Source organism: Diplotaxodon limnothrissa, linkage group LG2 (assembly GCF_057381915.1).
Source record: "Diplotaxodon limnothrissa isolate DT_005_m linkage group LG2, D_limnothrissa_male_GT1.1, whole genome shotgun sequence".
NCBI classification, from domain to species: Eukaryota; Metazoa; Chordata; class Actinopteri; order Cichliformes; family Cichlidae; genus Diplotaxodon; species Diplotaxodon limnothrissa.
Genome location: NC_140597.1, coordinates 6,738,621 through 7,026,978, shown reverse-complemented (window position 1 = coordinate 7,026,978; position 288,358 = coordinate 6,738,621). Strand labels below are relative to the sequence as shown.

General features: G+C 39.3%; 2 protein-coding genes across 2 annotated transcripts; one reads left to right on the top strand and one right to left on the bottom strand.

Moving 5' to 3' along the window:
* Nucleotides 1-10,471: 10,471 nt before the first annotated feature.
* qdpra (quinoid dihydropteridine reductase a) lies at nt 10,472-21,587 on the bottom strand. Its single transcript, XM_085360263.1, has 7 exons — nt 21,417-21,587; nt 21,240-21,332; nt 20,329-20,425; nt 19,420-19,560; nt 15,628-15,736; nt 13,532-13,615; nt 10,472-11,637 (listed from the first exon to the last, which is right to left on the bottom strand). The coding sequence occupies exons 1-7, from the start codon at nt 21,498-21,500 to the stop codon at nt 11,535-11,537; spliced, it is 711 nt and encodes a 236-aa protein (XP_085216389.1). The 5' UTR covers nt 21,501-21,587; the 3' UTR covers nt 10,472-11,534.
* Nucleotides 21,588-82,093: 60,506 nt separating this feature from the next.
* fstl5 (follistatin-like 5) lies at nt 82,094-265,348 on the top strand. Its single transcript, XM_085360253.1, has 17 exons — nt 82,094-82,114; nt 91,741-91,884; nt 98,884-98,914; nt 130,007-130,255; nt 167,157-167,353; nt 173,159-173,279; nt 193,834-194,000; nt 198,425-198,436; nt 201,887-202,007; nt 225,809-225,970; nt 226,621-226,755; nt 245,510-245,536; nt 245,757-245,875; nt 251,654-251,803; nt 256,198-256,305; nt 257,994-258,118; nt 264,646-265,348. The coding sequence occupies exons 1-17, from the start codon at nt 82,094-82,096 to the stop codon at nt 265,346-265,348; spliced, it is 2,592 nt and encodes an 863-aa protein (XP_085216379.1).
* The last annotated feature ends 23,010 nt before the right edge of the window (nt 265,349-288,358 follow it).

Here is a 288,358-nt window from a genome sequence, read left to right as displayed (position 1 = left end):
GGCAGCAGAAACCCAAGAAAGAAGAGGGAGACGAGGAACCATCATGGAAGGACAGGCCCCTGCACGGTATGATAGAGGAGGTGGCTAATATCCAGAAATCCTACCAGTGGCTGGACAAAGCTGGACTGAAAGACAGCACAGAGGCACTAATCATGGCAGTACAGTACAAGATCCATTGAGGCTGGGGTCTATCACACCAGGCAAGACCCCAGGTGCAGGCTGTGTAAAGATGCCCCTGAGACAATCCAGCACATAACAGCAGGGTGCAAGATGCTAGCAGGCAGGGCATACATGGAACGCCATAACCAAGTGGCCGGCATAGTGTACAGAAACATCTGTGCTGAATATTGCCTGGAAGTTCCAAGGTCAAAATGGGAGACGCCCACAAGGGTGGTGGAGAATGACCGAGCTAAGATCCTGCGGGACTTCCAGATACAGACGGACAAAATGGTGGTGGCTAACCAACCGGACATAGTGGTGGTAGACAAACAGAAGAAGACGGCCGTAGTGATCGACGCAGCGGTTCCGAATGACAGCAACATCAGGAAGAAGGAACACGAGAAGCTGGAGAAATACCAAGGGCTCAGAGAAGAGCTCGAGAGGATGTGGAGGGTGAAGGTAACGGTGGTCCCCGTGGTAATCGGAGCACTAGGTGCGGTGACTCCCAAGCTAGGCGAGTGGCTCCAGCAGATCCCGGGAATAACATCGGAGATCTCTGTCCAGAAGAGCGCAGTCCTGGGAAGATAATGCGCAGGACCCTCAAGTTCCCAGGCCTCTGGTAGAGGACCCGAGCTTGAAGGATAAACCACCTGCAGGGGCAAGCTGGGTGTTTTTTATATATAGGAAATAGTCCACACTTTATTAGGTACACCTGCTTACAACCACATGTAAGCAACTCAGTGCATTTAGACACATAGGCTACGTTCACACTGCAGGTCTTAATGCTCAATTCCGATTTTTTGATCAAATCCGATTTTTTTTGTCTGCGTGTTCACACTACAAATAAAATGCGACAGCAAAGGCGCTCTAGTGTGAACGCTCAAAGCGGCCTGCATGCGCAAAAGAAGACTTCACACACAACGCGCTCTGTTTAGACCCAGAGCAAACAGTATTGTTTGACAGATGGCCCTTAATATAAAGACTTCGGACTTCACGTTTCCCAATTTTTGCTTTGAGTTATTTTGTTATTTACATAATAATGTAGATAACCTAATAATGATCCTTATTGCTGTTTTAGAGAGGAGCGGTGCTTCAAAGGATAGTTGCAGATTTCTGTCAGAATCTGCAGATTATACAGTACAAATAAAATGTTCACGTTTCTCCAACGTTGTCTTCCCAACAGTTTCACTGACATCTACACGGGATGGCCAGGAAGCGTTCGCGATGTCTTATCGGGCGCTGATAATTGGCTTCTGTCTTGTGTTGGTGACGTAAAAGACGGATTTAATGCGACATGACCGTTCAAACAGCAGTCGCTTTCTAAAACATCGGATATGTATCGGATTCAGTACCACATACGAAAGTGACCCAGATCGGATTTGAAAATATCGGATTTGCGCCGTTCACACTGTCATAGCATGATCGGATATGGGTCTCATAGGGTCAGAAAAATCGGATTTGATGCGCTTTCGCCTGCAGTGTGAACGTAGCCATAGACACAGTCATGAGGACCTGCTAAAGTTCAAACTAAGCATCAAAGAAGAAGGGTAATTTTAGTGACAATGAATATGAGGCATGTTCTTGGTCTCAGTATTTCAGATTTTCTGTATTTCTGAATATATATTTAGGATTTATAGAGAATGGACTGAAAAAGAAAGAAAAAAAATCCAGCCAGCAGCTCTCTGGTTGGAAATGCCTTGTTGACACGGGGTATGAGAACAAAGGCTAGACTGCTTTTAGCTGATAGGAAGGCAACAGTAATTTAAATAGCCACTCATTACAACCAAGGTGTGCAGAAGAGCACCTCTGAGTGCACAACTAGCCAAACCTTAAAGTGGATTGGCTACAGCAGTAGAACGCCATATCAGGTACCACTCCTGTCAGCTAGGACAGTAAAAAGTGGTCAGACAGGCTCACCAAAATTGCACAACAGAAGATGGAAAAATGTTGCCAGGTCTGACGAGACTTGATAGCTGCTGTGACATTTGGATCATAAGGTCTGAATTTGCTGTAAATAACATGAAAGCACAGACCAATTCAGCACCAGTGGTGCTGGCTGTTGGGGGAGTTTTTTTTTTTTTTTGGCCCAACTGAGCATTGTTTAGAAGCCACAGACTACCTGAGGGTTGTCGCTGAACATGCCCACCCATTTATGACCAGCAACATAAATATACTGAGCGTCTGATGCCAGTTACCAGCAGGATAACGCATCATGTCACAAAGCCCAAATAATCCCAAAGTGGTTTCTCGAATGTAACAGTGAGTTCGCTGTACTTAAATGATCTCCAGTCCAACCTCCAATCCAACAGAGAACCTTTGGGATGTGGTGGAACGGGAGATTCAGTTCATGGATGTGCAGCCAAAAAAACCTGCAGCAACGTTGTGATGTGATCATATCAGTATGAACCAAAATCCCAAAATAATACTTCTAGTACCTTGTAGAATCTATGACATGAATATTAAAGTTAGTTCTTGAAGAATTAAAGGAGGGTCCACCCTGGTACTACCAAGGTATAGGCTATCTAATAAAATGAGCAGTAAGTATACTTAAGCTGAACACTGCATACTGAATAAATTTTAGCTTAGAAAATAGTTTCAAGATTATATAAAACTTGCTTTGTTAATATGACACCCACGGAGATGAATTGTAAAAAGGAGAAGAAAAGCAGCAGGTTGGTGTGTATGTAGGAGCCAGATAACAGCAACATGTGTGAACAGAAAACCATAAAACACAGCAAAACTAAGACGACAAGTAATGGCGTGTAGCGTATGTACAGATTTAGCAGCAGGTTTTACTTTCCTCGGTCCCATATGTCTCCAAAAATATCGCCTCCAAATCCTGATCATTCTGCTCTTGTAAATACAGATTTCCTAACATACAGTAGCCCTCCGAAAAGAAAGTTGGATACAATTTGTCAAATACTGTCAGGAAATATTCAGAGACAGAAAATAGTAGTATAATACGAAGTAGAGGTTTGACAGAAAGTATGTGCAAAGCAAGCCATCCCTGTCAGCCTGTCATTCCTACGAAAGTGACATCGCTGACAGGCCAGGAAAACATGTTCCCACATAACTTCAGAGTAATCACAAATCAAAGCTTCTGTTGTTCCTGTCTGTGTGCTTGTTTGTGTGCACGTGCGTGTGTGATTACTTCTGCTTTTATGTTGAGTAATTCAGAGATTTCATTATTGTGTGCATTGAAAGAATATCTGGAGCAGGTCTTCATTCAGCCTATCATTTATTCATTGACATGGATTTTTCAAGCAGTGGCTCACCTCTCACTGAGCAGGTGTTGAGTACCATCTCGAGCTGCCTTGATCTTAAAAGACAGAGGACCTGATGTTGAAAAATAAATTCTCTATCCACGTCGACCCTATGTTGTGAGTTACTGGCTTGAGGGGCATTTAATTAAATCAAAAACTTATCACTCACGTTTTAATTATTCTGCCATACATCTCAGGTTCACTTATGACTTAGTGCCATCTAGAGGCTAAGTTGGGTGAAACTATAACACTGATTTTAGAAGAGCGAGCAACATTTGTCTTCAGTACGTACCACACAGCTTTTTCAGACTGAATATATTGGATGATTGTAAATTTATTTATGCAGTAACACAAAAAGACTGACAGCTTAAAAACCAAGTGAAGAGTATTGAGAGAAAACACTGACTCATTCTACTTAAAAAATATGGCCAAGTATGATAAGATGCATTTGTGGGAATATTTATTGGGGTAATTAAATGTTGGAGTGGGAAAGCCATGCCAGAAACATACCATTATATCACTGCATTTAAGTTTTCTGCCATTTTTTTTTCCTTATTCTGTACTCATTTTATTAACCTTAGTGCAGTTTCATCTTACTCTTATTTTTAAAGACTGGTCTTTGCATATGCAGTATGCACAGTGTCCTGAACTGCCACAACATCAAAACCAGGTGAAGCGAAAACTGCTGCAAATCCCAGTTCTCCTGGGAATCACTGTGTCTTGGCATTCATGTGGATGCTCCTTTAACGCTCACCCTAACTGCAGACCAAGCAGATCCCCGATCTCCCAGCCAGTAGCCCCACCCCCCCACGAATAGGACAATATGGCCATCTACACTGCAAAAACTGCCCTGGAATAGCTTAAGGACCAGACCTAGGCTTTGACCTGGCCTCCAGACTCCCAAGATCCCAATCCAATCAAGGATCCATGGGATGTGGAAGAACAAGCCCGATGTATGGATGCCTCGACCCCATAAACCCAAAGGACTCAATGTGAGCCAATGACACCACTAGGACATCACCAGAGATTCTGTGTCCCACTGTGGTGGCTCGGATCTGTGCACGAGAGAGGCCTACTCAGCAGTGGGCATGTGGTTGTAATAATGTGGCTGATCGGTATATGAATACCTTTGTTGAAAATGTGGGGGAAAAAACAAACAAATAAATAAATAAGAAATAACAACATAAAAACAAGCATACAAAAAACTCATATAAATGTATTGTGACATATATGTGAATATATCATATATGTCTATATGATATATTATTATGCTAGTCATTATTAATACTGCATTGTCAGTGAAATGTAGCAGTAGTAGCACAAATACATCTAAACGATACTTCTTTCCAGAACCTGCGAGACAGACATTTTGGTGTGGTTCTACTTTGTAGTGTTCTCTTTACAATTGCATGTATTTTGTTAAAGATGACTCTCATATAATGGGTTAATGCAGGTATACTGTATACAGGATAAAAACATGAATCAGACTCTTAATAACATTGCCATCAGACCTCTAGATCCTCCCTGATCCTGTCTCTGAACTGTTTCTGTCTGATCCCATTTCTAGTTTGTTGTTTTAGATCCTCAGTTAAAGAAAACATCCCCGGACTGCTGAGAACAGGCAGTCAGGAAGCTGCGAGGCGGTTTCCTGGTTTTTGGGTGACTTATTCTCACGCAACACATGTGGCGGCTGGTCCTCGTGAGGCAGAGGGGTCCTCCCCTGCAGGTCAGGTTACCCAGAGCAGCCAAGGACTAACCACTACCATCTGGCCTTACCTTCCATGTTCACTGCCGCTCCAGCTCTCAATGGCTTCCACATGGCGCCCCGTCATCTCAGACATAACCTCTACAACAAGCAAACACACAGAAATACACATTTATATAACCAGTGCACATAAAAACACACAAACCCAGGCACATATGGTACAGCGACATGTAAACACACAAACACATAAAAAAGCCCTAGTGCCTTACAGAAAGTAGAAGCAACACTTTTTATGTAAAAATACACTAATAAGTTGACAATAAAGACAAATATGCATGAATTTAGCCTTATAAATCCATGCATACACTATGCAAACACGCATGTGCACACACTACACCGTGTGCAATTCTTTGGCATGTATCCAAAAACTGCGTACGCAGACATGTTATGTCACATGCACTACCCACAGACACACGCAGACATGTGCATATAACCCACATACAGCACATGTAGGTGTGCACGCTTGCACAGGCACAAAAACGTTCAGATAGGCTCACACGACTGCAGGGGTTTGGGGGAGGGGGATGGGTAGTGAGGGGCTTTAATCAGGAAATTCACCTCGAGGGGTTTCATCTAAGCAGGACTGGACGCTGCTCTTCTCCCTGCTTCAACACAATGAATTGAATCACCGAGACAGCCAGTGCTTGAAAGCCTCAATCCGCTGTCAATAACGCTAATGCTATCACAGGTTTTCTGTGAGCACTGTAATCTATTATATGGTTTCATATGCAGCATGTGGACCTGAATTCAGCCGCATATGAGACAGACACAACCATTATTCCCTGTTTGAATGAATCAAAGCATGCAGTCATTTAGACTTTTTAGAGGCATTTTGTTGGAATTAAAAGATTCTACATTAGATTTAATGAGACGCAAGTTTTAATTCACACACAGAAAATATAAACACTCAAAAATTCGGCCTACTATTGACAATTATGTGTTTTAACTGGTAATAAATTGTGTGCCTGTTTGGATCACATAATAGAACAAAGTAATAAACTTTACAAATGAAACCAGTAAGTATTTAATTCTTGTAGTACTAATAAATCCACAATGCTATGTTTATGTTTATTATTAGTGCTTATTTATTTCTTTATTTTGAGACACAGACATAACATTATGTTAAAATTATCTAATCCAAATGAACTGAATATTTCTCTTTGTAATTAAAATACATAACCATAACCAAAAATACATATTAGAGCAGAAGATGTCACTTCAGTCACTAATTTCACTCGCTGATTTGACAAATTGTGCCCACTTTCCTTTCATTTCACGCCAAACTTCCTGATATCAAAGCTTGCTTCACACGTTCTGCTTACGTAGCATGATTTTTGTTTGTGATCATTAAAACGTCAGTGTTTTTGTAATACACTTTAGGAAACTCTTCAGCCGACACATTTCTTTTTGACCATTTAGTTGGTAGTTTGGTTTCTGGATTTTTTTCTTCATCCGTTCAAATACGCAGGTTGTCTCTGCTCGTGTTACAAATACCGGTTCTATATTAGTCATGGCGATTAAAGCTTTTCAGTGTTCAGTTTCCATACTACACACTACAGCCATTGTGGTCTCAAGAAACTGCACCTGGTTTCCTCCCGGTGAACAGAAACTCTCCCTCTTTTAATATCACATAAGTATAGCATTAAGCACGGTGGACAGTGAGTGGTAATAGAGACATTCATAATTAAGGAGGAAAAATACTTCCTTTGAGTACTTTGGCGGATGATTTTATGGCTGTCTGTGGACTTCATTTGTCAGTGAATTATTTTCACAATAATGCATATGCCGTCACAAAACTTAGCAGGTGTAAAGTTGAGGTCAAAATGAAGGTTGGGTTCAAAGATGGACGTTTGAGGCTGGTGTGATCCTATTGCCAGATGATATCTACAGTTATATTAACCCAGAATAACTGCCATTGATGTTTAAAAACTTGATTTGCGACAGAAGGATACGGGCAAGAGTGAAAAGGAAGGCTTATAAGATGGTAGCGAGACCAGCTTTGATGTATGATTTCGAAACTGTGGCACTGACAGGAGAGAAAAGACAGGAGGCTGAACTGAAGATGTTAAGATTTTAATTGGCAGTGATTGGGAGGGACAGGATTAGAAATTAGTGTATTAGAGAACAGCTGAGGTTTAGAGTTTTGGAGAGAAAGCTAGAGAGGTGAAGCTGGGATGGTTTGGATGGGTGCAGAGGGATAGTGGTTATGTTGGGACAAAGGCTGATGAATGTTGAGCTGCCAGGCGGCAAGAAAAGAAGACCACAAAGAAGATTCATAGATGTAGTGAAGAATGATACGAAGAGGGTTGGCTTGACAGATAAGGTCGCGAGGGACAGGGTAACATGGAGGCAGATGATCTGCCGTGGCAACCCCTAAAGCAGAAGCAACAGAAGAAGATGATGATATAGTGCATTCTTCTACAACATCGAAACCATCTTCCTAATGTCATGTAGGTCCCTCGCGTGCTGCAGATTAGGGGTGTTCAGGGACGCTCAGTCTGACTGGGCTCTGAGGAGTTTGGAAACTGGATCAATGCCTTGGGCTCTCTGTTTTCTTGAGCAGCTTTTAGCCTGCTGGGAGAGGTTGCTGCTGTTGGAGAGCGTTGTTGCCATGAAGGGGTGTGCTGGGTTCCCAACAATAGTTCAAAGTATCACCCACATGAATGTGAGGATCAAAGATTTGCCAGCGCAACACTGGATTGTAATGGCACATTATTTACTTCACCTGTCAGTTGAATTGTTGTATACTGATAGTAAAAAGTGATGGAAGATGAATATTTCCATTTCACTACGTTGCTTTGCCCCATTCCACTGTATGGTCGTGCTGACCTTATTAGAATTTGTTTGCTGTTTATGTGAACAAGACCTTTCTTAAATCACATTGGTCAACCTACATTTACACGCGCTATCAGATGGGATGTGAAAAGCGTGCCGCCGCAGCTTAGAGGAAGAGCACCGCGGATAAATTCGCTTTAGAGCACCGCGGCACCTGTGACATACAAATAATTTGCTTCTCAGAGGTTTACACTGCGCAAAACAATAGCACCTGTAGCGCTGGGTGACAACTTATCTGCCCCAGCTGAAACAGGAACAACATGCTCTGTCTCAGCGGTAATCTTTGATCAGCTGAAACGCTTTCTGTGATAAACATTGACTCGATCCCCATGGGCAATCACTCTATAGTACTGGCATCATGGGAGGTAATGTATGCATAGACGTGTTGAATTCGCCTTGGGCCCCTCGCACAAACACTCACACACACGCACGGACACACACCGTGCACAGTGAGATGAATTGCTACGCCACCTAGAATAAATACATATCAGCTACAGTGAGCTGGGGTGCTTTGCTCTTTCCTATTAATCCTCAGCATGGTGATTTATTGCAGCGTGCTTGTCAACAGCCATATAGTCCCCTGGAACTGTGGCCATCCGGGAGAAATAGTAGAGTTTAAGACTAAGGCCCAGCAGCTGCCCCATAGTCTATTTATGTGCATTCTGGTCTGGTCCACGCTGAGGGTGAATATATGGGTTGGTTGAACAACAACATTTTGCGCTAAGAGGAATGGGGCTGTAAAATAATCTATTTGCCATAATCCAAGTTTTAAATTGATGCCTTCCCAGATGTCACTGTTGTAGAGATTTGCATTTGCCAAGGTGAAAGGCCTGGATGCTCAGAAATCAGTTGTGCGCAGGAGAGTGAATGCTAAAGGGTCCTTCTGTAAGTTATTTTTATACTGTGTATGCATGGCACTGCATATTCAGCTCTGGGTGTTAACTCATCCGTTTGATTAATATGACTTCCACTGAAAAACACAAGAGTGGCAGTAAAGCAGTGGGACTCTTTATTTAACAGCACCATCTAGTGGGCATCTCTGTGGCAAATAATTCATAATTCAAATGACAAATGAGAAATCTAAAACTGCGAATTGATCCTGACACTAAAGACTTGATCAGACTTTATACATTGATCAATTTTATGTTCACTTATTTATTTGAAGACAAGAGTCCTGCATGTAAAAGGAGAGCAAGAATTGTCCTCATATAACCATGAGATTTGATTTCTGCCTTAGAATTTTAGTGAACAGGGTAGTGAAGGACTTATAATCCTGCTTTTAATATGTATATGAATAATAATAAGAAGGAATCCACCTTGGAAGTTGGTACAGTGCAAATTTATTAGACCACATGTCCCAGTGTAATGTTTATGACACAGTTGCTCTAACTTAAAAGCACTGGCAATAAAGTCAGTTTTTCTGCTTCTGTAATTGTTACTCCACCAATACGCAACAGCTCTTTAATGGAAATCACACTTTTTCATGCTAAAATATAATTGGTGTTATCAATCATTATCACAAGCGCCTTGAGGCGACTGTTGTTGTGATTTGGCACCGTATAAATAAAATTGAATTGAATCAATGAATTTACTTTTCTAAAAAAGGCAAAAATTGCAGTTATTTTCTTACTTCCTGAAAAGAAAAATAAATTTTAGTGGTTGAATGTTAACCTTGATTAATTTTTGACTTCTCAGAGAAGTTCAGTATGCTGGCTCAAATTTGAAATGAATAAAGTTTGTGGTTTATGACATAATACATATTAATATAACTGTTAGTTTTAAACAAGTTTTTGGCAGATTTCTACAATATTTGTGTTTTGTTTTTGTTACATTTCAATACGTTTGTTCACCACTGTGTTTGCACACTTCTAAGAAGGCCCGATACATGCTCACTCGCTAAAATAAAGGCTTTTTGGTACTTTTCTAAACCTACCACGAAAGCCTTGCATAGATTCATTTAGTGGAAGGTTTTTGGGCATTGTTTTTAATTTTCTTTGCTACAATTATTCCCCATACATGAGTGCCACTGGTTTGAGGGACACCAATAACTCTATTATCTTCTTTTCTTCTTCTTTTTTTTTTTAAGAAGTTCCCCACTAATTAAAAGCCAAACAATTTATTTTAGACTTTTATCACTGAGTTTCCCCAGATCTGTGAAGAGTGGTGTATAGCTTACCTTATCTTACCAAATGTCACTTAAAAAATAATCCACAGCTACTTGAAGGAAAGAAATCAAGTAAATTAATTTTTTACTCTAACTTGTCTCTTTTCTGCCAAACACGTTACACTCACATATGACTTTAGGGCAGGATGCGAAAGTCTATATATCTGTAACTGATAAGACAAAGAACCAGAGAAACTACTGTGAAACTACTCGAGTGGGCCTCACATCTGAAAATACAGTATCAACTGTAATTATTGCAACATGAGCTTTATTATTTGTGTCTCACTAGATTTAAAAAAAAAAAAACAAATATAATTTTACAAACACCAAAGCATCTTAAACTTCAACTGCTGTTTTCAAACAGGATGACAATTTTTTTTGGATTGATTTAATGTGAATATTGACAGTTACAACACATGACTCAGAAAACCCACAACAGGAACAGAGCACCTTTTTCATACTGCAGACGGCAAGGACACTTTGACTTGATAGCTACATACAAAAAACAAATAAGGCCACTCCACTTTAAAGCGTTATTGTCCGTTTGAGAGAAGACAGCGGCTTTCTTTGACTGAGTTTCCGCAGTGGTAGAGGACCTAAACAGTGGAAACTAAAAAGGTCTACGGAGCTCAAACATTTCACTGGTCACTGTCACATGTTACATTTTAGAGGGAACTGCTATGGCTAATGTAGGTGATTATGAAGTTTCCAATGTGCTTTTCAGAAGAATGAACTTTAAAATGTGGTAAAAAACAAAAAACCACAGGGTAGATAAGCCACTGCTCATTAATTTTCAGCAATTACCCGTATTAAAAATGTTATGACAATGAAATGGAAGGACATCACTTTAGTTTGAGTTTAAAGCTACATTAGTATATTTTATTACCTCTTGTTTGCATCCGATGAAATAAGCCTAAAATATTTATAACACTGTTTACTCTGAATGTTCAGTTACCACAATTTCACATCACTGTTCAGTGAGATTAAATCAAATATGCTAGGTAAGCCTTGATGGTCCATCCGTGAAGAATATTTCAGTTACTAGAGATTGAACAAAGTTGGATTGGCTGTTACAGTCAGATAGTTACAATGATTGACAGCTAGATGGCGCTGTGAGGCTGTATTTGCAAAGAAAGCCCCCCTCCTCCAAAACAAACCCATCTGGTCATCTCTGCTCCACCTACCCATTTTATTTAGCTCCTCTGTCTCCAGCTCTGTTCTTCACCTCTACACCTCATCACTCCTTCCATCTATCTCTCACCCTTCTCTCCTCAAGCCTCTGTATCCGTTTCCATCCATCTTTATCGCTTCCTCCCTACTAACCCCCACCCCCCACCTGCTCTGTCCTCTACTGAGCAGCAACAGCCTGGGTTTCGCCTCCGGAGGTCACCAGCTCCATGAGGCTTCCTGAAGATGGTCGGTTCACCCCGGTGGCCCAGCTGAAGAACATTCTGAGGAGGGAAAAAAAAAGAAAGGAGGAAGAACTTTTTGAGTAGTTGAATAAAACCTTCAATACCTTTTCATGTTCATTCTTATATATATTATATATGTACAATGTGCTGAACCTTTTGGTTCTTAGTAAGTGTGTTTGCTTTTTCCAGTTTATTTGTTGGAGTCAAGGAGGCACAGATGTGTCTGGAAGATGAGCCACACCTCAATCATATTCCCCTGATTGTTTTATAAGATGCTGGCAGCGTCAGTTCTCTTTTGCTTTCCCTCTGGTGGGCTGGTTTTATTCCCTGGGCGACATCCTGCTCTATGACTGCAAATTCACAGCCTAAAATGATACTGTTAACTAGGGCTGCCACAAACGATTATTTTGATAGTCGACGTAATCGTGACTAGTCGACTAATCGTGGCAGCCCTACTGTTAACTGCAGTTAAATACAACGCAATGGTCACAGAGTTAGTTTCTCACTCAGATCTGCCACTCGCTCAATACATGTGCATCTTATGTTGAAAACAGTCAGCTTAGAGCTTCATTACAGGATATCGCTGATCAGTGGTCGATGTCAAAGCTATATTTTTCTTTAATATACTGTCTGTAGTTGTAACCTTATTCTTTGCATACATTTACAACTCTTTCCGTTTATCCCCCGTTACACGCCAAATAACTGATCAGCATACCTAAATTTGTGGGTTTTTTTTTTAGTTAAATAAACCGATAACTCAACACCAAAGATGCCTTCAAATACCACGTGAGCTAGTCTGTTAACTTAAAACAGTAACATAAAATCTAAGTAAAAATAGCTTATACTGGAAGTCAGTTTGGTTTAATAGATGAACAGTGGCCAGAAAGGTAAGCACAGAATAACAATAGGTGCTAAAACAAACTAACCGCTACCTTCATTAATTTCGGGTCACATAGACTGTTTCTATTTCTGTCTCCAGACCCTCATCTGTTTCCTACGGGATTATCAAAGTGGATCAAATCCCATCTAATCTTCACTGGCCGACACAGACATAAACGCAGCCAAAGCCAAAGCCAAAGCATTCATTCAGTTGTACACCAAGGATTAAAAGAAATTAACAAATTTATCAAAGCTTTAAGTAAAGGCAGAGTGGCTCATGTAGCTCAAAGTTCTATTTGTTAATAGAAGTTTAATTGTCTCATTGCTGTTTAAAACCCCCCAGAAGAAGTCTATTTTGCCATCTTGTGGTGCAATTCTATATTTTAAATTTTATTTCTTTTTGGGTTAATGATATTCATATGCAGCCAAACCTTCAGATCCTCAAAAGAAACCAATTCCAGTTCATGAAGATGTCAGAATACATAATATACATATAAACAAAACAAATCTGTCCTAACAGATTTTTTAAGCAGCTACTTGCAAAACACTTTGTATTCTGTGTTCATGCCTCCTCATTCTTGTGCATAATTAGACATCCTCAGGTATTTCCAGTCACTTTAATGTAACGTAGTTTGATAGCTGGAAGTGTTTCTGTGATCCCAAGCATCAAAGGTAAATGTGACGATTACGGTGTCAGTCCCTGAGAATCAAAGAGCTTCTTAGTCCAATGCTGAACAATCAGAAAGAAATTCTGTTTCTTTGCCCACACCATCTTAATAACAGTGTGAACAATTGAGAGTCAGCAGGGGGGCCGTTGTGAACAGAAACACGCAGAGGAGCTGTACAGCAGTTGAACGATATCAAAGCATTTAAGAAGTATATTAATTTAAAATGTGAATGCCCTAATAGAGTGCAGTTGGAATTTTGCATAATAGGGCTCCTATAAAACTGAACATCTTGAACATTTCACCATTTGAAAATTGATAAAAACATATACACACACCCCCAATCTAAATAAAAACAAAGAAGAGAAAAAGACTGCTTTGGCACTCACTCTGCAATATACTCCAGCGGTGTCCAGGTACTGAAATCTGCTTTAGGCATGAACTTCCTGTTCATCGGCGTATCCAAGGTAACGCTGCCAAATGAAGCCAGATGACAATCAGGGTGAGTAGCTGCGTCTGAGCAGCACAGAGGAAGCAGAGTGTGCAGACTGCAGCATCTCCACACATACTATATATCACATGCAGTTTCTGAGGGGTTGAAGTCATTTTATAAGCATACTAAAACTGCATTTTACAGGAAAATCGATTATTCCGTATAAGTTAGACATCAACATTCAGCTTAAAGAAAAAAAATGTTTAGGAATTATGGCAAAAGGCACAGGAGGCTTATTTTAAACTTGAAACAGCCATCGCTCAGACAATAAGGCTTGCAGTTTATGTGCTTGAGTGAGGACATTTGCATTGGGCGTGTTATCATCTGCCAGGGCAATCCTGTATTGTCAGACTGTGTATTCCTGCAAAAGCCATACAATGGGTAAACAACATTTTTATTCTATACTGTGCTTTGCAGAAATGTTCGGGTTACTATATGGTGGTGCCACAGCATCAGAGACCTGCATGCAGCAGAAATGCAAGTCATGGGGCTAATGTTAAACAGATGTGACAGAATGCTGGAGAGGCAGCCTGGCCCCATACTGGAGAAAAATGCAGCCAAACAGAGCGCGAGGGGTGGATACACCCCCTAACAAGACATTTCTTTCTTCTCATGATGACAGTGCAAAAGCTGCTTTTATATCCAATAACTAAAGAGAGAGCGCAATGATGCAAATACAGCTGTGTGTCATTCATCTAAAGCATTCATGTGCAGATCCACCGCGTGGAACGGGCACCCTTATTCATCTTTTATTCCTGCATCTTATCCTCACCTCGTACTTATCTATCCAACATAACAAAGAATACGTGGCACAGCTAATTTTATAGCTTTCATCTTCAGTCCTTTCACCGACTGCTTGCCATGCTGGTGTATTTAAAGCAGCTCTATACATGACTTTTATGTTATGGTGAATACAGAACACATTTTTAAACCTGCGTCTGTAGCACAAAAAAATGACTTGAATTCATCCTACCGGTTTGTCAGTCCTGTTTTATTAATAAAAGTCTGCTGCTGGATATGGATTAGAGACAAATCTGTTCCCTAAAAATATTAAAAACACACTAGAAGAAGCAATATACAGTATTACCCTGCAAGCGGAACACCAGCACACTATCCAAGGAAAAAAAAAATCTTTTTTGTCATAACATACAGTACATGCTTTTGCTAATACAGGAAATCTAGGGGTTTCTGTGTTACCATAAAATCAACTATTTTTACCCCATAAAAACAATTCAGGTGGGATCTGAAAGGTTAGTCCATGTCAGCAGGACGAACAGGAGTGCAGAGGCACCTGCAGACAATTCCTTGGTAAAACCCAGTGTGGAAAAAGAAGACATGTAAGACATGCAAGTGTAAGATTTATTTCTGAGTAAAACCCAGGGAGCCACGTTTCCCTTTTCATTTCCATTTAAATTCTAATTACAAACTCACTACACACAGTAATGAACAGTAACTGTATAATATAATTAAAGCCACTTGTTTTCTCATAATAAAAAGAGCAACTTGTGTTTTGAGGAAAACACATTTGTGTGAATTGTACAGTCAAAAAAGCTTAAAAATATATTAAAAACTATTGTAGCTTCTTATTTTAAAAGGTTAATAAAATCATGCTAGGCCATATAAAGCTATTAAATTCTATTAGCTTCAGTTTGTTGCTTTTTGCTAGCAGGGATAAACCAGAGATTTTACACATAAAGTGTGCTCAGGATCATCTCGACTAAGTTTTAAAATCTTTGAAAAACAGACTGGGGATGAAAGTTGGTAAGGACTGCTTTTAATTATTCAATACTGATAACTTTGTTTCCTGTAAGTCTGGCTTTCCAGTTGTATCTGCTGTAAATACAACTAATCTAATCTGAGGGTGAGAAGAGAGCAATAGACTTTTCTAGTTTTAATCTAGCAGAGAAGACTTTTTGTTGATTGTTCCTTTAAGGACAGCACATGCTAGAGCTGCTTTTGTACACCTTGATTGTGTTTTATTTCAGTACTCACGGTAGTATAGCGACAGCAGCAGTGTCGGCAGGCATCCCACTGTTTTTTGCTGCGAGACTCTGACACAGCTGGTGGACGGCTGCTTTGGCCATGCCATATCCTATCATGCCTGGGGGTTGCAGTGGAAACATTATTATTTTAGTATCCTGGAGAAAATTCAGCTTGCAAAAGGCAACGCACAACACAATATAATCGTTACACAGAAAGTGGACGGTACTGATTTGTTGAGAGGGGTCAAGTGGACAGACCAGACGTCTGTGAATCTATGTGAGGAACATCTTGAGACTTTCAAATGCTTCCCTGTCTTTTACATGGTTTGTAAATGTTAATATCGACTTAAGGCTTGACAGTCTGCTTACTTGCATACTGAATCTGTACATGAGCCCAGCCTGGGAGAACGAATTTTCTGACTCTTCAGCATCTGGAAACAGTAAGCGTCTCTTCCCCCTAAATGATCTTATGAGAGGCTTATAAATCCCCAACCAATAGAAACGAGGGGTGGTGGCATGACTTTGCTCTCAAGCTTTTGTTTTTCCTGCAAGAGCAAACACTAGTAAGGAATACCAGTCTTGCAAATGCATCCACTCACTGTATACTGACCAGATTAGAATGCGAATTTAGACAACCAGACATGTTCAGCCCATCATTAAAAAACAAAAATCTGATTTCTGGCTCTGTTGCATGAATACATATACATTCACCTGAAAACATTTTGGAAAGAAGGGAAAAAATAGAATTTACACTATGCAGACTCACATTATTATCTGCAATATAATAGTTCCAAAACATGTTGCGAATTTGCAATTTTGAGTTGTTATAGTTTGCATTAGACGTTTGATAACCGCTGCGCCATCATGCTGATCACCTCTCTCATCTGCTTTATTCTTCAATAACTAAGCTTAATTATTTAGTCTTGTAACAGACACACTCAATAGTTACCAAATGATTAAACTCCAAATCTCATGCTGATAATTTAGTGATTCTATCTAACAGCAGCTGCAACTGGTTGCAGAAAAACAAATGCAATAGGTGCCAACTAAGGTTTTTCCAGTTATATACTGACTCTAGGATTACCACTGCATCCACTGGAAGTCTCTTCATAGTGTCTTCATCTCTGTTCTGTATGAGAGACTGGTTTGACTACTGACTTATCATCTAGTGACTGTTAAATGAGGCCAGAATGGAGTTCTCCAAGGAATTTAAAAGGCTACAAGTTGCATATCTGGGAGGATAATCACAAACCATGAAAATTTCACGAGGCCAAGCAAAGAGCTCTGCATTCCTTTTGAACTGTCTGGGGTTCAAACTCTGCTCTTAAGCTTAACTGTGGGGTCAAATTCTCAAAAAGGGCAGTCATAAAATTTCCAACCTTTTCTTCACCTGCTGGCTTTTTGTTTTTTCTTTCAGATTTCTAGTAAATTGGGTTTGCTCCTCAGAGAAAGAAGCTAAGAAACAAGATTGATGTGCTACTGGGGTATGTTGAGCCTAAACCCAACTTTGGTAACTTACGCTGAACACAGAACCAAGTCGTGAGCAGGTTTTTTTTTTTTTAACCAAGTTTTGGGTTGAAATTGGCCGAAAGTGCCACATTTTTAGTTTCTTTTCACAACTTGCCCCAAATGCAGTATATATTCTTTACTGAAGGAAAACACTTTACACATGTTGGACCTTACTAACACCACCAAAATGAAGCTCTAAAGTAAAGTTACAGAATGCATTTCTGTAACTACACAAACTGGAAATGTACAAAAAGGGAATTTTCATGTAGATGATGCAGAAAATGCATATTTTTTTGTGGTCCCTGTTATGAGGGTCATGCCCGTTATCTCTGACTGGGTTTTAGGTTTTGTCAAGACAGCAAACACAAAGAAAGCCTGGGTTTGTAAAATCTGCTGCATCGTAAATCCCTCTGAAAGACAACGAGTATGACAAAAACTTTTAACTACTTTAAACATTTGGCCAACCCAAAATCAACGTACATTTTCAGTGTATTAAACGATTCCCTTCATTTGGTCTGTTAGCTCACACACCTGCAGCATTTAACAGCCTTTTCATCCATTAAACTTTGATGAACAACAACAAAGTCAAAGTCAGTACAATTACTCATCCTAATATCCTTTCCTGTTTCCTCTTCATAGATGATCTGGATTTGGCTTATTAACACTCCACTCATCTTGTTTGATCAAAGCACTCAAAAAAAAAAAAAAAAAAAAAAAAAGGATGAGTGTAGGTGCCTCTTAAACCAGTTTGTTACATTTCTTAACATTTGGTACTTGTTATTGCCTTGTGTTTATTTAGAATTTGAAGATTTTTTTCCCCACATGTTTACTATGCAGAGCTCTACCTAAGTGCTTGCACTACAGAGAACAACTAAAATGCTTTAGTCTGATAAGTTAGAACACTGCATGGGGACATTGTGTGAGGACCAACAACTGCTGAGTCACTGTCTTCCTAAGCCGGCAGCCAATGAGCTCTTCGGCTCTGTGTGGGCTGCTGAGCCAGGGCTTTGTGTAGCTGTAGAATTGGATCATAGCCCATCACATGGCCAGCTTGGTCACAGGAGGGGTTTTTACAAATCACATGGCCCTGGATTTAAGCCTTTATGGACACTACATGAGCTGAAGAGCTGGACCAGTATCACATGGTAACAAGGCTGCAACTAACAAAGTATTTGACTATACCAATTAATCATAGATGTAGACTTTAATTAATTAAGTTGAATAAAGTGATTTCTTTGGACTCTGTCTTAATTGGTTGTTTAAGTGGCTGAGTATTAAACAACCCCATGGACGGCCTGTTCTAGTATGTAAATAAACACTTAGGCATAAAATCGTTAATTTTAGATACTTTGTTCCTAGCACCCTGTCGCAAAAAACAAACTTAATTTGTTCTAATTTCATTAATTTAATATACAAAAACAAAGCCAAAGATATCACAGTTTCACAGATATAAAATGTGATTTTGCACCAACAAGATGAATGCTGAAGAACTATTAACCAAAACACAGGAGTGGTACATCTTAAATACTACCTACAGCATCTGAACAGGGTCTGACAGTCATATCGTTAAGAAGCAGGAAAAAAAAAATCCCTGAAAAACCTGACACAGGAACTGAAGAATGCATCTAGCCCTTCAATGAATCCATCTACTCCTCACTGAAGCCTCATGAGAAATTGTTTCAGTAGAAGGCTGGATGTCAAGAAGATATTATTCGTGAAGGAAGGCAAATGGCGAGAACCAGCCAAGGTTTGCCAGATTACAAAAAGAACTGCAGTGAAAACATGTTGTATGGAGCGATTAATCCAAATTTGCACATTTCAATAAATCGCTACACCCATTTCCCATTTTTTTGGAAAAAATTAAATTTAAATTTACTTTTGGTCTAATTTATCTACTTTCATTAACCTTATTTTTTATTTATTCACTCTTGCCCCAGATATCTTAAAACGATTAAGCAGGTCACGGTTGAGTCGATTGCTCAACAATACAGGGGAAGGTTTATAGTAGACAAACATGCTGTTTTGGCAATCAAACCAATTACTTTTTGTTTGTGAAACAGACTCACTAACCAGTGAGCACCACTGCTGCCGCAGAGCTCATCAGCGATTCTGTCTTGCTTCTTGGATCAATGTTATCGACACATTTCGCCCCCAATCGCACACACTGCTGTGAGCAGGTGCGCCTCTGATCAGTGTGTCAATTACCCTGGTCAAAGTCTGTAACCCTGAGGAGCGGGCCATCAGTTCGCTATGATGAGAACAGTAAACACGCAACAAAAACTGTGTGCCTCACCTCCAGTGCCTGACTGGGCTGCTTTAGCTCCAGCCAGAGTCAGCAGTCCACCTGTTTTTAGGTGCAAGGCAGCAAGGTGGCTGGAGATGGTTGAGGTCCACACGCTCTGTTTCCACATCAAATCACTATTTTTGTACAAGTCTGTAGGAGAATACAGAGAACAACATCTTAGACTGGCTCTTCAAAGCAGTGCCGAAAGCTACGAGTACCTGGAAAAGGTTTGTTTGATCTGTACAAAAACTTGATTAAAAAAGATCAAATTACCATTTTTACAGGATTACTGTGTCAGATTATTTCTTGACTTGGACCAGAAACGTCCTGAAGTCTTACCAGACTGCCTGATAACCCTTCATTGCCAAAAATCATTGCTGGCACGTAACTCATCTATTAAATGGCGAATTGCTGTTTATAAACACTGGTATTTGTAAAGATTTAATACACTAAGTTGTTAATCTGAGCCGGGTAGACCAGCTGTTTTGAGTAGCTTCAATAATGCCAGCCTTTTCATCTTTGCCAGAAAGCGAGTGCCTTATCCTCCAAATGTTTGAAATGGCTGAATTTGCGGCAACCACAAAATTCTTATTAGCTGCACAGTGCACATCAATTCTGGCACTTCAAGAGAACTGCTGCTTTCCCTTTGCTGCCAGGTACAGCTATGGAATAAATACCAAAAAGCTAACTGGCAGAACAAAAATCTGGCAAGCTTTTGGCCCCGCAGAACAAGATTTAAACACTTCTAAGTAAATGAGATTCAAGAAAAAGTCTAATCACAAATATCCCTTAGACTTTATTTAATTACAAAGCAAATTGTTTTCAAGTTCACAATTATGCATGGGAGACTGCAGGAAAGCTGGCTGATTATTAACACCAAAACAAATAATAATAAAAAAAAAAAGGTTGAACTCTGACCTTTGGAACTACAGTTTCCTCCCGCCCATCCTCCCGCCACGCACAAGATGGCATCCACTTTCTGTTCCCCTAGCAACTGGGCCACATCTGCCGTCACCTGCACAAAATGAGAGCTAACTGCTAACACAATGACATAAAGCCACTGGGCAGACGCACGAGCTGAATGGCATTTAAATGTCAACTAAGCATCAGCTGGAGAGTGTTTGTTCTGGTAAACAAACAAAGGAGGATAGCTGTAGAAATTATCCTCACTCAGTCAGTGTACTGTTAGATTTCTAAAAACACACTTTTCATTTTATAAAGTGCAAAAAATATCTTACCAAAAGCAATTATACAGAGAGAAAGGATGCTACCGATTTTTATCAAGGTCACATAAAATGGGCAAAAAGAGATGCATCAAATGATAAATATATTTCTGTGTGTCAAATAAGACCGCTCAGATCAGCTTTAATAGTTTTACCTACCTTGGGTTTTTATACCTCTCTACCCTTAGACGCTCTCAATGAACAGATTTGAACTATAAAAGCTACTAAGGGGTTCAACAAAAAGAAGTACAGTTTAGATAACCATTAATGCTGCCTAAACAAATAAGAAAAAAAAAATCATCACAGTAATCTGACTCTATCATAACCTCTCTACTACAAAAACCGAAATCCCCACTTTCTCAGTTGACCTGAACGCAGCATTAGCTTACACACATTTTAGCAACTCTACTATTACTGAACAATGCAAATAGTTGTAATAATAATAAAAATAACAATAATAAATTTAAAAAACAACAAACAAATGTCATTAGAGTTATACCAAAGTCTTATGAAAAGTCTGACTTTAGCTGTCGCAGTAACAGCCCTACTCCTGTCTGTTAACGCTTCAGTTTTTGCACTGATGAGTCAGAAAGATCTGCAGAGCACCTGTCCTGCTTGCTCGGTGAAAGACTCCGTCATCTTCACGATCACGTTTTCATTAGCCTCTTCATTTGCAACCATGTCGATGCTGGCGACCCACTATTTAGTGCACAGAGAAAGAGAAATATAGTTAGCTCACCGTTTATCAGTGCTAGCATGCTAGCGTTAGCTGTCACCACTCACCCATCCTTTAGATTTGAAATACTCGACACACTTTGAGCCCAGAGCGCCTCTCCCACCGTAAATGATCACCCGGTTAGCAGCCATGTTCACGCTCCAGTTACCCGTCAGGAGTGAGAGCGAGAGAGCTGCAGGGATTGAGCTTAGAAGAGCAGAAGGAGGAGGAATAGGAGGCGTTTCTCTGAATGAGCAACAAGTTGGTTGAACTAATGCTGCGTTCAACGACTGTAGGAAATCACCCACTCCAAAGTGAATCCTGAAGCGAAACAAGCTGAGAGCTGAAACCAAAAATTGCAGTTCTTGAAATAGGCACTGGAGAGCGAGTCAATTCCCACAGCCAAACTTTACAGCAATAAAAAGCACGTGGTCAATGCCAATACACTGAAAAGGAGTATAGAAAACTTAATAATAATAATGACTTTAAAAAATAACATGCTTATGTTACAGGTAAAAGTTTGTCCTCCAAGGATAGGAAGCTGTACCTGGTAACTCTCTGCTAATTTGAGTTACTGAACAGAACCTGACCATCTGCTGTTGGTGCATTTTTGTGAGCAAAAGTCTTTTAAAAATATTATTATTATGAACGATGGATTTAGATTTAGGTTTTAAAATTGAATTCAAGGCAGAAGTGCCTTAAACCTGAGCTGTTTTAACGGCCGACGGCAGGTGAAAGGCTGCTAAAAGGATTCTGTTTGAACTCTATGAAAAAATGGCCTTGTTGTTGTCTGACTTGTTGTTCTTTTACCTAATCAAACACTTTACAAAACACTTTTTAGGCTTACTCGCTGGAAAAACGTTAGTGAATGAACATGTGGCTTCATATCAGGGACTTGAAAACTCGATGGGTCACACCACAGCGGGTACATGCATCATCATATGACTTTGTCATTTGGCAATAATTAGCAAGTGTGTGTCTTACCATTGAACCCAGTGACTCTGGATGAAAACATACAGTTTCTGGATGCACCTTGCTAAATCTCCCTGTCTTCAAATGTGGTTCCTTTTTATGGACAAAAAGCTAACACTGAGAGTTCAAAATGTTAGTCCAGAACCCAGCAGGTGACGTTCTAGAGGACAAGTGTCAAACACAAGGCCCGGGGGACATAAATGGCCTATTAAAGACTCTAATCTGGCCCACTAAGTGTGTAGATTTTGATCTTTTAACTATATTTTCACAAGATTTATAGCTTTTCCAGTTGAGACAGACTTCTTTCCCCAACCCTGTTACCATATATACGACACCAAAGTAATTAACTATCACTTAAACAATTAAGTGAAAGAAAAGTGGCTGTTTTTCCGCTATCTACTATAGCTATAGACATTGGGTTTTTTCTGTTTTGTTTTTTTGTTCTTTGTTTATTTTACAGTGAGTCTACAATCAAATACTGTGTTTGGGAGGTTTGTTTTGTTTTTGGGAAATTAACAAATGCTACATGTTTTATAATTACAGAAGAGTGTGGCTGAATTTTTAAAAGCTCGCTTATTTAAATGCTAAAAGGTTAACTGTATAGCTGCACCAAATGAAGCAGTTGCTTGTAAAAAGACTACATTCACATTCACATGGGAGTTTTAAATGGAGATTTTCTCTTTAGAATTTGAAAAATCTCTGTCTCAATGAAGATGCAAAAAAGAAAAGAAAAGGAAAGAAAAAGAAGGAAAAAGGTGGTGATATAACCTTAACTGTAAAGAAATGTTAGCCAATCAGCAGCCAGTAACAACAGAGTGCATGCAACAGCAGAGATTCTGGTGTCAAAAAAGAGAAAAAGATGATTTTCAAAAGCTCTGTTCTTAGTAACCAATAAAACTATTTACATGTACATGGCAAGCCATAAAAGGTAGAACAGAATAGCTGTTGTCCTTGACATTGTGTGTAAATAAAACATGTTTTTGTTCAGAAAAGGGTAAAAACATAAAGACTTTGTTTTTTTACTATACAGGCACACATAGCATTATTTCAAAATTTCATAGCTCATAGTGAGTCTACGCTAGATAGTCGCAACATTGGTGCCCTTAACCAAAATCCCTATGGAGAATATGAATGGGATTTTACTTTCAAGTCTCATTGTTTGAGTTTTATTGTAGAAAAATGTTCACGTCTAGTTTGAAAAAAGTAGATGGCCAAAATACCAAACCCAAGGCTTCAAAAACCACTTTTAAATGTCTTTTCTACAGTTTGTCTATCACACAAGGTTAAAAGTGAAAATGTTGTTAGATGGTTTGGATTATTTGTAAAAAAAAAGAAAAGAAAAAAAATACACATCTTAATCTTTATCTTCATAGCAAAATCTTAGTTGGACAGAGTGATTCATCTTGTCTGAAGCTTGAAAATGTCAGTGCCCAAAAGCTATAATGGACACAAAGATGTTTTTAAATGACAAGTGCTTAAGTAATCTAATAGCCCAGGCTGCTCTGAGAATAGGTTTTCATTAAGGAAAAGTAAATGTCTACTGAGTTTTATCATACATGAATATATTACAGGCAAGCCTAGTGTGCAGTAATGCAGTTCTGCGTGAATTCACCTATAATGCTAAAATTTTGGTAATTTCCATTTTCTGTATAAAATTAATGCAGTAATTTCAGATACGTTACAAGGGGGAGAAACAATTAAAGGCTGATGTTTTTATATTTTGCATTTGAAAAAAAAAATAGCATCATTTTCACTAAATTGTATAATAGAAAAAAACTTGCAAATGTTGCAGATCTCTTAAACCATTTAATTTTATATAGTGAGCACTAGGTGCTGCTATAAGGCTACAAGGTTTACAACATAGGACTGAGCTCTGTCTTTCCATTAGTTGCTGCTGTGCTGCCTGTGCTGAGCCAAAGCAGCATGCCAACGAGACATCCCTGCCTCTCATGAATTATACAAACAAGATGGCCCTAGTGAAGCCCCGATCTGTCACTTCACACACCTCTGCTACTGGGAATAAGTGCTTGGTTTGTCTAGTCTGACACACACACACACACACACACACACACACACACACACACACACACACACACACACACACACACACACACACACACACACACAGGAAAAAGAGGGTTAGAGAAGCAAATACACACCTTTCCAGTGTTGCAAACAAACGAATTACACCTTCCTTTCCTGCCTGTCTTCCTCTCTCCAGAGAAAATATATTAAAACAAACATGCACACCCACACATCTCCTCCAATGTGAGATGAGGAGAAACTGTGTGGGTGAAGGGAGTCAGTGAGGCTGACCAAGTTCAATAGCTGGCTGATACAAAAGAACACATGATAATTATGACCCAGTATCTGGTTAGTTCAGACCTGAAAAAGAAATCCTGCAGCTTCCCAACATTCGACAAACAAACAGAATTAGAGCTGCATCAAAGGAACCTGTGCCAGGTTGAGTATTTGTCAGCAGCTTGGTATCTCATGGCATGAAGTGGACACAGTAATGACAACAGCAGCAACTGCTGTTGCAGAATGGGGTTTATTGGGGCAGTGGTGGTGCTTGTCCAGAGAGGAGAGATGATAACTGATAGGCTGCTAGTTTCAGAGCAAGGACAGGAGTTGGGGAAAAACTACGGCACTGGGAAGACAAATAAGACCAGAACTCTTGTGCCTTGAGGCGACTGGTGTTGTGATTGGGCGCTGTATAAATAAAACTGAATAAGAATTGAACTCCAAAATGAATGAAATGGCAACTTTTTCTTTTAAACTTTAATGATGTCTGTCCTTGGGCCTGAACTACTAAGCAAGTTTAATATACCCACAGTGTCTTTTATGTTATCTGCCTTAACTTAATGACTACCAGGCAATTACAACACAGTAGGTGTTGTAATTGCCTTAACACAGTGGTGTTAAAGTCCTGCGTTAGCAACATATGGTAATTGGCCAAAGCTGGCAACAATGTGTAAGTAACATAATCTTTAATGTTTACCTTTTGATTCTTTTCCAGTGCCTGTTATATTACTTAGATGCTCTGTTATGGTGTATACGTTCATTTTAGCACCATTCAGTCAGCCACAATCCTGTTGGTTTTAAGAACAGAACAAATATATCATCAGAAATAACTCAAAAAAAAATAAACAAGCTTTCTTGCAAATCTAACATAGGGTCAGCAAGTTGCATACCAGGCTTTATGCCCCCATTTTTAGATTTATGTCATAGAGCGTTAGAGAGCAAAGAAATAGCTCTGACATAGCTTGGAGTCAGCAGGAAAAAAATAAGTAAGGAATAAGGTTCCCCCTGCTTAGAATCTGCATCCCCCATTGATGTTGGCTAGAGAAATTCTAAATGTTTAGGCAGTGTGCTAAAATTATAAAGCACTTTAATGTCTGTATAGCACTTTCTACTCCTCAGGAGACACTTCATTTATACTCTTTGATCCACCATCTTGGATGTAAACTGTTCTGGAGCAGGCTGTACATAACAGATAGACTTAACATCCAGGTCTCAGGAGTGACATCACCGCTGCCTTAAACCTGGATGAGACCTCTATGTTTTAAAAAGAAGTCTGATTGTGTAGAAGTCTATAGAAAAAAACAGCACTCAGCTCATTTTCCTGAGATTTTTTAAATACAGCATGATGTTAATTATGTGCATTATGGTCTCCATTAGAATCCAGAATGACAATAAAGGAGATCATGCTTCAGGGTGGGCCTACCTTGTGATTGATAAGTAACTGCCAGATGGGCGTGAATTGTCTCTACGTTCTCAGTGAGCTCCACTCTTCCCTCTTCACATCTGTTTCACAGCAGGATTTCAGTAAGCAATATGTGACATCATAGTAGCTACTTTTATTTTTATCATCTATGCCAAATATGCAGCAAAATACCTTTTTGATGGGAAAAACCTGGAATTAAACTAATTCTAAGCCTCATTGTACAAGCCTCTAATGTTTGTATTATACAGTACCATTGTTTTAGGGGGAAAATAACGTTAGCGGCAGTAGAAGATTTTAATCATGCTGCTTCATTCTCGTGTTTTCAGCTCTGCCCAGTACTGCTTAATATTTCATTTGATCTATTCTGTATAGATAACTTAATCAACTTGTAGTGCTCTGAAAAGTCCGCAGTGGAAATAAAACAATCCCCACTGTGCGTGACAATGTGCATTACTTTCTGCAACAATCCACAGCTCTGTTCCTAAAGATTTCCTCACATCTAAACTGTGGATTGAAGCAGCAGGTGAGGTTGTTTTTTCTATGACCATAAAAAGAAAAATAATTTCCACAGACATATACTGGTCCTAACGTAGCGGGATATATGAAATGTGTCCTTACGGTCTCTGATGTAGCGATTCTTCTCACTACATGAATCTTCCATTAAGTTAACCCGGTACAAAACAGCCTAAAGGGGATGCAATTCACAGTTCAACCAACAGAAAAACAGTGTGAAAAAAAGCTCAGGGTCTTTACCTTTTTTTTTTTTTTTTTTTTTTTAAATTTTTTTTATTCATTTTCAGGCACAACAAATACCTATATTGAACATAAAATACACAAAACAAAAAACAAAACTTGCCTGAAAAAGGAGTGGGACGAAGAAAACTTATTAAATCCCACCCCTATACTCACTCATCAACAAAAAAAAACAATAAACTTCCCGCAGCTACGCCCATCATTGCATACAGACCCATCAACAGCCCCGGGCAGATACAAGCATCTAAGCGGCAGCTCGCAACCAACAATTAGAGCCTTCATAACTGAATACAGAATATATAAATGATAAATTGCATTACCACAGGTAACAGGCAGTAATAACTACAAGTAACAGACACACATACATATACATACATATATATCTACACACACAAGTACATATATGTACATACATACGCACACTTTATTTTTTATTTTGGAATCCATACCAGCAATGGTAAGAGGACAGACATTACAGAGCACACTAAAACCCATCATTGAGTATACTGTGACCAGACCAACTGTTTGTAGAGAAATTTAAATCTATGAATATTTTTGCATTGTTTCAATTGTAAACTCAGACTGTTCCAGATTTTCACACCACATACAGACACACAAAAGCCTTTACGGGTTGTTCGAGTTCTGGGTAATTTGAATTCTCCAAAGCCTCTCACATTATAAACCTTTTCTCGAATTTCAAATCTAGTTTGTAAATTTGCCGGTAAAAGTTTAGTAAAAGCTTTATACAAAATTATGGATGTATTGTAATTAACCAGATCCTGGAATTTAAGTAACTTTGCCTGAAGAAAGAATTTGTGAGTATGATCTAGATAACCAGCCTTGTGAATAATACGCAGTGCTCGTTTCTGTACTGTGACTAATGGATTAGTTGTATTTTTATATGTATTTCCCCACACTTCCACACAATATGTAAGATATGGAAGAACCAGGGTACAGTACAGAGTACGAAGTGCATCTTTATCAAGGAATTGTTTCACTTTGTTCAAAACTGCGAGGCTTCTGGAAATTTTGGTTTTTATGTGTCTGACGTGGGGTTTCCATGAAATTTTGTTATCAATTATAACTCCCAAAAATTTGTTTTCACTCACATTATCAATTGGTTTTAACTTCGTTTTACTCAATTTACATGTTTGCTTTAGAGAAGTGATTTTATTTTCATTTCCAATATTGCTCAGCTCTGCTGGCCTCTTTTAACCTTCCTAACCTCACACATTAAGCTCAGACTTTGTGATGTCTTTTGTCATCCCCGTGCCATGTTTTGTCGAGTAATGTTGATTGCGTGCGTTTGTCGTTGTAGTGCAGCACTTTGTGAAATTTGCTTTTGAAGCTACCTGTAAAAATACAGGATCACATTCATAAGTGGCTGTGCTCTGTTACCTTCTGGAATGTATTCTGTGCGTGTTTGAACACACCGATGCCTTCAGAAGAGGATTAATACTGTATATAAATTCTGTGGTTATGCATAAAGCCATTACTCATGCATTTTAATGCATACATTTCTTGCTGAACTATTTTATACTTTGACTTGACACCCTACGTGTTCTGCCGTGTTAAAAAACAGAGCTTAAAGGAAAGGTTAGATTGTCTGAGTGAAACATTGGTCTAATGCAGGCTAAATTTGTACAAATATGAGTATTTATACATGCAGCAAAATCAGTTATAGAAAATATATTCTTGTACCTTCTATTTGGGAAGGTTAGTTTGTTAAAGAAGAAAAATGTTGTTTGATGTATGTTCAGTACAGAGCGATATAATGTTTGAATGCCTTTGCTATTCTTCAGCATGTGATAGTAATTCTGAATAAGTTAAACACACACATGAAATACTTGTGAAGACACGTGAAGATAAAACAAGTGTAGGTGCAGACAATAAAGCTACTGGTGTTTTGGCTTATTGTTACACTGTCACATCGTACTGAGATACTTGAATAGAGCAGGGCTCTATCGACTGTTATAACAGAACACCTGTGCTTTTCTTGCAGTGACAAGTTGAATTGCCCACCTCAATCTATTGATTTAACAACAGGTGTGTTAAAGGGCTGCTTATAGCAAGACTGGTGTTCTTAATCTGACACCCGTTTTCCATGTTAGAGAGTCGTACGTTCAGTCGTCAGAACAATTGAGCATTTTACACTAAAATATGGTTTCTACAGCATTTGGATGCAATTTTTAAATTGCTGCAGCATTTGTTTAACTTTTTTGTTAAATTTTTGTGTTTTTAAAACTGTGTTGAAGTGCTGTAATCTCTGTGGGTCTGGACACTGATGTTATACACTGTACATTCCTTGCATAACAGAGTAATTTAAAAGGTGACATTGTCTCAAATCAAATGCCAAAATTTGCAGTGTGCTTTTCCAGCATTACCCAGCACTCAAAGTGCTTTAGACTACAAGCCACATTTTGGTCATACAGCACTTAAATACAGTTATAGCACTTCATCTACCTCAGTAACCACAACATTTTATGCACAGTAGTAATGCTCAGCTCTCCTTAGTGAAAACAGGATACCACAAATAAAATAGAGTGCAGTCTTGACCCACCCCTCATTATTTTGCTAATGGGGGTGGTTGCTTATTGAAACATGCAAACGTACAAAGAAATATATTATGTAAGTTAAAAACTAAATCTATACAGTTCTAACAAGCTTGAAAGTCAATTCTTGGTATCACCACCTTTATTCTTCAGCACACTTCACTTATTCAAGCTTGCCTTTAACCTCTTCAAGTAGTCTTCAGGAGTAGTTGAAAGTCCAAGGGCATTCAAAGCTGCTCTTTGGATGTCGGCTGTCTTTTGTTCCATTCTCTGTCAAGATGATCCCACACTGCTTCCATAGTTTTGAGGTCAGGGCTCTGATTTTCATACATATATGACAATTTGAATCAAAAGTTTCACATTTGGATTCAGTCCATATAATTCGTTACCAGTGATTTTCTGTCAATTTCTTGTATAACTTTGAATGCTTCTGCCTTTTCTCCCAGTTTCCATTCCTTCAAAAGTTTGACAGCTACTTTTCCACTGAGACCATTCCTGCTGAGGCTTCTGCAAACAGGCTTTTTTCATGGTGTTTGAGGCCAAGACTTAAGATACTGCTCAGGTGTAGATATTTTTTGGGGATCTGCCACTTCTTTTGTTAGCACCTTATCCAATTTCCTCAAGAGTTTCAACCTCCTAAGACCTGAACTCTTCCACGGCATGCATTTTAAATTTCTCTTTGATATTTGGGCATATTGGGACCCGATGAATGTAAAAACAAAGAATTACCAGATTTTATTTTATTTTTTTACCTTATTTTTGTTTTTAGGAAAACTAAGAGCCACATATGAGGATATTCATTTAAAATTTTGATAGAACAGTAGCAGCATAATGTCCTTGTAAGTGGATATCAGGCCCTTGTAGAGGAAAATTGAGTACTTTTTTTTTTTTTTTAGCAGCATAGTGCTTTTTTCCAATTATTTTTTTAAAAGTCAGGTCAAGGCTCAAAAAGCCCAAAGGCGCTATAAGGGTGGCAGCTCACAACAGTTTTTGTTTGTTACATGTTACAACAGAACATAGCTGTCAAACAAAACCCAAACAGTCCTGACCCGCGACAATATGAAACAGGGAAATACCACCGTGTAATCCATTTATTTAAACAATGTAACTGTATTCTAAATACCACCTTTTTAAACGGTAACTGTAACAGAATACAGTTACTGATATTTTGTATTTTAAATACGTAACGGCGGTACATGTATTCCGTTACTCCCCAACACTGGATAGGAGTGACAGAACCTTCTTACTATTTTTTTTTTTTTTTTTTTTTTTTTTTGCCTGTCCCGTTTGGTTCTTTTGCCCTCAGAATTGTTGTCTAAAGGCAAAGAAAGATGCCCAACGGATTTACTTTACCAAACTGACCATCCCAGCCTTGCCGTAATGGTCCATTTGATTCACCTTTTATTGTTTATTTTATTTTCACTTACTGAATACGGGACAGACTTGACTGGGGGAAAGAAGGGGAGAAAGAAAGAGGGAAAGAGAAACAGCTGAGAAGAGGGACGGGGGAGAAGGGCAAAAGACAAAAACCAACAGAACGGGCAGAGAAAAAAAAATGCATATATCAATCACCTGGATCACCCGCTGAGAAAGAAAAAAGAAAGCAAGCAGAAGAGAACAAGAGTAATAGAATAAACAACATCACAATGATATATGGGAATATGACAGTAAATACTAAATGTTAAACATTATTGTGCAGCACATAAGATCAACAGAACACAGTGTGCTTTGAGGTAGGAGCCAAAAAGGGTGTAGTTTGTGGGTGTGATCACCCGTGTGTACACCTGTGAGCATGGACGCGCTTGTTTTTTGTTTTTTTAAAAGGTTCCTTCATGTAATAATCTGCTAGAGGGTGTGGGGGGGCCACAGCCCCGTCCTCCAGGGCTTGAAGCAGGTGTGGAGGAGATCAAAACTCCAGACATCCAGAGGCCCCCAGAACACAAGAGACCAAGGAAGACCAACAGAGGGGCAGCTGCGCCACTGTCCCGGAAAGAGCTGAGGAGAGTCCCAGATGAGGGCTCACTCAGCAGCCGCGGAGCAGAAGTCAGGGGGAGTTGCAGTGACGCGCCCGTGAGCTCCGCCGGCAGCCAGCTGCGCCTGAGTGACCGAGCCCCAGGCCGAGAGGCCGGGGGCACCCCACCTCCGAAGTGGCCCGAGCGAGCCCCAGGCTCCAGGCCCCGATAAGCGGCCACCAAGGAGTGAGCCGGTGTGTACCTGGACGCCCATCCCCGGACACAAAGAACCACCAACGCACCGATGTCTGAGGGGGTCCGCCACTGGCAGGGGAAGTGGTGGTAGGGGGAGATAGGCCTCCAAACCTTGGAGGGCCTGAGATGTCCCCAGAGAGGTGGCGCCTGACACCCAACCTGACATATAGACACAGACATACAGGCACACACAGATACAAACATCCATTCCCACCCTCATGCTCTCATATGCACTTACTCCACACTCAACCAACGTGGAGACAGACATAAAGAGACGTTGTACACACGATCACACTCCCCAAGCGTACTCTACAAACCGGGTCTAGGTGCCCCCGCCCCTGGAGGGGGGAACTGCACCCAGACCCAGGTGGTGTTTCCCTTTTCCCTGCGGTGGGGGGAGGCAGACCGCCCCGACTCCGCAGCAGCAGGAAGGCTCCACACTCCAGACCGCAGTCGGACGGCCAACTCCTCCTCCTAGCCCCCCTGCTCCAGCAGGTCGCAGAGAACGGGGGTGAGAGAAGACTCCAAACCTCCCTCCACCCGCTCATTGTAATGTTGATGCATGTGTGTTCTAAGGTGCATTTAAAACCCAGGAGGGCATGGAGCTACCTGCCAGAGAGCAGCAGGTAAGCGCATGGTCCCTCCTGCTAGCCCTCAATGTCTACGTGTATTTAAAATTGAGAGGTGGGCAACGATGCCAGGGGTGGGGTGTACACCCTGATGGTACTTTGGACTCCGTGTATCGTGCCCACCCCCAAGATCCTATATGTATGTGTAATGAGAGTGTGAGTAATGTGAATGTCTAAGTTGTGGGATAAAATTGAGGCAGAGGCAGCCAGAAGGGGACAGAGGGGGGGGGGTAGCCTCCTCTGCACCCTGGTGACATACCCCTACTCCAAGGCCCTGCATGTGTGGGTGGTTGTGGTGGAGCGGGAAGAGGGAGGCAGCTGGAGATGGGGAGGGAAGGAAGGGAGGGGCAAGTGACCCCTCCCTGGGGCCAGCTCCCCCGCTGACCCCAGTAGGCACCCCCATACTCCGCGACCCGCCAGGGAAAGGGGGCCCAGGCCCATCCAGACCGGGCCCAGTGCAGCAGCGCCGCCCGGCCCCACAGAGCCCGGGACAGTCCACCCAACCCCACCACAGAGAAAACTGCACCCACCCCACCATCCACTCATCTTCCAGACTACATAAGACAATAAACACCCAGGCTGAGATCTTCCTCCACCTCTCCTGTATCTCCCCCTCCTGCAGAGGGAGCTCCTGAGGAGAGGAAAGCTCCTGCAAGATGTGACAATCTCCCCCACCAGTTGAAGAGCCCCCCAGGTGGCTCGACGCACCGGCGGCACCCTGCTCCAGGGCTGGGCCCCCATGCACCCACCCGCCCACAACCCCGGCAACACACCAACCAGGACCCAAGCCCCCGAGGCCCGGTCCGGGTCCCAGCCCAGAGACGGAGCGCCCCCAGAACCTCACGCCCATCCCGGACCCACCCAGGGCCAGCCAGGCTACCAGGTCAGTAACCCACGTCCGTCAGCACAGACCCTCCCCTAGCCCCGCTGCACGCAGCCGCGAGGAAACAGTCACCGGAGAGCCAACAGAGCCCCTAACCGGACATGACCGCTACCCCGGGTTGAGCCCCCCAAGGAAGATGCCTCCGGGGAACCCCCCGACGCCCTAAGCCTGTCCCTACCCCCACACCAATCACAACAGTGAAGGCGGGACCAAACTATGACCCCCCACCCCCACTAGGTGATGGAGCTGATCAAAGGAGCCCAGAGCAATTGATCTGATGTGGTGGCAGAGGCTGTATCAAGACTAATGTAATCTAATAGATAATTTCTATATTGGTTAGAATTAAGATTATTTTTATTTTTCCAGTTCATGAGGACTGTTTTCTTGGCTATGCATAGGGCAGTGAAAACCATATGGGCGATATTCTTTTCTGAAGTGACATTATCTAAGAACCTTCTTACTATTACCACCAACTACGGTGTTGGATCAGACCACAGACGGCAAATAAGGTTTGTTTTAGCAGCTATGACAAAAATGACCGTACATCAGTTGAAATGTGAATGTGCTGACTTATTTGTGTAAATGCACCTACGTCATCAACATAGCAAGCATACTGTGGAAATACAGAATCTGAAACACATTGCCAGTGAAAGCAAATGGTGTTATACGGGATTCACATCATCTTCACGCTTACCAGTCTGTTCAGTGACTCACTGTCATTATGTAAGTAACGTAAAAAAAAAAACAAAATACTGGAATGGTAATGAAATACAAGTATTACATAAAATCCATCCACAAATGTGAAGTGAAGTATAATACTTCCCAAGTTTCTACAAGTTACTGCTTCAAAGTCTTCTTTTGAGCCCGGAGCAAGAAACACCTCAGATACTCTGATCAGAAAATCTTAGAGACTTGCTGGTGACACAGAGCTGCGCTAATTCTCTAATCTAGACAGGTGCCTGGCCTGTCAGAACACAGAAAGTGAGGAAGAATCTCGAAATGCTCGCTAATTGGTACCCAGCCTAAAGCCGAGTGAAAGGGAGTTATAGTAAAGTGATCTACATAAAATAAAAGCACAGTAATTATCTAACTTGTCTGTCTGAGCCGTCAAGAAGTCCCAAATTATAGCAACAAGTGTACTCTCCAATAGCAATGGTGTGGCATTGTTATCTCTATCAATTTATTCATGTAATCCATTTAATTTGATAACCTGTCTGTATCTCTTCCCCTTTTCTTAAAAACACTTCCTTCACAAAGCAATAATACTGCAAGTCCTTGCTTACACAGTGCATTGAAGAGGAGGACTCAAATTGTTTGTTGAAATCAAATTTCAAGTTTCTTCTGTAGCAGATAAAAGGTAAGTGTTTTGTTTTGGGGTTTTTTGTTAAATTGCATCCAATTCTCATAATGTCTTGTAGCTGTGGACAAAACTATGTAAAATCAGTTTTCTGTAGACCTCTTTGCCACTGAAAATTTGACAGCCAGCACCATCTAGCCAAATTGTTGTGATTCTGCCACTCTTGACAGAGAACATAGATACATCCTCTCACCGGGGTGTCTCCCTCATGGACTTTGATTCTTTTGAGACATAAATCCAGCTTTTTCAGTCATCCCCAGGCTGTGTCAAACACCACTTTGTGGCCATTTGAATTCCAAGCTTCACTGTTGGCGGTTTGTAAATAGGTGCTTGGAGAGTTTTGGTCTGCTGTGAGTTTTTTGATTGCAGTGATTCATGACTTGAAAATGTGTTGGGTAGCTGAGCTGCTTGGAGTGGTTTTATTAATGGGATCTAATCAAACAGGGAGAAGCAGGATAGGCAGATGGCTGGCTGGCTGGATGGCTGACATGAGCATATTTGGGATCCTAAGCCAGAATCCTCATTTTACAATGACCACAAAATATCTGCACATTGCCTGCAAAGTACTGCAAACTGATTCAAATGTGATGGGAAATGACCACAAAGAGACATGTAGATAGATTGCCTACAGAGACACACAAAATAACCAATGCCATTCAAAAAGATGAATTAATTTCAACAAGGAAACAGAAATATATGACTGAAGAAAAGATGCAAGAATAGAAGCAAAGAGAACTGACTGCCTTAGATTGAGCCAGTATCCCAAAAAGACAATAGTAACAATCTGTACTGACCTAAACAAATATAAATAGGTTACATGGTGGATAATGCTTCTAACATTGGAAATTAGATCATTATGTTTCTGCAGCCTCACAAGTAAAAATTTAAACCCAAGTATTAAAATTTAAACATCTATGAGCCTGACAAAGCAAAGCTCGATGAATTCTTTGACATCTGGTAATACATTCTGTCTCTGGTTTAACTCATTAAAGATTAATCTGTTATGATGGAATTACTTTTCCACCTTCACATTTCTTAACATGTGTATCTTTTTTAAAACAATTTTAATCTTTTTAAAATGAATTATAAGGTTGTGAGATCTCTTTCTCTTTTATGAGAAATAAAACATTTCAGAAAGACTTCGTTTCCTTTTCTCTGTGAACACTAGATGTCCCCATGAGTCTTTAATAAAAATGAAACTCAGCCCAAGCTCTTGGTGTTTCTCTCGGCCTGTGAAAAAGCACTGTTTGGGGGATCATAAATACATATTTTTTCTATCAAGACCATGTAATATAGATGCAAATTAAGAGATTACACAGAGATTATGCAAAGAAGCAAGTGTACAGACAGTGCTAATGGAGAGTAAAAGACAAAGCAACTTGGCTAAATGCAGGGCAGTCTGTAGCATCACTGCGGCCTGCAGACAAAGCATGAGCTCAGAAAACAAAACCCTGTGCATTGTAGACCAGGTGATCCAAACGGGGAGGATTAGATAGTGAAGCTTGAGGGGTGTAATGGCTCAGATCTCCCAGCAACTCACCCTAAAGTGGATTATGAAGCTGATATTGGTGTCAGAAGCTTACTGGAGGGTGAGAGATGGAAGGAAAAGCAGGTCCAGGGTAATCTGTTGGTAGACAGACAAAGAGACATCTGCTACTGATGCTGGATAAAAGTACAGCTTGCCTCGAGTAAGATCAGCATGGAGAAGCAATAAAGTGATAGTGTGATACTGTTAGCGACTGGTGAGGGGGAGAGCTGGAAGAGAGCTTTCACACCAAGGTGAAGCTGTGATTAGAGAGAGATTGGAGTTAAAATCCCAGGGAATCTCCTGTGTCTGTCCAGGTGCTTATTGAAGTCTTACTTTTATGGGTGTGAGGGAAACAATCAAAATGGAGTTGGGGAGAATCAGGAAGGGGATTGATACATCTGTGCCAGGGACTTTGGGCTTAAAGATGGAGGAAATACGCTTGGAAGGAAAGCGTAGTGTAAAATCACCAGCAGCTGCTTCTTCTTGTCCAAAGTAGTTATGATTTTTTAAATCACAAAAATCCCATCACCATCTATTATTCTGCTTATCTGAATCTTCTGATTAACTTAGAAAGCAGAAAAAAAAGCAGACTTAAACTTTCAAAAGTTTTCCAAGGCAGAAATGCAGATTTTTTTTATCCACTGTCTGCTGGTTGATGAAGCTCATTTAATTTGAAATAATCACGTTAAGAAAAGACTTCTCTAATTGAAGTTTGCACGCTGATAATTTCAAAATGTATTAGCAAAGTGACTGCACACACCAGTAGTCATGGGGGCACTGAGATGTAAACAACAAATAAATGCTTATTTTCTAAATGCTTATAGGAGATAGAATTGAAAAAAAGGAAATATGATGATAAAGGCGACATTTTCAGAGGTATAGTTCAGTCATGCAGAGAAAAGTCTTTTGCGAGAGTAACAAATGTCACCATTTTTCTACATCCTATTTCCATTCATCTCAGATTCATTTTGGAAAGCTAATGTTTGCATGTGTTGTCTTTTCATTTAGCATTTAAAATTTCAGCATGCAAGAAAGGATAGAAATAAAGGTGTCTGTGTTGATGGGGACGCCACACAACGCAACCGGAAAGTAAACACTGATATGGGTTTTATCATACAAAAGATAAAAGACTCATCTCGCAAAGGTTTCCTGGCTGATAAATATAAGTTTTATATTTATTTCTCTTCAGAGTCAGAAACAGTAAAAAGATGAAAACCTAGCTTTTGGTTGATGTTTGACATTTATGGTCAGATATCACAAGAAATCATCTTTGATGACTCAGATGTGCCGTGTGCTGCAGATTCAGACTTCTTTTCAAGATGCAACCTTAATGTTCATTAAAACGTTAAAATCCAGCTATCACTAGTTTAATTGTACAGTTGAGTGTCATGTATGTAAACCAACTGAACAGGAACTGGATTTTAATATAACTCATTCATTTAATTAAAGCTTAAAGTTGGCGTTATTGCCACTTTGACTGAAAGACAGGTTCTAACACTGGTAGCTGTAGCTACTACTTACCTACCTGCTTGGCTTCAACGTAAATTCAAGTTGAACAGGGAACTGCACTCACATTGATTTTGTAGCATTGCTGGCGCCTTTTGGAACACTTAATGCTAAATAGTCTTCATGCGCAGCCAAGTGTGCTAGCAGACCATTTAAGAAGTCTGTCTTGTTGCTATGCTAATTAGCACTAATCAGCGCATTGGTCTATGTGATGCACTCTGCCAATCAAGTATTTTAGCTTGATTTAACAGCTCTGGACAATAACCAAAAAGGTGTGGCATCACTGTAGCTCAGTCCATCTTTCAGATACAGTCTATGCATTTTACTAGCAATGCATAGGATTTGCACTTCACTTTGCCTACAATGAGTGAAGGTTTTTGCAACCACAGCATACCTTGCTTGTAGACATCTAAAACCCACTTTGCATAGGAGGTATGGGTTGAATACTTCTCCCAAATCACAGTTTCACTTTCACGACACTTCACTTTGCTTCACATGACTAGTGTTAAGCTAAATGAGCAACAGAAAAAACAGTCTTGCACACTGCCCCCTGGTGGAAGGGGCAGTGGTTTGCAAGGGTCTGCATAGGACAAGTTCACAACCACAAACTCCCATGCTGGTCCCTGGAGGACAAAAGTCACTAGCTGGATGGATAATTCCCTTAATGCTGGAGACTGTATAATATCTCTGTAATTTGTTTGCTAGATGTATAAATCAAGGGTTTTATCTTCACATACGTAGGCTGATTATATGTCATTATGTGACATATAGAGAGGTTAGTTTGATACAAGAGGATGCTGTGGACAGGGTAAAATGATTTTACTGTGGCAGCCTACAATTGGAGCAGTAGAAAAGAGATGTAGCTGCATACAGCAACATCAAACAGTAATGCTTAAAAAAACTGAATTCCCTCTTATAGGAAACATTAACATTATACATTTAATGTTAAGTTTAAGCCACACAAAGACATTTGTCACTAATATGTTGGTAATATGTCTGCGCTATATGAGAAAAATGTGTGATAACAGTGTTCACTGTGGCAATCACAAAGACTTTATGGACTTTATGACTCGTGATTAATAAGCAAGTAATGACATGTTCATAATAGCTATACAGACCATGTGTCCTTCTGCTTTAATTAGTATTCTGATGACAGGCATTACACATTTAATATGCTGTGCCCAGTGGGAAAAAAGAAAAGAAATCATTCTTTTCAAGGTCAAACATCCGAGTTTGCTAAGTGTGACTGCTTTGTGCATGTAAACAAAATAACTTTCTGTTTTGATTCCACTTCAGGCAGTCATTTGCAATGTGTTTACTGTACATATCACAGTAATGATGACTTACCAGTTAGCACCATTTGTTTAAAAATCAGAGGTTGTCGGGACTAAACTGCTTCTTCTGCTCTTTCTACTTTCTAAACCAATGTGATTTCAAACAAGAGTTCTATATTAATGTTCTTTTTACCTTGTCAAACCCATTGTCTCTGTGGGTACTCACACGCATATATAATGTCATTCCAAGCCACACTAAGCCACACTGCGACTAAATATAACAAACCTGGGTGCAGTCAGTCAGACAGACTTGATTTGCATAGCACCTATAACACAGCTATAATGCAGATTAATAAGCCAATAATAAGACATAAAACAAGGAGTAATAAAATCAAATCAAACTGTAAAGTAAAACTTGAAAATGAAAGCAGGATAAGAGTACACTAAGTACAAATTAAGAAAAAATATAAAATAGATAAAACAGATTTAAACTAAAAATACAGAAAAAATAACAAATAAGGTATGGTAAGATAAGATGCAAAACATACAATAGTAAAGAAAAGAAAAAGCACCATTCAATAAATATAGAATGAATGGTGGTAATATTTAATATCTGAACTTGGTAGTAGTGTTTGTTAAAAATCAGCAAAATCCAAGTAGAGCTGATAACTGACAATAATTTATAGCAAAGTTACAAAGTGCAACTTCTTCTTTTCTGAAAAGGATACTGCAAGTCTCATTAGTGAGGTCAAAACAAAAGCCGTAGTTTCTCTTTAGAAAAAAGTCTTTAATTAACAAGTTGTTGCAGTACTTAACTGCAATGAAACAACAGATGGGCATAAGGACGGTGAGGACGAAATGATTAAAGGTTCAGCATTTGCACTTTACCCCTTCAGTGTAGCGTTCACTTCATTATTTATCTTTTCAGTAATTTTTCACTAGCAGCTGAAACTCAGCCAGAGCCAAATCCCTGAACGTGACAGATGAGGCAATGAACATGTTCAGTCACACGACTCACCAATTAAGAAAAAAAAAACAGTTTCTGGTTGTGTTAATTACAGCATAAGAAGACTTCCCGTACTGTATGTGAACTCAAATTTATTTGTATCGTGTTAATTAAGTTTTTTTTCCTTTACACGTTGCACTATTGCTGTAATCTTAAAAATCAATTTATGCTAAATTATTTTAGTATGAAAATGTTGAAAGCAGCACATGGGATAAGTGGATTTTTTTGAGTGTCTGGATATTGAGCACTAAAGTTAAACGAAAGAAGAAAAAACATAGAGGTACTACTGAGTGAAATATACAGTGGGGCAAGAAAGTATTTAGTCAGCCACCGATTGTGCAAGTTCCCCCACTTAAAATGATGACAGAGGTCAGTAATTTGCACCAGAGGTACACTTCAACTGTGAGAGACAGAATGTGAAAAAAAAATCCATGAATTCACATGGTAGGATTTGTAAAGAATTTATTCGTAAATTAGGGTGGAAAATAAGTATTTGGTCACCTCAAACAAGGAAAATCTCTGGCTCTCACAGACCTGTAACGTCTTCTGTAAGAAGCTTTTCTGTCCCCCACTCGTTACCTGTATGAATGGCACCTGTTTGAACTCATCATCTGTATAAAAGACACCTGTCCACAGCCTCAAACAGTCAGACTCCAAACTCCGCCATGGCCAAGACCAAAGAGCTTTCGAAGGACACCAGGAAAAGTATTGTAGACCTGCACCAGACTGGGAAGAGTGAATCTACAATAGGCAAGCAGCTTGGTGTGAAAAAATCAACTGTGGGAGCAATCATCAGAAAATGGAAGACATACAAGACCACTGATAATCTCCCTCCATCTGGGGCTCCACGCAAGATCTCATCCCGTGGGGTCAAAATGATCATGAGAACGGTGAGCAAAGATCCCAGAACCACACGGGGGGACCTGGTGAATGACCTGCAGAGAGCTGGGACCAAAGTAACAAAGGTCACCATCAGTAACACACTACAACGGCAGGGAATCAAATCCCGCAGTGCCAGACATGTTCCGCTGCTGAAGCCAGTGCATGTCCAGGCCCGTCTGAAGTTTGCCAGAGAGCACATGGATGATACAGCAGAGGATTGGGAGAATGTCATGTGGTCAGATGAAACCAAAGTAGAACTTTTTGGTATAAACTCAACTCGTCGTGTTTGGAGGAAGAAGAATACTGAGTTGCATCCCAAGAACACCATACCTACTGTGAAGCATGGGGGTGGAAACATCATGCTATGGGGCTGTTTTTCTGCCAAGGGGACAGGACGACTGATCCGTGTTAAGGACAGAATGAATGGGGCCATGTATTGTGAGATTTTGAGCCAAAACCTCCTTCCATCAGTGAGAACTTTGAAGATGAAACGAGGCTGGGTCTTCCAACATGACAATGATCCAAAACACACCGCCCGGGCAACAAAGGAGTGGCTCCGTAAGAAGCATTTGAAAGTCCTGGAGTGGCCTAGCCAGTCTCCAGACCTCAACCCCATAGAAAATCTGTGGCGGGAGTTGAAAGTCCGTGTTGCTCGGCGACAGCCCCAAAACATCACTGCTCTCGAGAAGATCTGCATGGAGGAATGGGCCAAAATACCAGCTACTGTGTGTGCAAACCTGGTAAAGACCTATAGTAAACGTTTGACCTCTGTTATTGCCAACAAAGGTTATGTTACAAAGTATTGAGTTGTATTTTTGTTATTGACCAAATACTTATTTTCCACCCTGATTTACGAATAAATTCTTTACAAATCCTACCATGTGGATTCATGGATTTTTTTTTCACATTCTGTCTCTCACAGTTGAAGTGTACCTCTGGTGCAAATTACTGACCTCTGTCATCATTTTAGGTGGGTGAACTTGCACAATCGGTGGCTGACTAAATACTTTTTTGCCCCACTGTAAGGTAAATGTACATATTTGGAGTTCTGAGACATTTTTGATGTTCTTGACTTTGTTGATAGTTTGATTAGATATGTCAGAAAACTGTCAGTGGTCTCAGAGCTGTCAGCCCCTCAAAAACATATATTTATTTAAACAGATTTGTACCTAGCAGCTAATCCACTGTGTGCACTGCCTTTTGCAATATACATATTGCTGTTGATGGGGTAGCATTTCTGTCACTCCCACATGCATCAAAACCAGTTGCCTACCATTTCCAGGTTCATTTAACGGTGGAACCATAGCAAAATTTCTGAATTATAGCATTCCTGGATTACAGCAGAAAAATGGACTTCTGCCACATGAGCCTCCATAGATCCAAATTCAGCACCTGTCCCACATTTTATCCTACTTTACAGTACTAATTTAATATTTTTGGGAATATGTCAGATGAAAGTACATAATATATGTTTAATTTTGCACAATGAAATCTTGGGCCAGATACCAGGAGAGAAAAACTCTACAAACTGGCAAAAGCAACACAATAATGGGCTAAAGAGAAATGTAACACTCACTGAAATCTTGTTGTCACTTACTTCTGGTGTTTTTAACTTCTAAACTTGCCACAAAAATGAAAAATGTATGGTTACTTCAACAAAAGAAACCAGTGTGTCTTTTGTTGGGGTATAAGTGGTATGACATTATTCTTTAAAATGTAATTGTTCAGTCGAGAAACCTCCCATAAGCAGGTAAACCCTTTATCAACACAGTCTTTCCTTTTGCCACTTCTATCTCTTCTTAACAGAAAGCCATTTGCTGTGACAGAGGACCTACCTCTGCAGCAAAAGCAAAATTAAGTCCAAGCTGTAGAGCAAGAGCTGCCATGTTCGCTTGCTTTGCATAATGAGATCTGATCACAATATGGACAGAATGCAGGCGCGCATATAAATCATAGATGTAAGTATAAGGCTGTGATTTGGAGTGTTCATAAGCCACACAGCACATCCAGACATATTGCACGGTAATTCAAGATGAAAATCAGGCCTTCAGGTCACAAAGATAATCTCATGTCAAACACAGCAATATAACCTCATTAATAACAGAAAATCAAACTTTGGAATGAATTTAAGAGCTGTCCTTGAAGCATAAGACTCAAAGTCTTTTTGAATACACTCTAAACCTTGCTCCTATATCAGTTATAAGTTGGCACTAGGCAGAAGTTTCTAACCTTTGCTTTTAAAATATGTGTTCTTTTAAATGTCTTTGTGTTGTTATATGTGTAGGCCCTGACACCTGGGGGTGGAGATCTTGTAATATGCAGCTTAACATCCACGCAGTTATAAAATAACTTTAATCAAGCTATACTTTACATCCACACCATCATGTCTGTTTTTATACAGAGTTTCAGTCCATCTCACTGGTTTTATTTATTTGTGGACTACAGAGAAGAACTTCTACATCTTATATACATGTATAATGCTTAATTCTTTTTCCCCTTCATGCCAGCAATTAGCATTGATACAAATCTCTTTTCTCTAACCTCAGTTTATCTCATTCTCTGGTTCCCAGCTTTGACTTTGATATTCATTCAGTGTCTGGACTGTCAATCACCTTTTGATAGTTGTGGCAATTTAATTAAGAATGACTTTGAGGTCATAAACAGTATAAAAGATTATATGAATGACTGTCAGTCATTTGAAAAAGAACATTATCATAGGACTCAATGCAGTCCTGTGGAAAAACTAAGTCTACCCTTCTACTTCCATGGGAATTAAGAGGGCAAGCAGCAGCCAGGTGCTGCAAATCAAGTGCATTGATTAACTGATCATCGGCAAGTGTGATGAGAAATTTTGGCAGTTGTCTGATCTGGAGCATTCAGTTGTGCCATAATCTTCCCAGGAGTGGATGTTTGGACAAATTCACCATGAGGTCAGACCATGCGGCGTTCACAGAAACTGCAAAAAACCCAAGAACTACATCTCAGGCTCTACAGAACTCATTTAACATGTTTAAGGTTAAAGTAAATGGTAGTAGAATTAGAAAAATCTTCTACTCTCTAAAAAGCTTTTGATTGCATGGCTCTCAAAGCTACATCTAAAGAAGAAATGTTTCAGAAATTATCCCAAGCAAACCCACAAGTCAAGCCTACAACAGAATGGCTGAAAAAGAAAAGAATGTTGTTGGAATGGCTCACTCAACATCCAGACTGCAATCCAGTTCAGATGTTGTGATGCGACCTTGAGAGAGGTGTTCATAAATAGATGCCAACAAACCACAATGAGTGTGAGACTGATACACTCGTACAAAAAACAGTTACTTTGGGTTGTGTTACGATCCAATGTCGTCAGTGTTTTGTGTTAGGCATGACTTTTATGTGTTTCCTGTTTTACTTCGAAGGTCTGTCTTATCTCAGTGTGTTCAGTTTACGCTTCCTTGTCTCGTCAGTTCTGATTTGCCCCAGCTGTGTTTCCCTCCTGTTGTCCATTCCCTGATTGCTCCCTCCATGTATTTAAGCCCTGTGTTTCAGTTTGTCATGGTCGCGATCTCCCCCCTGTGTTGTAAATAGTTGTCGTATATAGATGTAAATAGTTGTCGATACTTTTTCTTACTCGGTAGCTGTAGGGGTGAGAAGTAGTGATGGGCAGATGAAGCTTCATGAAGCACTGAAGCTTTTCATCCAATTGGTTCACCCCAGCGCAAAGCTTCTTGAAGCTTCATTTGCTCTAGTAGGACACCTACTGGACGTAAAAATATTAGTTGGCATGAATTTGAAGAGTGTGGCCTTTTGCACACAGCCTGTAAATGTCAACAACAAAAGGAGTGTGTAAAACATGTATATTGTAGTGATGGCAGTACACTGTGTATATTTATACTGGCAGTATGGAAAATGATTATTTGGAAATGCTTAAAATGGAAATGATCATTTACTGTGAGGTGAGGTGTGGCTGGGGTGTGGACAGTAGTTGTGCTTTTGTAACGTTGAGGTATGGACAGCTACACACTGAGGCTTTGTCCTGCCTGTTCACATTTTATTCTGTAAAAACTAAATTTTCACTGCTTTTATGACCTTTTTAGTGGGGAGAACATAGCTAGGATTTAATGATTTAACAAATCTTTTGAATCCTTTGTCCTATTGCACCATCAGTATTATGAAAATACATCTTCTGTAGAAATTTACATACCTTGTTGGGAGGAATAAGATCAAAATCTTCCCACACAGGGGAGGACATCCTCCTCTTCTTAGCTGGCTCCATTCTCTCCTGACTTTCTCTCCTCACTCTCATAAACCTCCAAACTCTCACTAACCGCAACTCTCCATCAAACACCTACATTTTGAAGGAAGTCTGAGGGGTTTATATCGCTGTCATATCTCGCGGCAAAGTTCGAACCACTTCATGAACCAGTCACGTGGTACAGCCGGGCAGCGAGGCTTCGGACGTCATCATTTTCAGCTCCTCCCATAAATGAAGCAAGCCTCGATACGCGCATCGCGGAAACGCCCCCTCCATTACTCGACACAAGCTTCGAAGCCTCGATACAGAACGTCACATCACTAGTGAGAAGCCATTTTTCTTTGGGAACCTTTTCTCCTGTTTTTGGTTAGCGAGGCAGTTTTCCCTGGGCTGGGGTGTAACATAAATGGGGGCTCGTCCGGGATTACCTGTGTTCTTGGTTGGTTCTTCCGTCTTCGCTGGAGGGTCCGAGGGGCCTGTCCGGCCTTCGTCCGTCTTCGCTGGAGGGTCCGAGGGACCGCTTCAGCCTTCATCTGTCTTCGCTGGAGGGTCCGAGGGTCCGCTTCAGCCTTCCGTCTTCGCTGGAGGGTCCAAGGGGCCTGTCTGGCCTTCGTCTGTCTTCGCTGGAGGGTCCATGGGGCCCATCCGACCTTCGTCTGTATGAATCAAACATTTCACTTGGGGTTAAATGTTTGATTTTTGGGTGGGGGGAAATGTTACGATCCAATGTTAGTGTTTTGTGTTAGGCATGACTGTTATGCGTTTCCTGTTTTACTTCGAAGGTCTGTCTTATCTCAGTGTGTTCAGTTTACGCTTCCTTGTCTCGTCAGTTCTGATTTGCCCCAGCTGTGTTTCCCTCCTGTTGTCCATTCCCTGATTGCTCCCTCCATGTATTTAAGCCCTGTGTTTCAGTTTGTCATGGTCGCGATCTCCCCCCGTGTTGTAAATAGTTGTTGTATATAGATGTAAATAGTTGTCGATACTTTTTCTTACTCGGTAGCTGTAGGGGTAAGAAGCCATTTTTCTTTGGGAACCTTTTCTCCTGTTTTTGGTTAGGGAGGCAGTTTTCCCTGGGCTGGGGTGTAACAGTTGTTGCTTCTAAAGGTGGTTCTTCAAGCTATTTAATCATGGGGTGGTCTTAGTTTTTCACAGGACTGCATGAAAGCTTTTCATGGAAGGGTCTAAAGAACAAGAACAGAAGAACACCGATCAGACTTGACTTTGTTATATTTCACAGACAAATGTTGGACTTTGCACATATACGATATATCTGTATGAAAGTTGCGTGCGCATATGTTTTTAAAATACAATGGTATGTTGAAGATTTAAGAAGTGGATCTTTGCAGTTTGAAGGCAACAGTGTGTGGTTGGATTCCCCTGTCATATTTCAGATTTAAAGCAAAGAGGCACTTCCCCTCTAAATAGATTCAGTGGTGTTATTTAAACAACTGTTTGAAGCACTAATGGATAAAAGTATTTCATAAAAGCAGCAACGATTAGACAAAAGTCTAAATAACAAAACAGATCTGTTGGGCAGAATATTCTTATTCCTGGACTCAGAGTTATCTTGAACCCGTGTGCAGAGCTGTGACCCCCTCAGCTGGGAACTACAAACACTTTAGGCACATACTGTGTCTTTGCTTGGATTATTTTTACATGGATTAAGCAATACTTTATCCCCCCCTCTCTGTGCTTTTTATGATTTGCACCTACTGGAAAAACTTCTGTCTGAATTAAATGCTTACCTGTCTTCATTAAATTTAACAGCTTGCTTTGCTTCACCATCTTCAATCAATCTGACAGCCTGTTACCTGTTCGTTCAATGTAGCTTGCTATCGCCAGTGTGTGAATGTGTGTGTGAATGGGTGGATGACTGAATGTAGTGTAAAGCGCTTTGGGGTCCTTAGGGACTAGAAAAGCGCTATACAAATACAGGCCATTTACCATTTACCATTCTGCATAATTCAGGATGTATATTTATTATTATATTTTCTGCTGCACATGATGAGCTTTCAAGCTTGCTGGATTTACACCTTGATGTTAATGTGGCTTAACTGATAGCATCACGAGGGGTATTTACTTGTGGATTTTATGGGTTTATGCTCTTTATATACAGGCTATGCGTTTGCCAATCACACCCCATCCATTAGCAGATAATTTTGAAAAATGTCAAAGGCAAATTTCATCTTTGCATATGTGTATATCCAGCATTCCTTATCAAGTCTGGCATGTGTTTCTTGCAGGTGTACACATAGTATACACACACACACACACACACACACACACACACACACACACACACACACACACACACACACACACACACACACACACACACACACACACACACACACACACAGTATATTTACTGTCAAGTCAAAATGCAAGTATGAATTTGAGCATGTAATCTCAGTCAAATTTATCTCCCAGAAGATAAACTTGCACTGAAAAATTATAATCAAAGCTTTTTTGAACTCATTCATAGACCTGCTTTAAAAGTGGACCATGTCTCTTTAGGTCAAAAGAAGTGTTTTATGTTTTTCGTCCTGCTGAGATTGATTTCATACCACATCCTTTGGGGAACAATGTTTAGCTAAGAAGCACATCAAAAGGCTACAACACTCGGTTGTAGCATGTGCACAAAATTTTGATTAGCGGTGATCCACTTTTTAGTTCACATCCATTAGGCGGTAGTAGGTACTGAGATATCCAGCAACTACTGTTAAATGTTTCTGCAATCATGAATACGTCCAAAAGTAATAAAATATGCATAAATAATAACCTTAATAACTGAGCAGCATCCAAACTGTCTTTCCCATCAGAGTACAGTCTTTGTAATTCAAATATGTGTTAAGCACAGATTGTTTTACATAAATTCTGGGCTGAATTCTTTGCCAAGATGCAATCATTTGAGTGCTACAAACACTAGTCACAAATTGAAGTTGCAGTGGCCTGAAAGCAGCATGGTGCCGTGTCTTTGTTTGAGGTCTGTTTGGGTTTCTAGTCTCAAATATCAGAGCAATGTTTGGACTCTGACCTCCAGCCAGACACAAAAGCTTTCAGTCAAAGTGCCGTGACTGCTGCATGCATTATGAATGTAGCTGTCGAATGTTCCATTAGGAATGACTTAGCAACAACGTCCACTCATTTTCTAAGAATTACTTTGTGCATAAATGAAAAGAGCAAAACAACTGTGTGAAAAGGCTCTTGAAAGCCTCGAGGAGCGCGGGAAAAAAAGTCTGTAGCCCAAAACACTAAACTAAAAGGCAGATGCATTTTCAGATGATGATCTCAAAGGTGTTTGAACAGTAGGCTAGTATTACTTTGTACATAAAGTCATCACCTTGTGGACAAATGTTTAAAGCATTTGTAAGTGCATTCAGGTAAAAATGCTTATAAAAACAACAGATGTAAATCGATAGATTATTTAATGGACATTCAAATCAAGGAGCTGTGCACATAGTGCAGGAATCAGAGAAAAGAAGAAATATGATTGAGGTCCAGTTGGATTAGATCAAGTCTGAAGGGTTCTTAAAAGACAAAAAAATGTTTATAGTACAATGATTTCTCAGATAATGGAAAGATTTGCGGTAAAAGCACACATTCCACTCCACAAAGCAGCGACTGGCTCTAAAAAGTTGAGCCTTTTTTAGTCATCTTTGTCAGTAATTGCGCTGTACTGAAGCAGAGGTCTCCTTGAAATGAATGCTCGGGCTAAACTTCTTTGATGAAGAGCTATTGTGAATCCAAACATGGCCTCTGAAATATGTTGTAAAATGGTGAAAAGTGTCCATCATACTTTCTCAAGGTAAAAAGTGACACCTTTTTTTGACACACACTTCAGAACTCAGTTCAAAGCAGAGAAAATCAACAAATCCACACAGGTGAGAGGCTGAAGCATGCAAACTGGCTTTCAATTTTTTTTGTGCTTCAGAAGCATTTTCCTTCGAGATCCCCACAGAGAATGATGTCCTTTCCACCACATCGTACAAATCACTCCGTAAAGAAATTTACTTATAAACTGTGGCAACTGCACTCTCTCTTTTCAAGTGTTTGAACTCTCACTTTGACTAAAGCATAGATCTATAAGTATTCTTTGTTTTAGCTTCCAGCACAGCAGCTGCAAATTCACCGAGGTTGAATACAAAGCCTCGGCTCAGAAAGATGGATCCCAGCTAACGTCCCTCGGTTCGAGCAGAGGCCCAGAGAGTGGCGAGTGGGAGCCATATGCTCAGTCCTAATGCAGCGAGCACAGTGAATGTACATCAAGTTGACATCGCAATCTGGAGTCGTGCACGACAGCGCGCAGTTTAACAGATAATGGGATGCGAAACTGGTCACATATCACATCTGTGTGCGCATGCTCTTGCTGACGCTGCCCATACAATGTGTCACAATCTATTACAGTCTCCACCACACGCCTACACACACGCGCGCACACACACTCTCTGATTATTCTCTCGCATCCATTATTTTCAAAAGAAAAGCCTGCTCACATATGAACAGATACAGAAGTGGAGTTTCTAACACTTCAGTGTGTGTGCGTGCGTGTGTGTGTATGTATACAGGCTCTTTCAAAACCAGGCTTACGCACAACATACCCACAACCTCTCAACGCAAAAGCCTGAACACACACAATGAATTTGCAGCTTGAGCACAGCAGCATGCTTTATTGCACCCGTGGAGACAAGTCCTTCCTCGACTTTCTTATTTAACATGCAGGGCATTAATTGTCTGCATGATAAATTACAGCCATCTCAGCTGCGCCCATGTGACATATACACACGGGTAGTTTATAAGCACAGATGTGGCAACATAATCTCTGGATTTGTGTGGAGAATGTCAAGGGAGAGCTCCGTCTTATATGCCTTAATGAATCATGCTGTAACTTCATCTTCAACACTTTTGGCATATGTGCTGAGTGAGCGTCAGCACGTACATCATGTTTGATTATGGTGATGTGACTGTTTACACATGTGATGTGAAGCCTGTGACATGTTTTGGGGATTTACATGAAGGCAAACATTTCAGCGGTTTAATGCTGGCGTGTTTTGGGCATCAGTGGACAAATAAATCCATAATAACCTTTCAGCATGCTTTAATTCAAGTGGTCTGAGAGGGAACTTGACTCCTCCACCTTATGTGGGCTGTTTTATTTTTTCGTGAAGTATAAAGAGCAAAAAAAAAAAAGTGTGCACATGAATTAAGCAGTGGTGGAGCATTGAGTTAGCCTTTTACCTGATGAGTGGGGAATGAATTTGTGCGAGACCAATTATTCTATACCTATGCCTCATCTGAACGCAGGGGCCAAGATGCCAGAGGAGGGCTGGCTATTTTCACATTTTGGCAGTTTTTAATGGGCTTTTTTTAGTCTTTTAGATTTAGACTTTCGGTTTCAGGCAAAGTGTGTCTCTTTCATGTGGAATCTACCAATTAAAACAGCCTCATGACATTACTGCCAGTATAAATGTACCTTAAATTTGCTACCAGTGAGAGTCAGCAGGTGCTGGCTCCATAAAACTCTCTGGCCTGTGTGTGTGTGAAAAATTCCAAGAACTCTTTTCAGACATTGTTATGATGTCGGGCGCTTATTTATTTTTTGTGATGGTAAGTACATAAAGGAAATTCAAAACTGAATAATCACTTTGAATAACCATTTCTCTGTGCTTTAGGAGCGTCCACACAGGAATTGCGCATTATGCATCATTTTGTGATGGTTGGTCATTAGCAGACATTCCAGGCTTCACTTCTTGGTAACCCTCTTTTTACCCATACTGCTGTATTTACCACCCTGTCTTATGTCAATCCCCAATATCCTTCACTGGCAGCCATGTGAATCCCTTGCCCTGAAGCTGAGAAAAGTTTAACCCAGGCCCTGCCAACTTCACATCACTAAAACTTCATCTAAGCAACCTGGTGACCAGAGACCGTAGAAAGTGGATTAAATTCTGTCACTTAAGCAACTACGTGCCACGTGCTGCTGACGTGAAGTGGATACACTTCACAAGTGAAGCTAATGTATGGATAAATTCAAATTGTTAATTTCTGTTAAATTTCACAGTAAAGTCATTATTTTACATATACTTTACTACTTTATCTTTTGTATGTGGGTTTGGGGATTTATTTTATATAGCTATTTTTTTAGTGTTTATCAGTTGTTTGAGACAAACAACTGTGCTAAATCCATCTTTTATATAAGGTCTATGGTTTAACTCAATATTCAGATCACTGCAGTTACAATTTTTCCATCAGTTAATTAGAATAACTCACTTTACATTAACTAGATTTTTTCAAAAAGTGAGCATTTGTTGATTTTTAAAAGGTTTTCATTTTAATACATGTTCTGTGCAGATTTACTGTTTAATATGCTTCAGTTTTTATGTCCATCTTTGTTTCTATCATTTCTGTAGCATGCAGGACAAACAACATGTGATTAAACGATTTAAAGTTTGATAATGAATGCTGAAGATAGATGCACGTGAGGTATTTTGTGTGTGCAGAGGAAGCCATCAGGTTGTTGAACTGAGGAAACAGATACTGTAATCAAGAAGCTAAGAATATTGAGGCTTAGTCTATGTGATAGTCACTCACAAGAACTCTGCCTTCATGACAAAACGTCACCATTGTTTTTGTTCAAATGCTTCAAATGACCTGTGTTTACATTTTCCGAACAAGTGACCTTTTGTGTCTTGAGTGACTCACCTCTGCCACAAGCAACAGTGGAAGGATGGGAGGTTTGATAATGTCACAACACTTAGGAGGGAGGTAGTTCTGAATACAAAGTGGCAGACTTTGACTTGCATTGTTTACTCCAAACAGTCAGCATGCTTTTGTTTTTTTCTTTTGATTCTTGCAAGTTTTTTAGCCAGCAAACATACTCATTCCCTAACATTAACACTATTTAATTCCTATACCTTAAATCAGATGGCAGATCTGAAAACACTCCTATCATGCATACAGTCACAGCTGTTTCTTATTTTATTTTTTTTTATTTTTTAGGTTTCCACAAAATGTGCTCTCTTTGTTCAGATATCATAGAAACATCTCAGTTGTAATCACGGGACGTTTGGAGCTATAGTCAGGTAAAATAAACTCTACAGGTGAACTTCTGGGCAAAAGCTGGTAAGTAAATGTTGATTTTGAATGTTTTTTTGTCAAAGTACTATTTTTAAAGTAAAACTTTTTTTTTCTTTACATATTAGCATGGGTGAGTCCCTGTGCAAAGATGTATAAGACCCTCTTTCTGCAGCAATGCAAGACCTACAGACCAAAAAAGAGACAGACCACAAACTATGCACCTATCATGGTCTGTCTCCAGAATTACACCCCCTGAGCTATTTTGAGTAATATTATGTGTGTTTGTGGGTATTTTATGTCGATTTCGTTTTTTGTAGCTGTTTTGCACCTCTGTCTACAATCCATCTATGCTTTTTCTCCAACTTACAAAATTCTGGGTCACGGGGTGAAAGACGTCTTACACCATGGACAGGACGGCAATTTATCATCTATTTCTTATTACTTTTTTATTACTTTGTTTTACTCTGTAGCCTGTGTTTCTTGTAGTTTTTGCTTCTTCTTGTGGTCCTTCTGCAACTCATTTCACTTCCTTTTTGTGTCTTTGCTATCGTTTTGTTGTCATTTTTCATTTCATTTTGATTGATTTCTGTCTCCTGCTGCTTTGTAATGCAGTACACTTTCTCTGATAAGCCCATTAAACATTTCATTTTAATACATGATAGCTGGTCCTGAGTCACAACCTAATAAATTGCTGCTGATTTTTTGTTTTGTTTTGTAGCACCAGACTTATTCATTGAAATCTATTATTATTCCTTTCCCTCCTCCCAGAAACAGACCATGTGTCACTTATGTGTGAGGATAGTTTACCGGAGAGACACTGGCCATGTATTTTTTTTAGCACCCAAGCAGGAAGTGAGAAAGTTTTTGTGTGCATGCTGGGTGAGCAGATGTCACTAAAATCAATAAACCAGCAAGTGCCGACTTCTTTTCTGTGTTTTACAGTACATCCGTAATTTCAAATCATTCTTCAGTTCAATAAGTAATCACTAGCTTATTATAAGCTTACTTATTCACTGAAGACTGAAGGATTGGTGACTCAAAGGCACGTGCAGTTCTCATAATAGCATGGATACGTCAGAAATATGTGCTTGCCAAACAGAATAAATAAATACAGTAGTCAGGTGGCTAGATGATAAATCAATAGAACTTTAAACCCATGACGTTCACTTTGCAAGTTTACTGACAATTTAATAATGGAAATATTCCAACAAAAAGAACATGCTGGAACAATAATTTGCTTATTAGGTCCAGCTGTCCTTCCCTACTACAAGAAAAGACAAACTCAAGTGAAATAGAAGTGTTGCAATTCCAGGCACTGATGACAGAGAGCCATCATTCCATTTCCTGAGATCATTTTTTCTCCACAGAACTGAACTTTTCTTGCACTGAAACAACCCAGAAAATATCTTATTCCCTGGACAGTTTCTAATGTGCTGAACTGTAGACTGGTCTGAGACACAGCCAAGGTTTCTACTGGTGCTGTTTCTTTCTTTGTCTGTTCAGTCATGAAGACTAATGTTACAGCGCTGCACAGTTCCTTCGCTGACTGTTCCCACTGCTGTATCAAGGAAATGTGCACCAGTCCTTTTGTGTGCGAAGCACCAAACATGCACCAGATGTTTACATTGCCAAATGCGGAAACATTTGTTTATTGTTTGCATTTCTGTTGCGCTTCTCTGATATGTGAGTATGTAGAAGTGGCATAGATTGCTACCTGCAACATTATTTTGCAGAGATGCTGTCCATTGAAAATCTTTCACAATGAGCTACAGTGCATTTTAAAAGTAGCCACTGATGCACAAAAAGGATAAAAAACGGTGGTGTGGTATGCTAGGATCATAATATACCAGCAGCAGCCTGCAGTGTGGCACACACATGAAGTAAGAATGGAATGTCGTCTCACTTTAAGCGTGCATCAAAAAGGGGGAATTTAAAACATCTAGAAAGTAAGCTAAACAATAGACTAAACAGAAAAAATATAAGAATAACAAATCAAGGAAAAGCTCAAATCACTGCATTTGTATATCTACTGATATCCTATAAACATAGCACACATATAGGTATCATAGTTGCAGTACAACATCAAGTTATTTAAAGCCAGAAAGGCTTGGCATAAGACCCCAAAGGCAAACCCTCTTGACATTGTTGTGTCTTCACTTATAAGCTGATGCAGGACATGACACCACAGACTGAATGTGGACAGTTGTGAAGGATGTACACTAGTTCTTTAAGTAGGAGGGCAAGATATAAAATTCAAAAATGTACTAAAATATTATGAACATCACCATTATTAGTAGTAATAATATATGCTTTTCTTTACTGTGCCACCAATTTAAAGCATTGTAGGATAGTTTAGACTTTTACACATATACATACTTGAATGCATGTTCTTTACATTTTCACTTTATGTCTGTGAAGGTTCTCAGTCATCCAGGTCATCGTAGTCAAAGGAGCTTGCAAAGAAAAGCGTCTGGACTTCTTTAAGTTGCTTGAAGATGTTTCACCTCTCATCCGAGAAGCTTCTTCAGTTCTAAGGTCAAATGGTGGAGAGTCCCAGATATAAACCTAGTGGGAGGACCCCCCACAGAGGGACAAAAGGACCCCCTGATGATCCTCTAATCGCCTGAGCCAAGGTGGGAAACTGGGCGTGGGTCCCAATCAGCCAGAGTTTCGGGTGTGTTCATTGTGAAACCTGGCCCCACCTTATCATGCGAATTCCTGAGGTCAGATGGCCCAGGATGTGAGTGGGCGTTAAGGCGTCTGGGAAGGGATCTCAAAACTGGATTATAGATGGCAGAGAGTTGGTGTCGTAAACCCCTTTAGTTTAAAACCACTTTAGTTTAAAACCTAAGTATCTAAAAGAAAAAAATAATAATAATGTTTTTTCTGTTTCCCACTTTACATGGTCTGAAACAAAAAAGGAAATAAAGAACTAAGAAATAACCAAATCTGCTCATTTGCGGTTTGTCACATTTAATTCAGTATAAACAGAATTTTATGGAGCAGCAATAAGGTGATAATGAATGGAGTTTAATTAATGGAATATGTAGCACCGTTAATGCATTACTTTATGGTTGATATATGAGTCTGCGTGTGTATAAATATAAATACACATACGTGTGTGTGTCTCTGTGTGAGTAAGTGAGAGAGTGGGGCAGCCATAAGACCCGTCTCTCTCGCTCTCTTTCTCTCTTTCTCTCTCTGCCCCCCCTCTCTCTCTCTCTCTTTCGCGCGCTTCGCTTTCTCTCCCGTTTTAGTCAAGGACAGTTTCGCTTGGCACGGAGGCACTAAACCGCTCCACATCCACTCTGTCGGTGTGCGCTCGTTCTCTTGCCTATACTGCCTACTACGGGATACTTGTGATTGGTTCACCCCCTCCTCTCCTCCCTCCCTCCCCTGTGATTGTATGTAAATCCGGTCAGGACTGAGCCAGTAGGTGAGGTTGGGGCTGGTGGCTCCTACCTCAGTGGTGCACACGAGACCCGAAAGCGGCCGAGGTGAGATCGCTGCGCCGTCGGAGCTGTCCACCCTGTCGTGGTGCTGAACTCTACACCCTCCTCTCGCCTTCTCCTTCCTCCGTCGGCTCTACTGTACTTGGTGTTATTTTGGGAAAGGATTAACAATCTGCCCTTTGGCTGCTTAGAGGTGCAAACTTCTACGGAGCATAGCTCTCTGCCCACATCGGAAATTACCCCCAGACCGTCCGTGGATTTGACCCGACCTCGAGATTATCATTAATTGGTCCTTACTTTGTTGAGAAGTGTTGCTTAAATCCGTTCACCGCAACTGTTGTTCGGATTACCCTCCTGGATGGTTAACGTCTGGATTCACAGGTAAGAAAATGTGTGTTTGTGTGTTTTATATGCTGTTGTGGACTAATTGTTAAAGCCCATCCGATCTGAGCGCCTTCCCGAGGAAGTCCTCATTCATCTCTGTGTGACTCGCTATCAGACACACAGCTTAACCCCCATCATCGGTGAGGCGCCACAACTCTTTTCTAATAATCCACCGGGTCAGTCTCCCCGACTCAGAAAATATCTCTCAATCTACTGCCTTAAGCTTTTACCATTTTCAATTTACTTTCAGCCAGGTCCCGGAGACTCAAATCAGCTGATATCCGGATATCTGAAGTTGAGATTATAGTTGCTGTTATGCTGTCAGGGTGAGAGCACTGAAGCACAAACATTCCCCATTGTAACACAATCAATGTTTCTGAAACGATTGCAGGCACGCCGCCTTGCCCAGAGCTTTTAATTTATCCGCGTAGTACTTAGCGTGTTATTTTTTTCCCCCTTGGCACGCTAATCCTTGAGTGACACCGTTAGCAGCGAAGGGATTATACTTTTGTTTTTCATCCTCTGCTTTGCGCCTGACTCATTTGGCAGTACTATATTACGGGCTCTGCCGGGGATGGCCGTTAACTGTGTTGTCTGTCGATTTGCGAAAGAAAATATTTGGGGGTCATTGTTTTAATCTCTGCTGCGGTGCATCAGACGGACTTAAAAGTAGCCCAGCAGAAAACCAGATTAAGTTCTTCAATCGATACGACTTAGATTTTACATGTTAAATCCACTACACGAGGTTACTGTTGCAGGACGTGGGAGCGTCATCATTATTTTTTTGTTTTTTGTGTGGAAAAGTAGGACTCGTGCACATTAATATACAACAGAATTTGTCATGTTTCAAATTAATTTAATAATATATTCTGTGGATAAAAGCACATTCTTTTGAAGTTCATGTTTCAGATGACAATATAATTGGAAATCTTACAGGTTTACTTATGTTTTAAACACATTTATGCATCATCATTCGACACTTTAATAAGAGTTTTAGTTTTAGTGTTTTTTTCTTAGTGTTTTCTTGCCTTTAAATGATCCAAATACCTCTATCTGCACAGATCATACAAAAACTAGGCTAACTCTTCAATTTTTACCTTTATTATTCTTTTCTTTTTTGATTTGTGGACAAGACTGAATCCTGATTCACCCAGTGACAACTTTACTTGGTTACAGTAAGTGCAGTATGCACATCAAAGGGACAAGACAGAGGATGTCTTCATAAATACTTTACATTCTTGGTGTTTGGTCCTTCCCACACAATGTTGACATACTTTGTAATTCATAAGGTGCACAGATGATGCCAATCCCAGCACATTCCTTGACTAATTGCACCATCAAGTAAAAATCTTGTGTAGAAAGTACAAATGCTACAGAAGCCATGCAGTTTGAACGTTCAGCCATCTGCAGGCCTCTACGATCAAACTTCAAACACTCCATTCCCGCAATGCATCCACTTTATCTTTCGAAGCTCTTTGAAACCGCAAGATAGAATCTATTTCCAATGGTGCATTAGATGGATCTGTGAATCTGGTTTTCAAGGCTGCACTCACTAATTGATTCTCCACTTGAATACAAGCCAGGAACCAAGTAATGTATCATTTATGTAAGTTATATATTATATATACTGTGCAGAATGAAGTGAGGATATTTGATAAACCAGTCTTAATAAATAAGAGTCAGCTGTAGAGGGAAGCGGATAGTGAGATAAGACAATGCTCATTTTTAGAATGACTCTGTAGACTTTGTGCACTGAATGATGCCAATAATATCAGTGCACAATAATGTTCAAGATGACAAAGCTAAATAGCCGTATAAAACATTCTTTTTCTCCACCACACTAAGACCAGAAAAGTCTTTCTATTTCTTCTTTGGACTCCAATTAAGCCATTTAACAAAAGATATACTGTAGGTGGCAGCTGAGCAGGTATAGTGTTAATGGAGCTGCTCTGCTTTTCATTAAAACGACTTTCTTTTGGGCACAGTAGGGAGGCAAAGGCTTTTGAGTCAATAATGCTTTTGACTAGAAGGAAGAATAAAATGCTAGGAAACTGATCAAGGCATTTCAGCTTTGAGAGGAAAAGCACACAATCTGAAGGTGTGAGCACCCACTGATGGTGGCTAGTTGCAGGGGGCAGATTTGGGGTGATATGACAATAAAGCTGTATGTTGGGAAGGAAAATTGCGCTGCCACTGAAAATGGTACCATTTTAGAGTTTTCACCGTGATCTCAGGTGTCCAGGCGTCGCAGCAGGTTCAAAAATCTTTAGCAATTATCCTCTGAGATGTCTTTATGGGCTATTTTAGAGAGGTAAATGGTCTTTGAAAGCAGATTTTATTCTGAGAGAAGTACTCTTGTGTCTTTCTGTGCACATGTCAGATACAACTGTTCATGCTGCAGCCAGGTCAGTTCGAGTAGGTTTTCCCATTAAACCAATAATGGTCTGCTCTGGCCTCTTTTGAAAACTGTACAAGACCACTGATCAAATGTGGGGGATAAAAACTGTAACACTACCAGTTTCCCGTGTTGAGGTTTCTAACATGTGACCTGAGCATGTGTCACAAGACAACATACTTGCTGTGCCGGTAAAGCTGCTTTAATGGGTTTATACAGTGAACGATGTGTTCGAGTCCCTTGCAGATGGAGGTGTACACACAACCTTTCAACTCTCAGAATTTAACACCATGCTTGATAAACACTTTTTCAAAGCTCCGTTTGATATCTAAAAGGTCTGTTCACCCAAAAGACATCAAAAGAAATGTTCTTGGTATCCAGTCACGCAGATTGTTTTCTTTGCTTTTGAAAAGGTTTAAGAGATAAATGCCTCTTAAACTTCTGCCTCTGCCCAAATATAATGAATATAAATAAATATGAATGTATCTGTGCTAGTTTGAGCCCATTCTATAACTCTTATATGGACTGTTTCTGGTTTTTGGCAGAAACTTTTTCATCTAAAGGGCAGAACATTATTCTTAGAAGTACATGTTTATGTTGATTTAAAGGGGAGCTTTTACGCTTTACCAAGTGAAGCCAAAAGCTGCTCTAAACGCTGCCTCGCAGACAGTTTCTTCTGCTCTTGGTCCTGTATGGTGTCAATTTGAGAGGATATCCCTAAACGGTCAGCTCTTTCTGTAAGCACAGAAGCCCCGCCCACCTGCTGTTCACATCTCATGTTTACGAGGGGCAGCCAATAAAAATAAAAATGAGCTAGTCTGAGATAAAGAGCGAACTGACAGGGATCTTGAACCGTGAATCTAGCAACACTACCTAAACAGAGTTGAAGAATAAAATTAAGGAGCTTAAAATGAGAATAAAAGATCCCCTTTAAACATTTTAGTTCCATAAGCTTTGCAAAATAACTCTAATTCACCTTGGGCAAACAGAAATGAATCAGTGGAGCTAAAGTAAATGAGAAAATATATTTTAGAATTAGCTGAACCAGATAAAGAAAGTTCAGTGCTCAAGATATACTCTCATACTTTTTTGTTTTTACAACCATTTGAAGAAATGTTTTGACTGTGGAACCAAATTTATGGTTGACTAAATTAATTTAGTCAACCATAAAGTCGGGAGGTGAGGGAAAACATGAAGCAGATGTTTTTCAAAGCTTAAAAATGTACCTGCTAACACAAATCAGCAGATTTCTTAGCTAATTTGTTCATCTGATCCTTGGCTTTCCATCTAATATACGAAGCAACATTTTGCCTGTCACTATCAGTGCATCTTCACTCCTGAAATGGCAGCCACATTGTGACAACAAGACTAGGAAGTCACTGCAAACAGCTGTTGATGGCCAAGAAATGTCTCTAGCACATCCTGTGCAACACCAAAAATTCATTTAGTTTTTCAGTATTTGCAGAGTTATTTTAGTATAGCCAGATAGTTAGCGAGGTTTAGCAATACTAGCAGATGCAATTTTGAACTTTGAAAAGAGCTAGCAGCTTCTTCCTGCCTGCCAAGCTCAATGTTTACAGTGCAGACATAATAGTGGCATCAGTCTTCAAATTTCACTCTTGGCAAGAAAATAAGCACAATCCCAAAATATCTCTCTATTCCTTCAGTTTGAATTCTGTTATTTGTTGAAAGATGCCACCTGTACTGACTGAATTTATCAGCAACAGACTGTTCCTAAGTAATGCCTGGTTTCACAGTCATAATGACACTGTGTATATTCTGAATCAGAATCAGAATCAGAATACTTTATTGATCCCTGGGGGAAATTATTTTTTGTTACAGTGCTCCATTTTAAACCAACATTAAGACAAGACAGACAATACACTAACTAAGAATAGTACAATATATACATATATATACATACATACATACATAAGTCACTCATAAATAAATAGTTGGAAAAGAAACATGTGTAGTTGTAGCAGCAAACAGTGTGTTAAGTGGATGCGTTGTACAGGGAGATGGCCACAGGCAGGAATGATTTCCTGTGTCGTTCAGTGGTGCTTTTCGGTAATCTCAGTCTCTCACTGAACGTGCTCCTGTGACTGACCAACATGTCATGGAGTGGGTGGGAGGTGTTATCCAACATTGTCTTTATCTTGGACAGCATCCGCCTCTCCGACACCACCTTGAGGGAGTCCAGCTCCATCCCCACAACATTGCTGGCCTTACGGATTAGTTTATTAAGTCTGTTGGCATCTGCGACCCTCAGCCTGCTCCCCCAGCATGCAACAGCATAGAGGATCGCACTGGCCACAACAGACTCATAGAAAATCCTCAGCATTTTCTGGCAGATGTTGAAGGACCTCAGTCGCCTCAAAAAATAGAGACGACTCTGGCCCTTCCTGTAAAGTGCTGTGGTGTTTTTAGCCCAGTCCAGTTTATTGTCAATGTGTACTCCAAGGTATTTATAGTCCTCCACAATGTCAACACTGACCCCCTGAATTGAAACAGGGGTCAAGTGTTTCCTGGTCTTCCTGAAGTCCACGATCAGTTCCTTGGTCTTTGCCACGTTGAGCTGCAGATGATTCTGCTCACACCACGTGACAAAGGAGTCGACCACAGCCCGGTACTCTGTCTCATCATCCCTGCTGATGCAGCCAACCACCGCAGAGTCATCAGAAAACTTCTGAAGATGGCATGTCTCTGTGCAGTGGCTGAAGTCTGTGGTGTAGAGGGTGAAGAGGAAGGGGGAGAGGACAGTCCCCTGTGGTGCCCCTGTGTTGCTGATCACCTTGTCAGACACACACTGTGGGAGACGTACATATTGTGGTCTTCCTGTCAGGTAATCAACAATCCAGGACACCAGAGAAGCATCCACCTGCATCGCTGCTAACTTATCACCCAGGAGGGTCGGCCTGATGGTGTTGAAAGCACTGGAAAAGTCAAAAAACATGACTCTCACAGTGCTCGCCGGCTGGTCCAGATGGGTGTAGACACGATTGAGCAGGTAGATGATGGCGTCCTCAGTTCCGAGACGAGGCTGATAAGCGAACTGAAGGGGATCCAGGTGTGGTCTTACTATGGGTCGCAGCTGGTCCAGGATGAGCCTTTCCAGGGTCTTCATGATGTGGGAGGTCAATGCCACGGGCCTGTAATCCTGGGGGCCACTGGGACGTGGCGTCTTTGGTACAGGGACGAGGCATGATGTCTTCCACATCACCGGGACCCTCTGCAGACTCAGACTCAGCATAAACAGTTTATGAAAGACTCCACACAGCTGGGGGGCACAGGTCTTGAGGACAAGGGGACTCACTCCGTCTGGTCCAGCAGACTTGCCTGAGTGAAGTCTCCTCATTTGCATCTCAACCTGGTATTGAGTGAAGGTGATGGGTGGGGGAGGGGTGTCAGGAATCTCACAGGAGGCAACAGCGCCATGTGAAGAGAGAGGCTGGCACAGTGGTGTGGCTCTGGATTCCAGGCTGACTACAGGTGAGGTTGTGGGGGTAGGAGCAGACACTGTGGTGTCGAATCTATTGAAAAACAGATTCAACTCGTCGGCTCTATTCTCACCTCCCTCAGTTCCCCTGCTGTTGGTTGGCCTGAATCCAGTGATGGTCTTCATGCCCCTCCACACCTCTCTCATGCTGTTCTGCTGGAGTTTCCACTCCAGCTTCCTCCTGTAATTGTCCTTAGCCTCTCTGATCTTGTCCTTTAGTAACACCTGGATCTTCCTCACCTCCTCTTTGTTGCCCCCTCTGAAAGCCCTCTTCTTGTTGTTGAGGAGGGCTTTGATGTCCTTAGTCACCCACGGCTTGTTATTTGGGTAACAATGAACAGTCTGAGCTGGAACAATGGAGTCGGTGCAGAAAGTTATGTAGTCTGTGATACACTCAGTAAGCCCATTGATGTCCTCGGCGTGAGGCTCACAGAGTGTTTCCCAGTCGGTCACCTCGAAACAGCCCTGTAGTTCTGCTAAGGCCTCCTCTGACCACCTCCTGACAGTCCTGGTGGTCACAGGTTCCCTCCTCACAATTGGCACATAGCGGGGGGTGAGGTGAATCAGGTTATGATCTGACCTACCAAGTGGTGGGAGGGAGGAGGAGCTGTATGCATCCTTGACGTTAGCATACAGTAAGTCTAAAGTTTTCTCTCCCCTGGTGGGACAGTCCACATATTGTTTGAATGTTGGTAGTGTATTGTCCAGTGATACATGGTTGAAGTCACCCGAGATCACAATAAAGGCACTCGGGTGCTGAGTCTGTAGCCGAGCTATGGCAGAGTGGATAGTGTCACATGCAGCTGTGGGGTTAGCAGAGGGGGGTACATAAACAGCCACCAAGATGACGTGAGAGAATTCCCTGGGTAAATAATACGGCCTGAGTCCAACAGCACACAGTTCAGTGTCCGGGCAACAAATCCTTTCTTTGATTGTTATGTTGGCAGGGTTACACCACCGGTTGTTAACTAAAACAGCAAGCCCACCTCCTTTCCGCTTACCGCTAGCGATGCTGTCCCTGTCCGCCCGAACAGTGTGGAAGCCTTCCACGGAAGCATTCTCATCGGGAATGTCCTGGTGCATCCATGATTCGGTGAAACACATCAGGCTACACTCTCGGTATTCCCTCTGACTCCGTACCAGTGCTGAGAGCTCGTCGATTTTAATTGCCAACAATCGCACATTACCCATCACGATAGACGGCAGACACGGTTTAAACCTCCTCCTCGCTTCGAGCCTCCGCTGTCTCACCGTCACCTTTTTTCTTCTCTTCTGTCCTTGACCTCTGCATCCCCGATGTGTTTTCCTCCAAATTTCAGCTGGTACTTCTGCGGGCCTGGCCAGCGAACCGGCCGGCATCAGGGCGATCAGCTGATCTCTGGAGTAAACAGTCCGTGCGTGTAGGAGATGTGCCGCGGTCCCGTTCCTTGATAAAAGTAACAGTTCCACGGCCACCAGAAGAACAAAAACTCTCTCAATCCACATGATTGAGTAAGAGATAGAAAACGGAGGAAAATACAAGTCAGGAAAAAAAAGAATACGTAGAAAAAAAAAAGCTAAACTAAGAGAAAAGCAGGAGCGAATGTAACAGGCTGCACGCTGGTTGGCGCATGCGCACTAAAGATTCTCACCTGAGAGTTACCCTTTACGGGCACGGTGACTCCACTGGAGCAGTTTGGAGAGTAAAAGCACTTTTAAATTGGGTGTTAATAGGGTGTTTATTTCCAGAAATCACCTTTAGTAGTTTTTCCCTTGTTAGTCTGGGTTTGACCAGCAGTATGGGTATTGTCTGCCTACCTGTTTTTAACAATCATAATGTGGGCTATTTTAAATACAAGGGGCGGCAGTTGAGAAAAAACTGACTAAAGATGGTGAAAAAAACTGAGATTAAATCTACATTTCAAGTGTTTTCAGTGTATATTTTCATATAAAAATTGTTTGTTTTTATGTTTCATGACTTAATAGCCCAACCCATCTCAACAATGACACTTGTAACACTGCTCCCCCCCCTTTTCCATCTCTTTTCTTCCCACTCTGAGCTAAGCTTTAACCGCTGCCAACTCCCATCTGTGTCTCTGTGTCTGTCTTTGTTGTTCCCCTCTTTAATACGTGGAATCTTTATTGTGCAGAAGACCCACACAGACTGACGTATGTTATTCTGCTAACATGTTTAGGAGACGCAACCTGCTCCTGACATTCTTTTCTCCTGGCAAGCAGCGGTTTGTTTGATGATGTGAAAAATATTTTTTCCCCCTCCGTTGTGCACGTTGCCTCTCTCTTTTATAGGACTTCACCATTGCATGAAAAGATACAAACAAATAGAAAACCTATTATTATCACATGTAGCTTTTACAGATGAAAACGGCTATAATGTAATTTTGATTACTATTTGCATTTAGCTTGCTGTAATGATGTGAGAGGATCCCTGCTCTGTGTGCAGTGAAATCAAGCTGGCAGCATTTCCACTGGATCATTTTTCTTTTTCCTTGCTTCGAAGATCAATATAAGCTAACAGTATGAGGCCGTGTCTCCTGACTTTTCAAACAGCTCTAGATTTCTGAAGCATGACCTCCTACATTCCATGTCTTGATTGAACTCCAAGTGGATTGTTAAATTGTTATTGTCATAACCTATTTCATGCAGTATGGCAGAACAAGGGTTCCGTGACTACTTTTAAGGCCAAGGCTTGGGGATATATTGAGAAGGCTCTTTGCAGATGGCCAGACCATAACAGAAGTAGAACAAACCTTCAAGGCAAAGGCCAACAGGCTGTAGGTTTCGGCTCTAATCCCGTCGAGCACAGTGATGACAAGTGTGGTTTGAGGCATTGTAAAATACTGTATGTTTCAGTGGGTCTGTTAGGAACCTGGCGGCTTTGGTCAAAGCCAGAGACATAACAGTCTGTCTCTGAAATAATAATGCTGTTGTTTGCTGGTTGTTGGAAGCATCTGATGCTCTGGGAGTAAGGGTGGTCTGGCCATGCGTTGCATTTTAATGATATCACAAGTCACAGTTCGCTGTTCGCTGCTTCTGTGGCCAAGTGTGAGAACATTGTTCAGGGCACAGTACAGTAGATCAGATCGGTCTGATTATGTAATGATTATTAACAATGGGAGAGCCATGTGCCTCTGCCAGGCGGTTTTTCCTGCAGTCTTGTAGTGGCAGCCTGTACTTCCTGACATTTGAAATGGTCTATAAATTAAAGAGCTATAAAAGAAAAGTCAAGGTCTTTGTTGCCTCTGTCTCATATGGAAAGACTCCCAAGACCATAAATGATTGTGATGTCAGCCATATAAGGTTGAAATCTTTGTCAAATCTTTCTCAGGAGTTGCTGCGTTGGGAGTATTTTTGTTGTGCTTCCTGGTGCTCTTGATTGTTAATAACTGTGGTTTTTGGATTAATTGGAAGGTACAACTGAAGCTAATAGTACACACTACACTGTTTATAATTCTCAGATGCTGTGCCAAACTCAACAGAAAGCCTGTGCAAAACATATATTAGAATCCCCTTCATTTTAGCTTTGGGTGGTTTTTTTCAGTGCTGCGATGAATAATGGACACACACTCTGTGGATGAATTAGTTCAAATTTTCATATAGTATAAACTGGCAGTCTGGGACTGGTCACAGTGTGCTATCTGGCATTTCTTAAAGGACTGGCTGTGTGGATCAAAGACACACGATATACTCTGAGAAATTCTCAAGCTTCTTTAGCAGGAACCAAGAATAGAGTCTTTCGATTCCCCTTCAAATGTCACCAAGTCCTGTTTTTTTACATAAAATTATTTTTGTAGGGTTTTATTATCTTTTTTAATTACTATAATTTCTTAATTCATACATCTTGAGAGAGTGAAACTCCAAAAACTTGAAGTGCATTTCTTATCACTTGGAGTTTATGTTTGAGCTTCAGTTTTTTTTTTAAAATTTTATGATAGAAATTGAAATTGTCACGGAAAGAAGGATTATGTGGTGGAAGACACTGGGCTTACTCCACTGCAATCCTTTGCTTTGTTTTTGGGACTTCCACGTTCGGAGCTACACAAACGTCCCGCTTCTTCGTCCCAGCCCGGCCCACCGAAAGACTTTCGGTCCGGTCTGCAGGAGGATTTGCAGTCTGGCTTACCTCCCTCTTCCCAGAGTGAGCGACGCTCACGCAGCCGTCGCTCCGCTTCCTCTGGACAATCAGTGGTGAGCAACAAAGACTGTTTTTCTCATGCTCCCCCTGAACTCATGAATTTAACAAACAATAAATCCACACCTAAGACCCTGAAGGCTACCTGCCATGCAAGTGAATCTAAATCTGCTAACTTAGAGGTAGTTGAGTCTGTGTTTGTTAACCCTGTAAACTCCTTCTCTGAGGATTTAAGAACCAGTTTTCATTCTGCACAATCTGAACCCCGTGTTAAAATGACTAAGACCACTTTACTTGAATCTGGGGGGAGAAATTTTCGGACTGCTGTGAAATTTCCGGAGGCTGCAAGTTCTGTTTTCAAATCAGCTGAAAGGGAGGTGGTTAATGTTTCTAAGCCAGCTTTTCAGCCATGTACTTTTCAGCAAGGGCACAGGCAGTTGGTAGGGACGGAGATTGCAGGCTGTAACTTAGGCTCTCTAAAGGAAGAGGCTGTCTGCTCCCCAAGGACATTTAAGGACTCTAGTTGCCCCTCTCTACAATCTATTGAGACTGTGGCTCCTCCTAGGGACTGTTCTGTATCCCTGTTGGATGTGTGTGAGGTTGCCCACTCTGCAAAGACTATATGCCCAGACCCAGTTGGCAATATTGTGCATTTTGAGGTCGTTCCTGAGCTTCTCTCTCTCCTCCTGTTCCTGCTCCCAGGGTAGCTCGGGCCCAGCGTTCGCCTCCACCCATTTCAGTTCCTCGGGTGGGAGGGGCTGGTGTTCAGCTGGTGCCAGCACCTGTTCCTGTGTCCGCTGGAGGCTCAGGTGAGCCCGTCCAGCAGTTTTTCTCGTGTTCAGAAGGCTCAGGAGGATTAGCTCAGTCACCTTCACAACCACCGTCACTACAACCTCTATTGCAGTCCCTAGCTCAGTCTCCACCTCCACCACATTCAGCCCCGCTACCCATAGCTCAGTCACTACCACAACCAGACTTACTACAAACTTTGTTACAGTCCATAGCCCAGTCAGTAGCTCAGTTGGTAGAACAATCATTAACTTTGTCATCAGTTCAGTCAGCCACACATCTTCACCCTCAGCCAGGGGTCCCAATTGCCTCTGGCCCTGCATCTGCTCTGGCTGGAGGGCCCAAGGAGCCTGTCCAGCTTCAAGTCTCGTCAGCTGGGGGTTCAGGAGAACCCAGCCAGCCTCATGTCTCGTCAGCTGGAGGGCCCAAGGAGCCCGTCCAGCCTCAAGTCACGTCACTTGGGGTTCGGGAGAACCCAGCCAGCACATCCTCATGTCTGCTGACCTTCCGGGGAAGTCTGTTCAGCCGTCGCCTGCAGCATCGTCGCCTGCAGCATCGTCGCCTGCAGCATCACCACATTCAGGTTCCGCAGCCACCTCGCTGCTGTCAGGTTCCGCAGCTGCCTCGCTGCCATCTGGTCCGGCCTCTGGGTCTTCATCCACTGGGTCTTCACCTTCGTCTGGTCCTGCCTCGTCTGGTCCGGCCTCTGGGTCTTCATCCACTGGGTCTTTGCCTTCGTCTGGTCCTGCCTCGTCTGGCCCTGCCTCGCCTTTGCCGGCCACCTTCCAGGCCTTTATTTGAGCATTGAGGGCGGCCTCCTGAGCGAGGCCTTCGGACCTGCTCAGTAGCCGCCGCCACCGGCTGCTCTGTTGCTGCCACTGCTGTCCGCACGGCCGGCCCCCTGAACTGTTTTGGCCCCGTGCGGTCTACCTTCGGGTCGACCCCCTGAACGTTTTTGTGGACTCGTGTTGGGATCCGGTCTAGTTCTGTTTGGATCATTACTGTATTCCTGGACTTCTGATTTCTCGGACTGTTTCTAGGTCTCCAGTGTTTTTGGTTTTTGAACTATTTTCCTGACCTCCCGTGTGTTGAACTGTTTTTCTTGTGTTTATGGACTGTTCTGGACTCTTGCTCCTTGTCTTTTGTTTGGTTTCTGTCCCTCCATCCTGGACCCCCTCCGCCCGTCCTGGCCTGGTGCTCTGGTTTTGTTCTGTTTTTTTTTTCGTTTAGGACTGTCGGGAGCCAGCCCTTAGAGAGGCGCTACTGTCACGGTTCTGGGTCAGTTTGACCCAGTATTTTGAGTTGTTATGTTTGGTTTATTTATGTTTCTCTGGTGCTTTGTTGGTTTTTATGATGAATCAGTTATTCTGGTATGTTTCTGCATTATGATTAAGGTTCGGGTTGTATTTTGTTATTATCGCCGGTTTAGTTCAGTGTCTAGTCTGTCTCACTCCGTCAAGTCAGTGTCCTAGGAAAGTCGTGTTTCCTGTTTTACTTTGAAGGTTCATGTTTCTGTCTGTTGTCAGTGTGTTCAGTTTTACTGCTCCCCTGTCTCGTTAGTCTAATTTCTCCCTCCTGTTTTCCATTCCCTGATTACGTCCCTGTGTATTTTAGCCCTGTGTTTGTCCTTGCTCATTGTTGCGTCGTACCATCAGATTATGCCTGTGTGTTTCTGTTCTCAGTATTCAGTGTTCACTTCATGTTTTGTCTTCATGCCAGCAATAAAGCTGAGGTTTTGAGTTGTATTCAGTGTCCAAGTCTCGCATTTGGATCCTCCTCTCCATCCGCCTGCACACAGAGCCCTGACAGAAATTTAAAAAGTTTTGTTTTTTAGTTTCTTCCCTATAAAGTAGAGGGGGCTTTGATTCTTCTTCATCAACAGATAACGTTTGCCTACTTCAGATGAAGTCATAAACATTAAAATATTTACTATTACAAGAAATATAAATGAGGACTATTTGATATTTAGGGAATTACATTTATTTACTTTTTGCCAAACTCCCAGGTCTGTATCATAAATGCCTCCCTAGTATCTGGTTAGATCAGGTTAGACAGCTATAAACTGCTTGCATAGGCAGACAGCAATGTAAATGCAAATTGCACTGAGGTTGTTCTTCTTGCCTTTAATTCTGTTTGATTAATTTATGATTAATGAAACATATTAAATTAAACTATATATAAATGATGGACGTAGCCTTTGATGTCCACCACCGATTTGTGAAGCTATATATTCAGGTTTTTTTTTTAATGTGTGTGTGTATGTCTGTGTGTGTGTGTGTTCCTGTCTAGCTATCTTTGTGAGGACCGAAATCTGCATTCTACTGTACTTGTGAGAACCAACAGTCACTTGTGAGGACACACAAACCCGGTCCTCACAAATTTGAAGTCATTTTTGAGGCTCAAAATGTGGTTTTAGTATCAGGGTTATGTTTAGGTTTAGGGTTAGGCATTCATTTTTGGTTAGGGTAAGGGGCTAGGGAAAGCATTATGTCAATGAAGGTCCTCACTATGATAGCTGAACGGGGTTGTGTGTGTGTGTAAAGTTTGACATTTTTGAGAGACTGCCTCAAGTGGCCATTAGAAGAAATGCAGTATTTAACTCTTTCTCAATGACTTCACTTTTTATCCCTGAGTGCCTGTTGGCAATATGAACGTGGAGAGAGCAAGGACTCATGGGATTGTTAATATTTAAGTTAAAGAAATTAGACAAGTTACTCTGCAATTACTCAACTACTTTTTATACTGAGGATGTTAGTGGAACTACTTGCACAGTCCCACCAACCTTTCTGATAACACTGTTTTATAATAATACATTTTTCTGAGGAAAATAGTTGCATTTTTTTGTTTGCTTGTTTTTGTTTTTTGTTTTAATGTGAAAACACCCAACAATACATTTTAGAAAATATTGAGTGAGCTTAGTTCATTTGTGTCCAGTGTTTTCTGTTTTTGGAATAAGCGAGAGGAAAATTGAAGTGTTTCCCATACATTTGTACTGTATTTTATATCTATGAAAAATCTTTGTGTCTCTATCTGGACAGCAAAATTGCACACCCTGTTTGAGGAAAGGAAAAAAAACAGTTTGAGTGCCTGCAGGATCACTCAGTCAGTCTCAGCGATCACTGGAAGCCCACAGCCCACACAAAACATTTACAGTCCTGCAGAGAACAAAGCAGGCAGCCAAGTAAGAAGCACATGAGAGGCTCATTAGCGTTCCAGTGATTGACCAGCTGAACTCTACTTACCCTCACAACTTCCTTAATGTTTTAACTGCTGTAAATCTGTTCTCCTATGTACCAATATCACACATTTGGCTTCTCTGTGATTCCAACAGGACTCTTTTCATACGCCTAATGCAAAGTAAGACTCATAAGCAGAGTCAAATGAGATGCCAGTGTTCTCAAGGAGGGAATCTACCTGCTATGTTTCTCTTGAATTTTCTCTTGAAGTACCTACTTTCTGAGTGTGAGGATCATTGAAATTCCACATTTGATTTCAAAAGTTTCTCTGCCCAGATTTGGACTGCCTGCCAGGATTTATAGCAGATTAACTTTGAAAGTGATTTAGCTCTCAGGCTCTGCAGTCACTACCAGGGCAGAAAAATAACTTTTTCTCATCCTCTATCTCCATCCTCTCTGGCTCACATGTTCTCACATTCGCTAAATACTCCAAACATGCAAAATATGAATTGCTTGTATGACAGTGACAGTGAAATGATGAGTATAAGTTTAATATTAATAAGAGATTTGGGCGTGGAAATGCATTCACACGCAGGTCTGCAGAGGAATCAACTCATCTCATCGCTTGCACACAGCTCAATGTAAGCATAGCCCGCAAGCATTTCTGACATTCCTCCATCCGTGGTAAACGTGTGGTGCTTGGAGGATTTAGTGAGAAGACACAATACGCCAGCGTAAGTTCAAAGCACAGTGTTATCACAGTTTATGTGTATGGATAATATCTGAATGAAATGGATAACAGCCTCATAAAATGGATGGTGGGTGATAAATTATGTCATCACAACATGCAGCCAACAAATTTACACAAGGATCCATCTCCGTCTTTATCTGTCATCCGGTGGCACAGGAACACACTCCTGTTATCTGCTTGGCATTTGGAGTCATTGCCCTGTCTAATGAGTCGGGGATATCGGACCAGTGGCTTCCTACGGAGTTGAGAAGGAAGGCTGTAGACGGGAAGTTTCTTCTTTGAAGCCGCTTTGAACTTAGTTTGGCAGCGAACTCAGAGGCTTGTAAATGTAGCGACTGAGATTTGATTGATGGAGGGGTTTTGAATGATGATACAAGTCTCTTTGAAGTCTTTTTGTGCTGCAGTTTAATGCATTTAATCTTGCATTTATTCATTTTTGTTCACCCAAGGGCACTGTAACAAATTGAAATGTTATTATCATATACTTGGGCTGCTATACCTAATGTGTTAGTGAATAATTCATATGTATACAAGAAGCAACAAGGGGTAGCTATTCTCACACATGTGCTTTTCTAAACCTAACAGTCGCACATGTGAAAATGCAAATAGTCAGATTGAAATGACCTTTAACCTGCCGGCTCCCTTGTGCAATTTTTTGATTGCGCGTATGTAAGAACAGAACAAGTGTAAAATAAATTCACAGTTAGTGGGTGGATGTCACGGCCTCCTGCATGCTTCATACAGGCAGAGCCATCACCTAAACCAAAGTATTTTCAGTAGAGAAAACATGTGAAGAGCATTCTCCCCTGCTGCGTGCTACTGTACATGTGAAAAAAGGGCAACTTTTGATGTCATGATCTGATTCACTCGATATTACCGTGTGAAAAGAGAAACCATGTTCACTGCCTAAATTTGTCAGCCTCTTGTTTGGCCCTAAGCAGTGAGTGCAGCTGCTGCTGGAAATTACCAAATCATATAACAGAAAAGTTGTTTTTAGATTAAATTGCTAAAATTCTCTGTAGCAACTAAGAGTAGCATATTTTTTCTGGATTGTTAGTCAGTTAATTTGGGGGGGGACTGCTGATTAGCAAAAGCTACAAGAGCACAGAGCTTTTGATCATGTGACCAAATCTTCATCAGGTGTCATGACTGATGTTATGTTTAATTTTTTTTTTTTTTATTCTGTAGGGAATTCTTTTCCACATTGACTCAAGAGTTTAGATTCAAAATCACTTGTTGACCTTGAAAGCAGCACTTGACAAAACAATCTCAGCTGCACTCAGCTAGCTGTTCGGGAGATTTCAACTGTCAGTTTTAATTGTAGGTTGGGAGTTTAATTTCTATTTGGCACCATCATGACTGCCGTAGTGGTGGCTGAGTGCTTTTTCAACCCCGCGTTCCATTCACAAGTCATGCTATCTGGAATTATTAGCAGTTAAGTGCTCAAAACGTAAACATTGTTTGCCAGTTCGATAATTATTCTATCAAGTATATATAGTCAGAGGCTGGTAGTAGACTTCTTGAAGCTAGGTTGAGCTGAGCATGAAATCAGCAGCATGCTTCATAACACACAGTCACACCTGAGAGCTGCCCTGAGTAAGCACAGTTTTTATCTACTACTCACCATCAGCCCAGCGAGCACAAAATGGGAGTTAAGTTCACCTTAGTGGTAATGAGGTAAGAATATGTCACTCAGTCAGTCATACTCTGTAGTGTTTTTTGCTTTATCTTGTTTTGTCTTTTTCTGTTTTTCTTTCCTTTTTTGTGGTTGAACATATTTAACTGGAAGATTTGTATTAGTAAAAAAATAGACAGCCTTTACAATAACAGAAAAAAAAACGAGGAATGAGAGTGGAATATAAAACAGACTCAACAATATGATACAGAGATGGGCGCGTTACTGTAATCTGATTACTTTTTTCAAGTAACGAGTAAAGTAAGGGATTACTATTGCAAAAACGGTAATTAGATTACCGTTACTTTCCCGTAGGAAAGCTGTGTTACTGCGTTACTAAAACCGTGATTTTTTGCGAGAATGTCTCACGACAGTGACGTAAGCGAGTGCGCCATTAGTGACAACAGCTGTGTGCAGATCAACAATGGATCACATATCGATTGTGGGAGAGAGTATGAGCGTGGAGCGTTTAAAGCGTGGAAGTACTGACCTTACTTTGAGTTTGATTCCATAAAAAGTGACAAAAACATTAGTGTCCATCGTGCGTGGGAAGAAAACTTCTTTTTACAGCGAAAAAACCCCTAAACTTCCAAGCAAGCACCGAGTGCGCAACGACGTAATGAGAAATTCACAGAGAAACTCGTGGATTCTTCAACTGACCGCGGCACACCTGCACCAGGGTAAACCTCCGCCTACCGTAGTCCTGCTTTACAGGTGAAAATAGAGCAACAGGACCGCTGAGTCTTTGACTTTATTTATTTTCTGCTGTGTTTTACTTGCATCTATTTGAAAGAGTGAGTGTAAACACAAAAAATATTTTATTTTATGTGCTGGAATGTGTAGAAAATAGGTTTAAATGTTAAACTAATTTATTCAAGTCAGAGAATGTTGCATATCATTAAATTTTTGCTTGATGCATAAAGTTAAAAGATTAAAACTGATAAAACAAGTTTAAAAAAAGATACTTTTCCATTTGATTACATTTTATATGATGGATTATGTAGAAAAAGTAGAATTGGGCTGAAAGATCTATCGCTTTATCACCTCTTCAGGTTGTAAATCGTGTTTTTAAAAAGTAACTAAGTAACTAAGTAATTAATTACTTTTGAAAATAAATAATCAGTAAAGTAACGGGATTACTTTTTTGGGGAAGTAATCAGTAATTAGTTACTGATTACTTTTTTCAAGTAACTTGACCAACACTGATATGATATCTACAAAACAAACAAAAAAAAAAAACCCCAAACAAGATTTAATAAAGTTCCACGGTCCAATAAACTCTTCCTACTCCTCTTCATCCTGCAGAATTGCAATTGCCTGTTCCTTTGATAACAAGTCCATGAAGTCATTTTGCCAGTTATTCATACTGAAAGAATGTGTTTATGTTATTTGCAGTTCATTAAAATTATCCTTTTAGTTGATAAAAGAAAAATATCAGTGATAAATCCATGTTTGGATCAGTGACATTTTCATATCTACTATATGTCTCTGGTCAAGGTTTGATATCTCTATTGAGAAAACATGACAGTTTTTCAGTAATATCCATTTAAAGGTGCTTAACTCAAGGATAGTACCACAGCAAATACCTAAAGGTGTAATCACCTTTGCAACCACTGCACACAGTGTTGATGATGTATGATCAATTTTCTACAGTGTACAGGTTATGTTGTGGTTCCTATCTATTAAAAACAATAATGCTACACCACATTCAGTGGCTTACATGCTACAACTTGCCTTATATTATTGATTTGTTTTCCCTATTATCCATCCATTTACTTAACAAGTTATCCATGCAGGATACACCCTGGACAGGTTGCCAGTCCTGTGAGGGTGCACAGAAAGATAAGCAGCAATTCACATTTATATTCATGTCAGTTAAGAATCACTAATTAGCCTAATATCCATGTCCTTGGACTGTGGAGGGAAGCCAAAGTAGGCTACCAAAAGAACACCCATGCATGCACTGGAAGACCACTCCACCTCTCTACAGCAACATTCGAACCCAGGACCATCTTGCTGTGAGGTGACAATGCTAACTACATTTAAAGGGCATTCAACATATTGTTTTAAGCACATCTTGTTGGTTGTTAGCACCATGCTGTTTGGTAGTGGTCGTATTAGACCCCTTCCAGGTGGGAGGCTGCGTAACAATGTAGTAGAGGCCACTGGATGTCTTAAGCATGGACAGTCAAAATGGAAGACTTCTTTTACTTTAGTTGTGGGTAAGAGCTGAGTGTTTTGCAAATCAAGAGAGAAGGCTGTGCTAATGATATTCTATCCATGACACTTAACTCCAAAATCAAGAAAAAGATTTGTAGCGTATATTGTATATGGAGATTTAACAAATAAATATCTGTCTTCTGCTTCATATTTAAATGTTACAGTTGTTTGAAATGGGCTTGGATGTCCTTTTATAAAAGATTTTCCTTTCTTGCAAAAAAAGGTTATAACAGGCTGATGCACACAACCGAGCCAAATGTGTGAAGATGAAAGCTTTTTGTAAAGATCCTCTAGGTGATGTTAATTAATTGTTGAGTAAGCTGACCCATCCTCTACTCCATCCTGCATTTCTTCACTGTCAGGGTATTTTGACCTCCTGCCAACACATGGTGCGTAATCATGCACATGGTTTCTGTTTGTCATACCTTATATTCAAACTGCAGATCAGTGAGTGATGTGATTAATTTTTGAGTGCATAACTGCATACATTTGCATATTAATATAGAAAACTGCATTTTTGTCAAATTTGTTCAATTCTTCACTGCCTACAGAGCTGATATTAACACCTACAAATTATAAAATGACAATAACACTAACATGAAATGTACACAAATTAGTGCATTAATTAGCTTAATGAATTAGTCCATTAGCATAACTGGTCATATTTAATATATCATGGTGATTACGGCAGCTAAATTGCCTCCTATTTGGACGTGATCCAGAATATCTGAGGGATGATTATTAAGGCTGTGCCAGGTTTGGGCCTCAGCCTTTTTTAGATTTGGCTCAACTAGTAGGACTCAATTTAAGCTCCACAAAGAAATCCCCCCTTTCTGAAAATTGCTCCTTAGATAAAATGAAAGAAATAAAGCAGAGGCATGCTTTTCTTTTTTTTCTTTTCTTTTTTTTAAAAAGAGCCCTTTTCAACTATTTTCTCACATTGTGGCTAGTATTTCTTCTCATTATCATGCTGTGAATAGCAAAAACCACCATACAGTTAATGAAGTCCAATGGCATTTTACCCGTTTAAACAGTAGGCTGCTGTCAAAGAGGTGGCTTAAAGGTGAGCTTGGGTTAGTTAATCTGTCATAAAATGCTCTTTCTTCCTGAATTTAAACACAAAGAAAGCCCAGAGGACCTTATTACAACTCCTCAGGTGCCACCGACACATATTTTTCACTCTTTAAGTCTCAGTCAGTCAAAAAAGTGTTAGTGACATCAGCATAACGAAAGGTCACGCATGACCGGCTCTGTGTAGAAACATGAGTTAAATATATTGAATACAAAATTATCTTCCAAATATGGAGATCACAGGGAAATTAGAGGCCGCACACAAACCAGAATCCATGTTAGCTGTCAGCAGATACAGCTGCCAGCACAGCTGGGAATCTGCAGAGGAAGTGCTCTCATAGCAAAAAGACGCTGCATATCCTCTCACCAACACATCTGTCACCATGTCATTTGAGATGAATGGCCAGTGATTACACAATGATGGTTTTGTCAGGAGGTGGCATCTAACCACCTAATTCTGGATAAATGACAAGAGGGTTCTTGTTGCCACATCCTTCTGAGACAGCATGGATGGGTTGTCAAATCAATAATATATATATTTAAGGAATCTTTTCCAGATATTATTATTCAGATATTTTATATTATTTTTTTATATATATACACACTTGTAAATAGTCCCCTTAGAGCATGAGACAGCACAATGGAATAATAATTTGCCTCACCTGTGCTCAGTGGTTTTTGAGCACTGAGTATGATACACAGCTTGTAACCCTAGACTTGCATGTGGCCAGTTCTACCTTCTAAGTATTACCTTAGAGGCATCAACATTTCTGCAGGAAGGACCAACTTCAAGAAACTTTCCTTACTCTTGGACAGGATCCTCCTTAACACAGTGCTGCTTATTAATATCACAGAAGGCTGATTCGAAAAGATATTCCATTCATATTCATATTTGATTTTATAAACATCTGTTTGTTTTAGTACTTTTCTTCAAGTATAAAAAATGCTCACAGGAAGTATGCTTTAAGAGGGACTCATCCAGGCTGGAGAAACTGATCAGGAGGGCTAGCTCTGTGGTCGGCATGAAGCTGGACACTCTGGTGACAGTGGCAGAGAAAAGGACATTAAAGAAACTGATGGACATTATGGACAATGCTGGGCATCCTCTGCACACGGCCATAAACAATCAGAAGAGTCTGTTCAGTGACAGGTTGCTTCTCCCCAAGACAAGAACTAACAGACTTAAAAACTCCTTTGTCCCACACGCCATCAAACTGTTTAACTCCTCTCTGGAGGGGAGAGGGAGGGGAAACAGGAGGACAAAGGAGGGGGGAACAACTAAGCTGTAGTGCCTCTGCACCTCACTGTACAATACCTTGTGCAATACTTTTTGTAAATAGTCAACAGTGCAATAGACTCAATACTTGAAATGTGCAATTCACTTGTATTTTTATTTTTTATTCCTATTTATTCTATTTATCCCCTTTGTATATTTTATTTATATTTGTCTCTGTATTTATATATGTGTGTGTGTGTGTGTGTGTGTGTGTGTGTGTGTGTGTGTGTATATATATATATATATATATAAATAACAGTTCTGTAACTGTAACTTCGGTCGTTGCTGTGCTTTTTTTGGAAGTCGAATTTCCCAGAGGAACCCACCCGAGGGATTAATAAAGTTCTATCTTATCTTATCTTATCTCTTATGTTTCCAGGTGCTATAACAGCTTGCAGTAAAAAGAGAAGCAGAGCAGTTATCATGAACAGCAAATCTCACCATGACTTTATAGATAAAAGAGCACAAAAGTACAAAAACTAAAACTTCATCAAGAGAAAGTCAAAGATAAAAAAAAGGCAACAGCATGGGCCAGAAATTTTAAAAGACAAGTGATCTCCGGCATTGCAGTGCCAAATTTCTACAACTGTGATTATGTAGCTCTCCAGGTTCCTGCCAAAAGACTGTGCAAGCAGATCAGCACTGCAGTTATGTTTAACTGCACAGCGATAAAAGACTGTGAGCAACTACAAGGACTAAAGATGTAAAATAACCAAAAAAAGTGGAATTTTAGGTCTTTAATGCTGGAAAAAGTAGTTTGGAAAAACGATTCCAGCTTAATATAGATCCAATAAAGAGCATGGGTTTTCATGCTGCATTATGCTGTGTTCTGGGGGGGGGGTCCTCCCCAAGGACATTTTGACCTTCAGACACATAATTTCCCACACTAGCGGATTTTTTCTACCCTTTCAACCTTAGTTAGTAGTGAAAATGTCTTCAAAGGAAAAAACAACGAAAAGCTTACTAACAATTCAAAATATACCAGAATACGTTACAATAAGGTTCTCTGGCATTCAAATCAAATCAAATCAAATCACTTTTTATTGTCACATCACATGTGCAGGCACACTGGCACAGCACATGCGAGTGAAATTCTTGTGTGCGAGCCCCACAAGCAACAGAGATGTGCAAACACAACAACACAAACAAGCAAAATACAAGAATGGCCAACCTGAAACTAATAAATATATGTACAATATATAATAGTGTATGCATTTCTGGATGTGTATACTAAATATTTTCCTACGTGTGTGTGTGTGTGTGTGTGTGTGTGTGTGTGTGTGTGTGTGTATATACATTTTTACAAATTAAATAGTAAAAAAATAAAATAAAATAATAATAATAATAATAATAATAAAATATATAAAATATACAGAGTTGAATATGTGCAAAACAAGTGGCATTTATATACAGTGTGGAGTGCATAATGTTGAAGTTCCAGTAGTGAAGCTGAGGTGTCTATTCTGTATTGCTCTCAAACAATTATGCTCAATTATGCTTGTTTTTTCTGATATTATTATCCTCTCTATGTCAACACACGTACAGACATAATTTGTTCTTCTGTCCTCCTTTGTGTTTGTCTGATTTCAAACATCAGAGTGTTCTGTTTGATATCAGGCTTCTACTTGCTTTAATGTGCATGTGCCACCTGTAGTCCAGCAACATTTACACTGATGTTCGAAACTCCAATTATGTCACACATGTCTGTGTTTTGGGATGATTATTGAGGAATCACGTACATGTCAGCTATGTTATTAAGGCTGATTTGCAACAACAAGAACAAGCAATTTTGGCAAACTACACTACAAACTCACACAGCGCTCTCAGCTTCCTCCTTTAACTTTTGCCTCACTGATAAATGTCATTATGTTTTTTATTTCCTAATGTTGCTGCTTTTGCCATATTTTTGTTATATGTGCTGTAGCCATTGAGGAAGATATTCCTCCTGTGTACCCAGTGAAATCTACACCTGTAGGCTCAGTTGCCTTCTTTAGTTTTCCATAGCACTTTTCTAAAAACGAATAGTAAATATTAATGATAATAATGAAAATAAAATAATAATAAAAGAAGCTCTGCTTCTAAATCAAAATCCTAAAACTAGCGTTGAGGAAATCTTAACATCTGTTGATGTCAAAATTGAGTGAAAATGAATCAAACTCGATGTGCATGGTGATGTTCACGGTGATGACCATGCATGAATTGGCTTTATTCTGTCAACGTTTAATTAGCAATATTTGACAACAAATGAACAAAACAAACAAACACTAGGCACTGTCTTGCTGTCTTGGTATGCATAATGAAAGCACCCTTGAAGACTGAATCCTGTGCATGAAATGATAATAAATAGAAGTTAGCGCATGACTGTGGACTTCTAATTCATAGGGGGCTGATAACACTTATGTTTTGCAAAGAAAGTGGAAATTTGTCTAGTGTGGACTCGGTGGAAATTTCAGGAAATACACTGAAAAGGTTGGCAACTGTTCTGGAAATTAATTATAAACAATCCCACATTTATCCGCTCCATAAATGAAACTCCAGCGCAAGCCTCTTATCAGTGTGGTAATTAAAGGCTTTGATTTGCACTGGCTGGAAGTGAACAGAGTCCTGGGATCACTGCTGGAAGTGACCTGAGGATTGTTTAAAGCTTTCGGCAATGTTATCATTTTTGAAAGATTCATATAAAATCAAATCCCGACGCTTTGCCATTGACACATATCTTAGTTTTAATTTATGATTTGGAGCCAGTATACTATACATGCTCAGGTTATAGCATGCAAGCCTATGCTGGGAAATATGAGACTTGTGAAATAAAAACCTTAATATGAAGGCACAAATCTCAACCTTTCCCAATAAAATAAAGGTCAAATGTAATATTTTCATCTTTTTACAGAGGGAAATTACTCTCTTGTTGATTCTGCTGACCAGTTTGTAGTTTCACAGTAGATACCTGGCTGGGACTGAGTACATTGCCCGGGGTGGATCTCAACAATATTTTCTGGAGGGGAGATTTTTGTCCTGTTTCTTCAAAATCCCATTTCTTTAAGTTCGTCTCAGGATATAAACTTATATTCACCAGCCAGCTCCTCTAACCTCTAGGCAAGTGCTGCCCCTTTTTATGAACCCACTTTGCCATTTATTAACTGACTCACTGACTGCAAGTCCTGCAGAAGGAAATATAGTCTGTTTGAGTTGTTAGAATTCGTACCCCCGTATAACCATTAGAAAACCTAAGTGAAAAGCTTGTTTTTGCCCTATGCAAAACATTTTCAGCATGTCCCTTTCAAACCCCAACTGTTTCATTTTCATGCACATGATAAATGCATGGACTACAGAGGCGGCTAACATTTTCTTGATGCACCAAAACAATAACAAAGCAGTCAAAAGATGTAAGAAATTTAAAAAAAAAAAGATTCATACAGACACCATGCAGGGGCATAGCATGAATACCATATGAGATACCCATTTAGGCATGTATGACATTCAGAATGAGTCCTCTGTTCCTTTGTTGTAGGAAGTCCTCTATCTGAGAGATTGGCAGAGCATTTTCAGTATTTGTAAGGGAAGAACAAGGAATAAACAGAAGCACTACCCTTGGGCAAAGAGTGTTGCCTGTGGTTTTGGACGTGCTTTGAACTTGAAGGAGTCCTTTATCAGTAGACAGTGGTGTTGGGAATGTATGAGTATGAGCATAGAGTATATGAGAAGTGGCACGATAATTCTGCCACATAAGACATGCTTCGGCAATGTGCTTGGGCAGCAAACACACAACAGATGCTCCAGCGTTCTCCAGATATCTCAGAGACAAACTGTAGTGCTCCACTTAAACTGAACTGTACATAGCAATACTGCTGAGCGTGCTTAAAGAGATCTGCTCACAGGGGTCAAGGATGTGTCAGCTGAAGCATATGGTGGAAGAGGGGAGCTGGTGGTCTAGTAGTGTGGGGGATAGAAAATCCGTTTATCTGCTGACTAAAGTTACACTCCAGTGACCTCACTGACAATCTGAATAATTTCAAACAAGTCTCTGGAGGAAATCCTTGGTTTGCCAAGCAAACTGGGAGCATCCAAGTCCCAGTATACAGTATGCAATCAGCTGCAAGCTGAATCAGGCACAAGTACCTCTGCTGCCATCCAATTTCTCCTCTGTATAGGTGGGTTTTATTTTGACTAGAAATTGCCCTGCTGAAGATAATGATTTTCCTGTGAACATGCACCTCAGGAGCTTAAAATATCAATATGTTTTGGCAAGTCTACTCATCTAGTCTAAAACGTTTTTTGGTGTTTTTGTCTATAATATGCAGCATTTTATATCCTGAAAGCCAAAATATGAAACCCCAATGAGAAAATTCTATTACATCAACAATAATTCTTAGCCAAATTAAAATAAGCCAATATAAGCAGTGGTGATGTATGTGCTTATTCCAATGCAAGCATATTGAGAACATTTGTTTGCATTTGTTTTTCACATTTACAGGATCATTTAGGGAGTGTAATATATGAGCAGGACCCTGCAGACAATACACACATAAAATTTAAAAAAAAGATCTTTGCATTTTTACACAGAGAAAAGTTAAAGATATTGAATAAAATGTACAGTTTGTAATGAAACTCAATGACATGAGACCTTAATTTGACCTGAAATTACTAAATAAGCCAAACTTCTCCTCTTGAGGTGTTTTTACTGTGAATTATTCTTGTTATATAACATGTTATCTGTGTGGAGAAGAAAGGAGACGCTACAAATTAACTATAAAAAAAAGAATGGGGGTTGAGAAATGTCCAGTTTTCCACTCAATATGCTGCCCCAGTTAAAAAGATGTTTGTTGACCTTGGGATATAACTTTGGGCTATCCTGTCAATTTAAAATAACAGAGTTTTAGAAGTCTATAGAAAGGGGATCCGGTAACTGTGCTTTGCTGTGGGGGGCATTTTGCTGCCATTTGGTCAGCTTGTTCACTTAGAGCCAGTCCTCTGAAAGTGTGGCCCGCCAGCCAATGCAGCCTTCACATATAACAAGAAAAGAATCGAGTGCTGTGAATTTCAGTCATCCATATTTCACGTTTCACTACATACTGTAGCACTACTTAACAAGGAAGGAAGCATTTCTCATCAATCTCTTCTTTTTTAGCCAGTACAGCACATTTGAATTCTGTACAATTGAAAACAGCCTCAAAACAAAACAAAAAAAAGACTAAATAAATTAGCATAACATAAACTATAAACCTGTGGACACATTATAAACTCTAAAAGTGTTTGGTGTGACCCCTGATATTCCAAAAGGAAAACCACCTCATTGAAATCAATGAAAGGGAAACATTATTTCAGGAAATCTTTAAGGCAAATGTTTGAGATCTGCTTAAATATGGGGGAAAAAAACTTGTTTCATTATTAACTACAGCATGTTACAGCATTTGGCTGATGGCTAAACATCTGTCCTTTGTTCTGAATATTTTAACATCAGATGACTGAAATCATGCAGAGAGGTGACCGTCTCAGTAGTCATGTATAATGATGGTTTTTACAACTTATTTACAAATACTAAATATTATTTTAATCCTAATCCGTCTCTTAGTCAGTCTTAATTCAGTAAGGCAGGTCTGTACTGCAGTGGTAATAAAATTTCAGATAAATACACAGGTAAAAATAGAACAAAAAATAATTAGAGTTAATCCATATTCATGAATAAGACCATACATTTATTTGTAATTGGTGTCTGTGAATATTTATATTTCCCTAATTTTTCTTCAGGCATATTCTAGTAGTATAGTCTACATATATATGGGGCCACATACAGTACCTGCCTTGTCATTTCTAATTAAAACAGTTTAAATTAATTCAGCTCTATGTGTGTCATATTTGAATATAAATGTGGAATGTTTGCCCCTTCGGCTCAGTCAGTATGGGGCTCTGAGAAGAAGCGATGCCCACCACGCCCGCTGTTAATCTGCTTCCCACTAGCAGAGGCAGCATTGAGCTGTGACAGCACAATAACATTAAAACCACGTCGGTGTAACTGCGCTGCGGTTGTTAGCAAGCGTCAACGTGACGGTGAACTGTCTTCACATGTCCCCAGAAGTTCACCTACTTGTCCTTACTGTCTGTGAGTGCAAGACTAATTCTCTCGGAGTTCTTATCATTGATAAAAACAGCCCGAGGACACTTAAGTTGAACTGAGCTTATATACTTCGCATTACTTGGCAAAGCATTAACTTTAACATTACATTTCCCATGTACAAGGTGTTTGTAGATTTGGCGAGCTTGCCTCTATTGAAATGCTTAATGGTGAGAGCGGTGCAGCAAACACAGCTTGTGGTCTGCCTGTAGAGGTCCACATATGTGGAAATTGTGCAATGCCTTAACACGTAACCAACTCAAACGTATTAAACTTAAATGCATTTGGTGTTTCTTAAAAGATGTTACTGTTGATTGTAATTTAACGAAAAAAATAAATAATTACTTAATGTTTAAGATAGTTCTGTGCGAGCATATAGTACAGTCTTGATTTTTGAACCACACCTCAATTTTGCATATTTTACTTCCAAGGAGCGTGCCTTTCTTGTAATTTCAGAGATATTACCGGTAGCCAAAAAACAGACATATCTTTGCATGATGTGGAGTCTGTGCTTAGAAAATTTGGAATAACTGGAGGATGAAAGTTATTTTAGGCTTTCCAGTCGTTCTGTGTACAGCAGATGAACAGTATCTGAACGTCATGTCCTTAAGAAATAGGAAAACATCAAAGACCTGAAACAGGAGCTGAGAGATGTGTCTGGCACTTAAGTTGATCAATTTACTGTTCACCAAAGCCTCATCAGAAATGGCCTCAATGACCCACTATCCAGTACGTTCTGGAAAGCATCTGATTGGCAGGATTTTAATTTTTCAGCAAGACAATGTTACTAAACACACTGCCATACAGCAAAAGCGTACCTGGATAGAAAAACTCACAGGGGAACACTGTCAGTCAAGTTTGCCTAAGAAAGTTCAGGCTGTGTTGGAGAATAAAGGTAGTCATACCAAATATTGGCTTTCCAGTTAGTTACAAGAAACCATGTTTTTTGCTTTATACTCTATTTGCCTGACTGTTTGCACATGTTTCAATAAATTGCTACACCTGTTTTCCATTTTCCTAGCAAATTATAAAGAAATGAGGGGTGGCTCAAGACTTCTGCTTGCTATTGGATACATGTGGAGCAGGTGCTTTCTTTTTCTAGCATCTTTGAACCTTTAGATATTCAGTACAGGCGATACTCTGGAATTTTCAGAGTTGAAAAATAAATTGATATGAACCTTGAATAGTTCACCCAAAATTCACTTTCTGAAATTTTCTCAAGTGAATGATGAGAAAAGAGATAAAACATCCAGGGTACCCATGTTTTTTCTCTCCTATGGCATTAATGTTGAAGGCAGTTACAGTAAAAGTTATGCTGAACAAAAATGTTGTTTCGGCTTGAAATTATGACACTTGGAGTTTAAAATTCATTTGGTTGCAGTTTTTAACCGATGTGGTTTTCATGTAACTATCCCTGTTTACTTGAAGTTACAAGGCCTCAAAATTACCTGAATTAAAAACTGGCAAATATCAACTCAATGCTTTGTACTTCAAAGGCATGGTAAATATTCATAGTATTAAAGAAATGTTGCATGGCTACATCAAATATACTCATTACTATACAAAAACAAAAAGTTGATTCTGAATTGATTCAGGTGGCAACTGTTTCAGATTAGATTGATTTTATGATGTGGCCCATTAGTGTCTTTCTGTCTGCTGGCACACTCGTAGTCTGTGTTTTAACATATTAGTGTGGATTTTGTGGTGGAGTGTTTTTTCCTGTTTTCAGTGGATGTGACACGTTGCATTCAAGTCATTTAAATAAATCAAAATGTGATCATGAAAATTCAAAAGCCCTTTTGACTTTTTTAAGCATTTGAGCTTTAGCTAGGATTTTATTGAATCCTGTGGTTAAAATTTTCATGATTTAATGACTTTGATATAAAGCAAAAAAAACCAAAAAAACCCCCACGCATGCCCAGCGAAGTAGAAAAATAAGAGTCCAAAAAAGTGTTTTTTTTTCCTTCTTGGATAGAAGAAAAGACATAGCTGTCAAAATGTATCTGCCACAGAAAGAAAGATGAAAAACTTCAATCATAATTTTAAAACTTGGCAGGTTTCAAACACGTTTTGCAAAAAATGGTATTTAAATATTGATATAACAGCAACAGATTTAGATTTTTTTTTTATCTGCCAGGCATGCTCACACCCTTTCCTGTTGTTTCTTCCACTTGTGTCTGTCATCATTTTGTTCTGTGGCAGCAAAATGGTAAAAATAAACCAAGAGTGCGATTTAAGCTGTATTTTGTAAATTGGATATCTAGCACTTCAAAGATGTTGCCGCCATGAAGCTTAACAACTTCTTAAACATTTTCTTTCTTTAACGTCTTCCTGATTGATTAGCGCCCATGAAAAAATGTTGAATTATCAAGTCTCCTTCTGTTAAAAATATCTTTATATTTAGTGTTGAAACGTCAGGAAGAGTTGCCCCCCTGTCTTTATATGCAATGTGAGAAAAGCAGCCATCACATTGACCTTGAAGCAGTCTCATGGAGTGTTTCAGTGGTTGTTTGGCCACGGTCCATTGACTTAGCATGCATGTTTCTTTCAGCATCGCCCTGTTCCTTATTCATAGATGTTTGCTCCACTCACAATTGGGAGCTGTGCAGTGCAACAGGGGGTTACTGTTTCCCACTTGGAGAGCTCACGGGTAACTGAGGGGAGTTGAAAGGTTCAGAACCTTGCATGCTGTAAGTTTCAAATGGCAAAGGAAAACCAATGAATTGAAAATCCACAGCCTTAAAGCATGTCATGTCAAAAATGCTCACAGCATGTGCACATTCTTAACAGAAACCAAAAGTTATTAAACATCCTGGAGTTCAGGTTTGTGTGCTATTCACTGAATCCAGCTGCTGCTTTAAGACTGTGGTTCCCTGTGAATGTCAGGTTTCCAACAAGGAGCGAACAGATAAATCTGAAGGCTTGGAAACTAAGCCGGAGGAGAAGAGAGCAGAATAGGATTTTTCATCAAAACAAATGTGTATTTATTACCGACATTTATGTAATCTTTGTTTTTTTGTTACTTTATTGCTTATTACTTTGAATTGCATCTGTGACTATTATTCAAATAAAATGCAACCCACACCCCGCGATTTCACTTAAACTGTTTATGATGCTATTACCTTGTCACACCCACCCCTAAACAAAGCATTAACCAAAAAAAAAAAAAGAATTATTGTCGGTAGTAAACAGAAGTTATGGGGGAATAATAAACAGCTGTACAATAGTATTTAAAAATTAAAATTGGTGAGTCCTCCTTATCAACCAAGTTCAGTTTGTTTTCTGAACATGGAGGGCTTTCTAGCATCTGGTGAAGTGGCCCTTTGCATTGACTTTATTTGTGGGCGTTAACAGAAAAGGCTTGTGTGCTTTAATGATAAAAACAAGCATTTTTTAAATGTGTATCTCTACATGATATCCTATCTTTCTCTGTGTGCAACAGTCTGTTTTAACTTCTGTCTCCTCTGCCTAGAAAGTTGGCAGTTTGAATACAAAGTTAAAGTTACCATCAGTATGTCTGCTAACAAGGAGCTTTAGTCTGATGTTATTTGCAACTTTCTTTCTGAGTGGTCTTTTTACATGTGAATAAAGGTAACGTCATAGAACAGCCAAGACTTTAAGCAGAGTGAACGGGGTTTTTATCAGAGTTATTTTTTATAAAATCAGGACTTTGGCCTTGAGGAGAATAGGACTGGAAAATGTCTTTAAAGTAAAGGCTGGTTAAAGCCTTGGCTATTCTCTCTGTTGTTGCCCTAGTGAACAGTTGTGTGAACCAAAAGTGACTTCAGAACTGGCACGCACCACACTTCGGTGTAGTTTCAACTTGTCATCCACCTCTTGAATTTTGTAACCAGGCACATGGGGTTAAAGACATATCGGGTCAATCTTTATAGCCACTTCGCTGATATATCAGTACAAGAGCTCAGCAAATCCCAGCTCATACAGAGGGAGATGCTACAACAGCTTGAAAAGATAAAGTGGAGATCTACATTGAGGGATGAAAGATGAAATTGTCCGTGGTTGTTGGTTCAGAGATTTGAGCCTAAAACGTCTCCAAGTGTACAGTATTTCATTATGTTGTTATTCTGGTCCAGACCTTATTTTATGTGGGTTTAGAGAAATCTTAGCAGCTCTGAGAAACATTGAAAAAGAAATTGTAATTAGCAGGGCAAAACAGACGTTAGAAGGAAGCGTTGGCTGTGACTTTTGGTGCAAAAGTATTTTAAACAATCTGCTACAGGGTTTGGTGCCCTTTTGCAAAAGACTGAAAGACTCTTAACTTTTGCATTATGTTGTTCTTTGTGTTCTTTGTTTGTTTTGTAACACGAGCTATACTGCAGCTTATATTTCGCTGTCTGACTAAAAACAGTGAGAGAAGAAAGTTGGGGATGGTAACAGTAGATGTTCAGCTATATTGAGAGTTTTGCATTTCTCAAGGGCTTTCTTTAATTATACTGGAGACAAGCTGACAGTAATTAGAAAGCTGTAAATTGAAGACTTATCAGCAATAAGTCAGAATTGGTCCAAGATTACTCATAATAATGGGGAGAGTTTTTGAGTAAAGGTCTTTTGGGGGAAACCATGCATAATGTCAGGAAAATGTATGGCACGCTTTAATAATATATTCCTATTTTCCAGAGTTATGGGTTACCACACATGCATGACAGTTGACAGTAAATTTCAAAATGTGCATTATTAAAATCTAGCCAGTGCCCAGTGTGGTGCAGTCAGTGTGATGCATACATAGAGCCAAGTATCTGTAAGGTGAGCTGTATGGGCGCTTATGGTAACTTGCCCAGTGCATGAATGGCAGAAATCTACTGAATGAGATGGAAAGTGTCTGTGAGCTTGGCAGGGCATGATTCATTGTGTACATAGTGGGAAATAGGTAGACTTCATTTCAAAGTCAATGCCAAAGCTTAGGTGTGCTCTAGGGGATTTAAAACCACATGCCGAAGTTATGATGGCAGCCTCTCGGGCATCCTGGGAAAAAGAATTGAGACTGTTTTTGTCTCTTGTGCTTTCAAGAGAAATAAATAAGACGTGCAGCATTTACTCAAGATTGCATGTTTTCCCTCACATACTAAGACTTACAGTTGTAGATCAGCCCTGCTGTGCCTGGGATATTTGGGGGATTTTGCTAAATTTTCATTGCCATATTTTGAGATTTGTTTATTTTTTTTATTTTTGAAAATGAGCTAAAATTCTTAATTTATTCTTAATTGGGTTTTTTTTTTTCACATAAAACATATTGGTACATACCAAAGATGTTTTAGCCCTCCATCAAAAAAAAAATTATGCCTGCCATTTAGAAAAATTTAGATTTAATTTACTCCAACTTAAATCAGATTTTTGTTTTGTTTTTAAGAAGAAAATGCAGAAACTGTGAGGTGAGGTGATAAAGATGCTTTACCTCGAGCTACATCCAGACAATCATTTTTATGTGCAGCGTTACACCCAGAGGCCCATTTTGAACCAAGACCAACCCACATTAATGTATTGTTGAGTAAGCTGAAAAATTTAGGCACATATAAATTGCACAGTGAAAATTAATGAAATTCATCAGTTTATTATAAAGAATATAATAGGTTTTTAGTAATTTTATCTTTAAACTGATATTAATGATTTATACTTCAAAATTTCTTTGAACTTTCCTTTCTTCAAGGCTCATTTGTTGAGCAGGGCTTATAGGCATATAGGCAGGGAGTAGCCATTTTCCTGCATTGAGGGCATTGTCTTCATCCATCCATCCATCCATCCATCCATCCATCCATCCATCCATCCATCCATCCATCTTCCGCTTATTAAATTGAGGTTCCAGTCATCCCTCTGCAACCATTATTCAATATCCTTTTTTCATTTCTCTAAGGGGTTAGTTTGTTCAACCTTATGGCTGTTTTGGAAGTTCTGCTTTTTTAATTTTAGCACACTGAACGTCTTTGAGTTATAATATTTTCCTCTCTGGTCCTCCTGTCCATTCGTGGGCAAGATACTGAATACTTAGTTACTCTTTCCCCTCAGGCCAGGTATATTAAAGGCTGCATAATTTATTTTTCATTTTCCCCAAAGAATTACAGAGTCTGCGATCTATTTGTATGTGGACAATCCCCCTTTTCTCTCAAGCTCAAGGTTTTCTTACCACCTGGCTCGTTGGCCAGGTCGGTCAGTATTATTCAGATGCCTCCTTTGAGCAAGCTCCAACTACTGTTTGGAGTGGAACTGATGGTGGTAGTCCTTATTCTGTTCTGGAGAGCTGCTGCAGTTTGAAGGGCCAATCTAAGCAGAACCCACAGCAGGTTGAGAACCCCTTCGTGTGCCACTATGTCGAGCTCACCAAAGCTGAACGGATTAAAAGGACATTGCCAACTGCAGGTTGGATGGATGAATGCATGGATGTGTACCCCATTCGTCTGGTACTCACTGGAGGCTGAACTGAACTGGAAGCTGAATATATTGTTCTTATAATTGCATTATTTTGAAATTAATTTAAAAAAGGACACATGTGCTCCCCCACTTGTTTAATAGCTCAGCTGCTGTTATTGTTTGTGTGTGAATGGTCAAATCAACGCACTCATTGTAGTGATAGCGGCTTTAAAAGAAAATCTGGTTATTTTAATGAATTATAGGACAACACAGTTTTAAAACTGTCTGGAGCTCCAAGAAAGATTACTGATTATTCACTAGAAGGAGGACTGGAAAGGTGCTTGCTTATGCCGCAGTTGTGACTGATCATAATGAGTTTAATGTCTCTGAGGAACTGTGCTGTATGGTGCAGTTAAACTTCTTAAAACTGTGCATATGTTTTTGTCTCTGACACAGCACTGTGCAAAAGCTGGTCCATTAATAACCCATTTAACACTGGGATACCGGAAAGAAGATGATTGATTGTGCTAGCAAATATGGTAATCCACCTAGTGTGGCATAAAGACTGTGTTAGCGGAGAAGTGGAGCAGCAGCTGCTGCAGGCAGGGTTCCTACCTGGATCTGGAGAGTTACGACGCACAGAGAATGAATATGAATATGATCGCATTAAAAAAGTGAGTGCGACTATTAATGCCCTATAGCATAAAAGGACCATAATATGTCCGCAGGGGGTTAGTAAGGCTGTTGATCATTACCAACATTTTAACAATTATTTTTCAGGTTCATAGATCTTTTGAATTTCTAGACTCATTGTTCCGAACAAAACCTCCTACTCGATTATCGAGGCACTTTGAATGTCTGTCCCTCACTACTGCACTGACACACACTGAGGTAGAAGACCTGGCACGACAGTTCATTTACAGAGGCTTAAGCTTTGTTCACAAGGTAGCCACACTAAAGACCAAGGCTTTAACATACAGGATTATACGAATATGTTGTCTAGAAGTTTTTTGTTTGTAGTTAGACAAGTCTCTGTTTGGGGTGGGAGTGGGGTGGGGGGCAGGTGTATATCAAACCTTGAAAAGAACTGGATTGGTTAGTAGGGGCGCTGGCGATGGGTGTAATTTGTGTAGGAGGATTCAAGGCTGTTTCAGAGTTCGATAAAGAACATTGATCTTTTTTTCTTCTAAAGGCCAATGAAACAAAAAGTCTGAAAAATCTGCCAGAGAATTACAGTATACAACACAGCTGTTGAAAATATTTTTAATTAAATGTGTTTTCCACCAAAAGACCAAGTTCTTTATATCTCCTCCACATGACAAAAAAAAAGTAGGTTTGAAATAAAAGGAAGTAATTTCAAAGCAGAAATCCTGCAGGCATCAGGCAACAGAGGAAGGCTTTTGAAGACATGTAAAGTCACAAAAATAAAGTTTCAGTATCTCAGTATCTCAGTATCTCATCACAGTGACACACTGCTCTGCTGGTGCAACCTGCTGACCTCCAGTGAAAAGCGCGTGGACCCACAGAGCTGCCACAGCAGCACCATTGTTGTCTGACTTAGTGTCAGCCCCAAAGAACAAGGAAGCGGGGTCACCATCCTGCTGTCACTCATCTCCCTTCACTGGAGAATGGTTTTGGATGTCTTAGAAAGTGCAGCTCAGTGTTTGACTGTGAAAAAAAACAAGTCAAGTCTTGTCAGATTTATTTATAAAGTGCTTCTGATGGAGGAGATCTTTGCAGTGAGGTGCATAAAAAAACCCGAGGGTGTAAATGCAGATAAAGATGAGGGATAAAAATATGAAGGAACAAATGCACTGCAGGTTTCAACATAACAGTTGTTTAGCGTGTAAGGCGTGTAAGGCGGTATAAGAGGAGTGGTTAACGTATCGTCTTCTCTGGGGATGTCCTGTGCCTTGCTACTTGCTCGAACCTATCCGTTTCACTGACACAGACATTTCCACAGGGCTTGTTTTTTCTTTTCCCCCCCTCCTTTCCTCCACAAGTGTGATTTTGTTTAATTCATGTCATGCAAAGGTCAAACTTGTTTTTACACAGTCCAATGAATAATTGAAAATGCAGTCGAATTGGAGGTGAAAAGTGAATATTCTCACTTTTTAAAAAAAAATATTTCCAGGCTGCATCTGTGCAAAGCTGTGAGGAATCTGTTTTAAGATGTAATCTCTCCACTTCATCACAGTTGCTTGACTTAGACACTCAGCCTAATTAATCCAAAGCCCTCACTTTAATTGCCTTAATATATTGGCTCTTTGTCTTCTTTATCTTGATTTTCTCATGACGTCTATTTCCCCGTAATTGATTTGAAAGGAGATCTAATCTCCCTGCCGAGTGTGGGCCACGTATTGATAGCTTTAGTTTAAATCAGCGACAGTTTTGCGGTTCTCATTGTCTTCACTAATTATTGTGGGCTTGATGTATTGTCTTGGCCAACCATTATTGAACCTGCAGAGTGTTGGAGGAGAGTACGCATTCACCATTCTTGTTTGGTTTTTGACAGGAAAAGACCAATGAAGACGACCAGATGGTGGTCTGCTGCGATTTTGCTGTTGGGGCTCGCTGCGCTTGGCACCAACGGGAGACCCAGCAAGGAGGGATTTGGGTCACCGCCCTATCGACCAGTCGTGAGATTTCGACACAAGGTATTGATTGCCTTTCTGTTTTTTCATGCTGTCCGTAACAGGTCTGTGTGCTTTGGCCAAGTATGAAGCTCATTACACCGGCACCGTCTTCCTACATCATATGACTCTCCTGCGGTTGTTGTTTTTCTGCCCACTTGATGAATCATTATCCCTCCCTCTGAGCCAGAAGACTGTCATTTCAAAAACAACATCAGATTAATGTGAGGAACAGATGAGCAAAGATGAAGACGAGCTTTGAAAGAAGATGCTGGCATGGCATTTTAGCTGAGTGTTTTAAGTAAAAGATGTAATTGAACGCTTATTGACTTAGTAATAGAGGGGAGGCCCCAAAAGCAAATTCCGCCGCTTTTATTAATTTCTTGCTACATCTTAAGGAACAAGATATTTTTTTAAAAAGTTTCTAAAATAAGTAGCATGCTCATTTTTTCTCGTCTGATCCAGTTACAAAACACAGCAGGCATGGATCAATTAGAACCAGACTAGGAAAGAAATTGACTGTTTTGGCAGATGGAGAGTTGAGGAAAACAAATTGTTTTGTCAAGAGGCATTAGTCAGATTGTGGTCCTTCAGTACTCATTTCCCCTAAGCCCCCTTTTTGCAATTATGTTTGCTAGTAAACACTTCTTTCAGTCCAGTCCATGATAAGAATTAGCAGTGACAACAATAGGAGAAAAAAGTTGTTTTCCTTTGTGGGTATTTTTTGTTTTACTTTAAGAAAATCTCTCGTCTCCCGGCTACATTTCATGTTTGTTTATGTCGGTCTGTTACAATCACGTCTGTGTGGAATGAATGGCAAAGACAGTGGTACTAAAGGGCGGGTAGGGTGAGAGGTAGTTAGAAAGAGCGGGAGTCAGAGTGAACAGATGGTAGGAACGTCATTGCGCTGTATCATAGTTGAGTGGGGAGCTGGAAGCGATGCAAAGCTGTTGAATCGACACAATGGTCAAAATCACTTTGACCTTTGAAGAACATTTTTTCACAGCGATGCTTTCTAAACATGTAGACTACACATATCAGCTATTTGGGACTTGTGATTCTTTCTAGCAACATCTAATCTGAAAATTGAGTATTTTAAGAAAGTGAAGCGATTTAAACTTCAATACCCAAACATCTTGTAATATGGTGCCAATAAACTGCAGAGATAGCACTTCTGCCAGACTGCAGTGCTTTATACCAAAGGGAGGCGCAGCAAATGATCCATCATCCACCTCTGCATGGACAGGGATGGATTCCATCTAACACGACCTGGCAACTTTAAAAAAAATCCCCCCAAAAAACGTACCTCTCTAGCGAGTTATATGATTTGTATCTTTCCATATCCTACATATCCGAGGATGAGGCAGAGCAAGAAGAACTAGTTTCCAGGAAAGCAGATGTAATGTCATTTGCTTTAGCTTGTATTTACACTTGGGAAGGAAGGATTTCAGGGATAGCTGGTGATTTTTGAACTGAATTCCCAGACTCATTGTTAAGAACAAAAATATCAACAAGTAGGCAGAGTGGCTTCCAGGCGCCTAAATCTATAAGATTTACTTTTGAGGGCTTGATAAGATGCTTATTTTATGCACTAGTTACATTTGGAATAAAATGAAAAAAATAAAAATATTGTCTAATCCATTCCTCTTTTTGCAGCGAATGTAAAATCCAAAAGTGGAGCTTACTTCTATCCGGGCCTGTGAATAATCCAGAGTTACCTCATCTTACCTTGGGAATGGCTTGATGCTGTTTCATTTTAAAAATATAATTTTTCAGTTTGAGTGGAGGAAACAAAAATACACTCTGTTAAGATGCATTTAATCTGCTGGAGTTCAATCCAACAGTGCTACTGGGCTGTTTTTTTTTTTTTTTTGACAACATTGGATAATAAAGGAGAGAGACAGGAAGGAAAGGGAAGAAGGAATGACGCCAGCAAAGGGCTCATGGTGGAGAGCAACCCAGAGCACTGCAGTAAGAATTAATCTATGTACATAGTGATCTAGCTCTACCTCAGCACTTCCATTAATTCTGATAAAACAATATGCAAACAACAAATTTCTTTGCCTTGTTGGAAATTTGTTTCTTTCCTAGTTTTGGCTAAAAAAAAAGAGTTACACATGTCTTAAGCAGATAATAAATCAGTGGTAAACACTTCCTTTAAATATTAAGAAATGTTAATGTAAGTAATAAAATGCAAGTGTTTCAGTGATATCTAGTTGTAATGAATATGACCCTTTTCACTTGTAGTGTCTCTTTAATCTCTCCACTGCAACACAGTCCAGTATTTCTACTTTCCCATTACTCTCTCTTGTACTGAAGAGAGTGTACTTTCCAATGTTTTGCAGCACCATGTGAATAAGGCAGACATATTTTCTTTAAGTACTTTTAATCTAACCACCAGTACATTTTGAAGCTGCATGGTGCTTTTTTCTTTATTGTATTCAGCAGTACATTATCTCTTATTGAAACTAACTGGTTTAGACTTTGTCTCTTTTCGCTAGTGTGGTTTGGAACTGCAGTGACTTTAATAATTAAGGTAATGTATACCCACATGTAGCGGAAATCTGACGAGAAGCCACAAAAATGATATATGTGCTTTTCCACTCCAGTGAAATTAATGTGCCAGGCGCTGTGATTACATCTCAGAGGAATGTCATTACAGCATCTGCATACCATTACAATTCGTCTTGCGAGAGGACAGAGGTAAACTGCACTCATCTATCTGCCTGTCAAATGAGACTGTGGAAATTTACAGCCCTTTGGTGGAAAAAAAGCCAAAAGTAAGCCCTTTTTCAAATTATGTCATTGGCCTTTTTGTTGCTTAGAGAATTTCTCAGCTCTTGTCTGGACTGCAGAGAGACTCGGGTCATGCTCTTGTCAATAAAGCTGAGCGAGCTGTGTTAACAGTTGTTTCAAAGTGAATTATTGTGGAGAAGTAATATCAAGTTGAAAAACATAGTCGGCTCAAAATAAAAGTACAGTTTAAAAGTAGATGATAAAGTCAATGAGATAAAATAACAATTTCATATTCTCTAATGTGCCTCATTTTTTAAAAAAAACTAAAGCTCTAGCAGTGAAATATAGGGATGGAAAATAGCGAACTGTGCTTTGCTTCAAGCTGGGAAGGTTAATGCGATGTCTTTTCCTGTGCTTCGAAGGACAGCATTTGGCTTGGGTAACGTGATCGGACACAACCTTATAAGCTTTCCTCACAAAGAGTTCAGTCACCACGTGGTCATAAACAGCTGGTCATGTGTTCTACTCCCATGTGTAATTCCCATGGCATTGTTTCAGAAATTCACTGTGAAATCCTTTACATGGGGTCAGGTATAGGACACGGATCCCTGCCTGTAGTTATTATGGGTTTTATTGCATACGCCATTTAAAGTGGTGGTTGTTGCTACTCTTAATCTCCTGATACTTTGAGATCTTTCAGCCAAGGTCTTACATGAAGAGTTTAATTGTAAGAATGATGGAGGGCTCAGTGTGCAATTTGTGAAAATCACGTAGAAGTGCCAGGCTTGCTCAGCATGAGGGACTACAGCAATTTCTGTGAGTTTTTGTCGCTTTGACATCAAGCTGTTATGTCAGGACAAACAAAATGGAAGCAAGGACAACTGTGTGTGCAAAGCCCCATCCATCCTGCACTGGCTTGGCCACATGGCAAATCTAGATTAACAGGGGATAAGCAGAGCGAGAGAGAGAGGGAGAGAGGGAGTGGGGGTGGTGGGCAAATTAGATTGAGATAAAGAGACGGGGAATGGGAGGAACAACAAGATTGAACAGCAAAATTCACAAGAAACAGCTTGTTGTACAGTAGCGTCAGTTAAAGCTGCAACAGGCAACATTTGGCCTAAACGTGACTTCTGTCAGTATTATTTCCCCCTTCGTCTTCCTCCTCCTCCCTCTCCTCCTCAGCTGGTCAGTTTGAGCCCCAACCCTTGTCACTCATCTTGATGAGCTGTCTGCTTTCAAATGGCAGCCAGCCCGAAACTGAGGTAACCAGCTTTTGTATCGTCTCCGCAGGGGCCGAAAAGGCAGAGATGCTGTACGGAGCCAGTCTACTAGAACAATAACAATGTGTTGACCTGTGGTTTTCAAAGTCTTTCTGCTACATGGTTATTTTCCCTGTTCTTTTGGTTTATTTATTAATAGTTGTTACTTGTCAACATGATGAGTCTTAGCAATACAACTACTGGCCTCACCATCCTTTGTCAGAAACAGTTTGAACACAGCTACCCACAGACAATTATAAACGGATAAACCATGAAAAGACAGCAACGGTGTTATGATGCAAAGAGGCAAAATTACACATTTGTTTTCTTGAACTTCTTGACCGTGTGAAGCATTTGTTAGAAATTTAAGTATTTATTTGTCTGGGCATGCTGTTGCAGATACAGATACTGTGCATAATTCTAGCAAGGTACAGGTGCTGGATCTGTGCATTACATTACAGCATATTAAGGAAAAAGAATGACTCTCAATTCATGAAATTTAAAATAATCTACTGGAATATGCACATGTCTGTTTTTGTTCACCTGTGTACATTGTTGTTGGATGACCTTACATCAGCCCTGGCAAAAATTGGATTCAGCTCTGTTGTTTTGTCACTCTTCTCTATTGGTCAAACAAATAAACCAGTCTTGCTCATAAGGAATAGTACTGCGTACCGTATTCTGGTCACTTGTCATACTGGTATGTTGCAATTTGTTGTCATATGTTTCCAGATGGAGTGTATTTGGAAGTTGGTGGTCTGGAGAAGTGAGGTTTGTGAGATCTGAAGCGGGAGAAAGAAAAGACAAGGGGGAGGTGTTGCTGGTGGAGTGAGGATGGTTGAGAGACAGTGAGAAACACAAAAAGGGGAGAAAGAGAGATAGATGTAGGCGGTCAGCCAGCTAGCTGTGACACGAGCAGATGAAGCACGAGTTGTACAGCTGGGTGCTTCACTGTCCCCGGAGTCTCGGGGCAGAAGAGACAGGCCTGCCAGTGGCTCAGGAGAAATCACTCTCTTCAAACGAATGAAGTGTGAACATTGTCTGCTATATGCAAATAAGCCCTATTTGATATCTTCCCTACCTGTAGTGCAATTCTAAATGTCAGCTCCTCTAGTGTGTGTGTATGTGTGTGTCTGTTTGGTGGGAGGGTTATACAAAGAATGTCAGAGAGCCACAGGTGTTTTCTCTGATTTGTATCTGATGGTCAGCAGTGTTTCCTGAAACATCCAGAAAGATGATGAGCAGAGAAAGCTGTTACCACATCACAATGTTTAACTTGAGCTTTAGTGATTGCTGGGTGATGTGCCTGCGCATCGAAGAAACCACGTGATGGATTTTCCATATAATGTCATAGCCACATTGGGGACTGTCAGAGTTATGTATTCATCCTCAACTTTCACAAAGAGAAGGCTGACATTTGTGGTATGTCTTGAAGACCATTGTCATTAGGAATGCATGGATTGCAAATTCTGGAAACATACCAGGGTAAAATCAAACTTGGACCCACTGCTAGTGCTTTGTAATAAACATGGTAAAGAAACTGTGCAGTTAATAGTAACCACTAAACACTAAGTTACTAATTTTTGGTAATTACTGGTACAGTTACATGTGTTATGTGTTCCTATTGATATTTATACATTAATATTTTGTCATTATAATTAAGAACTAAGAAAATGTAATTGTTTTTCACACTTTTTTGTATTATGTGTTTATTATTTTTTAATAAAAATCAGTTAACCTCTTTTAGATATTGTTTACAATAAATCACTATATCAATATTTATTAGATTATCAATCATATGGATGTTCTTTTGTGTGGGGTAGGGATTTCATTAACAGCAGGGCTCAGTATGTACAGACCCAGTATAGTCTAAATAAAAATATGACAATGTCAAATGTATACACATGGTACCCAGGAAGCAAGATAAGCTGTGCTACTCCTTCAGTCAGAATTGATATTTAAAGTCACATCTCTTGGATATGCTTACCCATATATCTTTAAAACACATTAAGTGCATAATATCCTGTTTTTTAATTGACAGGTAATTAATAGCGCATTAGGAAGAAAATGCACAGTAGGTCGATTTCTGTGCAAACTGAGAAAATGGGTAAACTGCTGTTTTCTTCATGCATTCAGGGACCACAGTTCATTATTGACTGTAGACCCGTTGCATAATGCATCTTCCTCATAACGCCACCCAGCTCGAGCTGCTAGAAAGAGAATCTGATTTTTCTGTACAAGAACGAGAAGGATGAGCTATGCAGATTTCACTGTAGAGAAATCAAATATTTATGCCTCTTTCTTTCGCATTCATGGTTTCTGGAGAGCAGTTACTTAGAATAGTAGTCCTGATAGCAGCATTTTCTACAACTATGCTCAATAAGCATGCAAATCTGTTAAAGCGCGGCTACTCAGAAGGTCCTAGTTGTTTGCTCTTTGGTATATTTGTAATATGTTTTTTCTTTTTCTTTTTTTTTACTGCATATTTTTTTCTGTTACACTACATTTATACATTTATTTGTCAATTGAAGAAGCATCTGGACTACTAATTTGGTTAACTTGTTCAAAAAAGAAAGTTAAAACACTTGGATACAATGATCTAAATAGATGTAAATAGATATCAGAAGCTAAAGAAACATATCTAATGACTAAAAGCAAGAAGAAGTCAATAATATGTATTAAATAATATGTAAGTAAATAAAATCTCAGAGCTTAAGGTTTGTCTGTTATCCGTGTAAGTGAGTCAAATTGCCGTGTAAAGGTACACTGTTGTTTGGGTTGTTTATGCAATATTATTTGACATTCAGACATTCAGAGTTCTTGCATTCAGAATGAAGTCCTTAGGCTTTGTGTGATGATTGCATTGAGATGTGAAACACCATTTTTCAGAAGAATGTTAATATACTGAATGGACTGCAGAATGTCATTCATCTAATACAAGGACATGTAACTGCACTCATTTACCTTAATGTTGTAGGTTTTGATCTCATAGATCTTATCTCTGTTTTCTTTTTTGCTTTTCCAACAGGATGGCGTTCCAGAGAACCTGAGAATAAAAGGTGAGTTTCTGCCTTTGATTCCTCCTTCTTCCTCCTTCCTTCCTGTATGTCAACATGTTGTGTACAAGGGGAGGGGTTGTTGAAGCTACAGCCTAAGTGAAGCACTTTTGCTTTTTTGTAGTATAAAATATTTATGTAGCCTTTTTTTTAACTAAAAGACAAAAAAAGAGCACATTTGATCAAAAACACCACAATAAGAAACCTACTGGGAGCATAACACTCTCTCATCTCCTCTTTCTAAAATTTTATCTCCTACACCAAAAAGATTTCATGCAATGGTCACATTCTTGTACAAAGCTTGACTTTTCACTTATCAAGATATATTTAAACCCTAAATGAATATTTTATGTTACTAAACTAAAATATACAGTAGCCAGCAGCCATTAAATAACAAAACTATCATCAGACACCAAACTGATAAAAGTCGTCGTTCTGAACGCAAACAGGAAAGACGAAAATCCAAAGACAACAGCAATAAAAAAGTTCTGTTTGGATTCCTTCAAAAACTGAAGTTATCAGGTCTGTGTGCAAGAAATCTGGTTGGTATTTTTTTGCTTGAAATGCCTGTGTCTAATTGTAATACTATGAATTGTGACTAAGCTTGTACAAATGTTGAAAAAAAAAAGTAGACCTCAACCTAAACTTCGTCAGCTGCATGAAAACATGTTTTCAAGTTTTTGTTTGGAGACATTTTGCAGACCCTCCGCCAACATGTTTTGTATCTGCTCAAAATAGTTTTTTTTCACCAGTATATAGAGGGTTTTTTCACATTATACTATAGACATTTTTCACTCATTTAACCTCCTGCAATGCCAGGAGAATTAGGTCTGAGGGTACCTTTTCACACATGTAGCACATAAAAAGGATAGTCCACAAATGTATATAGTCAGGAAGGGTTTAGGGAAGCGGTGGTGTGGTGAGTAGTAAATACAAGGAAGGGAATGCAGATCAACGGGTAGCTAAGATGACTGTTTGAATCAGACATGTTACATACAGCTCAGCTGAGTAATATCTATAAAAGTTCAGTGCTGCATTGCATGCTTGAAAGCAGATTAAGTGAGCACTAAATGGTTATACCCTTCAGCGTCTATAATGGGAGGTTTTCTCATACTTTACTTTCAGCTGGGTGTTTTTGTGCAATGAGATATGTTACTCTTGATATGCTCAGTCCATGAAAGTGATTGAATTATATTTCCATAACAAGGAGCCGTGTGAACAAGTTAAAAATGCAGCGCAGAGTTTTCAATAAGCCATTTATCTTTAACACCAAATGCAGTCGTTCTCAGCTTTAACAAAAAAATTTGTGCCGTGAAGGTCCAGCAACCTAAAAAAAGTTGGATAACCTTAACTTTAAATGTAATTTTTTTAAAATGTACTCAGGACACACACACAGTATATTAACCAGTTATTGCATCGATAATGTTCATTTGAGTTTAATGTGTGGCTCTGTTCATTTGCAAAACTTTTCTCTTGGTCAGACAAATCGAAATTTGAAATTCTCTTTGGAAAAACATGCATGTTGCATTCTCAAGACCAACGAGGAGAGGAACCATCCAGGTTGTTATCAGTGCTAACTTAAAAAACCTGCATCTCTGATGGGATGGAGGTGCAACCTGTACATATTGCATTCTGTTTTTACGTACATTTTCCACCGTGTCCCAACCTTTTTTGGAACTGGGTTTCTATAAAATGGTAGGAAAAAACTGATAGTTGCAGCAGTACTTGGCACTATTATCTCCAACCAGCTTCAACTACCTCTGTGGATCTGGACAGTGGTGATGCATTAATGCACCATGCTCTTCTTGCTGGTTGACAGATACATCTCATCTGTCAACCCGTCACCTTTCTAATGTCTTCTCTTTCTCCTCTAAACAAGAGTCAATGTCAGGCAAAAGGTGGTCCTGCTGCCCAACATGCCTGCCACTAAGTGTTTGAAAGGGGCGCTAAATGGACATCTCCCCATTTTTCCTTGCCAGGGAAGGTCGAAGCAGTAATTGTAGAGGGTGCATTACCATAAAGGGCGGCCCCAGCTGTCTGCTGTGATTCACTTTAATGCACCATGTTCTGTAAGCCGAGAGGGGAGCTCTCACTTTGGCCAGTTTTCAGCAAACTCATTTCCAGCCGCGATAACGAGAAGGCAAGCAAACTGTAGGGAAAATCATAAATTATTCAAGTATCACCATGTACATTGGAGCCTTCTCGTTATTGTGAAACTGAGGTTGATTTAGCATTAAAAGGCCCAGTTTTAGAAGCTACGTCAAAATTAACGGATTGAATAGACATCTAGCAAGTCAAGATCAGAATAAAAGTCCCCCCCACCAAATTTAGTTTATAAAGCTGTTGTGGTTTCATGTCACCTGGTCAACTTTGAGGTAACCAGCAATCACATACATTTATTAGTTTTAAGATGTAGTTACAGGGCAGACATCTGGAGCAGGGCACTTACCTAATTAATGTTTCCTTCACAAATATAACTTGATATTTCTTACTTTAATTAACAGAAGCCACACCGACTCTTCCTGTATACTAAAACAGATGAAAAAGTGTGTTTATTATTCAGCTTTACCCTCACAGAAAATAAATATGCTAGAGTAGAGTATTTTAAAGATGCCACTGTTTATCTCTGGGTTTTCTACAGATCCACTGAAATACAACAACAAAGTCTAATATTATCCACAAACATGGTTATAACAGGAAAAACCCCATGCTTTTTAATTGTGACTCTTTAATGTGTTGTACTGATTGATGTTGTTCTAATACATAAAGTCATGGTAATGCACAGTAAATCTGACAAATTGTAATGTATAGAAAATATGTTGAATATAATCATAAGAATACAAAAAAATACAGATCCAGAAGTTGAATTTGACTTTTTTTGCAGTTGTAGCTTTTATCTTAAAAACTGAACAGTTTGGTGTAGGTATACCAGTAGAAGCTCTAAATAGTGCAAATAGTTAAAGCACAGATCAAAGTGGTAAAAGTGTCTTCAAAATCCTTGGTTTGTCTGAGCAACAGTCCAAAATACAAGACTTTACTGTCATGTGCGATAAAGAAATTGTCAAATATTGCTGTAGATATTATTGCACTGATGAATAGCTTTTCTCTCATAGTTTATATCAGTAACTACTACGTTACTGATATAAACTGATATTTTATAAAATGTCCAAAATGTATTATACAATCTCATCATTGTTCAATATGAATTCTCATTTTTTGATTTTAAGAAGAATTATAAAGGTGCAAGAATCCTATTTTAAAATGCTTTCCCCCTCAGTTTCACAACTAGTTTTGTTGTGTGGTTTATTGAGAAATTCTCTCTGTCTTTTTCCATGTTCATACATACTTGAATGTGTTCTCTTGTCTGAGACTGTTATATTTTTTTACCCTGTGATATACTGGCGACCTGTCCAGCCCTGAACAAGATGAGCAGTTTGTGAAATGGATGGATGAAAATTACATTCCTGCATTTACTGTGGATGCCAAAGCAAAACAAAAAAATCATAGATGGAATGAATGAAGCGCCTTATAAACTCGAACTGAATGTCAGCAAGGAAGAGACAAATGCCAAACGTATTCCAGGATGCTCGGTAATTGGAGTCCCAGAACGAGCACATACCACACTAAGCGAGCTTGTTATGCATACTACAGGAAGACCTTGGGCTGCTGGTGAAATGCAATTTTACAAAATAAATGGGCTGATTTAGTCATATGAAAAATGTGATTGAGCTTTTTAAGATTGTCTTCCCATTCTCATTACATGTAAGAAATGTCATTGGTAGCAGCACTATTAAGATTAATGACTTTTGCTGGTGTAGTGTATAAACAAGACACAGTAAAATTAACTTGCTGGTGTTCAGAGAACCTTGTTTTATTTAGCCAACAATTGATTTTCTTTCATATTAAGATGTATGATTCCGATATTAAAAAGCTTGGTCAGAGAGAGGGGAATAATGTTTTGCATTGGGGTATTTTTGTTTCTCGAGATTTGCCACCTAACACATCCCAAAGTGTCCTTGGGAAAGTTGCTTAACTCAAGTTGCCCCACATGGTGAACAGAGTGCTCGTCAGAATGGGAATGAGAACCTCTAAGATTAAATTTACAGCATGACTAATAAAGGAGTTTTAAAACTAATACAAATATTTGGTGATATAAAAACCTAATATTCTGTTATGTTAGCCAATTTTTTCCTTCCCTCCCTTCTGGCACAAAAACATAAATGGATTTTCCTGAAATTGGTTATGTGTTGTTATTTATTAATTTACTTGTTTATGCTCTGCCCCGACTGTAATTCTCACTTAGCGTTTCCTAATAAGTTTAGGGTTACAATTTGTAATTTCATGTTTACTGTCGTATAGGCTGGCGAAATGGTCACAACATCAAATATTTATTACATTTTTTAGCCCTGTACAGATTCTCGATCCACATCCTTACCCTTACCTGTGGTCATGAGCTTTGGGTAGTGATTGAAGAAAGATTGTGGATTCAAGCAGGAGAAATGAACTTTCTCTGATTGGAGGCTTGTCACTTCCTTCGATTCAGTCATTCGGGAGAGCGTCAGTGTAGAGTGGAGTTGCTTCTCCATTTTGAAAGGACCCAGCTGAGATGGTTAGGGCAACTGACAAGGATGCCTCCTGGGTACCTCCTGCGGGAGTTCTGGTCATGTCATACAGGGATTAGGCCCTGGGGTAGACACAGGACACATATCACTCGACTGGTTCGGGAACATCTCTGTGTTCCCACAGGTGAGCTCGGGGAGTTGGCTGGGGAGAGGGAGGTCTAGGTTTCTCTGCTTAGGTTATTGCCCATGCAACCTGGCCCACCAGATAAGTAGAAGAAAATGGATAGATGGATGACTGACAGACGGACACAATCAACACCCCTTCAGCTGTGTTGAACACTCCGTTACATGTGCTCAAACACACAAAACAAAATACAGGTCAGTATTGATCTAGTTATAGTGAGCACATCCTAGGTTTAGAACCTGTATTCTCACTTGGCACCATAGCCTTGTTCTGTGAGGAAAGCTTTGGAGTTCAGTTGAATCAAACCCAGGCCCACCGGTTAATTATAAATGCATTTTAAAGCAACTATGAATATCTATGAATGTATATCATGAATATCTCTCCGGTGCTTTTCTGTTATTCATATTAATTTTACACGAGTAGTCACCAGAGTCCAATATAAACAACCACACTTTTGTGCTTTACTTTGTATAGTTATTGCTACTTACTTGATGTATATAAACACAAAAATCAAACAATAAAAAACTAATCATGTAATACCATTGAAGTTTAGCAGATGAGTCAAATCTTATACCTGCAGAAAATGTGTTGATTTATGTATTTTTGTTGAGTGAACAGGTGAAGTGCTGACGTGCGAATTTGGCTGCTGATGAAAGATTTCCTTACAGACGTGGACTATTCCTATTAGTATGTTACAGCCTTTCAGATTTGAACTCTGCACAAGAGCAAACATCTTGTTTTGTTTCCTGGCACAAATGTTTATGTTCTTCTAATCTATGTCGTCTCGCGTAATTTATTCATTTGTATGCACGGCAACTGCCTACTGCTTACTCCTACCAAACCCGAGCCCATAGCAGTACATTTGAATAATTCAAAAGCTGCAAACACCAAGCTCTAAATTGTATATTAATTCTAAAATTACACACCACCCCCTGGGACTGGGTTGCACTTTTAATAACTCGTCACAGCTGTACTGAGGAGAGGTGAATGCTGCGTTCCTCTGCACCTTTCTCAGACAGAATTATTGGAAGACTCCCTGTTGTTCCATCTAGCGTCACTGTTTTGCCACAATTGAATTTGTAATGGCTTTCATACAGTAAGTCTTAATCAAGTTATTGTAGATTCATGAAGTGCTGTCTTTTCCTGGGCAGGGAAGGAAGCAGTTTTAAAGAGATGCTATGGGACTACACTGCACCATCTGCTTATGAGCACCCCAGTCAGTCTTAGATGAGTGGCTGGGTTTAAAAAAACAGAAAAAAGGCCCTATAGGATTTGCCTTTTGAATCCCCGCAGGACCTTGTGGCTAGCTTTACAGGCCACTTATGCTCCTTGACCCACTAAGCCATTAGAGGACACTCGTGTCTGCCCTAAATACTGTATGGTACAACACTTTCACCTTCTCAGGGGAAAAAGCCAGCTGTACCTTGCTTGGTCACGTTGCACTTCAGAAAGCGTTAGACTGTGTTTGCACTGGAGGTCTTCATGCTCTGTTTTAAATTGATGCCCAGATCCTTCAATATAGCTCATAGACTGTCTGATAGCAATATGACCTTAAAGGCACAGGTGAAACACTCATCAAAAAAATGCATGATATTACAAGTGGAGATCTTTTATTCAGTTCTTTTTTTTAGGCTCATCATCCTACTATAAAAAAACAACTTTAAGGGTGTCTGAAATGGGTTTTCCATGTACAATATCCTGTTATAGAACCAGTGACGTAGCTAATGAGCCTGTGTTTATAGTCTTAACAAGCTGAGGCCTGATATCCTGAATAAGGAATCCTTTTTAAAATTTGTATAACACAAAGCCAAACACTGCGGTTCATCTAATGGCCGCCTAAGTCAGTTCCTGTAGAGTCCCAGCTGTTTCTGATTGTTACAACAAATTTTCCCTGTCATGACAACGACTGCATTAAAAACAAATAAAATAATAAATGACTGCCTTCAGTGCCAGGTGGATGCCAACAATTGCACTCCTAGTTGACTGTACGACTTTACCTCTGCCAATTTAAGTCACTAATTTGGACCTCTTGGCCTTTTTGAAGATTTTAATTCAGTTAACTGACAAATATAATGGATTGCTGTTTGGCTAATTGTACTAACAGCCTGGCCCTGAAGTCTGTGCTTAAGATTTGGCGACTGAAACTTTTGTTTTATTAATATAACTTTGTGTCTTTGTGATGCTACCTTACTTAGCTTTCTAGTGTTGTTAGCTGATAATTTTATCCTCACAATGGCTTCAGAATATCGTGACGGAAATGGCAAAAATACTAAAATCAAGGCTTCAAATACAAGTTTCCAAACAATGGGTAATGTCATAATGGGTATGTTGTTCTGTTGTATACAGTCTGTATTAAATACTCTGAGGAATAGTGTTTAGCAGCTGAGTAACAATTATCCCTGTCCTTCTAATCTTTAGTTACACCACCTCTGGCATTACGTGTAATACAAAATAACTGTAATATGGTCATTTGAAGGCTTATCACTGTACAGTTGTTTCTATTAAGCAGGACTTTTTAAAGACTATGTAAAGTTATGGTGGCATTTGACTTGATTATCCTATTATAAACCAGTCAAAGTATTTTGTATGCCGCAGAGTGCTTAACATCAGATGGGGTCATTGTTTTGTTTGATTGGCCAGGGCTGCTGAAGTTATATTGAATGATTTTTCTAGGCATGTCTGGCCTCCTGTGCCTCCTTGGGGTCAGGACTCCTGCTACCCCAGTGTAGACATGTCAGTGAAATTAATGGGGAAGCTGCATTTTTTTGTCACATTAATTTTGCTGTCCTGACCCTTGACAACAAAGATGGCAGAAAAGGCTAAAGAGCATCAAACAAGCTATAGCACAAGCATTTAGAGGGTGGGCTTACCAACACTGTTAAACCAACACACACACAATCCAAGATTAAAAAAAAAAACACACTAAAGCAAATTTAATAATTTAACAATATTGTTTTGTTTCATTTGATAAGTTGTATTTTTGTGGGCAAAAGCAACAACACTAAAACTGACCATTTATTTTAGACCTACATGTAAAAAAACAAAAGACAAAATAAAAAACTAACCAAAAAAAAACCCTCAAACAACAAACTGGTGAAAAAAACAAAGACAAACCACAGCATTCAAAACGTTTCATGATTGTCCATCTTTCAAGAAGTTTAATGTACTCTTAATTTAAAACTGCTTATTTCAAAATAATGTGATGCAATAGGTACAGACATCCACATTAGTAAGAAGTCATAAACTCAGTTTGCTTGCTGGTACTTGTATACTTTTTGTGTTAACGTACTACTATTCTAATATCTTCAGAGAGCAGTCTCACTTTGTTTCCTGCCAGGGACAAATGAGCAAACTAGAAACTACAGTGTGTTTACTCAGCTTACACTACTGCAACCTGTAGACCGTTATACAGTCTTGCCAACAGAGTTCAGATTAGTATCAGTTTTCCCCCTCTTCTTTCAGTCCAGCCCTTTGGTAAATTGCATTTAACTTAAAATTAGTGCTATTTTATGTTGGTATCTTGTTTAATTCAAATGATTTATCTTTAAATGCTGCACACTCAGAATAAACAATCTGGTAAAAGTTGAGGTTTCTTAAAGTTTCTTAATTGTTTTGTGTCGTTTTTTTTCTGTGAAAGCGCATTTGTCTTGTGCTACACATATCAAATTGCTTAGCATACTGGAACATCTTAAATGGAACAAACACATTACTTGTGTGATATGAGAAAGGTCGATTTTGTCATGGGGAGAAAAAACATATCCGAAATTAGCTTGATTTTAAAATGGCTTTCTACAGCACCCTGGTATTTCATCCTACATGCTTGTTAATTGCGCTCACCTGGCGTTCCAGGTGTAAGTTAGTTCCTAATTAGATGACTAAGATGTAAACCAGCAGGACTCAGCATAGTGTGAACCACTCAAATGTTTCCTGCTGAGGTACAGACGTCTAATGAGCTACTACCCATGAAAACACATTGGCTGTTCTAGGCCATAAGAATAGCATTTATGAGCCATATCCTAGTATACTGTTATGGCATGTAATTTATTTTCTGGTCTTTGAATTACTTAATGAACTTTCAAAGAACGTTAAACTGCTTATTTGAAAATAATAACAGACACAGGGTAAAAAAAAAGAGTGATGGGTGTCATGGCGATCATCAGTGCTGCTGCCAAAGGAAGCATAACGTGCTGCACACTTAGCAAGATCAACAATATTACCATCAAAAGTCATCTTGAGTGTATAAATGACTCCCTGGATGTTGATACCCATAATTTTTGGCAAACCATATCCTGAATATGTAGAATTAAATGGAGTGAGACGAATCTAATTGAGATTCATCAATAATTCTTAGTGATCTGCATGAACCCATGCTACTTACAGCGGATAATGATGAAGGCTTGGCAATAGCGGTGCTTCTTTTTCCATCTGAAGGTCAACACAGTAATCATAGGAAGAGATATTATCCTGAAGGTCGGTTCCGGCTTTCAGCCTAGATTAACTTTAATGTTCCTTTTATGTGAATGGCATAACTGCAACAGTGCCCAAACATGTAAAAAAATATATATACTTGACCCATTTAGGTATAACTTTTTTTTTAATTTTTTTTTTTTAAAGTTCTCACCCAGCTTTGTTCCATTGTACTCAACATAATCTCAGAGCAGTGACAGGCAGTCTTTATATGCAACAGTGTGCTTGTGTTAAACAGCTAAGGTCTTCTAACACACTCGGTTCCCAAATTAGCTTTCAGGTGTTATTTTGTCTTTCTCTGCTAATTTCATCACATGCAGATTGAGATAAGAAGTTGATGTGAGTGAGAGTACACTGGACTTGTATGATTTTAGTTCGATTTAGCTGCAGTTTATTTGACAAAAACACCCACATTTGTTTTTCTTCTGATTCTAGAAATTTCACAAACTGACTTGTTGCACCTTATTACAGTGCATGCAAATTCACTCAAATCCAGTGAGTTTTGTTTTTATAGCATACCAGAAGATGGTAAAGATGGTAAATAGGAGAGGTACCTACTAGAAAGCTGTAGCGTTTGTTACAGTGACAAACTGTCTGCTAGAAATGGCCATAATCTTGGGGCTTTTTAAGAGTTGATGTAAAGTCAAAGTCTTTGCTGTTTCTCTACAGCTTATATTACTACTGTGTCATATATGGATTTTAAGATAAGCAGAAGAGAATAGTTAAGAATAGAAGCAAGCAATGAAAGGCCTTCTTTTTCTGTTTCAACTTCTAAGGGAGTTGTCATCAGAGTTTGTGCTGGACAACAACTCATCAGATGGTTGGTAAAAAAGCAGATGAATTTTTAAAAATACATGAAGTCATCAGTCTGTATAGTGATTTGCAGTGAGCATGCCTGCTGCTTCGTTGTATTAAAAACAAACAAACTAAAAAAAACAAGTTTTTGTCTTTATCAGGTGCTCTTTCCATATTTTCCTTACAGTGGTTCCTAGTATTTGTTACTGAAGTGCAATAGTTGGCAATTGGTGTGCTCATGCAGTAATGTTTTAACTCTTGATTTTTTTTGTATGCTTTTATTATTATTTCAGAGTCTGTGAAATTGCATTTTCCTTTCTGTTACGTTCCCCTGCAGGGGTCTAGGCGGTGAGGGGGAAGTAACAAAAGTGACCGGGTCAGAAAAAGGAGTCAGGGAGGCAAAACAGTTAAATAAAACAGTTTTATTGAAGTAATTCAACTAAAAGAGACGGACAAGCCGTTATCACCATAAAAGAAACAAACAAAACTCAGGCGTCGGTCAGTAAGGCAAAAAGTCAAAAGGGAAACGCAGCTCACCAGCTGCAATCACCACAAAACACAGACAGCTCACTAGCTGCAAACACCACAAAACACACACAGCTCACTAGCTGCAAACACCACACAAAATGGCACTCTGGCCCAGAGCTCACCTTTCCCTGGGCTTAAATACTTTTAATTACTGATGTGAGTCAGCTGCGTTACAGGGAAAGGTGGCACCTCAGGCAGAAGAAGTGGTGGGACACGCCCACACAGGCACCTTCAGGAGGAGGCCCTGCTAGGGCCGTAACACCCCCTCCCATAAATACAAACCCGTGGTTTGTCAAACTCCCCGTTTCTGTAATGATTTCCGAAAAGTAAATGCTGTTACGAAACCCGATTCGTTTCCTCTCCCACGTATGGATGATCTGGTCGATCGTGTGGGTTCGGCAAACTTTGTAACCAAACTTGACCTCTTAAAAGGGTACTGGCAGGTCCCCTTAACTCAACGCGCATCAGAAATCAGTGCCTTTGTTACACCCGATCATTTTTTGCAATATACCGTCATGCCGTTCGGGTTGAGAAATGCCCCCGCCACATTTCAACGACTGATGAACACTGTGTTACAGGGAGTCGTAAATTGCGAAGTGTATCTGGATGATATAGTGGCCTATTCCTCCACCTGGACTGAACACCTCAAGATTCTCAGGGAAATATTTGACCGGTTGCATGATGCCTCTCTGACACTGAATCTGGCTAAGTGTGAATTTGGAAAGGCGGTTGTAACTTATCTAGGGAAACAGGTAGGACAAGGTAGAGTCCTCCCTGTTGCTGTGAAAGTGCAGGCGATAGTAGACTTTCCAGTTCCACAGACTCGCCGGGAGCTGCGGCGTTTTTTGGGCATGGCAGGTTATTACCGTGGGTTCTGTAAAAACTTCTCTGAGGTAGTAGCCCCGTTAACCAGTCTTGCTAGTCCAAAATCGCCATTTGTGTGGACAGAGAAATGTCAGTTCGCTTTCGAAGCTGCTAAAGCTCTCCTTTGTAGTGCTCCGGTGTTGGCCGCCCCTGATTTTACACATCCGTTCAAGTGGGGGCTCGTCAGCTCCAGCTCGTCAGCTCCAGCTGATTCAACTGGAACGCCATTTCAGCCTGAAGAAAACCACCCCACACACCTGTGCCAGTTCTCACAGGCTAGCCAACAATAAATGGTAACCGAACAACTTACTCTTCTTGACCAACTTACCTTTTGCTACACACACACATTAACAAATACAACCTACCCAGTTCCTAAGCACAACAAACTTTACCTACCTATCTTCTGGAGCGTGCTGGGCTCGAGGCAACTTGAAAGGCAGAACTTCAGCGACCGGAGCCCTGAATTGCCTACCCCCAACAGGGAACTAATCCCCGCCCAGGATTACTCCGAAAATAAAAAAGGCAAAATAACAAAAGAGTGCCCGAAGGAAGAACTTAAAATGAAGCTCAGCTGGACACTCACCTAACTAAACTGGGAAGTTGAACCTCTAAAGGCGAAAAAAAACCCCAAGATAATCAAAAACCAATTCCAACTCAAAACTCCCTTTTCAACGATCCCGGACGAGCCCCCACTTGTTACGTTCCCCTGCAGGGGTCTAGGCGGTGAGGGGGAAGTAACAAACGTGACCGGGTCAGAAAAAGGAGTCAGGGAGGCAAAACAGTTAAATAAAACAGTTTTATTGAAGTAATTCAACTAAAAGAGACGGACAAGCCGTTATCACCATAAAAGAAACAAACAAAACTCAGGCGTCGGTCAGTAAGGCAAAAAGTCAAAAGGGAAACGCAGCTCACCAGCTGCAATCACCACAAAACACAGACAGCTCACTAGCTGCAAACACCACAAAACACACACAGCTCACTAGCTGCAAACACCACACAAAATGGCACTCTGGCCCAGAGCTCACCTTTCCCTGGGCTTAAATACTTTTAATTACTGATGTGAGTCAGCTGCGTTACAGGGAAAGGTGGCACCTCAGGCAGAAGAAGTGGTGGGACACGCCCACACAGGCACCTTCAGGAGGAGGCCCTGCTAGGGCCGTAACATTTCCTTTGATCGTGAGTTGTTGCCGCAAATCCAAAATAAATTAGCAAGGCAGAGCTAGACAGGGGTAGAAAACAGCCATAGTCATATGCATTAACATTACAAAGCCTGTTTTAGTTTAGACTAGGATTACTTCTGGTTGGTACATCAACTAAATTCTATTCTGAAGACTCAGCTTAACAGTTAGGTCTAATAAATACAACTCAGTCCCCAAAGTTTCTTAATTGTTTTGTGTCGTTTTTTTTCTGTGAAAGCGCATTTGTCTTGTGCTACACATATCAAATTGCTTAGCATACTGGAACATCTTAAATGGAACAAACACATTACTTGTGTGATATGAGAAAGGTCGATTTTGTCATGGGGAGAAAAAACATATCCGAAATTAGCTTGATTTTAAAATGGCTTTCTACAGCACCCTGGTATTTCATCCTACATGCTTGTTAATTGCGCTCACCTGGCGTTCCAGGTGTAAGTTAGTTCCTAATTAGATGACTAAGATGTAAACCAGCAGGACTCAGCATAGTGTGAACCACTCAAATGTTTCCTGCTGAGGTACAGACGTCTAATGAGCTACTACCCATGAAAACACATTGGCTGTTCTAGGCCATAAGAATAGCATTTATGAGCCATATCCTAGTATACTGTTATGGCATGTAATTTATTTTCTGGTCTTTGAATTGCTTAATGAACTTTCAAAGAACGTTAAACTGCTTATTTGAAAATAATAACAGACACAGGGTAAAAAAAAAGAGTGATGGGTGTCATGGCGATCATCAGTGCTGCTGCCAAAGGAAGCATAACGTGCTGCACACTTAGCAAGATCAACAATATTACCATCAAAAGTCATCTTGAGTGTATAAATGACTCCCTGGATGTTGATACCCATAATTTTTGGCAAACCATATCCTGAATATGTAGAATTAAATGGAGTGAGACGAATCTAATTGAGATTCATCAATAATTCTTAGTGATCTGCATGAACCCATGCTACTTACAGCGGATAATGATGAAGGCTTGGCAATAGCGGTGCTTCTTTTTCCATCTGAAGGTCAACACAGTAATCATAGGAAGAGATATTATCCTGAAGGTCGGTTCCGGCTTTCAGCCTAGATTAACTTTAATGTTCCTTTTATGTGAATGGCATAACTGCAACAGTGCCCAAACATGTAAAAAAATATATATACTTGACCCATTTAGGTATAACTTTTTTTTTTTTTAATTGTTTTTTTTTTTAAGTTCTCACCCAGCTTTGTTCCATTGTACTCAACATAATCTCAGAGCAGTGACAGGCAGTCTTTATATGCAACAGTGTGCTTGTGTTAAACAGCTAAGGTCTTCTAACACACTCGGTTCCCAAATTAGCTTTCAGGTGTTATTTTGTCTTTCTCTGCTAATTTCATCACATGCAGATTGAGATAAGAAGTTGATGTGAGTGAGAGTACACTGGACTTGTATGATTTTAGTTCGATTTAGCTGCAGTTTATTTGACAAAAACACCCACATTTGTTTTTCTTCTGATTCTAGAAATTTCACAAACTGACTTGTTGCACCTTATTACAGTGCATGCAAATTCACTCAAATCCAGTGAGTTTTGTTTTTATAGCATACCAGAAGATGGTAAAGATGGTAAATAGGAGAGGTACCTACTAGAAAGCTGTAGCGTTTGTTACAGTGACCAACTGTCTGCTAGAAATGGCCATAATCTTGGGGCTTTTTAAGAGTTGATGTAAAGTCAAAGTCTTTGCTGTTTCTCTACAGCTTATATTACTACTGTGTCATATATGGATTTTAAGATAAGCAGAAGAGAATAGTTAAGAATAGAAGCAAGCAATGAAAGGCCTTTTTCTGTTTCAACTTCTAAGGGAGTTGTCATCAGAGTTTGTGCTGGACAACAACTCATCAGATGGTTGGTAAAAAAGCAGATGAATTTTTAAAAATACATGAAGTCATCAGTCTGTATAGTGATTTGCAGTGAGCATGCCTGCTGCTTCGTTGTATTAAAAACAAACAAACTAAAAAAAACAAGTTTTTGTCTTTATCAGGTGCTCTTTCCATATTTTCCTTACAGTGGTTCCTAGTATTTGTTACTGAAGTGCAATAGTTGGCAATTGGTGTGCTCATGCAGTAATGTTTTAACTCTTGATTTTTTTTGTATGCTTTTATTATTATTTCAGAGTCTGTGAAATTGCATTTTCCTTTCCTTTGATCGTGAGTTGTTGCCGCAAATCCAAAATAAATTAGCAAGGCAGAGCTAGACAGGGGTAGAAAACAGCCATAGTCATATGCATTAACATTACAAAGCCTGTTTTAGTTTAGACTAGGATTACTTCTGGTTGGTACATCAACTAAATTCTATTCTGAAGACTCAGCTTAACAGTTAGGTCTAATAAATACAACTCAGTCCCCCTGGTCGCTGGTCTTCGGTGAATGGTAGTACATACAGTAAGCTGGAAATATCCAGCTTTGGGAAAGAAGAACTCTTACTCCTGTTTTATTGTTCAGCATAGAAAGCTGTTTCTTGATTTTGAAGAGTTCGCCTTTTCGGTTTGATAGTTTCTTCACAAAATATGTCAAAATTATTTGGTGCAAGTAGTAAGAGTCAGGTTTGTATTACAGTCAATATAAACAGAAACATTTCTTTTTGTATCTCTTTTTGTATGAGAGAGACGTGTTAATCTCTCTCCTCTAAAATATTACCTTAAATGTCAGGAGTGCGTGTAATGCTTTGAGCAAGAACATTTTACATTGGACTGAATTTACTTAAACAGTTTTTATCTTTGTATGTCAATATTTCACCCAGAGATATAGTAATGCAGAATCAGCCATACAAAGTTCATGAGAGAGAGAGGAAGAGGGAGAGAGAAATGAGGTCTGAAAAGGAAAGCTGCTTGTCTTTTTGTTTGCCCACCATCCAGCCCACTGTAATGTGAAGTAGTAATGGGAGTAGCGCAGGGTGCTTACAATTAGGCGGCAATCTCTGATAAATGGGGTTGTTGGTGGAAACGCTCTCAGTGCTGCATCCTGATGTGGACAGACTGAGAGAGGAGTCTGGCCCACGTTCAGTCATTAGGCCAGGGAATGAAATGGGACGGAAAGTTGCCAAGTGGTTACCAGGTGCTCTCATCCACTCTTACACGTGCACTCAGCCAGGAACCAGCACACATACAGATACTATAAGTGCCTAAAAGTAACACACTTCTCTTAGTGTTGTCCCTGAAATTGAATGCTTTTTCTTTTGGTCTTTTTCACATTTCACACATTTCACATTCACAGCACAACTTGCATAACATTGATGAAGGTATACATCCTAAAATGAAAATGTAATGAGTATGGTCACTGAATAAAAACAGGTGCACATTAGAGTGATGGCTATCTAGGCTATCTATATTTTCTTTCTTTTTTTTATTCTTTTAAGTGTGCATCATCATCATAAGTGGAACTGGGGTTGCTGCATCAAATCAAATCAAATCACTTTTATTGTCACATCACATGTGCAGGCACACTGGCATAGCACATGCGAGTGAAATTCTTGTGTGCGAGCCCCACAAGCAACAGAGATGTGCAAACACAACAACACAAACGAGCAAAATACAAGAATGGCCAACCTGAAACTAATAAATATATGTACAATATATAATAGTGTATGCATTTCTGGATGTGTATACTAAATATTTTCCTACGTGTGTGTGTGTGTGTGTGTGTGTGTGTGTGTGTGTGTGTGTGTGTATACACATTTTTACAAATTAAATAGTAAAAAAAAAAAATAATAATAATAATAATAAAATATATAAAATATACAGAGTTGAATATGTGCAAAACAAGTGGCATTTATATACAGTGTGGAGTGCATAATGTTGAAGTTCCAGTAGTGAAGCTGAGGTGTCTATGACGTGTTCAGCAGTCTGATGGCCTGATGGAAGAAGCTGTCTCTCAGTCTGCTGGTACGGGACCGGATGCTGCAGAACCTCCTTCCTGATGGAAGCAGTCTGAACAGTTTATGGCTGGGGTGACTGGAGTCCTTGATGATCCTCCCCGCTTTCCTCAGGCACCGCTTCCTGTAGATGTCTTGGAGGGAGGGAAGCTCACCTCCAATTATCCGTTCAGAGCACCGCACTACTCGCTGGAGAGCTTTGCAGTTGTAGGCGGTGCTGTTGCCATACCAGGTGGTGATGCATCCAGTGAGGATGCTCTCAATGGCACAGTGATAGAAGGTCCTGAGGATGCGGGGGCTCATGCCGAATCTTTTCAGTCTCCTGCCAAATGCCGGTTGCATTTGTGTCTCTCTGTGTTTGTGTAGCTATTTGGCTGTAAAGAGTGATTTTGGGTATGCAGCCTATGCAAACGTGCTTGCCTCTGGTCCACCGAAAAGCCAGAAGCACTTACTTCGGTGTTGACAGGAAGGGAGTGAAAACAGAGGTTACCATGAAAAAGGAGAAACATGATAAAATATTCAGTGGTCACATAAGCAGCATTAAAAGCATTGTTTTTCACACCCAGTACATGTCAATCCAAAGATTTCTTTTGTGCGTATAGCGAATTAGGACTTTTCTGCATGCTAAACTAAATAACCAACAACAGCACAAGAACAAGGAATAACAAACAGACCATTTTTTTCCAGATATTTTTGAAATTTCCCGCTGGTAAGAGTACCCACCTATCACAAAGGTCTTGGTTCTCGACAAAGGCTGTGTAATCGCAGCTAGTCAATTAGCATGGAGGTCTGTTGGTTCTCTCTGTTGCTGCATTCAGTAACTATAAAGGTGGATAAAAATTGAGGAAAAAGAGACCAGAGATCCACAAGGAAACCTTGCAAGTCAGTAAAGAGGTTTTGTAGAAGATTTGCTGATCTAAAATATATGATTCTGAAACAGTTAATGCGATAATTTTGCTAAACTGATTGGATTCAAGCTGAAAGTCTACTGCTGTTAGTTTTTTAAAATCCACAGTGGTGGTTTGCAGAGACAGAGTAATTTGTCCAAATACTTGCGGATAATACTGGATATGTTATACACAAAATATGTGCACATCTTGCACAATAGCATAATTTTCATAAAACAATATTTGTCCCTATATTTGAACAACATTTGCAATTATTATAAGTGTTGAATCTCAAAATGAATTGGTGTAATTTCTACATAAACAGTGCAAGTTTTTTTCTGTATTAACTAAAAACCATGCCGGGGGGGAAAAAGGAGATTTGATGTTTTCATTCATAAAGAGTCTGTTTTCCTTTTGATAGTGTGGTTTGATTAATTTACATTCCTTCAAAGCAGTGAAAGTCTTTTTAAAAAATCTATTGTAGGGGTGGGGATTCTTTGATTAGCCTCTGCTGAGCAGCTGTGATGTATACCTTTGTACACTGTTGACAAGCTGGGGAATATTTCATGTGAAGTTTAGTCATATAGTTTTAATTTGTATTTACACTATGTCCTTTGTACTCTGCAAAGTGGTTTGTGATGAATATGTCAGACAGCATTTTATGAATAAGTTGAACGTGAGTTGACTTCGGTGCTCTTTTAGATTTCATAAACACGAAGCACAGTCTATTCATGTGCTGTCAGTTGTGTTTGTAGAGGGCGACAAGATAGATGTTGAGTAGTAAACACCCCCATCTGTATCTCCGTCCTTTTACCTGAACTGAAAATGTCCCTGTCTTGTTTAGATGTAATGCTTTTTCCCCCCTTCAGAATTTCTGTATCTAACAAGTTTTCATAGTATGTGATAATTCAAGGTACACTAGAGCGTATTTTGCAGTTATTCTTGTCAGCACGTAGTGGCTTTGACCCTTGCACTTTCTACTCTGGCTGCTTTTACTGTTAAAGAGGAAATTGGATTCCACTGTTCGGTTGTCTCGTATAAGAGTTAAATGTCGAAAATGTGAATGCAAACGCTTTCTCTTGAACATAACTGTTATATATATATTTTTTATACGACACTTAGAGATGCAGAGGTTGGCAGGGTTTCAGATCAGCAGGTTGCAGAGCTCAGCTTTTATTAAAATGGAATAGGCTTTCCCCTTTATAAATGATTTTAAGGATTTGTCCTCCGTTCCTTGTTGAGTCAGACTAGATTGAATTTATCAAACAGAACATGGGAAATTAAATTTAGGAATATATAGTCCAACCATGTAACAGTATGAAACAGAGTTATATGTTGACCTGCAGTCACACAGTGAGTAAAATGATAAAAAGGGAAACATAAGAAGTGACAATGTTTTTTTTTTTTTCTTTCCCCAAGACTTTGTCTTTGTATTTTAGTGAAAGGGCTGTGGAATGAAGTCATCGAGGTGGAAGGGAAGTCATCAATGTTTTAAACATAGTGTGTTGCTCTGCTTAAAAGGCTTGAAAAAGCTCTTATACCTCAAATAGATACTCATAAATAGTTCAAGAGTTGTTTATGCCACCAGGAGTAAAAGTGTTGTCACAATGTTGCAATTAGCATTTGGTAGGGGAAGAAGTGCATTTCAGCAGGTGATAACACAACACCTTAACGACGCTGATGGATATAGGTCTTTGAGCAGGTCGTTACCTTTGGGGCTGACAGAAACAAGTCTTTGACGTGCCATGTGTAAAGCCGAAGATAACAATGCTGTAACAGCCTGCCTTTTTGACACCTTTTATCACCAGAAAACAATTTGTAAACGAATGGGAAACCATGCCAAATGTACTTCCAGTGTAGTTAATGCATCTGTCTCTATACACCTAGACAAATTTGTAGTTTGTGGAAGAAGGAAGACAAAAAACAAGAGAACAACTTTAAATCTGATTCTGATATTTCAAAACCCAGGAGCTTTCTAAATTGACAGTGTTCTGGTGAAAAATTGATAATTATGCACATTTACATTCATATCAATTTTGAGCTGTATAAGCTGTTCATTATCTGCAAGAGCTGATTTTAAACATATTGATATAGTGTGTATTTTAAGTAAACCCTTAAGTAGCTAAATATAGAAGGGAGAAAATATAATTCAAGCTTTATTTTCTTATGGAGTGCATCTTTTTGCGCTGCATGTGTTTTATAGTACTGGGAATTTTTATTTACCCAGCCTTCCTTAGCTTCCTCACGAAGCTAACTCCTGGCCACTGAGAGCATAGGTGTGTCTATTGCAGGACAGGTCCTCTGACAGTTGGACACTGAGGAAGTTTAAACTGGAGACCCTCTTGATATATAGTGAGTTATGGTCTGTTCTCGTGGACCTTCTGGAGTCCATTGTTCTGGAACAAACTGTTGTCAGAAGCCCAGACTGCCAGTGTAACCAGCCTGTTCTTTTTACCTTTTAAACTGATGTTTGTTCACTTATGAAATGTGGAGATAATCCATCGATCCATTCTCATCTACTCATCCTTGTCAGGGTCACGGGAGCACTGGAGTCTATTCCAGCTACCAAGGGGAAGGTTACACCCTGGACAGGTCACCAATCTGCGGGGCTAACACAGATTGAAAGACTATCATTCACATTTACACCTATGGGCAGTCACCATTTAACCAAATGAGAGATGATGAGAGATGAAATTGCCTTTATTTGTCAGTTACAGGTCTTTTGCCCACAACCGAGATGACAGACCTTGCCGATCGTACATACAATACACAAACATCACATTGGGGAGACAGGTCAGGCTAGGTAGCGAGGAAAAAAAACATTGAAATGTGTAACACAAAAGGATAATGCACAGTTGTCAACACACCATAAACACAGACAAGCAACATGGGAAAGTGTTCCAGTGTGTACATCTGATCTGGGACCGCTGCAATCTTCGACTGCGCCTTCAGCTGACCCGATGTCCACATCAGAGGGGAGGTAAGCGTTGGAGGTGGCGTTGGATCCGGGGTAGGGAGGGTGATGCGTCAGTGAGTGCTTATCAGTATCAGTATATGTGTGCGTGTCCATAGTTCAGCTGAGACAGTGTCCTTCACCCTGCCAGGCTAAGTAAACAGTCTTCCAGCCAACCCAGGTGTCCATGTCACTGGACTGAGAGAGAAGCTGGAGTACCTAGAGAGAGCCCACACAAACACAAGGAGAACATGCAGAATCCTCAGATGACAAAGTCGAACCCAGGACCTTCTTGTTGTGAGGCAACAGTGCTAACCACTGCACCACCATGCTGCTTTAGTAAATCATTTAGCACTGAATGTGAAGGGGGTCGCAGTGACCAGACTTAACACCTTTTCCTGGCAGAAGATTCATTTTTGAATAAAGAGACAAGTTTGCGAGCTTAACAAACACATCGGAAATTGAGCCTGAAATGAATTTATCTGGAGTCAATCCATTATAAGATTCAAAATTCTTTCTATTGGTTAAGGTTCCTGTCTTTAGGTGAAAATTATTCACCAGTTGTTTTAAAATGAAATCTCCAAGACTATGCATGCCTCCGGCTCAGGATGGCTGAAAATAAATCATGCTTAGTGCCATTAAATGTCCTTCTCCATAAATATGTCACAAATAATGCATTGTCAACAAATTGGTGACATTCAGGAAATTGCTGTTCCTGAGACGCTGCTAATGGTCAGACTTACATGCAACCATTGTTTGAGAAAAAACGGCAGGTAATGGCAGACTGGATGATGTCAGATGTTTAACCGTGAATATGTTACACCTTTTCTTTGCATGACAACAGGTTGGCTAAAAATACACTTTGCTGCTGCCGCTGCTAATGTGCACGCTTGTGCCTTCCAGTATTCGCAGCGCTCCACTTAAGAACTTGCTCACCGTCTGAGATTTCAGATAACTTATTTGCACGAAGTGTCAGTTGGTGTGAGGGACTGTGACATTGTTTATGCGCAAGTAAAGTTTTAAGATTGTTGTAGTTGTTGTTTATTCCAATTTGCATCTCCTTTTTCTTATTCATGGGCCTTGTGGGCCAGCTAAACTCTGCACTGTGTGAGCTTAGCGCCTGACTGTTGTTTACCACGCTTCGCTCTCTCCCTCAGGACTCGGAGCTGTTGTAATGGAAAACATCAGATACAGGTACTACAGCAACAGTTTGAGTTTACAAAGAGAATAGAAAGCATTCGCAAAAAAAAAAAAAAAAAAAAAAGAGGTACGGAGATGCCTGTCCAAGGAAAAAATATGCTTCAAAATGATATTGCTTAAATGGATGTCTGTGTGTGTGTTTTTTGTTTGTTTGTTTGAGTCAGCATCAGGACCAGAGTTATCAGAAGCTTGAATGGCTTTACAAAGAGTGCAGGTTGTTACACTTTGGGGAAGACAATTTCCATAACACTATTGGGTTTTTTGTGGTTTTAAAGCTTGTCTTTTGGTGCCATAGCAATGCTTTGATCCATCTGCAAAGACAATCTGATTATGTTGGCCATGTCCAAGTACGTCTGTTATCCCTTTACACAGTGTTCACCTCGTTATGCATGCATGGAGGGATGATGCCCTTCAAATACTGCACACTGGAGTCACATCTGTCAGGACCTTGGTGTTGCTTACACGCTCTGACTAAAGGTTAATGTTTTACCTGCACAGGGCATATTTTCATTTGGTTTTTAATGAGATAATTCTGACTAATTGTCTTTGCATCTTAAGCCATTCGCCACACTGAGATTTCAAAACACAGAACTCTATCAAACAAGGTTAAGAACAAAAGTTTATTTAGCTCCCGGAAAGATTTTAAAGGTAAATGTTGAATCAGGGATTTTTTTATTTCATTTTTCTTTTTTTTACATTTTTGATTACTTCAATATTCAGCTGCAGTTTTGCATAAACAGCTGTTGTCAGTGCCATTCTTTCAGCATATAGCAAGCATACAGCTGGTGAACTGTTAAGTAATTTCCAAGGTGACATTAAAGCTTGTCATTTTAAACAGTCAGACTCCTTTCAGGGTCCTTTCTGTCAGAGTCAGGGTCCTTTCAGTCTGTGATGCAAACAGTAGTTCAGTCAATTACAATGTCCAGCTGTCCACAATAGCACTAACGTAACTTTAACTTAATAACTGTCGCTCATCAAACAATTTCAGACAACTTCTCTGCAGTTTAAAGTTACTGTAATACCTGTCACTAATTGACAATTATGCAGCTGTTATCAGTGCTAAATGCTTCATTTGCATACCATGAATGTATTTGAATGTAACTTAAAAGGCTAAAACATAACATTATCCTAATATTTTAATGAATGAATAAATGACTTGCATAAAATTAACCCAAATTTTTTCTTTAATCTAATGATATCATATTTTTCCTTTTTTCTTTTCTTATGTATGTTTCAATGGTGCATACTACCAATTGTGGTCAGAAGTTGAATGCAATTTTATTAGTTTCTTTATACTGTTCTTTGTCCAGCGTGAAATGATTTTACATTCGAATTTTGAATAAGTGATGTTGAAGGTTCTGTAGTGTCTTTTAACTTGATCATGCCAATGCCTATTAACTTCTTGTTAGGAGTCATGATTTACTGCTACTGGTAGTTTCTCTGTGTCAGCATAAAAACGATTTGTTTGACAGCACTGAATATTCAGAACAATGCTAAAGGAACTCAGTGAAGATCTGAGAATGAGAATTTTAGATTTACATAAGTTATGTAGGAAGGTCTCTTGGAGTCATTTCTAATCAACTGCAGATTTGAAAATCATCAGCACAAACAATTGTACTCAACCTGTTAAGCCCCCAGTAGTTTTCTGATCTCCGCGTCTCCTTCCTTTTGCACCCATCTTTGGGTGCGTGGGTGCTTAAGAGGTTAAATATATGTTATTTGGCTGTGAACGATTAACCACTCTGCCAAGGTCCCAAGGTGTTACTCTGAAATGAGAGGAAATTGGTTTGGATGTTCAGGAATAACCCAAAAACAGACAGATGTTTCGAGGAGGTGAGGCTTTTAAACCACTGTCAGTCATGATGATGTAACATGATCCAGGGCTGTTTTACTCCCAGTGGTCCTGGGAAATTGTCCAAAGTTGATGCAGTGACGAAGGAGGACTATTTCTAAATTCTTCAGCTTCACTCAAATTAATGGCTAGACTGTTGACACTTGAACACAGTTGGGTTCACTAACAAGTCAATGAAGCCAAACTCATCAAAACTGATTTTGAAGTAGATTGGAGAAAATCCAAAATAAAGTAAAATTGTGCACTCAATTCCTGTTTATAAAAGTCATTAAAGATTTTGCTGTTCAGGCAAAAGAACAATTCAAAGAAAAAATTTAAGTGTTTGGAAACTTTTTGTAAACTAATGTAAACTTTTGACCCAATAAATGTTACCAAAGGGTTTTTGTTTGTTTTTTAATAATCGCCAGTTCAGAGTGTGTGTTAGTAACTCTAACCTCTGGCTGTGAACACAGAAGCCCCACCCACATGATTTTCAAACCGTCTGTTGATAATGGGTAACCAATCAGACAAAAGCTAGTTTAAATGGAGTGCAAAAAGAGCTAAATGGTTTGTTTCAAACAGAAGATAAACTTGAGGGCTGCATTAAAGCCTCAATGTAAGATAAATAGGAATTATGTTGAGCTGTGGCTCATGAAAAGCTGCTTAAGTAGAAAGCAACAATGAAAAAGATGGAACTGAAAGTGAGGATAATGGGTCTCCTTTAGTGGAGAACAAAGATGGATTAATTATAAGGCTTAGCTGAGTCAGATGTTTTAGATCAAGAACGTGGGTTGAAAAAAACTTTGGCGATCACAAATTTTGCAAACCCCCCCCCCAGTGTTTTAGTTTTACATTTTTCCTAAAATTCTTTGTACCTTGCTTTCTTTATGATGAAGACAGCTAACAAATATTATAAATCTCACAAAGGCATTGTTTCCCAGCGTGTTTGACCTGATCATCAAAGGAAGCTACTTGATATAGGGCGTCTAAGATCCCTTTGCTTTTTCTTATAAACCTCATGTTGCTGCACTGTTTTGTTGCAGTCTGCATAAATATACTTTCAGTTCTCGAAACTATGCAAAAATGATCTCTGTTGGGGAGTATGTTAATGACAATTTCTGGGTTCTGACCTGCTGACTTTGGCCTTTTTGTTCTACTTTCTGCTAAAGAATTTGTGCTCACTGGTTTTGCTTAGTCAGCCTTGGCTGTGTTGACTTCACAAATATTAATTTCTCTGCTATCCAGCCTCATTCTAACTGCAGTTTAAAAAAAAAAAAGGAAATTCCGGTGAGCCAGCTGACAGGAACGACTCTTTCAAACTCAAAAATTGTTGCTAAAAACTTTTATTAGCATGTGACTTTTATATAATTTACAGTCTGCTATCACCACTCACATATCATGACTATTAAGTCCACCCATATGTCAGTATCCACAGTGTCTCAAAGTGTTATTGAGTCCTTTAACAAAACTTGCATGGTATGGGAGTCTGTTGTCATTAGGTCAGATTTTTTCAGTTTCTCTTGTTTTCTTCTTGTTTTTAGTGTAGTAGATGCATGGAAATAAAAGAATACCACCTAAGCTGAGGTATTGTAGCAGAAGTTGTGGTGTGTTTACAAATGACAGTTCATGTCATAGCACGTTACAATAAAAATATTGTACTACTCCGTGATAAAACAATAAGCAGAGGAGAAACAAATTGACTGGCTGCTCTGAAAAGAAGCATCAGCTGCAATGAAGTTTCACAGAGCGAGACTCATGCATTATATTTCAAGTAAACAGATTGTATTCAGCCACTGGTAGAACATGATCTATAATCTCAGTGGGTGTATACAAGACAAGTTACATTTCTACCCTAAGGGTCCCATTGAAGATTTGGCATCATGGATTTCTGTCCACATTTTGAAAAACAATAGGTCATCAATAAAGGAATTGCTGTGTACGATCCCTCATTTGTCTCTGTTGTCAGCTGATGGCCAGACAGTTGGATGTGCATACTGATAACAGATGACTCTGCCCTTCGCTGACCCTGCTGGTGACGGAGGATGCCTCGCTGTGCGACGCAAATTCACTGAATAATCATTACGCCAGTGCACCGCGGGGAATTAATAAACTAGCAAATTGACTGGCTCCAATCAGGTCACAGTGTACACACTTGTATCCCGTCTAAATCCTCTGTGACGGATAGAGCATAATGCGGGCTATGTGTGGGGGGATTGTTTGGGATATGAATGAGGCGCACCACTTTAAGTCATTTTGTTTACCCTGACGTGTGACTGCTAAAACTGAAGGCAGATATTCATGAAGGCTTCTGATTGAAAGCCTCAAAAGTGAAACTGTAGAAGTCTTTCAGCTGATTCTTCTGATGTTCTAGGAAGTTTTGAAATTATGCAGTATGTTTTTTTTAAACATCTCTAGACTCATTGTCTTTAAATACATATAATTATACAAACTATTATCATAAAAACAAAAGCCTGAAACTATTGTGATTTCCGCTCATATCTATCTCTGTAGAAGGAGACTTTACAAAAGTAAAAGTTGTTTTTAATAAATGGAAGAATAAAGTGATGCTAACGACAAAGAATGTAATGGATCCGGTCTCAGAAGCAAAGCTATTTCTTTAATGCATTTCTATAACCATCTGCTGCAGTTGTCTGTGAATAGATGGTGTTGATCTTGGTTTCTCTGTGAATGAATCGAGCACTATACTGTCCCGCTCAAAGCTAAATATGTCATAGATTGTAATTAATGCAGTGAAGCACCTCTCTGTAGTCAATATTTATTGGTTGGTAGTGAACAGCTTGTGTGCAGCGTGAGTAAAATCTGTGCATGCTGGTCTGCTTACACCTTATTTTGTTATTTTTCTATTTTACATGACAGTTTTCCAGTTAAGTTGGGCATTCTTATGTGGAGGAAATTAAGTGAAACTTTGTGATCTACGAGTTGTGATCGTGTGCAGCTAATTTGCATTGGGTAATATGGTTCTGAGTAAATGAAATGCCTAATGCAGTATGTTCACTGGCAACTTGCCGAAATAGCTATGTAAGAAATAATCTTGCTTTAGGAGTGGATAATGGGAAGGAAAACAAAAATGCATTGACATTATATATTTTTTAGATATTCGGTGCTCTGCAGTGACAGTGGTCGGAGAGGAAATTACATTATGTGAACATTACCAGTAGAAGCCTAGTTGTTACGATAATTCTCAGGCAAAGTAGACAAAATGTAGCTCTTATTTTAATATTTAATCTACTTTTTTAATAATGCTTTGGAAGAGTTGATAGCTAAATATGGGTTAGAAGTCAGTTCGAGTATAGGTATGTACTAAAATCTACTCTTAAACATGAACTGGAACTAAAGTGGTAAAGACTGTAGTATTGCTAAACACCAACATTTTTGTTTTCTTTGCGTTGTTCTTGATAGCTATCATGCATTCTCATTATTCCCAATACAGAAGAGAGTGTATGTAAGGGGGGGTGAGTGTCTTTCTCGGCAGCAAAGAAATGCTTTGGATGCTGTTATTGACTTTTATCTTTTCTGAAACACCAATCTGCTTCACAGCTAAGTCATTTCAGCTGGTTGTAAGCCACTTAAACTTTATCAAATGCTATAGTCACAAAACAGTAACCGGAGACCATTGCATGGCCAATATTATAATGACTCTGTGCAATGAACTTACGATCTTGTCCTTTTAGAAATGGTTGCTATGAAGATGGGCATCAGAGTCTGTGACAACTTGCCATGAGTTGCCATATTAAAAGTTACTTTGATGATAGGTGGTGATATAATGACAATAAGGTGTAATCAGTCATCTGTGTATGATTGGGGTCCTGTTGTACTGTCTGCATCCAGAAATTCTCATTAACTACATAGATTCAGAGTCTAGCCAAAACCTCATAGATCTGAAACAGAAAAAAAATCTCCATAAATAGCAACGTAGTTGTTAGGGAATTTAATAAAAGTATCACATTGATGATCAACAACCTTGCTTTTATACAGCAATTAAACCAGAGTACAACCAGTTGACAACTAGTGAAGTCAGGTTGGACTCATTGGTGCAGAATGACGTAAATCGATTGCAGCATGTTGGCATTCTGCCATCTGTCCGCATTTATCAATTTGATGGAATTGTTTGGAGACTTTCATCAGACTTTAAGTGATCACAATCAGTTTTAGCTCAACTGCAATTTTTAGGTTGCCTCCTGCTTTTGCAGCAGCGACCTGTGCAATCACCTTGCAGTCTCAATATCTGGGGGAAGAGTTGGTCGCTGCAACTACTTGGTCATTGAATGTGAAATTTTTTTTGCATCCGCAAATTCTTTTTGTGGGGTTTCCTATGAGTTGCAGTGAGATTACTGTCTTATTTGTATTTGAGTAGGACTGAGCCAAAAAACAAAATTGTCTCAAATGAAAATTAGATGTAGTTTTAAAAACTATGATTAAAAACCCAGAACAAGAGCAGATTCTCAGAACTGAAAAATGTTTCTATCGATCACATAAAACATTTTTAAAAAATGTCATCTGTTATGAGAATAATTTCCATTTAATTTCATGTTGAATATTTGAGGAATTTCTCCAGCTCTCTGATAAAGCTGGAGAAAATAGAAAATAAATAACTACAAAAAAGGAAGATACAGCTTGTTGTGACACATAGTCTCTTATAGTGTAAGGGCCTCGATAGGGAAGTACATCAATCAAACAACTGTATCGCTATTGGCTCTTCTGTATTGTGTGTGTTTGTGTGTTTTCATAGTCATAAAGCCAGTTCCACCTCTTTAATATGCACAAGGCATGTTGCGATTGTGTTCATTAAAACAGAATTCATGACACTCCTCCATAAGGCTGTTTGCCATGGTGGGCTTTCATTCATTAACACCAGTTGGTGGTCTGTATGAAGGTGTGTGTGTGTGTGTTTAAATATGTATGTGTTCTTTTTATTTATTTTGTTTTTTTTATTTTATATTTTATTACAGCCTTTATGATGTCCCTTTTGTCATGTGAAAGAAAAAGGTTGAACTATATTTGCAGGGTAGTGTTATTACTTTGGTAGTTTTTAAATAAGGGTACACTAAGGCCTATAAATACAGTGACCTTTTCTCTATTGGAGTAGGTAGTGGACAAAGCTATAATCATTTTCCGTGTAGTCATTGCCTGACTTCCCTTACGTTCATCAGGGTGCAGCCTTGAGAGGTATGATTGAGGTTATTTTTTTCATTTTTTTTTCCTTCTGCGCTCAACATACCCCTCCGCCTCTTGTGGACTATTCCAAAGGGCAATGTAAGAGCGGGCAGGCTGCTATTAGAAAGCCAATATATTTGATATGGTTCATGGGTTACTGTACGGACTGATCTGTGGCCTGTCAAGTCGTGTTAGTGTTCATACAGGTTGAAAAGGCAGACCACAGAGAAAATCACACTGACCTTGCACTCATAAAACCCCTTGTAAATGAAGTCATCCTCACAAATCACACAGCTTCATGATTTTATTTATGTTTGCTGCTGAATCACCATATAAGCTGTGATGTTTGGCTCTCTTATTACGTCTTTTCCTCCTTTTTTCCCCTCCTCCACACAGTGGTCAGAGATCAGGGTTTGTTGCAGAACTGCAACCTTATAGTCTTCCAGAAATAAATCTGTTACTCAAGGACACCTTTCACACATACGGGTTTTGGTTATTTTTTCATTTTAAATCCTCAATTCCTTAACCCTAGAATTCAATGAATACTGAATGACATTGTAGCCCTTGCTATTTTAAGGGTCACTTTATTTGAAAATACATTGGTTACTGCAAAATACAAGCTGCTCCATCTCTTCTGGTCATTCAGTTCCCACTTGCAGCAAGGTGGAGGTACTGCACATGTACACTGAGGGGCACATTGACCTTGTAAACAAACCCTCTCCTTGTGGTTTCCAATCAAAGTTATTAGAGTTTTGTATTTTTCATGAGTTTTTATTCATATTTAATTTCAAATTTTTTCTTTCCATCCATTTTTAATTTGTTAGTTTCAAGAGTGGGTCCATTTAATATTTATTGTTTGAAATATTTAGTTTTAGTTCGTTTAGTTTAAGCTTTCAATTTATTATGATATGGTTAGTGTTTGGCATGGCAAAATGTTTTACGTTCAGACAAACACTGATGCCTTAACGTACTGGACTTGTAAAAGTCATGCTTGTATTTTGTGCATAAAAATAATTTTCAGACTCACCTCTTATGCAGCCATTGACATGCTCATCTGTAATGGCTTTCACAGTACAAAAACCTGTCCTGTAAACATGTCAAGTGCCAGTAAACATCTGGACCAAAGCCTCCTCATCCTTGTTCTGTTGCCACATTTGATCAAACTGACAAAACCTAAAGCTAACAAGAGTTTGTCTGCATTTTAGTTCATTTTAGGAACACAACAATGTATCAGTGCTTTTTTCTTAAAATCGAGTTTTCTTTGGGTTTTTTTACCATTTAAGTTTAGTTTAGTTTTAAGTATACTGACCTTGTTTCTAACCTTGTTTGTCAACTTAATTGGTAGGGAGCTGTTAATTCATTTAGGGACTTTTCTTAAACAGTTCATAATTTATTTTAAAAGATCCAAATGGTTAGAAAAATATAATGAATACCAACAAAAATAATACTGGAAAAGTTTATATATTGATTAATTATGACATTATCACTAGTCTATATCTTGTAGGAAATAATCGCTACGATTGAGATGAAACACCAGGTTTTTAAAAGATGTTCTCATGGTTACCATGGTTTTGTTCTACAGAACAAAATGATATTTAGAAATGAAATAATAATACCGTGTCACATATTATACTATACTATACTGTGAATGACTCTCATTGTTCCTGTTCCTGTTCTTTTGCACAGTTATAGTTACATTCTCTCTTGAACCTCTGTGCACATGTATGTTGAGTTTTGCCTAAGAAGGGAGCACACAGGGAAAATTTCCCATTATGATAACCTTAAATCAAAAATTTGAAACGAGTTTGTGTAAAGGATATTGATCTTTTTTAGGTAGCTCTTGCACTTTTGCCAGTGTTAGATGTTAACTTAGATAGGCCACGCTGAAAAAGGTTTAGCCTAGGTAGTAGACCAAGATCATAGAAACCATCAAAAGACCATAGAAATTCTGTAGCTTGTATTGACGACAATGAAAATATTCATTAGTGAAGCAAAGACGGTGAATCCCAAATTTATAGAACTGCACTGTTTTCTTGTCACATTCCTAGGCTTATAAAATATTTGAAACCTCAAAGCAGAAAAGTGGAATAAAAGAGCTGCTGGATCCATTCACCATAAGGGTGGAGTCTTTGAACTACTAAAGTTAACTGATTGATTGATTGACTGATTGATTGTTATTGTAAATATGCTTGTCTAGTTAATCATTTTCTTTCATCAGTCCACTCAGTGGGAGGTTTTCAGGACACACGGGTGTAAATATGAATTTAAAAAAAGAAATGTATTTCTTTGCTTTTTCCTACTGTGAATGGTTTACAGTGAACTTGACTTGCATAATTTATGGATCTCACTGACACTTTGAGTTGAGAAAAACACCTTCCTGTATTGATGGGAATTCCCCGAGGGGCTAGGGGACAGTGAAAAAGCCTGAATTAGATCCAGCCCTTGACAGGAGCCTAAATCCAGGCTTTTGATTTGTGTCTGGCAGGAACCTGTTTAGATCACGAGTTAAAGTCAGACAGAAGTGTAATGCTCTACGCCCCATTGTGTGTTTTCTAGGCTTTATGGGGCACAACAGCTATCCGGGTCCATGTGAACACAAGTACTGTGGCTTGGGACGCCATTGTGTGGTCAATCATGAGACCGACCAAGGGGAGTGCAAGTGCTTGGATCACTGCAAACCACACTACAAGCCGGTGTGCGGTTCAGATGGGAAACTCTACCAGAACCATTGTGAGCTCCACCGAACCTCGTGCATCAGAGGACACAGGATTACCATCATGCACAGTGAAGAGTGCTTCTACAAAGGTAAGAAGCTTTGTGACATATTTCTCATGACAGATGTGTTATCTAGTCCACCTTGTACCTTTAGTAATGAACAGTATATGAAGTCAAAATGGCCCCGTCACTTGCAGGATTTAACATATTTAAGTTGCCATTAGAAATACCTTTGGATACACCCACTGCTTATTGTAACAATGTTTTACATCAGTAAAAAGTCCTGATTTGAGCAAATCTTCTTTAAGCAAATCTGTTCACTTGACAGTCATCTTGGTAATACTTCTGAGAGGTTATTTGGGCAATGTTTTTTTAAAGGCAGTGCTTAAATATGGTGGTTACCTGGCGATAAAAATTGCATGTGTAGGAAACGTCTAGAAAAACTTTACATTTTGTCTCTATCTTTGCTGTTGTGAAATTCCATCCATCCATTTTCTTCCGCTTATCCGGGGCTGGGTCGCGGGGGCAGCAGCCCAAGCAGAGAAGCCCAGACCTCCCTCTCCCCAGCCATCTCCTCCAGCTTATCCGGCAGAACACCAAGGTGTTCCCAGGCCAGCCGAGAGATATAATCTGTCCAGCGTGTGCTGGGTCTCCTCCCGGTGGGACATGCCCAGAAAACTCGCCCAGGAGACGCCCAGGGGGCATCCTTGTCAGATGCCCGAACCACCTCAGCTGGCTCCTTTCGATGTGGAGGAACAGCGGCTTTACTCTGAGCCCCTCCCGGATGGCTGAACCTCTCACCCTATCTCTAAGGGAGAGGCCAGCCACCCTTTGGAGGAAACCCATTTCCGCCGCTTGTATTCACGATCTCATTCTTTCGGTCACGACCCACAGCTCATTGAGAGCTTCGCTTTTACACTCAGCTCTCTCATCCCAGATCCGGAGTGGAAATTTCCACATAGATTTCAACTGATGATTTTATGGGGTATTACAACATATAGAAATTTGTTGTTGTCATTAATATGTTCTTTCTCACAAAAATTGACTGTGAGTCAGAGCCTGTTTAACGAGCCATGGTTGGTGTAGGTAAAAATGTACACAGTAAAGCAGTTATCCAGTATGGCATCTGCATTTTCATCTTGTCATAGAGAAAATAATGATGTTGTTGAATTCATGTGGGAGTTTTATACAAGCAAACATCAAAAGCAGCATAGTAATTAGCAAGATATCAGCAGAACAGTTATGGTTGTGAAAAAGATGCATGCTTTGCTTCACATTTAGATATGTCATGTCAAAATTCAAGCAGATGATGTTAAAAAAAATCTGCCTGAATAACCAAATCAAAATTAACACATTACTGAACATGCAGACATCCATGACATTTTATTTACATTTACACTACCATATTAATACCGCATAGTGAAAGGAGCTTAACAAAGAGGACGCTACCTGAAACCAGTCATATAGCTCTCTCTGGTTTGCAAAGCACACTTTAGAGGTAGGAGCAGGTGGTAGTGCTGTTGTGTTCATATTTCCCCAGAGAAGGCTGACTGCATTCTACCATTGATTGTATAAACATACCAATTATTCTTAGTCCCCGGAAACAGGCTCTTCTCCCTTCACAATGCTAGACATCACTGAAGTAAAAGCTCCTGACACTCTGCACCTTTTCCTTTCAGGTCAAAGGGGATTGATGAAAAATCCTTACATACAGCATATGCATAATATTCATGAGAGACTGCATCTGCATTGATTTGACAGGGTTTCTCCACATACTTGTTAACTTTGAAAAGTAACTTCACAAGAGACTAGGAATGGTGCTTGGATCTATATAGTGTCGCACATGAAACTCTCTGCGGTCCTCCTTACAGAGAGTTTTGAGGACAACATTCTCGGGATGTAAAACCAAAATAAACCAAAACAAAAACAAACAGCACATCCTCCTTACCCAAGTATGCCTTCTTCCACTACTGAAATGTTCAATTTAAAGATGAACAAAGCCTAAGTGTAGGTAGGAAAACAAGCATTTACATCAATTCCCTTTACAATACAAGAGCCGGCATACAAACCATCTTAAAACTGCAGCCTCATGACTTGGAATACGTTAAGGGAGCAAAAAAGCGATGCAGGTAAGGCAGTGTTAACACTTGAGCATGCATTTTATCCTAAAAACACAAAACGGCATCTAGATCAATGATCCTCCTGTGAGTGACTGTCCTAACTAGCTTGCCACATGTGCCCTGTCCTGTCAGGCTATCCCCTCCCCACTCATCAGCATCTGTTCGGAATGCAGAGTGGGATATTTGACCAGTGTCAGGTGATCAATATCAGATCAACAAGAGCCAAAAGAAGGGGGGGAAACAAAGGCTCTTTTTTTTCCTTCTTTTTTTAAACATTGCATCCTTTGTTCAGTCCGGATAGTTTTTCTTTCTGCTGTGACTGATATGTAATCAATTTCTCATCGGATAAAAGCTCCAGGGAGAGGACACAGGAGCCTGTTGGAGCGATTAGTAATCACAGTATTATTTTTCTCCTCTGCACTTTAAAATATTTAGAAATTAAACCATAAATTATATTTTTAAAAATTGTTTGTGATTTTAAACTTTACATTGGAAAACAAAGCGATTGCTTAAATGTTAGACAGCTTCAGGGAATTTGTTCTTTGTTGCAAGTACAAAAGGCAGCATAGCAGCGAGAGGAAAGGAATAATTGAGCAAATGTAATAGGGCTTACAGCCAGATCTAGATGTAATTATGATCCAGGGATTATTAGTGGGTAAAGCAGAATGTGCCCTCAATGGCATGTTAAATATGTTACTTGATTATTTGTCCTCCAGGTAATGGGTCCAATTTATGTAGCAACAGGAAGATATATACTCATTATCATAGCATAATAATGACTTTTCCTCCCTTCTTTCAGCATTAGCTGCCTCTAAAGCGCTTGCTTGGGTCCAGACCTTTGAGACTGTGGACTGTTTCTTTTGGTGCTGTGACATAAAACAGCAGTTTCTAAAAAAGAACAGTCATCAACTTGTCGGTTGACTAACAATTAACCAATCAGAACCATGAGTGAGATTAAAGCTGTATTAAAGCTTTCATTAGTAGAGGGTCAAGTTGTGCTCTGTCACAGGGATGATTTAAATGGCCAGTTCTTACTTAAAAAAACAAAACAAAACATCCCCAGATATTGTTACTGAACAGTTAATTGGGGAATGGAATTGGACTGGTGTATATGGCATTTTATTTACCACAGCATTGCAAATTTAGAATTGGTAATTAAGTTTTTAAGCATCACTTGCACCACTGTGCTGCAAACTGTAGTAAGGTGCACATTGTACTTCTTTTTTTGAAATTGCATAAATTCAGGCTGATATTTATTGCTTGGCTAAGGAAAATCAAGTCCCTTATCCCATGACATTATTGATTGTGCACAATGTAAGACTGAAGATCTGACAAATCTAATGTTAGACTAAAGAGTTAAAGTTACCTTATTATATACAATAAAGCTTTCATTTAGATTTGGAAGATAGCTAAGCCATTTGTGAAAAGCTTCTTTTTCTTCTTTTCTCTAATGAAGAAAGCTGTTTAAACCAAAGAATTCTTACAAAATTGGAGGGACTAATGCTAATAAACCTGCCGTGCTCGGAAACAATATACATTTTTCCTCTATTCGGTTTGTTTTTACCATAAGCAGTATATAGAAAGTCATTTAGAAAAAATCAGATTATAAATCTGAATAGACAAGGAATAATGACTAACTATAGATATTGGCAAAGATATGCACTCCCTTCATGCTTCTTGGTTAACACTTTCAAGCATAATCTGTCATTCTAAAGTGAAAAGGAAAAAAATCAAGGTAAGTAGTTCACAGTTCCAATATTTGATCAATAAACAATGAATTGAAACTAAGTTTACTGGGTTCATGCTGCTAGGATCTTAGTGTTGAATTTGAGGAGGTGGTTTATGATGAACATGTTTGGCGCATATTTTTCTAAAGGCTTTTTTAAAACTGATGCTGCCCTTGTCCTTCTTTGGATGCGAATCATAGGTATTATTCAGATATGCTATATTGAATTACTGTTGAATATTGAATTAATACACAGAAGGTTTATCTTATACAGCATAAGGTGCGGTATACTGTTCAACATATTAATCTTGCTGTATTAGGTGACAATTGGTTGTTTACTTCGAAACACAATGCTATAACTGTCATGACATGCAAGAGCTACTAACGCTTTGTTGGCTGGGACAAATTGGTTCATATTTTTGTTGCTGTTGGCTATACAGATGCTGATAAAATGATGACTGTCAAACAGTCATCTGCCAATCACATACCAACACACATTTGTTAGTCTAACTATCTATATTACTTATAATAATTATAATGGATTGCATTTATATAGCGCTTACTTATATATTCAGTTTTCCCTTGAGTACTGTATATGATAGTTGAGAATTAAAAAAAAATCTAAATGCTGATCTGAATATGTTCATCAGCGTTACCCATGATGCCATGGTGCCTTGATTTATTAATAGATGCTGTTAAACTGTACAGTTATTTAAATGTCATTGTGATGTCTTAATGAGACCACATATCATCAGCAGACAAGCCCAGGATCTCTTGATCACTGAAGAGATTTTGCTTCATTTTAATTTGACAGACAGACAATTAGCCCTCTAGGCCAGCTTTAACATAGAGCCATGAAAATGATTGCTTTTGAACTGACATCCATATGCATAAAAAGTTGAGTCACTCTTGGTTCTGGTCCTAGCTGGATGGATCTATGTTGGAAATGGACAGGGCTTGTCAGCCAAACATTTGCTGGGCCTTTTATCTATTATGAAAGACAGGATAAAAAATGACAGCCATGTGTTGACTGAAGCTTCTCGTTAGCACCGGGGAGAACACATGACCCCCATTTTCCTCTCACACTGCACGGCAACTTAACCAGGATCGAATCTGATTGAAAATTAAGTGGTGCACAAAAGCCTGTCCAATCTGTGGAGGGCAATGTGGGCATGAAGACGAGCAATCTCTGCAGCGAGCAATTGCCACAAGTGGAGACAATTAGGGCTACGGTTGCGCCACATCAAGCAAGTGGTTACAGTGCATTAAGTGCATCCAATTATGTGGGAGATCATACATTGAGGAAAAACTTTAGACATTCAGCTTCCAGTAAAATTCCTGCACCAGTCCTTCTTAATTTTTTATTTACTACTAACTGTATTGTTGCATTGCATCACTTACTTTGCTGTTGCATGCTGCAAGATGGATGAAGTTTTACTCTTTGATCCTGTCTGTGTTTCAGCTTTGGGGATGAACTGATGTTATTACTTGACATCATACCTGTATGAAGTGAAATGGTGTGCTGGAGACTTCTGGCAGTTGCATAACATATTGGTTTGAGCATTTTGGAAGAAGACACATTTTTTCTCTGTGATTTGATAGAGTTAGAATTATTGCCATAGGCTCAGAATATAAATGAATTCTCCATTCCTGTGAACATGTGCAAGATCATGTGGTTCAGTCCAGCGTTTTTTTCAAGGTTACTGGATTAAAAAACAAAACAAAAATAAACCGAACAAATACATGACCATGTTTCAGAGTTACAATTTTCCAGTATTTGTTAATGAACAAGATATACATTATAATTTCACAACTCCTTCTCATGCTAGAATTAGTGTCAAAATATTTTAATTGAAATATATTCTAGATGTTTAATATTGTTTTATTATATCGCCTTACCATGGTATTGTGATTGGTGATTATTGTTTTTATTCTGCTGATAATCTTGAATTTTGAAGCAACTTGCTGTAATATAGTAATTATAACAGATATTTCTTGTGTAACTTTAATTTTACCAAACGATTAATATAACATAGGCTCTCTAAATAGGATTTACGATTTACGGTTTTAGAGACTTCTTATACGGGCAGAAGTGAAACTGTCTAAAAATGACTAAAATGTCAGCTTCAAGGTTTTACACACAAGTTTCAGTTTCAGGTTTCAATATTTGGTATATCACCAAGTAATAGGCTGTGTTATATTTTCTGAATGAAGACCCAAGAGGTGGCATACATAATAAAAACAGAATTAGAAGAATTAGGCCATGTCAGAGAGGCTGTTTTAAAAGGGAAGTAACCAGTGGCTGAAAGCAGGATCATTAGTCGGAAAAGACTTCCATGAAAGTTGAACCAATTTAGGTCATGGCCATGGACAATAATACCCAGTCTCATAGTCCACAGATTAAAAACATAGAATCAGAATCAGAATAAGAAAGGGTTTTATTGCCAAATGTTGAGCGGGTTTACAACATTAGGAAATTGCTGCGGTGCTTCAGTGCAAACATACTGTTATAAATACTGTTATAAATTAAGCTTAAATAGACATGAAAATAAAAATGAGAATAAGAATTAAAAGTGCTAAGTAGATAGATAGATATATACATGATATATACATGAGTGCAGGTGGTGATCAGTGCCAAACATGGAATGATGCAGTGAACACAGCGTAGGGTCATGTGTTAGTGGCGGGAACAGTCATATGGTTATTGTTCATGTGTCCAACAGCAGAGGGGAAGAAACTGTTCTTATGGCGAGAGGTTCTGGTGCGAATGGACCGGAGCCTCCTGCCTGAGGGGAGCAGGTCAAACAGACTGTGTCCAGGGTGAGAAGGGTCAGCTGAGATCCGAGCTGCACGCCGCAATGTCCTGGAGGTGTACAGGTCCTGCACACAGCAAAATCTCCAGTGTTAAATTAACACTGGAGAGTGTCTATATGGGTCCACACCTCTGAGTGTTAAATACAACACTGTTGAGTGTTAAATTAACACTTTTCACAGTGTTATATGTTTAAAAGTAACCTAGTCAGTTTTGAAGATTAACAATGGCTAACACTGAGCAGTGCTGATTTTCTAACACTGGAAAATAACTCAAAATGTTAGAAATATTCCAGTGTTAGAAAATCAGCACTGCTCAGTGTTAGCCATTGTTAATCTTCAAAACTGACTAGGTTACTTTTAAACATATAACACTGTGAAAAGTGTTAATTTAACACTCAACAGTGTTGTATTTAACACTCAGAGGTGTGGACCCATATAGACACTCTCCAGTGTTAATTTAACACTAGAGATTTTGCTGTGCAGAGATGGGAGTCTGCAGCCAATAGCAGTGAGATCAAGCAATACAAGAATGGAGTAAAAAGTATCAGCAATGCGTAAAACATCATTAAAAAGCCATGAAATAGCAGATTCCATGCTGCGGTATAATTTGAGACCACTTTGAAACACCATGACTTCAGACTTCAGACAATACAGTGCATAGATTGGTTAAAATTTGACTGATCTCTAGCACCTACATTGTTATACATACACACATGGACATAATGCTGCGTGTTTAAAATATCGTTGCGCTAAATCTGTTAAAAGATGGGAAATTCTGATTGTAAAAATCCATGACCCAGTTAAACAAAATAGCTTCTTGAAGCACCCAGAGGGACTGATTTGTGATATGCACATATTTGTCAACAGTTAGTAAAACGTGAAAGGTAGACGGGCTCAGATTAATTAAACCAATTAGATCTGAGTAATCTTAACTATAAAATATATAAGGGGCACACTGTATGTGTCAGAGCAGAAGGCATACATGATAGTAAGAAGATTTGGGGTAAGGGGACTGATGATAGAATTTTTGTCTCTGAAGCAAATTCTTGGCTTATGAGAATGATTTGTAATTCAGTCTGAAAAATATTTGTTTCGTGTAGCCTTAAAAGCATTTTGATATTAATCATTTGCCAAATTTGATACGACACTCAAAGACTGTCTTTTTCCCATGTCCACTCTGTTCTCCTGCCCTGCTGAGTGCCAAAGTAGACTCATTCTATCATATTTTATTATTATTACTATTTTATTTAATGCAGGACTGTAATAGTTACACTTAGGCTCTGTTTGTAAGTTTACGTTAGCATCATTTGTGCTTCAGTATATGAAAAAATGGGAATGAGGCTGCCCCCCAAAAGTGATGTCAAAATCACATGACTTGGCACCTGCAGTGATTGACAGTCTTAAAGAAACAGACTAGGATAGGGGAATGTTGCATGGATGAGAAATGTATGATGTTACTGATACGTGGCACTGATATGAAGATGTTACTGACTTGCTTGGAACGTGCAAGCAGAGAAAACTGGCTGCCACTGGGTCTAATTTATCTACTGCTTCTTTGTAAGGAAAAAAGAAGAGTGATTAGGAGCAGCACACCATTTGGATCATCAAAAAGATTTTAGGTGTCCCTTGTATTTTTGCATCCATGCATAGCTTGGCTTATAACAAAAGGTGAGAAAGAGTTTTTGCTTTTAAACTCCAGTGAATAACAAATATCCCCCCCCCCCCCCCCCCCCAAAACCTAAATTGTTAAGGACATTAAATCAACTCTTAATATTGTAGAGCAGTAGTTCCCAAACTACCGTACGCGTACCCTCGGGGGTACGCAAGTGGCTGTAGGTGGTACGCGTGGGTTGGGGTTGGAGTGGGGATCAAAAATTTTAAAAGCCGAAATTTGCGCTAATGAAGTTTTATTTGACTGTTAAATACATGACTATATACCATCCTCTGGTGTTCAGCAAAAAAATAGCTCTGACAAAATACATGGGCGTGATTTGCCCAAATGACCCAAATGACTGACACCTAACAGTTGAAGTTGCCTCCAAGCATTCAGTGCAGCGCGAAAATGGACAAGTGGTTAACAAGAAAAAAAGGCCCTACCACAGAGACACCGGCCACAACAACCAATAAGCTCATGTCTGAAGATGCATTTTCCAGTGACCGCACAGGTGATTGTTCAACAACAATGTGTTCGTCAGATTTGGATGCTAGCAGGGATGTATCTGTGGTTACTAGCCAAGTGGCTAGCATAGCTGGAGCCAGCCATGTGGAAAGTGATGAAGTGTCTGATGCGGAGCGTCAAAGTGGGAGAAAGCATGACAGCTCGGACTGTAACACAACCTCATCAAAGAAGCGCAAATATGATGACAATTATATTTCGCTGGGGTTTACGTGTATAAATATTGGTGGATTTTCCCGGCCACAGTGTGTTATTTGTGCAAAAGTATTGTCTCAGAACTCAATGAAACCTTCACTTTTGCGCAGACATTTAGAGACAAATCATCCCCATTTGAAAAATAAACCAAGGGAATATTTTGAGCGACAGCTAAAATCACTTTCAACAAGTAAAACCTGCATTCAGGTGCCAGATCTTATGAATAAAAACAGACTACAAGCATCTTACATGGTCAGTTACAGAGTGGCTAAAAACAACAAACCCCACACTATTGTGGAGGACCTCATTCTCCCTGCTGCTTTAGATATGGTAGGGACAATGTTGGGGGAAAAGGCAAAAAAGACGATACAGTCCATTCCATCATCAAACAATACTGTCTCACGGCGCATCAATGCAATGTCAGAAAATGTTTTACAGCAGCTACTTCTGCGCATGCACCACAGTGAATTTTATGCAATACAGCTAGATGAGTCCACGGATGTGGCTGGCCTGGCGCATCTTCTCGTATATGTGCGCTACATTCATGAAGGAACCATCAAGGAGGACATGCTGTTCTGTAAACCACTGGAACAAAGGACAACTGCCGCAGATATTTTTCAAAAGCTGGACACATTCATGAACACACATGGACTCGTGTGGGACAGATGTGTTGGCATCTGTACTGATGCGCACGGGCCATGACTGGGAGACACGGAGGTGTGGTTTCGCGTGTGCAAGCAGTCGCGCCAGATGCCTCCTGGGTACACTGCAGCATCCACCGAGAGGCTCTTGCTGCAAAGGGAATACCTGTCCGTTTGAAACATGTTTTGGACACGAGTGTAAAAATGGTTAACTTTGTGAAAGCCAGGCCGCTGAACTCCTGCTTATTTGCTGCGTTGTGCAATGAGATGGGCAGCGAGCATGAGACATTATTACTCCACACAGAGATTCGCTGGCTATCTAGAGGGAAAGTGCTGACCCGTTTCTGTGAGTTGAGGGATGAACTTAAAGTTTTCTTCAATAACCATCCCTTTGAGCTGTCTGAACTAGTGATGTGCGATACCACTGATTTCCTTTCCGATCCGATACCAAGTAATATTCAGGGTGGTATCGACGATACTGATCCGATACCGATACTTTGTACAAAACGGATTTTATTTATTGTATCTCAAATTATAGCGTCATAATGATTACAGGACATCAGAATACCTTCTTCTTATCACTTAATAATGCAGAGTTCATCATATAGAAATAAAAAAACTAAAGTTGTGTGCTATTTGAACACCTTGCCTGCCTGGAGGACTAAAGGACTCCGTGAGAGACTCTCACCCTAGCAGCACCTGTCCCTCTCCTCCTCTTCAGTTCGCCTCAACATACGCTCGTCATATTTTGTGATATGATTTACTCTGAGGTGTTTGAAAAGGTTAGTGATGTTGCCACAACCATACATGCCAACCCTCCCGATTTTTCCGGGAGAATCCCACCTTTCTCCAGATTTTCCACCCGGACAACAAAGTTGAAAAACCATATCGCAGAATTCATAGCGCGGCCCAGCCAATTCCAGTTTCCAACAATGACGGCAGCGACGTAGTTTTAATATCACTCTTATTTCTCTTTCTGGGTCGCAAAAAAACTTTTAACATATTTTCAGGTGAGAATGTAGCTGTGTAAACTTCAAATATCTGAGCCGACCGACACATCGTCTTCAAACCCCCGCGGTCTTTCACCACTCGGGTTAAACATGATGTACAAGTCACTTTGATAACTTAAAAATGTTCTTGTTTGGCTTTTTCAGTGTTTTATTTGTTCGTGAGTAAATCGGTTTGGCTGAGATTAAAGTTATTAGATTAGATTAAATTAAATTAAACTTTATTATTCCCTCGGGAGGGTTCCTCCGGGGTTTTCACACAGCTGAATAAACGTCAAACAGAAAACTGATTAAACAGAAGAGTTTACGTCAGTGTCCGGTTATATTTTAGACAGCAAGGAGCAGACGGCAGTTTCACTCCACCGAGGGAGCTCGTGACGTACTACCCGGCTTTCTTTAGACCGCGAAGGCCGGTCCTCAGGTGGAAGCAGCCTCTGAATTTGGACACCCCCGCTGTTTCCGGGCCGGCCAATAATAACGGTGACATTTAACGTATTTTATCCGATAAATAAACCCTGTAAAATATTTTTTATCCGCCCAAACAGCCCTTTTGAATGTCTCCCTAATTCTGAGGTCTCAAGGTTGGCAAGTATGGCCACAACACCTCACTTTTTTTTGCCACATTTATTGCAAACCACGGCTCAGCTGTTTGTGGAGGTAAAATACATCCGCACAATTACGCTCAGCCATTGTTGTGAGTGCGCACGCCAAGGGGCTGCGAGACATTTATACAGCCGTATTTCGCACATGACTATGAAAGGCGGAAGAGGAAGTAGTTCCTTTGAATGTAGGCAATCCGAATGTTATAGTTTCTTTCCACTGTGTTCCTGTTAATGATAAACTACAAATTTACTCTAAATTACTAAAATATCGATATTTTAATGTGAGAATCGATTCTAGAACATAAATGATTGGTATCGGAGGAATCGATATTTCAGGATCGATCCGCACATCACTAGTCTGAACATTTGCATGATGAAGAGTACCTTACGTGCCTGGCTTATCTGTGTGATATATTTTCTCGTCTGAACGAGCTCAATCTCAGATTACAAGGCGTTTCTGCAACTATATTCAATGTTCAAGATAAAGTTGAGGCCATGATAAAGAAGTTAAACCTTTGGAAGAACTGCTTGGATACAAACAACACTGAAGTCTTTCCTGTGCTGCATGATTTTCTGTGCTCTAATGATCTCACACTATCTAAAAGTGTAAAGCGCGAATGTAATGTGCACCTTGAGGAGCTGGAGATGCAGTTACACCGATACTTCCCAGAGACGGGCGGCTCAAATGATTGGATACGTCACCCGTTCACCGCCATGCCTACTTCGTTATCACCGTCTGACCAGGAGAGCCTAATTGAAATCGCCACAGATGGATCTCTAAAAGTTGAACACGCTCAAAAGAACCTGGCGGATTTCTGGATAGGGCTGCGCACTGAACAGCCCGCGCTGGCTAAACGCGCTGTCAAGACTCTGATGCCTTTCGCCACCACATACTTATGCGAAAGGGGATTTTCTGCTTTAACAAACATGAAAACAAAATACAGAGCAAGACTTTGTGTGGAAAACGATTTAAGACTCAGCCTTTCCCAAATTGAGCCAAACATTGAAGAGCTGTGTGCCTCTGCTCAAGCACATCCATCACATTAAATAAAGTTCTGTTTAATGAAAGTTCATGGCCTTTATGCTCTCGACAAAAAAGTGAATTCTAATAAATCTTTTGATACACTGCTAGTATTAAGTAGTAAAGTTTGTTATTAAAACTCTGTCATTACTAAAAAATATCAATAAATTCATTTGGTGGTGAGAAATAATCGACTGTGCAGTATTTATTTTTATGCATGCGATATTGCAATGTATTTATAGACACTAATTAAGAATCGTTCGTAGTAGGGGGTATGCGGCTGAGGGTGACATGTTTCAAGGGGTACGTGGCTGGAAAATGTTTGGGAAGCACTGTTGTAGAGCAATGGTACATATTGTCCTTTGCAGCAATATCATGTAAGGCAGCAGAACTATGGTGAGCATCTGTAATTAGGTTATGTCTATAAAAGTAGGGCTTGTAGAAGTAAAGTGCTTCTGTTATTAGCTGCTTCCCTGGCATTCTTAGTACAACAAACTCTTTGTGGACAACTCCCGCGGGCTCCACCAAGAAAAACATGCTCATGAAGCATCATAGCTTCCGGCCTCTAGAGACATCCTACCTTAATGATGTGTCTGCGCCTTTCCCACTGGAGAGTCACTCCAGTGAGATCAGCTTGTGTACAGGGTTTCAGAACCTCCTGTGTGTTCTTGCTTTCTTTTAATGACTCTGTGGCGCCATTAATGCTGCGACCTCTCTACAGGACCTGGCACTGTCATCGGCAGCAGTGCCAAAGAACAAGCTGCTCATTAAAATCTAGACCTGTGAATCATTAAGTTCGCAAGGACGTCCAAACCATTGTCAGCTGCAGGGTCTTGGTGCCAGTCAACTCTAAAGTTAGTCTGTGCACATCTTGATATGCTTTGTTGATTAAAGGTTGTTTTCGGAATAAGACGGACTCATTCAAGTCAGTCACAAAAAAACAAAAGAAGAATATTCCCTTTAATAAAACACTGGAATACTTAATGATCATAGGGATGTAGTTCTGAGATGTTTAAAAATACTCTTTTCAAAGTTTTCTGTCATATTATTCTATATTTGACATATAGATGAGACAGTATGTTGTATTCTGCAATACTCAGGGCAGAGGAGATTAATGTTAAAGTTCAATCTATCCCGATTATGTGCTTAACTGATGTGTATTAAATCAGTCAATGCAGGATCACATTTGTCTTTTTTGTCACTAAAAAGAGGAAGACAGACACACAGATATACACATACACATCCACAAGGCCTCTGTGTGTGTAAATTGACACAATAAATGACACGTCTATGTGCCGTCATACAGTTTCTCTGCAGTTCTTACACTGAAAATGGATATTTATGACAAAAACCTTATCACAGTCAAGGAAATATAGATTAAGGGCAAACAAGTCATTATCTGAAAGATAAAGAAGCTAAGAGAGCAACATATCCTGAGACATAACAATCCACACCTTGCATGAGACCAGTGCCAGCCGGCTTTTTCTTCTTAAATGGTCAGTAAGAGAATTAATGTTTGACATTATGCAGAGAATGGAGAAATACAAGGCCAGGTTGAAGGCAATATGCTTGAAAGAATGCACTGAAATTACTTTCTACCACAGGAATAAATGTAGCCTCTATGACTTTGCCACCTTTTAAAAGGAGACACTGAGAAAGTCTGCTGTCTGGAGCCGTGATAATGCCCATTCATACTTCCCTAAATTGACACTGCACAAAATTTTGTTATTGGACAACTTGGAGAGCAGAACATAGTCACCCTAAATCAGAGTTCAGGCATTACAGCAAAACAGAGATGTAGCTTTTTTATTGATTTTTTCCCAGCCTTTTTCTCTGACACAGTGATCTGCTAATGATAGTCATATCACTGAATACATGGCAGCGCTGACCTTCCTTATTATAACTGAATGAAAACAGATTCAGTAGAAAAAAAGCGTGGCTGTATGATATAGCTGTAGGGATTAGCACTAGCCCATTTGCTGAAAACTGATTGGGCAAATTTAGAGTACAATAGTTTCATTACTCTGTTGTGGTTAGCAGGAATAGCTTTTCTCCTGCACTTGTTGGGAAGGATCCACTGAAGATGGAGTGTAGAAAAAATGTTAAATAATTGGATGCAGAGAATTAAAAAACAGTGGGCTGAGGGAGAAATGTTACCTCAATGTAAATCAAACATCCTCAACAAGAATACATTGGAATCTGCAAACGTATTGTTTTATGAGTGAAGGCGCCGGTTGTATATTGAACACTTACCTTGTACGGTTTGGCAAAATGCATCAACTTGTATTTGTTTTACTGGCATTGTCAATCACTGAAATCTGCAGTCTTGGACTGAGTGGCATAATATCTGTGGTGTTATTTTGTACAGTTAAGGCTGAAAGATGGGAAGACAAGAGCATGGAGTGACTGGAGATGGCGAAGGCAGTCAATATTTACCGAAGGCTACAGGACCTAAAGCTGTTCTTCCATGTCAAGAGAAGTGATCTAGTTTTATAGGCTGCAAGTTTAGTTTGTTTATACACAGCCCTGACTCCTGTCAAAGTGATAAAACATTGAACCCTAAGACTTAGCAGCTAATTTAGCTGGGTGGGATGGCAGCTCCTGCCATAAGTAGGTTTCACTACAAGCTGTATCAACAGTCCAACAGCAGCTTCCTGAGCTGATCAAATCACTCATGTTGAAGGCCTGTGTCCCCAAGGGCAACTGAAAGTCATGAGCCCTTCATCTAAATGCAAAAAAATGTTCCACTTTAGCCCCTAATTAAAGGATCTGTTAATCTGATACTTAAAGGAGATACCAGTCCAATACAGACGAAATATCCTGGACTAGGTGTCAGTGAGAATCGGCCAATCGCGGGGCCTTGAAAGTCGTATCAATTCAATTTAATACTGCTATGTTATCCTACTTTAGTGCAATGCTAGACTCACATATTTTGCTAGAAGGAAAGCTAAACAGCATGGAGGAACTTAACAACAAATGCTCCACAGTCTGGAGTCATTTCATGCTCACTTCACCCAGAAATGCTGTTGGTTTGTGATTTTTTTTCTTTTTCAATAGTCTGTGAATTAATTGTGATTTAATGGGAAACAGCAACTTGTGACTATGCTTTCACTGTTGGGCTCTTTTGTTATGCTAGGCTGAAAGCTCATTATTTACTTTAGGTAAAATTATGAGTTATCGTCAGCTTGATTAATGTCACCTGTCTCTTGTCTGTTCTGGACTGTCCATGTACGGAAGGGTGTACGTGGTGAAAGAGAGAAGAGAAACTCTGCATCTGCAGAACACAGTGCTATGTCTGTGTACTGATGTTATTTAAATAATAATAAGTACATTTTTAAATAAGAATGATTCATTAACACATTCATTTTTACACTGTTATTAAGTCAGTACTTTAAGCAAAGTCACATGCCTTACATTGCTGTGTCCTTACATTTCATATCAGGAGTACTTTTGTACCCAGCCCAGTAAGGCAGGAGCCTGTAGAGTTTGTACTATGTACAGTAAACTTCTCATGTTAACATAAGAATACATTTTCTTCCTGCAGTTTTACAGTTTGGTGCATGTGGTTCATGATAGTAAAATTGCATTTTTGTAGAATGAAAGGGATGATTTGTAAGTTCCCAAACACAAAAATAGATGAACATGAAAGAAACTTGGGGAGCTTTAATGAAATTCTTTAATAATTTGCTTGATCTGTTTTCCTCTGGGTTGTTTCTGCACAGCAATCTGTCACTTTACTCTTCCTCCCTTTGGTTATGTAAAGGCTCCATCAACCGTAAAGCAATGATCTGCAGCGTAGCCATGATGATGATGATGATTATAACACAGCACTGTGATGGAGAGCTGTGTAGTACACTGGACATTAGTGATGTCATCTCATATTTTAATTTGATCCATAGCTGACAGCGTGCCCTTGAATCCAGTAAACATGATAGGCTTTACTGGCAGTAGTTTCTGTGATGTGATTTTGATTTTATAGGGCAAACACACTCCCTGTCTTTATCTGTGGTTTTCAGTGTCCTTGTATTGTGTTTATCTGTTTTTTTCTTTTATTTTGTATGTAGGCACTTTGTTTTCCTCTTTATTAGAACATTTCCACTTGCAGAGTGTGTTGATTTGATGACAGAGCAATAACACCTGCATGGACTTTCAGAGTTTTTAGTCTGGAAACTTAACAGCCAATCTAGCTCAAACAATAAACACAGTAATTGAATCACACCGAGCTTACTTTGTTATAAGCTACTTACTTTACTTAGACTATTAAATTATATATTATGTAACAATGGCTGGAAGCTGTGATGCACACTGTACTTTTTCTATGCATCACTATATTTCATGTGTTTATATAACACTGATCAAATAAATTCCTCGTTATATGTATTCACTGCAGTCGTGGCTATATACATAGTCATAGTTTTTCTCAGCATAAAATCCAAAGAAACAGCACTGTTCTAAAATTATATTTTTAAACAGTTTCCTTAAGATTTATTTAAACATAATTGTCTTTCTTTTGACTGTGTATTCGAATAATAATACAAACTCCATTTATGTCAGCTACAAAAGCACATACTTGGTGCCTTTACTGCATGTGTAGTTACTTGCATGGTCAGCCTCCTCCAAAGGCTCACTCTGAGCCAGGAAAAACTCTGATAGGGTGCCATGTGTTGGTGAATAACATAATAAACTTACAGTAGGTGTTTGCATTTTGTTGGCATGAATGTCATGTTATTAAATGAATTCTAATTTGGATTAATGCTTGATCTATAAATAATGATTTATACGGGTACTATTTTAGTGACACAGAAAGGAAAAGCCTTTGAGAATTTACCCCACAAAGAGACTTCTAATTTATACAGTGTTCATTTATGAGTGGTATTTCTTCCTATTTATTTATTTTTTCTCCTCTGTGTGTGTGTTCTCCTGCGGCACACAGTCTAGACACCTGAGGCTTGATTTACCCTATTTATACAAACAATTAGCACCATCTGCTATGGACTGTATAAAAAAAGCAATGCTATAGACAATTCTGATTTGCTGCAGTGTGTTTGTTTATAGTGCTTCTTTGCAGACAGGTCTGGGAGAAAAAAGCTAAAACATATTTAAGAAAAGCAGAACATGTAGTCTATTATAGTTTTAACAGAAAATAAAATCATACTCTATAAGTAAAAAGTCTTAGGCCACTCCAAAAGGTCTTAGTCTGAGAGCAATGTCTGTGTAGGCTGGAATTTTAAATTGAACAGTAACAAGGATCTTGGGAAGAAACTGAGCATAGAAGACAAAGAACATGGTGTTGGTGGAAATATGTTTTCTTTTTTCATTAATTATTAACTATTAGAGTGAAAATGGAAAGTATATAATGTACTTTCTGATGAAACATCACCACAGTCAAAAGAACAAGCAATTTATAAATATTAGATGGAAACATTGTGCAGCATTGATTTGAAGGACAAGTTTGTCTTTGATATCAAACCATGAGCCTTTGGAAAAAAATGTTTTAATTATAGTACCCCCTGCTAACGGAGAAGAATATGAAACTATATCTCTCTTTTCATGGTACTTTTCAGCCGTATAGAAACCTACAGAAGCGGCACATCTATTTAGATGCTGCACTAATTAGCACTGTTTAGTGCCATTTTTGGTACAGTTGGCTCCCCTGTACACAGCACACACACCACTGCAGGTTTGTGAACCTCAAGACAAGAAACTGGTGTCTTTGATCGATGGCTTTATTTCTAGCTTGGCCAGCTTCAAAGGAACTTATAGTCATTTGCATGTCATTATGTGCCCAAAATGGCCAATTATTCCATCAAAGGCGTGTGCTGAGGACTAGGCCACAGATCCCAAACAATCATGTGACAAATTAGCCAATTAAACATGTTTGATGTTACTCTCCCCTGTAGTGCAGAATAAGAGGTTGTCAGTGCAGAATAATTTCATTAATGTTTACAGGAGGACTTTCAGAGATAAGTTTAGCTACCTATAAATAGTAGAATTGAGTTAACCAGGGAAAACATAAGGGCTATACATTTGTAATTTAGTGAGGTTATGACTTTTTCAGTAACAGTTTACTAGATTGTGCATTTTCAAGAGATACAGTTTGGACTATAGGTTTTATTAATTTATTAATATCCTTTTATAATATAAATATAAACTTTTAAGCTTTTTTGTTGGTTTCCATTTGTTTTTAATTTAAATTTCATTCTACCCCCCCCCCTTGTCCTCTAAAATATTCCAATGACAACACAAGCTTAAATAACCCCTTAAAAGCTCTGCAGACTGTTGATGATTCAGTCGGGATTCAATTGGCCGATTGAATCCCGTTGCAGGTTTGTTTACTTGAAGTGAATGGGTTCCAAAACCATTTTTGCAGTCTGCGCAACATGGCTTTCCATTAAAGTATTGGTTAAAAGCCATTTTCCTGCATGAGCCATTATCCTGAAAAGTTTTCTTTTTATTGCTCTCTGCATTTTATTCCTCTTTTGTTTCCACCTACTTTGTCCTTCCTGGATATCAGACCTTTGTAAAATTTGCTGAAATGAAAGTGAACAATAGCTGCCAACATTGCTTGAAGCAGCGTTTGTGAGTAAGTCATAGATACAGAGATGTACAGAAGAAGAGGAGTGTGGGGGGGAGGTTGACTGGGTTACAGCATTGTGGGTGTTTTCTAATATCAAAGCATTGACCTCATTCTATATTTAGTGAAAAACATGTGACCCAGTGACATGACAAATGTGTTGGATTTTCAGCTGCTGGACAGTATAAAGTGAACAAGCTACTTTTTTATAAAGGAAGAGAGGAAATAGAGAATTGCTAAGTGATGCGAATGTAAGGACTTGTTTTTTCACTAGCATAACCAAAACAGAGTGATCCAAACAGTTATTATGGGATAGTGTATACTGTAATTGCAATAGGATAGTGTAATAAACAAATCATTTTTAAAATTTGAAATTCTGGTGTTTTCCACATGTAGACTTTATTTAGACTGACTGCTCAGGTATATTAAGAGCTGCCTAAGTAATATTTGGAGACCGGTTTTAGTCTTACTTCAGAGTCTGATGTATTTACGTTACAGGACAACAATATCCTGGGTAGTATTTTGAAAGTTGCTGCTAATAAGTTACCACCAGTCCTTCCTGTGCTGTGTTTGCCTTCGAGCTAGCCAGTTTAGCTGCCTCTTTTCAGAGTTTTTCATCTTGCAGTCAGACAGAAAATCCTTGATCTCCTTAGGGAATCCAATGTGAGTTAGATGGCCACTCTATCCAGAAACTGCGATAGGCGGAAGGCTGGGTTTTGTACTACAAAACAAGTTATCTTTTTGTTATGTGGCTTTAAGCACCCTAATATCAGTATGTGGAAAGGTTAACACAGGGTTTGTCAATCTAGCTTTAAGCACATTTACATAAAGGGGGTGGTGTTTGGCAGCATTTGCTCAGTCACAAAGATGATATAAGTCTACAGCAGAGCAGCTGATTTTACACAGGAAGATAAAACTATAATGTTATCTTTTCAGAAAAACATGAAAGGGTTAAACAAATAATCAGACTGAAAGAGACACAGCTGCTGCAGAAAAATGAGTGGAATGAGTGTATTTAACTGCAAAAGCACTGTACAGTATTAGTATTAAAAGTGATGTATGAATGAGCCTATGCTTTAAGCACTTTGGTCAGTAAGGCAGGACAAGACACATGGACAAGTTGTGACTGTGTAACTTAACAGATTTATCAAAATTAAAGCTCTACTAAGCTTCAGGAGTATCTTCTGGGTTATTATTATTACATTAAAGGAATATTTAGATCTGCATAAGTCAGTTAGCATTTAATGGTCTGAGAGTGGAAAATGAATATAAAAACATACTTTCGTTGTAGGCGTCTCCTTACAAATTTAATATAAGGTCAGTAAGTACGAATGATAATTCTTTTCCACTAGTACCTACTCAGCTCCACTCAAGGCGGCTTGACTCAACTCGGTTTTGGACGTTTTCCATTGCAATCGAGTACAGTCTGTAGCGGTTTTAGATACGGGCGACACGGGTGGTTGCCCGGGGCGGCATCGTGGTGGGGGGCGGCATCACGGGCATTGGCGAAAAAAAAAATGTACTCAAAAAACTTGTACTCATGCTGCCCCGACGTCAGCCAGGGAATGGCACAGGCACCGATCGGTTTTCTATCGCCCATTTGCTGGGAGTAAGGGCGCCCTCCTGCTGCTTCTGACACGGGGAGGAGAGGGCGTGGCGGCGGGGGATTCTCTGCCTGGCTGGAGCAGCATCTAATAATAATCAACTCGCAAAATAAAACAAAATAAAAACAAACCAACAAACATGAAAACACCAGACATTATAATACAGACTTATAACTTGCACTGATGTTTTTTCGAAATTCTGTGCACGGAAAGTGAGCGCGAGAGCCCTTGGTGCGCCTGCTTGCTGCTGAAGTCAAAGTAAACTTTATTGTCCGCTACATACAGTGCAGTATATAAAGAGACAAGACGACGAGGCTCTAGTTACAGCAGTGCAAGTAAACAAACAATATATATAAGAAGCGTAAGAAAATAAATATACACTTTAGGACTCGGGGTAAAGGGATCAATAACAATTTGAAATTTAAAATTTACAGTTTGATGATTTAAAGTCTCAAACACAGCCCGTCGAAAGGGGAGGGAGACCTGCTGCTTCCAAATAGAGCACATTTCATTTATAATGTTATAAATCCGAGCCCATTATGTATTCATGATTTGAACCTTGGGTTGTGTGAAATCCCTGAAATAAACCCTAGACAAAGTGAATCTGTGAACTAAGGTTTAGGTCTGTTAGATTATGTTGTGGTGATCCTCGATATGGGGGATTTGTGTTCATACTGGAGTGCAAAATTAAAACCAATGGAAGATGGACAAGAAAAGTTCAAAGCCATCAGGTGCTCAGTTTAGAAAAAAGAGAAAAGAAGAGGAGGAGAAACGAGCAATAGACACAGGTAAGCAGATGTGTCATTGGATAATGGCAGGTCATCCTGAAACAATCAGATTCAGAATACTTTATTAATCCCTAAGGAAATTATGTGAGTTACAGTTGCTCCAAGAAGAAATGGTAAAAATAGCAACAGCAACAGACTAAACTCCAAACAATACATTATATTACAGATTTTAATATTAATTAGTCATTGTTAATTGTTGATTTGCCCTGTTCTAATTGTATAACGAATTATGATGCCGTTTTGGTAGCTGTTTGCATACTATGCATACTCTCTCTCTGTCTTCACATGTGTGTGTGTGTGTGTGTGTGTACAACAGTTTTTTGTTAATGTACAATCCTTAATATGTTTTGTGTGTGTGTGTGTGTGTGTGAGGGGGGGGGTAGGTCTACAGATTATGTTGCAATGGGGTTAATCACAAAGTTTCACTTCTAAAGCTTTAAAATTGTTCCAGTGCTTCCAAAATTCCTTTGAGCAGTATACTCTGTGACTGCATTATTTGTGGGGAAGTGTCCTATGTAAGTAATATTTTATGATTATTGTAAGAAAGCATGCTGGCCCTCATATACATGTGCCCCATGCCACAGATAAAATCGAATACATTATCCATCCATCCATCCATCCATCCATCCATCTTCATCCGCTTTATCCAAGGCCGGGTCGCGGGGGCAGCAGCCTAAGCAAAGAGGCCCAGACCTCCCTCTCCCCAGCCACCTCATCCAGCTTATCCGGGGGAACACCAAGGCGTTCCCAGGCCAGCCGAGAGATATAATCTCTCCAACATGCCTGGAACACCTCACCCAGGAGGCGCCCAGGGGGCATCCTTGTCAGATGCCCGAACCACCTCAGCTGGCTCCTTTCGATGTGGAGGAGCAGCTGCTCTACTCTGAGCCCCTCCCGGATGGCCGAACTTCTCTCCCTATCTCTAAGGGAGAGGCCAGCCACCCTTCGGAGGAAGCTCATTTCTGCCGCTTGTATCCGCAATCTTGTTCTTTCGGTCACTACCCACAGCTCGTGGCCATAGGTGAGGGTAGGGATGTAGATCAACCGGTAAATTGAGAGCTTCGCTTTTACACTCAGATCCCTCTTCACCATGACGGACCGGTGCAGCGTCCGCATTACTGCAGCTGCAGCCCCAATCCGTCTATCGATCTCCGGCTCCCTTCTCCCATCACTCGCGAACAAGACCCCGAGATACTTGAACTCCTCCACTTGTGGCAGGAACTCATCCCCGACCCGGAGAGGGCACTCCACCTTTTTCCGGCTGAGAACCATGGCCTCAGATTTGGAGGTGCTGATCCTCATTCCCGCTGCTTCACACTCGGCTGCGAACCGTTCCAGTGCGAGCTGGAGGCCCTCACCAGATGAAGCCAACAGAACCACATCATCCGCAAATATCAGAGATGAGATTCTGAGGCCACCAAAGCGAAAGCCCTCCGCCACTTGGCTGCGCCTAGAAATCCTGTCCATAAAAATTATGAACAGAACCGGAGACAAAGGGCAGCCCTGGCGGAGCCCATCACCCACCGGGAACGAGTCCGACTTATTGCCGGCAATGCGAACCAAGCTCTTACAATGGTTGTATAGGCATTGAATGGCCCTTAACATTGGGGCAGACACCCCATACTCCCGCAACACCTCCCACAGGACACCCCGAGGGACACGGTCGAATGCCTTCTCCAAGTCCACAAAACACATGTAGACTGGTTGGGCAAACTCCCATGCACCCTCAAGTATCCTCGAGAGGATAAAGAGCTGGTCCAGTGTTCCGCGACCAGGACAAAAACCGCATTGTTCCTCCTGTATCCGAGGTTCGACTAGCGGACGAACTCTCCTTTCCAGCACCCTGGCATAGACTTTCCCAGGGAGGCTGAGGAGTGTGATCCCCCTGTAGTTGGAACACACAAATATTTATTGTTATTAAATGCTACTTAGTATTTAGCTGGTGTGCAATGGAAAATAATCAGACAACATTTGATGTCATAACTCACTCAGAAATAATCTGTGTTGGTGCTGGAATAGTTGTGACAAAATCGTCTTGTTTCCATCCATACTGAATGTTTTATGAGCCGATCAATAAAGGCTACAGAAAGCGCTGTATCTCAGCGCAGCAGATCTATAGGAATTCAACTCTTTATGGTTCCCAGCTATGAGCTGGGTGGCTAGATAGATGATAATAGAGTCCTTTAACCTAATGACCCCACAGTGCAATGAAAAGCAGGAATCTATAGACATTGTGATCAGTGTTGGCCGCAGGTCAGTATAAGAAGCTGCTTTACAATCTGTGTAGGAGTAAGAGATTGTTTGTGTGTGTGTGTGTGTGTGTGTGTGTGTGTGTGTGTGTGTGTGTGTGTGTGTGTGTGTGTGTGTTAATGTCGGCACTATAATACAAGCCAGTACATAAAGCTGAATAGAGTACTGTATGTCTTCAGACCACAAAGCAGACTTCTGGCAGACTAGAGTTTATTCATGCAACACAAACATTTCTCAGAGGCTGAGCTGCACTGGAGAGTAAAATAAACTCATTGGTTGAGGTAAACACTGATATGCTGAGTTAAAGAACCAAACATTTTCTTTGTGCAAAGTCTCTTGCTGGGTGGAATGTAAATGCCATTAGTCTCTAGATGTCAGAAATTGAGTTTCTAGGTATGTGCTTTACATACAATGAAAACAACGAAAAAGTATCTGAAATTGAGGTCAGCTTCTGGACTTTTTCAAGAGTTTTAGACTATAGTTAATTACATTTGAGTGATGCTAACCAAAGACAGATTCATGCTTGGGCATAATAGATACAAGGTCATAACTGACCTTAAGATATTTTTAATTAAATTAAATGAAGTGATTATAATACAGTGGGGCAAAAAAGTATTTAGTCAGCCACCGATTGTGCAAGTTCCCCCACTTAAAATGATGACAGAGGTCAGTAATTTGCACCAGAGGTACACTTCAACTGTGAGAGACAGAATGTGAAAAAAAATCCATGAATTCACATGGTAGGATTTGTAAAGAATTTATTCGTAAATCAGGGTGGAAAATAAGTATTTGGTCACCTCAAACAAGGAAAATCTCTGGCTCTCACAGACCTGTAACGTCTTCTGTAAGAAGCTTTTCTGTCCCCCACTCGTTACCTGTATGAATGGCACCTGTTTGAACTCATCATCTGTATAAAAGACACCTGTCCACAGCCTCAAACAGTCAGACTCCAAACTCGGCCATGGCCAAGACCAAAGAGCTTTCGAAGGACACCAGGAAAAGTATTGTAGACCTGCACCAGACTGGGAAGAGTGAATCTACAATAGGCAAGCAGCTTGGTGTGAAAAAATCAACTGTGGGAGCAATCATCAGAAAATGGAAGACATACAAGACCACTGATAATCTCCCTCCATCTGGGGCTCCACGCAAGATCTCATCCCGTGGGGTCAAAATGATCATGAGAACGGTGAGCAAAGATCCCAGAACCACACGGGGGGACCTGGTGAATGACCTGCAGAGAGCTGGGACCAAAGTAACAAAGGTCACCATCAGTAACACACTACAACGGCAGGGAATCAAATCCCGCAGTGCCAGACGTGTTCCGCTGCTGAAGCCAGTGCATGTCCAGGCCCGTCTGAAGTTTGCCAGAGAGCACATGGATGATACAGCAGAGGATTGGGAGAATGTCATGTGGTCAGATGAAACCAAAGTAGAACTTTTTGGTATAAACTCAACTCGTCGTGTTTGGAGGAAGAAGAATACTGAGTAGCATCCCAAGAACACCATACCTACTGTGAAGCATGGGGGTGGAAACATCATGCTATGGGGCTGTTTTTCTGCCAAGGGGACAGGACGACTGATCCGTGTTAAGGACAGAATGAATGGGGCCATGTATCGTGAGATTTTGAGCCAAAACCTCCTTCCATCAGTGAGAACTTTGAAGATGAAACGAGGCTGGGTCTTCCAACATGACAATGATCCAAAACACACCGCCCGGGCAACAAAGGAGTGGCTCCGTAAGAAGCATTTGAAAGTCCTGGAGTGGCCTAGCCAGTCTCCAGACCTCAACCCCATAGAAAATCTGTGGCGGGAGTTGAAAGTCCGTGTTGCTCGGCGACAGCCCCAAAACATCACTGCTCTCGAGAAGATCTGCATGGAGGAATGGGCCAAAATACCAGCTACTGTGTGTGCAAACCTGGTAAAGACCTATAGTAAACGTTTGACCTCTGTTATTGCCAACAAAGGTTATGTTACAAAGTATTGAGTTGTATTTTTGTTATTGACCAAATACTTATTTTCCACCCTGATTTACGAATAAATTCTTTACAAATCCTACCATGTGGATTCATGGATTTTTTTTTCACATTCTGTCTCTCACAGTTGAAGTGTACCTCTGGTGCAAATTACTGACCTCTGTCATCATTTTAGGTGGGGGAACTTGCACAATCGGTGGCTGACTAAATACTTTTTTGCCCCACTGTATAATGACTTAGACTCTTAGTCAAAGTACTGCAATGTACTCGTGCCTAGCCTGTAGTGTTTCATCCTGCTAGTCCAAGTTCAGAGTAAGACGGAACTTGGCAGTAGAGTAGCAGTGAGCACCAATACACTGGGAACAGTGTTGGCTGCACCCTGTGACATATCCTGTGGAGGCCAAAAGTTGTTTGATGATGGATTGGATTCATCACTGTCCTAACATATGCATTTAAAATGACAGTCATGTGAAAAAGAAAGCTTTTAAAGAGATCTTATACAGTCCTGTAAAAACACAACAGAACACAAAAAGAAGCAAACCAACAAACAAGATAATCAACCAAATAAATAAGAAAAACAAGTACAACCTTACTACTTCCATAGGAATTAACAGGGTAAATACCAACCAGGTGCTGTTAATGAAATGCATTTATTAATTGATAATCAGCAAGTGTCACCATCTCTATGTAAGAGAGATGTTTTGGTAGTTTTCTTGGCTGGATCAGTTAGGTCTATGTTAACACAATGCTGCAGTCATCCCAGGGGTCCTGTCAGGGACCAAGCAGTAAAGCATAAAGGACACAGGTGGTTTTAATTCAAAAAACGGGTTTTATTGACCCAAAAATATGAAAATATATTTAACAAAGCCAAAACTTAAACAGGCAGACCAATAAAAGAGGTCAACTCAATAGACTAAACTCAAGATAATAATTAACAAAACCTCAAACAAACATATGGTAAACTGACCTGCTGAAATGACACACAGGGGGACTTAAATACTGGTTTAGCTAAACCAAATGACACACACGGGGAAAACAAGATGGCTGCCATATAACCAACTAATACAAAACATTTAAACAAACATGAAACACTCCCCAGGCAATGAAGCATGTGGTGCAATCCAATTAGGCTGTCAGCAGTACTTCAGGTCTCCCAGCCCTTTGCCACACCTTTTGCCAGACAGGAGGAGACACCAACACCCAGGTAACTCAAACAAAGAAAGCTGTATTAATATAACATAAAACAGAACTTTGACCTTGCAAGGTTAATATGTGTGCACGCCATATAAACATTGGAAGGTGTGATGGAAAAATGAATACATTTAATAAAGAAACGATATTGAACAATAAATAGAATATTTTAAAGTAGTGACTGTAAATTAAACTAAAGTGAATCAACGGGTGGTGAGGTGTGGAGCTTACCATGTGTGGCATGCCATCACAGGTCCGAATCCCAGCAGATTCACCCCAAGGTCAGACCGTGCAATGCTCAGAGAAAAAGCAGAAACTCTGAGAGCTACATCTCAGACTCTGCAGTCCTCAGTTAGCATGTTAAGTGTAAACATTCATGACAGTACAATTAGGAAAAATACTGAAAACAGTGTTGGAGGGTCGATGAGTTATGAGCCATGCAAGTAATGGGAGATGCACAACTTGAACCACAATTTATTAACCAAAAAAACCCAAAAAAAACCATAATTAACTTTGTGAGGTGTGTCAGTCATTGTCAGTGTGTCAGTATTTAGATGAATGAATGTTAAGTCTGTGATGTTGTGTAGTGTAAAACCTAAAATAATCTGGCTGTAGTCAACCAAATCAAAAACATGGTCCTGGGTCGATGGAGAAAGAGCTGATACAGACACCTGTTAAGTCCTCCAGGGACACTGGCCAGGTCCTCCCAGTTGTACTAATTAACCCCACCTACTAGGATACTGCACGACAACACAGAGGGTGTACTCTTAAGTACATCAAAACTCTCTTGTGTTCAGCATGGAAGCACCATGTTTTCACTGTTTTTTTATTTAGTTTTTTTTGTTGCAGCATGTTTTAAGTGCAATATAGATGATTTGCTGGGATGATATATTTGATATGTGCAAGTTGTTAAGACGTATCTTAAACAACTGAATGAAGCACAAACAGTGCATCACATTGTAACAGGAATGTGCATGTATTCATCGGGTGAAGCGGATAAATTATAATGTGCTGCTAGGTTTCCTTTAAACTGCTGGAATCGCAGCTACAGTACTACAACACAGACCAAAAATACCTGCCCAGTCAACAAAATAATTTCACTTGATCTTACTACAAATTAATGGAATGTCCACATCTTCTTTATTATGCTATGGGATAGTAATGTTTAGTGTTTACAGCTCTATACCTTTAGACTAGATTATTTAATGTGGTGCAGTCACCTTATTTGCAACAGTGTTGCATTTTAATGTCATAGTTTGTGTTATGTAAGGATTTATCATCTTCATCTGATAATATGATAACTCTGATTGGAGTAGTTGACACTCACAGGGATCACTTTTTTCTGAAGCAGAAAGCCACTGAAGTAAGGTCAGCATGCCTAAAGGGTAAATAGAAGCAAATAGAAGGCTTTTCACACCAGCACACATCTACCCATCTATTCCAAATCCATCTTGACTTGGGGCTACATAGTTAACCTCGCAACACCAAAAGCCTTTCTGACTATTTTAAACTGTAAATGTTACTGAGGTTACTCCTTATTTCTTTGCTTCCACCACTGGGTTTCAGTCTAACATTATTAACTCAGGTATTGACATCATTTATGCATCAGCTATACATCTGAGAAATATTTCTATTCTTGTTCAAGCTCGCTGATCAAACTGTGGCCCAACTGTGAAGAAATGATATTCCTCAGCCTGTCTGCAGTAGACCAAATATAAACCTGCAGCAGTGTTGATTTGATGTCTTGGCCCCTGGGTCACTGCCTTCTATCATGTCATCAACAAGACCTGCCACTGAAGGAGTAAGCTCTGTGTAATCAAGCCTTCTGGGATCATATTTGAGAGGAAAACAAAGCCTTCCTGTTCTCACAATCTCCTTCTCTTCTCGTTCTTTTCTTTGTCTTGTATTTCAGTCTAGCTTCATCTCAGTCTGGAAGATTAGTCTAAGCCAACCTACATTTCTTTTGGGAAAAGAAAGGCCTGTTCTTTTGCCCCCCCCTCCCCCCTCCAACAAAAAAAGACCTACAATAACCAACAATTTCAAAGTATTTAAATTATACTTATTCTTTATTCATTTTTGACCAGTTTCCATTTACAGTCTCTCACTTATACATGTATTGGATTAATTAAATTGGCGCTCCAACCTGTAATGCTTTATACAATGCAGGAGTCAAGATGAGTCACATGTTTCACATTCACTGAAATTAATAATTAAGATAATCCATCAGAACATGCCACAAAGCCATCATGGCCAGGATCCAGCAGTGCTAGAACAAAAGGCCAGTAAAGTCAGAGTGTTCAGGTGTGGGTGTACTGGAGTATATAGTAGCAGATGGCACAGAAGTTGGGCTTTTTTTTAATAGGGGAATTGAAGCTCTGAACACCTCCTGGGGATTCTGTCAGTCGAGTGAAAAAAAAGGAAAGCAGTAAGGCTAAGTTGGGTGGATGGAGTAATGTTTGAGTAAAGTCTCCTAGATGATAATGATTCCATTCAAGGTAAGAGAGGAGGGGTGGGGTGGTAATACATCAAAGATTAAGACGTGAGGAAGAGCAGCAGTCTTGATGAAAGATTGGAAGGAGAGGATTACACCTGCATCTGGGGAGGAAACAGTAGTGACAGAGACTGAATGAAAGGGGGGGATCTGTCTTGTGCTGTTACTAAAGGCTCAGAAAGTTACTAAGTGGTAAAGAAACAAAGTGAGGTTTCCAAAGAAACTTTTGTATAGAAGTTGTCCTCTATATGAAAAATACACAATTGTTATTTGGTAAAGACAGAGTTGGAATTACTTATTTATTATTTTTATTATCATTTTGTTATTTTTATTTTTTGCAAAACATCTCATGGAGGAGGCTAGTGTGGGTTTTTGGTATATAAGACATCAGAGTTCACCTTTGGTGACTGTTTTAATATACTGATATATTAGCTATAAACACAATTACTTGGTTGTTTCTTTTATGTCTTTAAGCATGTAGACAGTACAAAAATGGGATGGCACCCATGGGTTATGAAGTCATATCAGCAAAAATGCTCATCCTCAGGGTGAGTGTTTTTGCTATCAAAAATCTCGGTGCTTTGAATCTCAGCTTTCGAAGGGTGTGTGTGTGGCCCAGAAACTGCAGAACACTTCATGCTCATTAGCAAATGACTGTGATAATCGTCCTTTATGACTGTAATCGTAGCCATAATTTACAAAATTCTACTTACCCTATTAAGCCATAAGAGAAGCCTTTACTGAGGTCACAGAGCAAAGCAGCCAAGGGCTATTTTTCTATATTCTTCTGTACAACTAGCAGTTTGTTTTACAAACTGAGCACTCTGCCCCTGGCCATTAGCAAGAAAACAGGTTTATGGTACTTGTGGACTGACTTTACATTGCATACCCAGAACCTACTTCCACATTTTATATGTAGTCTATTAATCCCAACCAAATGGTGTGTGTGTGTGTGTGTAGCTGACAAATATATCAGTAATCATTAGTTTTCAGATGACTGTGAATGGTTTGAAACAAATTTTACATGATATGTATTTGAACAAATAGAATACCTGGATGGCCTACATTGAACAAATACATATCATGTCTTTTACCAAGACTTTTTCCGGTTTTCCTTTTGTTATTTGTTACGTTATTTTAATTGCCTGAACTTAATAAAATATCAATAGAGGTGACTGATAAGAAAATGCTCCTATAATTGACTTCAACAGAAAGCTTGTGGGTTTTTTCTCACTAGCTTCTGGTTTTAATAATTAAACAACAAACCAATCATTATCTCCAAAGGATAATTCAATAGATCAATCCTGTTCTTTGTACAGATGTTATTAGATACTGTAAAACATTCAGCCATCGGGCCAAACACAAGAAATCTGTTCATCAACTCTAGCAGCCACTTTGACATAAGTCTAACAATTTAGAGACCCATTCCCTGTAGAAATTGGACTGGCTTGTTTCCAGATTTGTTCTTTACTTTAATTGCCATGTGACCACAGATGGAATTGGTTTTTAGTACAGCATGAAAACAAAATTTCAGTACACAATGTGAGCAGCAAATCATATAGGCACATGTGACAAAAGAAAAGCAGCTCCATGACAGCTGGGTAAACTCAATCTGCTAATAAAGATCATGGAGTGTGATTAAAAGATCAAGAATATCTAACAAAAGGACCTTACGGTGTGACTGTGTTTCAACTTGCTGTTTCCAAGGGCAGGAATGAACTTCAGTTTTGTATTTCTTTACTTTTCAGTATGGATGCAAAAAGCCTCAGTGTGACTGAAATCTTTTATTTTGAACTCCGAGATATTAGCAGGAGTCTCTTCTCTGTGCCTGAGGTCTGCTGTGAGTGTTTTGCATTCATATCGACCTGGCCAGAGCAGCTTTGAGGGGTTGCAGCTCTACTGCCCAGATATCCATTTCAGATTCAGTCAGGTGTTGCGGCACTGACACCTCCAGTTGCTCTTAAAGATTGCAATCAGTGACCTCTGATTTGGTTAGCCCAGTTGTCATGCTGTGCTGTCTTGATGTATTGTGAGCAGCGGCAGTACCCAGGGCCCTGGAGACGGAGATGGAAAAGCTGCAAGAGATGGTTGGTGGGGGGCAGGCTTAGTCGGGCAAAGATGGGACAGTTTCAGTGGAGTTGACTCTAGCTATTCCGCTGAGCCGCCTTTTTCTTTTTATAAATAAAACAGTAGGGCTTTTAAAGGGGCAGGTTGAGGTAGCGAGGGGGGTTCAGTCACTTTTACGGTCTCTGTGGAGAGCATGTAGAATTTCTGTTTTCTTTCTCTGAGTCTACTGCATGTTCGGCAAAGGATTAGTGTGTATTTTCAGCTCGAAAAGTAACTTTTCATTAGTGCCAGCTGGACTTATATTGGTTGCTAATGCAGCAGCTGCTTCTCCATGCTGTTTGGCACAATACACGTTTGAGACTCTTAATTTCTTGTGCACAGTAGTGTGCCTCTCAGGTGCTTAGAAAGCAGACGTTTTTCACCTGTACAATATTTAAGTTTTCTACACTGACGTCATCTGTATGTGGAAAAGTTCTTTAAAACAGAAACTACTTTTTTTGCTTTTAGCCTTCATGCTTCATTACATTTGCTCACCACAGAGTGTACCACCATTTCCCTGTGCTTGCATGCTGTTATACCCATGAGAATGGCACTTTTGTATGGTTTGAATGTAGGGTTTTGTTGTTGTTCTTTGGATACACTAATCTCCGGGTCATTGAGTCAACAGCAAACAGTAAAAGAGCGTCTTCCTTCACGTGGTATTGCCAAATTATCAAAAATTAACACTGGCTTCCATGAATACCTGGATGGCCTACATTTTGACTAAAAGCCACTTATTAACCAATTGCACACAGATGAATAGTCACTGTGAAAAGCTAAATTTTTTTGTCACTCTCACTAAATTGTTGCTTTCTCTGCAACTCTGTCCATGAAAAATGTCATGTATTCCATCCATGGATAATATTTAGTTTTGTATTACAACACTTTTCCATGTCCCTGAATATATTATTTACTAATCATATGTTGTTTTCAGGGTGTGTTCTTAATAAGGAGACTGTGAATGAAAGGTACAGTTAAGCTTGCACTGGGGACAAGGGAAGATGAAATTATAAAGCACTAAAATCAAAACAAACACGTGGAGAACCCAGTGTCAAACATTAGTTTAAATTTTAGATGTTCTTTCTAAGGCTGTAACTGGCTGTTCAGTTTGTTTGTGAATGTCACTAAATGTAGAAAAAGCTGTCGGCTGCATAAAGCGGTTAGACATAAAGATTTTGTTGTTTGATCACTATTCATCACCATCCATCACTTTTGCTGCACAAATGCAAAATGTCCATCGATACCACTTACATAAAACAGATAAGAAGAACAGATGAAACTACATTCCAGCTCATCTTTAACACTTAGCATTTAAGATGCCATTGCTATTCAGTAGGTAAGGCTCAATCGTTTAAAGGCCTTGGTGTGAGTCGCCTAGTAAACAAACGTAACTTCGGTTAATGTGATACTATTGCAAGAATTGCTCTCTCTGTGTCCTCGAGGTCTTCGTCTTGAAGCTATTGTACAATACTCTGTTGTTTACCTCTTTTATATTTGCTGTTTCTTTGCTCTTTTTGTTGGCACAGGTCACTTGACCATTACCAGCACCAGCTGGAATAACTCTGAACTGGCAGGAAGCTTGCACACCACATTAAGCTTTTGCTTGAACCTTGTCCCTTTGTTTGTGTCATCTTATCCATGCACACGAGTAGCTATACTTGTGTAACAGCTAGATGGACCATTTAGTGGAATTTGCATGTTCTCCCTGTACCTGCGTGGGCTCTGGCTGCCTCCCACAGTCCAGAGATATGCATGTTAGGTTAACTGGTGATTCTAAATAGGCGAAGGTGTGAATCTGAGAGTATATGGCTGCCTTTCTCTGTGTGTTGTGATTGACTATGTATTTGTCCAGAATGTACTCTGCCTTTTTGCCCATTGCTTTGCCTGCTGACAGTGTTGTGTTATAAATCAAGCACACCCATTTGCCCTGCTATAAATGCTCAGACTCACTGTTTACAGCCGCACACAAGATGACCAAAAGAGAATCTTCGGTCAGTAAGATCAATCTAGAGGAAGCTCTCGGGGTTTCATAGTTGAACCTGTTGAAGGATTATTAGTTGCCTGCAGCTGTCCTTGTCCCTGGATTTCTCTGAGTCTTGCAGCCTCTCCACTTTCACAGTAATCGGTATCAGTTGACTGTTGGCTCTCTGTCAGTTACCCTGTGGCTACCGTGTTGGTCTCCCAAGGCATGGAAGTCATTGGAGGCATGCTTGCTGTTATGGTCAGGGTCTTAAACTTCCTACTGAAGCAGCCTGCTCTCCTACCACCAAATTATTTTAAAATAAAAGGATAAGGTTAAAGGATTATTTAACATCATTATCATTACTGTAAATAAGATTGTAATGTTGATGGAACAGTAGAACTCCATTTTAAGCCTTTTACTGATATCTAACATGATCCTCCATCAAAAACAAAACAAAAAAACCCAAAACAAAACAAAGCAAGCACCTCTGTTCTTCCCTTGTTCTTCCATTACAAGTAATTTTGAGTCCAGACGAGGTTTGCACAGTTTTATAACCCATCCTGATTTCCTGTGTCTTTGTCTACAGTAAGACTGAAAAAAGGCAGATGATTCAATTAACAAGACAATGTTGGAACTGAGAACTCATCAGTTAGTGATGATCAATTTAATGATCAAAGTTTTAATGGGAAATGTTTTTTTTTCTTTTCTTTTCTTTTTTTTCTTTTCTTTTCTTTTCTTTTCTTTTCTTTTCTTTTTTTTTTTAGGATAACCCCAGCAATTGCACAGGAAAAGCAGACCCCATTGATGCATCCCTTTGAGCTCAAAAACCACTTCTGTGCCTGAGACATTTCCATATTTACAGGAAACTTTGGATTTCACGAAACGGAGAGTTATTCTTTCAGCATTCAGTAGATCTTAGTTTGACAAAGTGGATTGGACTGAATAACACAACAGCTTTTTGCTGAGTTTTTACTTGTTCCCTGAAGTACTGTTTTGACTAAGGCATGTTGGCATAGTTAATTTGACAGATTATAGTCGCCATTGCCAAATTATTGCTTAAACTCCCCTGTGTAGACAAGTACTGTTTGGATATGTTGGAGTGTTTAAATGCATGTTTTTGGGTAGCAGTTTGTCTATAAGTAGTTTCATTTACATCCACGTGTGGACCTGCATGCATGTGATAGTTCATGCTTCTTTTATGTAGCTGACCTTAGCCGAGGGTATGCCAGCAGCCATTTATCTTTTATTCATTTTACCAGCCATCTGTGACCAGGGCAGCTTCTCTGCCACTGATGCTTGTTAAAGCAGAACCCGCTCCAAGAGGTGCAGCATTCTGCAGTTGGTACACTTTGGAGGGCAAGTTACTTTTTTGATTCCCTAGAATTCACCAGCCATTATCACTATTTTGACAGCCAAAGCAAATTTTGTCATTGAAAAGAGCTTCCTGTTGTTTTGTTACCTGCTGCGGCTGCTAGAAAGTCCTTAGCAGCCACCACTGTTTTTGTTCACACCCTGCTAGTTACAGAGTGCTTCTGACTGAGTGTGCAGCTCAAACATCTGTCAACACCTCAGTTTGATAGTTATAGAAGCCAGACCATCACTGAGAGACAATGTTCCAGTGCTTCTTTCTCTTACCTAATTTTCTCCACCTGGCTAGGTCATGATTTCCTAATTTTGGTACACGAGGTCATCAGAAAATAAAGCATTTATAGGAGTAGAATTACACTGCTGACAATGTCTTTGGATAAACAAAACAAAAGAGACCGTCTTAAAACACAACACATAGATTACAGGGAAAAAAATCTTTAAAGTGAAATATGTCCACAAGCATCTACGGTAGATGTGTTTTTTTATGCGTCTTGGGACCAAACTGTTCCTACAAAATATAAACCTTGTTTTTCAGTTTTTTTAATATTCATAACTACAGCAGAGAGCATGATCTTCAATATGTTGATCCAATATCTCCCACAGTAAACATTCGTGGTTGGAGTTGGTAACTGTAAAGGTCATCGCATGCGATTCGCATCAGTTTTACACTCATCAAACATTCACTTGAACCCTTCTGCCCTGTATGGAATAGCAATGATCAGACACTAATGGCGTTAACTTTTCCTTTTCATTGCAGCGCAGAGAATGTGGCAGTTTTTAAATTTGAAAAGGAGAGCGCTAGTATCCAAATAGCACCTGTTGTCCATGATATTGACATCTGTATTAAAGAGAAAATCTTATCTAACAAGCTTGTATGGAAGAATCTATATTTGTCGTGTTTCTTGTTATTTGCTTTTCTCTTTTCATTCATAGATAAAGGTATTTCTTCACTTTTTCCACCAAGAGAATAACAGCTATCACAGAAAACTGCAAATCTCAGTAAATCATTTCTAATAAGTTAAGTGTCGGTTGTACATTGTTGTTTACACTGAATCTTTACGCTACCATATTTTTATACTTAATTTTTATACTTTCTTCATGATAATAATAAACATTATATGAATGCGAAGAATAGAGTTTTTACGCCTTGGGGACTTTACAAGGTTACAGAGAACTGAGATGAAAATGATAGTTTCGGTGAAAGCCAGTTTATTTCCCTGGCAGAGTTTAAGGAGAACTTCTTCAAGGCTGTCATATCCAAATGATGGCGAGCGTCGGGATTACATAAAGCATCTCATTTAAATGCTCACTGATTGCTCAATTTGTTTCTATAAAGGAATGCTTGAAGACATTTACAGTACAAAAATGAGATCCCAGGTATCTCATAATGACATGTCATTGGTTTCTGGGGTCACTCTGATTCTACTTAGCTAGTCATCAGCTTTCGGTGAGAACCCAGTTCTACTGTGTGAAATTCTCATTACCAGACTCACTAAATCATTCCTGCTTGATCATCCCCAACAAAGATCATTTGTCTCACATGAGATTCTGCAACGAAGCTATTATTCCATACTTGTCCCATGTTGATCACGCAGTAAGATGTGGTATAGATGTCAGCGTCCTCTCCAGAGACTTAAAAGACTTCCCAGTGAACAGCAACGTTTTTCCCATGTGCTTGTTGACATCAGCTAATATAACTGTTATTAGTAGAGAGAGACTTCCAGATTTAGCAAGGAGAAGCTGATTTGACATGTGTCAACCTCTAGTTTTAGTCCTTATTTTTCTCTTTGGCTCCACTCTACTCTGCTGAATCTTTCATGTAGTTTACGTCTTTGATCTGGAGCCTTTGATGGTGGATTGTAAATACAAAACCAACGTGTTTTCTGTTGCTGTCAGGGTTAGTGTTTGACACCTGTGTGATGGATTTGTTCATCAGTTTCTTTGTGTTGAAGAGGCTCCCGCTTTCTTAGTTTGAGGCAGTGAAGGCAGCGTGTCTGTCACACTTTGTGCTCCCCTCGGGAAAACAATCTTTAGCGTTTGTTATTATGAGGAAGACAGTCAGAGACCTGTACAGATTTGGGTTTTGCTGAATATAAACAAGAGCTAATGTTTAATAATGTGAATCTTCAGGGGGATTCTACTTTGCTTGGATACTAATTGGCTAAAAATGTGAAAACACTACATCCATTGTTACAAATAATAAGTTCAATGTTTTTAATTGTGCTTTGTTCTGCACTTGGGAATAATTTAGATATTTATGAAACATGTTATCGGATAAAATAAACATGTACTTTCCCCTTAGCTCTTATTGCATTTTTTACTACAAATAAATAAATAAACTCTCCATCATCCAACCAGTTTGCCTTTTCTTTCCCCCCCAGATGATAACTGTAGACTGAGCGACTACCGACGGCTGAAAAACAAGATTCTGGATTTGCATGAGAAACGATACATGGGGCCTGCCAGCCATGGGAAACACAAGGACAGCATGGTGGCCAAGAAGCAACTGGTTGATGTCATGTTCAAACGCTTTGATACAGACAATAACGGTCAAATAGATGCCAGCGAGCTCTCACAGGTAAGAATATGGGAGTAAAAATGAGCTTGACTATGCCACTACATATTCCCCCTTTCAAAAATGAATGTGGTATTAGTGTGTGTTTGGCATGAAGGTAACATACTGCTTAACCTCGACTCACAAGCTAACACTGGTCTTAAGGTATTTTTTAAAGCATCATTTAAGTACAGAATAAAAAGATTTGCTTCCCATTTCAAGAGACTTCACAGTATCTGTCATGTCTGTCAAAACTTGAGAGCCATTTCATTTAAATATCTCATCAAAGGGGGATAAAAAGTGAACAAACCATCTGTGCGCTCAGGTGTTTAAACTGTCCTCTTTCATGTGTGCCAGAATTGTGTCCGTTTTACTCCTTTTACCCTTCCCTCTGGTAGCTGTTGTGCATCGCTCAAGGTAAATCTTTTGAAAAGCAATGTGGGTCAAAGGAGCCATGAAGCTTAAGGGAGGCTACAGCCTTTGACCAGGATGTTGTAAAAAAAGACCTTTTTGTGGCTGCCGTAAGGAAGGAAGATATTCTGTGCATATCAAATAAAGTCTCCCAGTACCCCGGGATTGAGTTAATATAGAGCTTATTTGAATAATTGAAGGGGTAAGCAACCCGCAGTGGTTTTCAAAACCATCATATCAGTTTCTTTTCTTCTGTTATCTTCCTGCTGATCCAGTAGGAAATCCTGCGTGTACAGAGGTCACCTTGGTAAGCTTTGTCAGTGCCCTTTCCTCTGACTCATTAGATCAATATTTTAGCACAGGAGGTTTATGGCATATGGCCACAAAATAGTGATATTTTCATATTATTTACATATTTTTACATGTTTTAACATTAAATGGTACTCCTTGCCAGCTTGAGAGAAATCAATGCTCGGTGAATAAAATACATAGTCAACAAACTATGTTGGACTGGTATGTCTGTGAAGGTTCTCAGTCATCCCCCCAGGGGGTTCATGACCCTCTTGGGGGACGCTCCCCTAGGACTTCAATCTGGGACTCTCTACCATTTGACCTTAGAGCTGAAGAAGCTTCTCGTTGATAGGTGAAACATCTTCAAGCAACTTAAAGAGACGCTTTTCCTTCCAAGCTCCTTAGACCGTGTTGGACTGGGTTTTATGGAAAAACATTGCCAATATACCCCAAGTGTTAATTTGAATATGCCCTTTCAACCTATTGAATATTACTTTGGCCTGGTTTTTAACCCTGTTTGTAAATGAGATGTAATCTTTTCCTCTGCAGAGTTGATACCCCCACCCCCACCAGGTGTTTTGAATCATGCAGGCTAATAATATACGTCCAAATGGAGGAACTGTTTTCAGGGATTCCTCCAAGTCTGTTTTTAGCCCTCCTCCCATTTTTGTTGTTTACATATATGGGAAATTTGGCATATTTCATGCAGAGCCAGCCACATAAACCTCATTCACAGGAAAATGGAGAGAAGGGAGCACTTTTGGGAAGGGCAGAAATTGAAATATCAGTGAATTGCAGGTGGCCCTTATGGGGGTTTCAACTGAATTTATTATTTTTTTGTTCATACAGATATGCTTTTTTTCATGAGCCTACCTGACTTTGGGGTATGCATGCAGTAGTTAACCAAGAAACTTTTTTTCATTTGTTTTGTTATTTACCTTGGAGAAAATATTGTCCAAAAAAATCCATCAATGCAACAGTCCAAACTGTATCTTTGTTTGCCTGTAGTAAGTGAAGACTATTTACATGTTTACTTTACAGGCATAAAAATGTTTCTGATTAATTTAATTCACATCAGAATAACTACACAATGACAGCAGGACAAATATCGCTTCGAAATAGGTTTCTCCATCTAATCAGTCAGTTAACAAACAAAGGCTCTCATGGGTTAATAGCGCTTCACCATCATGGCTCCTATACCAAATTAATAATTTGTTTTCAAATGGATTCTCTGCTTTATTGAGTAGTTCTTCAGAATTTTTTTTCAGAGTAATTCATAACTCAACTTAAATGATGTAAGTTACACAGTAAGGTTATGGCTCTCTTAACTTGTACTGGCAGGGCCATGCATGTTTTCTTAACCTCATCTGCTTGAGCTGGCACTGAGTTCTATCTTATTAAGAAATTATAATTTTGAAAGAAGAGATTAATGCAAATCAAATTTGGCCTGAACAAACCTTCAAAAAGAACTACATAAGCAATTCACACATTTTTCATCAGTTTAAAATTACAAAATTATGGCTGCCACCCGCATGGCCTAAAGCACCCTTTATAATTGGAGCATTCTCTGATCTCATTTGAAATTCTAGGACAGAAATCCCTCACTTGGACTTACTCAATGTGCTAGAGTGTGCACATGAAGTGACACAGTGAGCAATTGTTCCTGCCCTTTTAGTGCCCTTTTAAAATGGCAAATCAAAACATATTTTTTCTTCATGCATTCATCGTATCTATCATTGTACCAAAGATAATATTTGAAGATTTATCTTTTACTAGAAAAAATAAAAATAAAACACTGCTTCTTGTCCAGTGTTGATCCTGATATACCATTTATTGTCTACAAAAAGCATGATAAAAGATGCTGTAGAATTTGCTGTAAGAAGAAACATTATGTAAGTTTTTTTTTCAACTTGCATCTATAAACTTTTAAATATAGTACAAATCTCAAGGTTCTAACTAATGGAAAATTGCTCTTTTAAATCTCTGCAGAAGTCTAGTCTGAGTTGTTATCAGGTCTGCAAATATTTCTAAAAGAGCTGAATTCAAATTAAGAGGAGTGCGAACAGGTGACTTCTGATCCCTATTTTGGGATTTTGGGGGGCTAAAATAGATATAAAAAATAGATATAACGAATTTGCAAATCTTTTGAAACATTCATAGCACAGTCACTGAAGATCTTGCTTCATAAGTCATACATCCTAGTATGAGTCCTGCAGTATTGTTTTGTACTGCAGTACCTAATTCATCCTCTTGACAATACAAAAGGTTTTCTTTTTGTTTTTTCTTTGCAGATTCATGCATGCAGGGTTTACAACTACCCTCTTTTCACATGAATAACACAGAATCTTATTTTGTTTGTGTAAAAAAATAGTAAAGGTGGATAAAGAGGAGACAGATGCAACTTTAAAACTTTTGAAATTGTAAGGGAGATGATGTGTAAATTGTTATGGTTATGAGGGAAGAGCAGAGTCGAGAGTGAAGGAGATGAAAGCACGTCTGGAATGCTGGAAAATGTTCACATACAGCAAGGTTTCCACCAGTGTATTGCAAGCCTGGAGGCGCAACAGGGGGTTAACTTAAGCATCCCAGCTGAACAACCTTTCTAGCAGGAACCGTATAGTTATGGTACATAATGTCTGTATTGCAAGAATAGGTTCCGTGTAAGTAAAAAAAAAAAAAAGAAAACTCAGTGTAACTGCTAATTGTAAGACATATGTTCTGTCTGGGTAACCAGCCAATGTTCCATTGGCTTTGTAAATTAAGGTTCAATTTAAAACAGGCAGAAGCTGCAATCTCAATACACATATATCTGGTTAACCTATTGATGATTTGCCTCAGATCATTTAGCTCACATGGTCCACTGAACATGTGCAGGATATGTTACTGCTTTGTTGTTCTCTTTTTCTCCAGAGGAGTCACTGGAAAAACACTGTAGAAACAGAAATGGAGTTTATGCATCAAAGCCTGCAATTCCAACGCATAAAAGTCTCTTAAATGCCACATCACTCCAGGTGATGAAAAGACCAAAAAGCAAGCAAAGAAAGGAGCAATGAGTAAAGACTGTTTTTGAGTTAAAATCATCTTCTTTTTAAAAAAAATTTCTAAGCCCAAGAATGAAAAGAATGAAAATAGAAAATTTGTACATTGAATTCTTTTTTTTCAGTGATTCAACATTCAAATTAAAGTTAGGTGTAGCTCACATAGCATCACAGGTAACTCTTAAATTTTGGGCAAGTCATCTGGGAAAGGGAAGTGCACTGATCCGATGGACAATGCATGATGTATAAAGCCGTCCCTTGTGATCAGCATTTTGACAGCTGATCTAGTATGATGGATGTTTTACTGCCAGGGCCATGCAGAAGGTGTGGAATAGGATCATGTTTTTATCAGGATGATGACAAAAACTGCAGTATTTTGGACCTGTTCATCCACTGTTGTGACAGAACTTCATTGACTTTCAGTTTGGCTACAATGCAAATGTTACCGAACATGACCACAGCCTTCATAGACTGACACTTTACCTGAAGGAACTGTAGAACTTTTAAATATTAATCTGAAAAGCCAATGATTAACAAAACTGTCTACTATTTTGTAGTTTTGTGACTGTACGGTTCTACAAATACTAAAACCATTGTATTTGTTTTTCAAATTTAAACTTTCAATTGTTAACTGGCTTTGTCTGAGTAAACAAGATGGGGGAAATGGCCTGACATTGCGTAGTTTTTCCAGCAGAGGGCACTTTGCAACTTGGCTTTTGGCAACACACATGTTTGAAACACAGCAAGCATAAAAACTACATGATCTAAGCAGATTTGGCCAGTGTAAATCACTAAATAAATAACCATGTATAAGAAATGCTAGCAAAATTTGAAAATGCGCAAAATTTTAAAATCACCAAAATATCAATATTGGCCTTAACAATCCTATGTTTGGGCTTCGGTATAGTGAGTGGAGAATTGGAGAATATAGTTGATATCTGGGCCATTACTTCCTTTTTTGCGCATAATTACACGCTGGTCACGTCATCATTCCAGCACAGAGGTGGATTCAAACCCATCATCTTGTTACTGTGAGGTGACAATGCTAGCCACACAACTTGTCAAAGAGTAGATGCAAATAAGGTTAACGTAAAAAACTTAATTGACCTGAGATAGTACCCGATGGTTTCGACTTTGCATTTCAGCCAGTGCATTCCAGTTTTAGTGAAACCGTTTTCTTGGCAATTAGATATATGGTACTCAAATTTTCATTTTGTAATGACATGTGTAATCCAAGCAACACCTATTGTTTCTTAGATTTAAACCTGGGGTAAACAAATTTTTTTTGCATCAGTGGACAAAAGATCTATAATGATCTTACCACCTACTCACATCTTGCATCACTTGATCTCAGTAGGTCACATGATAGGGTGAGACAAGGTCTCGCAATGTTTCACCCGGACCTCTGCTGATGTCCTTGGCTCATGTGATGAGGCACATGATCAATAGCGGGTCAACAACCATCTTAAGGGACAACTCGCACTAGGGTTTAAATACCTGGGACTCTCCACCATTTGGTCTTAGAACTGAAGAAGCTTCTCGGATGAAACGTCTTTAAGACACTTAAAGAGGTCCAGTCACTTTTCTTTCCAAGCTTCTTAAATTACCATGACCTGGATGATTGAGAACCTACACAGACAATCCATATTAGCCTTTGTTTGCCTCATCCCACTTAAAATGGACTTAAAGGCAACTGGACATCTGTCCCTCTACTGTGTTCAGCTTATTAGGATATACATGTCTGGTGGGCTTAGAGCAGAAAGCAAGTTTAAACCTACACAGATATGTGTTAAACCTACACTTCTCTGTGTAGGTTTAACTGTGCTGATTACTCACTGTAGACTGAATAAGCAGTGCCATCACTGCTGTGGTTTACTTTAAGAGACATCAAATCCTTTGGTGGAAAAGAAAAATGTTATTAGTCAACATCTGGCTGATTTGTTTAGTGGCAACATTAATTGCATAGAGGTTTTGTTTTATTATAATTTCTGGAACAGTACTGAAAAAAACCAACAGACACACACAAACAGAATTTAAAAAAAATGCTCTTAACCTTCTTTAACCAACGATTGATGTATTCTCATTGAAGGTCATCAAGCAAGAAGGTCTATCCAAGGACATCTCTGAATGCACATTGTTTGACTTGCTGAAGTACAACGACGTGAACGATGATGAGCACCTTACAAAAGAGGAGTTCTACACAGCCTTTGGTGAGGATACAGTTTTGTTACTCCCATCGTCTGTTTACATTGTTCAGTAAAATATATATCAGATGTGACAGAAATGTATTTTTAAATTTGCAGTTTTAGTCAATACTAAATAATAGCTCTTGTCTTTAAAAAAAACTATATTTTAAAGTTGATGGTTCATATTGTCCTAGTGTGTAAACATTACGACAATGTTTACAATGGCGTTCTTTTTACCCAGTTGTTAGTTAATTGATTTGGAAAGTAGTGCAGTAATTATGAGTATTATGAGAAAACAGAGAGTAAATTGAAACCCTGGAAAAAAAAATCTCTCAGATGCCACGACATAATTAATGTGTATACTCATATTTCATTGATACTGATGCTCATTTCTTCTTTATTCTCCTTTTAATAGCATAAAAGTATAGAATAGCCCTTTATTTGTCCTTGCACACTTACAACAAGTACACATACAACTGTGCTGGAATAAAAAATAAATAGTAGACAGCAGGAATAAATGGCAAATAGGAGAAATATATACAATCAAGAGGGATGTATACAAAACAAAAGAAATATATACAAAAATAGGAGAAAGGCACACATTAGAGAACAATGAGTGCAAAGCAAAAACGTAGTCTGAATAGAGTCTGTGTGTGAGGTAGAGCTGGGCGATATGAGATTTTTTCATATCACGATATGTTTTTTTCATTTCAGGCGATAACGATATCTATCACGATATAAGCCAAATAACTATATTTGTAAGATTTAAATGTGCCGTTGCTCACAAGTAAAATGTGAAATAATCAGCAGCTTGTTTTTATTTAAATATTTATTTCCCATAATAAGTTCAACAGGGTAGATGTACTTAAGGAACATGAGACTTTTTCAGATAAATAAAGGCAAATATTGCAAACTACACACAAGGCAGCCGCTAAAGCGTTTAAGTTTCAAAATAGAACAAACGAAACAGACTAAATTGTCAATTCCACTTAGAAACAAAATATTAATTCTAAAAATAAATCTTAGTTTGTTTTACAGAAGAACAGACAAAATTGACTAACTTTTGTCAATATCAAATAAACTGAGAACTAAAAGGAAATTCTCAATCTCTCCTTGTTGTATAGCTGAGCTTTTCAAACAGTTTTAACAGTTACTTTAGTCTGACAAAAGCCGAATGATGAATTAGCGCTTCCAGTCAGACACTGAGGCTACGTCCACACGTACACGGGTATTTTTGAAAACGGAGATTTTCCGTTTTCGTTTTAAAAAATAATCCCGTCCACACATAAAGGCAGAAATGAAGGAAAACGCTGCTATGAACATGCCAAAGCAGCAGGTGGCGCTAGATTCCTAACCGTGCAGAAATGTTGGCCAATCAGAAGTCTAGAAGCCTCGGTGGGAAAAAGTAAACAAAGCTGGGGCATAGAAGCAGAACCGAGTCGTATGTGCGGAGGGACAGTAACTGTGTGTATATGTAAGCATTTAAACACTGCAGAGAGTAGAATTAACAGTAACAGTATTGTAGAAATTCATTTCACCGAAACAATAACGTGGCGCACAGTGTGACGCATGCACCAGTTTATTGTATTTCCAGACTTGCTTTCGGCACATTTACAGTGCACGCTACTCTGTTGTTTGTCAGACTTGAAATAGCCGAAATACCTTCACACTACGGAACTTCTATGGCTCTTCCGTTCGACAATCTCTCCGGCGTTGGAACCATCATCTGTTTTCTCTTCGGTCACGCTCGGTTGATTTTTCTAGTCGGCACACTCATTTCCTCCATTACGCGCTGCCTCCATTACCCGCTGGCTGCTTCCCAAACAAACACACGTGCGGCTTGGCACTTGTGCTGTACGTAACAAGTCACGCGACGTGACGCTGCGGCTGTGATTGGTTCGGCTCTGCGCTACTTGATTTGGATTGGCTGACCTTCTTTTTTTTTTTTTAAGAGGACAGGAGCGGCGAGGTCTATCGCGATAGCTTAATTTCTCTATCGAGTAAAAGTTTTATCGTGATACATATCGTTATCGTTCTATCGCCCAGCTCTAGTGTGAGGGGTCTGAGTGATGAGGGTTCTCAGACCATGGCTTAGATTATTGAGGTGGGTGGGCAGGGGTGGGTTGTCAGGGATAGTGTTTATTGAAAGTCTGCATGGCCAAGGGGAAGAACCTGTTTACGAGTCTGGAGGTGAGGGACCTGATTGACCAGAGGGCAACGGGTCAAAAAGGTGGTGAACGGGGCGCACGGGGTCACCTGTGATGGTTCTGGTTTTCCTGGGACATAAGCAATTTTTTTTAACGTGTGTAAAACCTTTGGTCTTCATAAAAGAAATATGATTGATTGGTAATTGTTACGTCCCTCTGCAGCTTCTAATCGTCTCAGTGTTTTCAGCTGGTGCTAATTGGCCACACCTAGTCAGGTGTGGATAAAAGCATACCTGAGGCAAGCTTTCCGGCAGTGCACTAGTCTTTGCCTTGGTGGCACCAGCCATTTTAGCCAACCTGGTTTTCCATTTTAGGATGAAACCTCTTCTCACCCACACTCTGTTATTCATCTCCTTTTTTTATGTTGCGGCTTTTGAGCCGGGTCGTAACAGTAATTTATTTCAACATGTGAACAATATACAAGTACATTTAGAAAAGAAAATAAGAAAGAAAAAATGCTATACAAATTACATACAAAAAAAATGTTCTGATTAATTTACATGTTGAAAGGGAGTGGGAAGAAGTAAACACTTATTTAATCCCACCCCTTTGCCATAAATTATCAATATTTAGTCAGCTTCCTTACTGATATAATTTGTAATAAAAATAGTGAACAGATTTCCGATATACTATATACTATAATATCACATCATGAGTTTTTTTTTTGTTTGTTTGTTTGTTTGTTTGTTTGTTTGTTTGTTTGTTTGTTTGTTTGTTTGTTTGTTTGTTTGTTTGTTTGTTTGTTTGTTTGTTTGTTTGTTTTTTAAATGGAGACATTCACTTAATTTAAATATTTTCCTTTTCTTTATAGTTCGAGAAGATCATATTTTTTATAACTCTTTTTGAACAGTTTTATGTATGCAGTTAATTAGGCTTTGAGTTTTTCTTTGAAATCTGAGAAGGACCTAACTTGTTATTAACATTTGAACTGACAGCCTGTTTCTGTTCTTTTGGCCATTACAAAGTTAGGATTGTGGTAAACCTCGAGAAATATGTGATGTCTTACTCACTGAGACCTGCAGATTGTTGCCAACTGTGTTGTACTATTGAAGGAGTTCAAAGTGGAAATGGTTCAAAAGAAAGCAGGTCACAACTTCTTAGAAACAGTAGTTCAATCCAAATCTCCATCATTAGGCAGCATAAAGACAACAGGTGCTGTGTGATATCTGAGTCACACTAACACATGTGCACCAGTTTCTGTCTTTTGTTTCCTTCCTATTCACGGTTCCTCCCTGTCTGACATTTTCAGTCAGCTCAATATCCTCTGACAGAATATCTTCTGACATTTGGCTGGCTTGACACATTTAGCAGAGGGAGAGAATTCATAATCAACCTTCATCTTATCAGCCCTTTGTATTTGAAGCATTTCCTAGAGGAGACCAAGAAAAAAAAGTCACAGGAGCAAATGACAAAGTGCAAGAGTCTCATCTAGTCTGCTGGATTCCACATCATACATGAATGTGTGGGAGAGAAACCCCTTCTGGCAAGTCACAGAAACACAGAACCCCATTCTTTGAAGAGTTGAGTTGCTCTGTCTCTTCCTTTTTTAGGTTTCAGAGGATTCTTTTTTTTCTCAAGTTTCCAACTTAACTGTTCACAAGGAAATAGGATATTTAATGTGAGTAAATAAACTCTGTGATGGAGTTTCTTTCAACCTGCCTTACTCCTCTTTTAGACTTTTTCATTTTTTTTATCCTTGCGTGCCACTTTATGTTACTATTTAGCGACAGCGGATAATTATCCAAGTGCAGAATTAATCTTTGGATAAGCTATTTTTTTAAGACGCTTTACTGGAAATTGCTTCTATATTGATGTTAATAGTTACAGAGGCAATCAATAAACAATATGCTTAGCACAGCTGAAGTAATGTGTCTTTGTCAACAACTCAGGATTTCTGAGTATATTAATATAGAAAACAAACAGAAATAAATCCACAATACTTTCAGTGGTAAAAGTTCTCATGTAACATACTCATTTTCCTGTGTATATCTCAGTGTGAGATAGAAATACATATAAAGCAAAAAAGATTTTTGTTTTTTTATTCCATCCCATGTGGGCAGTATCAGATTGCTCAAAGGAATTCAACTCTCTTCACCGAACACTCAATATTGAATACTTGGTTTACTGACGTGCATTACATACCTGGAGGTCATGGTAGTACTCAGCTTGTGCTTCTTCACTCTATTCATGTCCAAACCTGTTTCTCTCTCCTAAATACTTCCATCCTTTCAAGATAGGCCCACAGCTCAGAAAGAAATGATGATAAAAAGACCAACATCTCTAGAGACTTAACAGCGTGACTGAAGAATTTAGTTCTCCTAATTTCTATGTAAATGTACTTATCTATCATATAGTCAGTAGAGAGAGGTGATAGTAACTCTAGTGTAGTATTAAGTGTCTTTCTTCTAGATACTGACCAGAAAGCCAACACCCCAATCCACTGCCATTCCTTCAAGTTGAGAAGCAGCGAAGTAGTTAATTTTATAGAAATACATCTTTCTAACTATGGAGGAATCAATAAGGGGAGCTAGTATTAAAATATTTAATCACAAACATTTGATGCAAACCCATCGTTTTGTTCTGTAAGCAGGCCTGAAACATGACAAAAACCGCTCAATTCAGAAAAGAGCTTCAAGTGCTACTCCTAGTTGGTGTTTAGGGAGTAAAGGTTTAAAACCATAGGCAGTATAAAAGATAGATGTAGCAAACGTGACATCAGACATTGGTATTTTGATCTTTTGGAGCTGGATCTGACAAGTGAAGGATGGATCTGGCTATGGAACCTTACGCTTATTGGGTAATGACTTGTGAATATCAAGTGGTTGGTAAATGAGGACATCCTCCTTTCTCATTTTTTACAGAGTTCACAGAGCAAGGGAGCCAAGGGTCATTTTCACGTTGATCTTTATACAACTGGTCTTTTTGCGAGTCTTTTAAGTCACTTCCATTTGCGCTTTACTTTTCAAACCTGAAAACCTACATCCATCTTTTTTGCAATGTAAAACCAAGTAACATGTGATCTACTACAGCAGATTTTTTTCTTTAAGCTTAAATGTGACTTTGTTAGTTTGCTAAGTAATTTCAAGGTGATGTTGCGTGGCCTTCTAGCTTTCAGTCAGCGTCAGTAAAACTGGGGAGATCAACATATAAGTATAAATAAGTGTATATTTAAATAAAATTCATCTCAAACTGAACAAGTAAGATATTTAAACAACCTCACAGAAAAACAGAATCTCTCTTTTCACACCAGAGAGAAAAATGTGTAAAACCAGACTGGTTGGCAAGTGATTGCTGGAGTTAGGTTTGATTGCTAACTTGCCAGTTACACCGGTGTAACTGGAGAGTTAGCTCTGAAAAGCTCCTTGCAATTGCTTTGATTGGTAGAAGATTGTCATGGTGACAGTAGTCACCCTTTTTCACCATTTAATAAAATCCAGATTTGAGGTAAAAAAAAAAAAAAGTCTTGTTGACTTTTGAAAAACAAAACGTGGGACATGTCCATTATACTGTGTCTTGAGACGAGGGGGATACCTGTTCATTCAACTGGGAAGACAACCCAGACTCCCCAAAATATATATTTCAGGTAGATCACCAGGCTGCATACTGTATTTTGCCCTGATGCTCACAATCATGCAACATAAACGCTAATTGGAAAAGCATTATTTTTTATAGTATATTGAACTTACTAAAAACACAAATCAATCAGTTTTACTGAGCATGGCTAATCTATTTTATTACTGCTGATAGTGTTCTGTCTGTGCACAGGTAGAAAGCAGCTATATAATGAAACATACTTAATTCTTTTCTTCTTCTTTTTTTTTTTAATCTGAGTGGGCTGGTGCGCAGCTGCTGATAATGCTGCAATAACAGGCATCTCCAGTATAAATCTGAGTCAGAGCACTGAACATTTATTTCAGTGACTTGTAGGTTGTAGCCTGATAGAGCCTGGTCACAGAGCTTGGGGTAAAACTACACTGTAAAGTTATAGTTTCTCACTTCATTGCCAACATAATATCTGAGTGGCAGCTATAAAAATCTATGCAAATACCTTAAGCGCTATCGTAAACTGAGCACGATCATAAAGTAAATCCGTTGGCTCAGTGTATCCAGAACTATGGTGTGGCTTGGAAATGAACAGCAGTAAAGGCAGAATGACTCTCCATGAAAACGACACCTGTCTGACTGCTGCGCTAATAAGTAGTGATGGGCAGATGAAGCCCCATGAAGCACTGAAGCTTTTCATCCAATTGGTTCACCCCAACGCGAAGCTTCATGAAGCTTCATTTGCTCTAGCAGGACACCTACTGGACGTAAAAATAATAGCTGGCATGAATTTGAAGAGTGTGGCATTTTGCACACAGCCTGTAAATGTCAACAACAAAAGGAGTGTGTAAAACATGTATATTGTAGTGATGGCAGTATACTGTGTATATTTATAGTGGCAGTATGGGAAATGATTATTTGGAAATGCTTGAAATGGAAATGATCATTTACTGTGAGGTGAGGTGTGGTTGGGGTGTGGACAGTGGTTGTGCTTTTGTAACGTTGAGGTATGGACAGCTACACACTGAGGCTTTGAGCCTCAGTCCTGCCTGTTCACATTTTATTCTGTAAAAACTAAATTTTCACTGCTTTTATGACCTTTTTAGTGGGGAGAACATAGCTAGGATTTAATGATTTAACAAATCTTTTGAATCCTTTGTCCTCCACAATGCTAAATGGCTGGGAGTCCTCAATCACCATGCTGACCAGGTCTTCATCTATTTGAGATTGTTCTCCTGAGGAAAGACAATAAAGATAAAGCACAAATATAAATATCACACACGTAACTTATAACAGTTGTATAATATTGTTATATCATTTAGTAACATTACTGCATCCTATATTATCATTGCATTTGATGGCTCACCTGGTCTTGCTCCACGATCGGTGTCCCCCTTATTCTCATGCAAAGCTCTGTAGTGCCTAAGCATGGATGAGGTGTTGCTGTTATATCCCAGCTCCCTGGCACATAGCAAACACTTCACCTTGTACAAAAGTCAAGACAGCTCAACATAAATTGTATTGCACCATCAGTATCATGAAAATACATCTTCTGTAGAAATTTACATACCTTGTTGGGAGGAATAAGATCAAAATGTTCCCACACAGGGGAGGACATCCTCCTCTTCTTAGCTGGCTCCATTCTCTCCTGACTTTCCTCACTCTCATAAACCTCCATACGGTCTCCAAACTCTCACTAACCGCAACTCTCCATCAAACACCCACATTTTTGAATGAAGTCTGAGGGGTTTATATCGCTGTCATATCTCGCGGCAAAGTTCGAACCACTTCATGAACCAGTCACGTGGTACAGCCGGGCAGCGAGGCTTCGGACGTCATCATTTTCAGCTCCTCCCATAAATGAAGCAAGCCTCGATACGCGCTTCGCGGAAACGCCCCCTCCATTACTCGACACACGCTCCGAAGCCTCGATACAGAATGTCCCATCACTACTAATAAGGACCCTTTGCACACCTTTATGGAATATTCAAAGTATTGCAACATTGTTTGTCAGGACAGAAGATAAGATTCTAATGTCCATGCATTATTCATTCCTGCTTTGCATACACTGGAAGGGGGTTGAGAATCAATTTGCTTCAGCTAGCAGTAAGGAAACTGTCTGGCAGAAGTGATGTCTTTTAATTAGATGATGTTACAGATATGAATGATGTCTGCCATGCTGCTGATAGTGAGTACCATGTCATCGTTGAATAATTTGGTGAATGATGGCTCAGTGCATCATGGGTAAATAGATAAGGTGTCATCTATCACAAAGTGTCACTAACTTTTGGCGCACGAGTGACAAAATACATTGCACAGACACTGAAGCACCCGCATCATGCTCATTACCAGGCACCTTGATTTTATTTTGGGGTCTCATAGAAAAGTTTTACATGCTTAAACTATGTTAGTTATCTTTTACATACTGTACCACATCTTGCCATCCTTTATCTGCAGCACTCAGTTTTAGAGTCTGTTTCTTTAATATCTGTCTTCCAAAAAGCCCAGTCTGCTCTGATTCATTTTGGCATTACAAAAAAACTCAACTTTTTGATTGTTTTAAAATGCTGCAACTGCAGCAAATAGTTTCATTCACATAGTGATGGAGACAGAAAAAGACCTGAACTACAAATGAGCTGTTTTAGTCCAGCAGCAATGTTTCCTTTGAGAGAAGAAGACTGTTTAGCATTGGCAGTGCTCTTTTACATGTGCAAAATGATATATACAGTAACATCTGTCATATTAGAGTAGAGCAAAATATATAAGGAATCTTATAGCAATACAACATGAAAATAAACTCAACTATGGTAAATATACATGTCTCACTAAATACGAATGTCAAGTCAAAGTCATCTTTATTGTCAAAAACCATATGTACAGATCAATGTGTTGTAACAAAATCTATAATACAGTACATACAGTAGTTATACCTGCACTATGGCATTTGTTGTAAAGTGCAAATTTTATGCCATGTTTAGTCAGTATACAGTAGCAGCACTTGAATTATTTTATTTTTAAAAGAAGACGCTGCTGCCTGCACATGTGGCAAATGTATCACGCTTGCTACTATATATGTAGTTAGTAGGATACTTTCTGCTTTAATGCTAAGTCTGATACTTTCCTCTGTGGAATAGCAGAAGATAAATATTCCCCGTATTGTGGAAATCCATCTCTTTCTTTGCTTTACTCAAATTAAACAACTACCAGAAAGAAAAAACCTCAGTAAGCAACTGAGGACAGCAGAAGGTGCTACGCCAATTCAAAAGGCACATAGAAAAAAGTACTACTGTAGACTTTTTACACTCTTTTGCGCACTTGCAAATAAACTTTTGTTGTATTTAAATTCAGGAACCAAATCCACAAGCTGAAAGAATGGACAGTGTCTAAAGGGTGGTTTAAGATTAGCCAAGTCGGGTGCTTTTAGATTGAGGGCTTTTGAAAGCTGATGCGTGCAATTCACACAGAGACTGAATCCTTGTGTTAGTGAGCTTTTTAAGCTCTTTGAAGTTGGCTGTACAATCACAATGTGCTTTGCCTGTGCACCGCACACTTTAAATGTTATTAGTTTGGGAACACCTACTGAATGCAATCTTGAGGCATACTGCTTGGCAGACAACAGTGAAAATGAATTTGAAAGTATTTGGAAAGATCTCTCTGGATGAATGCAGCCTGAGGCAAACTTTAGTTTGAAAATCTATCTCTAACAAACCCCCCTCTCAGGTCCATAGACATTATACAGATTTGAGTCCCTTTCTTACATTTCAACTGTAAACTGTATTTGCCCTACTTTAGGTTATATCCTGTTAGCATGATAGAAATAGGTGGTTTATTTAAAGAATGTGGGATGCAGTATGTAGTTAATAGAATATACAATATTTGACTGATTCATAGTAATGACATACTCCAGTCTCCTTGGTTATCAACATATTGATCTGAACCATGACACCTGCTGACAGAACACATATCCAATATAACCACCTCTTTGATTTCTGCTGAGACTAAAAAGCCTTGGAGTGCCCGCTGGCCTCCTGAGGGATTGGTGGGAAGCTAAGATGGACTGTAACGTGAGCTATCATATATTACTCTTGTGATCCTCACACAGAAAGAATTTCTACTGTCTGCATCAAAACACATGATGTGTATTCATGTAGGGGTTATCCACCATATCCAACTACCTACAGCATGATTTTTCCTGGTTCAAAATGAGCCTTGGGCAGCTGACTGCATTTTAGCACGATTGATCAGTATGTAGTTAAGGCAATAAATCTGTGTTACTTTAACAAAAGCCTATTTCTGTCCACTTGTTAAACAAAAGCGTTTTATATTATAAAAACATTAAAAAAAGAATCCAAGCCTGGTTATTGTGCTTTGGGGGATGGTCAAAATTAACAATACATTTTTCGAGTGCAAGAATAATCCAGACACATGTTAACACACCTGAAGTAAGCTATGAGTGCGTTTTGTTATATTAGTGCAATATCCAGTTGTGTTCTAAGATAATGCTGTGGTACTATATGGCGGGGCGTGGCCTGCAGTGCCGTGCAGGGAAGGCGTACGCACCTGCACGGCATCTGCAATCATGCCTCGCCGACTTAAGTATTGCACCGGGTCCTGTTATAGTGGTTGTTGTTATGTTGAGCTGGCAGTGGGAGAGCTGCAGCTCAGTGTGTGGATGTACAGCAACCGTTTTTGAAATAAAGTGTGCTGCAAAGCATAAATATGTCACCGGGTCTGCCGTGGTCATTCACATACTGTAATATTTTGCCAGCCGTAGACATTATAAAAGATGTAATTACATAATGTTATATATTTTTTTCTGAAATCTAATTTTCAATTCAGTTAAATTTTATCGACATAGCATCACATTACAACAAATCAAAAGGTACTTTATATACAGTGCATCATGGGAAGCACCTGGCTGCCTAGGTCTATTCCAGCATACCTAAGGCAGGATTTAGGGTCACCTGATCCAGCCCTAGCTATATGATTTATCAAAGAGTTAAGTTTTAAACCTAATCCTGAAAGTATAGAGTGTGTCTATCTCCTGAATCCAAACTGAAAGCGGTTTCCACAGAAGAGGGACCTGAAAGCTAAAAGCTCTGCCTCCCTTTCTACTTTAAAAGGAACCACAAGTAGGTGAAAGGCACATTCTCTATATCGGTCATATAGTATCAATAGGTCTAGATAAGATGGGGCCTGATTATTCAAAGCTTTGTGCGGGAGGAGAAGGATTTTATTTATCTGTTTGAAACATCGAGATGAGTGTTTCTTTCATTAGTAGAGTCCAACCCACATCAGATTTTTAAGGCAGAAAATTAGTGACTTAAAAATATATCAGCTCATATTTTTGTTATTTTAGACACATAAAACATGAATAGCCTTCCGTAATATCTGTTATGTGTAGTTATTTTTGAATCCTTAATAAGATGAGTGTCATTTAAAAAATAATCTTGTTTTTTTTTTAACTGAGTCATGTATTACTCCTTACCCAACTCTTTACCCAACTAAGCTGGTTGTTGTGTTGGTGGCATTCCAAAAGCTTGTTACCTAAAGGGAAATTGCAGAGTGGACTTCTTGGTTTAAAAAAAATAGTTGTGACAAGGACGAGTGTTTCAGTGAAGCCGCTCACTTAATTGTTATAACGAAACATTGCTTGTGTAATACCTTTATTTTTTTGACCCAATGCCATGTTCCTTTTTTTTTTCTTTGCTGTATGTTGCCAACCAAATATTGTCAGTGAATTTAAAAAATATAAATCAATTAAAGTTAACCTAAGTTTGAGCAAATACTAGATTCACTTGAGAAACCATTTCCAATTAGCTGCTAGAGTGAATGCTCAAACTTATTAGCCTTTTTAAAATTGATTTGGAGGAGCATAACAATTCTGGCTGTACAGTTGTGATTTCCTTTTGGTTTTTATTAATTATCTTTTCTTGTTTCTTTTTTATTATAATTGTTTTTATTCACATTCTTTTTCTTTTTAACCTAGTCCACCTCTAATCATGTGTTATCCCACGCGTGGTGTAATACAGACTTTGCCAGGCTTGAAAATTAGTTGACTTACACCCTTTACTTCTCTGAAGATTATAATTAGACATCCAAACCATCAGCCAGGCCTCTTCTAGGAAAAGCTGCTTCCATTAAGTCAAGTTTGCTGTTAGTCAGCACCCATGGTAGAGTGAGAGTTAATGGATAGTCTGACTGTTGCTTGTCAAAACCCCTGCTGAGTATTTCATTCAAGTGCTAAAATGGTTTCATAACTTGTGGCTCATTTTCAAACATGTTTCTGCTATATCTCCAGAATTTATTAAAAGAAGAAGTTGATGTACTTTTTAAATTTGAAGTAATCCTCGAGTAAAGTACTTTTTAGTCCATTAGTGTGGTATAAGGCAGCACGGTGGCACGGTGGTTAGCACTGTTGCCGCACAGCAAGAAGGTCCTGAGTTCAATTCCACCATCAGGCCGGGATCTTTCTGTGTGGAGTTTGCATGTTCTCCCCATGTTTGCGTGGGTTCCCTCCGGGTACTCCGGCTTCCTCCCACCGTCCAAAGACATGCAACTTGTGGGGATAGGTTAATTGGATAATCCAAATTACCACTAGGTGTGAATGTGCGAGTGAATGTGAGTGCGAATGGTTGTCTGTCCCTGTGTGTTGGCCCTGCGACAGACTGGCGACCTGTCCAGGGTGTACCCCGCCTCTTGCCCTATGACAGCTGGGATAGGCTCCAGCGCCTCCCGCGACCCTGAAAAGGATAAGCGGAAGCGAATGGATGGATGGATAGTGTGGTATAATTTGTCTATGTATGCGCTCCCATTGACATGACTCATCACCCTGCAAACCAACACTTTGGGGGGACAAGCGAGACCAGCCCCCCCTGCCACCCTGATATATTACCAATTTCAGTATGAGCTTTGCAGTTTCACTATGCTGATTCAGTGGGCACAAGGTACTCAGTAAGTTTACTTGTGAAACATGTTTCTCCATGGCAGCTAGTCCTGTGCACAACGAGGTTGGAAACAGTGGGGTTTCAATGAATTAACTCTTCACTACTGTTCATGTGCCACTGATGGGTCAGGTTTAAATTCCCAGTGAGGAGAAATTTCTTACAATAAGTTCTACAGCTCTCTGAGTGAGAAAGGTTCAACTTGCTTTTCTGGCTGTCAGGAATGTTTCAGCATAAACGGGTTGCTGCATTCATTTGCTTCTCTCAGCATTTAACATCTCCTGTCATCTATTTGAAGGTGTAGGCCTGGCTGTAATGTTGCTGAAAAACTAGCAGAAACCAAGACAGTTGGGTGGAAGTGTATACTGCCCCTTTAACACACAAACTGGTGCCTGATGTTTGTCAGTAAAGTGCATCAGCACATACTGGAGTCAGCAGCATTAGTGGCCTAGTGGCTTTTATATTTAAGAAATAAGAAGTCATTGAAATATAGCCTCTCTTATGCTGTAGCTTAAGTGCCGTGTGATTTACTTATAGCAGGAAGATGGAGGATTTTTTTCATTACTTGTTTTCCACAAGGTAGCTGTGATAAAATTAGTCCAATTAGACATCCTCTTAAACTCTGTAGCATACTAATGCAGGCCGTCCCTCAGGATCTCTACCAGCAGCTTGGAAACAGACTAGAGGCTGATCAGCCAGAGGTAATGCACTCACAAAGGCCATTTGTGACTGTTTTAAAGCCATCCTGATGTTTAGAATGTTCGTGGGAGGAGGGTTGAAGGTGATAATAATAATATTCTCACCTTTTACCTAATACCTGTAATTTTTTTTGCATATTTAAGATGGTTTTAGCAAGCTGCAAAAGCACAGTTATTTATCCTCCTTCACAAGATGGTGAAAGGTGACACGAGATGCTGAGACGCCGCCCCTATAGCTGTGCATTATATAATCATCTCTTACAAGCACAGATTCATCATAAAAGGCAGCTCGTTGTTCTTTGACCTGAAGTTGAGCTGCAGTGTTTTCCATGTAAACAAACCCAAATTTATTATTTATTTTGCAGAATTCACCTGTGCAAACGTTAAGTACAGCTGCCTCTGACAATATTGATTACAGTTATCAACGTCTAAGCTCAAAAGATCTGCTCAGAAGATCTTAATTACAAGTACGTGATGATGAGTTAACAAGTCCCATGTCTGCATCTGTTTATATTTTCCTGTCTGCTTATTCATTCTTTGAAAAATTATTAAATAATTTCCCCATTTTGCATAAAGAATTAAGGACAAAACACAATGAAAAGCAATTTTGGAAAAAGCAAGGCATCGCATAAGACACAGTAATGAAAAGCAGCTCTGGTGGAATAAGAAGACACTGCTACTGTGTACACATACTTATTAATATAAAGAATATACTGAAATAAGAGAGCCATTATTACTTCACATCCATCCATCCATCCATTCTCTTCCACTTATCCAATTCAGGGTCGCAGTCTCTATCCCAGCTGTTTTAACGTACTCTCGGGACAGGTCGCCAATCTATCTATGGCAGTTTGGTGAGAGAACTGTAAAAAAATGCTTCATAGTGTCATAATATAAATATTCTGTGTAAGCTCAGCCTTTTTTGAGCTTACGTAAGATTGTTTTGGAATAATTGGTTTTTATAACATGCAGTCAACTTCTTGTAGGTAATCTTGTAAGCTGTAAATTTCTTCCGACTACATCTTTTTCTCCCCTGAACAACAATTATGGTTATGTTAAACCTTTCATTTGTACTCTCTCACCAAGTTTTCCCAGTGATGTCAAAAACTGCTTTTTGGTCTTCACAGCTAGGTTGTTTCTGCATTACCAAGTAAGGAATGAAGGAAAGGCGCAATGTTTCCCTGTCAGCAATGTGGGTTTCTCTTAATAAATGTATAAAAAGTCACCTGATTAGTGTTTTGTTTCTTATTATACAGGGAACGATTTATTTTCTTTAAGTAGCGCAATAAGCCACAGCAGTTCAACATGAAAAGCAAAACTACGAATCTTCTTTGGGAAAACAAAGGACATGGGAATGTTTCACCAGTCAAACTATTTTCTGTTTCTGCCAAACATCCAAGTCCACAGAGTCATTCATGCGCTATATCAAAAACACAGAAGCAGAGACTCGATTCTTCTTGCTTTGGGAGAAAGTTTGCACAAATCAAGTCAACCATCCAAGATCAGAGAGCATTCAGATGAATGTGTATTCTGTTTTTTGGGGGGGTGTTTTTTACCTTTGAGTCTATGCATATGATCTATGAATACTGAGCATCAGGGGAAAATACTTTTATCTCCTCTTCAAAATGTCAAACTCAAAAGCAATTGGGGCTACACAGACGTTCAGCTTTGGTAATATTGAATGTCATTAGGATTGAGCGAGGGAGTAAGTTAGAAAGGAATGAAAGACTTGGTGAAGAAAGACAACTCGAGTGAGCATGTATTTGAAAAAGAGGGCGACAGAGCATGATAGAGGATGGAGTAAGAGGGTTGGCTAAGCAACCTTGGTGCAATTTGTCTTCATGCAGCTGGTCCTTTGCAGCGTCCTCTAGGCAGAGCCTATTTTCCCTGACAAGCTTGTTGCCTCCAGTGCAATAGGTGATTTACCTTGTGCCGTGCCACTGACCAACATCCCCTTCTGAGAGCAGAGGAGAGTAAATCAAAAGTCTGGACCTTACCGTTAATCACTAATTACAGGTCGAACGGTGAAGGTTGATCCTTCTCTGGGGGCTGAGTCCCTCAGGCCTCAAATCAGACCAAAAAGAGGAGCCGGTGCCACTTCCTCCACTGATAAATCTTTAACACAGGAGCTCCTGCACGCTGAAGGCTTTCAGCTGGCTCTGGCCGCCCAGACTCCCCTTTCTCTGAGGATTTTCTCATTCGGGTCGGATCCCTTCCCTTCCATCCCACCCTTGCTCCACCCAATAGCTAAAGCTTGCCTGCCTGTCTGCCTGCCCACTTTCTTCTTAAAATTCTCCCTATACCTTCACAGATTTCTATCCCCCTGGGGATCAGCAGCAAATCGAGTTTGTTGCTTGCAGCGTATTCCAAAAGCATTACGATACAAGGGTGCTGTAATTGAATGGTTAGGGAGGACATTATTGAAGGAGATTTTTGTCAGTGTATCCACCCACCACCACCTCAGCACCATGTAGAGCACCAAGTAGCTCCTTGATCTGCTGGCTATATTGTTATCAGTGTCAGGGTAGGAGGAGGTATGTGGCCACGAGTGACTGAGGATCCACTTTCCTTAAATCTTTGCTTTCTGCATGAGGGTCATGTTATTGTGTTTTGTTTTCCTTGCTTTGTTTTTCTTCTTACTTTCCCAATTATGTTTTCTTCTGGACATTGTTAATTTTACCTGACACCTTGATTGCTTCATTTTGGGTTGCTATGACTATAGTTAATGTAACATGAATTTGGTAAAAGTACACTCAGACTCAGCCCATTATTTTCTCATGAACTTTGATTGAAACAAAGTTGAAGTAAAATAAATAACCATTTATTACAGGAAGGATAAACGTAAACCAGACTTACCAAATTGTCAATAAAAATAGAATGCAATGATCTCTTAAATTGGGCAGCACGGTGGCACGGTGGTTAGCACTGTTGCCGCACAGCAAGAAGGTCCTGAGTTCAATTCCAACATCAGGCCGGGGTCTTTCTGTGTGGAGTTTGCATGTTCTCCCCGTGTTTGCGTGGGTTCTCTCCGGGTACTCCGGCTTCCTCCCACAGTCCAAAGACATGCAGCTTGTGGGGATAGGTTAATTGATTAATCCAAATTGTCACTAGGTGTGAATGTGCGAGTGAATGTGAGTGTGAATGGTTGTCTGTCCCTGTGTGTTAGCCCTGCGACAGACTGGCGACCTGTCCAGGGTGTACCCTGCCTCTCGCCCTATGACAGCTGGGATAGGCTCCAGCGCCCCCCGCGACCCTGAAAAGGATAAGCGGAAGCGAATGGATGGATCTCTTAAATTATTAATGGTAGTAGTACAAAGAGTACAAATCAAATGTTTGAACTGATAAATGTCTGTTTTAAGCATATATAGTCATCTTAAATTTGCCTGCCAAGCATTTGAAAGAAATTTATGACGGAAGGTAAAAAACCAGTGGACAAATTGTGTGATTCTTAAGCAAAAACAGTGACACACACACCCCCAAAAAAACCTCTTGTGGAACATCTGAAAAGTAATAATTGGTGAACCTGGCAAAATGTCACCTTGTCTCTTAGATACTAATAGCTTTAAAAGCAGAAGCAATTCTTCCATTTTGACAACTTCTAAGTATTTAAGGCGAGTGACACGAGCTGGAGCTGCTGCTTCAGTTTTCATTGATATAGCCTGCAGTGTTCTTAAGAAAACACAATGAGGGTGCAATAGGTCAACAGTTGCATCAGTAGCACTTATTTACAGGGTTGTGCACTATGAGTTCTGCTGTAATGTCCTCAGGCTCTTGAGAGAGAGTATATGGCAAACACGACCAGTGCCACTGGGTCGTTGTGTGCCCGCAAACATCACAATGGAAACAGTTTTTTTGGCCTTCCTACACAATCTTTACTGTCTACCAACCCTGCGCCATACTTAGGGTCCTTACAACTTTGTCTTATATCCTAAAATAAAGGGGGCGACATAAATTGTTATGTTAGCAGACGTTATATGCTACCTGTGGCAGTGGATCCACTTTGCTGAAACATGAAAAAATACTGAAGAGGTGAGCTAAAGAGAGCAGTGCATCTGTAAGCCCTGAAACAGTGTTTCCCTTGTTGACCTGAAGTTGTCCGTGTACATCAACACTGCATAAAAAACATGTCTAATGAGCTGTTATAAAACTAGTTTTTGCTCCTAAATGTTTTTCCATTTCCCTTCAGTCATTATTATTTATTTCCATCCATGACAGCTCTCATATCACCCCCGCTGACAACTGTTGTCATGTCTTTATTACATTGAAGCAGTTCTTAATTAATCAAATGTGTTCCATCAAATGACTGTCATATTACGGTGTCCACAGGGGAGATGTTCCAATCGTTTATGAAGCTGGTTATTGCTTTTCATATATCATTTACACCATGCTTTTTCTAAATCAAAACAAGTGGCAGGTTTATTATTTATTTCCGTCGAAAAAATACTGTCTGTGCTGGGCATCACATGACATTTTATCATTAACCAACAAAAGAGACTGACTAATGAGCAAATATGTTTGCTTTTTAGGTTTTAGTTTGAATGTTTTCTTTTCTTTTCAACTTCAATATTTGTGTTCAAGATCATTTGTTATTAAGAAGGAAACACTTTAATTTTCATCTCCTAGGGGATTGTCGTGCTGACACACATAGGAATATAACAAAATAAAAAACTATTAAGAAATCTAAAGTTTATCCTTCAAGTTTATCTACTGAAGATAGATAGCAACTACTGTTGCCTTTATCTTCTACATCTTTACTATCTCCTCTCTCAGCCCTTGGTATACCTCTAGGTTTGCGAGTTCCATCTTCCTGAAGTTGTTATGACAGATTTAGCTGACCATGTCAGCTGGGTATTATAGCTACATGTATCACTATGGCCTTCTGTTTGTCCACCACTACCGGTTGGTTAGCCATCACCAGTTTATTTACCTTTATCTGGAAGGCCCACCAGCTCTTAGCTTGGTCATTCACAACCACCCTATGGGGTGTATCCCATTTTGTGCGAGGAATTTCCAGGCCATGCTCCGCACAGATGTTCCCGTATACTATGCCAGCCACTTGTTTATGGTGTTCTGGTTATATATAGACTTTGAGCATCTTGCTGTTATGTGCTGAATTGTGTCAGGGGCATCTTTGCACAGCCTTCACTTCGGGTCTTGGCTGCTGTGGTGGACCCTAGCCTCTATTGATCTTGCGTTGAGAGCTCATTCCTGTACTGGCATCATTAGGGCCTCTGTGCTGTCTTTCAGCCCAGTTTTGTCCAGCCATTGATAGGATTTTACGATATCAGCCACTTCTTCCATCTGCTGGTGGTACATGCCGTGCAGAAATCCATCCTTCCATAATGGTTCCTTTTCTTGCTCTTATTTCTTGGGTTTTTGCTATCTGAGTTATTCTCTAAGCACATAGGTCATCTTCCTGATGTAGCTAAGGAGTCTTTGTTCTTTCATCTATCCAATGCATCTATTCAAGCACAGACTAATGCAATAGCCTAATGGTATACGGGTCACTGACTCACTCCAATGAGCTATAGTGGTAGTCAGTGTTTTTTTAATCGCTTTTTCAGCAGTTGAATAAGAAAAAAATTTCTAGAAGAAACTGCAGCCTTATAAATTACAGCAGAGTTTGTTCAACACTTCACTAACAGTATAATCATTTAAACTTAGTTATTCTTCACTCAGAAGAAAGGGCTCTCATTAATCCTCTAATTTTGATGTAATCCTAGCAGTGATTTGCCTGGGCTTAAACAGGGTTTCATTGGGCCAAATGTGAGATTAGAAGTCTTAACTCAAAGCTTCCCACTGAAAAGAAGTATGAGTTTTCACGCGGTCTCAGTGTGATTAGCTTGGATCTAACACGCTAGCCAAGTTCACAGTTCAAAGACACAACAAGTGGACCAAACACAGCAAATGAGTGAGAAGGTTAAAAAAAGCAATCAGCAGACATTGGTAAAAGGGCCACAGGAGTCATGCTGTAATTGAAGGTGTTCTCATCCTCATTCTCTGGGCTGTGGCAAGTGAACACTGTTGGACCTGCTCTTTCATTAGGTTTTGTATTTCATGCCCTTAGGAGCAGAACAAATTGAGTCTCTGTTTCCTTTTGCTCCATTGCTCATTACCCAAGAGAAAGATTAAAAGGCATTCTTTCACAGGCCACATTACATAATATCAGCAAAGTTGGACTGTAAATTGTACTTGTCTCTTCAAAATACTGGACGCACCAAGGCATTAAACAACTTCAGCCATGGTGACCTCTCGCCAAGCTACCCGAATCCCGATCTGACTTACTTGCAGTATTCTCTCTGTGTTGGTCTCATCATCATCAGAATGAGGTTTTAAACACTTTGGTGTACTGCAGAAATACTGAAGCGAGCAAAAAACTAACTCTGGTTGAGGTGAGGGGTTGTGTTTCTGTGGGGAACCTCTGTGAACATAGAGAATTTTTTTCTTTTCCTTTTTCTTTTTTGATTTCAATGTTACTTTCATCAGAAAGTGTGTACTCCTGGGCTTTTACAACAGCATGGAGATGTTTTAAACTCTTAGAACACTGAGCATGTTAAAAATATTCCAGCTTTAAGTTACAAAGCACCACGCTTCAGTTGAGATTTTAGTAGTCAGCCGACGAGTAGTACTGGTGCCTCCCAAGAGTGTCAGGTTTGTTCTTTTAGCTAAAAAAAGAAATACATAGTGGTGGACACAGACTCTGCAGAGAGGCTGATAAAGCAGAACTTCCATTAAAGTATCTTCACATAAATTATGCAAAGTGTTTACAGAACGTTAAACTTAATTCCCTCTCATTACTGTGCAAAATGCAATAATTGTGCTGCCTCGGTGCATATTTAAAAAAAGAAGTGTCTCCCGCTATAGCACGGTAGCAACTAATTGAGACACGCTTGTATTGTGTGTCTTATTTTTATGCTTCGTTTTTATGCTTCAAGAAAGATGTGAGAAATCCATGAATTTTGAAACATCTCAGTGGGTAAATTGTGAGCCATTAGAAGAATGAAAAGCCCGTGAGTACTCAATGCAGAAAAAATATAGGATGACTGAGTTGAATCATATTTTTTACTGTTAGCCTTCATGTTCATAGTTTAGAGAGGCTACTTTTACTCAGAAGGTTAAATGTTTCAAAAATCATAAATTGAGCCAAAGACAGTCACTCAAACTTTTCTGTTTATCTCATCAACAGATGCGTACCTGCTCACCCTTCCAGAGGACCAGAAAGTCAGCGTGACAACAGTAACCGTGGGCCAGAGTGCTGTGTTGACTTGCGCCATCACAGGTGAACGGAGACCTCCTATATTGTGGAAGAGAAACCATCAGTATCTGAACTCCTTGAATCTGGAAGACATCAATGTAAGAGCTACCTGTCAAAACTGCCTTTAATTTATTGTTTCTAAATAGATGCAATCTAGTTAGATGTGCATAGAACTTTGAATAGTTCTAATTATTGCATTTTCACAGCAGCAAGTCTCACCAATTTGCAGTTTTTGCAGGGCTGTCACTTTTTTTTTCCTTTTGGAAAAAAAATTACACAAAAAAAATCCCTCCTATATTTTCTTCTCATCATATTTCAGCTTTATTCTTTTGGCAGTGGCTCAGATTGTCAGCGCATTTTATTTGACTGTTGGCACTGGCTTTGTATTGTAGGCCTGACAGTAATCCGGAATGTCAGTTTGTGTTCCTGGTGTCTGTGTTTAGAGACTGCTGGGAGGGGCTGGGATTTCAGACAAAGACAAAAGATGAAGGGGGATACCGAAGGGGTTCAGCCCTAGAGGAAGGACCTACTTTTACAACTTGGTGAAAGACTGCGTGTGCGTATGTGTCGGCGTTTTAATCTGTATGCACGGCCCCAGACAGCCCTCTGTGTCACTTTCATCCACATCAAAAGGAGCACGGATACTTAACGTAGCGAGATACACAGAGAGGTACAGAGGCAGCTCCTTTGCTTTACCCTTTTCCTCTCCATGTGTCTGGGCTGACCAAGATGAGTGTGATACTGCTGTGCATAATTAAGTCAACACTGTCGAAGAAGATAAAGGGAAACCCAGCGAAGCCACTAATGTACCATTAAATCTTGATGACCCTTAAAATGAGTAAGAGGCGCCCAGCTGTCGCCAGTCATCCTTGGCACCATCAACTGGCTTTAAACTAGTGTGCTGGTGCTGGATGGAGGTGATGTGCAACTATTATAGAAACTTGTGCCAACCCCATACGTAAGTCAGATTTTTTTCTCAAGAACGCTTGAGAGGATTTATGGAAGTGAAAAAAAGTGAAATGCAAGTTTTTGTAAGGTCAACCTGGACTTTGATCTTTTTCATATGTCTTTTTCAAGAACTGTTTTACTGCTTTGTTTTTTGTTTTGCAAGATTCAACAAAACCATTTTTTGTTTCATCTTCTTATTTTGCCTGAAGACACGGCAGAGTTCAGCATCTCAACGAGAGGTGGTCTTTGTCTGCTTTTCATGCACTGTCATCCGTTTCCACAGTGACCAGTATCAGATCTTGCCCAGGTGTAGTTTCAATTCAAATGTCAGCTCAGGGATGAAAGCTTCTGCTACTGAATGAGGTTCATTATGAAGAAATGCTTTCTCTGGAGTTCATCAATAGCTTGGAAAAATGACAGCATATAGACGAAGGAATAAAAATGACCTATTTTAAAACTGTTGGGCATTGCTATGATTTTACATCAGAACTTAGATGAAAAAAAAATCTCTCCACCTTTTCTACTCATACATTTTTTTCCCATTATTGTGAGAGCAGGGAGGAGAACAGGCTGTGCTGGTCATCAGAGTTCTGCCTTTTGTGGTTTGCAAACGTCTTACTCTTAGAGAAAGCATCAAAATTTGATGTCCGTCCACAGAACTCAAGGTTGCACATCATGGAGAAAGCGGAGTTGAAAGAAGGCTTCAGCTAACAGTTTGCATTTTAATTAACCCTAACCCACTTTGGTACCCCCAGGGCTTCATAGTACTTGTGGTAAATGTTGACACATAAATTATACTCGCTATGCCTCTCGCTCTATGGTGCACACAGCCTGTTGGGTTGATGCCAGTGCAGCTTCATGAAGTGAAACTGAGTTGGACAACTACAGGGACTAATCTGGCACTTCATACTGAGAGAACTTGATCTAGTCTGATCCTCGGGGTATGCGATTGTCAGATTAGATTTTTTTTGTTGGTACCTAAAAACGCCCAAGTTTACAACCTCTGCTGTTGCTCAGATTACCTCTTCACTTACACTAAACAGTGTCAGCAAGACAATCAGCATGAATGCTAACAGCCTCTTGCTTTTTAACAGAATACTGTGTGAAAGCCACGCAGCATCAAGAGGAACTACCAGTGGAACAGGCGCAGCTCATTCCAGATTTATTTTTGGCCCTCAGACATCCAGTCAATCATTGTTGTTCTTTCCAGAGAGGAGAATGGATTTTGCCTGCATTTGGCATCCACAAGCCCTTTCCCAAATTGCCTTGCAGACAATTTCTGTATAATTGCTGTCTGTTAATATTTGTGAGCATCTGATGCCAGCCTTAATTGGAGTTATATTCCTGTGAGTACACATGGGAGATTTATGCTGTGTAATCTCGCAGGCCCTCCCAATTTTAGAACGTTGTTATTTTAGATTTTTTTTCCCTCAGACTTAGTGAATTGCACATTAATCCCAGCGGGGCGCTTGTATCCTGGAGTTCAATAGAGCCTCTCTGAATTCTGACAAAGCAGCTTACTGTAATTCCGTGAAGTTGACAGTTGCTGGCTATTGCATCATCATCCAAGGCTGTCAGTATTTCAATCCTCCCTGAGTGGCCAAGCCAAAGACACAGTTGTGTACTGTGCATGTCTCTGTGCAAGAGTTTGTGCGTGTACCTTCGTATTTGCTTTTGGGGATGATGACTCTTTGGTTTTGGCAAAAGTTCAGATGATGACATTTTTGTAATTTTTCAAAAGTTTGAAAATCCATCTATTTAAAGGAGTATTTAGAAGGGATTTGTATACAGTATTTCTCAGCAGCTTTCAGAGTAGTACGTCCTACTTAAACTAGTGCTTTCACAATAGAAACATATCTCATTAGGACCAAAATCTTTGATCTGAATCATAAAAAACATGCATATGTTTAAAAATAGACATGTTTTGAAGACAGACATTAAAGCTTCAATAGGAGAAGATGAAACACAGGAAACAGCACAAGCTTATCAGAATGTTTCTTATTCTCCTTTCTGATCACATGCATTGAAGTCGGTATTTATCTGATATAATTCTTAAGCAGCTGTTTTTTTTTTTTAATTGAATGCAACTCCTGTGCTGTTTCTAACAGATGATTCAATCAAGTTTTGTGATAACACATTTCAGATAATACATGAAATAACTGAAACTCAGTGTCCTGTTTTAAAATAGCTACAAAAACATGTAATTTAGCAAAGCAATCATATGGTCTGGAAGCTTAGCTCATATTCTGTACTGTCTGTACTGGGTGACTTGCTGCCGTGTCAGTGTGCATTCAACAGACAGTTTGCTGAGAGAATAGCTGATATCTCCTAAAGTGATGCCACAGTTAAACACTATAAAACAAGAAACAAATTGCAAAAACTGCAAATGTTCATATTTGAGACAAGTGCATTTATCATTTTTTACTAAGCCTTGATGATGCAAGAGTTAGCACTAGGGCAGGTTAATAACTCCCGATTTCCAGAAAGTTGATCGAATTTATTTGGATGCAACATTTTCAGTGGTACAAATGTTTCATCACTCATCCAAGTGACTTCTTCAGTCTCAGCTGATTGCAGGTTTCCCCAGGCTTATCAACAGTACAGTTGCATAACGATCAAAACTACCACCACTGCATAACGATGAGTTACGAGATCCAAGAGAAAAGGAGGACACTCGCTGCCCAAGTGAAAAGCATTGTTGATCTCATATATGTCACGAGTGTTGGAAGAGTTGAGATGCATATTTTTTAAAACTTTGTGTCTCTGTGGCTTTCAAACCCGAAATGCAATGCACAAGAAATGGTCCACCTCAAGCAAGCATCAGGTTCACAGCAGGATTACTACTTACTAGTGCCAAAAGCACTGAGTAAGTAACCACTGCTAAGTGGTTGCAATCAATCATCACTCTTTAAATGAAAGGATGAGGAAGGAATTCTGGTTTGAGCGGATATTTATGTAAAAAGGAATGACCATCTCAGAGTTCAAGCAGTCTGTGATTTCAGCCATTCTCCAGTTCTCTGTGAGTAATGCTCATGGCCACTGATTAATGCTCATGACAATTTGCATGTCAATGATCAGGAAACCGAGCTTGTGGCTCATTGATACATAATGATGATAATTTTGATCATTATGCAGTTGTACTGTTTATAAGACTGGGGAAACCTGCAATCAGCTGAGACTGAAAAAGTCTCATGGATAAGAGATGAAATGTACCTAAATTACTGAGCACGTGCCAAGACAAATCTCCTGGTTGTGTGTATATATTCTCCCTGTCAATGTGTGGGGTTCTTCGATTTGCACCGGTTTTCTCACACAGTGCAAAGGAATGCTTGTTAGGTTAATTGGTGATTTTAAATTAGCCATTTTTCTCTGTCTGTTACTCTGTGACTGGTGACCTAACTTCCACCCCTTGACAGCTGGTAGTAGGCTATAGACCCCATTTGGATAAGTGGCTAAGAAAACGTTGGTACTTTATTATTTGCTTCCCTTTTTTGGTTTGGAATCCATCTCTTTCATAAATGCTTTGATTAGAAATGAACCTCTAAATCTTTGACTTCTGTTTTTCTTCCAGCAGATCCCGTCTCAGGTACGGTGTTTTTGGTTTCACCAAACTGACATCAATTCACGTTTTCTGTTATTTCATCTCAAAAAAAGCCCACAAAGCTGTAAAGTGCTGACAACAAATCATGTCTGTCAGCTCAGGGATGGGACAAAAAAGTCTGAAAATATTACACATGAACTGTCATGCAAACTTTTATGGGACAGTTAAATCTAAAGAAGTAACCTTGCCTAAATAAAGGTGTTAAGCTAGTAGAAGATACTAGGATTATTAGCATAAGTAAGGTTGGAAAGCAAATTTTACATGCCTATTATACTTTCACCTTATTGCTATTTTAAAGGGTAATATATTCCAATAAATACCTGGTAGTGGTCAGCCGTGCAGATAGGTATTTTATGTCACATTTAGAAATATGTCTCTCTGACATTTACAGCTTTTCCCGCTATGATAGAGGTGACTTGAATTTTGTTTGCAATGGGTGCAACATCAAAACAAATTAACTTCAGCAGCTGTATTTCTCTCCAGGAACTGTCTTCTTAAGTTAGAGAGTGAGCTCTGTGGATTAAGTCAATCCATTTCCAACATTTTCCTTTCCTCTCAAAAGGCAATTCGAAGCAGTGAATCTGCAATGAAGCATTCATAGATAAGTCACCTACAAACATAAAAACAATCAAAATACAAAACTTTATATAAGGAGGAGTTGAAACAAAAAAGTGTTTCTAGGAAAAGATGCACCTTTTTTAAATGTCAGTTTTGTTAGCTCAACAGATTAGTACCATTCACCTCCATTGTGCTGGGGCGCAGGAGTAATTACAACAGCTGAAATCTTATAAACATAGGCACATAAAAATGAAAATATTTGCATGGATAGAAATACAAAGAGGTAAGTAATAAAATGGTTCTTTGTATAAAATTGAACTGACATTTTAATGGCGAACAGCCTATTTTTAGCTGGATTGCAGGAGGGTATTTTTACTCAAAATGTCGTGTTCTTCTAACAAAGTTTCACGAGGCTGAGCTAGAAACGTCTTCAAAGGCCATTGTCTGAAATGCCTCATCATACCACAGGTTAGCTATTCAATGAGGTGGCTCTTCAATGTTCTTTCAGAGGTGACTGGGCAGTGACAGCTTTATTAATTATAGTTTCTTGAGGACTATGGCCTATTTGTAAATCCACCTCTGCCTGCCCTTGTCTCCTTTCCCTACGAGTAGTCCTACCCTTGCCTGTTTCGTGTGCACAGAGCTGGGTGCTGGGTGCTGCTGATAGCTGAGGTTAGGGTGGTGAGGTGAGGTGGAGGAATCTTGTCGACAGCCTCCGCCGTGGCTCGTTCCACCCCTGTGAGTTTCATTTCTCCCCCCATTCATTTTTCATTTAAGAAGGTGACACAATATGCTCTGAGCCCAAGGGGCCAAAACGCACCATCGATTTCCCCTCATATTGTGGAGCTCTGATGCTTCACTCAGCCCGACCCGTTACCAAGCTTGTACGTTAGATCGGAGCACACCGGGACGAACCGATAAACATGCAGTTTGCCTGTAAACACGAGGACTGCCTGTCCTCGCTCATCTGCAGACATTTAAGGGTAAGCTGAATGTCAAGATGTAAAGCCGGCAGAGATGTGATCAAAATGTTAAAAGCTATTTAATGAGAAAAGGTACATTTCTTCTTATGAACTCTTCTGATAGAGGGTTGTAATTAAGGCTGAGTCTTGACAATGCTGTGTACAGGTATAATAAACCAGAAGCACTGAAGCAGAATCAAGGATATCCTTAAGAGCAAATGTTCACACTGCTAAAAGATATCTGAATGATTTTTTTTAAGCGTAGCAGCAATCAGAAGTGAACACGTTTTGGCATTTGGCCCTCATCAAGTTAGATGGCAATGGTGAAAACTCTAATGAAGGCAAAGTGCCGCAGCACGCTCATTTCTGAAAAGCCACTGTGCAACACAGTGTTATTGTAAGAACAAGCACTTATTTAAGTAGTCCCAGAAGATTTATAATGTACTCGCTTGATTTAGATGATACGCTTAAAGGAGTGTTGTTATATAATTCAATGTACGTTTATTTTTTCCTCTCAAATATAGAAGCAGATTCTAAATATTAATGTCTTCTTTTTAATAGTTACTACCTTAAAAAACTGTGTCAACAACTTGGAATTCAAGAGTGAAATTGCCAAACACAATAAATAGTTACACTAATACTAATGAATGAGTCAATAAATAGGAAATAAATAAATAATAGTCAACCATAATATCCCAGGTAACTTCCTGTGCATTAGCATTATTAGCATGTTTAGGTCAAAAGTAAACTATTAAATTTCTTTCTCCTTTAGGGTTGTAAAAACGAGAAAAACACTTTTACTTTTCTTTCAAGCAGAAGAAGTCTTTTTATTACTTTATACGAATCCAATGCAGAAAAAGAGCACCTCTTTAATTAATTTTTAGGAGTAGATTATTATATTACTCCAGGGCTCAACGTAGTACCAAAATGTATTATAGTAACTTGTGAAGATGACTTTTTATTGCAGTGTGATCTTACCAAGAGGGCAGACATTCACTCTTTGCCAGCACACCATCAACGGGCTCATTAGCTTTGGGGGCTTCTTTCTGTGCTGCAGCTTGAACAATTTATTCCTCTGCCTGCTTTGCTTCCATGTCCGGCACCATTTTCTTTTCCTGTTCTCTGGCTTAATAACCACAACACAGCATGAATTAATCATGTTTCAGTTGGCTTTCATAGATTGGTTTTGGTTTTGTTTCGCTTGAAATAAACCACATGAGCATTGCTTTGTGTATTTGTGGAACATGCATGGACACAAAGTGTCAATGTTTTGCCTTTTTCAAGGTCAGTTACATTTCAAATGAGTGTCTTTTGTTATTTTTAATATTTCATTGTTTTTTGTTTGTGAAACACTGTAATTTTTGTGGGTTTGAATCCACTCTGTGTGGAAATTGCGTTTATCAGTGGGAGGTACTCTAGCTCCCACAGTCCACAGATATGCACGAGGTTAGGTTAATTTGTGATTCTAAATTGACTGTAGATGTGAACGTGAATAACCTGTTCAGGGTGTACTTCTTACCCTACGACATCTGATATAGCCGCACCACCGATGGATGGATGTGTAATTTCTACAGTAATCATCTGTCACCTCAGCTCCTTTCCATCAGATTTCTTCCACTGATTGGAAAAACTGAAAACAATTCTTCTTAACTGTGTTCTGTGGGACAAAATGGCTTCAACTTTTGACTTAGATTGATGGCCATTAGCTCAGCAATGTGCCTTTTTGGTTGTCATGTGGTAGTTTTAATTTCCTGTTCTATAAACGATTCTCATCTGCACGCCACAGGCTTGTTGCATTTCAACTGACACGATTCATTTCAAGCTCTCAATGCCTAAAGCCAAACCTGCTGCTTCTGGTAGCTTTCTGTAAGTGATAAAAGCTGTTATTTATTTATTTTCCTTCTATGTGTGGCAGGATTTTGGGGATGACGGTTCACTGTACTTCACCAAGGTCACCACTACCCACATGGGCAACTACACCTGTTATGCTGATGGATATGAAAAACTGTTTCAGACCCACACTCTTCAAGTGAACGGTAAGAGGCTTAAACATACATTTGTCACACTATTTGTAAAACAATAGCCCTGTTTAATGCTAAGATTTCATCTGAAAATCGATATTTGGTAAATAATAGTAACAAAGTGGAAAAAACACATTCTTGCCAGGTTTAAGGCAAATTTACATTTACTGTTAACATTTAGAGTTTTGTTATGATCTCACAATGGTCATTATAATCTTTGTATTTGTCCCCACAGTCCCTTGTCACATTTGTGGTTGTATCCAGTCTTTGTTTATATTGCTCTTAAAAAGTCATGACCATAAGTATTTGAACAGTCAAACATTTTTGTGTTTTTTGGGGGGTTTTTGTCTTGTTTTTTTTTCTCTGTACACGACCACCGTGGGTTTTAAATCAAAGAACAGAGATGTGATTCAAGTGCAGACTCTCAGCTCAAACTCAAGGGGAATTTGCCTTGAAAAACTCCTGGGTTCCTTTTCCAGTATGCTTTGGGTCGTTATTCATTTGCACAGTCAAGTGCCGTCTAATCAGTTTTGCAGCTTTCGGCTGAATCTAATCAAAGAGCCCTGCACACTTGAGAATTAATCATCCTTTTTCTGTCACCAGTCGCATCATCAATAAACACTAGTGATCCAGTTCCAGTTGCAGCCATGACATATGGCATTAAGCTATGCCATAATACTACCTCTATTATGCTGGGGAAGGTTAGGGTTTGGGTTTGGGTTTAGGGGTAGGTTAGATCATGAGCTGTTCTAATCTGGCCTTTTTGTTGAGTGTAACCAGTGGTTTGCACCTCTTGGTAAACCCTCTGCAATTGCATTCATGAAGGCCTTGACAATGATACACCTCCCTGAGTGTGTTCTTGACTTGATTCGATTTTGTGAAGGCGTTTTTCTTGCATCAACATTTCTTTATGTTGAGAGATTAATTTGTAATGAAATAACAAGGGAACAGGTTGTACCTGGCTAGGAATCTGATTGTCAGTCAGTTGTCTAACTATTTTTGAGCCCCTGAAAATGGGAGGCTATGTGTAAAAATAAGTATAATTCCTAGAGGAATATTTTTTTTAATAACTTGAATTAAAACTGAAAGTCTCTTATTCAATCACATGTTCATTGTTTGAGTTAAAATCCACTGCAGTGTTGTACAAATCAAAATTACAAAAATCATTGTCCAAAAATGGACTTGTGGACTTGACTGTAGCGGTGCATTTAGAGCCAATAATGGGCTTTTAAAACAGCCTCTAAAGAGTAGAAAAGTAGAAATTCATTTCTGAGAAAATTGTCTTTTTTTTCTAAGTATTTCTTCCTGGAACAGTCGTCCTTTAGAAAAATGTCCCTCTGCAAAATCACTTCAAAACAATCATTGTGTAGGGCACTCTTTATTAATGGAGACTGTAAGTAAATGGGTAAGTGGTAAAATATCATGCTGAACTCAGGAATAGTTGTCACCATACCTACTGTGTAATGGAGGAGGTCACTGTAAGTGGGATGGACTTGACCTCCTGACTATGACTGATGTAGATGATAAGGTGCTGACTCTAAGAATCCACAATCTCAACAGGGTTGTCCGATAAGAACAGATGGCATATCCACAAAATCCACTGCCACTCAGGTATCTGTCGTTCACTCATTTATTTAGCAAGAATCCGAAGCACACATCCATAATGTGAGTGAGGGGATTTAACAGACTGTAAAATGCTATATGCCGTGTGGTGAGTGATGGTGTGGTTTCTGTTGGAAAGAACATAAAAGTCTTCCATAATTAGGTGAACAGAGTGAATTAAATGTGTAATACAACAATACAAACAATACTGGATAGTGGAACATTCAACCAAAATAAGGGAGTGTCAACAAATGCTAATTTTACTATTTACATAAATCCTAACTAGGCACTTTACATTAGAGCTAACATGAGAAATTAGTGACGGTCCCTTAATGACCGCACGGCAGAGGCTGCTTCGCAGTAAACGGCAGTAACAATCGGTAAACAAAGTGTGCGCCAAGGATTAAACAAGGGAGGATAATGGCCGCAGCAAAGAACAAACACGATAAAACACAGAAACTTACAGTCTCATGGACGCACACCGCTAACAGCATTAGAGGAATGAAAATCCACACGGTGAGTAAAACTCTGCTGACTCTTCCCACCTGCAGCTCCGACCGAACTCTCTGCGTCGACATGTGCGTAATGATGAGGTAGAATTGTGTCTTCTGATTGGTGAAGAGAATGGGTTGCCTCACCGCTCATTGGCTAAACGGCAGCCGTATCCGCAGATGCGGCTCCGTTCGTGAGTTCTGCGAACTGGCTGGCCTTTTGTACATACTGCTTAAAACTGCATGCCAGGTTCTGCTGTGGTGGGGCTTTTTTTCTTAGCTGGTTCTATAAATTTATAATATCTCAAAACTTTTTGCTCCGTAATTAATGGCAGGATAACATAAGGCAGATGTTTTTCATACCGCATGAGTGCATTATCCCAAAAGTAAAACGTAGTCTTAAGATGTAGTCACACTAATACCAATTGATAGGAAAAAACTGTGGCAGACTGAAAGAGCTAGCTTTTTATCTTATTGTTTAGCAGCCTGAGCGATTTCTCTAAAAGTTGGTTTGCACTATATGCTCAGGACTAAAAAGCAAACAGCAACTACCTGGTGGCGGCATTGAACAGCTAAAGATTCAGACACTTCCCAGAGGAGAAGTCAGTCCAGCAAACAGTGCTGGAATTAATATTTAACTATTGATCAGAATTACAATTCTAAGACATTCTTACTTCTTACTTCTTGGTGTAATGCCTAACATGAGTAAATAAGCAACTGTTTGCAAACAAGTCTGCCTTATCCAGTAATGAGTTCATTAGATGTCTGTTGCATTTATAGCTTCTTCCTGCAGCCACGAGTGGCCATGCAAATCAGTTATTGTGTATTTGTAATTTCTTTTGTCATTTCACTCAAATAAAAGTCCAAAAGACTGAATGCTAAAATCCAGTTTATACTCTAGTGAGATCTCTATCTGCCTCTGCTAGACTTATAAGTCTGTTCTCAAAAATAAATCTTTGAAACAGGTGTGTTCCTCATACAAGGCTTTTCTTGGCTCACAATGGGCCTTTGGGGGTGACTGTACACCTAAGCACAACTGGTTCAAGTATATTTAAGGCAAAGAGTCTATGTTTCCTGTCTTTCAATGTTTATGTATTTTTCTGCAACTTTTGGTCATTTCATACAGAAAAAAAGTGTTTGGGCTTGAGTAAATTAACCCCCACTTAAAGCGAAATAAAAGCCATATTTCATATTCAGGGAAACCCTGTAGTGATGATAGTATTGGCTTTTTGATGGTGCTAAACTAAAGTCACGTTTTTTAAATATTGTGTCAACAAGAAAAGTAGTACATAAAATTTAAGGAAAAGTTGACACATTTTTATTCCTTCAAGGAATTCTCATGATTTTGATAAGCATGCTAATGTTTCAAATAAGTGGCCTTCATCATAAATTAAAGAAAATGAAGGTCATGTCATTTATGTACTAAATGTTGGCAGGTGTCACGTAGTATCCTGATAGAAAAATTATTATTATGTAATAGAATAGAAGTGTAGCTTTTTGAATGTGAAAATTAGCAATTGATTGTGAAGAAAAATCCGCATCAGCTGATTAGTCTCCCGAGTGGCAGAGAATGCAAAACCAGACTACTTCTATGTTAACTGAGTACAATCCACCCAGGATGGTGCATATTGTATGCAAAGTCAGAGCAGCTGCATATTGCTGCAGGTGCAAATAAAAGAAAGTGCTGATTGGTTCACAGAAGGCAGGCAACCCCCCCCCCCCCCCCAAAAAAAAACAAAAAACAAAAAACAAAAAAACAACTGGACCAGAGTGATGACGGAATTAATTTTGGCAGTGTGGGAAAGTGGAAGTTGAGTAAAGAACAGACTAGAAGCCCCAGTACCCAGGATTCCACACAAATGAGTAAAGACAGAGCAGCCTTCTTGAATCGTGACAATGATAAAATGAAGCGAGGTGGTATAATTCTAATGACAGTTACTGATGGTCAAGGCTCTGTTATGTACGCTCTGTTGCTATGTTTTTAACCCTCTCGGGCTCAAATTAAACTTTTTGTTGCTAATGCACAACCAAGTCCTGCAGTGGTACTTCTGAGTAAAAAAAACTCATAAAATATGTATGTGGGGTAATCAGGTTGTTAGTTTTTAACTGTTGCAAATCGGCAACGCCTGCCTCGAGAGGGTTAAACTTGTTCAGAGAAAGCATTTTACAATAAAATCATTGTTCAGTCCAGCAGGTGTCATTATGTAGAGTCCTGAGCTCCACTACATATCTCTCTGCAGCGTTACTCTTGATAGATTGCCCCACCTCGGTGGAGGATTTACATGTTCAGGTCCAGTGGAATGGCTGTAGGGCCATGCTTGGCTAACTGATCGTTTCATTCTCACAGATTTATTTTTTATTATTTTGTGCACTGCCACCCTTTTCAGAGTATTCTCCTTTTATTTGTGCACTAGTCAATGTGACCTCACTTTCATTTAGAAATAGTACCAGTTCAGTATATTATCTACTTTTTACTAATTGGTTTGGGATAGTCAGTGCAAAGACTGACACGGGAGCAGTAAAGAGAGGACAAAGGTGAAGAGGGCAAGTTTGTGTGAATGAGACACTTTTCTTCCATACTGCTCCTAATGAGCTGAATGTATTAAAAAAAAAAATCACAATGTGTCAGTGTGGAAAGCTCAAGATCTTCATTACTTTTGACAGACACTCGGCTCATTATCATTCTTCTAAAAGATTACTTTGAGGTTAATTGCAAAGAAACACAGGCCCTAATAAACCCAGTATTGTGTATATGGAAAATGGGGACCCTCGTGAGGCTGGTGACTTTTGGTTGTAATTAATACTCTAACTTCCACATGACCTTTTTACTGAAGACTATGAGTTTCACATGCTTAGTCTGGGTGAAGCCTCAGAGGACCTGCTATCATCCTGCCATGGCTACTGAGCTTTTCTAAAACTCAATTAAAAAACAGCTGAAATAGGGTAATCCTGGAGAAGTGGATTCAGAATGCTGTCCATCACTCTTGGGGCCGCAAGAGAATGGCAAGATATACATTTAGAGTTTTATTCTGAGCAACTAATGAAATTTAGACTGGACGCACATTTAGGGGAACTTTTTGATTTCCCAGTGAAGACGTCTGAGAGCAGAGAGGTTTCTATATTGTAAGCTGAGTGCAAAGTGTGGAAGATCATTAAGAAGTTTTGGTTTTGATCCCTTTTTACCCACACAAACTGACTCATCAAAATGTCCCTCATGGATTTTATACAAGCATCTCATCTATTGTCTGCATGCTTTTATTGACAGCTAGCTGTAACTGTAACTTCGGTCGTTGCTGTGCTTTTTGGAAGTCGAATTTCCCAGAGGAACCCACCCGAGGGATTAATAAAGTTCTATCTTATCTTATCTTATCTTATCTTAGCTGCCTCCTATTGTTCACCCCATCTTAATGAAGATACTGCAATGCTATCTTCAGTGTACACTATTATCCTCGAGGTGTTTATTTTGTCGTGATTATTTGTTGTTGGAACTCTGTTGCAGGCCCTTTTTTTTTGTCTTCCTTTCTTTCTGTTTTGCGGTGACCCCACTTTACCCACATGAATCAATAGAGCTGAATCTCATTTATACTGTGGCTGCAAAGTTTGCCCACTCTCCCAGGCACTTAAGCAGAAAACAAATTGTTGTTTGGGGTAAATTAATGAAAGTCTTGGTTGAATCGTCAAATACACCAACCAATTTTCCTCCTGGAAAAATACATTTTGTTTCCCTCTCTACAAAGCTGCTTTCATTCTGGAAAAAAAATAATTTCAAAACCTATGTAGTGTTAAATGTGAAAGGTAGTATCTTTTGTCAAAAGTTGGCATGTGCATTTTGTGTATGAATGGTTTTTACTTTTATCCAAGAATGAATTGATGATACCATCTAACATTGTTGTTTATGTGCCCTGTGACCCCTGGAAGTCATGTTGTTGGGGGTTAAGAGCTCGTGGTAGGGTGTATGGTACGAAAGGGAGGGCGCACTAATGGGGATTCAGAGACCTGCTGAACCTAACATATACCCATGGGGTCTTGTTATGAACCCTGAGTTTAGCTATAGGTGGTAGGTGTGGTGTGAATCTTGGTGCGCTAATCCCTTGCTCCAAAATAGCCCCTCGGGGCCTGAAAGAAGTCATATTAGATTAGATTAGATAGAACTTTATTAATCCCTCGGGTGGGTTCCTCTGGGAAATTCGATTTCCAAAAAAGCACAGCACCGACAGAAGTTACAGAGTTACAGAATATTATATATATATATATATATATATATATATATATATATATATATATAATACACACACACACACACACACACACACACACACACACACACACACACACACACATATATATATATATATATATATATATATATATATATATATATATATATATATATATATATATATATATATATATATATATATATATATATATATATATAAATAAATACAGAGACAATATAAATAAAATATACGAAGGGGATAAATAGAATAAATAGGAATAAAAATAAAAATACAAGTGAATTGCACATTTCAAGTATTGAGTCTATTGCACCGTTGACTATTTACAAAAGTATTGCACAAAAGGTATTGCACAGTGAGGTGAAGAGGCACTACAGCTTAGTTGTTCCCCCCTCCTTTGTCCTCCTGTTTCCCCTCCCTCTCCCCTCCAGGGAGGCGTTAAACAGTCTGATGGCGTGTGGGACAAAGGAGTTTTTAAGTCTGTTAGTTCTTGTCTTGGGGAGAAGCAACCTGTCACTGAACAGACTCTTCTGGTTGTTTATGGCCGTGTGCAGAGGATGTCTGGCATTGTCCATAATGTCCATCAGTTTCTTTAATGTCCTTTTCTCTGCCACTGTCACCAGAGTGTCCAGCTTCATGCCGACCACAGAGCTAGCCCTCCTGATCAGTTTCTCCAGCCTGGATGAGTCCTTTGCTGTGCTGCTCCCCCAGCACACCACAGCATAGAAAAGTACTCCAGCAACCACCGACTGGTAAAACATCCTCAGGAGCTTCCTGCAGATGTTAAAAGACCTCAGCCTCCTGAGGAAGTACAGTCGGCTTTATTTCTGAGAAATAGAGCTAGAGGTGGAGCTTACCTATGTAGAAGCTCAGGAAGCATAAACCTTGACTGAAACTGGACTGTCTGTTTTTCCGCTGTTGCTCTTTCGATGTGTGAATACTTACAAGCCCCTAGCTGAATGCTGCTGTGTTGGAGTTTTTCCTAGAGAACCAGTGGGTTGCCCACACACTACTGGATTTTGATGAGAGAAAAGGGTCTGAGTGTTGCTGTGCGTAGGTGCTGAAGAGCAGTTCAGAAAGAGTGTACAGACGTGTAGATTTGGAGTGTCTGGTTGGGTGTTTTAGGGGGGGGTTTACTTGTAGAAGTTATGGTTCTGCCAAATGGATACAAGTTGTTAGGTTTTGTATTGTTGATTGTCATTTATGCTTAGAAATATCTACTTATATATGCTTAGAGTTTTATAATTAGTTTTAGATTGGTAGAGGTTTGATCCTTAATAGTCTGCAAACTTTGTCTGCACACCTACATCCTGGGAGCATGGGAAGAGGTTGTACCTTGTCTTATTGTTTTATGGTAGGATAAACGTATCTATATCTGTTTTAGGCTAAGTGCCTTTTGTTTAGATGAACTGCTGGACTTCCAGACCAGCAGGTTTAGGGAAGTCATTTATGGGGTCACACTCTGGACCCCCCCCCCCCCCCCCCCAAACACACACAAACACATACACAAACACACACACACACACACACACAGGCAAGGTACTCTTTGTTTGTATGTAGACGTCGTATGTTAATGAACCTATGCATATTCATGTAACCTCAATAAAAGAGCAGTGTTACAGGGGAGCGGACGAGAGCAACTGGGGTCAAGCGAAGGAACGGTGTTTGTCCGGTTCTCTCCCGTGCACGAGAAACATGAAGAACTTTGCCTACTTCGTGTCTTGCTTGCTGTGTAATTATATTGTCTTCAACGTTCCAGCGAATAGGTTCAAGCTACAAACCTAATAGTTAAAATAAGAAAGTAACATTTTCAAAAACATCCCAGCTTGGTGGTGCTTCCTCCGGGCGTGCAAATCACATGTCTCTCTGCAGAGTGGTTTAAGTTCTTCAGGGCGTCATAAATGTCCCTTCCAGTTGTTTCCATCATTGTCCATAGGACCAGAGAATGTAGAATAAGCATTCAAACATACCAGTTGGTTTTGTTGTTTGGGTCTCAGTTATCTCCAAAGCTGCAGACCTCTTCGGCACTCTAGTTTTATGGCCTCTACCAACCCCCATCACCTCACTTCAGGCCTTCGTCCTGCGAGGGGGATACTTATGACTCCTCCATTGTCCATGCTCTGCAGAAAAACCCCTCTGTGGAAAGGGTGCTGGGTCCAGTTATCTTACTGCTGTTATGATCCCAGCAGTCTTCAGAGTGTCATCGTATGCACAGTATAGTGACACAGCATTAGGTGATGTTCATAGGAAACTGCTGTCATCACAAGTAACCAGATGCACAAAATATCAGAGAGAGAGTGTAGTTAGGAAAAATGAGCTATTTCGTGTATACACGTGTTGTGTGAGTCTTTTGTCTTTCCTGCAATAATTTGGCCAAGAACTATACATGTTGGACATTTAGTCATAGTTCTTAAATCTATATAATTACACGGATGTTTTTATTGTGGACATTAAACACATAAACCATAGACCTTTAATCAAAAAGGAAATAGCTACTGTAATATAACAAATTGATATGTGGACATCTTTTTAAAGGCGTAAGACTGTTATGGTGCATTCAATAACTTTGAGCCATATACAGTTTAAATATGCTTGTTTCTTAGCTGACACTGGATGTATGGATGTTGCCATACCTCAAACTTTTAGTGAACTTAGTGAGACAGCATATGAGAGCTGTACAGAAAAAATGCACACGCTGAACAAGTTAAGTTATAAACTTACACATTTAGTTATCTGTGACATTTCTGAACACTAAATCTATGATAATGATGGCTGGAACAAGCTGGTCCAAGGCTGTTTAAAATTTCCCACGAGCCTAATTTTAAGTATCTTGGGCTGAGACATGACTGTTCAGTGCTTCTTTTAAGTATTTTTTGTTTCAAAATAAAAGCTTCTGGTACAAATTACAGAAATAAAATAGCAAAACAGGTGTCATTCATATCAGCTATTTGCATTTTACTAGAACTGAATTTATAATCAACGAACTATTACAACTATTATAACTCTAGTTGTATCTTTCCACAGAAAAAAAGACAACCCAAAACATCTGTTCTTTTTTAGTTTCTTTGTTTTTGCTTTCTATTGTTATGTTCAGCAGGTGCCCTGTGGACCAAATTCCCCTCATTTAAATTGTATTATTTAAATTCCTTGTTGTAAATAATGAATCAGATAGAAAACACACAATGAATGAGAAAAAAGTAGCCCAGCCCCTGTGCACACGTACACTCATTACTGTTTTTGAGACAGAAAAGAAAAAGCATATAAACACAGCATCGTGGTATTCCTTAGAGATCCATTATACTTAATTTCCATTCCAGATCTTTTTTTTAATAACACTCCTAGCAGTCTTACTTTTGTTTTACCCTTGGAAAGGACTTTTTCAATCGCTTTGTGATTTTTCACATAGTGTACTGGATTCAGGCTCTGGACCAAACTGTTTTCTGAGCATGATTACTTCCACATATCGATGGGAGGCATGCAGGTGAAAGGGTAATCACAACCGAGAGAGAAAGCTTTCATCGTGGTGTGCATATTTGTCCTGGTGTGTGGCTGTGGATGTGTGTGGACAGTATTTCAAGGTGGTGTATGAGTCGGTGTCATAGGGAGATGTACAGAGGCTCATGTGTGCTATTAAGAGTGTGTGTGTCTGTGTGTATTTAATAGCATGAGCCACAAGTTCAATTTGACTGAAGTTCTGTACCAAGACTGCCAGGCTTAGTTGGAAATCTCCCAGTCGTGTGATGGTGAAGTGGTCTCCTGCCATGGTGTTTGTGTGCTCCACGCTTGTTTGTGTATGTGTGTCTCTGCACGCCTGCTCATCTTCTGCAGCGCCATGGCCGACGGGAGCCTTGCTGAGTGATTGACGACTGGCTGGGGAGCTTTATGATGGAGCTGTCAGCCCTGCTGTGTCGCATTCTCCTGGCAGTGGCTCTCCTGACACTCTCAGAAACACATCAGAATGCAACTTTTCTCACATCTTGTCTGAATTGAGTTTTGAGTGGAAAAATCCCCCTGCTTGCCTCGCTCTTTTCGTTTTCACGAATGTCTGGGCAAAGAAAATGGTGATTTGCACGCAGGAATCAAGTACGTGCATATGCATTGATGGACTGTGTGAGAGAGGGATTTTCGAAAGGATGAGTGTACACTTTCTGTTGTTTTGGGGACTCTGGTGAAAGAGCTGGATTTACTGTGAGAGAAGGCAGGCTTTGTCAAAAGTCTTTAAGTTACATTTTGTGTCATTAAATATCACTCTATCAGAGTAGCTATACTGTCAAAGCATATTGTCAGGCTTTCAGCTGACATAATCATTGGCAACAAACAAAGGTGTCAGAAAGTAACAGCTAACAAACAGGAAGTTGTGTCTTCAGAAACACCCAGTGCTCTCAACATCAAATAAATTGTGTTAATTTCATTTAAAACTACATTTAAAACAAAATACAACTCTGATATTCTCTTTCTTTTTTTAAAGAAAGAGAGAAAATCACTCTACACGCATAATTTAAACAAAAAAGAGACATTTTAACCATTACTAGTATATAGCAAATGTATAGTGAGACTTTCTTAAGCAGAAATTTTGTTTACGCTCCACAAGAATGATTCTGAGTCCTACTGAATAAATTTCTTCATCTTGTCCTCCAGATTGAAATGATGGCGGTCAACAAATATTAATTGTTGCACTAGAGAAGATATTGATACTGTAACACTGTTTTAACTATTCATTTAAATAATAAGTACAATAGACGAAACATTGTCACCATAACGATCTTTTGCATCGGCAGCATTTATTTTTCTGTTCCGTACAAATCCTTGGAAGCTCAGCATTTCCAGTGCACAGCTCACTGCACTCTTGGCACTCTGAGTTGAAAAGTGTGATTTTTAGGAACATGGCCATACTCAAGACGTGAATGTTTTGTAACCAGAAAAGAATAAACACTCAAGTGTGTAGAAGTGCTCTAAAAAAATGGGTCCGATGCAAAATCCAATGTGTGTGGACACAGAGCCTAATTGATGGAATTGAGCAATCAGATGGCACACCTGGTATCATTGCCTGTTGCTTTGTAAGCACATCCAATTATTCCTGACGACAATTTTAAAGCCAAAAGCTCGAAGCTACATATGCTCTCATGCCTCTACTCTTTTTATCAGGGGAACTCCTCTTTTCAGGTATCTTTGGTGTTTTGCTGGAATGGTAACACTGGGAGAAAACTGGGTACAACATGCAAAAATAGTCCCCTGGGCACTTCATTCATTTCATTTCATTTATTTATTCATTTTCAGGCACAACAAATACCTATATTGAACATAAAATACACAAAACAAAAAACAAAACTTGCCTGAAAAAGGAGTGGGACGAAGAAAACTTATTAAATCCCACCCCTATACTCACTCATCAACAAAAAAAAACAATAAACTTCCCGCAGCTACGCCCATCATTGCATACAGACCCATCAACAGCCCCGGGCAGATACAAGCATCTAAGCGGCAGCTCGCAACCAACAATTAGAGCCTTCATAACTGAATACAGAATATATAAATTATAAATTGCATTACCACAGGTAACAGGCAGTAATAACTACAAGTAACAGACACACATACATATACATACATATATATCTACACACACAAGTACATATATGTACATACATACGCACACTTTATTTTTTATTTTTTATTTTGGAATCCATACCAGCAATGGTAAGAGGACAGACATTACAGAGCACACTAAAACCCATCATTGAGTATACTGTGACCAGACCAACTGTTTGTAGAGAAATTTAAATCTATGAATATTTTTGCATTGTTTCAATTGTAAACTCAGACTGTTCCAGATTTTCACACCACATACAGACACACAAAAACCTTTACGGGTTGTTCGAGTTCTGGGTAATTTGAATTCTCCAAAGCCTCTCACATTATAAACCTTTTCTCGAATTTCAAATCTAGTTTGTAAATTTGCCGGTAAAAGTTTAGTAAAAGCTTTATACAAAATTATGGATGTATTGTAATTAACCAGATCCTGGAATTTAAGTAACTTTGCCTGAAGAAAGAATTTGTGAGTATGATCTAGATAACCAGCCTTGTGAATAATACGCAGTGCTCGTTTCTGTACTGTGACTAATGGATTAGTTGTATTTTTATATGTATTTCCCCACACTTCCACACAATATCTAAGATATGGAAGAACCAGGGTACAGTACAGAGTACGAAGTGCATCTTTATCAAGGAATTGTTTCACTTTGTTCAAAACTGCGAGGCTTCTGGAAATTTTGGTTTTTATGTGTCTGACGTGGGGTTTCCATGAAATTTTGTTATCAATTATAACTCCCAAAAATTTGTTTTCACTCACATTATCAATTGGTACACCTTCAATGATAATTGGTAATTCTATATTATATTTTAAATTACCAAAAAACATTGCTTTAGTTTTATTTATATTTAATGATAATTTATTTATGTCCATCCATTTTTTTATTAATTTTAGCTCCCTGTTTACAGTCATTACAAGATCAGTATAATCATCGCTACTGAAAAATATGTTGGTGTCATCTGCGAACAGTATGAGTTTAAGTACTTGAGAAACATCAAAAATATCATTTATGTATACATTGAAAAGTTTTGGTCCCAACACTGACCCTTGGGGAACACCACATGTAATACCAAGTTTCTCTGAATGGTAATGCCCTATGCTAACATATTGTTCCCGACCTGTTAGGTAACTTTTTAACCAGTTACCAGCTTTCCCTCGAATACCATATCTTTCCAATTTATCCAGTAAAATTGAGTGATTGATTGTGTCGAAGGCCTTTTTGAGGTCAACAAAAATACCAACTGCATATTTATTTTTATCCAGTGTATCAGTAATTTCTTCTACTGCCTCAATTATCGCCATTGAAGTGGTTCTTTGTGTTCTGAAACCATACTGACCAACATTTATTATTTGATGTTTTTCAAGGAATTTTTCTAATCTTGAATTAAAAAGTTTTTCTAGAATTTTTGAGAATTGAGGCAGTAGAGAAATAGGCCTATAATTGGTAAAACTGTGTTTGTCATTACTTTTATATAGTGGTATTACTTTCGCAATTTTCATTTTTTTTGGAAAACAACCGGACTGAAATGATAAATTACAGATATATGTTAAGGGACTAGCAATATTCAGAATAACCTGTTTAACTACAGACATATTTATGTCATGATAATCCATTGAAGACTTACTTTTACATTTTAATGTGATATTTATTACTTCTTGCTCATTTGTAGCTGAGAGGAACAGTGAAAAGGGATTTGATTTTATATTACTGATATTTTCATTTTTATGACACGGGATGTCCGCTGCTAGTTCAGGGCCAACATTTATGAAGAATTTATTGAACCCATCGACAATATTACTCATGTTGTGATTTTCACCATTTGCATCAGTAAAATATTCAGGATATGATGTTCCAGAAGATCCTTGTTTAATTAAGTTGTTTAACACATCCCAAGTTCCTTTTATATTGTTTTTATTTTCATATAATCTTCTTCTATAATAAAGTTGTTTGCTCGTTCTTATAATATCAGTCAATTTATTTCTATATGCTTTATATCTTTGTTCCACTTTTGTTTTTACTTTGATAAACTGTTTATACAGATTGTTTTTCTTTTTGCAAGCATTAATAATTCCTTTTGTGAGCCAAGGACTTTTTATCTTTTTTTTCTTTGTCATGTGTTCGTTTACAGGACAATGTTTATTGTACCACATAGTAAAAATATCTAGAAAATTATCATAAGCCTTGTCCACATCTGACTCTTCATACACCGAACTCCAATCTTGTTGTGCTAAATCGAAATTGAAGGCATGAATTGCTTCTTCATTTATTGTTCGCTTTGCTATCATGATCTTGGTATCTATTTTTTTTAAATCACAGTCACACAAAGTAAAAACTGGTAAGTGGTCAGTTATATCACAGACAAGCAGACCACTATTAATTTGGAAATCCATGACATTAGTAAAAATGTTGTCAATAATAGTGGCGCTATGTGAAGTTATTCTGCTTGGCTTTGTTATTGTTGGATATAGTGATAAGCTGTACATTGTGTCAGTAAAGTCATCAATGGCTTTTAACCTTGTTGGATTTAGCAAATCAGTGTTAAAATCACCACAGATAAATAGTAATTTTTGGTTCACCGAAGCAAACGTTTTTTCTATCCATTCATTAAAAGTGTCAATACTTGAACTGGGTGTCCGATATATACAACTTATTATAACATTTCTCTTTTTTTCATTCATAATCTCAATAGTCAAACATTCCAAAATTCTATCAATAGCCATAGACATAGTTGTTACAACATTATATTTTATAGAGTTATGAACATATATAGCAACCCCGCCGCCCGCCTTATTTAATCTATTCATGTATTTTAAATCATATCCATTCAAACAAAAATCTATTCCTTTATCGACATTGAACCAAGTTTCAGTGATGGCTATAATACTAAAGGGGCGAGAAAATTGTTGCAAATAGTCCTTAATGAAATCAAAATTAGAGTACATACTTCTGCTGTTAAAGTGAATTAATGAGAGCTTCCCGTCTAGGTTAATTTCTTTTTCATATTGTTCCTGAGTGAAATAATTAAAATTTTTAACAAAAGAAGAGAGAAAGTTACTTTCAGAATCTATTTCTGGATCTATTATATTATGCTCCTTATATTCACAATCTAGATCAATTACTTTCTGTTGAAGAACTAATTTCAACGTGTCCATGTCATTTCCTGGTGTAATTGATACATTGGTGTCAGTTATACTTGTCCAGATCCTCCATGTTCCTCACTATCAGTACTTTTGCCTCTTCTGGTGTCCCGTTTAGCTTAATGAAAATCTTACAGTTTGTTACCCATGTATGTTGTATTTTACCGTTCTTCTTCAGTTGCCTTGCCTTCCTCGCGATGTCTGCGTTTTTTCGTGTCAGATGCTCATTAATGAAAACGTCCGTGCCTTTCAGTTTGCGTCCTTGTTTCAGCAGTGCGACCTTGTTCTTCCGATTGACAAATCTCATAATGATGGCCGGCAGTCTGTCACTCCTCCTGGGCAGTGAGTGACATGCTTCTATGTGCTCCAGGTCCATCTCTATCCCCTTGCTTTGGAGGAAGGACGCCACCTGTTGCTCTACCGAGCGGGTCTCCTCGTCGCTGGGCTCCCCGACGTTCCCGGCCACCGCGCGCGCGTACGAGCGCGGCTTGATTTTAATACCGCTGATGACCACGTCGTTCGTACGGGTGTACTGCTCCAGCTCATCCACCCGCCGCTTGAGATCCATGATCCGTCTGTCCTTCTCGGCATTTTGGAGGCGTAGCTGTTTTACCTCCTCCAGAAGCCCCAGAAGCAGCTCCTGCTGTGCCCTGACTGCGGCCACGTCTCCGCACAGCGCTCCGAGGGAGGTTTTAATGTCCTCAACCTCCTCTGGTGTTGGGCCTTTCTTGGGTGGCATACTGAAGCGAGAGCACGAGGCAGCCACCACGAGGGACCCGGAAGCGGAATTTCTGATGATGGCGCCTGGCTAGGCCTGCTGGCTGATGGTGGAGCCTGGCTGTGGCCTGCTGGCTGATGGTGGAGCCTGGCTGTGGCCTGCTGGCTGATGGTGGAGCCTGGCTGGGTCTGCTGGATGTGGCCTGCTGGCTGATGGTGGAGCCTGGCTGTGGCCTACTGGCTGATGGTGGAGCCTGGCTGTGGCCTGCTGGCTGATGGTGGAGCCTGGCTGTGGCCTGCTGAGCCTGGCTGTGGCCTGCTGAGCCTGGCTGTGGCCTGCTGGCTTATTAAACTGTAAAGGAATGCGCTGTAATACTTTACTTTAAATGATTATATTAGTTTAAAAGTTTCACCCATTAAACTCATACAAACCCACACACACATACACACATGCACAAACACACTTTGTAGTTAATTGCTATTCGTAGCAAACAGTGCTTCTCCTAAACTAACAATTATCCCAATTCTCCCGATAATATTAGCTACATTTGTTTTGAACTTAATTGCATACATTAAGTATGACTTTCAGTTATTGCAGTGCCACAATTCAACATTTCAATTTGCTCTTATCCAACACCGCACAAAGCTTTCCCTCTTTTTTTCTAATTTAATAGATGTGCACGGTTGGCTCACCACATTTTAATTAATTCATTCTACCTCAGGTGGGAATTAAATAACTTGGTGGACTTATCGAACGCTACCAGTGACCGTAGGGCAGGATGGGCTTTCTCCCCCACATTCGTACAGTCACATGGGGAATTCACTGACATGAGCTTTTTCTCAAATAATAGGCCTTTAACTAAGCAGTGACCTTTATTGGGCTCTGTGGGCAGCCACTGGGAATTATGGCAACATTGATAGAACTTGGCACCTCCTACGCAGGTTTTAGCCCCGCACACCTGCTTTTTAGCTCAGAGTAACAACTGTAGGCTGTAAATGATAGACAGCAGTCAGATTTTTGCAGTCTTGATGCATAAGCTGTATATTTGAAAGTGTAATTTGCAAGAGGAAATGCACTGCTCTGCTATTTGAATAGCTTTTCTGGTCTAAAGAAGAGGTGAGAGCTGATATCCCCCATTGCTAAATATGACTTATGACAGGTAGAAATCCCATTTTTATTAATACTTATTCATACTGATATATCCTCAGAAACTTTGGTATTAGAAATCTGACACAACGCTGCAAAGTCACAGTATGCAGTGTTTTCAAATGTTATTTAAGTACTGCACTACAGCACGTGTAATTTTATTGCAAACATCCTTTAGAAGCTGTTTGGAATTTGAAACCATTGCCACAAAGTCAAGGTTTCCACGACCAAGAATAAACACTAAATCTCTTTTTAAACGATGACTTTTCGAAAAGACAAAACCTAAACATCTGCAGCCCAGATGCAGTTGATCCAGCTCAGGATTTGGGAATTTTTAGATATAGCACAATGAAACATTTTGCATCATATGTTCACAAATGCATATTGGAATAATATAAGGAAAACTGGAAGACAGTGTATCAACGTTCTCAAGTAAAATATCCCAAAATAATTTGGATACAAATCTTAACAATTCATGCATGGGGGAAATTTCAGCCTTACGTAACCTCAACCTGCTCTTACATAGTTAATTATGTATTTATGTTGTGCTGAGCACCTTCATGAATAAAAAAGTTGGAAAAACTAGGCTAGGTTACAAAGATTTTGGCAGGCAGTGATTCCTTCCCATCGCAGATGTTTAGTTGAACTAGGTCCATGAAACCAACAGAGGACCCACTCACATGGAACTGCTGGTCTGCCTGCACAAGCCACTGTATACCCATTCACAGCACTGATTAGTCCCACTCTTACTTACTGTGTAATAGCACCTGTACATGCTGAAAGTATGCTTTGACTGTAACCTACTGGACTCCAGTAGTGTTGTTACCAGCTATGATTAGATCGTAGTTCAGAGACCTCCAGCTGAAAGTGCCAACCAGTTCCACCTTCTGAAATCACACAAGCAATTTACTCAAAAATTGGATGAGATGTGAGCGCAATCTCATCCTATCCACTTTCCATCAGTCTCAATAGTATCAGAAGATATTTCTATATACTGTATTGGCCTTAGCAAAAGACCACCCTGATCACAACCTGGCTGCCACTTTTCAACAGCTGTTTCAGACTGAGAGTGAAGACTAAAAAAATGTGATCACATCATATTTGGTATCTTTGAAATCACATTAAAATAGCAAAAACGAGTTTTGCTAGTATTTTTTAATGCAAATTTATTTATAATCCTATTTTAATTCTTAAAGATGATGATAATGATAAAGGAATAATAGTTGTAAAGTTGAAAAAAAGTGGAGTTAAAGCTTTATTGTATCAAAAAAGAGATAAAACATATGACACACTTTGATGACTCAAAACTTAAAACCTAAAATAAGACAAAGAGCGACTGTGTCTGATCTCCTCAGACAGCTCGTTCCTGAGTTGGAGCGCCTGGCCTCTAAAGGCTCAAAGCCTCCACCTTTGAATTTCAAAAAATATCTCTGCTGGACATCTCAGGGTGTATTAAGGCTTATAAAGGTATTGTTATGCTGTAAATCTAATAAATGTCTGTCTATCAGAGACTATAAAATTAAACTATATGGAGATTGTAAATTACATCTTTATTGGTTTGAGTAGTCTTATAGCAGCTTTATTGACCTGTTTAAGCATATATATTTTATACCAGCTGAGACAGAAATAATGATAGTATTGGTTAATTTTCCAAAAGCATAAATTACAGTATTAACGTGTGGATTTGTTTATTAAACCATCACTAAACCTTTGTGAAGCAGCTGATGGAGCTACATTACTGTATTTTTTTTCCTTTTTCCTTCACAGTCTTTAGCACTACTTTCAGCTATCAGTAAAATACCACTAAGTGCCTAATGTAATTTTCTTCAAGTCCCCAATTTTTGCAAATGTAATTAACAAGAAACATCCTGTTGGGTCTGGGCCAGTAGAGAGCATCATCAAGCAAGCAGCATTTAGAATACATTTGCATTTGTACTTCTATGATGTACTTTAAAGAGCTTACGCTTGAAACTAAGTGATATTATTGCACTATGAGTAAAAGAAATTGAGCGTTAATGCCTTCAAATCAGAGGTGTGGGATCCACTTCCCCAAACCTGGCATGAGTGGGAGTCTGTGAAACCTCAGTCATTTTCAAATTTATGCTGGTAGACCTTGTGATTCACAGGCATTTACACATTTTATTCTTCACCCCTCTCTTACTTTTCATTTTTGTTGCCAGGGTTTGGACTTGTGCCTTTCATGGCTCCAGAGGTCTCAACACACTTTATCCTTTCATTTTAGACCCTTGCATTTCTCTGCAGTAGTCGCAGATGGGAGGATGAGAATGGTATCTATCTATCATTGCTTTTTCCTCGAGAACCTACCAATGCTGGAGGCAAAGGCTTTAACTGACATGGCTCCAGACCACCATGGCCTAGTCTTAATGTCTACTTGGGATTCTGTAGGTGACAAGTCCTCCACTTATAAAAAGCACTCTGTGTCATAGTAAGCTGCTTTTCTATCTAGTCGTCCATCTTTCTGTGACCTCGGGATGTCACAGAGCAACTCCTGCCTCAGACATCCATACCTGCCCCCTTCCACAGCCCTGTTAGCTGTTATTTTCTTAGGTTTTTAAAAGCCTTGATGATCCTTTTTTTCTTCTTTTAATTCCAACACACTAATTAACACAGCTTTGTCAGACTGCCTGAGAGGTTTTTAATGATGGGATACTCAGGGGAACCTGGCTGATCCATGCTTGCGCTATACAGCTGTTGATTAATGGGTTGTTGTTGTGGGCCAGGAACATGCCATTTTTGTCACGACCCTCTTTCTTTAACACCTCCACACAAAAAATACATCCCGCCACTCAGTCTAATATGCACCAGTAGAAAAATCTATAAAGAAATTTAACATCTTATAATTTAACTACAATGAATTCAGGTTAACAGTCAGAAACACAGCAAGAGCACTGTGAGGAAATACAGTGGCTTCATTTGCATTTTCCAATACTAAAATCCATTCTATTTATTCAAATCATCATTTCATACTTCACAGTGATTAAATTTACACTCGCAATGACAATGATATGACAATGACATTAGCACTGTACATAAAGAAACCTGGTTAATTAGATCCTTCTCGTGTGCTTGATGTATTAGCTATGCAATGCATTCCCCCTTCATATGATTATTTTAAAATTATTTATTAATTTATCAAAAGAATTTTAATAAATGCCACCTGAAGTATTATAACTCAGAAAGATAAAGGTTGCAAGCTTCTGAAACCTAATATGATGCCAGACATGACTTGGTATTTCAAAATGTCAATTATAATCTCACTGCAGGTGTGTTTGTACACACTTTACAAAGTATTACAAAGCTGGACTCTTAAATTCTACATTGATGCTAGATGGGATTATAAATATACATTTGAACTCAAACGTACAGTTTTTAAATTTAATGTTGCTGAAACAACAAAGGGATAAAATAATAAATCTATCTGATCGAGAAATCACTCATCTTTGGAAAAGAGAGTTTATTACAGAGAAATGTCTCTTTCCAAAATAAAAGCTATACTATACGCTTCTTCTGGGCTATATCCTCAGCAGCATATTAAACATCGGGGGTTGGGGGCCGCTGGTCTAAATGACTCGGGTAAAGTTTGTAGCATGTGTGCTTGTTGTTTTTGTCTGCTTGTCTTTGCACTAGGATGATGTCGGAGTAAATATGCAGTCATATTCATTGTGTTCCCACTAGTGCTGTCAGCGTTAACCTGAAATGACGTTAACGCCACAACACGGCAAATCTCCGTTAACGAGCTACCGCGGATCGCCCCGTGCATGGGGCTGGACGGCGTCAACACGTTAACGAGCAAACTGCGCTAACGCAATAGTTCCCACCATGTAATTGAGCATTGCATCCGACATACTGTTTTACTTTTGTCCATGACGCGCTTACCTTCAGGATCATACTTCACATGAAGACCAAAATAGTTCCAAAGGCCAGATCTGAATGAGGGTGGGGGAGGTTCAATTTGCCATGTTGCAACGAGCTTAGCTTCTGTCTTGCTAGCTTGCGCTGCGCTCAGTGGATCTGCGCTCGACAGTGCAGCCTAGGCGGAGTAGTCGAACGCAGATCCACTGAACTCTCAACACAGACAGCATCGTCAGAAGAAAAGTTGATAAAATAAATTAAAAATTTTGTATTGTTCGATACATATGCGTACCGAACCGAAAGCACTGTATCGAAAGGTTCAATATCGATACAAGTATCGTTGCACCCCTAATAAATATATATATATATATATATATATATATATATATAAACAAACTCTCTGCTGTTTGGATTGCTTGTTGGATATCTCGTTCTTGCTCCTTGCCAGGTGCATCACATGCACATGTTGCAGGTGTAGCTCCACATTGAGATGATGGTTTGTGTCACAGTTAAGCTTGTTTTCCTGCACTTCTGGACATTACCGTAGAGCTTGCCATTGACTGTTTGATTGTGGGGTACATAGTTACGTTGAACAGCCCTGTGAACATTGAAAACAAATAACAACCATGTTCATGGTCACGCTTTCTGCAGCTGACTCGTCTCCACGGACGATTTTAAAAATGGGGTCAGTTTCATACAAAATCTGATGTTCAAGTTCAAGGTTCAAGGTTCTTTATTTGTCACATGCATAGTTATACAAGTATAACACACAGTGAAATGTAGCCTGACACGCTCCTCGACATGTGCAAAAATTGGGGGGGGGGGGTGTAGAGGAAGAACATTATATATATATATATATATACACATACATATAGTATATACACTGGGTGAATGTGCAGTAGTAGCAGCAAGCAGGTGAATTCTGTACATTAATATGAATAGACATCTGACTATTTTACATGTTTGTGCTTTGTTCAAGTTTTGAGGTTCATGGTAAAACTGCACATGGTCAGAACAGGACTTTCAGGGTGCAATTGGAATGTAGCAGGAGTTATAGGAACAGTTTATGGCTGCAAAAAGAGATAAGATAAGATAAGATAACTCTTTATTGTCATTGCACAGTCATACATAGTATAGTAGTACAATGAAATTGGAAAACTGTCCTACGTCGGTCAGATAAACCAGAGCACTGACCAAATATGAATCACATATGATTGTTATGCTTTTTAGAGGTGTAGTAGTGAGACTCCAATCGTAACGTGCTAATTGACATAAAAGTCACATAAAATGTGATATTTAAAAAATGATTTTTATGGTTGGTGTATTCAGGATGATTGATATAAGGACACAGGTGTAGATTTGAGCTTCCTTTTTAAACAGCTTGTATTTACCGAGTAAAAAAGTTGTTTCACCAAACAAGGCACTCACAGAGTGATTTACAGTAAGCATATGGCACAAAAACAGATAAGCAAGGAGGATTGTAAAACTTATGCTCTTCACCCCACCCCAACTCTTTCTCTCTCTCACACACACAAACACATACACACACAAAAGAAAGAAACAGATCTTTTGGGGGATTGTGTGCGCATCTGTGAGGATATTAAGCCTGAGTAATAAACTTTATTCAAATGATTGTACAAAATAATTGTCTCCCAGAGTTCTATGCAATCAGCATTGTAACTGCTAAGAGGCATTGGCATAAGTGGTGTGGCTGTGATTGGTAAGGTAACCTGAGTGCCATAAGAACCTTTGTGGCCCACTGTGGACAGTGTGTTGGCAGTTGGGTTGACGGGAGCTCCAAAGACCGGGAGTGCTGTGGTTACCAGATGGCCATGGCAGTAATCTTCAGTCCTTTCACTCACCTGGCTGAGTAAAGACTTCCTCTAACCCAGTGCCCACAGGAAATGGTCTCTACAGCACGTCTGCCTTCTCTGCTTCTGCCAAGAGTCTTGCTTCCATCCTCCGCTCACATCTCTGAAGTCTGTTTCAGAAAAGAGAGGGGAAAAAAGGAGGTGCTGATTTGGGCCACAGAGGCTCAAAAAGGATCGCTCAAAACAAGATGGCAAGATGGAGAGATTTGATGTCTCTACTTTAACTGCTGCCAGGTTGTCATCCTTATATGTGACAGGCTGTTGTGGAATGAATCATGCTGTATTTTTATGGATGCTCTGTAAACAGTTCATTGTCACTGTCCAAGTTTGAGTCACCATTCCAGTGAAAGAGTCTCCTCAGACATACTGCTATGCCTCTGAAAGGATTTATCATTGTTATGCTATTCAGAGAAGTCTTCCGTCTATAAAGGATTATTCAAATTCATTCTTCTGATATTTTCCATGTTTTGTGGAGCAGGGCTCTAACAAGTTGGCCCCCGGGTGTAGAGCAAAATTTGTGGCATAATTCTCAGCCAATGCATAAATGCACATTATTAATATATTTGTGTGTTTTATAGATTTATGTTAATTTATGGTTCTTGGAAGTACAATATGTCGGAGAGATATTTTTGTTTGTCTTTGCTTCAGGGTAGGGTAAACAAGTGAAACGGCAGCATGACAGTAGCACTGTGTGCAGAAATGTGCCAAGTCAGCTTTTGGAACAGTTTGCAGAAGAGAGCGACATTTAGCTTTTACCTTTTTTTATTTTATTTTTTTTATTTCTGTACACATTTTGTTTTCTCTTCTTTTATCCCCTCATCTCCTTCCTGAAAGGAGGTTACAGAAAATCAATAGCTACCAAGTGAACAGAGGTTCCCTCCCTTATTTATCTATCTGATTTGTTTGGCTTTGTGGAGCACATTAACCTTATCTAAAGGCATTCGGTAATGCTGCAAATGCACTCAATCCTATTGATAGTTTATGCTAATTCTGAGCCATAAGTTCAGAACTTGTTGTCTTCTTGAAAACGTCTTGTTCAATAAGGTTATTCAGCTCCTCAACTGATTCTAATGTAAACAGCAGTAAGGGATGCAGAAGCATTAATTCATTTCTGTATGCTGTCTGTCTCTTTTCTCTTACACCATCTTTCAGTTCCTCCTGTCATCCGAGTTTATCCAGAGAGCCAAGCCAGGGAGCCGGGTGTCACTGCCAGCCTCCGCTGCCATGCAGAGGGCATCCCCAGCCCCCAGCTGTCCTGGCTCAAGAATGGCATGGACATCACAACCAAGCTGTCCAAACAGCTCACTCTGCAAGGTAAACAGGAGTAATGAGTTTACTGCAAGTGCACCTGTGTATTTACTTTTTCTGTAATTGTTTTTACCACCACTCTCACACTTTTTATGCTAATATCTGACCATGGTTGCCATCACTTCATGTATCAAAGAGGACTGGGTGACATAGATGATCACATGTTTTTCTGATATTCTCACACATTTGTCCTGTTAGTTCAGTGGCTGCTTGGTTGGTTCTTGTGACTAATTTTACTGTAAAGCTGTTTGTTTGAACCGGAGGCATTGTTAGATTGATGTCACCAAAAGATGCACAACGTCAAAGTCTTTTGTCCAAATTCTATATCGAACGCTCAGAAGTAAAGTTATCAAGTGTCACTTGATTCTCAGAATAAATAGTGAAGATTGCTTTTCCCCTCAAGTTGCTTTCAAAAACTACAGAGCGGAAAACTGTCCCAGATCTCACAGAAACACAGCATGTGCCACATTCTAACTTTGAACTCCCACCTTTTTGAAATCTCCCCGAAACAAACCTTTCACCCTTCTTCCAAACACATAACTGTTATATAATGGTAGCAGAGGATGGTAACATTGAAGTCACCTTTTATCTCTTTCCTGAAGGAAAATTGTCTTTTTTATTTTTGTCTTTCCCTCCTGTTCTGTTGTCCCTCGCAGCTAATGGAAGCGAGGTTCACATCAGCAACGTACACTTTGAGGACACCGGCGCCTATACCTGCATCGCCAAAAATGAGGCCGGCGTGGACGAGGACATCTCTTCGCTCTTTGTTGAGGACTCTGCGCGCAAAACTTGTATGTATAAGTCATGATGTCAGTGTCTGCTTTTTTCTTTTTCTTTTTTATTCAGGGGGAAAATGGAGCCATGCAAATGGAGCCCTTAATAATTTATCCTGTCAGCTCTTAATAGTTTATATCCTGTGATGCTGCGATGAAGGAAGAGGAGTAATGGTGATACTATCTTTACTCTCTGTCTCTTGGCTTGAAAGCAGGGAGAGTTGTTCTTTTACCCTTTCATCCACTATCATGCCATTTTTGTTCCTCATATTGCATCTGCGTCTGCCTTGATACACTAGGGTTCAAACCAATCATAATTTCTATTAGTGCTGACAAGAATAATTTAATTAACTGATTAATTATTAGTTCCAGAAGTGACAAACATGCCTTTTCTACTTGCACTTTTTTTAAAAAGTGATCATTAATTGAGCATCTCTTGGTGACGGTTTTCTGAAGAGATAAATTTCACCTCGGGTGTAGTCATTTTTCATCATTTTGAGACATTTGCATAATAAATAGTTGATTAATCTTAGAAGAAATGGTAGATTAATCGGTTATAAAAGTAATAAGTGCAGCTGTAATGTATTTATGAATAAATTAGTTGCTGTTTATTCTATAATCACAAGCATAAGGGAAAATCTTAAAATAAATCTTTGTTCTATAAAACACTACGTAAACCAAATACATTACATTTGCAATTATGTAAATGTAAAACATAATTTTTGATCCTGAAATTTGATGAGGGGAAAACATCTAAAACCATTATCCACATCACCAGGTTTTTTGTTTTAATACCTTTATTAATTGATAAGGTAACTGTCAACTGTCAGCATGTAACTTGAGGACACTGATAATCATCGTATTCGTATTTGGAAGCTTTTACAGTCTAAACAAACTCTTCTAATTCCTCTTCGTGAATGGAATCACACACTCTAATTAACGTTGACCTTCTTAGAAATGTCAAAATCTGTCTTTGGGGTCAATGACCAGTTGTTAGTGTGTTGTATTTTCCTGTGGGTAATTAGAGTTCCCAAACAACACACGCTTCAACTTTGCAATCCGGTCACACATCACGCACAAACTGTCCCACACCGTCACCTGCCAGACCCGGTGCGTTTAGATGCGATCCCTACAGTACGACACTTCCTCCGCCCCGCCTGTCACGCATCAGAGGATCATACTTGGTGAGGTCAGAAGTCACTCCTATGCTTTGAAGCCTTTGAAGCTCTACCACGGGCAAAATGGTGCTATGAGTTAGATATAGCAGACCCTTTTGGAGTGAGTTCAAAGGGATGTCAGCTGACAGGCAGACAAGGTTGCACTACTACATTACGAAAGAGAAAGACAGGAAAAGACAGACTTTACTACACATGCTGTTGTCTGTCTTGGATATCTGAAGACTGCATTCTTGACCTGTTCTGCTTTTCCCATGAGATTGTCCCCTTTATTTAGATACCAGTTAAGTGAGCAAATAGAAGCTGACTGTCTATTTTTCCTGAACTGGCTGCCTCTATGAGCCTGAGGCTAATGTGAGGTGTCAGCTCACAAAGCCTTCATTCCACAAACACAAACCTCTATTTCTAAAACAAATACACATCCATTTCACACATAAGGGGACACCCAATTAAAATTCACAAGGGAACTTTAAAATGCATGATTGTCAATTTTCATTGGCACTTAAGGTGTGGCAAATACACAAATGTCATTCTATTGATATCAGTGATTTCAGCATATTAATGGTCTATTTATTTAGTCAAAGACCACAAAGAATAGCCTTAAACCTGCATCTTTGCTAAGTGTCACTTCTATATAACCAAACCTGTTTTTACAACTAGAGAAGATTTTTTTTTTTAAAATATATTAAAAAGAAGATGCTCTTTCTGTTTGTAAAACTTGTCTAGTTTAGACTGGTGGCTTTTACCTGTAAAGTTTTGCTGGAACTCAGCTATTTGTTACCTTTTCTATTCTGACGTCAGGAAACACTTTCCTAATAGGTTTATGGGCTCGGTGGCTATTTACAAGTGTTATTAAATCTAACATGATGCTTATTTTGTCAGTCATGGTCCTATTATGGCATTCTAAGTGCTGCAAATCTCTCGAATTCTCAGGCAGGTCTACTCCCTGCTTGTCATGTCTGGTATGAAAACAAAATGATGGAAATGGGGAAAACGCCAAGCTGAGGCTTCAGAGTAACCTCTTGTTTTATGTCCGCCTATTATGTAGGGTCTATACAGCCATTACAATGGAGGGAGTCATTCATTTGTTTTAATAGGTTTTTATTCCTTTGCACTAGCATCCAGTATGGCAGCAGGTAGCATTTTCCCTCATTGGCAATTATCCATCCATCCCATTGTCCTGCAAATATTATTTTATTGACACCACAGACTGCAAGAAAAAAAATGGAACTTGAACCTATGGATCTACTTGTTCCTTGTGCTTTTTGTCTTGGTCTTGTTACAACTCATATGGAAAAGAAATAGTAAAAACTTATATGATTTACTCATGAAAGTGGCCACTTTCTCATTACTTTCATATATTGTTTTAGTAAGTATCCAAAACATACAAGTTTCATTATATAATTTTTCAAGGGATCTTATATCTGTTTTCATTCTTGTATGCTTTTCATACAAGTTTCACACAAGACAGATACAAACTTTATAAGATTTATATATATCTTTTCCATATGGGAAGTTACAAAGTGTTGTCACATGCCTGCAGGCCGGATATTGAGAAACTTGCAACTGAAGGATGAACTGAGTTGATTTTCAAGTTTAAAGACTGAGCTTACTGTAAGTCCTTTCTGTTCTTCTGAATGTGATCTCTCAGGAACTTCTGAAAAAATACTTTTCTTGCTATTATTCAACACCAAAACGCAGGAATGGTAGGATGTAAACTTTGCCTTCAGTTGACAGAGGCATACAATCCTGGGGTGGCAATTCTACAAATGTACACTGTAAGACAGAATTACTTTGAATGTATAGAAAACACTTGATAGTAGGTATTCAGCCTTACAGATGTAATTAGAACAGTTGAAACATGTCAAGTCAGAAAAATCCCTCATGCATGCAAACTATAGGATCATTAAAATAAAGTAACTATCTTACAAAAACTTCAAAGATCACCTGTAAAACTGGATTTTTTTCAACCCTTTTGTCTTTAACAGCCTATCATAATCCTGTTAGTTAAATTCATCTTGATAGCTTCTCTTCCCTTTGTCACCATGGTGTGCTTTATGGAGTATATGCAGCCATTATTTTCCAGACTGATTGCCATACTATATTAAATTATTATCTTTGTGCTTCTTTTTTTTTCTCTTTTGGACAGTTGTAGCTCCAGTTTTGATCACAGGTGATTTAGTGTCTGCAGAGATGTGAACGTTGTCTAATGTTGCTTTGAAATCTTGGATATCAAAGAGTTGATATTTCAGAAGCTGAAAAATGTGTCTAATTGGCGTCAACTCTGATATAACTCCCCTTTAATATCATTTGTACCTTTTGTTTAAGTTATTTTACATTTATGGCCAAGTTAGTTTTATGGGATAGACTTTATTGGTTGTATTTACATTGTAGTCAGCACACCATAAATTGTTAAGCAACAATGCTTATGAAACAAAGGTTAAATATCATCATTATAAAAGCTGCAATGAGCTGTAAAAACCCTAAAAATCCACCAGTTCTTATTTAAAAGTGTGTGTGTGTGTAGTAGTTTTACCTTAATATCTGTGAGAACACTACTGTGGGGACAAATGATGTCAAATATAAAAATACCAGCAAGCTCTCTGAGTGGCCCTAATGTGATGAACACTGGCACATTCACATGACTAATGGTTTAACAGTTTATTCCAGCCGCTTTTTTGTTAGTCGTGCTGAGGTTGTCAAGCCAACAAATCTTTGCAAAAAAATTAAATCAACTCAATTAATATAAAAAACATTAAATAAAAATAATTAAATACAGACTGTTCGACACTAAAACATCACCTCAGCTTTCTTAGCAACAACAGCTTTTGATGGTTCTTTTTGCATAGGGACAAACATCGCGATAGGACACATCTTTTTTTTTTTCCTTACCTGACCAGTGGGCACAGTGGGCAACTGTCTTATGCAGCAGGATCAGATATGAATCAATTTTAAATCTGACAGTCAAAAGAATAGTGTAAGAATAGTGGAGTTAATAGTCCGGTAGATTTACTGGTAGCAAGGAGATGCTCTTTGTTGCTTCATATGGAAACTATAAAGAGAGCTCCCTCGCCTAAATTGCATACTAGTGGAAATACATCTGAAGCTGATAATTTCCTTCTGTGTGAAAAGTGACAATTATGGAAACTAACCTTCATGCATTATTCAGGGATAGATCCAAGAGGTTAACAATACAGGCATGTGCAAACTGGACAATATATACGTGCTGATCATGAGAATTATGCATGAAACAATAATAAACTATGATCTTGGTAATTCCTCCATTCATAACTTAATACAGCAGACCAATCAAAACCAGACATCATTCATCAATTTACACTGTAGATAAAACGCTGTCTTCTTCACAGAGAAAACACAAGTAGTCTGGTATAAGGGAAAGACAAAGAGGTATTGGATTCTTTAGCTTTACAAGTGTAATTAGTTTAATGGTCACACGAGGTCATGTCAAGTCAGATTTATTCCTAAAGTGCTTTTAACGCAGATCCATCACACGGTGCTTTACAGCTGACAACTGTGTGTTTGTGGAAAACAAAGTAAACTATTAAGCTGTTTCCACTCCATCTAAAGGTTTTCCTGGCTTGAGGGAAAAGGCGTGTAAGGTGTTGACTAATTAAACAGATTTAAAATGTGTTTTTAAAACAGCCGCATACTGAAATTAACTAACTCAAGAAAAGAGAATACACTGATACAACAAATGTAAGATATATGCACGTAAAACAGAAAAAAAACTATTATATTTAATGTTTCACGTGCAGCCTGTTAAGAAATAATAAATGAATTCGTCCCTGTGTTCAGATAATTTAATATCTGAGCATAGAGGAGAAAGGCTGCCTAGTATAAGTTCAGACTTGTTTGTGTCTGTGCAGCTGTGTAAAAAGGTGAGACAAACACAAAACTCATTAAATCTGTGAGGGGGTTGCAGGTTTGAGTTTTGACCCCCTGTTGTCATTTGCATTATCTTGGTATTTGATTAGCCTCTGCAGATGGACAGATATTCCTATTGGGCTCTCCAATCAGAGGCTGCCACGGGTGATATTTCAGAGGAAAGCTACCAGCTGTTGTCAATACATCAGTGTTTAAGGCCAGAACACAGACACCGAGGAGTCTAAGATGCTCATGTGTATTGTAATCTACAATGTACTTGTACTTTAACACAACAAATTTAATCAGGTTTAGCTAGTGTCGTTGTACACTGCACCTGGTTTTACCTGAGAAATTGTCTGAGTAAATATTGAAATGTTTGTCAAGCAGCTGTTATTTAAAAAATATCATCATTGATTTACCGCGGCTTTATAATGATTAGTGCAAACAGATAATCCCAGGATTCATGCTTGGAGCATGCAGGGTTGTCTATTTTACTTCTAATGTGTGTGTAAACGGCGGTACGTGTGCAGTTCTCAGTCCCACTTCATGCTTACGTGCTCAGTTGACAGGCTTCAGGTTGAAGTTATTTAGCATATATTTGTCTATTAACCCATACAGGTTGATACTATTTTACATTTGTGTAGCTATTAGATTAGAATGTAAGCATATAGTACTTTGATACACTATTAATTCTCTATTATTAATTGATGCAGCTAAGGGACTGCTTGACAGCTGTCAGAAATAGTTCCCAGAAAATAGTTCCTGTTTTGTCAGACAGACGGGTATCCCTTTTGAATAACAGAATACTTTGGTATGCAGACTAGTTCACGTCTGCAGGGTCCTTTGGCTCAAATCATCATACTTCCACCACAACCATGTTGACAGTTGATATGAAGTGTTGCTATGGTGTTGGTGTGTGGCCGGATATCTCTACTTTGGTCTTGTCCGTCTAAAGGACATTGTTTCAGAAATTATGAGTTTGTTCAGATGCTACTTTTCCAACCTGCCACTTTCTTTTTACAGAGAAGAATCTTTTTCTAATTGTTTTGTCATTAACTTTAAATTTAAAATGCCTATTTTTTTAAGGATTGCTTCCTCTGACCTTTAAAACACAACTGAATGCTCCAGTCCAACAAAGTACCAAAACTTGTAGTTTTATAAAGGTGGTCACAGTTACTGATGATCAGTAAATCAGTAGCAGCATCAGTCTCTTAATTCCTATAGAAGCAGCAAGGGTCTGCTTAGTTTCTCCATGTAGAGTTTGGTGGAAACTTTAAATTTTTCATTTGACGGTGTCCTTCTCAGCCATCCAGTATTTAATCTCTGTCTCCGTTTTACAAGAGCATGGTCACCCTTTTCTTCTTAAGCATGGAACTTTCCACCTTAGGCAACACAGTTTGATTCTTTCCCCTTCATTTCCAGCCAGCAGAGACACTGGCAATTAGACAAGTTGGTTAGACTTTACCTGTTCACCCCTTTTATCTTTTTGTCTCAAAGATCTTTTGGTCTGTCACATTGTCTTCTGAGTCTGAGCTTATTCTCCACCTTGATCTTCATCAGCAGCCTGCCAGTCTCTCTATTAGCAAAAAAAACCTGCCACAAACTTTTCACTACTTTTCAATTGCAGCAGCTGTTTGTAATAATAAGTAATTTTAGACTGTTTAGATAAAGTTATGATTAATGACCATCTGTGCCACCCACTTATGCCACATAAATCACAGTCTTTTCAGTTTTTTCCTCATTTAAACCCACATGCTGTAGTACATTTGGAGTGTGAATCTAGATTAGCTCCATGTGATATCATGTTGGGCCAGAGAGGCTCTCTAAAGTCATTGGCAGTTATTACCTATCCAAAAAACAGCATCTGGTTTCATAAGATAGTTTCAGGGAGACACTATGGGGACAAATATAAAGGGAAATTTTATAACTACTGAAGAAGTATTCTGTACAAAACCAATCCTAATTCTTACTGTGATTTAAATTTGCATACAGGTTTAGTCATTCTCAATTCCCTAAAGCCATTTAAAATAATGCCTATCCATAAATATACAAAGTAAACTTACAACTCAACTTTTTTACAGACCGAGGATGAGGATTTCTTAAAGGCCACAAATTATTCTCATTTTAAGTAGACTTTATTATATGTTTTCAGAGGTGACATACACGTCAGTAAGCACAAGTAGTCTGAATACAGTAAAAGCAAGTAGTTTGTGTTTCATTTTTTGATGTATTTATCAAATGAATTACAACTATAACCTTTGAAGTATGGTCATTTCTAATAAAATGTACTCATTGTTGGCTCTTTTAACTGCTCTGTTATCAGAGTTCACTGTACAAAGAGAATGACATTGGCAGGTAAGAGACAGATTCACTGACCGCTTCGTGGTGAAGACATTCCAGACCCGAAGGCAGTGTTAAGAACTTTGAGTGCCTTCTTGATATGGGGAGGAAAACTTCACCGGTGATTCTACACAAGCATGAAACAGTATACTGGAAGCCAAAGCCAAGATAGAAAATTCCCTCCATACCGTGTATAAATGGTGTCTCTGGATCCAGATCAGTTTGTGCTGTCTTGAGCAGGACATTCAGTCATATTTGTTTGGTAATGGAAGATCGCATTGCAGAAACAAGTTAATTATCCAGTTCATAGTAACTTAGTGTTTCTGCAGTGATACAGTTAACTGCTCTGAGTAAGGACACTGATCCTACTGATGGAGATTTACTTCTGCCCTGATGATTTTGGAGAGGATATCCTTAAGAATGCAAGTCAGACTTCAGAAACTACTCGCTCATGTTTCATCGTTACTAAAAAGAGCTCATCCATTAGCTTGTACTGCTAGCTTGGAAGGATGATTTCACTTGAAAAGTGCTAAACAAATGGAGATCCTGCAACGCCAACTGTCACATTGTGTAGTGGGGCTATTTATTCATGTGTGGACTTTGGGAATATCCAAATTTCCCACTGTGTTGTTAATTTAAAGTCTCTGTTTTGTGACTTATAGAATTATGTGATTGCAGATTTATTTATTTTTTTTTGTAAATGAAACAATAAAGTAAGACGAGCCTTTCACCCTTTTAAAGCATATTTTTAGGCTCTGGCGCCGACTCTGAATTTAATAACAGCTGGGCTGTGTTAGCTGAAGATGTGCATTAAAAGTTTTGGAACACCTGCTATATGTGTGTAATAATTCATATTTTTCACTAATCAAAAATTGGACAACCAACTGCAAACACTGTGAATCATTTACATACAATACTTAAACACCCCTAAATAAAAATACTTTTTCACATATAATTGTAGTACTTCTGGTTTTCTAACTTTTCGATGCTCATAAGTACTGACTTAATTGTGTTTATGCTCAGGGACAACATATGCACATTATTAAAACAGACGACATTTGCCTCAAGTGCCAGAATCAAGGACGCTTTCAAGCAAAAGCTCAATACTCTGATCCTACACAGGATGAGATGCTTGTGGGCATGTTGTGGCAGCAGACTACCCTTGATCTACCAGCATTGATCTGAAACAGACAGAGATTTAAATGACACGTTGAGATTACACTTGGAAATGTTTTAGAAACCTTCCACATTACTTTTGTGGAAAGTAATGATCTCTTTCTGTGGAATCATTGTTTATGACCCGCCTTGGGCTTCTCATTCAAACACTTCAATAAAAGAGAGAGGAGAGCTGAATAACTAACTAAGGCAGTTGTCAAAGGGCTGAATGCGGTATTAAGCAGGAGATGAATTGAAAAACATGATTTGATGAGCAAGGCATGAGTGATCTTTTTTAGATGAATCCACCAGAGGAGCTTGGAGGTCAAAACCTTCTCTTCACAGGCGCAGCACTGAATTGTTTTTCTCTCAGATTTATCCAAGCACTTTGTTGTTTGGGAAAACCTGAGCAGTCACTATTCTGAGATCTCTTTAACAGAAGCTGTCACCAGCAGGCAGAGCGCCATCCATCTCTGACAGTCTGCCGCTAAACTGGCATAAATATCTGCCCTTCACAATGTGCCAATTATTTCTGCAGTGTCAGAGGATCTGCGAGACTCAAAGCGAGTGTTTGTTGCTTTGGTCTCTCCACTTTGTTATGTCTCCACATTATGCTGCACTTCATACCTCATATCAGGGACTTACAATACTCTACAGTGAATCTAGTGGCCCGAGTTACTGCTTCTTTACCTTCATTGAAGTGCACTCGTGGACCAAATAAAGAACTTTTAATTATGCAGTTATTACTAGAAATAATCTTGTGAGAAAATCTGCCTTGCACCGTTTCAAGGGCCGATCATATCGTTATCGTCTAAAGCAAGCCACATATTAACTTTATTTTTATGCCCACCAAGGGGTATATGTGATTAATTCAGTGTCTCTGTGTATTTGTTAGCGAAATTACTTAAAAGTTTGCAGGTGGATTTTGGAGTGATTCACGATCTGGATCCAGGAATTTTTGGGAGCAAAACTGGACGATTCATGTCATATCTTCATTAATATGAAATTGAAAAGTAAAATAAAATGGGAAACATGATCTTGGCTTTCTCAAGAAAATATCACAAAGTATCCACTTGGCTCCAGTGACTGAACTATTGGATAGTGTGGTGGGAATGTTGAACAGAGGTTTGGTTTTGGTGTGCTGTTTTCTGTGCATGAATAGCTTTTGTATACGTTGTTAATCAAGGTAGCTGCTCTGCTCAGCAGCTATGGTTTGATGCAGCTAAAGTTCTACTATTTTTGACGAGTTTTAATTAGAAAGATAATTAACATATAGAACACAGCATGGTGGTAGTAGTTGTCTTCTGTAGCCTTGACCCTTTTAAAGTGGCAACTTTCAGCTGTTTTACCGTTAATAAATGAGTCACCTTACATTGCCTTGCCAAGTGAAAATATTTGCTTACTATAACAAGACAATTGTTTCCTTTTGTGCCGACTTTCCTTTTTTCTGTCTTACTTTGTGGTGGCTGTGCTTAGTGTATAGCCTCCCTCTAAAATATGTGACTATTTAAGAAAAACAAGAAACTAAAGGAAGCATTCAAGTTTTTTTTAATGCAAAGAAAGAAGCAGCTGTTTAACAGGTGGATGGAATTTTTAAAATCTCCATTAAATATTTTTGTATCTGAATCTTTCATTTTATATAATTTATTAAAGTTACAAGTAAGTTTGTTACTGTTACAATATTTTTAAACTCACTTACAGGATAACGTATTTTGTCAGATATGTTTAGTGTTTAATTGCAACATGCATTTTTCACTTGTCTCTCTGTTAGCACAATAATTACATTTACGTTTTTGATACTTTATATATATATATATATATATATATATATATATATCACCCTGGTAACCCATTAAAGCCACATGTTTTAATACTATGGCTGTTTGTGGCATGGTTAAGAGCAGATGAGGTGAATAACATTGATGGTTTCATAACAGTGCAGTGTTCTGCTGGGAAAACATCGGCTCCTGGCATTCATGTAACTTTGACTCGTACTACTCACAGATATTAGCCTCCCCAGCAGCACCTCACTAAACTGTAAAAACATCTAATCATCTGACATTAGCCAGTCCCATTTCCCACATTCACAGGACCCAAAAGATCTGGTGCAAGTACCATGGTACCAGATAGTGCATGACACCCACAGAGGTCCTGAAAGGGTCATAGCTGTTTTGGCAGCTCAAGAGAAAGATGGCTTTTAATGTTCTGGCAGGTCAGGTACATCCCCATTTTTCTCTTTACTCTGGTTTTGACTCACAATTCCAGTATCTATTTATTATTACTATATTTTCTCTGCTTTATATTCTTTCCTCTGTACTCGTTGCTTCGTGACTCACTGTAAAGGTTCATTAATTAATGTATGACCTTTAAATACTCCAGCAGGAACAGAGAGTCTTGAAATTCGAGTGGGCTGAAAAGTGAGTTAAGCATTTCCGCTGCGAAACATCTCCACTCAGATATGATTCACCTATTGAGTCCTAAAACCATTATTTTGTGGCAAAGCTGCAGACAAGGTACAGTTATTTCACCTGTAGGGTACAGACAAATTGTTTTGGAGAAATTCAGACTGTCTTCAGTCTGAATCAGTCTGGATATTCTCCAGTCTTGAGATTTTTAGGGCTCTGTTTTCATGTTTATTTCGCACTGGTGACATTTTGTGCTTATTTCTTCAATTGGCAGTTGGGTATCTTGAGCCATTTCCACATAAGCACTGCAGCCATGAATTTTTCTAGGGCTCAACCAGCGGAGGTGCAGGTAACACAGCGAGACTGAACACTGAGCCAGTGTTTAACCTGCCAGCTCCCTGCTACAAAGTCAGTGTAATATCAGGCTGTCTCGATGTTTTAACAGAGCATCTAATTGTTCTGCACATTCACCACTAGTGAGTGGGCGTCACATGTTTTTCTTCCTTTAAACTCTATTGTAACAGTGTCCTCATCTAAACCACACAGAGCCTTTTTTGTAGTATGTCCCACATGTGGAAATTATCACAACCTAATTTTCCTAATTTTGTACATGTGTGAAAATAAAGATAGTGACTCACTGTGTGCAACTGTAGGAGGTGTGATGTGATTCTGAGGTTGATGCTATGCTGAGGTTTATTGCTTAGAGCACTTGTATTCCAGAATGAGAAATTTTAATGCATTTTGGTAATTTTTTGCAAAGTGACACCCACAGCGCCCTTTATTCTTGTGTTCTTCATCCCACTAGTGTAGTGTGTTTTTCAACCAGCTAAGTATCTAGATTGAATCATTAATGTCAGACATAATAGAGCAATTTGTGATGCTTATCAGCTTTTTAATACGCAGAAATAATCAGGCAACCTTTCCTGTTCCACCTCAATAGTAATGTTGTGTTGGTGCGAACCACAGTTGGCATAGAGGCTATTTAAATTTTGTGCAAGTAAACAGACTAATAACTACAGATACCTGCTGATCTGCAAGATAAGCAGAGAGGTATGTGACCAACAATAGACCATTAAAACTTCTCGCACAGTCACTTACTGCTGGTCCTCATCTGATGTCTGTATCTAAGCCATCGAGTGATGAGGTCTTAGGATCGTCCATGTTAGATCTCAGTGTGGTCCTCCAACAAATTCTTGTTTAAAGTAACTTAAACTTTCAGATATACACCATGAAAAGAACACTAGACATTTTTACAGCCCCACAGCTGATATCTACCTGTAGGTAAACATTTATCACTGCAAAACTTCATGAAAAAAAAAATTATGACATGTCCAAAGTAAATTCAAAACTGAGATCATTGGTCATGTGCATTTCTTAATAACCCCATAACTTTTTTTTAATGTTATTAAACCGATAATTATGTTAGACTGTTGTCTTTGCTCCATGTTATGTCCTCTTCTATGCCACTTTTTTCCTCCCTCAACACTTGTCTGCACACCTTGCTGTTTTTATTCTGTCACGTTTTCTTGGCCATTTTATCATATCTTGCAGTTTGTAAGCTTTTGTTCCAATCAAACACGCCACTGCTTGATTTTACAGTTTCAGATGAAGGGGAAGATCTAATCAGTGAAATCTGCTGCTCAAGTGATTGGTTGGAACAAAGCCCTGCAATCTCCTGGGCCTCGGCGCTACACAGATGAGAACCACCGCTGCACACCGAAGTCTTCACAAAGCTGTTTTAATGCTATGCTGTTCGCCGTGCTGTCTGCTTCATATCCTCTGAACACAGAAGATCAGCTCGAGCCAAACTAGCGTCCATGTTTCCATCAGTAGCGTCCCTCCCCATCACAGCAGGCTTTCACACAGCGTTGGACACGCTGTCAGCAACAAGGAACTCTAACCAGGCAGTGACGCTATCTGCAGTGTCAGCAGCCTACTGCCTGTCGACTGAGTTTCACGGTGAAGGCTTTCCGAAATGAATAACGTAAATCCAGTGGAAAGTTTTAACACCTTTAAGCCCCAGCTACAACATGACAGCTTATGAATATTTGTGATGATTCTTTTGAATGCTAATGTAATAATACTAATCATGAGGATAATGATCATAATCAGTACAAATCATGAACAGCAGAGGACACAACACGAACACCACTTAAAATCTATTTAACTTGAATGATTATAGTGATTACATTAAACCTGGTTTGTAGAACTAAACTGGCTGAAAGGTTGAATGGATTTAGTTGCCATGACTTTGCAAAGTATTATAAATGTGATAGAGCATGATTCATTTAGTGATGTAATAAAAATAAGAACCCACAAGGGTTTTTTTGTTCATAATTATAGACGGATCACATTGGCTGCACTGCTACAGCGGATATTCATCCGTGTATGTCTCCCATAGCAGCCCGTGTTTGTGATGAAGCACAATCAGTTAAAACAAGTTTTATTTTTCAAGTTTGGATGTTTGAAGTGCTTTCCAGTAACTCGTTTTTTTTTTTTTTCTCCTTTCTGAAAACTCTCAGGGATTAAGTCTTTTGAATACTTTTCATCCTAAAGAGATGATACAGCCTTCGGTCGTCCACGGGCTCTCAGCTCTAATTCAAGTGCCGTCAGACCTGTTATTTTGAAAGCTTCCTCGCTCTACCTGACTTTAAATAGTACTGCTGGGAACTTGCTGTTGAAGCACAGAGCTGCTAAAAGCAACGGGGGAAGAAGAAAAAAAAAAGCTGTTAGGAAATCTAAAGAATTTCGTGACTGAAGAATGGATGGGTTAAATATAAAAGCTAAAAGACTTTCTCTGTATGAAGTCGGACTTGATCACTAGGTGACTCATAAGTGTTTGTAGTGCAGAGAGAAGAAGCCAAGTGAGAAGCACAAGGCTCTGAAAATGATATTGTTTCATCAGTATTCACTTTAACGCCAGAGAGGCTGAGCCACCATCAGTTGATAGCCACTTTAAATAAGACATGAAATATCTTGGCGCTTAAAATGACCCTTCATGACTTTTCTTCAGCCGTATCAACCATCATTTTTACATTTTGCAAAACACGCAGGAAAAAGATACTCTGCTTACCATCTGAGAGCTACAGCTTCATGACATTTTCTCTGACCTTTGACTCACAAAGGTGCATTGCTTTATAATTCTCATTTCCTAGAACTGGATAAAGATTTCTGCTGTGGCTTTTCTTTGTAAAGCATACGGCTCATGATATGAAAATTGCCCCCTAAAAATTATACTCTGTACTTCTCATTGTGTTAAAGGGCCTGCACATTGGTAATGATGTCAGACCTCTCAGTAGAAAGACCAACGTGTATATACTGAAAGCTGACTTAAAAGCATTTAACTAGTTTTCTGTAGGGATCGGCATAAGCATAAAATTTTAAATTATTTGTCTGAGCACAATTTAGAACCAGAGTATGGGAAAAAAAAGCCTCAGTGTGACTCATGTGTCAAAGCTCCACTTCCATCAGTTTGACATGTTCATCTGTCAGAAAAATGTGCGAGTGATGATAGAAGCAGTTGGGGGCATACAGTCGAGATAGATTGGACAGTTTGGAAGCGGGCCTCAACTCGAACTGTTTTTTGATTCCCACCCTGCGCCCAGAGCGTTGTCTGATAAACTGAGGGTTAAAGGGACAGTTCACTCTAAAGTCAGATAGCTATGGTGTGAGCTGCCAGTTGCAGCGGTATCTGCCTTCTCTTTTATTTAATGGAACTAAATGGCACTCACTCTTTGGTGCTTTGAAAGTAAAGGAAAAAAATCTGGGATTACATCCCATCCAATTTAATATTGTATATTATGTGTATATTTACATACTTTTGGGCTGTCACTACCATGAGCACCTTGTTGTGGATGAACACTTTCTTCTTTATTGTTACATATTTGGCATACGTTGTTGCATTCGTTTTGGAAATTACTCAGTTCTCAGTAATGGTGTGCAGTTTTGTGAGTTTTTCTTTTTTTTTTTCACTTAAACTGCAGCAGTATGAGACAATAACAGTCAATAATCCAATAGATGGAAACTTGGTTTTAGTATTTTACCCAAGGACATTTGGCATGCATACTGGCACGGCGAAGGATCAAACCACCAATCTTCTGATTAGTAAATGACTTGCTCTACCTCCTGAACTCCCTCCCTAGATTTATAATTGACTTCTAAACGAAGTTTCAGGTAAATTCCTGAGCTTTTTTCACTTTAAATCAGAGACATTTAGGCAAAAATCCAGATATCTCGTGTGGCAAAACCGATGTTTTTTATTCATGCTGAAAGTCTAAGGAGCTTGGAAAGAAAAGTGTCTGGACTTCTTCAAGTTGCTTGAAGACGTTTCACCTCTCATACAAGAAGAAGCTTCAGTTCTGAACTGAAGAAGCTTCTTGGATGAGAGGTGAAACGTCTTCAACGTCTTCAACGTCTACGATGACCTGGATGACAGAGAAGCTTCACAGACATTCATGCTGAAAGTACTGTATTCTTCACTTGTAGGCAGCGTCACTCATAGTGTAGAGCAAATCAAGAAAATAGTCTTTCTTGAAAACACCTACAAGAAAATTGATCAACTACCTAATTCTAAAAATCAGCACAGAGAAAATTCTAAAAAGAGAACATTTTGGGGTTGTAGGTAAAAGGAACATGCATTTACCTATTCATTTTTTTTTTTAAGGAGCATTTGAAAAGTAGTATTAGACACTGTTCATTAAAGACAAATTTCTGCTGATATCCAGGTTTACAGGGCTTGGCTAAGAGCCAAAGGAGAGAGTCCTAAGACATCTTGATCCAGGCCTCAATGTACTGCAAGTGGGAGTTGGCAGGCACATGCAAAAATCTTTTTGGCTTTACACAGATTTGTGGGGTACCTGCTCTGCATGCTATCAGTGTTCTCAAAAGACTTTTGTATCAGTGTAGATGATGAAAGAAAGAAGAGGAAGAATGATATTTCTGCCTGTTTTCTCGAGCATTATTTTTTCACTTTCTGAATACATAATGCTAGAGCAGCGAGCAGGATTTGTACTTCCAAACTGTTGAGAAGGTGTATGTGTGTAGAGCTTATAATTAAAGCATAAGTCTTGGGTCAGTTTTTCCAAGAAACTTCGTAAAGAATACCTGGAAAGAGCAATAAAAAGCTGAACACCTAAGGCAGTCATCCTGAATTTCATTATACATTTGCATCTACTGTGACCCAATTACTTTAGCTGTATTATACTGTCTTCTGCCATGCCACTGTGGTGAACACCACGGGCTGTTTGGCCCACTGTCGCAGCAGCGTGCTCTTGTAAACAAATTGAATTTATGTAACCTTGCTGACGGGTAGGAACTGCGGAGGCCAGACTGGCTGGTGAGCGTGGCGTCCCCGATGTTTGTAGCCCAGTGGAAACATAGTTATTACGGCCAGAAAGAGTGAACTCACTGCCTACAGTGGCAGCCAGCTTGTTTTGTATTATGGATGATGAAGTTGATGTATGGGCTCCTTGTATGCGCAGAACAGCCACAGTGTTTCTGCCAAGTGATGAATAGCATCAATACTGTGGACTATTGGAAAAGACCGGGGCACACAAGATCTCATCTCAGCTCCTCTTTTCCATTTTCCATTTTTGGCAGATCTCAAATAAATTGTATTGTTTTCCTTTTTGTTTTGTCCTTGCCTTCCTTCCTTCCTCGATCCTCCAGACCACGCTATACACCCCGCTCCTTTTGTGGAACTTTTAATGAGCTAAAAGGTATGCAAGAGTGCACAGGAAAGACTTGACAAAGCACTTTTGAAAGATTAAGGCTGACTAACAGCACAGTGGTGTCTGGTTGGCTTTGTCTCAGCTCTCTTTTCTTTCTCTGCATCCGTCCACCTGAGCAAGAGGCTGCGGGAATGAGCACTGCACTAGAGGCGAGATTAGAATCGGATGTGAATTGGCCTGGAGATTGGTTTGTAGACTGAAAATGCATGAAAATGGAAGATGGAATGGAAGCAGAGAGAAGACTGGGGGACACATGAACAATGAGAGAAGGTCACAGTTAAAAGCCAGTGTGAGATGATAGTGGTGGTGGTGGTGGCGGGTTGGAGGATGAGAATGATTGAGTGGAAGAATTTGCTCTTATCTTTACATGGAAAGTATATAATAGCTCTAGATTTTCTTCTCACTATTTAGTCTTATGATCAGAGATGGGCAGTAACGCGTTACAAGTAACGCGTTACTGTAATCCGATTACTTTTTTCAAGTAACGAGTAAAGTAAGGGATTACTATTGCAAAATCAGTAATTAGATTACCGTTACTTTCCCGTAGGAACGCTGCGTTACTGCGTTACTAAAACCGTGATTTTTTTTTTGCGAGAATGTCTCATGACAGTGACGTAAGCAAGTGCGACGTTGGTGACAGCAGCTGTGTGCAGATCAACAATGGATAATATATCGAGTGCGGGAGAGAGTATGAGCGTGCAGCGTTTAAAGTGTGGAAGTACTGACCTTACTTTGAGTTTGATTCCATAAAAAGTGACAAAAACATTAGCGTCCATCGTGCGTGGGAAGAAAACTTCTTTTTACAGCGAAAAAAACCCCTAAACTTCCGAGCAAGCACCGAGTAGCTACGACGTGATGGGAAACTCACAGAGACACTCGCGCGGATTCTTCAACTGACCGCAGCACACCTACACCAGGGTAACCCTCCGCCTACCCTGCTCCTGCTTTACAGGTGAAAATAGAGGAAAAGGACCGCTGAGTCTTTGACTTTATTTATTTTCTGCTGTGTTTTACTTGCATCTGTTTGAAAGAGTGAGTGAAAACACAAAAAATATTTTATTTTATGTGCTGGAATGTGTAGAAAATAGGTTTAAATGTTAAACTAATTTATTCAAGTCAGAGAATGTTGCATATAATTAAATGTTTTGCTTGATGCATAAAGTTAAAAGATTAAAACTGATAAAAACAAGTTAAAAAAAGAGACTTTTCCATTTGATTACATTTTGTATGATGATTATGCAGAAAAAGTAGAATTGGGCTGAAAGATCTATCACTTTATCACCTCTTCAGGTTGTAAATCGTGTTTTTAAAAAGTAACTAAGTAACTAAGTAACTAAGTAATTAATTACTTTTGAAAATAAGTAATCAGTAAAGTAACGGGATTACTTTTTGGGGGGAGTAATCAGTAATTAGTTACTGATTACTTTTTTCAAGTAACTTGACCAACACTGCTTATGATGTCATCTTTTCTCTCAGAGTATCCAGCGGCTGCTTTGAAAGCCCACTGTCAGTCTGTGTCTTAGGTCGCCAGTGAACATTCAGGGTGTTATGTGGCTTTCATCCCACATTTCATGTCATTAGTCACTTCTAAGTGAATTTAATGAGAAATTACCTGTTATAGCAGCCAAAACAGGTTTCATGCCACTGAAGAAGCAGCACATTAATCCTTCCTAATGACTTATGATAATCATCTGAGCCTGAAACCTGTGGACTACTCATGGGTGTCTAAGGCAGCTTACCCATAACGCTCATATTGATAGATGATGATCTGAGGTCTAAGGTTTTTTCTCCTCTCTCTTCGTAAGATTGCAGCATCCAAAAATCATAAGCTGTTTTACAGTACTTGTTGTTGCCTGCACTCCATTTTCCAGTGTTTGGAATCAAATTATTTCCAAGCAGAGGGCTCCATCGATTGTTTGTTGCACTTGGTGTCAGACAGACAGCTTCCATAAAACTTTCATGTGGTCTACTTTCCTCTTTGCCTCAACAGGAGTCAGTATTTGGGTGTTAGTTCTCACAAAGGGACACTATTGATTCTTGCATTTATTTTCATCTGTGCTTCCCTCTTTTTCCTTCCTTGCAGTGGCAAACATTTTGTGGCGGGAAGAAGGTACGTCTAGACTGCTTCTGCTCCACTATAGCATTCATTAAACTGAGTTAATTGAATTTCTGTAATAGGGTTACTGAACTGTGATGAGAAGGATTAAGTGATTTGATGCTTCGAGAGTAGATAACAATGTTATATGCTTATTTCCGTTCCAAATGTTCATACTGTGCAGTCTCATAAGCTTTTTCACGTATATAACGGCGCTGTTGTTACTCTCTCGCAGGTCTCGGCATTGGCAACATGTTCTATGTGTTCTATGAAGACGGGATCAAAGTCATTCAGCCGGTTGCATGTGAGATCCAACGGCATATTAAACCCAGTGAGAAGCTGCTGGCTCTGCAGGTGAGTCGTCAGAAAACATTTACGATTCAGTGACTTTTTTTTATATTCCATCATTAAAAATGTACGTAAAGCCCAAGTCCAGTCAGAAGGTGGTAGTAATGCTGCCAGAGGTGTTTCGTAAGCCACCAGTAAAACAGCAAGATGTGTAAAGACGTCTAACTCAACCAGGCAAGGCTAGCATATCAGAAGTCGACCATAGCTATATGTAGCCACAAGGTGGGAGACTGGAGAAGGTTGCCGTCTTCAAAGAGCAGTGAAATAGTTCTCAATGAATATCTAGTGTCAGTTTTGGGCCTTGCTGTTAAAACAGATTATAGTTTATAATGCATTTCTAAAGCAGTGTGTAGAATACTGTAAATTGTAATAATTTTTAAAACATTTTTACAGAAGACCTGAACCAACAGTGGGTTTCTGGTTAGAAACACTGTTAATGTATCCAAAAGTATAAAGTGTAAAAAAAAGAAAAACACTTGTGTGAGCCCTATTGTGCTTTCTCTGCCGACATGCAGCATAAAAGGAGACCTCTATGGTGTATTTAACAGGGTATTTTCCTCTTCCTTTGTATAAGTGTCAGATCTCCAATGTTGAAAATTAATAGCACCTAACCTAGTATACGTCAAGTTTAATTGCAATAATTTTAATGACATTATTTAATATGAATTCATGCCTCTCCGCAAAACCCATTTCTTTTCCTAAAGTCCAAAGACTGTTATGATTTGTGCCTGCCAGGAATTCGCAACACTGTGAAATGTTTTATTTTAACTTTGGAAGATCTTGTCAATGACCAGTTAATTTAATGAATTGGAAGCAGAGAAGAGGTGGTTGAATAGTCTTGTAAGCCCTTGGCTTGCATAGATCAAAAATGTCAGTGTTTGCATCTTAGTGTTTTACAGTGGAGTCCTGTGAACAGACAGGAGTGTTTGTTAATGTCTCTGAAAAAGATGTAATGTGTTATTCACTATTTATATCCTACACATCAAGTGCCATGCTATCCAACGGAGTGACAGCTTCTGTGAGCAGTTGGATTTATCTGAGGTTCAGAGTCAGCTAAGCTGCCGAACGCTCAACAGTTGATAGTCACTAAACTGTCCAATATTGATATGAGTGATTCCAAATATGATTTAAATGTAGATCTGCATTTTCTCACACACTTGATAAATGATAGTGTAATTATCTTATGTCAGCAATGCTCTTCTTTTTCTCCTGATTTTCAAATGAATGGACCTAAAGCTTGCCATTGCAATATAGATTAATTTGAACATGTTTCAGAGAAACCCCAAAGAGAATCAAGATCAGACTAGACAAGAAGAGTCGTCCATGGTGGAAAAATCCATCCCAACAGCTAGGGTGATGGGGGCAGGGCTAACAGGTAGAGACATGCAGCCAATTTACCCATGAGATGATGCGCTCCATCATCTCCTCCCCATTTACCAGATAATTTCATTAGAGCCGTTTTCACTGAAGTAAGAAAAACAAACATGTTCTGTAAACCTGTAAAAACAACAGGCTCAAACAGTCATTTTTATAACATTGTTCAAATAAATATGTCATTATTTTTCCTTCTGTCAGATAACTAATGGGGGAAGAGTAAAGCAAGAGATTGACAGGCAGGCCTGGTGCAGTGTACTGATGTGGATGCAGTACTGATCTGAGGAGCTGAGTTTGAAGATGAGGCTGTCGATTTATTGGTCAGTCTGGGTTCCTAGCTTCACTTGTGTCTACAACCTTCAGTGACAGAAAAAAGTAAATCAATGTTGCAGATTCAAGAAATTGGCTTCTTTTAAAGGGTGTCTGGGCATAACAGAGGGTGAGGAGTTGAGCCATTCTTGAGTAAAGCCTCCGCTTCTCCGAAAAGGGCATCTAATTAAGATGCCTTCAAGGTAAGGTGTTTTGGGCATATCACCAAAGTGGGGATCAAGGGGAATACCCAAGAAAGCTGGAGAGATGCATCTCTTGTTTGGCCTGGGAATGTCTCAGTTACCCCCCAGAAGAGCTAGAAGCAGTGACTGGTCTAAGCATCTGTGTTTGGACTGCTGCCCTACGACCTGGATCCTGATAAGTGGTAAGAAATGGACAAATGGATGGACAGTTGAAGAAAACAATGTCCACTAGACACGTAGGGTACCCACTGAGCCATGGTGTTAATTCACTAACATAACTCATGCAGTCAGAGTGAGTTTCAGATGGCAGTGGACTGTTTACACCAAGCCTCCCCTACTGAGACACCGTTTATCACTGAAGCTTTCAAGCAGCAAAACATTCAGAGCACCCAGCTGATAGATACCTGTTAGATTTACACGTGTTCTCGAATAGCAGCTTTCCTCTGAGCTGCCTTTCATCCAGGAGCTCTGCACTGATTGGACGGCTGTTATACATAAAGCGATGCCATGAACGCGCAACAATCAGCCAAGCGTTCCTCTGAGAGGTGTTTGTATTAGGATATCAATCACTGCAGCACTCCACTCTTGTCTTGGTGGATTGCGGTGTGAACACATGAGGCCGTTTCCCAGCACAGTGCTCACGTTTTCTCCATCACAGAGGATTGATTGCTTATGCACAGCCAATCCATTATCCAAATCCACCAGATAGACTGCTCAACTGCGATACATGTCGTATGGAAGAAAACACAATAACGTCCAATTCTGCTTCAGGAAGCATCTTTATTTGGTTTCCTGTGGAACAAAGGACAATCAGATGTGTTATGAGTTTTGTTTTGTTTTTTATTACATATGCTACAAGGTTATGTTAAGTGCGGTGGTTGTCTTAATGTTTACTGTAAACAATAACAATAGCTTATTTTTTATAGCACCTTTTAAAACATACAAAGTGCTTCACAGTTTGGTGAAGACCACAAATTAAAGATAGTTATACATGTCTAAATATACAAATGTGAGTTAAAGATACAGCCTTAGATTTTCCCCTGCACATTAGAAGAAGAATAGTTATGAAAAAGGACAAAAGGTTAAAAACTAATGACTGCAGAAAACGTTTTCTCTGCACTTGTTTAAAACAAACGACAGATTTAGCCTGTTCCAATATGTAGGAGCTACAACCTCAAAATGATCCCCTCTGGTTTTAAAATAAGAGCATGGAACAGTTAAAAGAGTGTGTACAGATTATCGGAGAGGCCAACTGCCACAGTAATGTCTCAGCACATGTCCCTGTATAAGATGGAACTTGGGCCATGTAGGGCTTTATTTAATAAAATTTTCAAATGAATTCTGAATTTCACTGGAACTGAAAGCTTGTAAAGGCAAAAATATAGCTAGTTTTTGTTAGCAGCCTAGCTGCTGCATTCGAGAGCAGTTAAAGATGGCCTATTGCTGAGTGTGGGATGCACACCATAAGTGAGTTACAGTATTTAAGACAGAAAAAGGCAGGAAAAATTCAAATGCGTACTAAATGTTCCACATTTTTGGGTGTTGGTAAAGGTTAAATCAAAGAAACACGGATGGATGCGCTCAGATGGATGCAGTTTGCACTTTACCATCATGCTCTCGGTCTTTTGTACAATACAAATAATTTCCATATCCACGCAGTAGACTGCGCCACTATTTTCCTACTCCACCTTACTCATTCCTACTCGTGATGACCGAGTAACAGAACCGAGTAATAGAACTGGACCAGGAGGGTGTGGTGTGACCATGAGGACTGAACAACGAGTGGAAGAGTAGCTGTTGGTGTTTCCAGAGTAGAAGGAGCATAGAGAACCCAAATGCTTAACTTATGTAAATGCATTTTGTATGTATATAAACCTCACATTTGTAATGACAATTTTAATCATAAAACAGTCAAAGGGTAAATAAAATATAGTAATTGGAATTTTAGAAACGCCACATTTATTTTAGAAAACTGACGGGACTCAGTCAACAGCTTGAACACTCTCTCCATATTTCTCTAATTTTAACAGAAGTGTTTTCTAAGTCTTATGTATTCCAAGAGGACCTTGTTTACTCTCAAGGGTGATAATTAGCATGCTAGTTCAAAAGGAAAAAAACAAAACACTTTAGGGTAATACTAGCTGGAACTCACTTGTAGCTTTTTGAAAAAATTTGCTTGGAGAATTCTCTAAAGGCTTTAGGTCCAACTAAGTTATGAGTACATGTTAAAAAAAAATATTGTGAAAGTTGCATCACGTCATACTATAAGACTACAGAAGTTTGGATTGAGAGCTTGGAGGAACACCTCAAGAGATTAGACATGATTGTGCCGTGACTTTACCACAAAGTTTCTCTTTTTGACACTTTTGGATGTTGCTGCTTCACTGTTTTCGGCACTTTCCCTCCCCACAGACGACTTATGTGTCACAAATGTACTAGCTCTACAAATCATCTGGCGGCTTAGCTGGAGAATATCAGATGCCTCACATTTCTCACAGCAGCTCTTTAAATGTCATCATCCACATTCACAAGTGTAGAGGGTAAAAATCCTCTAAATATAACTTCACACTAGTATTTTTTTAATATCTTTTAAAGAAATACAACACCGCAGTGTGAATTCACTGCAGCATAATGTCCTACTGCAGTATTTGATGAAAAGATATATATTGTTTTGTATCACACTGTAGTCATTTCCATCATAAAGAAGTACAGCAAATGTTTGCAGTCTTTAAAACCTGTCAGTTACAACATAAATTGCATACATCGATTGCACCCACATATATACTGACATATGCAACACACATATACAGAGAGGATTACAGCCGCCTCCATTCACACCCTCGGCTGGGCATCAGATGTTCGATTTCTCACTTCTTAAAGGTGCAATAAGTTGGATATTGGCAGCCCCCCTAGCAACAAAATGACCACAGCGTAGGTCTGCAGGGGTGTCGCAGGGTTCAATAACAATGACTCAACGATTACTTCACAAAGTGGAAGGATTTCTGACTTTTAAAACTGACTCCTCCAACCTGTTTTGGAATAAACAGCAATAGATGGCGCTGCACCTGGACAATGTAGTCACAGAGAATTGAAATCCTTGTCTTTCTGGCTCTTTCAAGCCAGAAAATTCAAAGCAGTGTCATTGATTTAGTGATTTAGCTTCTTGAAATGACCTCTTAGCTGGATGTTTTTGTTTGCAAATTAACCTACAGAGAAGACATGGGCGACATCACTGGGGAGGTCGGCAGTAGAGTTTAGATCCCTCCTCTCTGTTTTTCCCCATCATTCTTAATATAAAGTTGAGTCAAGTTCATACATTAAAGAATGCCCCTCGAACCAAGAAATTTTGGCCAATGAAAAGGGACCTGTCATGGGCTGCCTCTGTGGTTGTAAATATGAGAGAAAGAGTTCATCCCGACATGCCGGAGTCATCCTTGCAGCTCCCAAAATTGTCCCACAGAGTCTGAAATGGACGACTGGTCACTGCCTGGAGGATTGGATGACTAGGGAAGGGGGTGAGAGGTGGAAATCTCCTGAGCCATAAGGCTGGTTGAGTTGCCCGTTAGCCAGGATGGCGAGAGCTGCCAGGAGTGGAAGCTGAACAGCCGTAGACTGTCCGCGGGCTTTGTGTTGAAGAATATGTGCGGACAAGTGGGAGCGATTACAGAGATTTCGCTGGACCACGTAAAGCTCATTTATCCAAGTTGCCAAGATAGCACGACTCACATCAGCATAGGTGATAAGACTGCAGGTAGTAAACAACACAGAAAAATGACGAGGTGAAGGTAATTGTTTTTTAATGAGACGTATTTCCCTGTAATATGAAAAACAATATGCTCACTGTCGGTGTGTGTCTGTGTGTGTGTGTCTGTGTGTGTGCGCGCCTTTGTTTTTGCAGGAGGAAGTGTGCCCCACCTCACCAGGAGAGGCGGTTCAGAGGTGTGTGTGGACATCAGCGGTCAACATCAAGGACAAGTTTATTTATGTGACACAGCCAACCTTGGATCGAGTGCTCATAGTTGACATCCAGTCTCAGAAGGCCGTCCAGGTAATTGTCGGGCTAAACTGGAAAAAACAAGTTCTCGTCAGTTTTGCCAGAAACACAGAGAGAGGGTCTGACGATAACACAGGTCAAGAAAAAAAAAAGATTGAATAATCTTTCCTGTTTGTATCTTTGTAAAAGTGAAAAGTTGTTGTTTACAGTAATTGACTCCATCTGTGCCAAAAAACTTCAAGGTTGCTCGGTGTCCCCATGTTGATTGAACGCAACATATTTCACAAAAACCTTCAATACATCATTGCTCCATATGGGTATTTTCTGTGATTGATTTTGCTGAATGAAGGACACACATGTTTTTTTTCCAGTTCCATACATCATCCTCCTTCATGAAGTTCAAATATATGAATGCTTTGGGCCTAAACTAAAAATGACCTGTATCCTGTTATTTGGGAAACGCTTGTATCAGAGGTGTTGGAATATTGTACTTAAGTAACTATTTAGTAGAGCATTAATACAAATAAGTGAGCGCTGTGGTGTGACGATGTATGAGGAGTGTAGTCCAATGTAAATTCAATATTGCCAGGCTTTCTTTATGTCATCTGGCTCAACAAAACAGATCATTAGTGAAAGGTATCAGAATGGTGGTTATCAGCTTTCTTTGTTATCCCACACTTCCTTCAACCTAGTATTCTGGGTAATAAACACCAGTAGACTAAATAATTTTCCAGTTTATGGTCTATTAATCTGAGTAAAACACCACCAAGCATAAAAATACATTTTCTGATTCATTAACTAAATGCACATAAATTAGTGTAGTAACAAACTGTAGTAATGGACATTGTATTACGTACATTGTGTCTGATACTGTGCTGTATCAGGTTTGACAACCTTTGGTTTTCAGCCTGCATAAAACATAGCCTCAGGTTCATGTTTATAGCAGCCAGCATTAGTGACACCTGCCAATGTAGCCCATCGGCTTCAAGGTTCAACATGTTTCACATTCAGAGATACTGTTCTGCATACAGAACAGCTAGTTATTTGAGTCAATGTTGCCTTCCTATTAGCTTGAAGCTGTCTGAAGCAGTCTTCTTCCCCAATGTCTGACACCAACAAAACATTTTTGGCTATAAACTGCCTCTCCCTGGTATTTTTCTCTTTTTCTGATCATCCTCTGTAAAATCTAGAGATGATCGTGCCCATCTGGCACAAAAAAAAAGAAAACGTTAAAGAAGAAGACACGTTTCTTTAATATTTCAGGGAGGATGATTTTTGTTATCTTGCTTGAAAACAGCGTGAAACATCATCACTGCTACTTGTTCTATTCTGTTTACTAAATACTCAGAGATTTTTTGCATGTACAGTAGATTTATCCACAAGCTTACATTGATGTACTGTCCCCAGTCCCCAATCTGAAAGCCATAATAAAACATTTAGCTTGCATTTCTTGAGGTTGCACATTGTGGAATTTGAGGTGCGTTTAAGGTCATTTTCCTGCAACAAGAACCCAAAGCATGGTCAATCTAAAATGGTGCTACAAATGGTGCTGCAGTTTGAGAGTTCTTTTCATGAAAATCTGCACTTTTTTGCTCCAAATATATCGTTGTTCAGTGTAGCAGTCTGCCATTCGGACTTCCGGTTGAGCTTTGATGGAGTAGGACGCGATTAAATTGTTATTTATTTGCGCTTTTTGGGCATATTTCCAGTCCTGTTTCGGTTTGTGGATTGTCTTGTTGAGAAGTTTTACTCGGGCCGGCGTAAAATGGCAGCAAAAAATGTTAAAACCCGCAGTACTATTCAAACACATCTGAGGCCTGGTTTGCAAACCGCGACCACACCCTCGAGTGAGCCGTCGTCTCCTGCAAAGCCCCCCACATCTCAAGCTAATCCTGATATTGAGGCGCTCAAGGTCGAGTTGCTGGCTTTGCTGAGGAAAGATATCGCCGACATCTTTAAAAAGCAGTCTGCCATTCATCTGGTTTGTTTGGATGTTGTTTGGATGCCAAACTTCTGATTCCATTAAGGTTATTTCTATGAAATCGTGGAGACCTACTCCAAATGTCTATTTAAGAAAAAACTATTTTTATTTGGTTTTCTAGCAATTATTCAAGCAGCTCTTTCAACCTGACCTCTACTTTCTGTTTACCATGTCTTAATTCCATTACAAAGTAAGAAAGCTTCTACTTAAAAAAAAGCTATTTTCTTGTAGTCAAGCTTTGTGGGCATCAATTATTCTCTGTTCTTTAGAGTAGTAGGCAGCTGCTAGTTGTTGGGACAAGGTTTTAGGAGTCTGAGTGTTTATTAAGATGTGAAATGTGCATCCCCAGGCCTTTCCATAATTCTGACCTAATACGAAAATAGGCCTAACAAGCAACTGTAATCAAGGTTGGAAACCTTGGCAAAACTTATGTGAGAGGTCAAATCTTCTGGGGTGCCCAAACTTTTATTTTGCACCAAAATTATATAAAACAGAAAGTGCTCTAATCTTGCTTAAAATATTCAAAGTAATGTTTCATATTTGTCTTTTTAGACATCAGTTTATTATCTACTTACACACAACTATTCACAGTAGCAGTAATTTTGACCAGGGGTTCCCAGCCACTACTGTCACCACTACAGAGAGATTATAAAATCATTCTGATAAGCAACGTCAGTGTCAACAGCAGAGTGCAGGGCTTTGTCTGCATGTGTTGAATTTTTCTACTTGATGAAGTCTGTTTTGTTTCTTACTTGCTTGAAAGCTTGCCAGTGCATCAGCCCGGCTCTGTTCCACTTGAACCGCTAAAGTGCTGCTTTTTCAGCTTTAAGATCAGCTTTTGTTTGACTGCTAATCCCTGACCTGACCCATTTCATACAAACTGCAACCGTCAAGACCCACAGTTAACCTTAGCGTCAACGTGATGACCGAGTGACCCTGAGACCCACCTCTTCAAGGATACTGTCGCCTGGCAACCCTTCAGAAGTGCTTTAAAATGGCAAATCCTGCCATCTTCCTCACAGATGGTGTGAGGAAGCCGCCCCTTTAACACTCCTTGCTGCACCCGTCTCTTTTCCTGGTGGATTTTTTTTAATGCAAGGCTTCCTCAGGAAATAACAGTGAGTGGTGGAGTTGAATCATCAGTGTCAGTGGGTTTTTTGGGTGTGTCAGACTAATTCCGGGCTGTTCAGATCCCTGCAGATGTTCCTGACACCGTGATAGCTGTTTACAGCTTGCCAGCCTCTCAGGGACCTGCCAGTAAGCAGGTTGGTGTCCCAGAGTCTGTCACAAGCTCATTATTCAGTCGCCTGGAGGTTTAGCTTCATTGCATTATATTACCAGTTGTTAATTACCCACCTGAACCCGTCACTCGTCTCGAATGGTAAGATACACGCAAGTTCTGGTTTCCCAGATTTTCGTGTTCTCATTGGATTATTAATATGATTGACATGCCGAAAGCAACAATAACAAGCGATTTGCGTTTTGAAATTTGCAACCAATTAAATTGTTAGTTAACAGTTTTTAATGAGCAAGCTGTATTTTGTGCATTATAACTAATGAATTGCAGAGTGCATGCGGATACTTGTGTGCAAGTAGCTGCAATGTTCTCCGCGCTTCATCTCTGACAGATCTGTAGAAGTTACTAGAGCATATTGGCTGAGGATCTTTATAATCTTCCTCAGCCAGAAAGAAGTTGTCAGTCGAGAGGAAAAGAACAACGCGAACACCTGTTTTCTCTGATGACTACATGCTCGGAGATTAGTTAGGATTCAACAGATATTCTCATCTTATTTGCAATAACTCTCTTAGGAGAGGTTTACTCTCTCAGTAATACAGTATATATTTTGCCAAGGTAAACAATACCATTAGGATTTTGTGGCAAAACAAATATTATAGAAGGAAAGCTGCAGTCAAAGGGGGTTGTGGGAATACAGGGTTGCAATAATTCTTTTTAAAAGGATGATGGCTTTTTCTTGCTGTTGTGAGGAGTAAAGCTACTGCATGCTCTCGCTTCCCCTGAGATTTCCGTATTCCCTTTGAGCCGGGTGTCTCTCTGCACTCAGGTGGACATAATGCATGAGGAGCGCTTTTCTGTCACATACGGCTCATCTATTGTTCTGGTTGGGAATATTGCCGCTGTGTGTCAAAGAACGGATAAAGACTGAAAGCAATTACTTCAGTGTGGTAAAGAAATTGTGTCTGTCACCACTTGATTTGAAATGCAGCTCAACACCAAACACACCTTATACATAAAAAGCACACCTCCAATCTACCTTGTTAAAAGAAGACTTGGACCTGTCAACCCGCGGTGCATTAGTCTGCAGGAAAACCTTTCAAAAGCATTACCATTGCACATCAAAGAGGGATCTCTTCAAACACAAGTCTAGTTTGCCTTGCGGTATTATACCATGGCCCTGCTGTCTTTGGGCTCAATTTGGTTTTTGATCGGTTGTGTGTTCTCTTTCAGACGGTCAGCACTGACCCGTATCCAGTGAAGCTCCACTATGACAAATCTCATGACCAGGTGTGGCTGCTCAGCTGGGGAGACATGGAGAAGAACTTTCCTACCCTGCAGGTGTGTCCGTGGTTCACTAGTTAATTATATTTCAATGTTTTTCTCTCCTCTGCAGTCCTTGTCCATTTTCGTCCTTGTAAAACGGTTGAAAGCAGTGAGTTATATAAACAAGCACAGAGATGCAGACTATCAAGGCAAAGTTCGGATAGTTCACATGCTTTAAAATGTATTATGTTCACCAACTGTCAGAAAATTGTGAAAAATACCAATCATGTTGTCCCAGAGTCCAAGGCTGCTCATTTTTCCTTTACCAACAGTGCCAAATTATCTGGTCATTAATTTTCTATTACTCAACGAACCCTTTCAGGATTCTATAAATAAAAAGAGCTGATAGAGGAACTTAATATCTTCCTGCTGATTATATTAAATACCCTGTGTGAAGATAGGCATGTGTAAGCTGTAAAATCAGCAATAAGGAATAACTATTAGCATAACATTACCAACAAAGCCAATCCAGAAAGCTACAGGTGATAAAAACAAACAAACAGATCTTTTCTCCCTACAACAAATTCAGTGACTTCAGCTGTGCATTATTTATTTATTTTTTAGAAAGAGGGGCAATACATATTAATGAACATTTTAACAAATGTAAATATGCCAGATTATAGCCTTGGGCTAATTTCCATCTGCATCCCACCTTTACTTTCATTGCTTCTCCCTTAGAGTATATTTTAAGTTAATTAAATGCACTTTGAGTGCAGCAGGCATTAAGGCTGTAGTAGTTTTTGGTTCTGAACCACTACACATAAATCCAGGCACATAAACTTCTGACCACAAAGGTAGAGTGTTGTATCATTAAAAAGTTAAATTAAAATATATATATCAAAAGATGGTGCTTTTATTGCACATCAGGATTGGTCCATCTCATTCACACTGCTCTTTAGATATCCTGTTCTGACCACTTGTGTCTCTGCGAACAGCAAACATTAACTTGTTGGGTCAACATCAAAATGACCCAAATTTCATGTAATAATTTTTAACATGATACTCAAGATGAAGGGTTGCTGAGCCAGTGTAGCACATATTGCATACTTCAAGTGGTAAAACAGGACCTCTGGGGAACACACTGAAAATAGCACTCGCGCTATTATAGTATTAACTAAATCTGCTGTTTCTTTCTTTCTTTAAATTCTGGAATTCACTACACTTATTGATTGCACCTTATAAATACTCTTTGTATATGTTCAATTTTGAGGCCTTTGCTATAAATGGAACAAATATTTAATGAGTGTGTTTTTTAATTGTTTCCTTTGAGTCAAATTGAGCGGTTTCATTGGAAATTCTAGTTTGTCATCAGGAGCACAGAGATTTGTAATGCAGGGATTTGGTCTGTGGCAATTTGCCTTCAGCATTGTGGTACAATCAAAGCAAACCCTGCCTACACACAACCACATGTCTACACGCTTCCATGCATGCATGATGATTATTTAGACACCAAGGAATATAGCACACATCACCTCCTACTGAGAAGCTCCAGCTACTCAACAGCACGAGGAGAGGCTGAAGAGTTTTATCTGTTAAAAAATGCTGGAAACTTTTGCAGCTTTCTGATATTAGTCCCTTTCGGTTCATTGTTAGCTCCAAGTAAGTATGATTTAAAGACTTTAATGAGGAGAAACCAGCAGCACTGAGTGTATTCATCAAGCTCATTTTAAACACCCACCTGCTTCTCTGTTGGTCTTCACCAGGTGATCAATCAGGCCAGCGGAAGAGTCTCCCACCACACCGTTCACACACAACCGGTCGGCAGGCGCTTCGACAGAGTGGACGATTTCTTCATTCCCGCCTCCAGCCTCATCATTAACCACATCAGGTACATCCAGCATGATCCAGCAACATTCCTAATGTAAATTGATTTGCAAATTAGGTTCACCCCTTTGGCATTTAATTCACTTTACTTAAAATCTCTTCAAGACTCAATACAATAATTTGAATGAGCATTGTTTTGCGCTACTTGAGTGGGTTTTTGGATCAAGGCCACACAGTTATCTGATGAAACTGGGCACCCTGAAACTGATTATACAATTCCTTATTTTTTAAATAAATTCAAAAGACTAACAAGAACCAGCATAAAAAATCACAAAAGAGTTGCAGAAAACAATAAATAATATAAGCATATTATAAGTATTAGAAATTTTAAATATGTCAGTGTACTCTTTGCTTTACATTTCTTGGCAGTATCTCAAAGGACACTTGCTGAAAGTCGCAGGATCCTTACAACTGTTAAATATCCTTTGACTGTTTAAACTCTGGTTTGGCCACGAAGAAAAAGGCCAAAGTTACTGATTTTTTTTAATCAAATCACTCGGTCATAAAAACTTCCAAAAACAAAGAAAAACTAAATAATCTTAATCTTAATTTTTCCAACCAACAGATTACCAAAAATATTCAGTTTTCAGTAATAAACAGCAAGTGGCAGAAAATGATCTGCATTCTTCTTGAAAACTTTTTGAACAGTTACCAGATTTCAGTACAGTTGCAAATACTGAATTAATTTCATCAATTATTATTTTATCTTAAATGTTGCTAGGTTGTTTAAAATCAAGTATTTGTCGGCTGTGTTCCTGTGCAGGTTCCTGTGCAAAGACTGTAAATATTACACAGTAGCTCTGGTAGATCTTGTACGCAGTGCTTTTCAAATGCTCAAAAAATAAGAGGACTGACAAATGCAAGTGACTAGCGAGATAGGCATATCACACTGGTAAATTTATAATCCGATTCATTTTTTATAATTTTATAATTCTGTAGATTTAATAATACATCATAATAGATTCTGAATCTACCCCTCAGGGCATGTTAAGCTGTAAGGCATCTTCATGCCTACTTTAAAGTGTCTGGGAGGCAGAAGCTCAGCCCATCCAACTGGTTCACATTCCAAGCCATCAAATACTGCTCTTGGTCAGAAGTCGCTGGGGTGACAGACTTAAACATGTCAAAGGTGTTTAGGCATCGGTGCCCTGATGCAGGGGCTCCTGCAGTATTAGACTCTAAGAAGTATTGTGTATCAAATTCAAATAAAGGAGACACAAGGGCGAGGTGGAGGTCTAGGATAGAAGATGCTAAGGCAGGTTGCAGTTAATCTCCCATTTAGAGCGTTGCTTTTTTACTCAGTGGTTAGTTAAGTTTAGGAGTTTATTATGATTTTCGTCACTTGGTCACAACATTAAGGTGAATATTAAAAATGACATGTAAGCAAATAATCGTGCAGCAAAAATAAGGAGCTGAAAATGAACATCAAAGAGGATTTGTTTCTTTAATGGCCACTTTGGCTCCAAAAGTGAGTCCATCTCTGAAGGAAGCATTTTTGTAACCGGATACAAAAAAACTAAAAGATTGTGGCCTTTATGAATAGTAAACACCCACTCCCTGTTAGGGGTATAGAGGTTTTGACTGACAGATGGGACAAAGGAAAGTGGCTACAGCTGACGGCTGCCTGCTAGGCCCTACCTTTACTAATTTGATTGAAATAGACCTTTCAACCGTTCGGACTCTTTTCTTTTTCTTTTAAGGAAATAATGTAACAAATTTCCGAGCTTGGTGCTAGACATTACCAGTAAATGGTGATTACCTGATAAATCAGCAGCAATACCTGAGGCTTAGGTTTATTTCCAGTTCTGTACAGGATGTCCACATAATGTGCATTAACTTTAAAAACAATTAAATAAGCTATGCCGTTTATAGCTGTTGAAATTTTCCTTTCAGAAACATCATGACCAAAACAGAATAACAACAATTAAATGCAGCTGCCTCTTACACTGATAAAGATATCCCCAAACTCTTTGTGTCAAACGGTTAAAGAGTGGTTTTAAGAATGAATCAGCAATTAGTATTATCATCAAATGCCACTACTTACAGGAGTCATTAGTATTTTCTTTGTTCTCACCGAGATCAAATAAAAAAAAACAACCCAACAAAGTCAGAGAGTGGGGGGGCAGTTTGGCACCTCACCTGCTCTTTATCGCTTTAGTTCATCAACAACAAAGCATAGACCTGCTGAGTGCAGAGTGCATCGAAACGCTGCTTCGGTTTTCACATGTCACGAGCAGCTGTCACACCCAGGCTTAACGCGGATAGAGAAAAGCTTTTCCCAAACGCTTTGTTTAGACTCAGCCATTTCTAAAGTGAAAACACTGACACAGAGATGAGTTAGCATGCAAAGCAGTTAGTTGAACATAGCCATCTTGTGCAGAATTGGGGGAAATCTTTTATGCATTAGTCATTGGTACAAACGACAAACAGCAGCTGTCAGTTTGGCACAGAGCAATCCGGGTCTGCCAGTGAAGCACCCCAGCTGTGTTCACATCACAGCAAGGCCAAACAATGTCTGATTATCAATTTTTCATACATGAAAAAAAAGTCAAACCATTGAGAAAAGTATTTGTTTCATCGCATCGACCTTTTGCTTCCAAGCATGTTACCAATATTTCACAGCATTTGTGCACTAGTCATTGATCAGCCACAATATTGATAATAATCCATGGCAAAACAATTTCAGTGTTGTTTGATAGGCTTGTTTGATGAGTTGTATTATTGGTCTGTAAATCACCAGCTCTGCCTGCCAGTGGGTGAAAATGGTTTTTCAGATTTAAACTGCACAATACATTTTTCTGATGATTTTCTTCTAGATTCCCCCATCTTTCTTCAGAGCTTATTTTTTAATATAGGTGAGGGACACTATAGTAGAATCAAGAACCAACATGTTTAGTGACGGAGGGCTTTTTAATTGACATAAAACCGCTTTGGTGGTTTCACAGAATTGATTGAATGATCATAAATCTTTGTAAGACTCCAGTGAATCGAATACAACTTATGAAAGTTAACCAGTGTATACTGCCAACAAATTTTACAGTCTAAATTACTCATAAGTCCTGATTGTATAATGAAAACTTTGTCTGATTAATTCATTTGAATGGGCATTTTAATTCTTGGCTGTTCTGAGAATTTGGCTGTATTCACAAGCACTTACTGAGAGAGATGCTAGAGCTTCTTGTTAGGATACAGTGCAGTATTCACAACGCTTCGCTCATTCCACAATTTGTCGTATTACAGTGGTTGTTTCTTATTGAATCTTAGGATTCAATTCATTTTTCACCCTTAAAATTCTACAAATACCTCATAATGACAAAGTGAAGAAGGTTTGCGCACACAGCCACCAGTATAGACCAGTTCGGAGCCAGGAAAAAACAGCAAAGTGTGGTTCATTTCAGTTTGATGTCAACTCCAAATAAAAGTTTATTGTATATAATCATTAGTTAGGCTAGCATTGACTCTGCTAGCCTAACTAATGATTAAGAGAGAAATTCTGAAAGGCTGCTGATATCACTGCTTGCTTCTTATGGAAGTAACACATTCACATATCTGAGCAATAACAACTTGGTAGGATGAGTGAACTGGTCCAGTGTTAGACTCTAACCTTAAATAAAAGTCCAGTCCAGGTAATTAATTTGGATTAGATTGTCCAAGTCTCTTACCGTTTCCCTGCAGCAACCTGCCTACTCTGACCTGTTTCCTTTGTCTTTGCTTTACTTATTCTGAAATCCTTGGTTCCCCTTACAGGGATTAAACTAGTTGTTTTTCAGTGGTGGTCCTCAGTTTCCTTTCAGTCTTAGACTTGGCTAAATCATAATAATAGATTTTTGTATTTTTATTAAATGACAATGAGTAGAGAGTAGCTCTTTAACTGTATGAAGGGGGTGGAGTGCAGAACAGAAAATGGTCAAATAATTCATATTGCAAGTTCTTACAGTAACACTGAGTTACAAAAGGAACAATTAAATCTGCTGTCTTCCTGATTAAATTGGAAAAAAAAAGGATTTTTAGTTGTGAAAATGAATGAAAATAAATGGTCTGCTCCACAATTTTTGTGCTAAATGCAGACAACTGTTTTGTAGCACAGTCTAGACTTGGCAACAAAATATGAAAAACTGCTCCATTAATAATAAGACAAGCTAATTAAAGACTATTTAAGATGCCAAAAGCCATCGATCGTTAGCAGCTCCAAACCAACGGCAGGAAATTTTTAAGTAAAAAAAACAACCCAAAACTAAATGCTGATCACATAATAAGTGAAATATAACTAATTAAGGAGTAAAGCCAGCCTCGCACACGTGAGAAATAGTTGTTATCAGTTTATGCTCACATGTTACAAACCAAAAACTCTGCTTTAGTTGTTTCTGTGACCCTGTGCAATCTCCTGCCTGGCCCCAGTGGTCACAATGATCTCTGGATCAATGATTCCCTTCACAGTGATGATAATGTGCTGTGTGGCTTTCAAACAGCCATTTTCTGTTCACAGGTACAGACAGTGTGGTGTTCAAACGACATAAAAGATGATGAATGACGGCAAGATTGAAGCGCCTGCCAGCATCAATCACCTGGTATTCGCATTTAATTGAGGCCTGTCCGCATATTCCAACTGTTCAGCTGTTAAAGTGTAATGTGCCATTAGGAGGTTCTTTGGGTTTTTCTAATGAGTAGCATTTTCACTGATTGTTGCCCACATATAACACTGCTATGATTCTATTAAAGGGGAAAGTGTAGATGATTTTAGACAGCCAATATGAAGATTGCCAGAGGGCAGAAGATGGCCGTTTTAGTGTTTTAAATGGACCTCTCAGATATGTTAAAGTTTTGCTCCTGAAAATTTATTTAAAATTATGACAGTCCAACAATCTTCATAATTACCTAGTAAAAAAAATCAATTTCTTATTTCAGGTTGACCTTGCCTTATCATCTGCATTGTGCTGGTCGATTTAAGATTTTTTTTGCACCTGCAGGTTAAGCTTCTAGGGGGCATTTTACTGTCAGATTTCTTTAAAAAAAATCAAAAATTACAGAACATTTTCAAATACAGTGCATGACTGTTCAAAGCAAATGACTTGAGCTTTGAACTAACAAGATGTCCTTCTGCATTAATCATCCAAAAAGGCCGGGAAGCTCGAGAAGACAGCCTAGAAACGTATGATTTTGCCCCTCAAATTCAGCTTACAAGCACTAATTGCTAGTCAGTCTGTATTAGAGCACAAATTATAAAGAGTGTAGAACTAAACACAGCTGCAGCTGATAGGATGATGTAGTTGGTCATAAAACAAAAAATTAAAAATGCAATTTGATGATGGTCTAGGATGGAAAAACTAAGAATCATCAAGATTATTATAATTAACATGGGGTGCGATGACTATATACTTCAAATTTCATCAGCAGTTGTTGAGATATTTTATCTAATAGTATGAGTGCTAGAGTTAAAGGTAAAACTCTGGATTAGCAAAGTCAGAAGCTCTTCAAGTCTGTGAAACAAAATTCAAAAAAGTCATGCAGCAATCCAAGGAAAAGGTGTTTAAAAACCCCCTCAAAGTTCTAATGTACTGTTTTTGTGTAATTTTGGTCAAATTTGTCAGCACAACCAGACTGAGGAGACTGTATGTTTATTTATATGGGGATGAGTTTCCATTGAAATCCCTTTTACAACTGGTTTTCAAATGAAAACCAAGTTAAACCCAAAATGTATTTACTTTACCCCCCCCCCCCCCATTGGTTCCAAGCAGGTCATGGGAGAAATGCCACCGGCGGTCAGAACTACAATGGTACCTGATGGTCTTCTAATCTTAGCAGAGCAACACAGTGTTGCAGTGGCTAGCACTCATGCCCTACAGTGAAAAGGTCCTAGATTTGGATTGACTGACAGCTGAGCTTTTTTTTGTGGAGTTTGCATATTCTGCCTGTGTTTGAGTGAGTTTTCTCCAGGTACTCACTCCACTTGGTTTAAAGGAAAGCATTGACCAATTACAATCCATAAAGGCTAAAAATGCAAAAGTTGCAGCATCACTAAGGAGGCAAATTTCACCTGCTGACTCGCTAAATCTCATTCTCAGCAATGTGTGGACGTGCTGAGTTGCGGCATTTTGTCAGATAGCCGAGATGTTTGCTGGATGGGGATTATAGGGAATACATTGTGCATTATTTGCAGTTTATGCATCAGAAACTGTATATAGAAATAATATACAACATTTAAACTTGCTTCTACGTTTGTGTTTTGTTTTAACACGGGGGTCTGTGGGGATTCATTTGATCTCGAAGGAAGCCTCAAGAGTTTATTAAACAAACTGCAGATTTGGGCAGTTGTGCATTACTGCTTGGACAGTCTTAAATGAGAAAAATGTATCGCTAAAGTCATGCTCAGGTAAACCGAAATATTTTGGATATGTTCTGACCCTACTTTTGTACAAAGTGCTCAACCAGTCAACTGGGTTGGCAGTTTCTTGATTCTTAATTTGGATTTCAGAAGAAAAATGTGATATTGATTAAATCTTTTCTTTGTTTTTCTCTTTAAATTCTCTGCAGATTTGGCCTCATCCTTCATCGAAATGAGCCTGTCCTACACAAGATTGACCTGGAGACGACTTCATATGTGAAAAACATCAGTTTATGGGAGTACAGCTGCATCCCCAAGTCTGTAGCCTACACCCATCTGGGTGGCTATTACTTTGTTAACTGCAGGCCAGACTCTACCGGTGCCACGCAGCCTCAGCTCATCTTAGACAGCGTGACAGACAGCGTAATTGGACAAAACCGTGACATCACTGGCACTCCCTATGTGTCTCCAGACGGCCACTACTTGGTCACTGTCGATGACAGTGATGGCTTGATGAGAATCCAGACGATCTCAGAGCGAGGGCAAATCCAGGAACCCTTCGATATCCACACCAACTTGCACCTATCTGATCTGGCCTTCCAGCGCTCCTTCACCGAAGTCCACCAGTATAACGTTTTTGGCAGCTCCGGCCGTCAAACTGACGCTCTGTTTGTGGAGCTGAGCACCGGCAAAGTCAAGATGATCAAGAGCTTGAAGGAGCCGACCAAGTCCTTTGAGTGGCCGTGGAGCAGCAAGAACAGGATCATGGCGGGCAGCGGACTGTTCGGACAGTACCTCATGACACCGTCCAGAGAGTCCCTCTTCATCCTGGATGGACGGCTCAACAAGCTCAACTGTGAGATCACCGATGTCCTCAAAGGCAACGTGGTGGTGTGGGTGGGAGAGTCTTAGGTCATGACGATGAGACCCAGTGAGCTTTTTCCTTTCAAAGGTACTAATGCACTGAATTCTGTTGCAGATTCTTTAGTTTTGTGGGAGTCCGATAATGAAAACCACAGATTCAGAAACCAAATTGACTTCATCACACGGATGAGGGACTGTCATCCGAAAATGAAAAAAATAAAATAAAATAAAAAATGCTAAAAAAAAGAACAAATATGTGAGGGCATAATTGATTGATATTGTCTTGAAGCCAAGTTTGTTTGTTTTCTTTTCACCTGGTGGTTTGCCTCTACATCAAAGTTGCTTGCTAGTAACATTTTTTTCAAAATTGGTATGAAATCATAAATATGTGCAACTTTGCATTATTATTCGGTTGTATTCAGTGTGTGGGAATGCTGTAGATAATCTCTTAACAAAAACAAACTAAAGTGAATCGGCAGAAATGCATATATACATATATATTGTATACACCCAGATTAAATCTTATAATTTCAATTTTCCCATTCCCAACTTTTTTCCTGTGCCTTCAAGGAAAATTCCCCTCCATCAGAGGAATTAGCATAATTATTCCCAGTGTGACTGCAGACTAATACCTCTTTCTTTGACCCCTTCATTCATGGTGAGTGTGAGTGGTTCCTCACAAATCTACAGCTCTCGTCCATCGAATGCAGCCAAATCTGTCTAATTAAAACGAGCCCTTGCTGTGATCCCATCCTGTTTGAAGTGGAGACTGAGTGGTTCATTATGGTTGTGTGCTCTGTAACCTTTGATCCGAAATTATAACCAGCTTTGGAAGGTTTTGAATGATATAGTTTTTTTTTTCCTCTTCTTTTCATTTATAGTCTAAAGCAGAAAAATGAAAGTCAGTGGTGATGTTAGGTAAATATTGCCAGCTTTACACATTGTGAAATTTAAAATATTTCAAAAATGTTCCTTAGCTAAGAGTCAATAGAGCACTCGTGTGTGAAGAAAATTCTGTCATAATTTTAATATCCCTGGACCAAATAAAAGAAAAGCATCTTAGAGTGTAGCTGAATGTGGAGCACATGCGTAGTCTGCTCTGTTTGACAGCATGTTTCAAGTGAATGTTTTAATGTGAAGTAATGATGAACTAGCACACTGGGGACTGGGGTAGATGTGGTTGTGCCGTGTAGAGGGTCTTTGAGCATGAGAAGCAGCTCTTTCTAGATGCTACTGCAGTAGTCAATGAAACCGTTTCCTAGCTGGACACATTTCTATGCATATTCACCCTAGCACTCTATGACTCTGAATCACAATGGGCAACTGTATCTCAAATTTAGTATGAACTTTTGATGTGTACAGATTATATATAGTCATTCTGTCTTTCCAGTTAAAGCGTATATACTTTGATTTAAATTTTCCTGTTTTAAACCCCGACTCTGCTGATGACGACCTCTGACCTTTCTCTCTGTTAATGTCCTGTACATAGCGGCTGGCTGTGACTCCATTCGTTTCTCATCAGTGTACAGATTCTGCCAGGTTCTGTTCATTTCAGAAAATCAGCACACTCCTTTTTAAGAATGAAAAACAAAACACACAGCTATCATTATGGACATCCTGTTCCCAAGCAGCACATTGTGATCACAAACACTGATTCCACTTCCCTATAGCCATGTCTCGTATGTTCTTTCATGTGATTGTTATTTATATAGAGAAAACACGCTTGTCATTTTACCCAACAATAAAAAATATATCATGAACCAAGTGTATCGTTGTGTCTTTTTGTTGTTAAAGTGACCTTCTATAGAGGCCGCTTTACAGCTATGGAATAAAGGCTCCTTTAGGAGCCAAGCTGACCGTTATTTATTCTGCAACAAGAACAAGGTCACAAGTCTGTTTTCCCTTTGGGTGCATTTATCTTGCAGCAAAGAATGCTTAAGATAACTGTAAGAAGCAGAAAAAAAATACATAAATTAAGACTTTTTAGTTTCATGCAAAAATGTGTGTGTATTTTTGTTATTGCAGGCCTCAGCCACACAGAGACCAATCAGCTTCCCTAAGCCTGCTGGGAAACAATGTGTATTCCCCCATGGTTCGTGAATGATTGCTGGAGGTTACTGGCTGTGTCAGCTGAAATCAGTCACCAAGAGCGTCCTGCACCAAAAACCTCCTTGTGATTGCTTTGGTCACTAACAGATTACCGCAGTTGCCCATAGTGTGCATGGAAGACAACGATTTATCTGCAAACACTCGCCTGCTGCTTACTGAGAAGTAGTGAAACTTGAAAAAGTGCGACCCAAACCAGAATCGGAGGGGGAAACCCCCCAAAACAATTGAAAATGCATGACTTTTACTATGAAAGCGAACAGTCTTTGCAGACAAGTTAGCATCTTTCATGAATACTGCAAGTGAATGTGACACTTACAGCTAGAAAGAATTGCAATTGCAACCCCTGTCTTCTAGTGAGCAGTGGTTGCCAACAGGTCTCTGTGTGACTGGATCTTAGCTCTCAGGTAAAATGTGAAATGTATTTGACTAACTGAAGGTAAAGAAAGTATATTCTTTGTGTATTTTAGTGATATAGCACCAATATTTGCTTTTCAAGTACTCGTTTGCTTAAAAAAAATATTTGTACAAGAAAGTCACTGCCTCCAAGTGCCTGAGGCCATGGTTCTCTGCTGGGCGATCGTGGCTCAAGAGTTGGGTGTTCGTCTTGTAACTGGAAGGTTGCCGGTTCGAGCCCCGTCTCGGACAGTCTCGGTCGTTGTGTCCTTGGGCAAGACACTTCACCTACTACTTACTGGTGATGGCCAGAGGGGCCGATGGCGCGATATGGCAGCCTCGCTTCTGGCAGTCTGCCCCAGGGCAGCTGTGGCTACAACTGTAGCTTGCCTCCACCAGTGTGTGAATGAATAGTGGAATTGTAAAGCGCTTTGAGGGCCCCGAGAAGCGCTATATAAATGCAATCCATTATTATTATTACTTCAAGCAGGGGACTTCAATTATCTTGTTAACAAGTGATGAGCAGGTGGGCTGTGATTTGGACTAGTGGATTGATGAGGCTTCAGCAGCAATGTGGCCATCGTACCAGACTATCGTGGTAAGAAGAGAGCGGAGCTCAAAGGAAAGTTTTCATTTTACGAGTCAATCTGCACCCCAACCCTCACCTATGTTCATTGAGGTACTTCTGCGTCTGCTTAGGATGCCTTCTGGACACTTTCCTTTGGAGGTTTTCCATGCACACTGAACTCAGAGGAGACCCTGGAGTAAACCTAGAACCCACTGGAGAGATTATATATCTCGTCTGGTCTTTAGGCGCCCCAGGATCCCCCAGGAGTAACTGGAAAGTCTGACTAGGGAGAAGGACATTTGGAAAAACCCGCTTAGCCTATTGCCACCCTTACCTGACTTTAGATAAGCAAATAACAATGGATTAATAGAGGGTAAGTATGTTCAAAATTGTTCAAAATGGCATTAAAACCTATTTTAGTATTTTTTACAAAATCACGTATTATTGAAAACTTCGTATTTGTGTTTACTACATACTTAAGTTGATCCAGTTAGAGCTCATTTTGTATCAGGTGATTTTATAACTTAATCTATAAAATCATATAAAGTCACGTTATGCCAGCTTTTCATTTGGGAATCACCTACCTGTGAAGGTAAAAATACTGCCATTTAAAGTGTGCTGCAGGCAGAAGACATTTAATGAAAATGAAACTGAGAAGTCCCTGAGAACAGAGTGAATCTCCATCAACGCTGATGAGGCAAACTATTCTTATGCAAATTATGGTGTTCTAATTTATAAGAATGAAAGGCTTTTCCTGGGTTTTTTTTTTTTTTAGCACCACCACATCGGCAAAACTGCCTGGGTAATCTGCAGGATTTTCCTGCAAAGGGAAACTTGGGTTATAATTTTTGAAAACACTGAGAAGTCTATCAAACAAAGATTACATTTATTTTTTGATGTTTGGACTGTTGGATGGACAAACTGGCTCGTTTCAAGAAGTCATCTTGGCCTTTAGGAGATTGTAAGGGACATATCTGGAGGGATACAACCATTTGATTAATGAAGGGGGAAAAACTGAAGTTTTTGGATGCAAATCTAAACTCTAATTTGGAACTTGTCATTATCTTCAAAGGAAGATGAAGAAAACTTTAAGAATTTTGTTTTTTTCTGATTTTTTTTCTATATTAAAGTCATATCCTTGACTTTTTCAGTGGTTCATCATTGAAATTTCCTTCCCACTGATATGTGTTATGGAAGAAAAAAAAAAAAATTATAGCCAGTATATTCATGTTTCAGCACTTAATACTTATCTGTGAAATCCATGTGGAGAGGTACTTCCATCTCAACAACCCCTACAGCAGATAAGCCTTTTTTGTCCACAGATATGAAAAACTTACCAAATTCAACCACAACTACGACACAGAAAAGTCTCACCTTTTCACTGCCTGAAATATATTTACTCTGTGATGAACTGATTATACTGATGCTTAACGAATGAAATGCTTTTCTGCCTAATGTTCTTTAGTACTATGTAGCTTGAAAAATACATTTTCTTCAACAGGGGATTTAAACTCTTTTTCTTTCTTTTTTTGAATCATTGAAAGTGATGAAGCTTGAATGAACGAAGACTAATATGCAAAAAAACTGCAGCTGTGTGACTTTTTTCTGCAGCAGCGATTTAAATATGTGAACATGCAAACTGCTCAAAAGCACCTTTGTTGCTGATGACATGCGTTTGTTAATTCACCGGAGCTCAACACAGCTTCATTGGCAAAGTGTGGAGCCCATTCTCATGATCACCGTGCTCCACTGTGCTCCTGATAAACACTCCCTAATGCATTCCTCCACACACCGGCCCCAATTTATATTCATCTGAGTCACACGGGCTGTAGTTTATATTAATATTCTTCCTGACTGAATCCCCTTTAATAATACAGCCATGTGAATAGAAAAGAGGTCCTGGCAGTTCCTTAATTATCTATTGTCAGTCTTTTATCTTCTCTCGGTCACATGGGAGGGCCTCGGACTCCTCCCCACCGCATACTCATGTCTCACCTCCATCAGGAGAATTTAGCACCAGACTATGCCTCCCTCTATTACTCCATTCATAAGGCGAGCAGCGTAATCACACCGCTGGCTCCTTAATCATGCTGCTGGGGGCTGCCAGCACAACAACCTCTCTGCTCCATTCGTGCTGAGGCACCTCGTGACTGATTGAGGCCACTGGTGGTGCTTGCACCTTGTGGCAGTTGTAGGTCCTCATCCTGCATTCTCCTGCCCGCGCTCCCGCTCTGTGCCTCCGGAATAATCAGCGTACTTGTGTGTGGCGGTGAATGGTAGGAGCTAGAAAATGGATTTTCTCTCAGACAAAGAAGCCTTCCCAAAATGCTAAATGAACTAGTCACAGTGGTGAAATAAACAAAATGTAAACATACGAAGGAATTTAATTACTATAGCAAACATGGACTTTGAATAAATTACACATTTCTCTTCTGTGGGGTTGCAGAAAATGAGCAGAAAAAAATTCTTAAGGCTGGGAGGATAGCTTTGAATAGTGACAGAGGTACAATAAGAGTCTACCAAGTTTGTGTGCTTTTATTTTAAACTGAACACAAAGTTTATGCTGATAAGATTTCCACTTAGTGCTTCAAACTAATGCTTAACTTTAGTGATCACACAATGTACACACTAAACAACTGGATGAATGTAGCACTTTGACCAAACACAAAATATGTGCAGTCCAACAAATCCATACAAATAGCGCAAACACTGTACAACAGATTTGGATGGGTGGATGGATGTGTATTTGGGCTAAGTTTATAAAAAACTGGTCTTTCACTCATCACATGTCCTGTGTGTCTATTTACTAGCTGAGCAAACACTGGCTCCCTGCTGTCTTCCCAGCAGAAAAATAAACCTGGAGTTCTGCGACATGGATTTAAGGTGCAAGTGATGATTGTGAGGATCTATTGGGTTATATCATTTTTTGTGGTCTCTGTTAGAAATAAGAAATGTGCCTGCATGTTTTCTTATATGATGTGATGATCACAGTGTGGTCAGAGATGTTGCAGAACCCAATGAACTAACATCCACTATTTCCACTATAAAACACTTCCACCCAAGTCACACAGGCCGGGCCTACAGAATGGTTGGCCATCATGGTCAATGCTTAGTTTGTAATTTGCTGACTGATTAAAGTAAGGCAAACAAATTATTATAATTTTTTTTATTGCTAAAAAATGGTTGTTCAGTCTACAAAATACAAATTTCTAGAATCCACACTGGAGAAGCAGCAACAATCAAATCTCTGGAGTGGTTCGAAATCAGCACTTTTTCAGGTCAACATGTTTATGTTATGCCAGTTTGCAACATTTAGCAAAACTGCTTTGTTAATATTCCCTTTTAATAGTCCATAATATTCCTTAGGAAATTAACCAAATATTGTCTCCTCGTACATAATTTCCTTATGAATTATTAAAGTATTCTGATTCTGATTCTTGTAATCATCAGGACATCTCGTTTCTTTTTAACAGATGGGAGTTTTAGGGGTTTTGCTTCTTAAGCCAATGTTCAGCAGTCCTTCGGGGGAGTTCGAGGATCTGCACACCAGTCTGCAAATAGCAAAACTTTTTAAAGGTCATTTCCTAAATCTTTGCCAAATGTCTAATTTTGACAGGAGATGTTGAATATTTGTATAAGCATTTCAACATTGTTTAAGTAAATTTATATCAGCGTCGAGGTGAAGTTTTAATAGTTCAGATTTTGGACATATGTGATGGCAGGAGCCCAGGATTTGGTTTTAACTGCTGACAGCAGACGGCTTGTCCCCTTTAGTTGTCCTATTGTCATGCTGAGCTGGCTGTCATGACACCGAGGCCGAAAGACGCCTGTGGACACTGCAGTGATGGAGACGCAGGCAGTTCTGTCATCCAGACACAGACGACTGATCCCGTCCTGATAGCACCCAGGTCGACTATGACAGGAGCCACCACCTTCACTTAACATGCACCTTGTCTGTCCTTTTGCTGTTCAGTGTGCTGTGAAAAGGCAGCAGAGGGAGGGCTCCTCAAGGTTGACCCAAAAAGAAAAACTAGCAGCAAAAGGCTCCAAAGTCAAACTCAGGATTCCTCAACAGTTTCTGCATCTTTTCTGACACATATTTGTCATATTGCTGAGTAAAATATGAGTACTGCTAGCTCTCAAATGGACGAGCATGGTAGGTTTCTCCTAGCTTATTCTAACTGCATCACCTCAACCATAAAATAAAACTGAAACCTTCGATATAAAGTAGTAAAAAAAAGAGAGAGAGATTTTCCCATTGGTGTTGTATGGTGTATGCTTAATCAGATTCTTTGTCTTTGATACTTTTCATGATCATCAAACATCTCCACCATAGTAAAGAAAGCCTAGCGGTCACTGACACATCAAATTGCAGTTCCACTAATGACCACTTGAGGCTGGCTCCAAGGGATTCAATCCCTGATGTTAAAACACAAAGCATCAGCCATTAAAACAATGTTTTAGAGCCTATTTCTTGCACTAATTAGCAGATAGCATGTGTCTGTGTGCTGCAGCCATATATACTGGGAGTAATTGGCTGGTCCTTTTGTGCATTTGCATTATCAGTAAATGATCAGAACCCAAAAAACTGACCAGAGGTGCCATAACTAAGCTTAGACTTAGCTTGCCTTTAGCGGTTGCTGCTGCCATGTAGCAGGTACCTGTATTTGTCAGTTTATAGATGGTTTTATAGATGGTTGGTTTACTAATCATTTCTCAAACATAGTAAATAAACAAATAAATAAATTAAAAGGAGGCCAAAACATTAATGCAACAGGCTTAAAACTTCAGTTCTTGTTAACTTCTACTACACTGTATTCGGACTGAAAATATCAATTGATAATGGACATATACACCCCAGGAGAAGACTCTGCAGCTGGTGATCAGAATCTCCCAGAATATCACCAGCACCAATGTTGTACCAAGCTTCTGAGATACCAGTGAGGTGTCAGGGCCTAAAGCACATGAAAAAAACAAAAAAAAAAACAAAAAAGCAACACCCCTGTTCACCCTGCTGCTGTCTGACAAGCAGACGTATCTGCTGTCATCCCACAAGACTTCACAGCAGGTTCTTTCCTCAGGCTGTAAGACAATGAAACCTCCGCACTTAACATGAAAAACAGATTTTTTTAAAATTACTAAATAATTTCTTCATTTTTTGTTGTTTTTGAGTTGCATAAAGGGACTGCATCTACAATTTTGTTGTTCAGTCATGTGTTACATAATGATAATAAATCATCTAGAATTGTTTACTCTGATCCAATATTTCCCCAACTGAAAGTCTTCAACCATCAAAAAAGGTTATTATCTAGTCACTAAAATGGATCCATGTTGAAAACAAGGTATTAAACCAGCACCAAGGCTGACAGAGGGGAGGAGACAGCTGTTACTGTTTAGGTTTTTGTTTCTTTGTTTTTGTTTGTTAGCTTACTACAATTACAAGCGTATCTGTAACCGGAAGGTCGCCGGTTCGATCCCCGGGCTCTCTGTCCTGGTCGTTGTGTCCTTGGGCAAGACACTTTACCCTACTTGCCTACTGGTGTTGGCTAGAGGGGCCGATGGCGCGATATGGCAGTCTCGCTTCTGTCAGTCTGCCCCAGGGCAGCTGTGGCTACAACCGTAGCTTGCCTCCACCAGTGAGTGAATGTGAGAGTGAATGAATAGTGGCATTGTAAAGCGCTTTGGGTGCCTTGAAAAGCGCTATATAAATGCAATCCATTATTATTATTATTAGATTGATAAAATGTGTCAGATGCGGTGAGGTTAGCTGGTAATGTACAAAAGAAGGATAAACAGGCAAAGACAAAAACGGGATCATCAAGTGCACTAGCTAAAGCTAGCATGCCACATGTTTCCACAACTGTGCAGTCATTTGAGCCGACCGGGGTGGAGGATGAATAATAGAGGAACAGGTTCCAGTAAAATAGCAGAGATAACAGTCAGTATCGGGAGGAAGTGGCTAAAACAAACATGGAGGGATTGGAGAACAAAAAGCACTGTCTTTGTTTAAATCACTTATATGGACTTATTTGGGATTTATTTATTTTACGATGGATAAGACAAAGGAAATGAATATGACACAAGGGATTTGCAAATGTTGTATAAAAGGAAAATATTCTGAGAATACAACCAATATGAAAGCTCATCTCATGGGTCATAATTCCAATTAACATCAGCTGAGGACGATTAAGCTAACATTAAGTCTACTCAAATGAAAAGCTCACCAACACTAGAAACGCTGAACATGGAAAAACTACATCACACTTCAGCAAATCTATCACCTTTAAAGATTTCTCTCTGCATACTGTAGAAGGAAAGAATAATTGAGGAAAGTTTGAGTACAGCACAAAGGGTTGCATCAACTTTTCAACATTTTCACTATCACGTTATTATTAGACCAAAAGAGCTCATTATATCACAGAAAACTGGCAACTGCTGTCCCACATTCAAAATACTTTAATAGTAAAGTAATCTACTGTGGTATCGCAAGAACTTAGTTGTTCATATAAATATATGGGTATGCATAATAGTTATTATTCATAGATACATACATCCTAAGTTCCTGTTATTCATCTGAAAGAAACAGATAAATGAGTGTGTTGTTACAATGGTAATGCCAGGAGAGGCAGTATCGGCTCTGTGTCACATTAATGTTTGTAAGAAAGTGGAAGAAGAGAGTGTCCTGTAGGAGGCAGTGAAACGGACGCTGATTTTCTGAATATGTATTGAAAAGAAGGTTCAGTAAACAAGATACAAGATACGATACTCCTGTGTAAGGCTCAGTCATTTTATCATGTGGATGCAATATTGTTGACGGGTTTTATTCACAGGGTTGGTCAGTCGTTCCATTTGTAGCAAAAAGACTAAAAAAATATCTTAGACATACTCAGTTTTGTTCAGTTTACCACTTGGAAGATTGCAAAATGTTTAAAGCTGCAATGATATCACTTTGTGAGCTGAGTATAATGATGATATTGTATTGGGTCTCTCTCTCTCGCACACAACTATGTTTTTTAAAAGTAAAACTCTGTTTCAGTGCTCATGAAGAAGCAACTTTGATTACCAAAATCTATTCTGAGTCGGATGTTCGTCTCCATACTGTTTCTGTACATCAGACGGGCTCACAGACATTTAAGGAGATTAAAAGCCTGTTATTTCCTGTTTCCAAAGATCAGTCCCAACTTCTTTTAACAAGGAATCTTTGAACGGAACTGTCATACAGAGCAAGTCAGCCCCTGCACTTCTCCAAACAAATTTCTTCAAACTCTTCACAGTGATAAAGGAGTGTGTATCTGTGAGCCCCAAAAAGGCATGAAATGACCATCACATTACTGCAAGCAAACTCTGGAGTATATTCAAGGCGCTCATTGTGCTTCTGTATCTCATGACAGCAGACTTCTGACTACAGCAGTTTTATAACACTCTCAGTGATATCCAGCTGAGATGTTTGTAGGAAATGAGGTTGATATGCGTTAACTGTCTATATGTTGGTACACTGCTAACAATCTCTTTGGGTGTATTTGTTTGGATGTTTTTAGGCAAAGTCTTTGATGTTTGAACTTCCTCAACAGAAAATCTAAGTTTCCCAGATGGCAACTCTTTCTTCATTCAGCAGAAGAGGATATTGCTGGTAAGGCTAATCATCATTTTTTTTATTATCTAATCTTTCTTTTTTTAATTATTGTTATTGCAAACAAGATAATGTGAGAGTAAAAAAAAAGGAAAAACAGATATTTATTACAAATGATAAACACATTAAGTTAATTTTTGGTTTCTTATCAGTTTTTGGAAAATATACACTTATTGTCATTGCTGCTGTCTTTAATTATTCCCTAATTTAAGGAAACGAAAACATTTTTTGAGGACATTAATTGAAATGGCGCTTAAGATTTAGGGCTGAGGAATGCTAAAAGAAAAATAATCTTATCAGAATTGTCTATATTTTAATATCGGTGATGTTAATATATACATCAAAATATAAATCAAATTTGATTTTCTGTCCAGCTTAGAGGTTTCTTTTTACTCCTAAGTGAGATGTGATAATATACGGATACGGATTTTGGTTTAAATATTTAGGATATATGCCTATACAGTAGATATAATATACTATCTAAAAATTCTCTAGTAAAAGTTGAAGTATTGATTAAATTTCTTTACTCAAGTAAAAGTGAAAACGTACAGGCTCTGAAATGTACTCAAAGTAAGAAAGTAAACTCTTTTGAAGACAAAAGATGGCTGCTGCTCCCTAAGCCTGGTTCTGCTGGAGGTTTCTTCCTGTTAAAACTGAGTTTTTCCTTCCCACTGTTGCCAACCACTTGCTCATAAGGGGTCATATGATTGTTGGGGTTTTCTCTGTTTTATTACTGAAGAGTCTGCCTTCAAATAATCAGTTCTGTTGTGAGCGCCAGTGGATTTTCTTTGTGTACAAGCTATGATCAGCTGACCTGCAGGTTTACTGCTCTTTATGGAGTACACACAACTGAATTCAACAAGATGTAAGCAGATGTTTCATGAGTTTTCTTGGCTGATGTTCATCCTCTACAATGACAGTATACTGTTTATGTAGTATACCGTCACATTTTAAGACGATATAAAGCTTGTATGAAGGTGGAATTAAATGACTGAATCTCAGAATCATCAGCTTAAATTCATTTTCATTCCTGTTACCCTTAATGTAACCCAACTCTGGCCATGAGCACCACTGTGCACCAGTCCAACATGTTCTTCTTTACATTAAATCCAACACAGTCTGCCAAACTAACCCGTTCACAAAAATGAGCATTTTCATGCAGCCATTAAATAGCACAAAGTAAGTATACCTCAGGTTGTTTTGTAGGACATTTTATGATATGAAGAAAACTAAAACATAACTTTGCAGTGTATACAGATTCAATATCTTATTTAACAAATGATGACTTATGCATAAGTTTTAAATTTCCAGTTTATCAAATGCACTACTTACTAATATTGCTGATATTTGATGAGCTGATAGAAACAGTGCATTTGAAATTTCCTGATACTAAAAAAAGTTACTCCCTTTATGCTCTCTTCTCTTCTGTAAAGCTGAAATGCCGCTACCACAACTTATCACAAATTAACAAAACAAACCAATGAAAAAACGGCCCACTGTAACCCCTATGACACTATAAATAATGCATAAATTATATTACCTCTTTCATGTCTTTGGATATGATAATCTTTGGTGATTGATACACCATTAGGATTGCCTTTTATGTGTTGCTTTTCAGGCTCAAACCAGTTTGATGTAATCAGTAGAAAGTACAGATATGTGTTAAAAATAAATACTCAAGTACAGTAACAAAATATTTGTACTTCATTACATTCTATCTCTGTATTTCTGCCTTTATCACTTCTGTCACTGAAGAAGTAGTAACAACAACAGAGCTTGAACCAGAGATGAGACTTAGGAGGTTTATGAGCTATTATAATTGTGATTTCAGTGTTCACAGAAAATTAACCAATGAAATGACCAGTTTCCAACATTGTCAGACACAGATTTACGCCCTGTGGAGAACGCTAATGCAGCAGGCATGATTATTTACTACAACTTTGACCAAAGAGAAACTAGAACATCCAGCAACAACAGAATCATTGATTTCTACGTTTTATTCCACTTAAAAACCTTGCAGATACTTGTAGTGTATGAACCAGCCCTGAGTTAAATCCCTGCTGTCTTGTATCAATCAATATGAACATATAGTATCCATCATGTAGCTGACCTACCGTCCATCTGGACACAACAGCTTTCAGACCACAGAGTGTGACCTTGGAGAAAACTAGCAGAGCTAAACATGCAGCAGCAGGTTCAGTCTCAAACAGAGGTGTGGACTCGAGTCACATGACTTGGACTCGAGTCAGACTCGAGTCATTAATTTTATGACTTTAGACTTGACTTGAAAAAATGTTCTAAGACTTGTGACTTGACTTGGACTTTTACACCAATGACTTGGGACTTGAATTGGACTTGAACCGGTTTACTTGAAAAGACTTGATATTTTACCCCAAATATAAAATTTAACATGCATATTATATGGAGATTGAAAATGTGACGTCATTCACGGGTAGAACCGCAAAGGATTCTGGGAACTCGTGGCAAGCGGTACTAGCGCACGCAGGCTTTCAATTAAAATCAGTCACACAGCGATAAAAAGAAACACAAAAATGTCAAGAAGCCGTTGTATTATTAACTGCAATAGCCGGTCGCATGACAGCCACGGGAAGCCGACGGGTAAAGAGATCGGTTGTTATCGGATTACGTCGTGGAAGAGAAATTGTTCGAGCCATGTTTCCGAAGTAACAAAGACGCGACGGATGGCCTGGATTGCAGCCATTCAAAGATCAAATATAACGTCCCAGAACACTCCAGCTCACAGGTTAGTCTGCTCCAAGCATTTACACAAAGGTCAGTCTGCTGTTGTAGTTAATGCGTCATTTTTCTTAACATAATTGGTGATATAGGTTACAAGCAAGTCTGGCGCTGAACAGAAATTGTCGCGCTATGCTCCTTTATTTATTGTGCATAAATAGTAAATTGTCCTGACACAATATTGCGTTTCGCTTCTGTTATTATGGTACACTGACAAAAACACATACTTTTATTCACAGGATAAAACAGGTTTTTTGTATCACTAATTGCCCAGTACGATTACAGCATACAATATTATTGTCACTGCTACATTTCTGTGATGCTACCAGAAATTATTTCCACTACTAATTAATTACCGTTGAGCTCAAAGGTTATATTAATAAACGGTTAACGAATGTGTATTTATGAAGACGATTTGTGAGACTGGTAAACTTATGATACGTACGATGGTCTTTCGTTCTACACGGTGCATTTCAAGGTCCTGCACCCATCCGTCGGTAAACTGTACCTGGGCTTGTTGCAGTGACCGGAAGTTACTAAACTTCATGAGTGTATGCACTCACTCCAAGAACCGTATGATTATAAATATGCATATAAATATGCTACGATGAGATAGCTGACTTCATCTAACTAGCAAATGTTTTCCAGGCTACGTTGGTGATACAGTTTTTTTTAATGTGTATGATATTTTTGTCATGCGATTTTAAAGCTGGTCCTACAACCGCATCCAAGAATAACATGCAGCGTATCTCAGAACTGTCGGTGAAAATTATTCTTGGAGCTAAGTTTAATTGAGCTGCATTTTAAAGAGGTGCAATTTCACAATTTGTGTATATTTTCTAAGTTCACTATTTTGTCATGTGTTGAGAAAAACACAGATTTAAAAATTACATGGTCTAATATTTACATTTAGCATAACTGCAACATTATTTTTTCGTTTGTTTTTTTTAAAGACTCGAAAGGACTTGAAATTCAAAGTTTCAGACTTGTGACTTGACTCGGACTTTTACACCAGTGACTTGAGACTCGACTCTGACTTGCCTGACATTACTTGAGACTTGACTTGAGACTTGAGGATAAAGACTTGAGACTTACTTGAGACTTGCAAAACAATGACTTGGTCCCACCTCTGGTCTCAAACCTTTCTCATTTCCATTCAGGCACCCAGTGAACCCCCCCAAATGTGTTCAATGTTTCACAAATCATATAGGTCCCCATATTTGGATTTCTCTCTCTACTAGAGCAGGATGCCAGCTTTACACCCAGGCCCTGGTGGATCAGGCCGTTGGCCAGCCAGCCGTCATTAGGAGAATTTAGCTCTCACTGCCTGTCGCTGTTGAGTGCAGGACCAGATGTGATGCCCGTCTCCTGGGTTGCTAAACACAGCGAGACGCATCCTGCACGGGGGGAAATAATTCTAGAGAGCAGCTCTATCACTGCCAGGAGGAAACATCATCCAGCTCTTGCCAGCTCGACAGCTCTTAGCCAAAAAGCCAGCTGTTCAGAGAGAAAATCTGAGTGCACAGAAAGAAGAAGTCGTCCTGTGGTTTTTAGGCCAAGAGGGACTCCTCCATAATGCAAACCTCTCAACTGAAGAGCTAGACTACAGAACTGAAGGAGGACCTTCACTGCAATCTGGCTCATGAATTTAAAGTTACTTCAGTAAAACTACAAGGAAAAAAACAGATTTTCTGCCTTTCTGTTGTTATTTATAAACTCACACTTCACACATTATTACAGCAAATTGTTGGAGAAAAATGTCAGAAATCTCACTTTGCAGTTGAGTTTTTCTTCTGTTTCCACTTAATTAACAGTGACACCTATGAACTGATAGGAGTATTTTTAGCATAGAAGCGGTGACAAGTGCATTGTATTGCTCGTTATCATGTTTATACATATTTTTAGGATGTGCAACTCCAAGTAAGTCTTTGAAAGAAAATTAAAACAGGTTTATTTCTCTGGCCTAGGATTAGCCACATTGCTATATTCCTTATAACACCACACCCACTACTGTCTGTCCACTTCTATTATTTATATAGAGCCTGTACAGAAATTAAGATGTGTCCCTTCACTTTGGGACAAGTTAGTCCTTCTTAACCTGTTGAGGATGATAAGCCAAAATAATAGTAGTCATTACAAGCATAAAAAGTCTCAGTCGGTGTGGCTTTGTTTTGAAATGGCATAATTGGGTGTAAACATCTTCATATTCTGGGCAGCTGGCCAACAGGAATATATCACCATTACTGGGGAAAAGACAGAGCTGCAAGAGGGGAGATATTTTTCAGGAATGTAGCAATGTACAAGTGTCACATGAATCTGGGTTTTTTTTTCTTGTTTTTAGTTATACAACAAGTTTTAACAAATACAGGTTTCATAAATCATAAAAGTAAACACTATAAATAACTTTTAATTTGCTGAAATGATGCTAGCAACTTTGGCGAATGGAGGTTTTCTGGATCAGATGTTTACTCAGAGTTGTTAATGAGACACTTTGTATACTGAAGGCAGACGTGTTAGCTGAAACCTTTGCGGGTTCACTTGTTATGGTCTAATTTTACCTGGATGTTACTCACAGAGCACTAATCCTGGCTTTTACATGATTTTACGTGATGCAGATGTTGACAGCAGAGCAGCAGGTAATTTGTGCCTCTAGAAGAATCAGTTTCTGTCTTTGTTAATTAGAATCAAACTCATAAGAAGATTAAGAGTAAGAGATGCTTCTTTTGACCTCACAAAGGCAGTTTATATTTTAATTACATAAAAAAAAAAAATACAGCCATATGCTTCTGGGTCAACACGCTAACATATTAATATCCACTGTGGCTATTTGGGGTTTCGCAGCTCATGCAGGTTCTCATCAGTGCTTTGTGTTTTGATATTTAAACTCTAGTGATCCAGGTAACTTTAATGTGAGTAAAAGTATCTTCACAACATAAATGGCCACTCTACCTATTAATGTTTCTGCTTATTTTTTTTTACTTGATTTTTTTGTTTGTGGGTGTCTTTGTGGTGCATTTTGTGCCCTTTAAAAGGTAATGGGTATCAATGCAAAATGAAAGTTTACTTCATTACTGAAAAGAGAGGATTGAGGAATGGCACACACACGTGAAGTTACCTCACACCCACCCTATTCCAGGATTCATTGCCAATCCTAAGCTTGAAGAAGTTTTTTGGAAAAAATGGTGGATGGTTGAAGTGAAGCGGTCCAGAAATGAACTTTTAAAAGTAAGCACTGAGTTTTATCTTTCTCAAATATCCAATGGAACAAATGTTAGCATAAGGAAGAAAATTGAAGTTAAATTTACCTAACTTTCAGCCAAGTTATGTGACATTAGTGATATCGCCACTTAACATACTTTGGCTGGTTGGCTATTTAGTTTAGTTTTCTGTCAAAGTTGGGCCGGTTTGTCTTAAACGTTTTAGCAAAAACAAACAAACAAACAAGCAGACAGTTCACTTTTTAAACTAAGTATGTTTACTGGGCCAAACATTTGATCCATGAACTGCGATAAGGAAACAGACTGACTTAACCATCATGTGCTAAAGTCATATTTACATGAGCTCTCATCCTGTATAGCAGTGTTTCTCGACCTTTAGGAGCCACGGCACATATTTCAGGTTGGAAAAATCACGGGTACATCACCAAAGATGACTGTTATGTAATGTCATCTTGTCTTCTTCTGTTTTACTGGCAGTTGGCAACCCATTTAATTAGAGCAGGTAGTTGTACTGCTCTCTAGTGGAAGAGAGTGTAAATGTTCAGCCATGCCGGTCACTTACAGTACTAATCAGGTGGAACCAGATAATCTTCCACGGCACACCTGATCATTTCTCACGGCACATCTATGTGGTTGGGAAACACTGCTGTATAGAGCAACTAATAATAAGACATGCAGTAAATGCACAATTTTTGGCATGTTTATATCATACAATCTGGGCCTGTCGCCTTTGTTGTAAAGCCCAACATTTCCGCAGGATTATATGTTCCGTTTCCCCTTTTTAATTTTATTTTTGTCTCTAATTTGTCTCTGATTGAGGGGTGACCGTGTTTCCGGGGGTTGGGAAGCTCATCTTGTAACCGGAAGGTTGCTGGTTCGATCCCCAGCTCTGTCTGTCTTGGTCGTTGTGTCCTTGGGCAAGACACTTCACCTACCACCTACTGGTGATGGCCAGAGGGGCCGATGGCAGACTCGCTTCTGGCAGTCTGCCCCAGGGCAGCTGTGGCTACAACTGTAGCCTCCACCAGTGTGTGAATGTGAGAATGAATGAATAGTGGAATTGTAAAGCGCTTTGAGGGTCTCGAAAAGCGCTATATAAATGCAATCCATTATTATGATTAAAATATAAAAAATATATACAGGTGATTCTAAGAGCAAATTGTGTTTTCATCCGATTGTTAACAGAGACTTGATAAAGTTTTCAGCTTTTGTTGTTAATCGCCATGGTTGTTTTCCTTCTGTGAGTAGAGTCAGGAGAGACTGAGAAACCCACCGGTGAGAGCTGAGAGGTGAAGGGACAGAGGCATTTCACCCCTGGACAATTTCGGCAGTGTTAGGAAGAGGAGCCAGCAGCAGCTTAGAGATGAAGAGGAGAACAGGGGGAGAACAGATATCTGTTCTCTGTAGTTGAGGGACTGGTGGAATCATTTAAAACAATTTCTAGATATTTGTTTCTTGTATTTGCAGAGGTATCTCTAACACAAAACAAAACAGCTGCATATAGAGAATCACAAAAATAAATTTGTGGTGAATCACTGATGTTTATCCTGCAGGACAGGACAGGGGGAAGGACAAATAAAGGAAACCACAGACAACTTGATAATGCTTTAATTTATCCAGAATATATATTTAGCTAAAATATTGTTCTCATCAAAGTGAGATGGTGTTCTTCACGGCCGAGTCCTTGGAACGATGCAGCCCTTGACCTGACAACAGTGTCACCTACAGGAAGCTTTTCTCTGAGGCACTTTGATCTGACACAGCAGACGCAAAGATGGACGTAGCTTCCAGGTTTATAAATTGAAGCCAGCTCATAAGTGGCTTAAACCTGTATTCTTTTTTGTGGTCAGCAGGAGGGGACTTCACTTGTTGGAATATACAGCCTATGGTTGGAACCATTTTCAGTGGCCGTATCCCCTCACCCACCCCACCCCTCCCCTCATTCCTTTTTCATTCATTTTTGTCTTTATTAGAAATAACTGTTGATGATTGGACAGGAAGGCAGGAAAAGAGAAGGGGGCGGGTAAAGTCTCTGCCCTTGTACAGTTCGTTGGTTTCATGCTCTACTAACTGAGCTATGGTGGCAGACCGCAAAGGAACAGTTTGCTTTATGATGGATATGCAAGCCTCTGAAACAAGGTAGGATCATTTCTTATTTTTCTGTTATGGAAATATGGAAAAAGAACAATACTGAACATAAGAATGCAAAAACAAGGTTGTAACATGCTGAGCTAATTACAGGTGTCCTTTGATTACACTGGTAAATACAGCTAAGACTGATTTGGATAAAAAAGTTAAATGGTGAACATTAATAGTGCTTTTCTGGTTTTAACAAGTACTAAAAGGACCTTTAAATTACAGACTACGTTCACGTATTCAAACATACTCACATTCATTCTGCACACACACACCACACACAGTTGGATGCACTGGGTGTTCCCAACGCTGACCCTGCGCTCCACCTCCTGAGTGCCAGCGAGCACATCCCACTGAGCTAAAACATTGCCCACTGTTCTTAAACAAAGCTACTCTGGCTGTCTGTTAATTCACCAGTTTCACCACAGGACAGATCAGAACGGGTTTGTAATGTCTGTAAAATTTCCAGAGTGTGAAGTCTAGTCACTTAGATGATACCTTAACTTTTCATGCAGCACCATTATCAGTTGGGCAGCACTGTTGCCTAACAACAAGAAGGTCCTGCGTTTGATTCCACCACTTTCCTTGTGTTTTTCTGTATGGAGTGCTCTTTGCAGGTTCTTTCCATGCACACCGGCTTTCACCCACAGAATTCCACCCATAGGTATGAATGTGAGTGCGAAGGGTTGTCTGTTTCTCTGTGTTAACCCTGCATCTGGCGATCTGTCCAGGGTGTACCCCACCTCTTGCCCTATACCCTGATAAGGATAAGAAGAAGATGATGGACCATCATCTGTTTACGAAAAAAAAAAAACCCTGCAAAACTGACAACATTTAGCACTGTCATGACTTTAGCATGGTGATGTTGAGGCTCCTTGGCTATAGATTCTTGTTACTGACAGACAACAACACAGCCCGTCTCTGGAGATCTTTTTTGCTCTATTTAATTGTTCTACAAGGTTCAAGCACAGACGTCATGGCCATACTAAATACAATTTTCATATTTCAAACATATCATGAAGGGAATGTGCATACACAAACTAAATGACTGAAGTCTTACTCTCAACCTTCAGAATTACTAAGATCTGGAATGGAGCCCCCGTTGCCGCCATTCACATCCTTCCTACTAGTGACAGCTGATGAAATAATACCCATATTATGGATGACACACCAATATTAACAAAATAGGAAAATTCTAGCCTGACACTATAATTGTGTAACTAAAGCAGGAAGTCATAAACTGGCAAAAGGCCTGCCACATTCTGCCCTCTGCAGCTGCATGTGCTGCCATTTGTCACAGAAATTCAAACTGAATTCATTTTGTCACCTCACACACAATCAAACACACACACATGTGTATGGCGCTGACCTTTTAATGCATGTCACTTGCTGGAGAAATGATAAATAACTTTGTCTATCACACTGACACATTAAGCTAAAAAAAAAAAAACATTTTTAGTGCGACACTCAACTTGTGTCTGCTCTGAGATGCATTTCATCCTTGCCTGATTTAATTACATTTAGCAAATCACAATACTGAAATAAAGTACTGTGCAAAAGTTTTGAGCCACCCCTCATTACTTTACACTTTCCAAAGAAAAGGGGAAATAGGTGCAGAAATTTCTTGAAACATTTGCAGACATAAATGGAAATACAGTTTTTAAGGCACAAACAATTTCTACAATTCAAAAAGCTTGAAAATCTATATTTGGTATGACCACCTACATCTTCAACATAGCCTGAATTTTCTGAGGCAAACTTTCTTGGTATTTCTTTAAGTAGGGTTCAGGAATATTTCTCCAGGCTTCTTTAAGGACATCCCAAAGCTCTTCTTTGGATGTTGGCTACCTTTTGTTCCATTCTCTGTGAAGATGACCCCACACTGCTTCAATAATGCAGAGGTCTGGCCTCTGAGGAGGCCAATTCATGACTGATAGTATTGTATTGTGTGCTTTTTTTTTTCCAGGTATGCTTTTAACATGCCATGCTGAAAAACTGAGGCCTTTGTATATCAGACACTTTCCAGGTGGTATTGTGTTTTTCTTCTTTTGCTGCTTCCTTTAGTGGTCAACAGAGCGAATCATGTGCCTCCATCTCAATGTATCTTTAGCATCGTTTCACATCATCGGTCTGCATGTCATAAAGATGGTATTTCATGGTGAAACTAAATCTCACTGCAGTTTTTGTGTTCATAATTCCATCAATTTTGATAGCCTTGACCCAAGACCATCGGCTGAAATGCAGCTCCAAACCATAACAGAGCCTCCATCATGTTATACAAATGACTGCTGTTGTACAAAGATTTTACCAGAACTTTAGATTCACCACTTATTATCAGCACAGTTCTCATGTAATCTGACCTACTTCAGCCTTTTCTCCATGCTTCTCCTTTCCACTAAGACCATTTCTGATGAGGCAAATAGTAAATGGCACAACTTAAGGTTTCAGATGGATCTCTTAGGTTCTGTGTCAGGTCTGCTGGATTTTTTTCTTGTACTTAAGAACATGAATTTCAGATACTAATAAATATCTGAATTTGTCAATTTGTCCATTTTCCTCAAATTTTTTAAGGGCATGCTGCACACCATTCCAAGATATGCCAAGCTTTTGGCTAACTGATTTTTAGAAATCATCTATGCCCATGAAACTGTGCCATCTTTGGCATTTTTGATGATTCACCTGAAGAAACAGGAAGAAATTATGTGGTTTTGCCACAGGTTGCTACTACCTTAAGATACAATTTAAAATTAATTATTTGCTGATTATTAGTTGTCTGTTATGGGTAGACAACATCGTTCATTTCTAGAGTTTTGTGCTTGAGTGATTCATAGGTTAGAGTTACATGTTTACGTGGCTTAACAAATAAAGAAATTAAAAATTCATTTGAAAATGGTCAGGTACAAGGACAGAAAATAAGTGAAAAAGCAGGCAGTGTCACAAATTTTATAAGACTTGGCCTGGAGAATTAATGTACAAGACTACTTTCAAAGATTACCACAAAATCTGGCTTGATGGAAGCAAAATATAAAGACGTCAATACTTTTGCACAGTTCTGTACCTCTGGGATACAAGTAGAATCTCAAACATGAACTATGAGTATTTTTAATTGTTCTACCTTGGTTTACTTATCATCAAGGCTGAGACAAAGACAGTACAATTAGAACTCACCCATGCGAAGTGTAGTCTTTGATTACATTTTCCCTCTGTCATTAGTCCTGTTTAAATGATAACATTTCTGCTTTCCCAAGACTTCCTTTCAAGGCTCTCCGTTTCACTTAGCTGAACAAGACAAACACACTGATGGTGAACTTTGCATCAGCCTTCAGCTACTGATAAAAAAGACCGTAGGTTTGTTATCTTTATCAGAATATCACCCTACTGTCCTGTTTAAGTAAACAAAGACTGTCAACACGTAACATGGCAGCCTTCCTATTAGGGATGACCTGGTGGCACAGAATTGGAAATTTACTGTAGACGTCATTCAAAGCTGTTAGTCTTCTTTGCAGTGATTGTGTACTGCAGAAAAAAGGGGCTGTGGTTCAAGGTTTATTCTCACTCTTTAAAATGGCCATAACAAATAGACTAGATGTCAAATCTGTCAATGCTGTGAAGGTTTCAGGCACACAGCATAATCAGCCATTGGACTCTGTGCAGTTGTGCAAAAGTAAACTTTAAAATTTTCAGCACCTCAAGGACTTCTTGTTCATTCTTGACAGCTGTGAAGAAGGGACAGAAGAAGCAGAAGAATGAAGGAAGCCAGATAAAGAAGAAGTGAAAAAAGTACAGAAAAGAGTCAGGCAGATAGAAAAATAGACCTTGGAGTGAAATTATTTTATCAACTTCTGCTAAGCCCATAGAACATTCAAAATAGTGCTTATTTGGCCTTGGTGCAACACTTCCATTCACCCTCTTTCTAAAGCAAATTATTTTAGCTCCCTTGCCCCTTCGTTTATGAAAATTTTAATTTAGCTGCCAAACAAGAGGTCTGGACTGCATTTTGGTGTGCAGCTGTATGTCTGAGATGACCATTTTTGAGATAACTGGTCTCAATAATGTCATGGAGAACAAAGGATTGAAAAAACTGTCTAAAACAGAGCTTCCAAAGTCTGAGCTTTTGGCATATAGGAATGCATTGTACTAATGTTGACCTTTTATTCGAATGATTTTTTGAACATGTTTATAGATTGTAACAATAATGACAGAAATCATGAAATGTTTGAATTATGATTTCTGTCATTAAGTCATTC

What these genes read in the sequence shown, in the direction of transcription:
- fstl5 (XM_085360253.1), top strand. Translation starts at nt 82,094, where the DNA reads ATGTTTGAGATCTGCTTAAAT. An exon ending in AGAGAACCTGAGAATAAAAG is followed by an intron (nt 98,915 to 130,006) that starts GTGAGTTTCTGC and finishes TGTGTTTTCTAG; the next exon opens with GCTTTATGGGGCACAACAGC. An exon ending in GGAGTTCTACACAGCCTTTG is followed by an intron (nt 173,280 to 193,833) that starts GTGAGGATACAG and finishes TCTCATCAACAG; the next exon opens with ATGCGTACCTGCTCACCCTT.
- qdpra (XM_085360263.1), bottom strand. Translation starts at nt 21,500, where the DNA reads ATGGCTGCTAACCGGGTGATCATTTACGGTGGGAGAGGCGCTCTGGGC. An exon ending in TCACCGAGCAAGCAGGACAG is followed by an intron (nt 20,426 to 21,239) that starts GTGCTCTGCAGA and finishes CATTTTGTGCAG; the next exon opens with GTGACGGCAGATGTGGCCCA. An exon ending in CCGCTGGAGTATATTGCAGA is followed by an intron (nt 11,638 to 13,531) that starts GTGAGTGCCAAA and finishes TTCCCTCCTCAG; the next exon opens with AATGTTCTTCAGCTGGGCCA.